This window comes from Anguilla anguilla, chromosome 2 (assembly GCF_013347855.1).
Source record: "Anguilla anguilla isolate fAngAng1 chromosome 2, fAngAng1.pri, whole genome shotgun sequence".
Classification (NCBI taxonomy): Eukaryota; Metazoa; Chordata; class Actinopteri; order Anguilliformes; family Anguillidae; genus Anguilla; species Anguilla anguilla.
This window is the reverse complement of record NC_049202.1, coordinates 60,197,261-60,485,618: the sequence shown is the minus strand read 5'-3', so window position 1 is coordinate 60,485,618 and position 288,358 is coordinate 60,197,261. Positions and strand designations below refer to the sequence as shown.

At 45.8% G+C, this 288,358-nt stretch overlaps 8 protein-coding genes across 25 annotated transcripts; 2 read left to right on the top strand and 6 right to left on the bottom strand.

Moving 5' to 3' along the window:
- Positions 1-24,321: 24,321 nt before the first annotated feature.
- Positions 24,322-98,117, bottom strand: LOC118218141 (glucagon receptor-like). 2 transcript variants are annotated; one of them, XM_035400566.1, is made up of 14 exons: positions 97,503-98,117; positions 49,936-50,088; positions 47,399-47,495; positions 46,847-46,954; positions 45,371-45,462; positions 44,084-44,190; positions 42,693-42,858; positions 40,948-41,107; positions 39,964-40,024; positions 34,288-34,357; positions 32,025-32,113; positions 31,516-31,657; positions 31,197-31,238; positions 24,322-29,918 (listed from the first exon to the last, which is right to left on the bottom strand). In XM_035400566.1, the coding sequence occupies exons 2-14, from the start codon at positions 49,987-49,989 to the stop codon at positions 29,529-29,531; spliced, it is 1,578 nt and encodes a 525-aa protein (XP_035256457.1). In that variant the 5' UTR covers positions 49,990-50,088; positions 97,503-98,117; the 3' UTR covers positions 24,322-29,528. The 2 variants fall into 2 exon arrangements, with proteins under 2 accessions (XP_035256457.1, XP_035256467.1); XM_035400576.1 differs by having other exon boundaries at positions 44,084-44,187.
- A 54,307-nt stretch (positions 98,118-152,424) lies between these two features.
- On the bottom strand, positions 152,425-166,939 carry LOC118221295 (mitochondrial dicarboxylate carrier-like). Of its 2 annotated transcripts, none has more exons than XM_035406249.1 (11): positions 166,368-166,939; positions 162,245-162,364; positions 160,753-160,867; positions 159,646-159,694; positions 158,243-158,284; positions 157,972-158,015; positions 157,593-157,663; positions 157,389-157,481; positions 156,067-156,144; positions 155,887-155,943; positions 152,425-155,181 (listed from the first exon to the last, which is right to left on the bottom strand). In XM_035406249.1, exons 1-11 carry the CDS (start codon positions 166,455-166,457, stop codon positions 155,080-155,082), a joined length of 861 nt encoding a protein of 286 aa, XP_035262140.1. In that variant the 5' UTR covers positions 166,458-166,939; the 3' UTR covers positions 152,425-155,079. The 2 variants fall into 2 exon arrangements, with proteins under 2 accessions (XP_035262140.1, XP_035262141.1); XM_035406250.1 differs by lacking the exon at positions 166,368-166,939 and adding an exon at positions 163,060-163,141.
- A 3,439-nt stretch (positions 166,940-170,378) lies between these two features.
- On the bottom strand, positions 170,379-175,771 carry mrpl12 (mitochondrial ribosomal protein L12). Of its 2 annotated transcripts, XM_035406251.1 has the most exons (6): positions 175,557-175,771; positions 173,150-173,342; positions 171,968-172,042; positions 171,764-171,769; positions 171,497-171,634; positions 170,379-170,922 (listed from the first exon to the last, which is right to left on the bottom strand). In XM_035406251.1, exons 1-6 carry the CDS (start codon positions 175,613-175,615, stop codon positions 170,806-170,808), a joined length of 588 nt encoding a protein of 195 aa, XP_035262142.1. In that variant the 5' UTR covers positions 175,616-175,771; the 3' UTR covers positions 170,379-170,805. The 2 variants fall into 2 exon arrangements, with proteins under 2 accessions (XP_035262142.1, XP_035262143.1); XM_035406252.1 differs by lacking the exon at positions 171,764-171,769 and having other exon boundaries at positions 175,557-175,769.
- Positions 175,772-177,830: 2,059 nt separating this feature from the next.
- Positions 177,831-196,978, bottom strand: LOC118221293 (hepatocyte growth factor-regulated tyrosine kinase substrate-like). 11 transcript variants are annotated; one of them, XM_035406237.1, is made up of 21 exons: positions 196,844-196,978; positions 195,108-195,192; positions 194,299-194,374; positions 193,061-193,153; positions 188,881-189,004; positions 188,416-188,468; positions 188,181-188,249; positions 187,600-187,724; positions 187,284-187,386; positions 186,479-186,577; positions 186,063-186,158; positions 185,600-185,638; positions 184,362-184,559; positions 183,988-184,201; positions 183,152-183,324; positions 182,903-183,043; positions 181,468-181,651; positions 180,980-181,113; positions 180,615-180,710; positions 180,040-180,129; positions 177,831-179,809 (listed from the first exon to the last, which is right to left on the bottom strand). In XM_035406237.1, the coding sequence occupies exons 1-21, from the start codon at positions 196,878-196,880 to the stop codon at positions 179,720-179,722; spliced, it is 2,319 nt and encodes a 772-aa protein (XP_035262128.1). In that variant the 5' UTR covers positions 196,881-196,978; the 3' UTR covers positions 177,831-179,719. The 11 variants fall into 11 exon arrangements, with proteins under 11 accessions (XP_035262128.1, XP_035262139.1, XP_035262130.1 ...); XM_035406248.1 differs by having other exon boundaries at positions 183,988-184,198; positions 187,302-187,386; XM_035406239.1 differs by having other exon boundaries at positions 179,669-179,809; positions 183,988-184,198.
- A 3,335-nt stretch (positions 196,979-200,313) lies between these two features.
- On the bottom strand, positions 200,314-201,006 carry LOC118221380 (claudin-9-like). The gene has a single exon (XM_035406405.1). The coding sequence runs from the start codon at positions 201,004-201,006 to the stop codon at positions 200,347-200,349; it is 660 nt and encodes a 219-aa protein (XP_035262296.1). The 3' UTR covers positions 200,314-200,346.
- A 14,508-nt stretch (positions 201,007-215,514) lies between these two features.
- si:dkey-27j5.5 (GTP-binding protein Rhes) lies at positions 215,515-217,465 on the bottom strand. Its single transcript, XM_035398999.1, has 2 exons — positions 216,625-217,465; positions 215,515-216,349 (listed from the first exon to the last, which is right to left on the bottom strand). The coding sequence occupies exons 1-2, from the start codon at positions 217,298-217,300 to the stop codon at positions 215,829-215,831; spliced, it is 1,197 nt and encodes a 398-aa protein (XP_035254890.1). The 5' UTR covers positions 217,301-217,465; the 3' UTR covers positions 215,515-215,828.
- Positions 217,466-218,422: 957 nt separating this feature from the next.
- Positions 218,423-243,900, top strand: mycbpap (mycbp associated protein). Of its 3 annotated transcripts, none has more exons than XM_035398975.1 (19): positions 218,423-218,665; positions 222,562-222,674; positions 223,131-223,293; positions 223,678-223,784; positions 223,881-224,064; positions 224,463-224,578; positions 224,894-225,044; positions 226,226-226,338; positions 230,726-230,844; positions 231,055-231,163; positions 232,153-232,345; positions 232,643-232,830; positions 233,228-233,374; positions 234,677-234,805; positions 236,892-237,022; positions 237,459-237,574; positions 238,077-238,204; positions 241,207-241,359; positions 242,736-243,900. In XM_035398975.1, exons 1-19 carry the CDS (start codon positions 218,512-218,514, stop codon positions 242,829-242,831), a joined length of 2,610 nt encoding a protein of 869 aa, XP_035254866.1. In that variant the 5' UTR covers positions 218,423-218,511; the 3' UTR covers positions 242,832-243,900. The 3 variants fall into 3 exon arrangements, with proteins under 3 accessions (XP_035254866.1, XP_035254873.1, XP_035254881.1); XM_035398982.1 differs by having other exon boundaries at positions 218,424-218,665; positions 238,080-238,204; XM_035398990.1 differs by lacking the exon at positions 218,423-218,665 and adding an exon at positions 218,824-219,145.
- Positions 243,901-247,346: 3,446 nt separating this feature from the next.
- Positions 247,347-286,061, top strand: epn3b (epsin 3b). 3 transcript variants are annotated; one of them, XM_035406508.1, is made up of 11 exons: positions 247,347-248,114; positions 264,492-265,344; positions 273,688-273,806; positions 277,085-277,162; positions 277,677-277,766; positions 278,434-278,520; positions 280,449-280,566; positions 281,460-281,636; positions 282,094-282,201; positions 283,577-283,807; positions 284,694-286,061. In XM_035406508.1, exons 2-11 carry the CDS (start codon positions 264,741-264,743, stop codon positions 284,999-285,001), a joined length of 1,920 nt encoding a protein of 639 aa, XP_035262399.1. In that variant the 5' UTR covers positions 247,347-248,114; positions 264,492-264,740; the 3' UTR covers positions 285,002-286,061. The 3 variants fall into 3 exon arrangements, with proteins under 3 accessions (XP_035262399.1, XP_035262400.1, XP_035262401.1); XM_035406509.1 differs by lacking the exon at positions 277,085-277,162 and having other exon boundaries at positions 247,349-248,114; XM_035406510.1 differs by lacking the exons at positions 277,085-277,162; positions 277,677-277,766 and having other exon boundaries at positions 247,349-248,114.
- Positions 286,062-288,358: the final 2,297 nt, after the last annotated feature.

Genomic DNA, 288,358 nt, shown 5'->3' with positions numbered 1-288,358 from the left:
ACTCTGGCTTAGATGACAAAATACACTAATACTTTAATTGTTCTGAACAAACGTGATAACACAGACGATTAACCAATGCAATTGCCCTCCATGAGGGAATACATTCACAGTCCGAACTGGTGCTGCTGTTTAGATAGCCAAAAGCCCTTATAATCTCTCACACTGTCTATCAAAGCCATGTGCCTGACAGTGTGGAAAAATCGCTCTTGCTCTTGGGTGACGGGCAGTAATTGCTCCCACCAGATGTATCGTGAGAGCCCGCGATCTTTACAAGTCCAAAAATAAATAAATAAATAAATAAATAAATAAATAAATAAATAAATAATTGAAATTTTCTAAAATTCATATTTTCCGCCACAGCTGGCAAGATTTTATTTATGTATTTTTTTTCCAAAAATGGACAAGTATTGTAAATAGAAGCAGGGAGGCCGGGGGGGGGGGGGGGGGGGGAGATAAGTAAATTATTTCCTTTTTTTTTCGCGAACTGCCTGCAAGACAAATTTAGCCTTGTTCTGATAGATTTATTGGGGTGTGTTAAAACCTGACCCTTTTATCAGACGGAGAAAGCAGATGTGTGGCCACTGTGGAGCTCAGGAACTGGGCTGGATGGCTTTTGTCTTGGCAGCTGCTGACCAACATGTCTGTTGGAGATCATTCCCTGAACATTAAGAGTGGAACAGTAGCAGAGCGGAAGGGAGTGAGGGAGAAGAAGTATTCTCTTCAGTATTTTATTCTCCTCTCTCTCTCTCTATCTCCCTCACTCTGTCTTTCCACCATCCTCTGCATTCGATTGTAACATTAATGTGAGAGGAATGTTTCTAAATAGATGTGGATTTTTTGTTTGTGGTACTTGACTCAAACAGCTTTTTTTGGGGTGCAGTTATATGCAAAAAAGTATACAGCAACATGTAATGTCAACTGAAAATATTTCTTTTGGCGTGTCACTTTTTTTTGCCTAGTTTTTTTTGGGGGGCAGTTTATTGATATGTTTCCACAGCTTATTTGAACCCCCAATTGACAGCTCTTAAATTAAGTTTCGTTCTCGTTTTCTCTCCCTCTCTCTATTATGTGTGCGTCATCTAACTATTTTTATAACCTTCTAAGACCTGTAAATTCAGTAAATTTCATTCTCTGGTCTTATTTGCAAGAACTATATATTAAGTACTATAGCGAAATCTACCCTAAAAGGGGGCATTTGATAAAATAAAATACATAATGCTTTAGAAAATATTTTCACTGCAACATGTTTTTGCCATCCTGGACAGTTGTATTATGTCAAAAATTTAAATATTTAAACTTCTTTTCTGCTGGGTCCCTAGAGAATAATACCCATAAATATGCTGGGCTAGTATCCAAGATCCCCCTGTGCTCCACCAAGCTAAACCATTCTGTGTCATCAAGTGAATGTGCATGCATGGCGTCTTATGAATTATTCACTGATAGTGGTTAAATAAAAGATTTTAACGTTTTCAAGAGTAGGTTTTAAAAAAAATAATTTTTCTTCAAAATTGTGGGCCAGTATTTTTAGAACTCCATTGCTTTCAATTTCCATAATAGCCGGGGAATGGTCCTGATACTAGCGGCTTGCCGTAGCAGCTTTGAAACGCTAAATTTGGAAAGTTTAAATGCTAAAGTCAAACTCCAGGCCACTGGCCCCACCCCTCCCAGTTTTCCTAATCACAATGTCTGTCTGTACTGGCCCCAGAGTGATGGAACAAACTCCCCAATGTGGTCAGGATGGCAGAATCATTGTCCTATCTTCTGACACAGACTTCAGACTCCATCTTGTTTCCCCTCCCATCCCCACCCTATAGCACTCCATCATTTGATATTAATTTAGATTGTTGCATCTTTTTTGGAGTCTGATTTTTTTTGTTTTGTTTTTTTAAATAAATTGTTTCTTTAATCTTGTTTTTTTGGGAATGTATTTAGCCAGGTCGGGCACTATGGCAATTTTGCTTATTTTGATATTGCTTTAGTAATTGGCTCATTCACTCATTGCCTCATATTTATTATTTGCCTCTTTTAAAATATAAATCTGCATTGATATAACCACCTCAGCTTGCGTAAAATTCACAACCTTGGTGCTGGCCTGTTGTGTGGCTGAAGGGACTGTGCTGTTTCATCTTTGAATACCCCCCAGCCACAACCTCCTGTTCTGCCACCTCTGTGACCGGGCCTCTGTGACCTCTGCATGCTTGCACTTCCAGGTCACATCTGTTGTCTGTTCCGGAACCCCTGATGCTGGAGTTCCTCGCTGCGGTCGCAGGTTTGATTCCTGGGTTGGACGCTGCTGTTTTCCGGATGACATATCGAGACAATTTTATAGGTATGGTCATGCAAAGATAGTTTAGCTGAATTGTGGAATTTAATTTTGTTTACAATACCAATGTCTGGTTTGTTCAGGTAACTTTGCGCTAATTGATTATAAATGGACTTTCTGTGCCTTCATGGTAATGTTGCACATTTGTAATCCTGCGACTAACACTAGTGTTCTCCAATTTCTGTAAGTCGCTCTGGATAACAACATCTGCCAAGGGACAGCAATGCAATGCAATGTAATGTAATGCCATTTCAGGGAGTGGGTTTTTACACAGATATGAGCAATGAGCGGAATAAAGACTGTCACATCGGCAGAGAGTGCTGGAGTTCAGGGCTAAACTCAGAGAAGTGATCTGTTCATGAAAAGACCAAAAAAAGCACGCTTTCATTCACCTGTTCCCAATTCCTGCAGGGTGCTTTTTCAATTTTCTGTCGGATGTGCGTCACAACTGTTCCTCAATTAATAGCAGGCTCACAATTATTTTCTTTGTCCCTCTAGGGGTGAAACTTTTCCGATGGGATTTAAAAAGCACACAGTGCATGTGGTTCCAAACAGCCTCGTTCTCTGGAAACCATTAAGTGCGTGATGAGTGTGCGTATTAAGCAGCTCACACTGCAGCAGGTTAGACATCATTCAATGTCTCCAGTGTATGCACAATAATATATTAAATTTTTATTTATTTTTGAGGGGGGTGTAGGGTGAAAATAAGGATGCATGTGAGGTGCATGAATGGTATTTGTTTGTGTGTGTGTGTGTGTGTTTGTGTGTGTACGTGTGTGTGTGTGTGTGTGTGTGTGAATGTGAGTGTTTGTGTGTGTGTGTATATGTGTGTGAATGTGAGCATTTGTGTGTGTGTATATCCTAATGTGAATGTGTGTGTTTGTGTATGTGTGTGTGTGGGTGTGTGAGTGCATGTGTGTACGTGTGCGTACGTGTGTGTGTGTGTGTGTGTGTATGTGCGTGTCTGTGTGTGTGTGGGTTTCTCTGTTGGCTCCAGGATCAGGGCTGGTGTGATTACCCCTCTCAGTCACACCCTGCAGAGCGCTGATGGTACCCTCACGTCCTGCCGGTTAACTTGCCAGCACGGCAGGGAAATAAAACTGTCGTTCGCGCGCTAATGCCTGCATAAAAAGCGCCGGTTTCAGAGCCGCAGCGGGGCATCTGTATCGCTCCCCCTCAGATTAGTTACATTTGAGTCTTCCTTAATGCCGTTGAGTTTACAGGCCGTTAGCGCGCTAATGTCTACAGTGCATAATAACCGCCATTTCACAGCGTGAGAGACACGTCCGTATCGTCACGCCCCCCCCCCACCCCAGAGATTAGTTTCAATTGAGCCTTCTTCGATGCTGCTGAGCTTTCGGGTTGCGGCGCGTCGCATGCTGTCGCTAATACCGCGGCTTCGGGTGGCGTTTAGACGCACGGCGGAGAAACCGGGGGGCTTAGGGTGGCGGTGTCGTATAACTGACAAGGAGCTGGCCTCGTATCCTGGAGGTTCTCAGGCAGAACACTGCCGTTGTACCCTTGAGCACCATGAGCAAGGTACTTACAGTAACCTGCATTGCTTCAGTTTCTATTTAGCAGTATAAATGGATACTCTGTAAAAATAATAATAATTTTAAAAAGCAAAAAGTTGGGTGTGTTGCTCTGGTGATGTAACAACATGTGATCAGGGCAGGCGAAGCCACAGCGGCCTTCATCCTGTTGCTGGGTAACCTTTTTCACTAATTTCAGCGCATGCATACTGGCTCCGATGTGAATACAAACAAACAAAAAAACCTATTATGCTGAGGTTTACGTAAAATATACTTCACTTTAATTATTTTATTTCATTTTTTTTCACACGGTGTGGGAGAGGCGGAAGTTTCCTGTGCTGATAGTGGTGTGTGCTACCCAGTACCTTCCACTCCACACGGCTCACGGCACATTACTGGATTTATGCCGACCCAAAAAAGCATAAATATGACAGTTATTGAAGAGAACTTTGTTCTACATGAGGGTAAAACAATGCAGATCTAAATATAAAGACCACAAGTCATGTAATATATTCATGCCAAAGGAGAATTTGATTAGTTACTGTCTGCAGATACCATACAGGGAAGCTGCACTGCAGGTAGGTTGCTAGTTAGCAACACCTGTGTCTGGTTTCCCTAAGTGGATCTGGAATGTTACTGATCAACATCTCAAAATAGAAGTCCCGCACACAGAAACATGCTCCACTTCTTTAAATTCAAATGACCTTTTGACCTGGAAAGGCCTTTGCCAGGTGTACTAAAAAGTGGGGCGTATTTCAGTGAGCAGAGCCTCTTTTTAGAGAATTGTATCATTACAGAATTTTGTTTTCCCTCCAGAGGATGGATGGGGCTGTCGCGGTCCTTTGAACTGTATAATTCACTAAACAAATGAGCATAATAAGGCTGGAAAGCAGGGCACTCTGGGATATATTTCTGTACCACTCTTGCACAAAAGTCAGGAGCAAGGCTGCCTATTGGACAAAATCAAAATCTGCAGAGCTAACCCACCCCCCCCCCCCCCACCTCCCCACCCGTCTTCCTGACGACAGCTGCCCTGAGGTAGACAGTCACCTTTCCAATGGCCCCGTTGTCGGGTTAAACAACCCGGGCTCCCTTGCATAATGAAATCGCCCCTGAGAAACAGATCAGATGAAGCCTCACACCGCACTGTGCTGGAGAGCTCCAGCTTCTGCCTCCAGAACTCCCGGAACAGAAAGAAGCTTTTCTGCAGGATCGGTCAGTCAGGTCTCTGGTGAAGCCAGTTAGGCCTTAACGAGGGGGGGGGTTGGTAGAGAAGGCAGTTGTTTATAGGAATATTCCACCTTGGTAAGCGAAGAACTTCCATGAACCCCATACCCCCCCCCCCCCCGCCACCGCCCCCCCTCCCCAAAAAGGGCAGAGGCGGCTGAGGTAATCCGGCCGGTCCCCCCCTACAGCCAGTCCCCAGTTTTATTTCATTTTGGCAGGATAAAGGGGAGACTAGATTGCAACAATGTTTTTCTCCGTGTTCCATTGCCAATCTGTGCACGAACTCGCAACAACAGCAGCGACATCGGCAACGACAAGCAGCATAAAAACAAACAAAGGACAATGGCCAGAGGGAACATTCAATGAAGAAAACACATCCATCCTAGATAAACTGCCTGTGTGCAAAGAGGTGTGGACTAAATTACTGTGTGCATGTGTGTGTGTGAGAGTGCATATGTGAGAGTGTGTACATGTGTGTACATGGCTATGAATACAGTAGTCAGTGAGTTGTGTGTGTGTGTGTGTGTTTGAATGTATATATACGGGAAAATAACAATTTTTTCTCTATAATAAATGTGTTATTTATTTTAGAACATTATTTAGTCCTACCCACCTTAGTAAAATGACCAGAATATACCCGTTTGTGTACAAACAATCAGCAATCCCATCAGCCTGCCATCAATCAAATGCTCCTGTTTATAATATGGCAGTGACGCAGCTATTGCCTTGACAACAGACCTGGCTGTAGGCTTGAAAATAAAACATGGGCTGATTGCCAGTGCTTACCTGTCACTGAGTCATCCCCAGCAGTGCTTACCTGTTATTGAGTCATCCTCAGGAGTGCTTACCTGTCACTGAGGCCACTGTCAGGGGTCCTGAAGGTCCTTCCAGCTCTGGGCAACAGCAGCGAGCTGAGAAAGGGGACAGAGAGAGGTAGCAGCTGGCTAGCCTTGTGATTAAAAGCAGGTAATAATGTAGTGAACCAAAAACGAACACTGCTGCCTTCATTTGACAAGGACAAGTGATGAGTCATGATTTTGAACATAATAGAAAACCATTTTTTATTTTTAAGAATAAAAAATTTCGGATGAAATGTGATGTTCTCCTAAGAAGTTATGCTGTGAAATTGCAATTTTTTTCCAGCCGTTTTTCAAATTTATTTATTTTTGCAATGTAAGGACTGGGCATTACCCCTCCGATGTAATGAAATATCGACCCGTATCGCTTCTACCCTTTCTGTCCAACCCTTGAACAAGCAGTTCTTAAACAACTCAGCTCTTTTCTCCATCAGAACAACCTGCTAGACCCTCACCAGACTGGCTTCCGATCCGGGCACTCAACAGAGACTGCGCTCCTGGCTGTGACGGAGGTACTTGCCACTGCAAGAGCCTCACGCCTCTCCTCGGTCCTGATCCTTCTTGACCTGTCTGCAGCTTTCGACATGGTCAACCATAAAATACTCCTCTCCACCTTGGCTGAGATGGGCATTGCTGCCCTGTCTTGGTTCGCTTCCTATCTTGCAGATAGGACCTACCAGGTCACCTGGAAGGGGTCTGCCTCTGCTTCTCATCGCCTTGTTATGGGAATGCCGCAGGGATCTGTACTGGGTCCTCTGCTGTTCTCCCTATACACCAAATCTCTTGGTTCAGTTATTAATTCACATGGCTTCTCCTATCATTGTTATGCAGATGACACGCAACTCTTCTTTTCCTTCCCCCCCTCGGCCACACAGGTCGATGATAAGATATCTTCCTGCCTGGCTGATATCTCCACCTGGATGGCCAGCCACCACCTGAAGCTCAACCTCAACAAAACTGAGCTGCTCTTCTTCCCATGCAAGACCTCCTTACTACGTGAGCTCTCAATCATGGTTGATGGCACCACAGTGACTACCTCTCACTCTGCCAAGAGCTTGGGGGTGGTCCTGGATGACCAACTGGACCTCAAAGAGTACATCCAGGCAACATCACAGGACTGCAGATTCCTTCTGTACAACATCAGAAGGATTCGACCAAACCCTACGACGCACTCTACCCAGCTGCTCGTCCAGGCTACGGTGACCTCTCGCCTTGATTACTGCAACTTTCTCCTTGCAAGCCTGCCAGCTCATGCCATACAGCCACTACAGATGATTCAGAATGCCGCTGCCCGGCTCATCTACAACCTTCCCAAATTCTCCCACGTCACTCCTCTGCTGCAATCACACCACTGGCTACCGGACGCTGCCAGGATCCGGTTCAAAGCCCTGACCCTTGCTTACACTGCAGCCAACAGGACAGCCCCTATCTACTTGCAGGACATGATTCGATTCTATGTGCCTGCTCGACCACTCCACTCTGCGGCAGCAGGGCGCCTTGTAACCCCTCCCACCCGACCAAAGGGATCACAGAGCTTCTCCACCTTAGCTCCCCAGTGGAGGAACAAACTCCCCATCCCTCTCCAAACCTCCCCCTCACTACCCATCTTCCGCCGTGGCCTGAAGACTCATCATTTCAGACTATACCTAGACTAACTACCACCACGCTGTATATTTCACTCCCCATCCCAGCACTTCTCGGTAATTTGTATTTGTCCTAATACTGTAGCTTATTCTTCTGCCTAGTTGGCTTTGCAGAGGTTAGGTCAGAATAGTGTTCACTGTGTGAACTAAACTGTGTTCTTGGCTAGAAATAGCTGTACAAAATAAGTATTGTATCTTATTGAACCTGTGTTTAGTAGTTGTCTATGGCCATGAAATGCATTTTTGTACGTCTCTTTGGATAAAAGCATCTGCCAAATAAATGTAATGTAATGGCTAATTAAATAAATACAAAACAAGAAAAATAATAATGATACTGAAACAAGGTAAATATGAAAACTGCTCATTCATATGAAAAAGCAATGAATTACATAAGCAATTTCTCTATAAAGAAATTGACAGTGGTGGTGCCACTAGCTAGTCCTCCTCCTCATCTTCCTCATCTTCCTCCTCCTCAGCCTCCATGCCCTCTTCATGTTCTCAGCACCATCGCCACTGAAGCATAGAATACAAAAGAGGACCAGAGTAATGCTGACTATTTTATCACATGAATACTGTCTAACCTTTGTGTTCAGTTTGAGTCAAACTGACCTGTTTTAAACTTCTAATAAATGAGGAATGACACTTTTCAGAGATGTATTTCATAACCAGGGTCTAAAAAGTGTTCTTGTTTTATGTTAGTATTTGGTGTTCATCATCTCTATTTGCTTTAGCTCAGAACAATAAATATAAATAATCTACCTCACGAAAACCTTGTTTCATTAAAAATTTCACAGATAGACAATAATTATGTCCCCTGCACCTCCATACCTTCATAATAGAGTATTGATATAATCATGTTTATATACACATCTTTAATGCAAATGAATGACTTTCATTGTTAACTGCAACCCAGCAGAGGACATTAGCAACCATTAACACATATTGCTTATATTGTCTGGAATTGAGGTAAAGATAATATATGTTGAGTGTTTTTGCATTAATTTTATTGCTGTATTGCATTACAATCTCAATAATGTCCTGGTCATATTTTGCCTGTGATGTTCTGTGCAAGGACCCAAATGCAGACCAGGGAAATCCAAAAAACGTTGTCTTTATTCAGTCCGAGGTTCGAAGCCAGGTAATCACAGAAAAGACGGTGCCAAATCGAGTTTCCAAAAGAATTGTGATAAACAGGCAAAAAATCAAAAACCAGGAGATCAGAGCAGCGAAGGTACAAAGGGACAGGCAAAAGAAGTCAAAGCAAAGCGAAGGTCAAACCAGAAAGCAAACAAACCAAAAGGGGCAGGCAAACTCGAAGTCGTTCAGAAAGGGTGTCTCAGGAATCTCGATAAACAAAGGCTTACTAAATATCAGCACAATGAATTCGATCAACGTTCTGACCGGGAGCTGGTGGAAAAGACTGACATTTATACACTGGGGAAGGTAACAATCAAGGAGGGGTTAAGTGAATGAGGGCGGGGTAACAAACAACATCCAGGTGAAGAACATTAGGATAACTAATTAAATGACAGGGGACTGACAAAACGCGGACTGGAATCACATAGACAACAATGATAATAGACGGCCTGGGTTTAGCTGGTAAAAACGCGTGCAGAGAGAGAGAGGTGCAGTCAGAGCAAGAGACAGGTGCAGGCAATTGCAGAACTCAGCGTTAGAGTAGGCTAGAAAGAAAAGGGGCGGAGCTACAGTGCAGCATGGAAAAGGGGAGAATGGTTAATGTATTAGTATAGTGATCTAAACTATCAAAAACCCAAAACTAGTGTGTGTTAGTCCATTAGTAATATTCACATGTTAGTATATTAATGAGGTTAGTACTTTACAATCTATAAATTAGTAAGGATTAGTAGAAATTAGTAAAACTAGATATAAGCAGGAAGTAAGTAAAACGAGACTGGAAAGAAGGGGGGGAAACCACGAAAACCCGGAACCACCCGAATAGTGAAATCACACAAATACAGGGGAGTGAAGCAGCTCAGGGAACACAGACACAGAGACAGTACTGGGGAGACAAGTGACCGGGAGGACTACAACATTGCCTAAGCTAACAGTTTCACGGGTGCTAAAAGTATACAAAACACAAGTAAAAACAGGGTTAAACTCTCTCTAATATGAGATTTATTAGTCTTGCGTTGACATTTTGCTCCATTATTCTTCTGCCGCTTTTTTTACCGAGTTCATTCTGTCGATTTTGTGAATGAACCGTTGCTGTGGACCAGACTGTGGAGAAATCCTCCCTGTTGCCTGGAAACCACAAGCTTCGTGCTTATCTACTCCGCTGACCTGCAAGCTCTTTGCAAGGACAGAGTATGCTATCCGTTTCCGAACACTATTTATTTATTTATTTATTTTTGGTCCTTGTGGGAACACGTGGAAATCATATTCAATTATCTTCTCCAAGAAAATGAACAAGGGATGTACACCCCTTTATAAATAGACTTTTTCTCTCAGACCTTTCCAATATACCATCTACTACTGAATTTGAACCGGGGAATTGAATTTGACTCTCGTCCCGGCTGTGATACAGAACTGGGAATGTTAGACAGCAGCACTCAATCTAAGAAATGTTGTATTTGTTTTTGGCAACGGAGAGAACCAGGCACAAAACAATTCAATGTTGATAGCAATTTCATTACTGCTGGCAGAGAAAGAGGTTGTTTTGGCATCGAGCGCAAGTTCTGCTTTATTTCCAGAAGCAAGGCTGCCGTTGGTTTCGGGTATGGATCATTAGTGTGATTTCTGAGGCTGCGTTTATGATTTATTTGTTCACTCTCTGACAAAATATTACCGAAAGTGCAAAAAAAACAACATCTCACAATCAGTCCTTTTTGCGATTGCTTTTGCCATTGCTATGGAGGATGGGGAGGGAGATGAATATTTGAGTGACTTTAAATTGGCCATGGTCTCTTTAGCAACCCTGTGTTCCATGCATCTAAAAATTCAACAGAATGTTTAATCAAGCTCATTTATAAGCCTGCTTATTCAATATTAAAATCATTTTTCATATCTTCTCCTACAGTAAGTGTTAATCCGATAATATATCATGTTCGTATAAAGACTTGCATTAGCCTCAACTGTCAATGATGAATCCTGTCATTATCACCCAAAAATAGCTGTTAGTTTTGAATTAATGATCACTTATAATTGGGTAATGAATCACATGAAACTTTCATTTGGCTTTCGGATCTTTGTAATCACTAGTATTGGTTATTTTCTTTCACTGTGTGCTTGTGGATTACATTGTGTAAGAGGACTCAGAGCGTATAAGAGAGCTAACAGTGTATAAAGTGGCACGGAGTGTGCAAAGGAACTCATATTGTGTAAGAGAACTCACAGAGTGTAACAGAATTCACAGTGTGTAAGAGAACTCACAGTGTGAAAGAGAACTAAGTGTGTTAGAGAACCAACATTGTGTAAAGGAACTCACAATGCCTCAAAGAACTTACAGTATATAAAAGAACTCACAATGTATAAGAGAACTCGCAGTGTATAAAAGAACTCACAGTGTATAAAAGAACTCACAGTGTGTAAGGGAACAAACAGTGTTTGAAGGAACACAGAGTGTGTGAGAGAGCTAACAGTGTGTAAGAGAACTCACAACATGTAAGGAGGCTAACACAGAGGCTGATGACTCGGAGAGTTTGAGGGGATACTCTGGTCTTTTCACTTCTGTTTTCCAGCGCATGCAGGTTTGTCAGACACGCAGGCCCAGTGAATAATGTATTGCTGCACATCTCACACGTACAGATGAGACCCACTCACATTTCGCCAAATGGTGGTCTCCATCCTCACACAAAACAGGCAATTTGAGAGACACTAAGGAAAGCAAAAATAAATGACATAATCGGCTCCTCCCGGATTGATTGACCCTGTCATTTAAGCCCTGGAATGGGAAGGCACACAAGAAACTCTTCCCTCTTCACAGAATAGCAGCCAACCCAGGTTAGAGCTCCATCAGTCCTGGGAGCAGACATGGCAATAATCACCTTCAAACTGTGCAGACAGGAAGACACTGTGAGACTGTGAGAGGAAACAGGGCTGGATCGCTCCATTTCGCAAATTCCTTATTAATGAGTCTGAATCTGGGAGTGTATGTGTGAGGGAGAGATAGAGAGAAAGGCTGTGTGTGACAGAGATACAGAATGGTTGCATATCTGTGTGTGTGTGTGTGTGCGCGCCTTTGTGTGCATGTGTGTGTATGTGTCTCTGTGCATGTGTGTGTGTGTGTATGTGTGTCTCTGTGCATGTGTGTGCATGTGTGTATGTGTGTGTGAGTGTGTGTGTGTGTGTGTGTGTGTGTGCCTGTGTGTGTGTGTGTCTGTGTGTGCATTTGTGTACTGTAAGCAGGTGAATGAAGGATTTATCTAGTGTGTCGATACCATGGCGGGCTGTCACATGATAACACTGGGCCCATTAGTTGAGCTGGGACTGTGAGCCTCGAGTATGTCTCTGCAGTACAGCCTCAGTTATGGAGGCCGAGTGTAGCTTGTAGAGCGATGCATAAAAATTCTTCATTCATTTATTTCCAGTGGGGTAGCTGTGGCTGTAATGGACAGGAGGCAATGCAATAGTTGTTAGCAGGAGTGAGTGGCTCTAATTGAATACTAGGCGTCTCTGATGTTCAAGGCGCTGTTCCTTAAATGTTTGTTAACCCTAACATATTAAATATTTTTAAAATATACGTTGATTTAATACAACAGAAAGGGTGATGTGAGTGAATGAGATGATGAATGAGTGAGTGAGTGAGTGAGTGAGTAGGTGAGAGTGTAAGTGAATGAATGAGTGGGTGAGAGAGATAGTGAGGAGATATGAGTGAATGAGTGAGTGAGTGACTAAGAATACAGAGATGTCAGAGGGTGAGTGCAATGGAGCACAAATTTCAGACATTAAATTGTAACAAAATCTGTGCAGAACGTTTGATCTCTCACTATATTTTTATGCAATGCAAAAGGAAATGGCACAGATTGAAATCACTGAATGAAATGAGTATTTATTTGATTAAATATCTGTGCATTATGACAGAACATGAGTGTAGGTCATATGTGTTCGCTTTATGGCTGGGGATGCTTCATAATTGCTGAAGTCTCTGTTAGACTACCTTCCTGCTGTAATAACTTTGCCATGTCCCTTTTCCTGGTGCAATCAGTGATGCAGTAGCAAGCTTTTCCACCCACTTTCACACCAAAACTAAATTGGCAATTTGTCCTACACAAAAGCAATTAATTTGTAAAAAGAAAAATCAAAGATGTATTTTTTTAATTCCTTTGCTAATTTATTTTGTTCTTTTTTACGAGTCACAGAAATAATGCAAGAACATTCCGTATACCTTCAGGCCAAACAAACGTTTCTTTGGCTACGAAAGGCAAGAATACAAAAATAAGTAAACAAATAAACAAACAACTAAATAAATACATTGTATTCATGACAATAGCACAGATGAGCTGATCCCAATCATCACTCACTGTAAGCAATTTATCTGCTCATTGAAATTATTACGATTTATACGCTAATATGATAATTAACTCTAGTTAATCCATTGATTCATAAATATAACAGAAATATTCAGCAGTTAAGAATTAGCCAGATATTTATGCATATAATCATCAGTGATGAAACCATATTTGCAAAAAACAGAGCGACTCCTGGGAACCCTGTTGCTGTCTTTGCATATACATACGATAGGTCCGTAATGTTTCTTACTAAAGAGGGTATTCGGGTCTATCACAACCTGTTATGAGTTATGTTATGAGTTTCTGTTATGAGTTATGAATTATTTCAATACCCAGAATTTCAATCTGCCCTCTCATGATTAGCGAATACTTCAACATGGGAGAGATATAATTGTGTATTTCAAAAACATTTGTATGCTAATCTATTCTGTTCGAAATTTTGCAGCTAATTAATATTCATTTTAATTGCCTGTTTAGCAAATAAATTCCAAAAACAATTGACCTCTAATGATTCAAGACTCTCACCATTAATGCATTAGTGCAATGATAGCATGTACCATCATTTTAAATGTTCAAGTGCTTGATGCATCTACCTAATTGTTTTGGTTGAAGGGATAACAACTACTGATAATCAGATGCAGATGTACAAATGATTTCTAAAAATATTTTTTAAATAGAATATCATTTTAAAAGAATATTTTTGCACATACAGCATACGCGCACAACAGTTCTTACTGTAGTAAAACATTTTATTAGAAACCTACAGTGACTAAGGTGTGAATGAATACACATTTTGAGCATCTTCATGCAACAGAAGGCAGAAACTTATGGAGTTTTCAGAACAGCAAACCCCTGTCTCCCTAGGTGATATAATGTATCTATCCCCATGGTTACAACGGGAGAATTTTGGATAGATTTCGGACAGATTTGTGGGATGTACGTTGATGAGCTGCCAGCATTGCTTCGGTCTCTCATGGATTGCATTGTGAGCTCAGGCTGTGCATTCTAACTACAGGGAGCAAGGCCAAGTCCTCCTGCCTGGCTGTGTTCACCAAATCTGCTCAGCGTTTATTTTCTCAATAGCTTCTGCAGGAGACTGAACATCTCTCGCGGTTTATATCTCAGAGTCAGGCAGCAGGCCTTGAACTGTCTAGCCGACTGACTGCCAGGGTTCTGAAAAACTGGCCCATCCATCCGCTCAGGACGATCTGCTTTGTGATTAGACTTGACCCATCAAATTCGTCTGAGTAACAGCGCTACCCATCAGATTGGGACATGAGATGTCCAAGGTAGGATACTATGGCGGGTTCTATTGACAATGTTATTGAAAAGAAAACTGAAATCCAACTTACTCTTAAGAAAGAAGGTACTAAGGTGCCATGAAAGCGAACAATACATATGACTTGTATATCCGTAGACCAGTGGTAACCAGTGGTAACCAACCCTGTTCCTGGAGATCTACTGTCCTGTAGGTTTTCATTCCAACCCTAACAAAGTGTATTTTCTTCAACAGGTGGAGATCTAGTTGACCTGATAATTAGTAGAGTCAGGTTTGCCAAATTAGTGTTAAAATGAAAACTTACAGGATGGAAGACTTCCAGGGTTGGTTGCCACTGCCATAGAAAATTTGCTTTGCTTTAAACTATTTCATATATATAATTTGTTTTTATCCATTACCTAGAAAGCTGAAGAATGAAAGATGTCCGACTTTAGCTAGCTTCCCCAACAGGTTTTCTGTTTAATTATGGTAATGTAGCACTAAGTCGTGGATTGCTTCTGATAGCATGCGAGGATGACTTACGACCCTTCGCTGTGTGCCACGGCCTTCACAGTCGCTCTGTAATGGAGGGGAACTTCGACATTCCCAGACATTTTAAGAGCGTCTCGGGGTGTATTTTCAGCCTTGTGAGCGCATCGTCGTAATCCGACAGGATGGGCCCGTGCACTAACTACAGACGTAAATAAAAAGCTGGGGTTAAGTGTATGAGGGGCAACAAGCCAAAACCTTTCCTGTCCCCTCTAAGTGCAGAAGATGGTCATGTGGCGTGACCCACAGCAGATATCTGCAGAGGACAGCGAACCACGCTTTGTGAGAACACCAGACTTAACTTGTAAATCCCTCTCGTGTCTGAATAACCGAAAGCGACAGTAAGTGTTTCCCTGTCTCTGTGCGAGGAGTCTCCTGTGTGAGGCTATCCTGTCTACAATGTATGTGAACTTCCTGTTCACTGCATACATTAGCTTCCAGTCCACGGCATACATTAGCGTCCTCTTTCATCCACTCATTATACAACATTTGAGTGATTAACTGGCTTCTGCCCCTCAGCAAACTGTTTGCAGAAAATGGACAGATTAAGTTGCGGGTGGGGGATAGCGCTGTTGTGTAACTGCATTAAGTACTTAATTAATTCATTGATTGATTACTTATTTAATTAATTACGCCAATGGAAACATGCAGTCTGTGTGTAGTTCTGCATTTCACAGGCTTATAAGCAATCTTAAATGTTCATACTGCGCACATGCATGCACACGCACACACACACACAGAGACACTGAAGTCATTTATCTGAAGTCGTTGAACTCAATAGTTTCTGTAACATCTTAACTGCAGTGTGATGTTTGACTGAAATTCCAGTTTAAGGAGGCAATTGTGAGAAATTTGTACAATTACCCAAATTACGTCTGCTGTTTTTTATGGCACATGAGACATGGTCATTCCCACAGAAAGCTGCCGGTCATTACAAGAGAAAAAAATAAAATGAAATAAATATTTGAGTCCTTTGATAGCCTAAGTGAGTGGAGGTGAACTAGTCCCTTTAAACCAAATGCAGGAAAACTTAAATGGAGTCATTTTTGGATGGCTTACATTAACCTTTTTTTTTTTAATCTCAGCTTCATTGCTGCCTGTGGTGAATGTTAACTGCAAATAATTTGCCTGTAAATCTGTCTGTCGTAAGGCCATATCTCACATGTGTGCACAGTGCCTGTTTCTAAGGGCCTAGCTAGCCTTTTTTTTTGGTTCCCAGAACATTCCGGAAAAGTTGGGTAAACTTTCCTAATGTGTAGCTACACTTGCTACACTTCCTGAATGTCCCTCGGTTGCAATTGGATGCGTGTGGATCTGAAAAGCAACACACATTCACACAAGCAGGTCCCATAAAAATGACATTTAAATCCAGGGGACTGTCCGTTAGTCCGATTTGGTTTTTGTCAGACTAAATGATGCGCCCAGCACTAAAACACCTGATTCATCTTATCAAGGTCTTGACCAAGAGCAAAGACCAAGAGTAGTTGATTATTTAAATTTGACGTTTTTGTATTTTGCTCATCACTCAGCATTCTTCTGTTGTTGGGAGGCTGAGGTTTATTGTACAGTTGAGGCTGTTGCTCCTTCAGTTGTAGTTTTTCATCGTTTAACAGGAAGAAAAGTTCTTTAGATAGAAGAAGAAATTCACTTGATTATTATATAAAAGGAAGAAATACACCGAAGGACATGTTTACTGCTATTCCATCATATCCTTGGTACGGTACAATGTAAATAAAACCTTTAAAAATTAAGTCTGTCTCTCTCTCTCTCTCTCTCCATTTGTCTCTGTCCCTGCTAATATACTGTTTCTCCAATTAAATAAAGAATGAATAAATCTGAACTGTCTTACCTGAGTAAATTTATTTAATGTGATAATGTATTATAATAAAAAAATAAGAATATATGAAAAAAGAAGCAATTTCATTAATGCATTTGATTTTGTTTATGTGGGATGACAGCACATATGATTCAGTGTGTTTCTCAGCATCAGAATTTAATTTCTCTTTACAGACATAATTATTTTGACATTATTATTTTTTATGAAAAATCAATTTGAGTATATTAGTTAAACAAGTATTGGACTTTCAGAGCACTGCAATATTTAAAGTTCCTTTCAGAGGCATTTAATTGAAAAATGCTTTTAGCTTTTATGAAATTATGAGCAATTAAATGCCATTCTTTCATTTGTGACAAGGTTGTAAATAAAGAGTGTCCATGAAACATGGTATAATTTATCAAGTTGTTTTTTTATGGACTTTGATCACTGAAACTGTGATTTGCCTTGGAAAGAATCTTCTTGAAAATAAGGATGTCAGTATGAGTTAAGTTAATGAATCGCTATTTCTGCAGGTTTTTTGTAATGGAAAAGTTTTCCTTTTTCTTGCTAACTGGAAGAAGGCGTACCTGAGCCACTGCTGGCGGCTTTGATCTCAGGGGTCACTAGGCAACCTCGGAACGCTTCCTTCCGTGAAGTTCCATTGCTCTCTCCTCTCTAACTGGAGCTTTTGGTCTGGTGCTGTGTGGGTAGTGTGGGCTGTTCCATTCAGTGTGGGTTGGGACCTCTCGGTCAACGTCTGTTTTCACAACACAAAGACCCACGTACGGTCACCTCCCACATGCCCGGCCAATCACAGAGCTCACCTCCCACAGGCCACACCCACTAGCGGGATGCTTGCGATTTAAAAAAGGCAAGTCATCTGAATTTTATAAGATCTTCAACGATAGAGAGAGAGAGAGAGAGAGATGAAAGAAGCTCCCCTATAAATATCCCTTATTACTAACATTCATAAATGTGCTTTTATGTATGGTGGGAGTGCCAGATTTGGCACCGTTTCCCCTATTTTAGCATTCGATGACATTTCATACAGAACACATCCATCACATACACACGCACACACACACACACACACACGTATACGCACATACACACACACACACACACACACACACACACATGCACATACATAATTGTCCCGCATGCACATCATGAATACACACAGCACACGCGCATCACGTATGCACTACAACACATACAGTACAAAGCAGCAGAACCGGGGGAAGTCTGTGCTGGGCTATCGGTTAGCCATCAGTATGGGAAAAGAAACAGGAACCCTGCTGGAAATGGAATACATACATATATTATAAATGTCCACCTTTCAGGAAATGTAATGATGTAATGATAAATATATTTCACAGCAACGTATTAAAATATCCAGTGTCCTGCAAAAGTATGGTAGAGTCAAAGTTGTTATTTTTGCTATTTTCTGAAGTCATTTGGATTTGAGATCAAGATATGAATATGAGATACATGTACTGACTTTTATATCAGCTTTTACATGGCATTTACATGTTTTATGTTTTACCATTTTACCGAAACAGCTGTTTTTACATTGAGTTTAAGTATATAGCAAAAATAACAAATATCACTCCACTCCATACTTTGGGAGAGCTCTGTATATTGTAATATCTGAAAATGACAATATTTGACGTCGTAATAATGTAATTTACATATTTTCACATATACTATGACGTGTTGCAATATAATGATAATATATATTATTTCAACATATTTTCAGGATATTCCATTACTGAAAGGCACTATATTGGCAGCATTATGTGTAGATGAGTGTACTCCTCATCTTCTAATTACTCTCAAAAGCTAATGGATGAGACTTTTAAAGGCGCCAACACCCTGGATACTTCCTATAACCTGCAACAGTGATTAGCGACTTAGAGAGGGAGGGAGAGAGAGAGAGAGAGAGCGATTGTGAAAACAAAGAGAAGAAAGTAATAATCTGATTCTCCGTTGTTAATACCATTTATCATACCCCCAACACACAAACCAACACATGCACATACACACACACACACGCACATGTATACAGACACACACACACACACACACACACACACACACTCATACACAGCTTGTGAGATTCAGCTAGGTTTTTCAGGGAGAGAGAGACAGAGAGAGAGAGAGAGAGAGCACACTGTTTTAAACGGGGACGTGTGGCGATCCAGATGACGGTCCATCAGGTAAATGTTGCTGAAGAAATACTCGAGTATTGCTTTTGGAGATGGGCTGGAGACAGATGAGGTCCCGTCTCGTCTGCACGGTGTGAAGTGCAGATAAGCGAAGGCTGATTAATCAGACTCTAGCCTGGTTCTTCGAGCTCTGTGAAGAACCGCTGCGAGGTCTCCGTGGGAACCCTGCATCTTCAGCAAGTGCTTTCTGCTACCCTATACCTCATGTTAGCTGCTACCAAGTGGAGGGAGTACTGCCTTCCCCCCCCCTCCCTCAGTCAGTCACAACATAGTATTATAAGCCAAAACAATCACAATCAATTAACCCTTTATGGTGTAAGATCAAAACCTGTGATTAGAATGTTCTTAACTGGAAATTCTAAAGCTGATGTAACTGATAGCAATGGAGTTCTAGAGCACTGACTAAGGATACAAGAAAAAAAACATCCCAAAAAACCTTTTCTTCAAAGGGTAAATGATAAATGAATCAATAAATAAGATTGGCTTATTACATGAGAAAACCCAGAGTAAAAACAGGTAGAGAAAAATGCGTATTTGTGATGTTGGAAATGTTGTTCCTGCTTACCTGACTCTTATTTTACTGTAAATAAGGAAATGATAAAAGGAGTGACATTTTCAGAAAGCCCAGCTAGTGGGTTAGTGTATGTGTAGTAGCAGTCAGAGAGTGACAGAGGTTTGTAAAGCAGCATTGTAAAGCTAGGAAAGATGTGCTGGGACACATGTGAAAGTCATGAACCACAGCTTTGAAATGTCTCTGAGTTCCAGCCAATGAGCTCACAGACGTAACGCATATACAGAGAACACATGTAACGCAGGCATACAGCACATATCACATCCATCACACACACATGCCCACATACACACACACGCACACGCACACATACACACACACACACACGCACACATACACACACACACCTGTGTGAGCCAGGCCCGCTGTCTGAGCCTCTCGGTCGCGTCTCACGTCTTCCCCTTGCCCTCCCTGTGTGTGAGGCAGCAGGAATGGCATTTTTATTTACCACTGCGAATGCACCCGGAGATAGAGAGGCAATGAGCTCTCTGTGCAGTTCTCCACCAACACACTCCGCAGCCCAGCAACCCCTCAGCACGCCACTGAGAAATAGCGACTGCTATTACGCAGATTAATCAGACACACACACAGGCACACAACCACACACATGCACACACACATCCCCCCCCCCCCCACCCCACCACAACGCACCCCCAGATCCACACCCACATGCGCATAGAGGAAGAAATGCTTTCACCACACTTCCTGCGCTTCCACTGAACCTGGACCAAATGGGCGTCCATTACATTACATTACAGGGTCACTACAAGTCACCAGCATGAATTTCTATTACTGGTTATTAATATTTATTCACTTAGCAGCAGCAGAGGCCTTGTCCAGGCCCCAAGCAAATACACCTGCTCTCTGTTTATGCAGTATTTCGGGTGTATGTATTGCATATGATGTTTAGGGTAACAATACGAGATGAGTTCGCAGTATCTCGTTTGGGTACTGAACTGAACATGTACAGGTTCTCCGTTTACTCGCTAGCACTTTACGGCACCATCTCTGGATCTATTTGGTTTTTTTTTTGTTGAGAAAACTGTCACGAAGTTGCTTTACTGAGTAGCAGAAACCAGGCCTGAACCCCTAAATAGCAAGCATGTGAGGAAAAAAAAAAAAAAAAAAAAATCCATGTTGAATTTTTAATGCAACACCTACCATTTGGACTAAACTCCAATACTCACACAGAGTTCACGACTTACAGTCTGGGACACCTGTTATGCTAATGCAAAAGCAAAACCAGGTGATTTTTTTTCATTTGGCATGAAAATTATTGAATGATTTCAGTCTTTAAGGCTGTTTCATGTACAAGCAGAATTTGTGCCTCTTTTCCCAAGGTCTTAGGCACAAGTAGGTCAACAATAGGTCAACCTACTTTCCTGTTTTTTTTTTTCCCCGAAAAGCATCTTTGCAACAGGAAGCAGCACTACACAAATAAAATCACATTTAATTAAACTGAATCTCGTGTTTTAAGTAACGGGTAATCGATTGCTTTTTCAATAACTATATGGGCCAACATAGCTCAGAAGGTAAGTGCGGTTGTCTGGCTGTTGAAAGGTTGCCGGTTCGATCCCCCACCCTGGGCAAGTTGAAGTGTCCCTGAGCAAGACCCCTAATTGCTCCCAACGAGCTGAATGGTATGACAGCCTTTTGCCGTTGGTGTTTGGGTGAATGAGAGGAATCTATTGTAAAGCGCTTTGGATATATAAATATATATATAAGAAAGCGCTATATAAATGCAGTCCATTTAACATAGGTATATTTTCTTGTTGAGTATGTGTGTGTGTATGAGTGTGCGCGTGTGTATGTGTGTGTGTGTGTGTGTGTGTTTGTGTGTACGCGTGTGTGTGTGCGTATGCGAGAGCAGATTAGATTTCATTACCCATAATAACCTTGGGATGAGTTGGCTGAGTCATCACAGGAAGGACTTGGCGTGCGTGCTTGGCGGCATTGCCCAGGCCGTTTGGAATACATCTCAATGCCACTTAAGGAAGGTGTAGAGCGTGCCAGGACATCTTTATTGCACAGTGGCATTGCCCTCTGGTGATCACAGCTTTCCTCTGACGCTTAACATGAGGAAGCAGAGCGGGGGCGCGGGCGGGGGCGGGGGCGGAGGGGTTGGGGCTTCTCTTTGTGAAGCTCTAGCGTAAAGGGTCTCACTTTGTCAGCTGTGATGCATCACTCTGTCGTTATCTGCTACGTCTTCACCTCAGGCCAACGGCTGTGAATAGTCCGAGTCTGATTGTGAGCATCTGTATTTTGTTTTAGGTAGTGTTTGTGGAGACGGGAACCCTGGAAACAAGAATGGAAATGTGAATCTGAGCACCTGTCGCTGACCACCGCCCCCCCCCACTCCCATCCCACAGTTAATAGTGACTGCCATTTCTGCTCAGACCAAAGTTTACAATGATGTGACAGTTTGGATAAAATATCCAAATATGTCACCGTAAAATATGTCACCGTGTTAAATCAACTCTTACAGGTCGCGTATGGTCCCTATTGGACTGATATGGACTTTGTCAGGGCTGAATTAACACCGGACGTTTTACTGTGCTCCGTTCTCAGGGGATAGTCGTGCCGGGCCACGGGAGTGACAGATGACCCGCGGTACAGCTCCGGCCTTCCGCAGGTCATGAGAACGCAGGACTCCAAAGGGATGGGAAATAATTCAGCGCGGTTAAAACTCGGACGGATTCCTCTTTGTCGAGAGAGAGCGACGGAATCCCAGGAGGAAGGCCTTATAAGGCTGGGGAGAGTAAACTCCCTCTCCAGAGAGTGCCAAGCCGCTGTTAATCATCCCCCCCCCCACACCCCCCACCCCCCACCGGAGGACAGATTACGCTCACACACATCGTACATTAACCGCTGCCCCCTGAAACCACTCAGACTTCTTTTTTTTGGAGGGAAGAGAGCTTCCTGACCTGTTCCCTGAGAGTGGAAGGTGGAGGGTGGAGAGGTGGGTGGCATTACAAATATTTGGGGAGTGACGGTTGTTGGTGGGGGAGAGAATTGTTCCTGCACTGTGGCTCCCTTTTTATATTGTTTTCTTCTCAATTATAATTTGGGAATACACATGAATTAAACTATTTTATAAATTCAAATGGCCAGTTTCAGTGTTAAATACGTTTTTTTTTCTTCAGCAATACAAAGTTTCACACGAAAAAAAGTCAATGTTGCTGTCTTGCTTGTAGTCATTCACCATTTTTTAAAAGATGCTTTACCCTCTGATAAGTGTCCTAAATCACAAAGATGTTTCTCAATTCTGCACTTGATTTTCTGAAAAAATTTTTAAGCACTCCAGAACTCACACCATAATAATCTATAATCAGCATGCATCCTAGACAATTCTTTAGTGATCATGCCACAATAGAAGAATCTAGAACAACATGCATCCAAACAAAATCTTTAGAACTCATGCCAGAATAGAAGAATCTAGAACAACTTCTCGTTCTACATTGCCTTTAAATGTTGTTGGCTGCATTCTATTAATGCCTGATACTCTGCTCTTGATTAAAAAATTTTGATGACACTATTGAGGAAATCACTTCAACAGAAGTATCAAACAATTCATGACCATTATTCGTTTTATTTAATTATTTAAACATAACTTTTTTAATAACCTCAGCTTTTAAAAAAAAAAGTTTTTGTAGCAAATGCCCTTTTAAATTGCACCTTACTGTACATGGATTACTGATCTAATTCCAGTGAAATGTCACTGCTGGAAGGAACAAAAGCAACGCCTCAGCGGGGAATCAAACATAACTTTGCAGGGTCATACCCGGGCTCATAGCAACCGAGGTGCGCAGCGTGGGATGCGGTGGTTCGAGGTGCTAACTAATGCCGCGCCAAACTCCATCCCCAGCGGTGACTCACACCCCAAAAACGCCCCTCTGAAGAAAAACGCCCCTGCAGGTGAGCTTGAAAGGGTCGTTCGACAGTGCCGCCGCCATTTCTCCTCCTGCTTCTCAAGAAAAAGTTAAAAATTTAAAATACAAGAAGGATAAAAACTAAGTTACAGAATTTTACATAAGGCATCTCGAGATATATTCCACATGGATGAAATTGTGTAAGATATGTCATTTGTGCTGTTTGTGAGTAATTTCATGCACTTACAGTAGGACGTCGACACACGCATGTGGTGAAATGCATTCCGCAAATTTTTGTGTTTTTTTTTCCCCTTGTGTCATTCTGCCTAATGCCTTCTGGGCCATCTACAGCCTCGGGGGGCCCTGAAGAACGTCTACAGATCTATAAGGGAGAATGAGGCCGCATTACGCACAGAATTCCAGAACATTCTGTGCATAATGCCACGCCTTTGAACCAATTGCAGTTCTCGCCATGGAGATGAAAGGCCTTAGATTGGCTCACTTAGTCGGCGATTGACAGCAGTGATTGGAAGCTCGAAAACCACCACTGTTGTTTAAGAAGCCTCTGTTTCTCACCAGTTTGCTTCATTTCTTTTACTGACAAGTCATTACGAAGTGTAGTTACTCATAGTAAAAATGCAGCTGCCTTGATTTGGCTCACACAAGCCATTATTACGTACCTTCGTACATCATTTTGTCAATTTAAAAAACTGGTCTAGAAGACAGTAGTACAAACCATGACCTATAAAAACATAATTTTAAGAGCAAATTCAGAATTTCCTTCATATTAGTGTGTGATGATGAATTTTGTCATGCTTTCTGATATGAACCAACATGATAGAGACCACATATTATGCATACTTTCATGTACTGTATTTTTATTATTAGCTATATCATTGTCAATGCTATATATATATATATACATATATATATATATATATATATATACATATAATATTAAAATCACATTCAGCAGCAAACAGAGCACAAAACAGATTTTATTGTTGTATATACACACAAGCAGGAAGTCCTTCCCGGGACTCGGAGGAGGTCTGACGAACGTACAAAACATACAAAACTACGACGACCTAACCAAAAAACCAGTGAGATAAAACAATGGCACATTTCAATGTTTCTTTTTCTTTCTTTTTTTTGTTTTGTTTCTTCTTTCAGAAACTGTAACATGAGGATACATTCAGATAGAATATGTACACTCCAGTGCCAGCATTGTATGGAGCGCCCCCCCCCCCCCCCTTCAAATACATGTAAAACGGGAGTCAAAAAACAGCCAATGGAGGGAAAGGCGGGGGGTGTTACAACCAGTCCTGTTGTTGAGCGAAACAGCCCCCCCTTCCCCCCTGACATAATGGACGTTATGAAATAGCCAATTCAGGGAACAGTATGGGAACTCCAGCGAGGGGGGCGGATCTTATTGTATAATGTCAGAGGACTGGCTAATTTGCTTAACCCTTCCGGCATAGGTGCTCTCAGCAGTGCCATGAATTCCTATTGTCCCCTGTAGCAGTCAAGATTTATTTTTAAAAAGTGGAATAATTACTCAGCAGTATGTCGTGACCAGTAGCGATGGGGGGGGGGGGTGAGGCTTCACGAACCGCCTAGTGCGTCACTGTCAATCATTCACCTGTTTCAGCCAATCAAAATGTTTTTTGCAGAAAGAACATTTGGTTGAAATCAGCGAGCGACTGATGAAAAGCTTGTGAAAGCTCCACGCATTTCGAGGCTCTTGAATACTAAATCTCTTGGTTTCAGCGATCATGCCATGCTTACCAATGGCACATACGCCATCCTTTAGACCAACACATCACCCTCCACCACCACCACCACCACCCCCGAATGATGTTTTAACTGGAGGCTAAGCAGACGTAATTCCTCGCTGGGGGGGTGGGGGGGCAGAGGGTGTGTAAGTTAAAGGGAGGGGCTTCTGGTTTATATTATATGGACGTACATTACAGTATTTGTCGCAAAAACACTTTGGCACAGGTTCAAGTCCACTGGTACTGTGCGTTGATGTCCAGTTTGTGTAACAGGATAGACTTCTTTGTGGCGGTTCATGTCGATGTATGGCATCTGAGTTTCTTCCGGTTACCACCATCGTCAGCCACCTACCCCGCAGCGGAAGGAGTTGGGGTAATTGACATTTGAAAAGAAAAAAAAAAACTGTAAAATGCACCCACACCCAAACCAAAATAAAACAATTTAATAAGCATCTCCACTGACAGTGTAAGCACAAAATGGAGGTAATGAAGTGGTCTGAATCTTTGGTTCTCTGCAATGCTGATGAAGTTAAGGTTCACCACGGGCTCGTGGATGGTGTGCTTGTCTAAAGCACTGACTCTCCACGCAGAGACGCTGTTCTAATGAGCTCCTGACCGTGCCAGTGTCGGCGAACGCTGAAAATCCCGCAGGGCAACGCGTAATTGGCTGTGGCGTCACCCGGCGACAGAGGACTTTTGGTAAGCAGAGCTCCGTGTCTCGCTATACAACAGTGCCTCCTCTGATTGGCCAAACACCAGGTGTGTGCCTACGTAGGCTGCATTGGTTTGGACAGTCCTCCAGGTGCAGCAGCTGCACAGCTCAGCTGGAGAGACTGCAGAGCATAAAGAAGCGGCAGCTGGCTGCATTCAAATACACCCTCCTGAACTTCAGTTACACCCTCCTGAACTTCAGTTACACCCTCCTGAACTTCAGCTGCACCCTCCTGAACTTCAGTTACACCCTCCTGAACTTCAGCTGCACCCTCCTGAACTTCAGCTGCACCCTCCTGAACTTCAGTTACACCCTCCTGAACTTCAATTACACCCTCCTGAACATCAGCCACACCCTCCTGAACTTCAGTTACACCCTCCTGAACTTCAGCTGCACCCTCCTGAACATCAGCCACACCCTCCTGAACTTCAGTTACACCCTCCTGAACTTCAGCTGCACCCTCCTGAACTTCAGCTGCAAGCTGCACCCTCCTGAACTTCAGCTACACCCTCCTGAGTTGACGGACATTAGCAATGGGGGGAGGGGGGGAGGTATGGATACAGCTGCTTGATCTGAATTGGGGAGTAAAGAAAAAGGGGAGATGATGTATTTTTATTATCCACCACCCCCCCCCCCCCCTTCTCCTAACCACCCCTGTCTCCCTTAGAGGGGGGTAGGTGTTCCAGGGGTCCCCCTGTAAATCACATGTGATCCCCCTCCCAACCTCTGGCCTCTTGCATCTTCTAAACCACACCCATGTTTTTCAGATAAAGGTCTCACCTGCTGTACGGAGAAAGAGACGGCCACAGTGCCAAAAAATAATAAATCTCTCACCAAAAAAATGAGAATTTGATCTGTTCTGACTATGTGTGTGTGCCTGTGTGTGAGACAGAGGGAGGAGCATGCACACCCACACTCTCTCTCTCTCTCTCTCTCTCTCTCTCTCTCACACACAAACACACACGCACACACACACACACACACACTGCAGATGAATGTGCCTCCACTGTGTGAATAACACCCTCAGCCTGTGGGAGAGGACAGGCGATGAAGTCAAACACACAAACCAGCTCCTCAGGGCGGATGCATGCAACTGGCCTTCGTTTCAGAGCACACACCAAAAAAACGAAACAAAAAAAAACAAGACGCAAAACAAGTCTCTTATATCTGCATATACACATATCTACATATTTACCATGTACACTTTTTAAATTAACATTGTGCAAATAGGCTTACATTGTCATTTGTCAGTCTTGTTTTCAACACTGAGGAAGGGGAGAAAACACCTGAAAGCTGAAGAATGGCAATGAGCAGGCAAGATTTCCGCCATTTTCGCTGAGTACAGGGGGGCTACAGTGCACCCCCTCTTCTCCCGCATGGAAATCCACGATTAATCAAACATTGTATTATGGCGCACGAGGCAGTGTTGGCTTCCTCTACCGCTCTGATTGAATCCTGCCGGTGCATGTACAGCATGCGCACAGATAAGGTTTTGCATTTTGATCATGCCTGTGTATGCTCCATGCACTGCCATATCTTAATGAAGGTCTAGCCAGTGGACAGTAGCCACCTTGGCAGGAAAAAACCAAGGTGACTGGTTTCCCTGCCCAGTTGCATGAGTAACAGCCACTGTGATTGGTCTCCGTGCCCAGCCCTGTGATTAACAGGCACTGTGATTGGTCTCCAAGGCAAAGTATTCAGACTGTTTTTTAGTTCTTCTCCGCAGCTCTGCGGCAAGTGTAGTCCTGGAGAAGAAGCTTAAGTCTTCCTTGAGAGTGCGGTGGAAATACCTGGCAGTAGCCACAAGATTGTGAGCGACAAGCGTATGTGTAAACATGTGTTTTTTGTGTAAATGTGTGAGCGCTTGTAACGGCCTGAGTATGAATGGGTAAGGGTCGTATCTGGTCTGGTACACACCTCACACAGTTGCGATGACACTTTGATTCCTGTTGGGTTGACGGTCTCTAACTGAGGGCCGAGCGGTGAACAGGTGCGAGCCTCGGCCTGCTACAGATCCAGACCGCATATCATCGTGGCAACGCGGTCATGACAGCGGAACACGTGCCCGAGCCATCCGATCATCTATGCCACGGGGCAAAGCCATCCATGCCGCGGGGAAAATGTGCTTGTTTCTGTCAGGGCTGCGTGGACAGATCTGCGCCCACACGGCCAGTCCGCGCTGTGTTTGGATTAGGGGCAAACTGTCATTTCAAATACATTTTGCAACATATTGCCAATGTGCTGGAGTACAGAGCCAAAACATACAACAAAAATGTGTCACTGTTCAAACACATACAAACTGCACTGTATATATGGGTGTTACACATTTTTAAGAATACAAAAGCACTCTAGATATGAGTTTGTGCTGAAATTCGGATGACTGATTCCCCCTCCAGGGGGATTTGGGAGCGCAGCCCCCACCCCCCCAACTTCTGTTCTCCAAGCCAAAGGCTGCGATTCAATCAACGTTCCCCCATAGCTTTTACTTTTAAGTAAACGCAAGCACTGCAATTCTGCACAAACTCACACCGCGAGAGTCAGTTTCAGCTCACTGAACCGCGCTCAGCACCGAATCAGAGGCTTTGGCCGGAATTCAATCCACATTCGTCCTAAAATTTTCACTCGCAATTAGTCAGAGTTTATGGACAAAGTTATGGACAAACGTTCATTGAATCCCGGCCACTGCTCCAGACTCAGAGCTGATGACAGTTTCGCTGCGGAGCAAAGCAGGAATTCAGTGCCAGCTCAGATCAGAGGGAAGATCTATTTCACTCTACTCTCCCCCAGCCAACTGTACTTTCCCCACTTCATACAATGCCCTATAAATTATAAACAATGATAAAAATAATTTCAGCGATAGGATCTGCCCAAAACCTCATTACCGTACACATACTGGACTGTCTTGCGATATTTTTAAGAGCTGGGTTCCCTGTTCTTCCATATGTGGGCCTGGAGCGGTGAGATGCCACAGGAGATAGGGACAAACGGCACGGATATGAATCATCCTATGACCACAACCGTTTCTTTGCCTGCCTGCTTCTCAGCTCTGCGCTGTGGTGCTCTGAGGTTCCCCGAAACACCGCGATCGAAATGCCAGACCGTGGGGGACCATGTGAGACAGTGTGAGACCGCGCAGGACTGGGCTGGAGGGGCGAGGCGTGTGCCTGCTGCCGGGCCGACTCTAAACTATGATTGGATGCGCAGGTCACTGATTCAGGTACAGAAAGGAGTAATGTGTATGCATTTGAGTGTGTGTGTGTGTATGTGAATATATGTCCACCGAGACATGCACCCCCCTTTTGACACACTAAGTAGATGGGACGGGAAGTCTTAGACCTTGTCTCTTCCTCCCGGTTGAGGTTTGCATTACACCCTACCGACTGTAGAGTTGGGTTCGATGTGTGCCAGGCGAGCGAGCATCAGCTCCAGAATGTCTGCGCTGAAACAGCCCAAAAAGGTCCAGCCAACCACCGCTCAACTGAGCACCAGCGTCTTCACTGACCAGGTACGGCATCACGGACTGTGAGCCCATTCCGTCCCAGCTCAGACCACTAGTCCACGACTGCCACCGTCGGGCCCCGTAGACCAAGGGTGGGGCCTGGAGCAGGTGAGAGTGGGGAGGGGGGGGTGGGATGGCGAGGGGTGGAGGTGGAGCAGCTGGTTCCTCTTTCCTTTTTCCCCCGGGGTGAACAGAGCCCTCTCAAAAATTGCTCTCGGCGCCCCCCGCAGGGCTCTGGAGGCACTGCGCCCAGTCCTCCAGGCGGATGTTCTCGGCGAAGGCGCTGCAGTTGCTGGCTCCCTCCGGTGGCGGGTTGGGGAAGGGCAGGCGGGGCACGGCCTTGCCGGTGCCGTTGCGGCAGGCGGCCACCAGCTTGTGGTTCTCGTCGGGCGCGTCGCCGTTGGCGGATGACGCGTGGTCCGGCGGCTCCGGCGGGTCAGGGGGGTCGGGATCGGGGTCAGGGTCGGGGGCAGGCACTGCCACGCTGCCGCTCTTGATGTGGGGCGTCTGGCTGTGGGTGTGTCTGTACTCCTCCTCAATGTCCTTCCCCAACTTCCACCTCCTCCACCGCTTCAGCATCTCTGACTGAACCTGCAGAGAGAGAGAAAGAGAGAGGGACAGAGGGGAGAGAGAGAGAGAGAGAGAGAGAGACAGAGAGAGAGAGAGAGAGAGAAAGAGAGAGAGAGGGACAGAGGGGGGAGAGAGGGGAGAGAGAGGGAGAGAGACAGAGAGAGAGAGAAACAGAGAGAGAGGGACAGAGGGGGGAGAGAGTGAGTGAGAGAGAGGGACGGGGGGAGAGGGGAGAGAGAGAGTGAGAGAGAGAGGGACAGAGGGGGGGAGAGGGGAGAGAGAGAGAGGGACAGTGGGGACAGAGTGGTACAGAAAGAGACAAGGAGAGAGAGGGGGAAGAAAAGAGAAGGTGAGAGAGATACCGAGAGAGAATGAGAAAGAAAGAACAAGGGGAGAAATAGAGATAAACGAAGGGAGTGAGAGAGGAGGACACAGAGAGGAAGAGGGTGAGAGAGAGTGGAAGTGGGAGGAATTTGAATTGGTATCAATTCAATGAAAATTTACTGAGCAGCATTTCTTCCTGAAATTTAGTCTATAATTTCCATGTCTGCAGGAGGAAATTAAACCAAGGAAAGTGAACAGACGGAAAAGTACTTATTTCAGTCACACACACATTAAACTGAAATTAAACTGGAATGACACTGACAGCCAGTCCAAAATGATAACCCCGTGGGCACAAAAATGGCAGGCAACACAGTGCTTCTGTAATTACATGTTGGAGGTAATAGCATTGCACCCTGCTAGCTACCCTTAATGCCTTCTAAGGCTTACGTAAACATCAGAGGCTTTACAAGGGTAGAGTGACTTACAAAATTAATTGTTTTGTCCATTTGAGTGTGATTTATTCTTAACCAAAGTCCCTTTCACATATTTTCTGTATAAAAATCACTCTGTCTCTCTCTCTCGGTCTGTGTATATATATATATATGTGTGTGTGTGTGTGTGTGTGTTTACACCTACACCACCATTAAGCCCACGAAATGAGATCCTGTGGATTTTGCTCTGGTGGAAAATAATAATAATAATAATAATAATTATTATTATTATTATTATTATTATTAGCATTAGTAGCTGTGAAGTAGAAGCAGTAGTAGAAGTAGCAGTAGTAGTAGAAGTATTTCTCGTTCTTCAATGGGTATAACATTGCAAACATCTGAATGTTAATTACTCAATGGAAGAACCATGCTCATTTGAATGTAAAACTGCAAACGTCCAGGAAGATATCCAGCAGCCTGTGACCATATGAGCCCAGAACAGTTTCTGTGCAGTGGGATTTGGACAAAGACAAAGGAGACTCACCTCCTTGTTAACAAAGCAGTACAGGATGGCCACCAGCAGACCCTGGAAGCAGAGAAATTTTGATTTAAAAAAGCCTACATAACACTATCATACACATGTTATAACACCTGTCATAACCAGTCATGAAAGCATACTATACCTTATGACGGATGTCATGGCAGTAACTTTGTACCAGTTATTTCAAAACTATTTTTATAACACCAGAAAACACCTGTGACATAGTTGTCATAAGCTATCGCGTTTATGACAGAGTTGTGTTGGCTTCATAACGTATAGTTCTAGTGTGTGTATGGGCATCTATGTGTGGGTGACCTCTGACCTGGAAGGAGTTGAAGAAGAGGTTGTAGAAGAGCTTGATGAGGCGCAGGGATCCGTTTGGGGTGTGGTCATCCGTCACAAAGATGAACAGCACCACATGGATCCCCAACAGAGGAATCAGAGTGAGAGTGGACTTAGCCAGTCTAGAGAGAGAGAGAGAGAGAGAGAGAGAGAGAGAGAGAGAGATAATATATTACAAGTCATGCCAATAAAGCATTATTTAATTGAATTGAAAGACAAAGGTTGTTGGGGGAGAGAGAGGGAAAGGGTAGAGGGAATAAGTGAGACAACAATAAGAGAGAAATTGGAGTAAGAAAGGCAGCAGGAGAGGGAATGAGAGAGGTAGAAAGATGAAAGGAAGATGGGAGAGGGTGTGTGACGGACAGATGGACAGAGGAACAAGATTAGAAGAGTACAACTGTGATTGCTTACGCCAGCTCTAACCAACTAACTAAATTCACCCCCATGGCAACAGTGCATAGTGCACCCCCCCAGAGCAGCGCCCCCTACCGGAACTTGTAATCCGTGTATCTCATCTGGTGGGCCTTCAGCTTGGACATGAGGATCTTAATGATGCGGATGAAGATGAAGAAGTTGACCTGTGGGAAGGAGAGGAGAGAGGAGCACACTGTGGGAGGCACAGATGACTCAGCAGACAAGCGGCTTTGTAAAGGGAACCATCTTTGGTGGGACGTCCCCAATTTATGTAGTGAGGACCTTCAACCAATGTGTGTGTTTGCGTGTGTGTGTGCATGCATGCATATGAGTGTGTGTGAGGGAATTTTCTTCTTCCAGAACACATGCACATGTGCATTTGTGTATGTTAGAGTAAGAGCTCCCAGGCTGTATCTGTACATGTGCCTGTGTGTGTCGCATGTGTGTATGTGCTTGTGCATGTGTGAGTGCATGTGCATGTGTGTGAGAGTGTGTGTGTGTTAAATGTTTATTGCATGGAAAAGGATTGTAATGAGTACGGTCTCAGTTTTATCAGTGTTTTATTTTCTTCAGGCAGTGACTCTGATGGCAGTCCCCGCTGTCTGTCACGTTAACAAACGATTAAACGCCCTCTAGGGACCCAACCAGAGAAACTGAACCACCACCCCCCCACCCCCCCTCCCCCCATTACCCTCCATCCCTGGTAAGTCAACTGTGAAAATCTGTGCAGTTCTCACAGCTACACAGGAAGTTGGACAGCAGCGCGGGAAGCCACTGGAAGTTGCCATGTAGCCCCACCCCCTTTACCTCCCGCAGGGAAGGCTTTTACGACTAATTCCCGATGGCTATCCATGGCTGCGCTCTGTTCAGATGCAGGCATGATGGGAGACCTAGGGGGTGGCGGCACGGTAGATTCTCACAGACTCCCCCCCCCCCCCCTTTTCGGCTGTGGGGAAAACACCGGGCTCCCCCCCACCTAGAATCGTCACACCAGGGGCGTCAAACTCCAGCCCTGAAGGGCCGTGGCAGCCGCTGGACTTCGGCCTCTCACAACACGAGCAATTCATTTAAGTCATCGATTGGCTAAAGAGACCTCACACCTTGTTTTCAGGACCGTGCTGCTGTGAAAGAAAACCACAGATACCTGCAGACACCGCTGCCCTCCAGGTCTGGAGTTTGACAGCCTTGCTCTACACCGCACTCCGACAGGGAACATGTCCAGCATCCTCACTTCATACATTATGGTCTTTGTGTGCGGTGCCAGAACAGCATAATGGTTAGTGAATCTGAGCCTGACACTCTGCCATCGTGCCTTTGGGGAAGGCACTTAAAACTAAATGCTTCAGTAAAACATACAGCCGTACAAATGGATTGTACGCACAAGGAATGTAAGCGGGGTAAATTGCCGGATGAAAGCATCTGTTGAAATGTAAAATGATGTGTAAAATTTTGTGTAAAATGTTGTGTGTGTCTGGCAGGCACCCTCATGCACAGTGAATTCCATACCTCACACCATGATTTCAATGTGCACATATGGGCATTAGCCTAGGCCCAATGAGCAGTGGAGTTCAACACTGTCCCTGCTGGGAACCAGCGGCTCAAAACAACCTGGCGTAAATCCCAGCTCTATTTCCACCATGAGAGACTGCCTCTTCCTAAATACACTGCCAGCTTAGCGGCATAATCGTGGCCTGCATGGCTGTTGTAGAAAAGGAGCGATGAGCTTCACGAGTCAAGGTGGGATGGCAGAGCGAAACGAGGGTGTGGCACTCCAGCCCACAGGTAAAATAACATCAGAACCATACCAGAGAGCTGCTCCCTTACAAGTGTTGAAATCACACAGAGAAAGATCCCTGTGTCTTTAGTCAGCTTGCTGTTGTATATATGAGGAATTCTGTGAGACATTGAGCAGAACATTTGCACCTTAAGGGGATGCCTTTATCTGTGCCACACACCGTGAAGTCCTGCTCCACTCTAGAGAGTTCCACTCTACACTAGAGAGATCTGCTGTACTCTAAAGAGTTCCAATGTACTCTAGAGAGCGCTCTACTCTAGAGAGTTCCGCTCCAATCTAAAGAGTTCCCCTGTACTCTAAAGAGTTCCGCTCTGTTCTAGAGAGCTCTTCTTCACTGTAGATTTTTGCTGTACTCCAGAGAGTTCTGTTCTATTCTAGAGAGTTCTGCTGTACTCTAGAGGGACCTGGCAGCGAGTCAAACTATTCAGCTCAAATCCAAAGGGGTTCTGCTGTACACAGAGATGTTTGGTTGCACATAAAGGTCTTGTTTTCAGAGAGGAGGAGGAGAGAGAGAGAGAGAGAAAGAATCGGTACAGTACTCACCAGCACGGCGAAAAGGATAGGCGAGCGAATGATCCACCAGTAGCCCATGTTGATGTTCCTCTCCCAGCACCTAAGAGGACAGAGAGAGAGAGAGAGAGAGAGAGAAATAGAAAGAGATACTTGATGTTTGGACTTTTCCCTCTTCAACTGCTCTCATAGATGTTCCATTGGGTTTAGGTCCGGTGTCTGTGATGGGAATGCCATCCTAATAAGATCCCCTTGTTCTCAATAATGCATTATTGAATAAGAAGTGCAATTCATCATCTCTCTATACTATATTTATATCTGGAAAGAAGCTAACTGAATTGTAATTCATAATTTTATTATGAAAAGAGTTTCATAATTGCATTATTCCTTGATGAATAATAAAAGCAACCAGTACTTGGTAGTGTTCTCAGACTTTCAATCCACATTTTACACATACTGCATATGCACGGTGGTGGAGTAAATTGTTTTAAAGAACCTGAGACTGCTGTTTTAGCCTAAGGCAGAATATTCAGTTGTGCGTAAGTACTGTGTGTGTGAGACGTGCCACACACACACGAGTCTGCCTGGCGTGGGTGTTTGGGAATAGCAATGTCCATGTTTAGAGCTTTCCGCACACCTATTTCCGCACCGCGTTGGGCGTGACGCACGGTCGAGCCCGGTCCGGAGCCCTCATATGAAGACACAGCTGACATCTCGCCAGTAAGGTGGTCGCAGAAGAGAGCTGTGATGAATTAAACCTTCCGAGCTCCGCTGGCCTACATCATCTCTGATCTCCACCCTCCACCCCTTCGCACCTCCGCCTCCCCCGCTGCTGCCGTTAACGACCAGCACCATGCATCCGATCAGCGGCCGTCCCTCCCGAGCCACGTGAAGCACAGCTGATGCCTCCTCCTAATCAAATTCCTCCACCTTACACACTTTTTTTTTTCCAGAGGCTCAAACAATTTCACATGGAGGCGAGAGAACCGTTTTAAAAATGAGCGAAATTATACCCCCGATGACACCCAGCTCATTTCATTCTGCAATTTAAAAACAGCGGAAATGAGGACAGAGTGCGTGCTCTGAATCTGTTCGCCCTGCAGGTGAGCGGGTTCTGTTTGGCTGTGCCTGGTGAGACGGGTCTTGGTCGCGACTGGCGGAACAAACCCATCCCAGAATTCAGCATTTTCCTGTCAGGCGTCCAGCAGGGAGCTGTTTGCCCACAGTGGTGGAACATCAGAGGGGGTCGCCTAATTCATAATGGACAAACTGTAAGAGGGCAGGACAGAATTTTACCGGATGTGGCCCATGCAAGCGGGCAGCCTCTTCAGAGTGGCCCAAGTGAACAGGGCATAGGGCGGACTGCGCGTGTCATTTCCTGTCTTGGGTGTTGTGAACAGCAGAGAGCAGCAGCATCAGAACGCTACTGAACGGCTCCATGGTAAGAGTGGCGGGCTGAGGGGCATACCGTGAGTTCCTATTGATCCTCACCACTAGCGCCGCTAAGGGGTCTGGAGCCGTTACTCTCGCCGGGACAGTCCACACCCTTGACTGCTCTGGAGCTGAACATAGCCCTGTCTGGACCCCTGTGACTGTGTGGAGGGATGAACGGATCGGTGCTTTTACACATTTTGGGGTAAAAACCAGGCAACCGAGGGGGTCCCATCACCAAGGGGGTCTGTGTCCCTTCATTTAAAAAACGAACATCAGAAGGCCCTGCCGGAAGAAACCCTGGCTTCACACAAGGTTGCGTCGCTCTGCCACGACGAATGCAGGAGAACGACTGAATCGCTGTCCAAAACAGAAGCACAGAAAACACTCAGAAGACTTGTTTTTCGTTCTTTTTTTACCCCCATCAGCAGCTTCTGATGTTTTGCTTTCCTGAGTAAAGGTTAGGAGGCCACAGGAGGCGGCGGTGGGTGGTGTGAGGGGTGGAAGTGTCTGAGGATTTTCTGAAGCAGACTGAAGACTCAACATGCTCCACGGCACCCGTTTAACCCCTCTAGATAACCACTCTTTTTCTCTTTCTCTGGATTTTCCTTTGACTGACGTTATAGCTATAGCGGTATAAATACAGGTTACCTGTCTAACAGAACTTTCTTTAGGTACGAAACAAATAAGTTGTTTGTCAGGCTAACATTTCACTTATTTATTATTGATAGGCCTCTGTGCCTTGGTCTCATTTTTATTCCGGAGAGTTCTGCATAAGAGTGTCTGCTAAGTAATTGTAATGTAATGCTGTGGGGGTGGGCGGGCACAGGGTCTGCTAGGCCACCAGGAAACCTGGCATTCGAAACCTTTAATCATTTTGTTTATCTCGTAGTGAAGGCCCTTTCTGTTCAAACCCTGCATGACTGAGCATAAATATTATATGAGACACAGTCCCCCATACCTGTCAATTATGAGACAAGGCTGCACGGGCTAGGCTGCTGTGAAATGTTTTAGCGGGTTTCAATTTTTCATTCCTTTGCCTGTCCTGTTAGTGAGTCCAACTATGGGGAAGTGATAGAGATGCATCTGTCATTCTTCTCCAGAGAGAAATCCCTAAGAGACACAGCACCTGCCAGAAACGGCCATCACAAGAACTGCACTTTCGGAGAAACCACATAGGAGAATATTTGGTGCGCTCCAGCCCACTCAAGGTGATTTAAAAAAAAAAAGTTTGGTTTTGAAAGAAGAAAACCCAGTTCTCCAGAGACACACGCTAAGGTTGGCATTCAGCAGGAGCACGCTTGTCCACTTGGGAGAGCTCTGACCTTGCAGGGAAAAGAATTCACAAAGAGTGACATTCACATCTCTTTATTGTATACAGTTGGAGATTATTAGAGAGGTTTTTGTATTTTTTCATTTTTTATTTTTTTCATGCCTGAGAGCCTCATTGCCTTTGTTTGTGTAACTTTGTCTCCACTTTGCTGTCTCTCTATAGGAAGTATTCTCTCCCCCTCTGAGGGAATTACTGCTCTTCCATCCCTGGTCTTTGCACTGGTGTTTGGATCATATTAGAGCAGTGGTGTCAAACTCGTTGCCATGGAGGGCCGTGTGTATGCAGGTTTTCATTCCAACCAATTAATGCTGCCTTAATTGAGTCCAATTACTCATTCAGCCATATGCGTTTAACTGCATTGAAGCACAGAATATAAGAAAATTTTTATTTAGACAATGCGGGTCACCATAGACGTCGGGTCACCATTGTGCACAAACCTGCATCCCTAATTCAGCAAATAATTTAACTAATTATATAATCAAGATCTGAGGCTAGAATGAAAACCTGCATACACACGGCCCTCCATGGCAACGAGTTTGACACCACTGTATTAGAGTGTCCGCTAAAAGGCAGAAAAGTAAATCACACGGTACTCCGGCAGAGTCCATTTCATCCTAACTGGGCATATATGAACTGATAAGAGTTAAAATACCACCAGGTGTGAATTTGACTGTGTGCTTGTGAGGTGGCAATGTAAGCGTGGTGTAGTGGTTAAGGAACTAAGGGCCAAATTTATGTACATAAAAACTTGCAGTGAAAATTGCGTGCTGATGAGGGTGTGTTTGTGGTGCACCTGAAATTACTGTCTTATTTGGTAAGGCTACCGCTAATTGCACAATCAGCAAATGGTACTGTCTACTATTTTAATTTTGCATATGAAAGCAGAGCTTAACAGGCACAGCTCAAAAAAAAAAAAAAACTCCCGTTTTTTGTGCATTGTATACAGAGTAAAATGTCCAGTGTTAATTCAACTCTCACAGAGTTTATATGAGTCCACTCTGGCCAATTTTTTGAGTACGGTAATGCTGTCAGTGACAAAAGGTGCACAAACCTCAAACCTTGCAACATGTGCCAAAATCAACTATTAAGATAAAAAAACAAACACACAGTAGCCCTGTGTTTTAGTAATGCAATTTGAGCATGCTCTGTATGCTCTGTTTCTAACAATCTTTGGTTAAAAGGCATGCTCTCTCCATGATGGACAAAGGCGATTTAGTGCACCAGCTTATCAATGCATTTATTCATATTATTTAGCCTACTAAAACATCTGATGTTTTTTAAACTTCGAGCACTTACTACTGTTGCTACAGCTCGGCATGTTATTTCAATCATTTCCCACTGCTGCGCATGACATCTATTGATTAATTTAATAAATTCATGTTTTCAAACACTATGATTTCCACCCCTTGTTCAGGTTTCTGTTATTTTTAACAACTTTACTTGGACTCCTCTGTGACTTCAGCCAATATTCCAGCCCTGTGCACCATATGATGCATGTCTCTGGGGAAGAATGTGTCATACTGTATCTGCAACTGAAATATTCCCAAAAGGCTCAGTAAATCTGGTCCTACAAGCTGTAAGCCAAATATTATTGGTTTAATAATCTCAGATGAGATCCTGCCAATGTACTCTCTGAAAAAGCTCATAATATTAATTACTTCTATAACTACCCAGCTAAAGAACTGGATAAGCAACTCATAGTATAGAAATATAGCGCCTAACCACTAACATATACCAAGGAATACTAAATACTAAAATATCCTGCAATGTCATGATATCCTTTACTACAGGAAAGGTTATTCTGTGAGGAGTTTACTTTTTATGCAAACCATTATTGACTCATGAAATCTGTGGAAATATTGGCTTTGATGATGCCACTAGCTCACACACATGCGCTAAAAGACCTTCAACAGCGGCTTACAGCAGCTCGGCACAAACGCAGCCTTGTCTTTTAGCACTTCTGGCACATCAAAGCCCAGTTCGACATGAAAGGTTTGCCGGAGCAAGCGAGGCGTTTTGTTTTTGGTTTTTTTTTTCTATCTCTCTCTGGTGGGACCGTGACAGTTAAAGCGCTTTAATCCCACACAAGGCAGGACACGCACGCGGCATCCCGCACCTCGTTTGTAACGAGGTGCTCGGCGGATGTCCGAACAGAAGGGCCGTGAGCCAGGCGATGGTGCTCTGTCAGTGATCTCTGACCGCCTATGTGCTGGCAGCAGTGGGGGGCCGAGGAATGGAAGGGGGGGGGGGGGGGGGTGGTTTGAAAGGCCATGAAAAGACAGGGCTGTGACACCTTCAACCCCTTTGTCTGGTCCTCACAAGAGCAGACAATGCAGCCTGTGTCCCTTGTGTGTGTGTGTGTGTAAGAGAGACAAGCATGACTGGACATCACACTTTTTCACCCTTGGTCCTACCATTGAAAGAGCATGTGTCACATATTATACAGGATCATAACATTCCATATATTTGACTTATCATTTTTTCTTTAGCATGTGCACTCTCAGTGTACAGGTACATTTTTGTTCTTTAAAAAAAGAAATTCCCGAATGTACCCTGAAGATACAATAATGTTCAATAATTTGGGTACTAATAAGAACCTTTTAAAGCAAAAAAGGTACAAATTAATTATGTTTTGTTGGCCAGGGGTACACATTTATGTACCTATAGGGCATCACCCCAGTGATGAATGTATGTACCTATTTAGCGACTTTTTCATGCCTTTTTAATTGGCAACATATACCCGCTTGGAGTGTATAAGAGTGTGAGAGGCAGTGTAGTATAATGATAGATAAAATGGCTTGTGCAGGTTTGATTCCCAGAAAGGATACCACTGTCGTAACCTTGAGCAACATACTTAACCTTCTTCAATATATATCCAGCTGCCCATAAAAAAAGATAAGAGCATCTGCTGAAATGGCCTTAATGTAATGAGAGCCAGTACTTACTCCTCGTTCTCATACAGGTACTTGGCAGTGATCCAGGGTAACACGAACATCAGAGGGGCTCCTGAGTGATAAAGGAGAGGGTCAGACACAGCCCAGCCCAGCCTGGGTGATTAACCCAACCCTGTCTCCTGATTAACCAAACCCTGTCCTGTGAATAACCCAACCCTATCCCCTGATTAACCCAACCCTGTCCCCTGATTAACCCAATCCTGTCTCCTGATTAACCCAACCCTGTCCCCTGATTAACCCAATCCTGTCCCGTGAATAACCCAACCCTGTCCCCTGATTAACCCAACCCTGTCCCCTGATTAACCCAACCCTGTCCCCTGATTAACCCAATCCTGTCTCCTGATTAACCCAACCCTGTCCCCTGATTAACCCAACCCTGTCCCCTGATTAACCCAACCCTGTCTCCTGATTAACTCAACCCTGTCTCCTGATTAACCCAACCCTGTCCTGTGAATAACCCAACCCTATCCCCTGATTAACCCAACCCTGTCCCCTGATTAACCCATCCTGTCCCCTGATTAACCCAAACCTATCCCGTGATTAACCCAAACCTGTCTCCTGATTAACCCAACCCTGTCCCGTGATTAACCCAACCCTGTCTCCTGATTAACCCAACCCTGTCCCCTAATTAACCCAACCCTGTCCCCGGATTAACCCAAACCTGTCCCCTGATTAACCCAACCATGTCCCGTGATTAACCCAACCCTGTCCCCTGATTAACACAACCCTGTCTCCTGATAAACCCAGCCCTGTTCCCTGATTACCCCAACCCTGTCCTTTGATTAACACAACCCTGTCCCCTGATTAACCAAACCCTGTCTCCTGATTAACCCGACCTGTCCCCTGATTAACCCAACCCTGTCTCTCAATTAACCCCTAGACCATCACCAGATTAGCCCATACACACATGCACATACATATACAGAGAGACAGGCAGGTGTGCACACACACTCTTACACAAATACACACACTGACCCCAGCCGATGCACAGGTAGATGTTGAAATAGTTTCTCTCAGTGAAGACGGTGACGACCAGCAGGTTGTGCAGGTAGATCCCCTCCACTAACAGCCAGTAGTTATTGGCCATAACACTGTACTGCATCATCACCATGGCAATACGACATCCAGCAGCCGTCTGCAACACAGACAAACACACACACACATACACAGACAGTCAGACACAAACAGACATCACACACAGACACATACACAGACAGTCAGACACAGACAGACACACACACACATACACAGACAGTCAGACACAGACAGACATCACAGACACACATTTATTTGGGAACAGAGTTAAGGGTAAGTCACAGAAAAGAACCCAAATTTGTTATATTAGTGATGTTATATTAGCCACACACATACCACAGACACACACCTACACACACACAAATCGCAGACACACACACACACACCGCAGACACACACCCACACACACACGCACGCCATAATTTTTCCGAACCTAACCATATCCAGGCCCAGAGGCTGCGATTAAAACACACTCTCACCACAGAGACTCTTCGCTCTCAATATCCCTCACGCGCAGCGTCATCTGTGTGAGCAGGCCACGTGAAACACACACTCTAAAAAAAAAACCTCCCCTGGGGCAAGAGGAAATGCAATTTCCGCATTAAAATTGCCTTAATGCGATAGCACACTTAATGTGTTGTTTATGTGGCAGGGGTCCTCTTTTATAGCAAGCTGGCCTGTGCAACAGCAAATTGACCTCTGCTACTGCAAGATGGTGCGCCCTGTTGCTATTGCTTTTTTTAGCCTTTCCTACTGTATTACGCAATGTACTGACACTGTCCATGGTCTCTCCCATTGTACGATAGTCTCCGGTTGTTATTGCTTAGCCTCTCCTATAGTTTAATAGTCTCCCATTGACACTGTCCATAGTCTCTCCCGTTGTACGATAGTCTCCGGTTGTTATTGCTTAGCCTCTCCTATAGTTTAATAGTCTCCCATTGACACTGTCCAAAGTCTCTCCCGTTGTACGATAGTCTCCGGTTGTTATTGCTTAGCCTCTCCTATAGTTTAATAGTCTCCCATTGACACTGTCCATAGTCTCTCCCATTGTACGACAGTCTCTTGTTGTTAATGTTTAGCCTTTCCTATAACATAATAGTTTCCTGTTGATACTGTTCAGTCTCTCATGTAGCATGTCTGTCTTCAGTTGATGCTGTCCGTAGTCTCTCCTACAGTATGAAAGCCTCTTGTTGATACTGTTCAATCTCTCCTATGGCACGACAGTCCGTGCTGTTGTTACTGTAGTTAGCTCCTCCTCCGCAAGACAGTCTATACTGTAGTTACCATAGTTAGCCTCTCCTATAGCTTGGCAGCACGTCCGGTATGAAACCAGTGCAAATATCTGATATATTAGCTAATTACCCAAATCTGTTCACAATGCATTTAAATTACCTTAATGTGCAATTTCATTTGACTTATTTTTGCACATTTTCACCAGTTATTTAGTGCTGTCCTGAATTGCCGAGATCTAGCATCTCAGTTTTTTACACGGCTCATTTCAATTTGACACATGAACCAAAACTGTCACTTACAAAATTAAAGCCACAAACATTTTTATGTTGATAGAAACGTAGCGTGCGCTCAGACTGTGCATCGTTTACGCACGGGCGCTTTGCCGATGCCCCTGCCCCTCCCCGCCCCTCCCCCGCCCTCTCCGATCACCACGGGGTGATCACATGACGCACCTCCAGGTTGGCCCAGCGCTCCACCTGGTAGTCGGGGGCGACGTCGCTCCTGATGTTGAGGGTGGGCGTGTCCAGCAGGGCGTCCTTGATCAGGATGGAGAGGGCCCGCAGGATGAACGAGGCGAACAGGTTCATGTGGATGTTGTTCCGCATGCAGTGGAGTTTCCTGGGGGGGCGGAGGTTATGACATGAGGAGACCTTGTGATCTCTCTCCCGGGTATCTGTCTCTTTTTTTGTTGGGGGGGCAATTGAATGCTTTGCCCCAAGGTTTAACTTCTGTCAGTGCCCTCTAATCATATGACCAACCACACAACTCTGTACCCTGTCCACATCAAGCAATACTCTGTGACCCCCCCCCCCCTTCCCCCATTATAAGGCCAGAGGGTGCATTTAATGCAGAGGCTGTGACAGGACAGAGGTCACTGGGGAGACTGGAGAAGAAATTTGATTTGAAAAGAAAAATGCAGGTGTGAACAGAACTGTTGTACGTGGCACATCGATTTCTGAGAGAGAGGGAAGCATGCGCTTGAATACCCCCCCCCCCTCCCCCCCCACACACACACACACACACACACACACTTGTCTGCCTCCCCCTTCCCACCACCCCCTTGCCATGGTCGACACAGAGTGGCCATTCTCCTGGTCAGCTGGGCAAGCGATCGCTTACTTCACATTCAGGTCAGATCTGGGACATATAACTGTTTGAAGTACTATAGACACCCCCTGACATTCATGGAGATTGCAACCCATTTTTAAAGAATGATCTATTGTCACCAAGGTTCTGAAGAAGGTATTCTTCACTTCGCGTTTTTGGTTTGTGACATATTTCACTGAATATTCTCAGGGATCTAAAAGAGAAATATCTCTAGCAGAATAAATGTACTAAAATGATTTATCACAGAACAGTGTACTTTACCCCGGGCTCAACGCCCCACCCCTACCCCACCTCTCTCTCTCTCTCCCTCTCGCTGTCTCTCTCTCTCTCTCTCTCTCTCTCTCTGTATGTCTCTGATCTGAGCTCCCATCTTTCTAAAATTCAGTTCAAAGTTATAAGCTGCATTTCCAAAGAATGGACAATTGGCAAAACATAATTACGAGACACCTTCTTAATCCTTTGAAGAGTAGATTGTTTTAAATTTTTTTTTTTAATTCTAAATCAGTGTTCTAGAACTGTTGCTTTCTAGTGGCAATTGCTAGAATCAGCACGGTAATGTTCATTTAAGAACACTCTAATCACAAATTCTGTGACTTTATCCCTTAAAGGGTTAATACAAATACTACTGTCCCTTGCTTGGACCTTCCCAGGCTAATGCAGAAGCGTGTACGTATAGACTAACGTCTAAAGGTGTGGTCGGGGCCGTTGCCGATACAGGTGCAGGCATGTCTCTTACCTGAAGGCCACCAGGATGCCAAGAGCCAGCACCAGAGCTCCCAGGGACAGGGAGTAGCCCACTGTGTACATAGCCCTGAACTTACTGAGAATCCTCCCATACCGCTGCTGAGAGAGAGGGATGGAGAGCCAGTGAGAGAGATGGGAGGGGTGGGTGGGAAGATGTGGAGAGAGTAGGGGAAAAAAGGAGGGAGGAAGGGGGAACAGGGAGAGAGGAAGATAAATAGAGTGGGAGAGAGGGAGGAAAACAAAAGAGATTGGAGAGGCAGAAGAGAGAAAAGGGGGGGAAGATGTAAAGGGAAACGGGAGAGAAACTCAATTTGCAGTAGGTCATATGTTCATGGCACACCAGCAGTAATCAGCACACAGCTTGGTGGTCACATCACCATGGCAACCGCCATACAGCCCCAACTCCTGTACCCAGTGTAGGGCCTTACAAAGCCTTGAAAAGGGACATTACTCCCCCTATGCGCCCCCTGGCCCTTTGGCATACCACTGGATTAAGCCTGTGAGCCGAGACCTCCCATATGGAAAAAAGTAAAATGTTGCTATACAATGTGCAACAAAAATGTGAAGAATTTCTTAATAAGGAAAATATATCAGTAATTGCACTTTCAGCACATACCTGCTTTAATGGAAAATCATAATTACAGCATGTTGCACAATGAAAATATTGTACACTTATTATACTGTAGCTATTATTGTCAGCTGTAAAGTCAGATTTTACTTTTTTCCATTTTTAAATTCCATATTTTAGCACAGCTTTTACTTGTTCTATGAAAGATCAATGTTTTTGTGAGCATGTCAGGGAGCCATGCTCCTTGTAATAGTTACTGTGGTACAATTGCAAGCTGAACGTTCTATACTGTTCGCTGATGACATTTATTTAATTTAGATAAAAAAGGCACAGAGGAGAGAGGCCTTATCACGGTCCAATTTGCAGATGTTTTGAAAAGATAGAAACTGATATTACGGCCCATGAATGCTGACGACTTCTCCCCCCATCTTCCCCTGCTATCTGTGTCTTTTCCTTTGTAAGGCATTTTTCATTCACGGTGGACGCCCTATTCAGACTGTTAGCTAACAAAAGCGATCATTTGTGGTGAAAAGAAAATAGTATGAATATGTCTAAATGTTAGCAATTTTTTTTTGAATGCATATGAGGTCTGCATATTGCATAGTATGAGCTGAAATATGAATTTGTGTCAGTCCTTGAATGAAGATGCGACATCGGTACAGAGCACAGAACACGTGACGTGCAGAACGTGTACAGGTGCAGTGTTCTCACCTGTTCCCGGTCATCCTGTTCACAGTCACTGGTGTTCTTAAGAAACCACTGTCCATCTGCACCACAGAACCGGTGCACACGACCATGATGGACTGAAACACACATATAAACCCATGCACGCACACATACACACACCCACAGACACACATTACAAAAAGAGGACTATCACTCTATACCTTCCAGGCAGTAAAAATGTTTAGTAAATATTTTCACTAAATAAAACAGAAAGAAGATTATGTTTTAAGCTCACTGTCACTGTTCTGAATGTGCACTGAAACAAATGTTTTTGTTTATTTTTGTTGAAAAGTGAGGACCTGAAACACAACTAACTGACAAAGTGGGGACCTCCACAGCCTGCTGTACTCCCTCACACACACACACAATCCCCAGAATGGGAAGCACAGTTCACATTCTATATCAGACACCCACTCCTATCATCTCTCTCCATTATCCACACCCCTCTTTTGAACCTATTCACCCCTTCCAGGCCTCTCATCAATCACTGCCCCCCCCCTCCCCCCGACCCAACTGCAGCAGCGAAAGATTCATGCCACACAGTTAAACGGTCTTCTCCCAACCACAAATCAAACTTTATGGGACCTTTTTATGCGCCCTGGTTAAAGGATGACCTGATTAAAGAAATAAAGCAGAAATACCAGACCTCTACCTCTTTGTCTCCCATGTGCATGTGTGTATGTGTGTGCATGTCTATGTGTGTGTGTGTGTGTGTGTCTGTCTATGTGTGTCTATGTGTGTGTTTGTGTGTGTTTGTGTGTCTATGTGTGTGTTTGTGTGTGTTTGTGTGTGTGTGTGTGTGTGTGTGTGTGTGTGTGTCTGTCTATGTGTGTCTATGTGTGTGTTTGTGTGTGTGTGTGTGTGTGTGTGTGTGTGTGAACAACCCTGCTCAAATAGATGTGCAGCTGCCTGCGACTTCTTTTCTGCGGTCGCTGAACCATTGAGTGTAACTCAACTACACCTCCAGTGCAGGCAGACCAGAGACGTTTGATAGACCGGGGGGGGGGGGGGGGTGGGGGGGTCCACACTGCACCCTTAAGCATGGAAAAAATGCCACTCAAACGTCCTTCCTTCCTGGGTGAAATATGCCTAATTGTGCATCCACACCACTTCCAGTCACTGTTGGCACAGTGGATTAGATCCACACCTTGGATTCCTCATCTTTTCATGGTTGTTTTTTCTGCCCCGAAAAAAGAGCCTGGATCATTTCAATTACAAATCCCCAATGCAACCGGCTCACCACCAAACCAAATGAAGGACAGGGAGAAACTCAAACCGCCCCACCCCTTCTCCACTGATTGGTCAATTGACTTTTTGTGACAGTTTAAGAAAATACACCCATCGGTGTAGGAAAGTACTGGTGTGTCAAGCACATACATGTCAGAGCTATGGAAGACAACAATATCGACATCTCATGTCCATAGTGGTCCTTCAGCACCCCCCCACCCCCAGGTTCCTCACCTTTGCGATGCCATGGCAGGTACCAGGGGCAGGGCACGTTGACTGTGGTGCCAGGCGGACCGTCAGGCCAACAGGCGTAATTGTCGAAAGTTCGGTTGCACACCACACCTGGGGGGGAGACAGTTCCCACAGAACATCAGGACCCAAAGACACAGAGAGGGTTCAGCCTTCAGGCTTAAAGCCACAGACAGTTCATCCAGAACCACAACCAAACAGCCTGAAGAAATTAAGAAATCCATACCCTCATAAAACATGACTTTTCCTACCCTAACCCAAGCTATCAATTACAGTAAATCTCTAAAGTTGAATCTCAGTCAAAAGCCCTTCCCACCAATGGAAAGCCCCTCCCACCAATAAACACATCTTTCAATGACAAGTTTCAACCATATCTTTGCATTAAAAAATTATAGTTGAATATTAGTCATCTGTTGATGACTTCATTAGGCAAATCCCACCCCATTCAAAGGCCATTTCATTTCCTACAATCTTTTCACTATAACATTCCGGCTGAATCGCAGTCACCAGTTGACGACAATATCAGACAAGCCTTACTTGTGGCAAGTGGTTCAGTGGTGATGTTGTGGATACACTCATTCTTGTAGCTCATCCATTGTTCCATCAATTCCTTTAGGATTTTATTTGAAGACACCTGTTAAAAACGAAATTACAAATCCCTCAAAAATACTGGTCTTGACCAAACATAAATCCTGTGACACAATGAGCTTGCAATGCCAACTGAAAGTCCTCTTAATGATCAACTTCAGGCCATCATCTTCACTCGACTGAAGTTTCAACCAATGTGCGACCAATATCAAAACAGAACTGGTTTTTGAAACAGATGTATGAGCGTATGCCAAATCAAAGCCTGAATTACAGATTTCACTCAACAACTACACAAAACAAAAAACAAACCCCCCATAATAAACAAAAATGATGCCTTCACATTTCTTATTTCTAGTTCTGAAATGTAGGTATGCCCTGCAATAGATAGGCGACCTGTCCAGGGTATATTCCTGCCTCTGGGCTCCAGCACCCTCCACGACCCTGACCAGGAATAAGCCAGTATAGATAATGGATGGATGGATGAAATGTTGGTAGGTGGTAGGGAATTCCAATCAGCAAGCTGTCTGGGCTTTTCACTTAAGTCTGAAAAAAGCAGCAAATTATTTTTTGAAAACCAGGGTTCTCAGGTCTCTGTCATCAGGTCCTCAAATTCCCTCCCCACCCCCCTGAGGGGCCTTCCCGCATTGGCACCTCACAGTTTACGGTACTGTCCCGACAACACGCTGCTTTGGCAATGGCCGGACCAGCTGTTTATTTTTTTAAAAGCCATGCTGGGTGGACAAAGCATACACACGTCCCCGGGTTTTAAACACAGATGATTCACGATCCGCTGCGAGCCCAGCTCGAAAAACACGCAGCAGCGAAAACACTTCATTAAAACCATCATCCACAACGTCTAAATCAGGCCTGGGCAACTCAGGTCCAGCAGGGTCTGCAGTTTTTCACTGTTTCCTTTCCACCTGCAGCCAGTTTAGGCCTTTGTAAAGGAGGAGCGTGCAGCCTTTTTAGACAATCAATGAATTAAATGGTGCTGAGATGTACCAAAAAAAACCCCCCAGCCCTGCAGTACTGGAACTGTGCAAACACTGTACTTTATACAGGCAGGCTCAGGGGTAGAATCGCTAAGGTGTGCCCGCTTATTAATGATGTATGTACAAAATCAAGGTGATTAATGGAATGTGGACCCTTGCACACATGCGTCTTGTCGCCTGAATGTTCTGGGGGTTTTCCACGTAGGCGTCGTGTGTGAACGATTTTCCATGGAAGACTTTCCCCCCCAATTAGCCGGGTCGGGACTGAGTTAAGATTTACGAAAAAAACCTTCCACCACGGCTCGTTGCCCTCAGAGTCTGGGGAATCTGTTGTTAAAGGACTGTGGCAGGGCTCGGTTTGTGGGAGAGGTTCAGGACAATCAGAGGACGTCTACTGGTTAAGTAGGCACACGCACCTGGAGTGCATCAGTAATTAGTCCAGGTATTTAAAGTGTGCTTTCTAACCCAGTAGTTGGCTGTGACCGGGGAACTCCCAAATCGAGAGAGAGAGCTGCACCGACTGTTTGGAGCTGGGAAGCTGCTGTTTGGCTGTTCTGTTTATTTTGTCTTCGTTATTTTAGTTTGTTGTGTTTATTTATTTTTATTTTTACCTGGATCCCATGAGGGCGAAAGGCGAAGACATTTTGTTTAATTCCTGTAGAATTCCGCTCTATCTCTACCCATTTACAATAAAGACTGGTAAAATCCGGAATTCCTGTACCTCCCTGCGTCAAACTTTTCTGTCCACAAAAGGGGTGTGTGGCGGCGCGAGACAGACCCTTCCCACCCACTCCTTCTCCCAGCGAACGGGGAGCTGCGCTGGTCAGCCGCTCTTTCCGTCTCCTCCTCTCCGCACAGGTTCGGGGGGGCTACTCTAGAAACCCTGCCTCATGGGGCTAGGGCACGGGGATGTTTCACGTGGGCGTTGACGGAAAAAGAGGAAGCTCTCGTCCAGACATAGGCGGCTGCACAATGCGCACGGGACACTGCACCAGGAGAACCAGAAACTGCAGGCTAGCTCAACTCTGATTAGGAGTCACTGGGAGTGTGTGTGTGTGTGTGTGTGCATGTGTGCGTGTGTGCAAGTGAGCACGTTCGTGTTTTAATACAAAATGAAATAAATAAATTGCATGAAAAAATAATCATGCAAAAATGAAAAACTCAGGCTTTGAAGGGTGAAATGCGTTTTTATCTGACCAGCAAGTACTAATCAGCGCAGTGCGTAATGGGCTACTTCGTGATTTGTGGAAAAACATTATTTCCAAAAATATGACTTCAGTTTGTGAGCAAACTAGCAACTTTGTGACTGTGTGTTTGTTTTTCATTTTTGGAATGAAACAGAACGTAAATCAAATTATCCTGTACATGCGTGTCTGTGCATGTGCGTGTGTGTGTGCGTGTGTGCGAGTGTATGTGTGTGTTTGTGTGTGTGCATGTGTGCGCATATGTGTGTGCGTGCGTGTGAATTTGTAGGTGTGGGTGCGTGGTACTTACCTGGGTGATGATGGAGAGCGTGAGCAGGGTCAGAAGAAGGAACAGCTGTGACATCCCTCAGTTCTGCGGCTGGGGTGGGGTGGGGGGGGGGGGTGGGAGATGAGCTCACCTCATAGGAGGGCTTCACCTGTGCTCAGCATACAACCTGTACCACTGAGGGGTGGGGAGCAGAGGAAGAGAGGAATTAGACTGACAGACAGAGGAGAGAGAGGAGAGAAACAGAGAGGGAGAGGAGAGGGGGCGGGAAGGAACAATATAAAAGAGACACTGATATTGCAGGTGTCCTCGCAAGTATAAATGCCTTATTTGATGAATATCTGTTTAAAACAGATTGGCGATACCGCGTGCTTGCATTCCTGAGAGTAACGCTGGAACCCCCACTGGAAGTCACTTGTCACTCAGGATGAGAGTGTCTGCTAAGTTACTGCAAGGTAATGTTCAGTAATGTAATATCAGGCGCATCTAAAGCAAACAGAGAGGAACTCAAACATTTACACACTCCACACTGTGCGTATGAATTAGCAAAAAATAAATAAGATAAAACCAACACGCTGCTCTGTATGACGTATACACACACACACACACACACGCACGCATACACACACACGCCCGCACCTCCTATAATCTCATATCATTAAATGTATAATGTTGTGTCCAGACAAGCCTTCTGTGTAGGGAATATCTCACAGACTGGACATGGAGGAGAGAGCTCTGTTGCAGATATAAGCCCAGAGGAGGGAGCATGTTCTCCAACACACAACAATCTTGCCTTTTATATCCAATTAGACTCCAATTGTACTCTTAAATAAGTGATCAGCCCACTGTAAATGAATCGTGTGCTATTATTCTTGGCTGACAGCCAAGGGAAAGGGGCATGAATACTTTATGTTCCTCTGTCAGGCATACCTTCTGCCCCTTACATAACTGTTTCTTCTCATTTCAATTACCACTGCCAGTCATCCCCACTGCTGCCATTTATCTTCAGTCATTATCCACCTAACCATCATCGCTTTCATCATAATCTGCATCATCAACATCTTCATAATTATCATCATCTTTATTGCCCTCATCATCATCCACATCCTCATCATCACTAATATTACCTTCATCATCATCCACATCCTCATCATTATCATCATCACCATCATCACCTGATCATCAACAGTAGTATCACCATCATTGTCCTCATCGTCAACACCTTTGTCGTTATCGAGTTCTTCATCAAACTCATCATCGTCATCGTCATCATCATCATCATCATCATTGCTATTTTTTATTTTTGTTAGGACCGTCAGCACCTTAATTCCACAGAGCATCTGACAACAGTGAAATTAGCCAATTAATATATAAGGCCCAGGGTCTGCCAACCTGGGGTGTGTATAAGCAATGCATAAGGTTTATCAGCCCGGGGTGTGCGTAACCAACGCATAAGGCCTGTTAGCCTGGGCTGTGACTGAGCAATGCATAAGACCCTGGGCACTAAGGGGCTTGGGGATCAGGGGGTAACATAGGGAAAAATAATGACAGGGCGAAGTGAAGAAAAAGAATGAAATCCCACTCGTGTCTTCTGAAGGGGGGTGGGGGGGGGGGGGGGGTCACTGCTTTGATTTGATTTCCCACAGTAACACTCTCCTCAGGGCATTGACCAAACACTATGATTTACTGACCACTGATGGAGGGAGAGGAGCGTTCTTCCTGAGAGGGCCCAGTAGGACTACCCAGTTCCACTGTGTGTGTGCATGTGTGTGTGCGTGTGCGTGCGTATGTGTATGGGTGTGTGTGTGTGTGTGTGTGAGTGTGTGTGTGTTTATGGGTGTGTATGTGTGTGTGAGTGTGTGTATGGGTGTGTGTGTGTGTGTGTGGGTGTGTGTGTGTTTATGGGTGTGTGAGCATGTGTGTGTGCATGTGTGTGTTTATGGGTGTGTATGTGTATGGGTGTGTGTATGTGAGTGAGTGCGTGTGTGTGTTAATGGGTGTGCGTGTGTGTGTGTATGGGTGCGTGTGTGTGTGTGTGTGTATGGGTGTGTGTGAGTATGAGTGTGTATATATGTATGAGTGTGTGTATGAGTGTGTGTGCTAATGGGTGTGTGTGAGTATGAGTGTGTGTATATGTGTGTGTGTGTGTATGGGTGTGTGTGAGTATGAGTGTGTGTATATGTGTGTGTGTGTGTGTATGGGTGTGTGTGAGTATGAGTGTGTGTATATGTGTGTGTGTGTGTATGGGTGTGTGTGAGTATGAGTGTGTGTATATGTGTGTGTGTGTGTATGGGTGTGTGTGAGTATGAGTGTGTGTATATGTGTGTGTGTGTGTATGGGTGTGTGTGAGTATGAGTGTGTGTATATGTGTGTGTGTGTGTATGGGTGTGTGTGAGTATGAGTGTGTGTATATGTGTGTGTGTGTGTATGGGTGTGTGTGAGTATGAGTGTGTGTATATGTGCGTGTGTGTGCTAATGGGTGTGTGTGAAAGAGGTCTTCCAGCTGGGTACCTTTCCCACGCTGGTTACTCACCTGAGCCTGAGTCCGCGTTTGACTTCTTCGGCTGAAGTCGGAGAACGGAACGAAATCTGAAACGTTTCTGCAAAAAACACCGTTACCATGGAAACATTTTTGGCTAAAACGTTTCAAATTCCATTCTATTCCAGTCTTTCTGCAGGCGACGATCAGGGAGGTTTTCCGGTGTTCCCGAGAGTGTGTTTGTCTGTATTTGCGTACTTATGTGGATATGTGTGTGTGTGCATGCGTTTGTGTGCGTGTTTGTTTGCATGTTTGAAAAATAATGTAATATATCTGCAGATTAAATTTAGATTAAAAAACAACAAGAAAAAAATTAAAGGTCGGAGCCCTGTTTTGGCTAGTTTCCATTCCAGTAGGTTAATCTGGCTTCCCAAAGAGCTGGTACACTGGTGTTGGTATACTGCAATATTGGGTCACAGTGCAACCTTTTCACCCAGGGTGCATGTGCAGTCTACAGCTTGATGCTCAATACTGTTTTAAAAATGTTGATTCAACTTGTGCTAAGAAAAAAAGAAACCTGAAACAGATCGGGCCTTGATGTGCACTGCTGGTCCAAGGGGACTATTCTGTAACATCAGATGGGATCAGATACGAATGCTCCAAGCTATCGAAAAGACTTGCTCAATCAGGGTCCCAGGACCTGGCAGTGTTTTCTTTGCAATCCTTCAGATACCCATCAGACCGCTCAAACCACAGGACCTGGCGATGGCATTGTGTTTACAGGGCGTGTTTGCATAGCAAAAAACAAAAGGACATTCAATAGCATCATATCCACAGGATGTGTTTGCATAGCAAACACCACGCTCCAAAACGAAACAAAAAAAGGCTATCTGCAAACTCGTGGTCAGACTATCTGTGAGCCAGTGCTGTGTTTCATACAGGGAGGGGGAACAGCTGTGCAGAGAACCTGCACCCCCCCCCCCCCCCCACCCCCAGGGCCCAGTGACTCTAATGAACAGAGAGTGCATACATCGTATCAGGGGGAGTTTAAAATAGATACATCAAATTGGGGGTAGTTTATGGTATATGCATCAAGTTTATGAAGTTCAGAGGTAGTCTGAGGTAGGTCATGTTTGGGTATGGGCTCAGTGATTCCGTTTGGGGTCAATGAATCATGTTGGGGTAATTTAGACTGTATTACATATGTGTACGCATACAGACACACACACACACACACACAGCCACACACACAGACACACATTGACACACACACACATGTGCACACACACACACATACACAGGCCCACACATACACAGGTCCAGGGTCAAAGATTTGATTTCCTACATTCCGAGCACTTTGGGGTGGCCTCCTGGAGATCTAACAGGCATGTGGGGACAGTACTGCCTGTCAGCAGGTTATAATGGAGGTGACCTTTGATGGGCACTGCAAACACATAGGTGATCTCAAGAGCACACACACAACGCATACACATATACACGCACACCCACACATGCACACACACACGCACAAAAGTAGACACACATAAGCACAAACACACACACATGCATACACATGCACACACACACACACACATATACATGCACGAAAGCACTCACACACAAGCACACACACAGACACACACAGCAGGCGGATCAGATAACAGCAGTTAGCATCTAGGAACAGAGGTGAGGCCATACCGGCTGTTGAGAGCAGCAGTGCTGCGCTTCGCATGAAGGGGTCGTGATCCACACCGTTGACAGTAACAGCGACGATTTTGCACCATCGGTGCGAATCACGACTCCTTCCTGTTGCATCGTGGGAACAGTGCGGGTCGCCCGGGAAACTGTTTGAAAGTCCAAGGGGATTTATACAAACGCACAGCCAACAGTTTATTTATATCAGGGACCGTGCATGGGCAGTGTCTCAAACTGTGTACCCGCACCTGAGTATTTCACATATAACAGACTTGCTTCTTTATTTGCATGGTTTATGCTTCTGCCATTTGATTGCAGTTTACAGATCCACATCTTTTCTGGGGCGTTCTGTATTCGGTACTAAAATACATTTCAGTATATGCCATGTGTTTCTTCCACCCATACACTCTGCTAATTTCACTTACTAGTTCTACATCCTGGTGGATGAAATGTGCTAATTAGAAAGTCCAGGTATTTGAAACAAAATACTTGGGAGGATTTTTACCTTCTGAGCCTGGATTTTCCACCTCTGGTATTTTTACCTTATGTATTTTGTCTTTGCAGTAGATCATATACTTTCACAGGGGTCTATAAACGTACACAATTCATATAAACGTACATGAATTAGCATAAAATACACATTTGTCTGTATAAAGTATAATGAGATTGGATAGACAGATTGGATAGATGAAACATTAAATTAAATTACAGGCATTTAGCAGATGCTCTCATCTAGAGTGACTTACACAACTTTTGGTAACACTTTACTTGAAGTGGGTCTTATGTAGTACTCATAACACCTTTATAAGCACTGTGTCATAAGTATTGGCATAGGCATTCATAAAGATTAGGACCACTTTATAACACTTGCCATAAGGTGTCATGATGCACTGAACAGTGTTATAAAGTGGTTATAATTCTTATGTAGGCCTATGACAACAATTATGACACATTATGTAGTGACCTTTAGGTTACAAGGCCGGTTCCTTACCCATTATATACTACACTGTCACCCGATACATAAAAGCACACAAAAGCTCACTGACATCCGTCAGAATTTACCGGTTGTTCCACGAACAGAATGGCGGAGGAATCTAAAGGCACTGGAGTCTATGTACTTGGACTGGAGTTTGTATAAAGTAGCAGGGATAGACCCGGGCACACAGAGACATGTGTTCAGCTTAGAAGCTCCCGGCCCCGGCTCAGTCAGCTACTGTTCAGTAGGTGTCATAAAGCAGATCTGTTTTTCCACTCACTAACCTTGCCCAGATGGAGACTCTGGAGGGGCTTTTTGTTAATGACTGCTTTGCACCACACACATACACTTGTACACACTCACAGCTACATACACATAGACCTGTGCACACCCATACACACAAAGACACACACAGACCTGCACACACACATACACACAAAGACACACACAGACCTGCACACACACATACACACAAAGACACACACACATACACACAAAGACACACACACACACACACGCACACACACACACACAGCTACACACACACATACACACAAAGACACACACACACACACGCACACACACGCACACAGACCAGCACACACGCATACACACAAAGACACACACAGACCTGCACACACACACACACACAGCTACACACATACATACACACAAAGACGCACACACACACACACACACACATACACTCTGGGGTCTGCAGGAAACACAATCAATTAACAAGCATTGGCTCTCACAGTAATTACCTCTCACTCCAAAAGACCCTAAAACGGAAAACCATAGGACACAACTCAACAGATTACAGTGCACCCTTCATAAAGCTTTAGAGCTTGGACGTTAGTTTTCTGATATCTTCAAACGTGAGCCAAGAAATGTCCCCTCAGTACAATACCGCATAAAATTTAGACTCGTGAAATTACTTGCGCGATGATCAAACTAGATTGCACGTGACGGCTTCGAAATGACATTTTCAACCAAACGCCCCCGGCGCAGTAAACGAAAAATACGATCATTCGTCAAAATGCCATTCCTAGTTGAAATAGCAATAAATAGAGGAAATGAAATAAAATAATTTTTCTTTTTAAATAGCACTGATTCACGAAAGGTCCAAATGCGTTTTTCGCATTATTTATTTGTTTGGTAGCCATGTCTGTTGACTTATGGATTTAACATTTTTTTTTACCTGTTCCCCGCTAATACAGCAGAATTTACTGAATTGAGTGGGTTTAAGAACCAGGCCCAAGAGAACAGTGCATCGCAGCCCTGAAACTGTGCCCACGCTGTCCGCGTTCCAGATTAAATTCACGTTCAATTGCAAAAGATACTAAACTAACTGGAGCCCCCATGAGTCCTCCGACTCTTTCGCAACACCGAGGCACTGAGGACTGAAATGTGATAAACAGATAATGGAATTTCCCCCCCACATTAAGCTTCGTAAGTAATGACATCATCAAAGCGGGCCGCACGTCCATGTCTACTTCTATTGTCTGTGCTGACACCTTATATTCGCTCAGCCGACACTCTTATCCAGAGTGAGTCACAACGTCAGAGCACTCAAGTACATTCACCAGATGGATATGATCAATAGGGCCAGGCCTGGCTAACAGCATTCCCTGTCCAGGCAGCGCGTACGCAGCATCACTAAAGCAGAAGGGCAAGCGGTGCATTAGGAGCACAGAGTGTGAGCTGTAGGGTACAGAGCCTGAGCTGCATTAGAGTACATCACAGAAGTGATACATCCACTGACCTGGTCTGAACAGACACACACACACACACACACACACGTGGACTGCTTGTTAAGGCAGGTCAATATAAGGCTGGACAGTACACGGGCCATTGAGACAGAGTGTCGTTCAAACCGTGTCGTGTCAAGGGTACCAGCCAAAGTGGGGGTCGCACTGTGAAAGGCAATGGAACCACTCAGTCTGACAGCCCACCACGGTCACCCAACAGCCCTGGCACTGTTCCGGAATGTTCCCTTATGGAAGGCTGAACCGTGGGATGGATGCGCAAACACAAGAACCCAGATCCACCCATCTGCATCAGCCTTCGCCGTCTGGTACCTTGACGGAGGTTGCTTAGGCACCCGTACGGAGGTGAAGAGCACTTGTCTTTTTCTTTTTGTATACCCAGATGAATCAGTTTTCTTTTTTCTTTTTTTTTACATACCCAGATGTATTAAAGTTATATAAGGTTGGAAAAAATCACAAAGGAAATCTTTAATCTTAATATAAATGCATTAATGCATTGAGTAAAAGCACAAAGGGTACTGTTGAATCTGGCCTGCTTCTTGCTCTGAAGCAGAAAAGAGACATTATGGATCTATTCAGTTACGCAGACAATATGGCTCTGTGGGGGCTCCTTCGGGAAGGGCACATTCAGTTTGAACAGAAAACTTTAATCTCTACACCGTAATCCTGGATTTGAAATGAAAGAGCTGGTTATGCATGAGAACATGAACACTTCACATGTATTATCCGAGCCACTGGCTGGTGTGGCCACCCTGTGGAGAGTGTTACAGTAGGGCTGTCCTGCCCTGTTCCAGGAGATCTGCCATCCTGAAGGTTTTCAGTCCAACCCTAACAACGCACACCTCATTCAACAGCTGGAGATCCACACTGAGCTGCTAATTAGTAGAATCAGGTGTGACAAATTAGGGTTGAAATGAAAACCTACAGGACGGTGAGACCTCCAGGAACAGGGTTGGGCAGCGCTGGTTCACATTGTCTCCTGTGTCTCCTCAATTAGGGTGAGTTACAACAAGCCAACTATACTCCATTAATGAGACATGCGGAATATCGAGGCACGCAGGATATAGCCTGTTCCAGATGAGTGTCAGTGAGAATGAGAATGTTCCCAAAATACTCTGCACAGCTGCTGTCGAGAGCTGGAGGCAGGCTAGGACACGCAAGCAGTAACAGTGCGGGAATTCTGAGGCACCCGTCGCCTGTCCACACAGACCCTTCGCGAGATGTTCCACCTGTCTCAGGTGACCGTCCCGCTCTCCATCCCTTTCCCTTGGGACATCTGTCTTGCCCGATCGAGGAGGCGGCAGAAACCTTGACATGAAGAGTCTTTTTTAGGATCTGAAAAGTCAGCCGGCAAGGCATTTTCCCAGACATGGAATGTTGGCCCTATTCAACTTCAGGTAAAGGATCTAATTAGAATCTCTTAATCTACTCCAGTAGGTGGTTGTTATATTGTTTTAGGGGAGCGTGTGATGCTCGTTGTACCCCCCCAACCCCCCCCCCCCTTTCTGCCCAAGAATGTCGGTCAGCAATTGTGTTTCATAAGGAAGTTATTTCAGCATTCACAATCTGAAACAGCTCACTGAATCCAAATGAGCCTAAAAGCCAGTTTAAGGAGGTCGGCCCACCTTGGCTATCTCACCAACGATTGATGCCTCTTAGCTCGACCAGTCATGCCTGTCTGATCTCAGCAGACAGTATCTTAACTCTATCCTGGCCCTGAAGGCTAATATGGGGCCTACCTTCTAGCTTTCAGCTGATAGCACATGAGGACGGAACAACAGCAAAGTCTTGTTTCTTAAAACCCAATTATTCCATGACCTTTAAATGAGAAATTGAAACGGCAGAACAACTTCGGTCCGAGGACACAGCAGTTGATATTACTACAATTATTTTGCATAAGACATGTTTTATTTGCCCAGTTCCTTCACAGGAAACAAAATGCCTGACAACAATGTAATTTAAGAAACTGAAAACAACAGACATTATTCACGAAAGGAAACTATCAGAAATAAGCCTTGGCCTTCAGAATCAAACCGCACCGCTGCATTTCTGCTCAGGATTATTTTCCACACACTCTTCAAATAATATAATTTCACCACAGCAACGTTAAATTACGCAGAACCCCTGCATCATTGTCTGGTGGAGAAAGCACAGGGCCAAATGACGCAGGTGACCTGGTCAGTCATTCATACAATTTCAATGTTCCAATCTATCTTTGGAACTCTGGGCTTCGGGGGGGGGGGGGCTTCAAAGCTGGAAAGGGAAGGGGAGAGGAACGCATTGCCAGAGGTGGAAAATACAGGTGCAGGAAGTTAAAAGCCCTACCCAGTTTTTATTCCAATCAGCTGGACATGGTAATTAGCACAATTCTTCAGCGAGGAGGTAGAGCTAATCAGTTAAATCAGCTGGCTGAGGGTGGAGGAAACACACGGCAGAGCTTTTACTTTCTGACAACCTGGCTCTCCGTATTCACTAATAGGAAGACGGTCATTGATGGGCTATTAAGTCAAACTACATTCATTTAGCAGATGCTCTTGACCTGAGTGCCCTACAGAGCAATGAAAATAGAGTGACCATATATGGGGTTTTTAAAAAAGAGGACAGGACCAGGCAGACATTATGAACATAATATTAGGCTATTTGTTCATACAGACTCTGTGGAACGTGAAGTCTGGTCGCATCCCGGTCTGAGCCGATGGCATTGTTCTCTCCCACTGGGGGCTTGGGGAATTGTGGAGCACACGGAGGGGCGTGGGGGGGGGGGGGGGGGGAGGCTGTGTTGGGTGGCGTTGAAAACCAAGGATATAAAGGGATGAACTCCTACTCTCGCTCATCAACAATCCAAAGTTTATCAGCCTCAACAAACCCTCATGGCCTGCTAAAAGGTTAAAGGTTATAGTGCAGTACATTTTTTACGATAGGGGAATGGCATAATTTTCAAGACCAGACATCAGACAGTCATTGTAAAGTTCAGGAAAATGTTGCAGATGAATTGCATTTATGAGTGCGTGCTCATAATGCCCTCACCATGGCAACAGTCCCAGCCACACACTGCCCTCACAGCTTCACAACTTGGGTAGAGGAATGCCAGGGACAGTTTTGCCTTGCGTGCCCACAGGGGGTTAAGGCCTTTGTTTAGCATCTTGCCATTTTGTTGTGTCTGGTTCATCTGAGGCCAGACGATGAGTCACCCCAAACAGCGAAGCGCTGTTTGCTTGGTCCCGCTCATACATTTGCATATGAATGCAAAATTTAATTGTGTGTCTGTTCAGACCATGAAATTACGCAGCTCTCTGTACCCACAGCTGACCTCACCACCCACCTCATGTACTGTGTGGTTTATGGGGAATTATGTATGAGGCAGTAGCCCCTGATGGCAACACTGGGGCAACAAAGAAAAAAAAAAAAAAAGGAATTTTTACCTTAAAAAAATTAACCGAATTCCCAGGTCTCAGTATAAATAGCAAAGGAGAAAAAACCCTTTTTTTGAAGTGCCTTGCTGTAGGTATGAGTATGACCCAAAATCCAAAATAAAAACAGATGAACACGTGCTCAGTGCTTCAGGAGACCCAGGAGGTTGATGGTTCTCAACGGTTATTTGCCACTTAATTGACCAATTAATGGAGCTGATTGCTCAGTTAACTCACCTCAAACTGGTCCGCTGGGCCTGGCGTTATTGGATAAGCACTTCTTCTGCCAAATCGCTGAACGTAAAATGTAAATGCATTGCAAAACATCGCTAAGTGCATCTACTCGGCTGTGTGATCAGAACACTCAAGCCAACTCTTGCCCGCAAGGTTACATTTTAAACGTCTGTTGTCTCCTTTAAAAAGTTAAAAAATGAAAAATTTTAAAAATTAACAATTTAATTATAATTGATTAAATAAGTTAAAACATTGATTGGCCTAGTTTTTCACAGGATGATTCTCACTGCAAAATATTTATTTTTTTATAGCTGAACTGATTGCACTGTGGATAGAGACCATGTTTTTAAAAAAAATCTAGAACAGGGCTGCTCAACTCTGTTCCCCTGGGTTATATGCCATCCTGTAGGTTTTCATTTCAACCCTAATATGGCACACCCGATTCTACTGATTAGCAGCTCAGTGAGATCTCCAGCTGCTGAATGAGGTGTGCTTTGCTAGGGGTGGAGTGATAACCTACAGGACGGTAGATCTCCAGCTGCTGAATGAGGTGTGCTTTGCTGGGGGTGGAGTAAAAAGCTACAGGACGGTAGGCCTCCAGGAACCCGGTTGGGCAGCCCTGTTCTGGAAGGACCAGATGTGACTCGACACAGGCCGGTCAGATGAGACCAACACCAGGGAAGGTGATCATCAGGACGTCGTCAGCTCCAGGACAACGCCACAGCCTCCGGGATTCATCAAATTATGACAAAGCAGGTCGTCAGGAGTGCAGTTAGCCGGCGGTGTCCTCTAATCACTCCCCCCCCCCCCCCCGCGCTCGTGGTTTCCACTCCCCGTCTGTTTCAGAGCCGTAAAGATGTGCGGCCTCTCGTCTGTGCGGCGTCCAGGCTCCGGTAAGGGACCCTCCCGGCGGTAAATCAGGACGGGGTGCGTGCTGTCGCCACCTCCGACGAGGAACCGGGAGGCCCCCGTTTCACCGCCCACAACCAGCGCTGCACTCCGGTGAATTTTTTTTTTTTAAATTAGGCCATCGGCAACCTTGCACCGCCCCCTGGCTAATTCTGTTTCCCCTTTTCAGATTTCATTCTGTTTCATTGATGATGGTGGATGAGTTTAATGTGAAACCTGCATATATGCACGTGTACGCCAGTGGGGCAGTAATGCTCCAGATTACACAGCTTCTCAGGTTCTAAAGATTATGATGATAAAAACTAGGTGACACAGGCAGAACAGTTTCAATTCCCCTCTCTCTCTCTCTATCTCTCTATTTCTCTGTCTCCCTCTATCTATCTCTCCCTCTCTCTTTTTCTATCTCCCGTCTCTCTGTCTATCTATCTCTCCCTCTCTCACTCTCTTTCCCACGATCTCACTAATTTTTAGAACGTTTGGGTGTGCCCTGGCCATGACATTTCGACTTGTCATTTTTACTCCCAAATGTAATTATGAGTTAGTGCCGTTGAGGAAAACATGGCTGGATAAATCAGTGTGATAAACAAATGTAATTTAGGAAAATTGGTGTTTGGTATTATGAATGTAAGGGAATTAGACTGACATGCTGTGATGTATCCCTCCCTGGAGACTCTCTCTCCCTCTCTCTCTCCCCCCTCTCTGTCTCTTTCTCTTTCTTGCTCTATCTCCCTCTCTCCCCCTCTATCTCTCTCTCTCTCTCTCTCCCCTCTCTGTCTCTTCCTCTTTCTTGCTCTATCTCCCTCTCTCCCTCTCTCTCTCTCTCTCTCTCTCTCTCTCAGATGTCCTTGCCCAAGGTGATTGACTCATGTTTTTATACACCACACGTTTACAACAGCAGGAAAAAAAATTACCAAACCATTTCAGGCTAAAACACCTCACACAGACCTCACGCAGCAAAATCACTGGGGAGTTTAAAACGTTTTTTGGTTCTAATCAGTGTCTAATTAATAAAAGCCACACTCTCTGCACATACCCATCAGCCACTGTGTGTGTGCACATGTGTGGCTGTGTGTGTACGCGAGCGTGTGTGTGTGTGTGTGTGTGTGCCTGTGTGCACGTATGCATGTGTACATGCATGTGTGTGTGTTTCCGCACCACTGGTGCTGCCATTCTCCCAAGCCGCAGCATGTCACACAGGCATGCTGATGAGCATTAAAAATGAGCAGCTAATACATTATGTTCCAGGGGACTCTGGATCGCTCCCGTTTAACTGCACTCCTTTTGTTTGGTCGTTTTCATTTGCTGCCTGCTCATCCAGCCAAACATGAAACCCTTTGTGATACAATGCCCCTGTGAAAAGCAGCATAGTGTGAGAGACAAAAGATACTTTAGCTTCGGATGTTTTCCAACTCCACCGAGTCTCATTTTTCATTCTCTGAGAGGTTACACACATTTCAGAGTGGAAAGGCCTCGACGGCAGGCTGTATCATCCAGTTTCCTCAGTCGAGCCTGTAATTTCAGCATCGCAGCTGAAGCTGAGCGTTTTGTTTCAGGAAAGAGGGTGACTAGCGTTAGCTAGGAGAGGGCCAGTGCTGAAACATGGCACGTGTTTGGGATAAAGGAAGCTGTGTAATGGGGTCTGAAGAGAGGAGTGTGTATACAATGAGTGTGGGTGTGCTCGTATGTGTGTGTGTGTGTGTGTGCGTGTGTGTATGTGTGTGAGCAAAAGTATGTATATGTGTGTGTGTGTGTGTGTGTGTGCATGTGTGTGTGCATGCATGTATGTGTCCGTGCATGTGTGAGTGTATGTGTGTGTGCATGTGCACGTGTGTGTGTGCATGTGTGTGTATGCATATTTGTACAGCATGTATGTGTACAGTATGTGTATGTATGTGCATAGGCCTGTATTTGTGCAGGCATTTGACACAGGCAGAGACAGAGCATGTGTGACTATCTCAGCCCTGTAGCTGGACCGGGTCCAGACCCCTCTGACAGACACCTGGAGGTGCGGGGTGTCAAACACCCGCCTGCCCCCCTGGCCCGCGGGTCGGGGCGAGGTCACGCTCACTTGTCAGGCCCTCCGATTTTCAGAGTCTTCTCACAGGGCCGTACACAGGGGCTCGCTCCCCCAGAGCGCTCACCGCGCACAAACACACATTTACTTAACCTCTCCACACACATCGGAGGCTTCGTGCGGTCATGGAAGGTGCTCGCTGCGGGGAGCTAGCCAACAGAACAGCTGGGCCTGTTTTTAACAGTTTCCTCACAAAACGGGCCTGCTGTTCTGCACAGTGGTGCGAAGCATCAGCGAAAACCGCAAAAACGAAGAACACACATGGGCACGTCTTTTTTAAAAAAATTTTTAAAGTTTTAACAAAAGTTATTTTGTTACGGTTTTACAAAACTGAATAAATAAAGAAAACTGAAGATGGTTATGTGTATGGGTGCATATGGTAGAGCAACACAGTAAATGATTACACATGCATACATCACATAAATTATATATACAGCGTAACTGTATTCGCCTAATAAAGAATAATTACTCTGTGGTCGATCTGTGCAGATCCCCTCCCACACCATTGCTGATTCAGCTCTGAGCTTCATTACAGCACGACTGACAGCTGAGACTAAATACCCATCTGTGTGTGTGTGTGTGTGTGTGTGTGGGGGGGGGGGGGGTTATATGTGTGTGTGTGTGTGGGGGGGGGGGGGGGGGTTATATGTGTGTGTGTGTGTGTGTGTGTGGGGGGGGGGGGGGTTATATGTGTGTGTGTGTGTGGGGGGGGGGTTATATGTGTGTGTGTGTGCTTGTGCATGCGTTGGGGAACAGCCAGCTCCTTGTGGTCAGAAACTCATGAAACAGATATGAAGGCTAAATCCAGCGCATTTCAGGAATGCTGAAACCTCACATCTGCATTTATTTCCTGTATCCCAGTTTGGAGTCACAGGGATTGCATAACACGGCCGCAAGGTGGCGCTCTCCCCAGCCTGCCCTGAGTGTCAGAATCCACCCCCCCTCCCCCACTATCTTGCTTGCACCAGTCCTCCTGGTCTGATGTCCCATGTGTGTGTATGTGTATTCGTATGCATGAGTGTGCGCATGTGTGTGCATGTGCGTGCGTGTGTGTGTGTGTACGTGTGCATGTGTCTGTGTGCGTGTGTGTGTCTGTGTGTGTCTGCATGTGCATGCATGTAAGTAAGTGAGATAGTTCTTGCGTATGTGTTTGTGAGGGTGTGAACTAATTTTTTTAATTGGCACATTTGCTTTAATTCATCATGGATGGTGATATTTATACACCGTTTACTTCTGGGGGAATAAATAAATAAACGGCAGTCAGGGGGAGCCCTCATGGCGAATGCTAGCGTGCACAATAACCGAGCAGCGCGGGGTGCAAACTCCTGTTTCCGTGTCGTCCTTGGTGCCAACCCCCCCCCCCCCACCAAACCCCCCGGACCACGTCATAATGCCACGGAACAGCCAATCAGCAGCCCCCCTGCAGGGCGGTGACGCAATGCCCCCGCAAACGGAGCCTCGACGGCTCGGCCTTCCGCGTTCTCTAATGAGGCAGAAACAAATTAAAATAAATGGATCCGAAAATGCTTACAAATGAGCCGAGGCTGAAAAACAGCTCATGCCATTAATCCCCAGCGCAGGCACCTTGGAATAGGGAACAGCGCAAACGGCCCGTTTAAACAGCTGCACTGCTGCGTTTCATGTTTGCTGAGGGGGCTCACGGTTGAGTACCTAACTCTCGTTAAGACGGGGTCTCTCCCCCTGGAGGCAGCAGATTTTGCGGTAACAGATACTGCTCTGCCACGTCTGAAAACACCCAGACCGAAATTCAAAAACGGTTGTTTACGATTACTTTTTTTCCGCCAGGTTCCACTGGGAAAATATGCCACGTTTTAGGAGAGAAGTGGAAACTTTTCTGTCCCCCCCCCCCCTTTCCCCACACCGTTCAACAAGAGACAAGCACTCAGCTCCTGTCTGCTGCCGGGGGGAGAAATCCATATACACAGCACACACAAATCTTACACACTCTCACAAACACACACACATACACACACACACGCACAAACACACACACACACACTCATACTCGCACACTCTCACAAACACACACACACAAACTCACCCGACACACTCTCACAAACACACACACATACACACTCATACTCACACACTCTCACAAACACACACACACAAACTCACCCGACACACTCTCACAAACACACACACACACACACATACTCACACACTCTCACAAACACACACACACACACACACACACAAGCACAGTGCAGGGCAGCTGCGGCTAGCTGTCGGCTTGACGGCAGAGCCCATGCGATGCAGACTCGGACAGGAAGCAGGAAAATCATTCTGGAGGAATTCAGCTGAATAACTGCACCACCGACGCCACTGAACAGCCAGCCGCTGGAAATGCGGAAAAATGAATGCGCCAAACTGGTGTGATCTTTGCAGCCGCGGCCCGTGGCAATCTCTAATGACCTCTAACACAGTCCAGTAGGGGCCCTATTAGAGCCCACAAACTCAATGGGTCTTCAATTTACACTCGACGCTTTGCCGTGTAGAGCTGACACGCGGGAGCCCCATGGTTCAGCACCTGAGCCAGTGCATCCTTTCCGTACGCTGCACAAGGCACGTTGGACTGGCGACGAAATGACACTGACGCTGAGTCACACACTGTAGAGTCGAACCCCTGCCTCGTTTTGGTCATTTATGCCCCTTAAGGGAGGTCAACAGTGTGTCTTTAACTACCGTGAAGTTCTTTACTTGGGTTACTAAATGACCTGCTTTGAATTATTATTATTTATTTTTTTTCCGACAGAACCCTGCTTAGGTGTACCGTAGTTATGCATTTATACCGTAAAACATATTTCAGCCAATCGGGATATCCAGGTGGTGACTGTGTTTCTATGCTGCCACTAATAATAATGTGGCATGCCAATGGTACATACACATGGCCCATATTCCAGTCAATTCTCAGTGTGTTCAAGAGCAAAGCCATGCAACTCTAACTTAAGCTTCTCTGTAGTTAAACCAGCAGGTGTCAGAGAGACTGTAGTTAAACCAGCAGGTGTCAGAGAGATTGTAGTTAAACCAGCAGGTGTCAGAGAGACTGTAGTTAAGCCAGCAGGTGTTAGAGAGATTGTAGTTAAACCAGCAGGTGTCAGAGAGACTGTAGTTAAACCAGCAGGTGTTAGAGAGATTGTAGTTACGCGAGCAGGTGTTAGAGAGCTGGTAGTTTAGTGATCAGGTCTTTGAGAGACTGTAGTTAAGCCAGCAGGTATTAGAGAGACTATTGCCATCCTCCTGATGATATTACTGCTATTTCTGTGAGTCACACAAGATGCATCCTCCCCCAAGTCCCCCCCACCACCCCCACAAGGACAGCAGCAACAACCAAAAATGGAAACAACAGAAATCACCATAGCAACCTTATTGCACCTGACTTAGAAGGCTCATCTGTGTGTTTTCTTCAGGCGTTTATGAATGACATTGATTTCAATGCTACCATTGAACAGGTTTCAAATTTACCATGGCATGGTACGATTCTTTTGCATCATCATGCAAAAGAAATGTCTCTAAAAGCACCCACAAGCACTGAAGCATTTGTCCTTGGAAACAGTGCAATGGCAACTGAAGTTTAGAGAAATTCGGTACTGCGTCATCATCCCATTTGACCTAACGACACCTCAACAAAAGAAAGAAGACAAACAGCCTTGCACAGAATCCACACTGGTCGAAAATACTGTGCACAAGGGCGGGGGCGGCCATATTGAAAAATAATGGAACTTTTTCAGGTTGTGAGCATATAAGACTGTAGTCAGCGGGAGAGTGAGTGTGCCTTTGGTGCTGTATGGGCCTGATTTATTAATACATTTAGCATGTGCAAAACAATTAAGCGTATGAAAAACCAACAAAATGACCTATGAGCGGTCATGGTAGTTGTTTTGCACCAATCATTGGTCGTGTTAGTATTTTTGCGTGCGCTAAAATGTTTTTTGCAATCTCCTTTCAAGCGGCTGCCAAGCAAGGCCTTGAGAACGAAGTGTGTGGACTCTTCAGGCAGCCGTCAGCTTAAAAGAATCACTAGGGCTGAAAAGGACAGATAGCCAGCAGACACTGCAGCCCGGCAGGGCTGGATTCTGACACCAGTGAATGAGAGTGTCCCTGGTCTAGAGAGTGTTTAAACACCCCAGCAGTCTCCGCTTCTACTGCAGGACCGTGGCTAGCTTCCATTCCACGCATCGACAACCGTCCTTGGAGAAATAAATACTTTCTGACATCGATCTAAAGCTCAGCTTTAGCCGAACGGAGGAGAAGCCAACCCTGAAATATTGTACACCTAGTGCACTTTCTAAAATCCCTTTGCAAGTTTCAGTCCAAATCCCCCCCTCTCAGTCTTGCTTTTCAGTGATGCCTGAGAGATTAAGTGTCTTAGAGGGAATCAGAGGGAGTACCTAGCTAATGTGACGACCCAGCCGATGGGCGGACAGATCGGCCAGTGTGTACCCACACACCTCCTGCTCCGCGGGGGTGGGGGGGGGGTGGTAAGGGGGTGGGGGTGGGTGGGTGGGGGGGTGGGGTAAGTGGGTAAGAGGGTGGGGGTGGGTGGGTGGTTTGCGGAGGTGGGGGTGGGTGGGTGGGGGGGTGGGGTAAGTGGGTAAGAGGGTGGGGGTGGGTGGGTGGTTTGCGGAGGTGGGGGTGGGTGGGTGGGGTAAGGGGGTTTGGGTGGTTTGCGGAGGTGGGGGTTTGTGCCGGTGTCGGTTTACTAAACAGTCTGAGGGACCGGTCTCTGTGTTTAGCGTAAACAGAGGAGAGGGAGGCGATTACGTGGGCATGCTGTTGCTCTGAGGGATGGGGGCGGAAAGCAGGAGGGGGGAGGTGGCAGGAGGGAAAACACTGGAAGGGGAGGGAGGGCAAGGAGGAGAGAAAGAGAACAGAAGGAAAAGATGAGAGGTAGATCAGATGAGAAAGGAGGAAGAGGCCGAGAAGGAAGGGTTGCAGGAAAGGAGAAGAATAAGCAATCAGGTCGTCTAAGTGGAGAACGTGTTGTGTCGACTGAATTGGGGAAGGACAGATGGAAAGAACAGGGGGAAGAGAGGCATGGAAAGGAGAAGAGGGCTGCTGTTATTTCTGAGTCAAACTGTGAATAAAGCTCGCCGAGGTGCAACGTCACATCCAGAAGTCGCCAAGCTGACATGGAACAGAAGCTGTTGTGAAGTGAGAAGCCTGCAGGCCCATCTGCTCAGCTCTGGCTGACTCTGGGAGAAGTTGAGGGAGAATTTGGTGCCGGAGAGAGAACAAAAATTAATTAAACTAAAAATAAAATGCTGACATGAGCTGCTGGGTGGTTCATCCTATTAAGGCTCTGATCCAGTGAGTGGACGGGCTTCAGCGTCTGGTATCAGATTGTGCTGACTAGGTCCAGCAGCCCCACGGGGAAATGCACATTTGGCTTTGGCAAAACCATGAGAGCGAGCCGTTCGGCTGGTCGGTAGGGCTGCGTCTCTTCATCGCTCACCAGTGCCCCCTGCTGGTCAGTGAATCGTCCGCGGTCCACTCGCTCATGCTGCCCATGAAAGTGTCTTTCTCCGATCAATATGAGTGCATGTCAGCTAGCAAACCGGGGAGAGAAAAGAAGCAGAGTCCTGACGTCACGTGTTTTGGAGGGAGGGAGAGAGAGAAAGAGAGAGAGAGAGAGAGAGAGCACATGCTCTGTGCTCTACCAAATCAACAGCAGAAGCTAGCGCTATAAGTGCGGCTGGTGAATAGGACTGGTGATTCCCAACTGCGAGAAAGAGAGGTGGTGGCATAATTGTTTTTTTATTTTATTTTTTTAAAGGGGCTCGCATTGAGATAAACAACACGGAAACCCGGAGAAAAGGTGACAACAAAGTGAGCCTCGTTCCGTGCGTGAGCCTGCGGAAGCAGGCTGCGCCAGAAATTGGAAGCGCAGCCGTCTGGGAACAAAGTCAGTAACAGAAACCACGCCAAAGGCTCTGTTTGCTTTGCGTTCCCAGCGCATGACTGAAGAGATGCGAGACGATTTATCTACGGAAGCGCTGAAGTTCTGCCTTTAATCCACCCAAGGACTTTCTTTATTTCTTCATCTTCTTATTCTTATTTTTTAAAGAGGAATGTGGCTTTCCACTAGACTCCTTTGGGCTCAAGGACCTCGTGTTTGATTTTTTATTTATTATACCACTTCCTGCATAATTTAAGAAAGTTCAAGTACCTGGAAAAATCCACAGGCATGGCTTCATAAGACCATATCCTATTCAGTCAGGGAAGAAAACCTGACTTTCAACCAGGGAGGAAACCTTTCAGGCTTTCAGTCACACACACACACACACACACATGCACACACACACACTCACCACCTCCAACCCCCTATGCTGTTGACCCACTTTGCCATCCAACATCAGACAGTGGTTCAAAGGGCCTCCCTTATCACAAGCCTATGATGTGGACTCCCACGTCAGACTACGTACAGCACCAATATGTACAAACAAAATGCACCATTCATGCCTAGCCCAGGAAACGATAGTAAAATTGCCAGGGCTTTGTTTTGTCAACAAAGCTAATTAGCCTTGACAAAGCGTATAAATCACTGGACAATCAAAGCTCAAAGGGCCACCAGTAGCAGGTTAAAAGTGAGCAGCCGCCCAAAACAAAGGTATGTAGAGAACAGCTTTAACTGCCAGGTCAGCTGACGAGCTGAGCTGAGGTGGGCGGATATGTCATTTTAATGAGGCATCAATCACCACTAAACTCAATATTATCTGCATACAAGGGAGGGAGAGAGAACACGTCATGCCTGAAGCAGAAAAGCAATTAAAAAAACCATAACTGATATAATCATAACACTTAATGGAGCGCGTAAGACGCAATGACAGACACCACACAAATCATCTGGAGTGATATCGTTAGGAAAAATTAAAGTGGAGGGAAAAAAATTTAATTAGAAAACAATATTTTTGAAGCACATAGAGCGATCCTGGTATGATGCCTTGCCTTGTGATGGTATAATTTCTGCACTTTGAAGGATTATTTTTTAAAAAGAGCAAATTAAAAACATCCCACATAAAATGAGAATTTGAATGGCAGTCCGAGTTATCATTGGAGCAAGCGCAAATTCAAATTTAATGCGGAAAGAAAAAGAAGACTGCTGACAAAAGTGAAAAAAATGAAATGAAGCATTAATTTGCTGAACGGGACACAAACGGCTGCTCATATTTCCATTTCAATCTTTTTAATGTAAAGTGAATGACTCACCGGGTTTAAGCCTATCAGATGCAGGGCAAGTGACAGGCTCAGTGACTCTCTCTCAAAGGGTCATAGGGTCAGCTAATTCCTTTCTGCATGCTACGGTGTGGAGAGAGGGGTTTCCCTTCCACCACGCCCCCCTCAAAACTCAACCACCACCCTCTCCCCCCCTCCCCCTCCCTTATCAGCTCCCGTTGCCTGCACACAGGTTCAAACATCTAGCATCATCACCTGGTCTGGAGGAAGGTTGGAACAATCAGGTTTTTCAGTCCTCCACCACAGACAGAAACCTGAAGGATAACTTCTCAAACTGAGGTCGATAGCCCAGACGGTCACACGCTCAATTATTTCACCAGGCCCGGCATACAACCAATTAATTTATCCAGAGCCTCCTTGCAATTTTAACTGTCGAAAATACTACTTCACACCTATTTGCATCACAGCAAATTGAGGTACACAGCTGACAGAAACGGACTAAACTTCATGTGACACAATTAGAAAAAGATTTTTTTTTTTTAATGAAACAGGGTGGAGCCACGATAACATGAAAAAGAACTCCGCTGAAGGTTCTGCTAGTCACATGATGAAACTGGGACGTAGGAATGTCAGGGCGTAAGAATGTTTGATGGTGTGCCCGGGCCACCCAGTCCACCTAATTTCTGTGTGGTCTAAAGAGTATCCAGCACTGTGATAAAACTGATCCTGAACACCCTTAGGACTTCTCCTACCCCTACAGGGCCTGCCAGCCAATGCATTAAAAGCTCTGCATGAATACTCCACTTTCAAAGGTCAAGTTCAAAATTTACTTTTAATTACTTCCAGTTATAACCACCTTTTGTGATTGACAAATCTCAAATTTTACATATCTATTGTGGTCCACTTTTTTAAATTAAATTTTTCATAATCCTAGATCAAATATCACCTCAGTTTTCTCTCAGAAGACATGTTGTGTGGGGGTGGTGGTTGCCAGGTGGATATGATGTCACAACATGACACACAATGATGGCTCACACCATATCCCTGCAACATCCCCTACCACCCCCTCCAGTGGGAAAGGAGGACCTGTGAGGCCTAACTGGTTGAAGTCTATCCTCCAATCACAACGTTTGGGATGATAACAAAGAGCTGACACTGACAGCACTAACATGTCAAGACATGTCAGCACACAAATGGAATGCAGAACTACTCTTAACAGTTGGACTTGACTACCAGTTTAGAATGTGTGTGTATATGTGTGTGTGTACATGCGTGCAAGCGTGTGTGTGTGTGTGTGTGTGTGTGTGTGTGTGTGGCGTGAGTGTCTTGAGAACTTTATTCGGCTACTGCTTGCAAACATGACACCTCTGTAGATAAAGCAGAGATAATGTAGCCACTGTGAGTAACACTATATGTCACCACAGGATTAGACTGTTTCCTGTTTCCTGTTGCGCTGATCTTCCGCACTTACCTGTCACATGTTTGAGTTAATTGCACTGCCAGAACATAAGACCTTGCAGACAGTGTTTTGCTCCTGGCTGACAGCTGCTACAAAGTGAGACAGATGTTCATTTTAAACCCTGCAATTAACGAGCTGAGCGACAAGTGTAAGTACTTAGGAATTATGCCTTTCAGTTTTAGTTTAGTTTAGTTTAGTTGAGAACTACGTAACATAATAGCAGGGTTAAAAGGCTTAAGCTTTTCTTTAGCAGATTATTTGAGCGTGGGTGCAGGGTGGGGCGGGGTGGGCGGGGCGGGGCGGGGCGGGGCGGCTCAACAGAAGCAGGTGGACACATCAGGGCTAATCATTCCTGCCATCTTTCACGTTTAATTTTACGTTTCACATTCTGTTTGTCTGTGCAAAATGGATGTAAGCTGTGAAAGTATGGTGTTTAAAAAGTATTTTTTCCATCCATCACAATGTTCTCATTCACTATTAGTCCTGTTAGTCCGCAACCTAACAAAACGTGGTGGCACGGTGGTGCGGTGGGTAGCACTGTCGCCTCACAGCAAGAAGGTCCTGGGCCTTTTTTGTGTGGAGTTTGCATGTCAAATTGCCCATAGGTATGAGTGTGCGAGTGAATGGTGTGTGTGGCAACCTGTCCAGGGCGTTTTCCTGCCTCTCGCCCAATGCATGCTGGGATAGGCTCCTTGTGGCCTTGCCCAGGAAAAATGGGTATAGATAATGGGTGGATAGGCAACCGCATTTGACACAGATGGGTTCAAGTGGTTCTGTTATGGATGGCAAGAGCTGAAAAGAATGGTGTACTCAGAAGAATGGGGTACCACTTACAGATGGAAAAAGCGTCACTTTAGGAGACAAATTGATGACATAATTTCCTGATGCAGGAAATTCATCGAATAACAAAATGTATATATTCCTCCCCAGGACTTGTAGTGTCCACATCCTACCCTCCTAGAAGGAGAAAAGAAACCATATAATAATAATAATAATAATAATAATAATAATAATAATAATCAACTCCCTCCATGGAATCTGTAAGAATAAGATTCCTCCATCACCACTCGAAAGTAACAATATCCAAAATATACATCTAGGGTAGGATCACGCCCTTACACAAGGTCAGTACCAAGCATTGGTTAGTACTACCGAGTGACGCGTTCCTCCAGCAGAATCTCAGAAGCTGTATTTCCACCGAAAATAAGCAATCGCACTTTTACTTCCCTCAGATATAAATAAATAATTGGCCCATTAAAAATATGACACGTTCCTTTTCAAACCATCAGCGGTTTTCCTCTTTTGCGTAAGAGACACTCTAAGTTATTTAAAAGCCGCCTCCCCCTCACCCCCCCCCCCCTGATTTATTTATTTAACTGAAAAAAGGTCAGTCAAAATGCAAACCTCACACCCAACTTGACTCTTGCTCTACATTTTAAGGCACACCATCAAAGAAAGGACAAAGCAACACAGAAAATGGATCCATCTGTACCAAATCCATATACTTTTATGTTTGTCATGTTTAATCATCTTCATTTTCTGTAACATTTCAAAGTATAGACGCCATCTGTTCTGGATCTGAGATCCGCGAAAGAAAGACGCGTGAGTGGACAACCGGCAGCTACTCAGCGCCTGATACTTTACATTATTTATCTGTTTAGCTGGTTTTCATCACAAGCAGTGCCTGAGTATAAAGCAACTAGGGAACTGTGCTTGCAACTCAGAGGTTGCTGGTTTGATTCCAGGCTGTGGCTCTGCCGTTGTACCCTCGAGCAAGGTGCTTAACCTGAATTTCTTCAGCAGAAAATTGTGGGGCCTGTGTCCTGTATCAGCAGCACAAAAAAATTCTGCTACCTACCTACCTACCTACGAACCCCTAAATTATGTGTGTGTATGAGTGTATGTGTGTGTCTGTGAACGCACATGTATGCGTGTGTGTGCATGTGTGTGTGTGTGCGTGCATGTGTGTGTGTGTGTGCGTGCATACGTGTGTGTGTGTGTGTGTGTGTGCGTGTGTGTGTGTGCATGTTTGTGTGTGTGCGTGTGTGTGTGTGGGCAGGATTAAAAGCTGCTCAGCTGGTGACCGTAGAGGAGGAATACGGGCTGGCCTTGCTGTGCCGCGTGCAGGGAAGCGTGTCGGTTCCGCTCAGGTACTGTGAGGAACTGTCAGCAAACAGTGTGAGCACATTGTGTGCTCAAGCCATGACCCCGCCCTGTGTGCTGTATCAGGATAACCACCTGTCCGTCTTCACTGCAGAGAGACACCAGCAGGACGAGGAGCTGTCGCTCTCTTCAGCTGACCACTGGCGGGTGACGGGTGGGGGGTGCACTGGTTACAGTTAAAGTCCATTATGATCAGCTTACCTGGGTTTATTGGGTCTGAATCAGTTGAATCTTATTGGTTGGACCGCAAAACACCGGCGGGGCCAGCCCTACAAACGCGAATGACTGTGGCTGACTGAGTGAGTGACTGAGTGAGTTACACCATTGGTCAGCCGAGTTATGAAGTCACAGCGTTGGTCGTCCGGGTCACGTGTGTTAGGTCCAGCCATATGCTAGGTTTTAACCTGGTCTTTGTTTTTAAGGTGAAACCGAAAAGCAGTGGATCCAGCAGCTCTGCGGAGCCCGGACTGTAGCGGCCGTGATGGCGGGAATGGGTACCTCAGCAAAACCTGCAGGCTGAGCCCTCCCCTTCCCGCGCGTTGGCGGGGGGAAACGTGGCAGATTGCCCGAACGCGGTCGCCGGCCGACCGGCTCTTTCGCCGATCGTGCCGTGGGGATTAAACGGAAACCTGCGGAGTCATTAAAAATCCTGCTCATCGGCGTGAACCGCTAGCGAGCGCGAGCCGCCGCGACAGAAACGTCCCGCCCGCCGGTCGCGTACGATGGCCAGGCTAACCCTCCCCTGGGAACGCCCCGTCTCAATCCTCCAGCCCGCCCCCCCCAGGTCATAATGAGCCTGACCACACAATGCTTATGCTAATCAGAAACCGACTCGCCTGATCTGAGCTGGCATCTGTAACCCGCTAATTAGGAAGCTCCCACAAAAGCTGTTCTCTTTAACCTTTACTCAACCATCAGCAGTAGCCATTTTTCCCGCAGCCCTGCGCAAAGTGACACTGCCCACGCAATGTCAACCCGTTACCAACGCCATCCATCTTAACACAACATCACTGACTCATCATATACAGTGTACAGCAACACAACATCACCCGCCCGGCCTTATGCAAACACGATCAGTTGCACAACCTACGCAAACAAAATCGAAATCTCGTTCCATGTTAATGCCACTGTAACGAGCTAAGGTGCATCAACGCACATTAAGTCTTAGGATGACTCTCGAAAGGGAAAGTGGCATTGCATTCTGGAATAACTTGTATTCACCAAAAAAATGGGCTTCATAAATGGGGTCAGACCTGTGTAAGGAAAAATAAAATGTACAATGTAATGTAACAATGAACCTCTAGTGTTAAAACATTAGATGTACAATAGAGAACAATGATGTACAATCGATACCTTCCTCTAACCCATAAAAGCAATCAGTGGAGAAGGGGCAGGCAAGAGATGTGAATTAATATCGCAGAATACAAAGGGCGAATGTAATTCAATCGTTTGCACCACAGGGGAGAACCAGTCAGGAGGCGCCAGACCGACACCTTTTTACATCAGGAAGGATCAAAACTGGAAACCTCTATGCGGAAAATTAAGACCTGTTGGCAGAAAATATGATTTTGCATTTATTTTAGGAATAAACACATCCCAGAATACCTCTTCCTCAAAAAACGGTTTGATGAATTTACAAGGCTTTACGCAGCTGAAGGATCAGGTCAAAAAAGGTCCAGTACCATTCAGATAGTCAACAACATTTTTACATTCCAGGACAACTGACAGTCGTCCATATATTTTATTTTCATATGTTAACTGGCTTCAGTTGCCTCCACACAGGATTTAGTCAACAGTACACACAGGGCTTAGACAGAGTGAGCTGAGTTCTGCTGTTCTATGAAACTCACGTCTGAACGTTCACCTAATCTTGCTTCTGACAAATCAGCACGAGGGAGAAGGCGATTAAGTAAACAAACGCTGGCGTGGCGCAGCATTAGAACTGTGTCAGTGAGTCATGGAGTTCAATGGGCAGCAAGTGGTCAAGGGTAAAAGGGTCAATGACCCCCACCAGCTCCCTCCCCCCACCCCCCAAAGTTTACAGACTATAGAGGGGAAAAACATCACGTGACCTCTGAGTTTCCTGATGACGTGGAGGACATATTTTTTGTTTCCAGCTGGCTGCGACCCAGAATGCAAAGCGGTCAAATAAAGAGCGTCTTCATCACACAGCGCTGAGTGACACTTCTGACGGATGCAGACAGAGATAAAAATCAACAGAGGGACAGACAAACCTGCACGTCACTCTCTGGATAAGAGCGTCTGCTGAGTCAATTCAAATCAGATAAGATCTGTTTTATTTGTATAGCGCATTTTTTACCAAAAAACTGTCACAAAGATGATTTACAGAGTGACAGAAAAGAGCAAAAACAGAGCTAAGCATCTGCAATGTAATGGCGGAGAGAGATCAGATATATGGTCAGATGACAGTGACATGAATGACAGATACACACAGGCTGATGACAAAGGGTAAATGGAAGGACAGATACATAAATACGAGAGGAAGAAGAAAATAAGAGATGGACAGCAACGTAGACGATAGATAGATCAATAGCTAGACAGACAGACAGACAGAGATAGGCCTGGTCTGAAATATAATGAACAACAGATTCTCTGCTAATGCAATGCTCTCTTGGGACCCGGCACCATCTGAAAGAGATACTCTGGATAAGATAATGACGTTTAAAAACAGTCTGATTCTAAATGAAGAGAACCCCCCTCCCATCCCCACTCCAATTTTAAAAAAGACTTCTAATCAAATAACCGCTTGGATATTACAGAAAATCAGAGCACCAGATTACACAAAATCCCCTCAACGATGAGAGAATTCATGGATAAATGGGCAGGCTTAGTGACCAAAACCCCACACCCCCCTCACAGGAAACCTTTCAGTGCCAGCCTGCCAGATTGTAAAGGTCCAAAAACTACAGAACTCACAATCCAAGTAATGGTCAAAAAAAGTGTCCAAAACCGACTTCAGCCAAAAACTGGCTTACAGCTTCCCTTGAGGTATACCACATTACTTCTTTTTTTTTTCCTTCCAAGAGATTATAATACAGTTCATAATTCTTACTTGAGCAAGTACTGTATCAGTACACTGAAAACGGGCAGCGACGGTACCACCATTTTTACGTCGCATTTCCTCGCTGTCGGTTAATCACGTTAAATGAGTGCCCTTGTATATCAGGCTAACTGCTGTGTTTGACAAGAGTCATTTTTACTCATATGTTTGTGAAATAGTGTCATGACGAACGAGAGAATGCTGTGAAGCCCCGCAGAAGTGCCGTCAGCTGCGGGGGGGGGGAGGAATGGGGCAGGGGGTGGGGGTTTGGGAGTGAGAGCATTACTCCACACAAGAAGACTACTTCTATTTTTTAATATTAACTTTCTGCTGTCCAGTTGTCCAGTCTTAACTGTCCAGTTGTCTGCAACTGCAGCCGCGTTCATGCGCAAACCCCACTGCCGATTGGGGACAGTGCAGCATATTATTTGCAGCAAGGACCACAAAATGTAACATAGGAACCATCACAGAAAATAAATAAATAAATAAATAAATAAATACAAAATTAAAATCAACCGACAAACAAGACTGACAAGAATCACTCCTCCCTGAGACTACAGGTAAGCCCACCCCATCCACTGGGAAAGTCTGGAAGAGAGTCAGCTAGCACACAGCGTTCATCTTAAAACCGCAGTCCACCAGATGCCTTCGCACAGTAGGACTGCATTACAGTACATCCAAAGCAGGCGCTGGCAGTCTGTAATTCAGCCTATGGCCCTATGGCCTTGTGCAGTGATGTGGAGAGTACCCAGCTGACAGAAACCCACCCTCCTAGGGTCATACTAGAGCGTGGTGCTCTGTTAAGCAGCTGGTTACCATGGTCGTAGCCGTTGCCATGGCTGCAATTTAATTCTAGATCGCGTGGCCTGTCACTGCACAGGAAAATCGTGACTGAGCCTAACATGCTAACTGGCAGCCCACAAAAATGTTTGAAAAAATTGTATACGTAGTTTATGTACCGTTTATAAGTTGTTTCTTGAAAAATTACAACTAGGAATGAAGTTCCCTACACATCCTGCACTTGTAATGAGTGGCCTGAGATAAAAACCGGTCCTTGATTCTTCTCAACCTGAATTAGCTCATATAGCTAAATACCCAGATAACTGTGATCCAATCGGAGACTGTGTAGCAGCAATGTCACCTAGCTATTGTGACGGATCCATAAAAAATTATTCCTGTTTGTTTCCAGACAGTATTCACCACGAGATGTGAGTATATATAGTGTAAGTTCAAGTTCAAGTGCTTTCAAGTCAGAAAATGTAGGAGGTGTCATCTTTCTGATGAATCTTGATTAGTTTGTATCCAACTAAAGTCCAGACCGGTAGCTACGTTTAGCAAAATTACATATGTCTTTGAAAGCTAGCAATGCATCATAAATGATGCGTGCTTGGTAAAAATCATCACATCATGCAGCACCATTATATTAACTCTGTGTGAAGGTGGAAAAATATGGCTGAAATCAGTATGATGATTCAATAACGTCTCTATGCTGATTCCATTCTAGCATCGCTAATGAAATGCAGACACTGGTGACAATTATCGGAAGGAAAATTATTAACCATTAGCAGAGCCTGATCAAAGCGATCCTGCTAATTAAAAAAAAAAAAAAACGGACTCCATGTATTTGAAGTGAGAGTTGCCTTCACAATCAGAACACTGGAGTGCATGCTCACTGTCCAATGATGGTCAAACTACACGTCCCTGGAAATATACCAGGCTAAGAGAGTCAGCGAGGATTCCACGAGTCCTCACGCATGGCAAGAACATTCTGGAACGAGTGTTGTCATGACAATGAACCCAACCCGTCACCAGGAGTGAAGGGGACGACGATAAAGATTATGGCGTTGAAGGAGGATGTGCAGAGGCTGCAGGTATTTACAATAACAGGTACTAGCCCTGTGCGCTGTGCTAATTAAACTGAGTAGACTCAGTAGAGAAACTGGACTTTGCCCAATGGCTAAAGCTGGCCAGAACACATTGTAACAGCACAAAATGGCATTTTTAGGCAGTTGGAATGGGGGGTCTGTTTTGTACAAACAGAGTGGCTCAATAGATCAAACCACTGAGAGCTCTTTATGTTTAGAGTCTTCACGACACTCACTAGAAAAAAAGAAATTCACCCCATCTCCCTCTCTCGCTCTCTCTGTCTCTCACTTTCTCTTTCTTTCTCACACACGCTTAAAAACTCAACCTCCCTCTCTCTCCCTCCCTCGTTTTCTCTCTCTCTCACTGGGAGTGAGGGGCATGGCACATGTATTGGGCATGTACAGGGCAGGTACGGGGTAGCTACGGGGCAGCCACGGGGCAGGTACAGGGTAGGTGCAGGGCAAGTGCAGGGCAGGAATGGAGCACATGTGGGCATGCCAAATGTCCCCAGCCATTCAGCATGCGCATTAGCTGCCCTTGTCAGTGCAGACTGGTGACTACAGCGGTCCGCTGGCTGATAGCTGAAAAAGTGAAATAGTTGGAGCACAGTCCTGTGGTCCGTGGACCGCTGTATAACCAGCCACATGGCAGACGGACAGCTGTCACCACTGGCAGTCTGATATGCGCACTCTGGCTGGACCAATAACAGCACTGCTCTCTTTGTCCAGTTTGGGACAGACAGACAGACAGACAGACAAACAGGCAGGCAGACAGACCAACCTAGCTGCACGCTCTTCTGTTCTAACTCATTGCTGATTCCTACCGTCACTTCATAGATCATCACATAACATTGAGTGGTCTTAAGTGGAGGTCAAAAGGTCATGCAGCACTTCAATCACGATAAGAGTGTTCCGTAACATAATATATAATATGGTCTGTGTGAGTGTGTGTGTGTGTGTCTGTGTGTGTGGATTATTGTAATATGAGTGGCAGTTTAATAAACTATTCTTCCTTCTTATTTCAGCCTAAATCAGGAATTTGATAAGGCGCATGCACACGAAAATGCATACGTGCATGCGCACACATACACACACACGCACACACACACACATACTCACACAAGCAGCACTGGGCCTAGCAAAGGGCCATCTCCGCAGGGTTACGTTATCCGTCAGCAGAACTAAACACCTGCAGACACTGAGCGGCTAGGCTCCCAGATAAATACCATCCCTCCAATCTAATGTCCCTCAAGCTACCACGCATGTATTTCCTACACCCGCATCATGTGACGAGGGGCACATCCCGGCTCAGCGTAGCACAACAGGACAAATCTGGCTCTCATTATATCATGGCCTTCACAAGGGCAAAAAAATGATTAATTACCCAATAGAACCCCTTACAGCTGTTCAGCATTAAAACGTCACACCATGAACTTAATGCACCAAGGGGTGCGTCACCAAATCACCCCAAGATGCAATTTTGACAGTTGTTTTTTCGCCAGCCTGGTCGCTGCCGGGCTGAACTCCTGTGACCTCCTGTCTGGGGCCACACGGCGTCCCTGCCACCCGCTAATCTGCTGTCGAAAGTCACCTGACCAACTCGGCATGCCGGCCGCACCAAACAAAAAAAGGCCTTCAACGAAGCCGGCTGAAACCAAAAAAAAGGCAGTTTCGTCTTGTGAAGAGAACCGTTTATTATTCCCAAACCCTCGATCCCGGATCACAGACGGGATTAAGTGGGGAAGCGTGTGATTCGATCGTTGTTTTAATAGCCCTGTCATGGTTCTGTATTTTTGTTGCTGTTAATCCTTTTTTGGGTCGCCAGATGGCGGCACTTACGTTTGTATTTCAGTTTGTTTCCCTCATTGCTTTCCCCTGTGTTTAATTGTATTATTGTGTTCACTTATCCAATCATTGTTTTTGTCTGTGTCTCGTTGTCCCTTCCCTCCCTCTCTGGATTCATCGTGCATTGTGTCCTCCTGTGTCTTGTTAGCCCCTGTCTATTTAAGTTCTTGGTTTGCCTGACTCGGGTGCTGGTTCCTACTGTGTTCCGCCTGCATGTGGTCTGCCTGCCTGTCTGTGTTCTGCCTGCCTGTCTGTGTGCTGCCTGACTGTGTGCTTCTAGTGTTGTGAGTTTGTTTGCTTGTTTGTAATTTTGTGTTTTTTTTTGTAATTGCCCATCGTGGCCTTTTGTTTGTTCTGTTTTTTTTTCTGAATGTAAAGTCTTTATTTGAATTTACCTTTTTCCGTCTGGTTTTACTCTGCACTTGGGTCCTATCCCGCCTCACCCTGACAAGCCCTAAAGAAAGAGTGCTCCGTTTAACTTTATTTCCTGAAATCACTCAACGCTGTTATTTCAGCATCGCCTGGGTGACAATGAGAAAACTGTGTTTCAGTCACAGGGGTTGAAATCAGCACATGAATTTATTCATTATGAGAACTTGCGTAAAAGATACGCCTTCACACGTAAAAGAAGCCTTTTCACACACCTCTTCTAAAAAAAAAGCACCATACAGAGAGCGTGATGAATATTATTACCAGGCACCTCTTTTAGCCAGTCAGGACACGAATGTTCCACTTTACACAATTGCAGTGATGTAGAGGGAAGCAGAGACTTGGTTCTAAGGTTTCACTTTGCCTAGTGTTTCAGTCTGATGCAAAGGCCATGGTCAATGAAATGGATTAAGCAAACACAGGAATACCAGAAGCGTAACGCAATGATCTCCGATTCACGGGATAATGAAGTCGATAGTCCGCAATGCACTTCAGCTCTTAAGTGGCTGAGTGTGGGGGGGTCAGCGAATGCAATTTCATACGCCTTGGATTTGAGGTGCATCTCCCTGTTGAGATTTAGCAGACACGTAAACAATGCTGACAGAGAAAAACGAGAGGCCAAGCTGCCAGAGGTTCTCAGCGGTTTTAAAACTCTAAATGTCCACATTTTCGTTCTTGTTGATTTGTGTTTAAAACTACAAAGTGTGTATGATGCAGTATTTCAGCGAATAATACATGTATAGAAATCATCTTAAAGTGGTACGTTAGGACATACTACATTTTACAGTGAAAATCAATGTTTTTGTTGTGTTTTCCAGTGCATAATACATCTTTTATCTCAATACACACACAAACATCACCATTTCACTCCACCTCTCTCTCTCTCACACACACACAAACATACACGCACACACACACACACACACACATACACATAAACACACACTTCGTCTTTCTCAAGCAACACTGCGCAGTGAAGCACAGAAAACACTCTGACAATATTAGTAGAAACCAGGAATGTTTCACCTACAGTGTGTTTAATACATTGTAATAACAGCTCATGCATGTGTGCAGATACCCAGATATCTGTACTGCACACAGACAAGGACAAAATGTCCGTCTTTGACTTTGAACATTGTGACTGTGAACATGCTAATAAATTCCACTTTTTCAAACTTTTATCTCCTCATGTTTTCTCCTCTATAGTCATAAGGGAATTAGCATACATTAGCATCAGCGTTTCCTTCCTTATTTATCAGGAGAATGCTTTGAAGATGATTGCTCACTCCGCAGTGAGAAACCAATTTCTCCAGACACGTGAATATGCACATTTTATCTGTTACACGTTTCAAAATGAATGAGGTTTACGCTCAGTTCCTGGCCTGATTAAGCTCACAGTATCACAATGCCACTTCAAATAGACTATACCCCCACTGAACTTGCACAGACCCTCACACATAGATAGACACACGCATAAATGCACACACAAACACTTGCACACGCATACATGCACAGCCAGATAAAGTTAGACATACACATACAAACACTTGTACACACATCATCACACAGACACCCCCAGCCCCCCCCCCCCCCCAAACCCACCCCATTCCCCGCACACAAAGACACACACACTTTCTCTCTCCCTGACCATCAAGAAGGGTGAGACTGGCTAAGTCACTGTCATTTCCAAAATGGCCGTTTTAGGAAAAAGCAACCGGGTCTCGTGCTCTTGGCACTGACAGGTCGATATCAGAACACAGCACACAGTAAAGAAGATGCTCATCTAATGCTGTACACAAACACACACACACACAGACACATTGAGAGGCTGCGGACGCAGGCAGGAGGCTGCGCAGCACACACACCACACAGCGTGCTAAGCGCAGCGGACACCCGTGCACCAGCTGCTTCTTCTATTTATTTTTATTTATTTTTTTACCCTGGGAGCATCGCAGTTAATGCGCCAGTGATCCGAGGCACAGCGGGCAAAACCCAGACCCCGGGATTTGAACCCGTACTGCGCAATTTTAGGGCGTGACATCGCCTGTAAAAAAAAAATACAGGGAAAGGGGAAACTGCGAAGGATGTACGCGCAGTGCAGGAGGGACGATTCCAATTTCACGCGCAGAGAGAGAGAGAGAGGGTGAGATTAGACACGACGTGAACGCGTGGTCGCTGCAGATACGTGACGCAGGGTTTCCGTTTGAGAGACGAAACTGCCAGGGGATGCCTCATCGGCACACGGAAGATTAAATCATCTAATTACACTGCCATTGAATTTGAGAACGTGGCCTTCTTAAGCTAATCGCTGTGAAAGAAATGAAATAAAGCACAAATTTACCGAAAATATCACTTAATAACGCTGCACTCTCATTGGTCACACTCACAACTGCTCAACCACTAACAGATCAGATTCTGAGCTGTTCCTATACATTTCACAGGTTTACCCAATCTCTTATTCATTCCAGCTTTGCCTGGTTCTGCCCCTTACTATGAATGAATTAGAATCCTAAGCACATAATGTTCTACAAGAATCTTTGTTCTGCTTGTAAATTGAATTCCAATTTTTTTTTTTCTTTTTCTTTTTGAAGTGACTGAATTGAAAATGGAAATAACACCAGCCTCGTTAGGTATTCCTTTCCCTTATCTGCTCTCACAGGCACCCATTTCAGAGAATCTAATCTAAAGAAGTGTGTCCTCACTGCCTACCCTGTCATTTGAAAGCACTACTATTATTTACTGCAGTTGTAAAAGGCAGAGACTGTTTGGTATTTTAATAGCCTCGCTACTGCTGATTGTCGTATGTCAAGCATGTGGAGCATCCTGTGTGTTTGCCGCACAATCGAAGGTTGAATTCTTACATTTGTATTCATGTAACGGACAATAAAGCTTTACGGAGTTTGAATTACAATTGTGCAATGCGTCAAAGTAACTCAGCACGTTGCAAAGACACCACTGAACATGGGACATGGTGTGAAAATCAAAAGATGCGCACACCAACTCTCAGATCTATTTTACCAGCATCACGTTTGATATCTGTTTAATTTGTGGTGATATTTCAGGAGACTGTCAGCCTGACTCATCCCGCAGAAGTAACTAGATTTAATGCAAAAGATGTTCTTTATGGTCTTGTGTCCAATCAGGCTCATGTTAAGGATGACATCACTGATTGCACTGTAACAACATAGCTGTCAATCACACAAAGAGCCAGCTGCAGTATACATGTTGCTTATATTGCTCTATAAATAAGAAAATGGGATACTGAAGGCCCCCTTGAAATATTAGCTGGTATACAGAAGAAGACCAGGGGCGTCTACCTGAGAAAATAAATGATTTAAGAGCGCTCAGTGGCGTATGCAAACAGCACACCTTCCTCAGAACAATAAATAATGTAACATTCACTCTCTGGCCAGTGCCCTTAAGTGCAGGTATTACATAAATATTTGTGGTATGTAGGCAAACACTTCAAATCACTTGGTAATTATTAATGTGTAATAAAATATTAATAACTGCATTATGCTTACTTATATAACAATACTAATGAGAATATTATTATTATTATTATTATTATTATTATTATTATTATTATTATTATTAATAATAATAATAATTAATTAATTTTTTTTTTTAATTTTTTTATCCATCCATCCCTTATTTATACCCGCATATTCCTGGTCACGGTCACAGGAGGTGTTGGAGCCTAACCCAGCATGCACTGGGCAGGAGGCATTAATAATGATATTATTATGATTATTATTATCTCTCATGCAGTGCTCTTGACTGGGTTCCCATTCAGTCCTCCCAACATCTCTCAGTACAAATCTAACATCATATTCGACTGTTCTATGTAAAGCACAAAAGCACATAACAGAATGACAGCCAAAAGCTGTGCTGGAGATGTGGGTCTTTTGGCTTCATAAATCAGAGCAACCCCATAAGAGCACTGTTTAGTCTTACATTTAGCCTCACATTGTCTCTTGACCTGGCAGAAAAAAAACATATTAAAGCCAACTTCGGTGCTCAAATTATTTTTTAGACAGTTTTGAGAGAGGCGGGAATGATGCAATTACTTGGTGATGGTATTAACCGGGTTACGATGCCACATGTTGATTCCTGTTCCTGATATCCTGTCGGAATTAAATATTTTCAACACTGTAAAAAAAAGAAGCAAAAACCTAAAACTACGTCCTGTCAAAAAAAGGGGTCCAAACACAAAGTTCCGATACAGAAATATGATTTTTGGACCGTTTTTGGGTTATGTCACTTAGAATAAGAGCCAGCGGTAAAACTTAACGCCGTTTAGCCAACGGGTTAAGCTGCGGCCTGCCAGAAAGTACTGGGGTTGCCTGAAAACAGCTGGCTTGCAAGTCCTGGTGCGGCAGCGCATTTTTCAGCCTGGAACGGATTAAGATCCTGGGATGTTTCTCGTCGCCAGGAACTCGTTTAAAGCATTCCTGAAAGGCTTGCGCAGAATCCAGGGTCTGACCCTCTGAAGCTTCCGCTCACATCTGTCCAGACCAGACAGTCAGTTTGGTTTGGATGAGAGAGGTTATCTGTGTTCGTAGCAATTCATTTTTGTGGCGCTGCCACCTTAATTGTGATCAGTGCCATTCTTAATTTGATTTGTCCTGTTCAAAATTCACAAATCTGAAATGTATTATTTAGCGCATTTTTCTGACTAGCCCTTTAGTGTTGCTGCTTAACAGTGCACATGCATGTGTGTGTGTGAGAGAGAGAGAGAGTGTGTGTGTGTGAGAGAGAGAGAGAGAGAGAGAGTGTGTGCGCGTGTGTGTGTGAGAGAGAGAGAGAGAATGTGTGCGCGTGTGTGTGTGAGAGAGAGAGAGAGAGTGTGTGTGTGTGTGCCACTACAATGCAAGCAGTAAAGCTGTGGAAAACATTCTTTCTTCACTGGAGCAGAGGGTGGCTCAGGTCCTGGCAGAGCCAATTCTCACAGCTCACAGGTGAGAACCTGTTTCCGTTGCTCTTAGACAGGACTACAAGAACGAGAAGGATCTCGTTATTAAATTCTGGGAATCAAATGCATCAAGATGTGCACAAAAAAAACAGCTAGGAGGGAAATTAGTGTCACTACAGGTCAAAATATGTACAGCAATGGAATTGCATCCCTGGCGATGCCAGTACATTTCATACTATAATAACGCACAATGCTGGAATACATTACCCTTTCGAATATTGGCAAGATATTTTATTGTTGTTGATTATGTTTGGTTTCTTGAGACCTCTTTATCTAATGAGCACCACTTTGGGAACTTTATAGCCAAGATATTTTTCATACTTTCAAACCATATTCCAGCTCGGCAGACTATATTTCAGAGCCTGATGAGCTAGCAGAGCTGGGGAGATGAATAGTAGCAGGCTGCTGTTTGCATGCAAGCATGTACGTCCGTGTATGCAAATGGAGCCGCTGAATTTTGCAGTGTGCTCTTGGATCACACAGGCACACTTCGCTCTGATTTCTAATTGTAATTTCACCACGCCGAGCGGACGGAGGGGGGCGGGCGGCGTTAGGGCAGTTATGACATCAGCGCCTGCCCGTTCCCGCAGCGGAGCATGCTGGGGTAATGCAATTTTCCAATAAAGAGGAGAGGCATGCAAGCGCGCAGCGCACAACCTGCACGGAGACGTGCATGCTGGGAGACTGGGACAGTCAGCCGATCCAGTCGCAAAGAGCGTCAGGAGAAGGTTGATATGAATTTAATTAACCCTGAATAAAGACTGAATAAACAGTGCATAAAGAATGAGTAAGTGCTGTGAAGATAAAAATTTGCTGATCAGGCTCTCATGGGCTACAGATGACTGACTGACCAGAGGAGCACAAACAGTGATGTCATTTCCTCCCCATTTGCTGCCCTGCCCACGTGGTAATTGTGCAGTTGAGGGTCTCAAACCTCCAGTGTTCATTTTAGTTACATCATGGACTCAAGGTGAAATAAATCAGGTCTTAATCACCGCCTGGTCACTGACGCTGAACCACCAAGCCAAACCCCCATCGCCTTCAAAACAATTCCAGAGCTTACAGCGCCTGTTTTCAAATTACTTCAATGGATCGAGAGATCAGCCGCAACAAAAACCAGCATGCACAGGGGTCCCCTGCCATGGCTGAGCGATAAAGCAGTGTTGAGCTACAGCTGGGGAATGCAGTAAAATGTGGGGGGCTGTGGGGCTAAATCTGTCCCTGAGCTTGAAGGGGACAGGTCTTCACCACCTCTGTCCACTTTCTATGGTTTGTAAAAATGCCTCTGTACAAGCTGCTTTGGAGTTTCCTAAAATGGGGTTTCCTGCTTTAGACAAAAACCCCTGATACAAATGCCCCTACACTAGCCACTGCAAAGCCGTCAGGTTGTGGAAAATGTCTCTAAACATCTATAATATCCTCCATGGCACAAAAAAACAGCCTGGGCAAAATGAGAACATACATCAAACTAAATAAACTTTTAAAAAATCAAAACCCCCAAATTTTGATCTAGTCCTTTGAATGGCAGGACAATCTCAACACCCAGACTACGGGACGATGTCCTCTTCCATTAGGTACGTACCTGACCCCCCCACCCACCCATTCAAATACACAGCACACAGAAAAATGTTCACCGAAGCGTACATACGGCCCAATATGGACCAAATGTACACTGTAAGAGTTAATTTAGCACTGAACATTTTACTGCATCATCCACTAACGTCAGAATAATCATCTAAATTGTTTGCGAAGAGAAACTTATATTCATTTTTAAGCAAAGAGCAAACATCGGACCACATCACACTGCTGCAATCTGACAGAGAGGTGCACGTTTCAGGACCTGTAACTCAATCTGGCCTGGGCAGAACAGTGAGTACGGGGCCCTGGGGGACCAGCGCACCTGCAGCACATCAAACACAGATCTCAGATGAGCCTCCAGTCCTGCTGGAATTTACCTGCGAAACAGCTGCTGGGGCTTAGACTCTGACAAGAGCAAACTCTTCTGCCTTTCAGAGTAATCCATACACACACACACACACACACACACACACACATACACTCACTCACACTCCCACACACACACACACACACACTCACACACACACACACACACACTCACACACACTCACAATCACTCACACTCACACACACACACACTCATACACACACACACACACACTCACACTCTCATACACTCACACTCACTCACACTCACACACACTCATACACACACACACACACACGCAGGCACACACATACACACACACTCACTCACACTCACACTCACACAGGCACACACACACACACTCACACACACTTACGCACACACACACACACACACACACGTGGTCTGCCATCTGTATGCAGCGAACTTATGGCAGAGGCCCCCACCGCAGCCAGGGGCCCAGCCGCCTGGCCTATCTCTGCTCCCCCAGAGCTTTCCAAAGCAGTGTGAAAATTACACGCGCAGAGATACAGCCCCACGCAGCCGAGATCGAGCAGATCCGTCGCCGATGGCGATCTCGCACGCGCCCCCCCGAGGGAGCGGGGCGGAGCATATACGTGTCACCAGCTGCCACCACAGCTAACCCCTTCCGACCACAAGCTTTCTGGCGAGCTTTGATTGACAGGCCCCGCCCGCCGCCTATCAGCACTTCCCGGGGCACAGGACATGTCAGCGCGGGCGAGCGACAGTTTATGACATTTCCCTTTGCTCCTCTCCATTTTACTCAGAGGTTCCCCCGGGGGTGAGGCCTGAAAGCCTTCAGGTGTGCAGTCATGATACGCGGCTAACAGCCCTCTGTGTTACATCTTCAGACGATAATGTAACACGGAAGGTGGCGGGGGCGGGGGCAGGGGCGGAGGCGGGGTCAGGGGCGAGGGCAGGGGCGGGGGCAGAGGAGGAGGGAGCACGATGGACGGGGGACGGTGAAAAATGCCAGCCGCCTTTCACTCACGCATCCGTATGGCATTTATCCACAATCTGCCACTTCGAATCGCATGAAATGAGCTCAAATAATAGCCTTGGGCATAGAATCCAGAAAAGAGCTGTCTGGATTTTTATTCATAGGAAAAAAACCTGTCAGTCAAGCCTTGAAATACCTCCTGTTGTTGCGCTCTATGCATTTTCTTAAATAAATCCTAGATTTAAATGTAAATCCTAGAGTAATGGGAATTATTTATTTTTTTAAAGATGAATTAAAGATGAAAAAGTGAATGAATAATTAGGAAATTAAAAATAAGTAAAATCCTGTCCAGGCATGTCCATATAGTTTTGACACACACATACACTCGCACACACTCACACACATGAATGCACGCATTCACAAACACACACGCAAACACACGTATGCACACGTGCATGCACACATGCACATACACACACACACACATGCACACACAGATGCACACAGACACACACACACATATGCACACATACACACACGCATACACATACACTCATGAATGCACGCACATGCATTAATAGTTAATAGCATCCAGACCCAGGAGCTAACAGAGTCCAGAACCAGGAAGTAACTGCATTCAGAACCAGAAACTAACGCATTTCATAACCAGGAACTAACAGAGTCCAGAACCAGGAACTAACTGCATTCAGAACCAGGAACTAACGCATTTCATAACCAGGAACTAACAGAGTCCAGAAGCAGGAAAAACAGATTCCAGAACCAGAAACTAACAGATTCCAGAACCAGAAACGAACAAGGGAGAAGGAATACCTACTACACAGTAACATGAAATGTTAATTCAACTCTAACAGGATACATTTGAATCAAGAGTTGATTTAACACTGAACACTTAACAATGTATTTCCTGCATGTCCCCTTCTCCAGATCACCTCAAGCCTCAAAGAGTCCTGATTTTGTCCATCTTTCACCTATAAAATAAACTAACTACAGTTAAAAACTCAAAGCCCGGGTGTCTCATGTGGCGTAGCCCGTAGAGCTATTTCCATGTGCTCATTTTGAGCCGCGACATAGGTGGTTCGAGTCCGACCACCAACTTTTGTTGCATGTCTCTCTCCTCTTAATTCTTCCTGTCTCTCTACACTGATCTGTCAAATAAAGCTGAAAAAAGCCCCCCCCCCCCCCCAAAACAAAAAAAAAACTCAGACTCCCAGCAGCCTCTTTATCTCTCTACTGCTTAATCAGTACACTATAGAGAGAGAGAGTTAAAGAAGGAGTAGACACAGAAAAGCAAGAATGGAGAAGAAGTACAAAGATGGAGATGGCAAAGAAAAAAGAAATATAACAAACAAGCTCATTCTCATAATACCTGCCCCAAGTGCTGTGCCTCTTCTCCATAGCTCAAATATATCTTTAAATATATGCATAGATGTTTCAGAATTTAGCAGATGAAAATTAATAAAATTAAAAATATAAAAATCTGGGCAAAGCAAAAACCTCAGTGGAGTTAGCGATGTGTGCCTGCCGCAGTTTGAGAAAAGGGAGTGGGCTAAAATATTTTCTACAGTTCTACAGGGTGGTGTGTGTTTGGGGGAGGAGGGGCGGCGGCTTGTTGTCTCACTGCAGTTGTTGTCATGCAAATGTACATAAAGAATGATGAGTTATACCGTGTCAAGCATTACAAAACGGGTTGTTTCCATTCTGAGTGCTGATTGGCTGAGTCTGTGTTCTACGGTGATTGTCAATCTTATAACAGTAACAGTTAATCATACAGCCTGTTTATGAACCGTATCACACTGCACTCAAAACCATTACTAACAAATAATATTCCAAAATAAATAACATTGTGTCATCAATTAATTGTTTCTATTCATTGCCACCGTTTTTATAAAAGCAATACAGAACCGAAGGCCAATCACGGCTGCAGGGTGTTGCCGGATCCTCCGCTTCACACGGTGCCTATTAACACGCCCGCACCTTGACCGTATGCACAATACGGCATGGCCTCAATTGCCGTTTCGTTTAAATCTGAAGGCCCTGAGCTATTTCAGCTTTTCATTCTTCCTGCTTCTCTCGACAACTCACACCGAGCACAAACTCTTCACATCCCACACCTTCCGGTCCATTGGCATCCCTCCTCTCATTGGACGCAGTCACCGATCAGCCATTCCAGTCAAGTTCTGATTAGACAAGCTGGTCGTTCAGTCATTCCACCCAAGCTCTGATTTGACATGCTGATTGCACAATCATTCTATCAAAGCTATGATCGGACAAGCTCACTGCACAAGGCTATGACTGGATATGCTCACTGAGCAGTCATTCCATTGAACCTCTGATTGGACAATCTGACTGCAGAGTCCTTCCATCCCAGCTCTGATTGGACACGGTCACTCTGGTCTCACAGTAACTCTGAGAAGCTGAGGGGCCAGGGTGCCATTAACCATGGAGAGGGAGGGGGAGGCTGTCAGGGATAATGACCTGTGAAAGCTGTATCGATGGCTGCCCTTTGACCTTCTGCAAGTGGATTCCATGTTTCAGAAAAAAGTTTGTGTTCTCACCATCTTCACACAGATGTTTTTCTCCTGACTACATTACATCAAAAATCTTAACTGGTCATTTAGTGTGCATAGTAACACACAAAGGCCCAGCATGTTTGCGAAAGGCTGATAAGCAGTCATCTTAAGGACATTTACAAGAGGTTTACTCCTCCCCTTATTGAAGCATACACTTCCAGAGAGGGTTTGTCCGATTAGCTAAGGCGTGCCTTGTTTTTCCCTTGGAAGAACATAACAACAGATTACCAGGAGTCGTAACAAAAGCAGAAATCCCTGGTTTAATCAAGACCAGGCGTGGCACAGTGCTTGACACACTATGGACCATATAAGCAAAAAGATGCCCAGACAGGTTGAACTGTCGTTAAAACAGTTGTATGCTTGTCAGTTTGAATTGTTTTAGTGGTTTTTAAGACACATTCAGCAGTCCTTGACGAGCCGTGAATTCAAAAGCACTCTGTTTATCAAACACTGGCGTGAGTAGAACCGGTACAGTGATAAGATCAAGTGACTGCTGGTGACTTTTTTTTCTTCTTTAGTGCCAAACATAATGTCCTCATGTACTGCAGGGTAAATCAATCAACACTCTTTCGTGATCTTTTCTTGGTCAGATACAAACCAATTTTCCAGTAATTCTGAAATAACAAGCATTAAAAATTGACCCTAAGCAAATTCTTCCCTTGCTTTTTTTTCTCTACCAAAAATAAAAGAGTTAAAGAGCAAGGGAAGGTTCTGGAATCTTTCTCTGCTGATGATTGCTCTTTCCTAGCGTTACAACACAGGCTTCTTTTCCAGGACGATGGAGGCTAATTGCATTTCTCACACATTAAGCAAATCACCAAATGGCTGTTTCCCCAGAGCTGAGTACTTAATCTGATGAGAGCTCACCATCGGCGAGAGCCTCTCCTCCAATCAGCACAAGTCCTCTCCCACAAAACAGACACGGGCTCTCCTGTAGTTTGCTACATGGCCTGTAGGGTGTAAAATTGTCCCTGGATAATTTCTCCAGAGGAGAATAAAGGAAGAAAAGAGAAAAAGTATAACAAAAAAAGAGTGAAGGACTAAAAAAGAGACAGACAAATGGAGGCGAACAAAGAGAAAGAGGCAGAAAGAGAAGGATGAAGGGACAGAGGCAGAGAGAAGTACAGAGAGTTACCATGAGGTCAAGACAAACACTTTGACAAATAGAAAGAGACAGAGAGGAAGAGAGAGACGGAGGCTGAAATTCAAGAGACAGAATTAGTGAAAGAAACTACAGTATTTGAACAAGTCTGTCCTCCTGCAAACACAGCGGATCGGGGGGGGGGGAGGGGGTCGTGGTGGTCAAGGACACTTCCACTCCAAGGTCAGTGGTCATGGGTTACAGGTCACATAAATAGGGGTTGGAGGTCAGCAACTGCCCAGCAGGGGCTGATATAGGGGCTTGCACGGGGGCTGGCAGAGGGTTTGGTGTGAGGTTTGGCACGCGGTTCAGCACGCTATTTGGCACGAGGGCTCCTAGCAGCAGAAAAGAAACCAAGGCCTTTGCAAGAGGCTTCTGGCACAAGGTCTCTATCCAAGTTTTGGCAAGTGTGGTGGTGGGGGGGGGGGGGGGGGGGGGGGGGCTACTCACACTGCTGTTTATGCTAACATGGCTTTCCCTTCCGCTTCTGCTTTCTGACCACGCCACCCCCCCACCCACCAACCCCCACCCCCCGTTCCACTCCAAGGCCACGGCTGCAGCACCCCCCGCACACGTCAAGAGAGATTTCACGTTGCAGGAATATTGATGTAAACTCAATGAAGAACGACAAGACAGGACAAGCCTTCAACATATTAATCACATGGTTAAAACCAAAGGTATAGGCGTTGTGCAGTTCCTTGTGTAATTTTCAAGAGCGCCTTTCCGTCTCACCATTGGTTTTCACAACTGTAAACTAAAATAGAATTCACCCGCAACCATTAGTAGCCGACTTGACTGAAAATCAACTCAGGAACACCAGGTTCATGCTCAATCTCGTTCATTTCTACAAAAAACAAGAAAACATCTTATTATGCATTGTTAAACGGAACCAAGAAACCAAGATTTACGCATGGGAATGGTCAAAGATATGAGACACAAATATGCAGCCGGGATACTATGATACGTTAGATGTTTGCTGTCCTTGATTAAGGTGTTAAGTAAATTACGTACTTAACGCCCAGCAATATGTGTTTTATTGTTTTTCCGTACGCCAGACCTTTAAGTGTTTACATTCCTTTACTCATCCTTTGGTCCTGCGGTCTATTTCGCAAACACGGCCAATGTATCACAACAGGCAGAACATGCCCAGGTGACAGAACACTTGTTTCGTTGACAGAAAATAAGAAAACTTTAAAAAAAAAAAAAAGAGAATTCTGTCGTGTGCAGCCCTGATACTTGAAATAGTGATAATGTCCGCGTGGCCTGTGGTTTGGCGAAGATCGTGATAGAAAATGTATTGTTCAGGTTTTCTAATGTGAAAAATGTTTTAAGTGATGTGTACCTACCGCGGAGATCTGTTATCACAACAGAGGGAGACGGAAAAATCATTAATCATTCTAAAAGTATTTTAAAGACGCACAATGAAGGTATCAGAATGAACGCCATAATTGCCAGGCTAGTTAAATATTGTATGGATTTAAATATCTCATAAGTTAAGTGGCATAGTATTGGATTGCATCGACTTGTAATCTTCATTTTAATATGCAGTATTGCTACACGTCTGCTTTATTTATTATTATGTATTATTTATACGTTTACGTGACGTAGAAGTGATGCTGGAAATCACTGGCATCGCCAATGGCACCATGTGACTGCAGTTGAGAGCACGATCCTCGTTTGCGGAGGAAATGTGGTTATTCTGATTTCATGCGTTCATTCAGATGTTATTGTAGCAAGTGAACGTCAGTCTATTTTTATTATAAAATATTTCATCAGATGTTTTTACGTCAAAGGACAGTCCACGTGACTGCATTTCAGATTTAGAAATAACAATGTTCAGTAGCCTGTGTTAAAAGGAGGCGTATTGATTATGTATGTGTTATTAATATCAGTTCATTGTATTACGACCCAGCTAAATTTCTCTCAAATGCGCGAATCCTTACTACGCATGATGCCCAGGAACGACCCAAAGTAGAGCACCAGAGTGTGCAGTCCTCGCCAGCACAAAAAGGGTTTAAACCATTTTATAACACTGAGAAATAACTGGCGGGGCTAAAGTGCACCTAGTGCTTGCTAACAAATAGGGACCCGCCCACGCTCCATATTTTAATTTACAGAAAGACATTATTTCAGCATTTCGGCTTGGGGAGAGAAGCGCACTCGAACAACTCCGTATACTTTCATGTAACTTAAAGGTATGAGAAACTTCCCGAATGCGGCTCAGGAAAGGACGGATGCGGTGTAAAGCACGGATGCGGTGTAAGCGTAGACGTGTGAAGCTCATCTGTTATCCATGCTGTATCTCTTGAGACGCGGACGGCGTTACCGTGAGTGACACACATCTCGAGCACCGCATCGCTTATTGCGCCCGTACCATTCAACGGCGCAACGAGAGACGCGTCAAACGATACAAGGATATTTCACACGACTCTACCATTACACCACATCCGTCCTTTCATCAGCCCCATTGCGGAACTTTCTCACACTTAATTTACGTGAAAGTTTGAACCTGTGTTTTGTAGTTGTCCATGACCATGAAATGCACTTATGTACGTCGCTTTGGATAAAAGCGTCTGCCAAATAAACGTAATGTAATGTAATGACAGACACTTTGTTGTACGTCGCTCTGGATAAGAGCGTCTGCCAAATGCCTGTAATGTAATGTAATGTAATGAAAGTATTCGGAATTATTCAAGTGCGCTACTCTCTGCAAAAATTATTTTCTTTAAAAGGGGCGTGGTGGCTGGGGCCCTATAGGTTTGCAAGCACGAGACACACTTTATAGAAAAACGTGCAGCTGAGCCGACTATACTCTTGCAAACATAACGCTATATTCGTCTCTAACTTCCCTGCTGGAAATGAATATGTGACTCTCAAATGCCTTCTTTCAATTCTTACACTTTTATCAATAGAAACGAATGGGACTAGCTGCATGCTATTCACTTGTCTAGTAAAAAAGGCACCTAATTGTGCTGAAACAGGAACAACACACGTTCTCATTTCTCCCTTGACGCAAAGTCTAAAGGAAATGCTGTTCAAATGTGAACGACCATCATACAACTTTCTGTTTTATGTTCTTTTTAAATCTGTTTCCTGGGGAATAGGTGGCTTAATTTTGAAGATGGTAGGTTAAATGAATTTGCCTGGATTGCCTATAATACAGTACCTTTGGGTGCGGGGGCAGCAGGTCAGCAAAGTCACACCACCAGGCAAATCGTAAAGGCTACAATCTGCATTCACACTTGCACGGTTTGCCATCATATAAAAATGCTTTGCATCACCAGCTTTTGACAATTTCGTCCGGTAACTGAGCCGGACCTCTAGGGAGGGGTCATGCGTCATTCTAATATCCCAGAACAACCTGTTGCTCATTCGCAATAATTTGTCTTTTTCTCAGCACACTTGCTCTATAGACCTGTGGACTCACTCGCTCACTCACTCACGAATACAAGGCGCAATTTCGCCGTTAATATAGCGGCAGTTTTTAACATCAATAATGTAATTATCCAGTGTATTAAATGACTTGTAAATCCAGTGAATATAAGAGGAACGCATTGATATTCCCAGTATTTATTTAATCAGAGAGCTAAGAAAGACATACAGATGAGTAAAAAGAGAGAGAGAGAGAGAGAGAGAGAGAGAGAGAGAGAGAGAGAGAGAGAGAGAGAGAGAGAGAGAGAGAGAGAGAATCCTTTTCAGTAAGGTGTAAGGAAAACCAGACCTCTCCCTACTAGTTTAAACCGAGGTCGAGCGCAGCTTCACAGCAAGATCAGCGGCTGCCAACCGCGGAGGTGCCAGGCGAGAAGTGGCAGAACACACAAACACAAGCGCGCGCGTGCGCTCTTTCCACTCCGCAAACGGTGAGAAGGGGTTACGTAATTAAATGGGGATAGCCCACATTAACCAGGTTGACAGGGTTCCCGCATAATTTATTTTAAAGCTGTTAAACTGAAGGGCGTTTGTTAATTGAACTGCTTTAGTGCCCGATAAGCCTTAATCAGGTAACGGGATAGTTACAGTTCGTGGTTGTGATTAAAAAGAAGTATAGATAATATAAATGATACGGTGCCATTCATTTGTATCAAGCTGATGAAGACAGTGGCAGTGTGCACCACAGGGTTAAGCACGTTCACCTCAAAAAGTAAAGTTGGTTCTACGGGAGAGACCAGAGTGTAGGCTACATGTTTTCCCGACGAGTTTCCTAAGAAGCAGTTGAACCACGAAAACAGCTGGTGTGCGTAACGGTAAAGTTTCATTGAACTTCAGCGCACCAACTTGCGTTATAATCTCAGAGAAAATGCTTATTGCAAATAACATAGCTGGTCATAAACACTCGCCTACATGACTCAAAGTTGCAAACTTCAAACAACAGAGGCACGCGCAGAGGCTAACATTGAAAAGGGGGTAGCCTACCTGGAACGCGTCGAACTCCGCTTGTATCTCCGATCATCACGCCATAACGGTTCATCTTCTTTCTAATGAAAGACATAAACGCAGATACAATCCATCTGATCAAGCAATGTTCATAATCCAAAAGGAACAGAGAGCAGATCTGATTCTGAGCCCGTCTTCGCAGAGCAGCAGAACAAAACTATGAGTTAAATAATTGCGGTTATTTTTTTGTTCAGATAGAAGGTAGATAGAAACGTAGAGTAAGCAGAACAGTATTCGGTTCTGAGAAGCGAAGTGTGCGCCGAGCGCTAAGAAAACAGCTCTTTGCTCTCCAGTGACGTCACTACACAGCCCCGGTCAGCGACCGCGCAAGCGGGACCCACAGAAGCAGCGCGCTGAAACCATAGGCTACATTATGCAGTTCTTCTCATCTTCAGTACAAAAAATTAATAAAACAAAAAAAACTTGCGCTCTGTGAATCTTGTTTTTATTACCCTGTATTCGTAATATGCGAATTTTGCCAGACTTTACTTGGCAAAGTTTCGGAAGACTAGTGAAACAAATATGATTCAAAAAGACTCTTGTCTTTCCCCCATTAAGAATCGTCAGGAAATCAAGAACGTTGGACATTTACAGTTGTTTAATAGCCACAAGATATCTTCCATTTAAATAGAAATGAAAGATTATGACTCTTGGAAATCAGAGGATCGTGTATAGGAGGAATCTCGGCACTAGCCTAATGCTATCACTCATCCCTATTGTCCAGTAGGTTGTATTCTAATCGGACTGTATTCTAATCAGTATTGTGACGAGAAATGCTCCATTTGGACAGGCGACTGGTTTTTGTTTAGTGGTTGTTCATTAAACACAAGGCTGGAATAAGGCTGCAGTACCCTGTAAAAGAAAAACGTATTAACGAGGCTTGACACTCCAGCGCTGAGTAAAAAAACGCTGCACAGAAAGACGTTAGCGTTGACAGGGCACTGTAAAAATATCCCGTAAAAACGGCAGCAATGTTGCCAGAGGAAACCCATTTAATGTTATTTAACTGTACAAACCCTGTTGTTTTATGGGATTTGACGTTTTTATACATGCCATAGTTTTTTTTTTTTTTGTTTGTTTGTTTGTTTTTTACATTGAAATCTAGTAAAAAAATAAAATAAAATAAATAAATAAATAATGTTTAAAAAAAAAAAAAAAATATATATATATATATATATTTTAGAGGAAAAATACTGATTATTCGTTTATATTTTTGCCATTTAGCAGACGCTCCTATCCAGAGCGACTAACATTCACACCTTACGTTCTTGTATATCAGTTCATTCATCCGGATATTTTGTTGAAGCGATTAAGATTTAGTACTTTGCTAAAGGGCGCAAGGGCAGTGCCCGACGACCTGAGAGAGTCCCAAACCCGGTTCTCTTTCCATTACGCGCGCTCCCGCCATACACGCCAATACACGTACTACATGTATTTGATGTTCCAGATGAAAAATCTGTCTCGCCATACGATTATTATACTCTAGAATGTGGTCTCACATAGGAATAGAAAACATGATCATGCGCAAAAATGTGTATTTGTTTTATCTGGGCAAAGACCGACATAACTTTTTTTGTGCGTGTGCTCTGTACTATTCATTGGAGAATGAATCGCAATTGGCCCTAGTCTGAACGCTCCACAGACGCTCCGGTAAAAAAAACGCAAAAGACAACGAGAGACAAGTGAAATAAAATTTCAGAGCTCAGAAATCCAATGATAGCATTTTCCCCGTTGCATTTTCAGGATGCAGCTGTGGATGTTAAATGAGAAGAAACGGAAATTGGAGCGCCAATCACGTTGCAGCGAGGATGCGTTTATTTTTACCAGACATTTTTCATCATCTCCTTTCAATTTTTGCGCTGTAATGGAAAATAAGGTCTAATCACAGCCACGTTTAGATCGACGTTTGCCACCTCGCTTTGTCTCCGCATCCTGCATCGCTGAATGACAGAATCTTCTCTTGCAGGTTTAGAAGGACTTGCTCGACTTGAATAACAGGTATGTTCACCTGTCATTAGGATGCAGTTTGCAGTAAACTGATATATCACTGTCCTGGTATCAGAAAGTGAGCCTCCTGGGAGCCTCAAGGGGAGTGGAGCGATCATGATGTACGTCAATCATTTGCAAAAGCCAATCATTGCCTCACACAGCAAAATTCACAAGTTGATTGGTTCAAACAAGTGCGACACTGACAGCAAATTGCGGGTTGAATTTCAAGTGACGGAAGTCTTGGTCTCTCGCTACCAATTTTGTGTGTAGAAAAATCAGAGAGTCAGGAAACATCACAAGAGTGAGCAGATTGGCGCAGGAGGTCGAGAGAGTGACATTTTCAAGTCTGTTTGACAAGCTCTGGGCTGCACCCCTGTCAGCCCCTTTGCAAAATGTCCTGTGGCACTTTGCTGGTTGAATGCACCCCTGATCAAAACAGTGTCTTTCTCGGTTTGCAGCTAATTTTACTGGATGACTTGCCCTGAGGTGCTGTAGATGATATGAACATAACTGCCGTGAAGTCAATTTTCCATCATGTGACGACGCGTGCAGGGCATCCTCTGGCAAGCGCGCGTAAGAAATGGCCACTTGCGTATAAGTTACCGTTTTTTAAAAATACATATACAGTGTGTATACCCTGTACAATGTGTATACCCTATGAAGTGTGTGAAGTCTATATAATGTGTATACCCTATGCAGTGTTTATACCCAGACGGAGTGTGGCACAGTGGGTAAGGAACTGCGCTTGTAACCGAAAGGTCGGAGGTTCGAATCCCGGGTAAGGACACTGCCGTTGTACCCTTGAGCAAGGTACTTAACCTGCATTGCTTCAGTATATATCCAGCTGTATAAATGGATACAATGTAAAGTGCCGTGTAAAAGTTGTGTAAGTCGCTCTGGATAAGAGCGTCTGCTAAATGCCTGTAATGTAATGTAATGTAATACCCTATACAATGTGTATACTCTATACAGTGCATATTATCTATCCTGTGTTCAAACAGAGACCCCAGCTGTCAATCTCTCTATACTGCCATATATACATTTTTGTCCGTCTTTTTTCTGTCTCTCTCTCTTTCCCTTTCACTGCATGTTCGGGAAATTGAAATCCACACTCTGTAATCTTTCCATACTTCCCCTGGTGAGCGTGAGAGAAGGACAGCCAGCCGGAACCAGCGAAGGGAGTCCTAACACCCCAACCCCCCCCCCCCCCCCCCCCCCCCCCCCCCCCCCCCCAGCGCTGCCCCGAAGTGCCAAACGCGCAGCCGTGGCAACCCGCGGCGCAACGGCCAGGTTTACCTGCAGAGGATAAGTGGTGTTTGATGGACGGGTCTGGCCTGTGAGCTGATAAGTCCCGGCTGGCTCTAAGGTGCGAAGCCCAGGCGGATGAACGCCTGAGAGGAGGCCGTCCATCTCTTGCCCTGATCCCATGGGATTCTGGGACAGATTTACACACGCGGAACGGAGGCTACAACCCTCACCTGTCTGCATGTGCGACAGCTGGAGGCTTGACTCCCCCTGCAGCACAACTCCGGAGGTATCGACAGACCTCTCCCTCTCCTCCCTCATCACATGAAGAGCAAGCATCTCATTGCATTATTACTGCATTATTCGTCCGAGTCTGTCCCTTTATATTTTTGTATATGGCAGAGACTGTTATCCAGAGTGACTTACACAGGTGACATTGTTTAGATGCAGTCCATTTATACTGAATTGGATATTTTACTGAAGCGATTCAGGTTACGTGGTTTTTGAACCGGCTACAGGGTACAACACAAAGAGTACTTGTAGGAGGGATATTATTTGAGCATGGAACTGTGGGAAATCCCACAAAGAGACCCACAAAGATTGACACTAGGACCACTGCTCTTTCTCATTTATATCAGTGACCTTGACAGGGATGTAGAAAGTACATTAGTCAAATTTGCAGATGATACAAAACTGGAAGGCCCAGCTAATACTTTGGAATCTACTAAACTAATCCAAGAAGATTTAAACAAAATCCAGAAGCGAGCAGAAACCTGGCAAATTAAATTCAATATAGTCAGATGTAGAGTTCTGCATGTGGGAAAGAAAAACATCAGGCAGGATTACTTTATGGGAGGAAACAACATTGGAATGTGCTCAATTTGAAAAAGACTTGGGAGAAATGGTTGATCAAAACCTTTCAGGTTTTCCCTGCAGGTGCGACTATGCACTGACAAAGTTGTGAGAGCACAACATTTTCACAAATTTACACAATCTATGAAAATTGTTATAAATGTAATTTGGCCTGCTGGGCCAATACATTATTCACAGACATTGAGGAAGTGAGTCACACTCACAGCATTGTTTTTAATTGTGTGGTCAGCTGAGTGACTGACCTCACAAGTCACCCCGATGTCACTCAGTCTTTCCAACAGTCTGTCGGTCGCTTTCTGGTCAAATGACTCTATTGGCACTGTAGAACTCTGCTGCACATGGAGATAGAGAAAAGACTGCAGAAAAGATAAAAATTGATTTGTTTTCATTGTGTCATATTGAATTTATTTTTCTCTAATGATCCTCAATGATTCAAAATGAAGCATCAGCAAAGTTCCCTCAAATCTTTTTTTGCAATTGACTGATGCTAATTGTATTTTTAATTTTGTCATTAGAGCAAGCGTGCGTGCCTGCATAGACGCTAATTATTGAATTATTGAATGGTACAAATACATTATCAAAAAGGCGTATGAGCTCAGTTGCTTTTCTTTTGTCATTCTATTTTTCAAAATGATAAACTGTTTGCCATATTGAACAGGTCTTTTTTTTTTGAAGGAGTTGCCTAAGTTGCCTTTTTTATTTGTTTAACTTTTTGAATTATAGATGTATTTTGCCGTTGCATTACACAGATACTATGGGAGAATGATGACACCAGATGATGCAGAGTTGTTTACTTTGTCTGGCGGTATAAAACATTTTATTTTCTATTGGCATTTGTGGTTGGGAGGAACTGGATGGTCAGTGGTTGTGCCCCCCCCCCCCCATGTTAAAATGAAACCTATGCCCCTGATGACAGCACAGGTAGGTTGGGCAGTTCAGTTTATATTCATATCAAGTCCCAAGGCTTTGAAATGAATAACAACAGTTAATATTATAAGATTCATTTGAAAACTTGATGGAACTTCCATAAATACATAAGGTCATGCTTTGAACAGAGGGGGGAAAAACACATAAATAATTATTCCTGTCAGCTCGTTTTCTGAATTAAAAAAAAAAAAGATTTTCTGACTTTATCTTTTTCTTTTTCTCTTTCTCTTTCTCTCTGTTTTTCACATACTCTCTCTCTCTCTCTCTCTCTCTCTCTCTCTTATCTGCCAGTTCATTTTCAGACACCCATTGAGTGAATATCGGCCTGTGTTTTGAAAGACACCCATTTAATCCATAACTGGAAGCTACTTCAAGATACTGAAGGTCAAAAAATACTCTAGAGCAGCAGTCATTGACTGCATTCAAGCATATACTGTAGGCAAAAGTGAACGCTTTTTGGGTATTAAGAAGGACTGAAATCTCTCAAGTCTCAAGGCTTGGTTAGTACTTGGATGGGAGACCACCAGGGAACACTAAGTTGCTGCTGGAAGTGGTGTTGGTGGGTCAGCAGGGGGCAATCTTCCCTCTGGTCAAATAAAACCCCAATGCCCCAGTGCAGTGATGGGGACACTGTGCTGTAGGAGGTGCCGTCTTTCGGGTGAGACGTTAAACCGTGGTCCTGACTCACTGTGGTCATTAAAGATCCCATGATACTTATCGCTAAGAGTAGGGGGTTCCCCAGTGTCCTGGCTAAATCCCAGATCTGGCTCTTACAAAACTACCACCAAAATCATCCCCATATTTAATTGGCTAAAAATAAGTTCTCTCCCTCTCCACCTTCGCTATTGTGTGGTGAGCTTTCTGGTACAAAATGGCCGCCATGCGTCACCCAGGTGGGTGCTACACATTGGTGGTGGGTGAGGTGAGTTCCCCTTCACTGTAAAGCACTTTGAGCATTTGGAAAGGTGCTATATAAATGCAAGGATATTATTATTATTATTATATTATTTATTTTCGTTACCAGTGGAGACTATTTAGCCTTAATTATAAAGTTACTCAGGGATTTCCTTTAGACCTTCTTTAACAAGCTGTTGTGATTTCACCTAGGGAAATTAATCGCAAATATGCATCTGGTAGGAAGAACACCACAAGGAATAACATGAATAAATAAATACATATCTCTATTTTAATTAAGAGGAAAGCTGTACTTCTTGAATTCTGGACTTGGTCAGGAGTTTGGAGTTGAGTGTCTATGCCCACAGGCAGGCAGGCCATGGTGGACAGAGGCTGTGGTTTTGCTCCATAAATGTTTAATTTTTCATCAGGGGCGTCGGTGCAAATGCTTGCCATCCTTCAGCGCTGCATTCCAAACGTCACCGATTTGCATGTTGTGAGCGGTGAGGTGAGGTGAGGTTTTTTTGTTTTGCTAAATAAAACTTGCGGTTCGTTTATCATTGATAAAACTGCAGAGCACTGGTGGGCGGGGATATGCTGCTCTGTCTCTGACTGTTACCTGGAAAAACCAGGTGAGTCGAGTCTGTAGATCTTGAGGAAGCTTAAAAAGCACCATTTGTTTGCTACATTTTTTTTAACTTGCTTTTATTTTTTATTTTTTTTGGCTGGACCGCAACAGCGGGGCCAGCCCTACAAACACGAATGTCTGTGAGTGACTGACTGAGTGATGAAATTACACCATTGGTCGGCCGAGTTATGAAGTTACACCATTGGTCAGCCGGATCACTTGTGTTATGGCCAGCCATATGCTAGGTTTTAACCTGGTCTTGTCTAATTTGACAGAGGGTGGCACAGCAAGAAAGCCTGGGTTCGAATCCCAGCCTGGGCCTTTCTGTGTGGAGTTTACATGCTCTCCTTGTGTCTGCGTGGGTTTCCTCCGTGTACTCCGCTTTCCTCCCAAAGTCCAAAGACATGCAGCTAGGCTAATTGGAGACTCTAAATTGCCCATAGGTCTGAGTGTGTGAGTGAATAGTATGTGTGCTATGCGATAGATTAGGGACCTGTCCGGGGTGTATCCTGCCACTCGCTCGGTGCATGCTGGGCATAAATAATAGATGAATGAAAAAAACCAACAGGATAACAAAACAAGCACCAGACGACAAAATTATTGCAGAGACAGGATCACTCTCAAATCAAACGTGTTAAAAACAACATGTCACATGACGTTTTTTTTAACACACCTCCACGTCCGGTCATGAACAACACATTTTGTCTCCCCTTGTCTCTCCCCTTATAACAAATAAATAGTTAATTTGTAACACAAAGGTAGGAGGAACTTTGACACAAAAGGTGTTGAAAGTTACATAACAGTAACACAGAAAGTGTGTTGGATATTAACACGTCTTTTTTTAGAATGCAGGAAGCAAGTTCCCTCCCTCTGTAGCCGAAGAGAACGCAGCCAAGCCCTTTACGCGGGAGAGATATCTGTTACCTGGCTTGAGGGTGCGGATATCTGCTATTTGCATTAATTTACTTTGCAATAAGTCCTCAGACTGATCTTGAAATCCATTCAGCAATCACCCTGCCCTGCTGTGGTGTGGGGATGGCTGGTTTAAGCAGCCACACCTGCCCTGGGTCAAGCTAATTAGACCTGGCTAGTTAGATAATTGGTTATTAATTAGATAATTGGCCAGGCTAATTGGACCCGGGAGCAGGAGTGGCTGCACCTGTGCGTAGTGAGGTAATCAGTGCGCACAGGTTAAATCTGCCATCCCCACTCACATGGGGGAACCTCTCTGTCATGACAGTGTTTTACATCTGCTCCTTTGGCTGTACCATCTTGCCAACCCTCGTAAATAAATGTGGACTGTTGGAACATCATCTCCCTGTGTCTCTGTGCTGGAGGGCCCCTAGGAAAGCCACTTTGGTGGCCTGTGGCAGGCGTGTTTGCCACACCTGCATTTTCCAGGGGAACACCAAGGTGCGGACGGAGGGTGAAGACATGTCGGAAACAGAGCGAGGAAAACACAAAGTTGAACCTCCTCCCGTCACGTGTCGGGAATATCAGGAATGTCAGGAATATGCACGGTCGAGCCTCCTGTTCGTGTATGACCACATGGTTATTACCGCAGCAACATCAGCACTGCTGAGGCCATCGAAATTTGCAGTATATCTCTGTAGCAATACATTTCTCAATACACAATTACAATATATTGTGCATTTGTACATTGGGAACCATTTCCCATTTGAGAAATACATCCATGATATATGCCTCGATATCATTATATGCAGTTAATTGCTGAAAATATTAGAATGGCCTTCTGCTGTCACAATAAATAAGCAAAAAAATAAATAAATAAAGAATGACTGTTTATTGAATCTCCAAATATGGAAGAATATATTTTTGTTGCATTAGGAGAAACGGTATGTTCCGTTTTGCTTCTGATTGGAGCCATGCCCATCAGTAGACAGATTAGGCTCTTCAGCTATTTGCTAATGAGGCCCAGAGTTTAAAAAAAAAACGGCTTTAAAAATAGTTAATTCGGGTCAAGCAGTTTCCATGCACAGTTCATAAAACAAAGGCAGTGGAAAGCGTTTATCAGAGGGTCTACGACTCTGGTCTTGGAAATCTGTGTGTAGGTGCATAGTACCACAGAGAGACACAGCTCAAAGAGCTTTACAGAGGATATATATATATATATATATATATATATATATATATATATATATATATATATATATATATATATATCACAGCACGTGATGAGCAAACGCCTTTCCAATGACGTATTGGATCAATAGCTCCACAGACTTTTAGAATATATTGTCCATGGCTTTGCCGCAAGGATCTGTCGTTTTTTTATAACATGCCTGCTTTTAATAGTTTTTAAATATTTTTATTATATATATATATTCCCTTCTATACACTCACTCGCTTTATTAGGTACACCTTGCTAGTACCGGGTTGTCTTCTGCTGCTGTAGCCCATCTGCTTCAAGGTCTGATGTGTTGTCCGTTCAGAGATGCTCTTCTGCGTAATTTGGTTGTAACGAGTGGTTATTTAAGTTACTGTTGCCTTTCTATCAGCTCAAACCAGTCTGGTCATTCTCCTCTGACCTCTGCCATCAACAAGGCATTTTTGCCCAGAGAACTGCCGCTCACTGGAAATTTTCTCTTTTTGGTCCATTCTCTGTAAACCCTAGAGATAGTTGTGCGTGAAAATCTCAGTAAATCAGCAGTTTCTGAAATACTCAAACCAGCCGGTCTGGCACCAACAACCATGCCATGTTCAAAGTCACTTAAAGCACCTTTCTTCCCCATTCTGATGCTATATATGCCCATATATAATATACAGACATAGATTGATAAATGTATTCCCAAATATACATGCATACTTATGTATTTTAGCTTACCTAGCAATTCTTTTTACCATGCAAACAACTGTATTTCCCCATCCATGTGATAACTAATCCTCAAGGTCCAAAGTCAAACATCAGCAGACTGAAAGAGGCGGACGGCTGTCATCGTTAATCACGAGCACAAAACCGCAGCGGCATAAATGCCTTCGGTAAAGACGGCCAGTGAGATTTACTCATTACTCCGTATCGGTTCCATCACTTACATTCATTCACTTGAGGATATGCTCTCATACAGAGTAGCTTAATGAAAGAGAACATGGCTCCAGTTACTGGAGTTATGTGAGACAATGTTGCTAACCTTGCTAACAACATTTCCAGACCAGCGAGCATGTAAGCGACATCATTCAACTCTGAATACGAGTGCTAAACTAGGACAATAATCTGAATCATACAATCAACCTGCTAATGTACAGTATATGACCAAAAGTGTCTGGACATCCCTTGTTCTGAGGCTGTTTATCATGGTTTGGGCTAGGTCTCTTGGTTCCAGTGGCGGTAAATCTTAATGCTGCAGCATACAATCAACATTCTAGATGATTCTGTACATCCACAGTTACAGCATGACAATGCCCCTGGGCACATAGTGAGGTCTACTTAGAAATGGTTTTATTAAGAACAGTGTGGAAGAACTTGATTGGCCTCAACCCCATCCAACACCTTTGGAATCCGTTGGAAAGCCTGCTGAGAGCGAGGCATAAATGCCCAATCAGGGCCTGACCTCACTAATGCTCTTCTGGCTGAATGGAAGCAAATCCCTGCAGCAAAGCTCCAACATCTTGTATAAAGCCTTCCCAGAAGAGTAGAGGTTGTTATAGCAGCAAGGTGCAGACCAACTCCATATTAATGCCCAAAATTTTGGATGAGATGTTGGAAGTCAGGTGTCCACACACTATTGGCCACGTAGCGCACATTTAAAAGAGTGAAGCATGGCATAACAACCCCAAAGTAATCATGTAAGGAAAGAGTGCTGGGGGGGGGGGGTCTACTTCTGCATTCTGTATGTCAGGCCATTTCTCATCCTCTCAGCAGAGGCATTTTTCTGTCATTTTTTCCCCCGGAAGGCGATCTAAGAGCAGATCAATCACTCGGGACCGCCACGCGCGGTCGTCTTAGCGCCGCGGCGCACCGACCGAGGGGCCCGGGGTGATTTTTTCGGGAGTCTCAGGGTGTCCTGGAACCTGACAAGAGCAGCGTGCCGTGCTTCGGCGGGACGTTCCGCGCAGGACGTCACCTGTCCCTGGGGAATTTATGGGATACCGATAGGGATTTGCCTGGACACAGCTCATCGCTCATTAGATGATTAGATGATGAATGGAGCACCATCGCGCCCCCGGTCAGTTCCGCGCGCACTGGGAGCACCCGATATCCCTCGCCTCTTAGCTTCAGGGTCACCTTGAGCTCCAAGCCCCCCCCCCCATCCCTCAACGCCGAAACGTAACTGAACACGGGCGTCTGTGGGCTGCTGGGAACCTAAACAAGCCGTTTATTCTTAGCATTGTCTCCGGGACCGTGGCGGTAATGGGTATTGGCCGCGCTCCTGCGGGCTGCGAGGGTACGATTACGCTTGTGTGTGCGGGGGTTGGGGGTGGGGGGCGCGTAATTCGATAGGGCGCAGACCCTCACCCGCACCGGCTCTCTCCTCTGTCACCGGATCCAGAGGAGCGAGTCTGGCGACATCGCTGAAGGCCCAGGTACAGTCGGGCAGCAGCCCCCCAGCGTTACCCACAATCCCCTGCTTTTGTGGTAAACTTTACAGTGGCCACGGGGGTAGAGTTACTCCATCAGACGCCACGGTGGGGGTAGAATTGCGGACATAGATACCGTACGCATCGATGCGGTAGATTTTAATGCACGCAACCCAAAGTGCTCTGCACTTCGACCGGAAGACCTCTATAAAAATGATGCAAGGCACACGAAAAGGCTGCCTTGTCTCGCATCATTTTTCTTTGCACCTTTCAGAAAACGTCTTATTGCACCAATAAGCCAAACTGCGGCACAAAATCTGTGAAAACCGAGGAGAACAACTGCACAGCACCTTTGCTCAATCGACCCGACCGTCAGCAAGCCCACAGAATTATGGTCGTATGTTTGGCCAAAGTGCTGGCTGAGGAAATGGATCGGGTAGGTTTCCCAGAGGAAATACAAACAAATTTTAAAAAACAAAATTCAGTGGGAAAAAATACAGTGAAATGATTATGATCACTATGCTCCTGTCCCACAGTCCCACCATGGGGGGTGACTCTGCTCCTGTCCCAGTCACATCATGCAGGGGTGACTCTGTTCCTGTCCCAGTCCCATCATGCGGGGGGGACTCTGCTCCTGTCCCACAGTCCCATCATGCGGGGGTGACTCTCCTGTCCCAGTCCCACCATGGGGGGGGTGACTCTGCTTCTGTCCCACAGTCCCACTATGCGGGGGTGACTCTCCTGTCCCAGTCCCACTATGTGGGGGTGACTCTCCTGTCCCAGTCCCACCATGGGGGGGGGTGACTCTGCTCCTGTCCCACAGTCCCACCATGGGGGGGGTGACTCTGCTCCTGTCCCACAGTCCCACTATGCGGGGGTGACTTTGCTCCTGTCCCACAGTCCCACCATGCGGGGGTGACTCTGCTCCTGTCCCAGTCCCACCATGCGGGGGTGACTCTCCTGTCCCAGCCCCAGCATGCGGGGGTGACTCTGTTCCTGTCCCACAGTCCCACCATGCGGGGGTGACTCTGCTCCTGTCCCACAGTCCCATCATGCGGGGGTGACTCTGCTCCTGTCCCAGCCCCAGCATGGGGGGGGGGGGGGTGACTCTGCTCCTGTCCCAGTCCCACTATGTGGGGGAGACTCTGTTCCTGTCCCAGTCCCTCCATGCGGTGGTGACTCTGCTCCTGTCCCACAGTCCCACTATGTGGGGGTGACTCTGTTCCTGTCCCAGTCCCACCATGGGGGGGGGGGGGGGTGACTCTGCTCCTGTCCCAGTCCCACTATGTGGGGGTGACTCTGTTCCTGTCCCAGTCCCACCATGCGGGGGTGACTCTGCTCCTGTCCCACAGTCCCATCATGCAGGGGTGACTCTCCTGTCCCAGTCCCATCATGCGGGGGTGACTCTGCTCCTGTCCCACAGTCCCACCATGCAGCCACATGCAGTATCAGACCACACTGTACAGGGCAACCCTGTATATATAAACAACTTTGCACCATATTTTTAAAAACAAAAATATGGAAAACTGGAGCAAACTTTGGTCTGGGCAAAAAATACATTGTTTTAATGAACAGAGTCTTTTGCCCTGAATAAAGTGTGCTCCATTATTCCTTATTTTGGGCGAGGCCCCCTATTAAATGATCCTTCTGTTGAAATGCACTGGCACAGGGGGATTAGTTGTTTATGCATCAATCAAACACAAATCCTTACAGAATTTTCACATCTTATACTCCAATCCCAACAGTGCAAAATCAATGTATTCAAATTGTATCCGAATATGTAGTAATAGGATTACAGTGAACACGCTTCGTTAAGAAAAAAAAAATGTTAATTTAGTAAACAGTAAATGTGATTCACCAGGAAAGACTGGTAGTCTGTTTTTAAAAAATCGATCTGTAATGGCAGTGTTTTCCCTCACTGTAAACCTCTGAAGACACTCAAGCCTATTTATGTGTTAAGAAAGAAGTATACTGTATTAATTTCTACAGTATAATTATGCTGTTATCTCTGCTACTTCCCCACCATGTGCTGTTAAAGTACCTCATCCGTTACTAAAATTGGTCACATTTTATGTTGAATTTATGGTATTAGAGGACACTCAGGGCAGGGTTAAACCATGCTGTTGTGTGTGTTGTAAACCATTTCTCCCCTGCATACGGTGAGCGAATTGGAGTGAATCTTAGCATATTACATTCAATGCCATATCTCTCTGATCAGCATCCACCCATAGTTTCCATCACTGTGGGAGAACTGATGACAAACAGATATACAAGCACGCACAAACACGCACACTCTTTCAGACACACACACATACATGTTTATGTAAAGATATATTGCATCATTACTCATGATTTGTATACAACAGTAAGCAATGTTTTTCAGATGAAGTACTTTGGAGTAGATGAAGTGTGTGTGTGCGTGTGTATGTGTGTAAATGTGTGTGCATGTATGAGTGGGTGTATGTGTGTGTGTGCGTGCGTGGGCATAGCTAGTAATTTGTGCATTGGGATGGTGGGTGGGTACATTACTCAATGTTGAAATCAATACGGGGTAGGACCCAGCAGTGGCTGTGTGGAAATCTATTAATAATCCCTTTATAATCATTTTTCATGTGTCTTTCACAACAAACCACGAGAAGACACAATGTGAAAGAGCAAACTGGTCACTCAGATCAAGGGCAAACATGCTTTATATGTTTAGATCATTGTCAGTGGAGCAAAAACCTAAGTGTGACAGAAATATCTATGGTACCCTGTGATTATATCATTAGCAGTTTATTGGCCAATTGTGCTTAATTATTTAAAATAACTGAAAAATCTGCTGAAATTAAAGTTTGTTTTTTGCGGGCTGTTGGCAAGTGGATTTTTGAGAAAATGAGATGATTAGACTGCGATATCTCAGAACTGCATCCACACATTTGCTGTTCTGTACAATCCTTGTATTTACGGCAGACTTAAGTAGAAGAGGCAGAATGTCATGGTTATACTCTGATGAAAGTAGTGACTGCAAAACCAAGTTGGTGTCGTGCCGATTCTTACCTGGGAAACCTTGGCTATTTCACTTGGATTGTTTCATTGAATATACAGTCATATTAAATATTTTTCAATGCCATATTTTATACTTTTTCATGCTGGCATTTTTGGATCGGTGTCCATTCTAAACATTTGTGCCCTGTAATTCCTCCTCTATGCGTTGTTTTACATTGGTGTTGTCGGGTGCTACATTTCAGTGAGCTAACACACGCACAGGAGCCAGCATGCCGAGTGCGGAGGAGCAAGTGTCTAGCAGGTGTATTAGCAGGTGCTTCAGGTAAAAGATGTTTGATGGTTTTATATTTTGCTAATCAAGGTGTCAGCCCACCTCCTCCTTTTCTTAGTCTTACAGGGTTGTGGATAAAAAAAAGTGAGAGTGAGAGTGCCTAATTAATATCTTACATAATCTTACATATATCTTACATAATTACTTAACAGTGGCTCCCTTTTTTGTTTGAGTTGGTGTCTCTATCAAATGCAACCACATCTGCTGACACTGTGTCTTTAAAATTAGGCGTGATGCATTGCTCAATATTACCGTGTCGGACGGCATTGCTGATCGTTGGACACTCAAAGGGCTCCTAGTGCTGCACCCCCAAGCAAACCGCGTTGCTTTGAACTCTGGGATTTGTCGTGACAACCAGTCACCAAACATCACCAAAATCCACCGAAACTGTAAAATTAAGGAATGATGCCTTAAGGAGTGCACACTTGTTTATTAGCAACGGTACATGTGGGGATTTTAGGGCAAGGAGAGCATCAAGGCACCGAGAAATAGACAGAGAAACGAAACCATTCTCCCCGAACAGGAACCGCCCGGGACTGGCAGAGACCAGTGCGCTGCAGATATTCCATGTGACCAACAGAGGGAGACACTGTGCAGTCCACTCTGAAACAGAAGCACAGTAGGTTTCTTGCGAGATTAGAAAAAAAAACTGATTAATGACATTTGCAGAATTACCATTTGCACAAATATGAAAAATAGTCAGAATTAGAGAAATGTACAATATTTCTACTTCATCCTGCAGTAGAGGCTCCTGCATTTTTTTTCCCTTTCAAACGGCACGGGAGTGATTTGCTGAACTGGGAAAAGCGCTTTCATCTGTCTCTGTGGAGCATATTACCAGAAACAGCCTGTAGATGAGATGTGACCAGTGATTCATGCATCATATTTGAGAGAAAATTATTAAATTAAATCCATAAAGAACACACAGGCGATCATTACTTTCTGCAGAAGCACAGAATGTTATTGCCATTAACAGAATCATCACCACACATATGTACACGCACACACACACACACACACACACATCAGTAAACTTCAGCACTAACAGAACCATCACACATGAAACTGGCACATTTTTAAATGTATAAAATAATGTGCATTTTAATCGAATATGCATCACATCATGATTTTAAAGTGTCCATCGTGTTTTTTTAAATGCTGGAATGAAATGTCACTACACCTGCATAAGTCTGTTTTAGACACTAATGCAGGCGCAGGCATGTGCAAGGCAGCTCTGTGGGCCAGAAGATGAGACGCTGTCATTTCTGCAGGATTAGATCCATTTCAGCCCTTAAGCCTGCAAACAGGCACACTGAGAACTTTTACTGACAAGCTCACTACTTTCTGCGGAAAGTTAAAACAACAATGACATGCTGGCAAAATGGGGATGCTGCAAATCCTACAAGTAAGGGATAAAACTATTTTTCAAGGGTGGTTGTGATTATTTATATGCACACACACACACACACACACAAAGATTATTTGACTGTCATCAGGGAATTGGGAAGAAATCTGGCAAATGACATTTAAAATAGCAAAATACAAAGATTGCATGACCTAAGAAAGAAGTACTGTATGGAAGAGGGTAAAATAAAATCATGCTAAATTATAAAAGGGCAGGGAATAGTAGTTCACAAGCAAGATCTAGATTTCATGCCTGAGCAGAAGGAAGGGTCAACAGTTCTCTAGGCAAGCAACAGTTCTATATGACGAGCCTTGATTCGACTGGCTGACCTTCATTGTCATCGTTGTTATTCTTCCTCTTCTTCTTCTGTGAAAACGTCTGTCCACCTCCAGCACCGGGCCAGGTGCTTTGTATGTGAGGGCGGGGTGGGGCAAAAGCTCCTGCATGAGGTCAGATGGTTCCAGCCATCAGACCAGAGTGATCTAGTAAGTGTGTACAGTGTAACAGTTGGTTGAAGACACTGCACTGGTGGAGCTATATCAAGCACCATTTGTAAACAAACGCGACATAGCTCAGGAGGTAAGACTGATTGTCTGGCAGTCGGAGGGTTTCTGGTTCAAACCCCGCCCTGGGCGTGTCGAAGTGTCCTTGAGCAAGACACCTGACCCCTAACTGCTCTGGCGAATGAGAGGCATCAATTGTGAAGCGCTTTGGATAAAAGTCCATTTACCATTTGCCATTAAGCAATGTTACCATGACTACGGGACTCATTCTAATGGTGACAGCTTATAAGTTAAATATATATACGAAACCCTCAACATTGAATCTGTGAAATTGCCTGTCCACACATTTTGTCCTCCTCACTTTCTCACCCTGTTGGTGCAAACAAGTTCATTTAGGACCACATGGCAAGGCAGCCTTCCCCAGGGGATTATGGGAAATAAATGGGTTCTCTGAATATCCATCAGACACCTAAGCAATGTGTTTTTCTTCCTTCCTGACTAGTGGAGTAGAGTGCTTTTTTGACATGTACCTGTGTTTTCAACAATGCTGCATGCGTGTGTGTGTGTAAGTGTGTAAATTTGTGTGTTTGTGTGTGTGTATTTGTGTGTAGGTTTGTGTGTGTGTGAGAGAAAGAGAGAGAGAGAGAGAGATCTGTACAACAGGGATGGTGGGGTTGGAAATATTATTTTTCCAAAAATATGGGACACAATGCAGAGCTGCACTCCATGGCAACCAGATTTAATATCACTGGTATGTGTAATGGTATTTAATCAATTTAATACCATCTGTTGCAATCTATTTAGCAAATTAAATACATTTATCAAGTGAACAAACTACATTGACCTTGACTTCTACAATATTTCTGCATGAATTACTTGCATATATAAAGGATTAATAAAAATAACAAAATGAAAGCAACCTAAATTTAGTTAGAAATTAATTAACACTGTATATGAGACTGAGGGTGTGGTGGATTGTAAGTCACTCAGGATAAGAGCATATGATAAACGGATACAATACAATGTACACACACACAGACACATGCAGGCACGTGCACACACACAGGCACGCACGCACATGCAGAAAAGCACACATGCACACTCAGACACACACACACGCACTGTTTTGTACTGTTTGCGTACATTATGTCAAGTTTTGTGTGTTTGTGGTGGTCGTGGGGGGGGGGGGGGGGGGGCATATGCTCAAGGGATGCTCAAGTAGGCATTTTACAAGAGTGAAAATATAAGAGCAATCCTCTCCACACTAATAACAGCGGCTGTTTGGAGTGAATGGGAACTGCTTTGGCCCTGGACCTACCAGGCTCAATCAGACAAACAGTAGCATCCAATGAGAAAATCCTTGGAAAAGGAGGATCTTCCCCCGTGGCCAAATCCAGAAAGCAAACACGGCTTCATTCTCCTCAGAAGGGCATGTAGCTGCAGTCGTATTTTATAGTTCTTTAATTGCAAGATTATATATGGAGGAAAAAAAGGCAAATCATTTTCATTACTATGAATCATCACTACCACTTGCTCGGCCAGATCCAAATGGATTACAAATGCATTCGCAAACTGGGGGACTGATTCAATCTAACGTCACTGTCCTTTGTTCTAAATTTAGCAAGAGTTACATTACATTACATTACATTCATTTAGCAGACGCTTTTATCCAAAGCGACGTACAAAAGTGCATTTTCATGATCGTAGACAACTGCTGAACACGGGTTCAGTAAGGTACAATTACTTATTTTGTAAAGCTATTTCTAGCCGAGAACAAAGAACACTATCCTGGTCTAACATCTGCAAAGCCAAACTAGGCAGAAGAATAAGCTAGAGTATTAGGACAAATACAATTTACCAAGAAGTGCAGGGATGGGGCAACATGTAACAAGTGACAGGAAAAAGGGTTTTTTTTTTTTTTTTTTTTTTTTTTTTTTTTTTTTTTTTTTTTTTTTTTTTTTTTTTTAATATATATATATATATATACACAGCGTGGTGGTGGTTATTCTAGGTATAGTCTGAAGAGATGAGTCTTCAGGCCACGGCGGAAGATGGATAGTGAGGGGGAGGTTCGGAGAGGGACGGGGAGTTCGTTCCACCACTGGGGAGCTAGGGTGGAGAAGCTCTGTGATCCCTTTGGGCGGGTGGGAGGGGTTGCAAGACGAGTTGTTGAGAGACAAACATAAAATTATAGCCATATTCAAAATTATTTGCCATTATTAAGGATAAAAGACACGTAGTGCTCAACTGACCTATACGCCAGGGTATAAGATGATGAAAATGCACTCTGTTGGACTTTTTGAGTAATGAGTCACCATCCGTGTGAATAGAGAGTGACTTCATAAGCACTCCTGAGTGGCTTTGCTCACATACAGTTTTCACCTGAAGTCATTGTTTTATTATTTATCATGTTCCGGGTTTTTCTAAGTTATCTAACTGTAGATAAGTCCAGAGCAATGAAAGTAAGCGAAGAAAGTCTAATTCTGTTTTTCTTGTGCAGTGACAGTAACTATGTTTGTTTTTAGGTTACATTGTCTATTATGCTAATGAAGCACTTTGTGACTCTGCTCTAGAAAGGCACTGTACAAATAAACTTTAACTTACTCACTCACATGCCCTGGTACTCTTGTGGTCCCCTCCCTAAAGGGCCCCCCCTAGTGGTGGAATAAGCTCCCTGCTACTGGCAGGACAGCAGAGCCACTGCCCATCTTCTGTCACAGACTGAAAACACACCAGTTCACGCTGCAGTACAGCTCAAATGTTGAACTCAAAGCATTTATCATGGATTTGCTAGCTCTCCCTGAGCTACATCTAACACTACATCCTCAAACCCATTTGCTAAAGCACAACGTCCTCCCTTTTGCCCCCGACTACAACAATTAACTTCATGTTGCAGGTCTGTGTACTCCTGTCTGCTACTAATGACTCACCTCCAGTCCTCTGTGGATGCGCATTAGCCAGTCGCTCTGGATAAGAGCGTCTGATAAACTGCATTTAAATGCATCGTGCACCCAGATACATTTTTTACAGGAAGCTCTTTGCGTCACAGAGGCATCCCACGGTGCCGTGACCCCCGTTAAACGAGACGCGGATGATTCTCTGCGCGCTGTCGCCTCCGGCCGGGGGGGGGGGTGGCAGGGGGAGGGGGGCGGAGCCTCGAATCGGGACCGCCGTGCGCTGAAAGCGCCCCGCTAGCCGGAAGCTAGTGGCCCTCGACCCCGCTTTTACGTCAAACGGCAGAGAGCAGCGTGAAGGGCAGCTCTTCAGACCAGGGGCCAGTCTGACCTGTCAAGAGCTGCTGGGGATTCTGATTTTATTTTAGCCCAGAACTAGAACATCACATTAATCCAATCACCTCAGGGTCTTCAATTATGACCATGATCACTGGAAAAACATGTTTTAGTGCTGCATTATAAGCACACAGACACACGCACGCACACACACAGGCACACACACACACACACACACACTCACGCACACACATTCACACGCACGCACACACACACACACACACACACACACACACACTCACGCACACACATTCACATGCACACACACACACACACACACACACACTCACGCACACACATTCACACGCACAGTCACACAGCATGCTGGCCAGCTGTGAGCAGCAAGTCAAAGCACCACTCTTTTATTGACCCCACACGCTTAGCAACTCAGCCTCGAGGTTCTCATAGCGAAACTGGATTTCCCCGTAGACGATCAAAGGGATGTCTGAGGACCTTTAAAGATGCATCTGCACTGTAATGTGCAGTTTGGCGTGGAAAGGGTCATTTGTTTGCCGGTGTTTGGGTTTCCCTTCGCTGAGACTCGTGTAATCATGCTTTTGGTTGTCAGAGAAGACCTATTTGTCACGGTCAGATGGCTACCGTGGCAACTATGATCATTCGCCTGTCTGCTTTTAATGAACGGCGGCTTGAGCGATGACCTTTTTTTTTCGGCTAAGGAGGAATTAAAGATTAGAATGACATTGGAGACATGGGTATCGCTAGCAAAATTTTATTGCCTAACCATTTTGTCCGTAGCAGGTAGTTCTGTGACACTCCAAATCAGTTCTCTTTCCTATCTTTTAACTAATCCATGCAACAGGACACAAGGTGAGCCAAAATGTATTCCCCAAGTAGATGGAAACATGATTAATGAGCGCCGGAGTCATGGCAACACCTATACTTCAGTCTGCCACTACTGAGCATGCTCACTCTCTCGCACGCATGTAGTATCTATAAAATACTCTCCAAAAACTATTTCACACAAAACACTCTCCCAAACTTTCTCTCCATAAGACACACAATCTTGCCCTCTCTCACCCACTCACAAACACTTAAGAACGTTTCAAAGACATACACACATATACACACTCCCACAATCTCTCTAAAAAACCTTTCTCATGTACGTATTTATACACGCATACACAAACTCTCAAGCAGATTATTTCACTAACACTCTCTTGGTCTGAAAATATACTGGATACAGTTTTGCGATATTTCTCTCCTGTGGGCACACACACACGCACACACATGCACGCACACACACACACACACACACTTAGACACACACACACACACACACGCACCCACACACACACTCACACAAAGCCACTCAGCCAGAGCAGAAGCCTTTTTGAATCTAATTCCACTCAGCTGGTACTGAATCATGCAGAAATGCAGGTAAATTATGAACTTTGATGGGCTGAATGGCCTCTTCTCTTTAATGAGCATACTTAGGTTCCTGTGGCCTCATAGATGTGCAGGACACTCTGGCCTTTCTAAGCACTGCTCCATAGAGTGTGGGGTGGGGGGGGGGGGGGCGGTACCAGCTGTTTTGTGGGCAAAAATGAGGCAGGAAAGGACAGAACATGACAAGACAGGACATCAGCCAGAAAGTATCACCAGACCTATTTAACCTCTTGCCAGGTGATGAACATAGAATATCAGAGTATACCAGCAGTGCCACACAAACTCCACCCCCTGACGCCGTGGCAACTGGCATCCACTGCAGGAAGCAGAAGTGACGCCCCTCTCTGTCTCACACGGGCCAAATCGTACTGCTGCTGCACAGAGAGTTTTTGTTATTGTGAACTGACGTATTGACCCTGTTATGAGCACTTACCCAGTCACACACCATGCAAACACACAAGTTTAGATGTACGTACACAAGTCACACACGCATGCACATACACACATACACACAAACACACTACTTTCCTCCTTGGCTGTGAGAAATCACCAGCAGGAATTTAAGCAGAATTCTGATTGGTTCTAGTGCGCAATCGTTCCAGGTGTTTTGGGCAGCACGGTACTCCCAAATGGACCCGAAGAGGAGAGATCACAAAGGTCATCGTAGTCAGCAGCTAATTGCAACACGAGCCAGTGATTGGACCAGGCGGCAGACAGGGGCGGTCCACTGGAGTCCTTGTAAAGGAGTGTGGCTTCTTCAGCCGTGACAAGCTTCCATCTGAGGAGGAAGCGGGGGGGGGGGGGGGGGGCAGGTGACCTGGAACAATGGCTGAATTAGCCCATCAAAACAAGCAGTTCTATTCCAAGGCCAAGCTGCGCAGAGAACAATTTTCATCCTAACAGCTGCCTTCCGCTGGGTAACGAAGGCACATACGGGGGCCGCTAATGACCTGAGTTTAGAAAAGGCCAGCTCTGTTCACACCGCAGCCCAGGATGGCTTCCTGTCTTTTTATGAGCGTGTCCTTATTTGTCTCAGCACTTCCAGCACACTTGCACTCCGCTCCGATTTGTGTAATTTCCGTCACACGTGCGTACGCACACAGCAGGAGGAAAACAGAAAATTGCAGATGAGGGGAAGACAAAGAGACCGATTTGCTGCCAGTTAACCTGGGGGATGGGGGATGGGGGATGGGGGATGGCGGAGTCGACATCAGGGAAGAGGGCACATTAAAGTAATGGGCCTCCTGTCGCGCGAGAACACAAATATCAGACAGCCCGTTTACCCTGTGGGCCGACAGACGCAAGCACACAGCGTGCCGCGGAGTGAAACGTGGCAACACAATGTCAGGGCAACCCGGTGCCACGGCGACGAAGCGGGCTGAAGGTCTACCCTCCAGGGATGCAGAACCGGGATCACCTGGGCTTGAGAGGGGGGCCTGTCTTCAGGCCTGAAGATAACGCTAATAACAGCGCTAACCCCTCCGTCTCCGATGTGATTCTGCTGCAGCAGAGCAGATGAAATAGCATACCGGAGCAACTGCAGAGTGCAGAATTGGGGAACAGACAGCGGGGGTCACGGGTTCAAGTCCTGGGCGAGACGCAACTTCTGCGGCCTCGAGCCATGCACACGTTAAGCTGCTTAAAATGGTCATCGTGTACAACGAAGGCAATGGGGCAGGACAGTAAATCAGTGGAGAGAATGAACCTGTCGCTTAAAAATAAAAAAAATGAAAGATAAAAGTGAGGGATTGTGCCAGAGTCGTCAGAAATCTGAGGAGGGCTGAAGAGGTAGAGAAGAATGTTCTGTGAATTTAAATCCTCCTCTGGTCCTCCCACCATCTCTCTCCCAGTAACGTGCTGAATGATTATGGGACAAAAACAGCCACTGAGCTTGATCAAGTGCTCCCAACACATGGCCAAATTTTCATCCTCTCCTATCATGTATTTCTCTTGTTTTCTTACTTTCTTTTGTTCACGCACTCTCTCTCCCATCTTCACTTATCTTTTACATGCTTTCTTTTTGCTCAACAACAGTGAGCGCAACACAAAAAAGGCTTCTTACTCAACCAGGGCAGAACGTTTTCTCAATGTTCCTGGGATGTTGTCGTAACGTTGTCACCCTCCACCAAAAGCCTTGCAGCGCTGTAAAAATGTTTCACATGAGCTGGCAAGGTGACCCTTGAGCTTGAGCCCTAAAATATAATTTCTGAAAAGATCTCCACTCGATGTGTGCATACTGCATTACAATCGAAAATTGTTATAAGATTTTATTGTAAATGCCACAATAACCTTTTGAAACTGCTTGACTGAAATGGGTTTGTAAAGCAGTGGCAGGTGAGCTCATAAATAAGGGAAGGTGGACTGTTTGGTAAGCGTCCTGAATGTGTTTTCAGTTGACACGCTCCAGTTGCGCCCATGTCAGTTTAAATAAGGGTCACCCAATCAACAATCCCTGTATTTTCACCCCATTTTATCTAATCCCATTTGGTTGTAAAAAAAAAAAAAGAAAGAAAAGGAAACGAACAAACCTGGTTCAGCAGAATTATACGGTAATCATTTTTACAAGGAGCCAAGCTTCCTTCATAGAAATAGAGCGGAGGTGAGGGCTGGGGTGCACTTTCATCACCCGGGCTGCCCGAGGGGTCACCTGCAGGCCAACAGGACGCCAAGCGTTTCAGCGTTACCGGGGTAACCACAGACAGGTGTGTGAGCTTTGCGCTAGCTTAAGGCCCCCCCCCCCATCTCTTTGGACCCAAATGGAATGACGGTATAAGTTCAACACCCCAGCACAGAGAAAGGTCATCTCATAATCGGCGATGGCATCATTCAATCAGCTCATTACTCTAATGGATTTATTTGCATGAACTGGTTGACATGGTGCCCGTTCTGTCCCTCTCTCTGTCTCTCTCAAGATCACATCGCACACACGCTATATGCAGTTTATGCACATGCACAGTCTCTCACATACACTAACTCTCACAAACACTCTGTCTCACAATCTCTCTCACAAATGCTCCCCCCTAATGCACTCATTGACACATTCTCTCTCTTTTTCCCACAGCTGGTACGCAGTCTCGTGCTTTTACTGTGCCGACCCCACACCTTTCAGCATGACAAATACCGAGGCAGTGCGTGTCATGCTCCTCTACTTTATCCTGTCACGTCGCACTTTATGAAAAGCACAAGAGATAACCTTTTGAGAACAAGCTAAAAAAAAAAAAAGCAACGTGTTCTTCTCCATTCAATTGCACATTTTTGTTTCATTTTATTCAACTGCATTATTCCACATTGCAAGTAAAGGGTCAGAGAACAGCTCTGCACTGAAGGAAACTCCATCAAAGAATGAATAATCTGAATGCAGGTTCATTCATTACTGGAACATTTTTTTTTTTAAAGAACAGTTGGGCCTCAGTTTTAAATATACAAGTAAAACCTGCTGGACCGCTGCCCCACAGGGCTGAAATTTGGAAAGAGGGGCAGAGCTTGGCAGTTGTCATGGATGCGTATCCCCCGTCTATAGGTCAGTGCTTAGAAACATGGAGCTCACCGACAGGTCATCACGAATGCTTTTCCCTGTCATAGAAACACATTATTATCATTATCGCTCTCATCCACATCACGACAACCCTGTCGGCCCAAATCAGCCCTCCTGCCGCGAAGAGCGTTTAGCACTTCATCAGCACTATTAAAATAATTACAGCTTGTTTGCAAACACTCGGGATAAACTGAGCTGTGGAGGATTCGCCGCGCGATAAAAGCACAGCGCGGTAAATGACCACACTGCAGGTGAGAAACCCCCGGCTTCTAAACGAGTGTCAAAACCTCAGGGGACAGCAGTGCCTCTGCGTGTGCACAGCACGTCAGTCTTTGGGTAATAGTGTTCACCGGATATGACAACTCAGGGGCAATCATTCTTGCACGTCACATTTAACGTTGATCGGCAAAAAAAAAAAAAAAACAGAAACCTTCTCATCGGGGAACTGTAACAAGGAATGAATTTAGTCCCAAGGCTAATTGCTGAATAGTCTGAAGATCCGATTACTTACATTGACATTTACATTTAGACATTTCGCAGATGCTCTTGTCCAGAGCATATTACTTTACTGTTTTTTTTTAAAGCTTTAAAAATGTTTTTATTTAACCTTTATTTAACCAGGATTAGCCCATTGAGATTTAAATCTTGTTTGCAAGGGGGACGCGACATAAAACGCAAAGTTACCCAACAAGACAGCTGTCAATCAAGCTACGAACAACAAATCGGGAATGGGACAGTAGTATAACAGAAATTAAAGAGATTAAAAGCAGGAGCATATTTCAGCCACTGAGTCATAATCAGCAACTGAAATTGAGAGATTAATGAATCGTTGCATTTATATAGCACTTTTTTCAAATGCTCAAAGTGCTTCACAGTGATGAGTGGGAACTCATCTCACCCATGTATAGCATCCACCTGGATGATGCACGGAAGCCATTTTTGTGCCAGGCCACTCACCACACATTAGTTAAATTGGAGAGGGAGAGAACATTTTTAGCCAATTAAATCAGGGGATGATTAGATTGCAATTTTGAGAGAGCCAGGTTGGGAATCTAGCCAGGACACTGGGGAACCCCCTACTCTTTGCAACAAGTGTCACGGGGTCTTTAATGACCACAGTGAGTCAGGACCTCGGTTTAGCGTCTCACCCGAAAGACGGCATCTCCAACAGTGCAGTGTCCCCCTCACAGCACTGGGTCACCGGGGTTTATTCGAGCAGAGGAAAGATTACCTCCTGCTGGTCCACCGATTTCCAGCAGCAACTAAGTTTTTTCAGGAGTCTCCCAAGCCCACACTTGCTTAGCTTCAGCCATTCGGCAGGAGCAGGGTGCATGGTGGTATGGTTGCTAGCCAAGATGAGCTCGTCATTTTAAAAGTCCCTAGTGTTTTCGTATCTGGAAAGTAGCCAATCATATTCACTACAACCCAGCACTCAAAACGTGACGTGCAAAAAAATAAAAGGGGATGAGGGGGGTTATGGAACTCAGAGCGAAGGTGTGGCCACCCTGAGTCATATGCATGAACATAATTTACTGAACGTATAGGGCCATCTTCATTTATTCATGAAGCCCATCAGTGTTAATTACAGACTGCAGAGGGGAGACAAGAAGGGACACCAAAGCATTCCCAGAATTAAAGAGCTGTACGTGCAGCCCAGACAGATAAGGATTTTAGAAAGACGAATACTTTCTGATCTGTTCGAAGGCACACTTCCTTCCCATTAATAAACTGCAGAATAGCCTGTGTGCTACATTAAAGGCATTTTCGAAGGCATGTAAAGCGTGGACTGCTGTGTGGATGGTGCGGATTATGTCTGTTACACAATACATCAGCCATTTCATGGAATAGGATGCGCTAAGGAAATAGCCTGTTTGAAATAGCAGAGACAGTAGCATGACATAGCTGAGACTATGCTAGGCTCTCTCAATCTAGCCACCTTTTAAAAAAGACATTCACTCGCGTGGTTACCGTTTCAAATAAATCATGCTTTTGTTTTAAATCATGTTTTTGTGCTTTTAATGCATATAAGGTATGGTACATCACTGTGCCTGTTTTACCATACACTTTGGTTTTGTCCCACTGCAGGTCCTTTCATTTTAATGTCTGCTGAGCACTTTGAGCTGCGGCACAAATGAGAAAATCTGATCCATACGAATTAAGTTGCCATTGCTTTATCATGTCGGTTTTTAATGTTCTGGCTGTGCAATCACATTAGCTACCTACCGCTGCCTCTCCGCGGGTAGTGGCCATAAATCAAATGGCGCTCCTGCTTAAATGAAGCGCAATTAAATTCTCTATTCATTAAGTTCCACACTCAACATAAAGAACCAACCTGCTAGTCTTTGACAGTATTGACATGAGACAGGAAATATCATCTTGTATATTATTGGTCATTTTTAATGTAAGTACACCATAAATAATAATAATAATAATAAGAAGAAGAAGACAAGAAGAAAAAGAATCTGTTGGATTATTGTTATTCATATTATTATCCTACAATCCCCATGGGAATATGACAAAAGCCTCTCCTCAATGGTGGACTGAGCTTCTCAGTATGACAAGTCCTTTTAACATATAATAGTTTCTTTCAAATGTACATTTAAATGCATTTTGACAAGTCACAATTACAGTGTGACCATAATGAAAATTCAAGATATTCGCTAATTTTATCTGACTAGTAAGAATGGCAATTCAGGATATCTGCAAATGCATTTTAACTCATCAAGGCACCTTTTAAGATATCTACAATGGCATCACAGATATTGCCGTGCAACTCATAATACATCCCGATTGATAACTAGAGACAGCTGTAATTATGTTTTGACTAGTCAAAATGATATTTTCAGATATCTGAGTTAGAATTCTGATTAGTCAAATCTGCTGTGCCTGATGTGACTCTGATGCAGTTTCACAATGGATATTGGTCTTGCAAACCAGGTGTGATCAATTTTGGTTGGCTGTTCTCAAAAAATAAAAATAAAAATTGTAAGTAAATGTCAGGAAGTTAAAAGAGCTCATCAAGGAATTTTAGGTAAATCAGAGCTCTATTCGATTAACAGTTCCAGACATTTACTGAGAACTGCACATTTAAAATCTCCTGATACATGAGAGGAACTTAACAAGTGTGGATGATCTTAGAACGTTAGTAGAACGATGACCGGCAATGTAAATCTTATTAGTCAAAATGCAATTACAGATATCGTAATTTAGCATTTTGGCTAGTCGCAAATGGAATGAAGATATCTTTAAGGTGAATCTGGTCGTGCTAATAAATCATACAACGGCTTGCCATATCTGACGGTGGTCAGGACAGGAGAATCGTTGGTCATCTTCTCCGATGTGAACTGAAGACCCACCTCTTCAGACTGCATCTTGGTCCTCTCCCATCCCCACCCCATAGCACTTCCTCCTTTCATATTAATTTATTATTATTATTATTATTATTATTATTATTATTATTATTATTATTATTATTATTATTGTCATTCTTTTAGGTCTAATGTTTATCTTCTTGGAGATATCTTCTTGCTATGGATGTATAATCTGTATTTATCTGGATATGTATTTTGGTTCTCCATGAGCATAGTTAACGTGCATTAGTGTTTCTCTCCTGCTGCATGGACAGGGATTATTCTGGGAAGGCTGTCAGCTAGGTCTGTCGCTATTACTCAGAATAAACAGTTGGACGCACTAATGTTCTCTGACACTGTGTGCTGCTCTGGATTAGAGTCTGCTAAATGAACATAATGTAAAGTAATGTAATGGAGTTCTTAAACGTTCTTAAACACTATTTGTAAAAACGAATGGGGTTTAGCTGTGTATCTGCTCATGGTAGCAGTTGTTTTGCGTGAGTACGTTGCTTTCATAAATGTAGTGCGCACCGTTTATATTGGTCAAACACATTCGCTAGTGTACATCTGTTCACCGCCATAATGTACAGTAAGTAATTTAAACATGCACACATCTGGTATGCTACTAATGGAATGACGTAAACTGAACTGTAAACTGTTTCTGTGCTGTGGTAGGCCCAAAACCAGATTGAAATTTTAGTCTCTGTTGATTATCAGATCATTTAATGCCTTCAGAAGTGCCGTTTCTGTGCTGTGGTAGGCCCAAAACCAGATTGGAATTTTAGTCTCTGTTGATTATCAAATCATTTAATGCCTTCAGAAATGCTGTTTCTGTGCTGTGGTAGGCCCGAAACCAGATTGGAATTTTTCATTAATATTATTGACAGTAAGGTAGACATCGAATTGAATAGAAACTGCCTTTTCAATTATTTTGCCGAGAAATGGAAGGATGGAGATTGACCTGTAGTTACTGAACACAGTGGTATTAAAAATAACTTTTCCTCAGCAGAGGCCTGATAATTATTTTATTATTTTTTTTGGCTACATGGATAAATTATATTGCAGTGATTGATTTACTATATTCAGCACATCAGTTGATAGAGTGATCCAGACTTGTTTAAAAAAGACTGGCGAGTATAGGATCAAGAGATCAGCTTGAGGTATTTCAGAGTGCTACTGTATAATTTTAGTTAATGCTTTAAAATTAATGACTGACAAAGTGGACATTTTGTGTTTTGTTCCATTGTGTGTAGGAGGAGTTTATAATCCGCGGGGACCACAGTTCTGTTTGGGCTGTCTCAGTGATGATTGTCGATCAGGTCTGAGAAATAGGATGCATTTTCCAGTCCGCTTCATTTCCCTGTTTAGTCTTTTTAAGTGATCTCTGTTAACTCTTAGTTTTGTGTGCCGCCATAGCCTTTCCGACAATCGGCAGACTCTTTTTAGTTCTCTTCTAAGTGCTTTTTTAGTTCAGTTAGTTTTAGTTGCATTCCTCCCGGAAGCTTTGGCTCTTCCAGAGACAGTTTTATTCTTCAGTGGGGCAGCAGTGTTAATACGCGTGGATAATAATAAGTCTGGAGTTTAATTTGTGTCACAAACAGGCTGATAGAGGAGGTAGAGAGCACAAGAGGTTCTTGAAGGTTGTCGCGGTAAGATTACGCTTGGTGATTGTCCTTTATTGGAACAGGCTGACATTTAAACAAAAAAAAAAAACAGAACAGCGGTCAGAAATTGTAATGTCTAATACTTGAAGGGCTCTAATGTCTGAGTGCAAGATTGATAAGTCTTGAGAGCTAACTTAAGGTATTCAAAAGTGAAAAAGTCTCAAAGAGAAAGTTTCCCACAGCTTAGAGTGTCCTTGTACAGGCCAGCTACACAATCGCCCATCTTATTGACTCTAAAGATCCTAAAAAACTTAAACTGACGGGGAGTGGTTTTTCCTGAGTACACTTCCATTTATTTATTTTTTTAAATACTGATTTTAGGGTGAAGCTTCCCTTGAACTGTCACCACAGTAACAACATTCACCTGTTTAAGTCCGGGCATCAGAACACAAACACAGCACAGCATCATCGTGTTCTTTTTAGTCTGGGTGCACGTGTTAGAGCCTCGGCAGAATTTAAGGTCAATGTCCGTACGTCCGACTGTGGGAGGAATGGCTTACCGGAACTGAATTGAAAGCTGTCACCTCCGGACATGGGGAGTGCGGATTACTTCAGCGCCATAAGAACACGATATTCTCCCCCCCCAGGGCGGGAGGCTTACAGGTGACACAAAGAGGGCCTGGGGGGTGTAGCGGAGGATATTAGTGTCGACGGGAGAGCGCTCCCCCTTTCTGCCTCACCGCTGTCTTACGAAGCGCGCCGCTGCACCGGCGATACGAGATAAGGCCGCTTGTGTCACGTTCGCTGATAGTGCCCTGTACCTGAAGATGGACACCGAGACCTGTCAAGTGAACCAGTCCGAGTTAATCTTAATGACTGCGGTAATGTCGCTGAGCTGAATATACTGAGCCCGTGTCATATGCTTAGCTATGCTGAGATAATCTTACCAAATTCATCTTCCTGGTCTGATCCTGCTTGAGCTAATGCAGCAGTTGGGATTACTGAACTAATCTCCCTGAAGTAGTCATCATACTGGCCGATTATACTGAGAAAATACTGCAGAGATAAATTTACTGAGTTGATCTAACTGAGGTAATCATACTGAATTAATTTCTCTGAGCTAATCCTCTTGAACCAATCTGAGTTAATGTGAGCTAGCTCAATTTAACTAACTCAGTAATAATAGAGCACTGAGATTAGCTCAGTAAAATTGACTCTGTAAATTTATTTTAGCATGGTTGGCTCATTGAGACTCCATAAGATTTCCGCAATAAAGTTAGCTCAGTAAAATCTGTTTTGTAAGATTAAGTCACTGAGGTTGGGCCTGTAAAGTTAACACAGTAGCCTTTGTTATCTCAGTATGACTAGACCAATTAAATCATTTGTGTCGAGGGAATCTTATTGAGCTAGTGTCACTTGCCAAGCTTTACTGCTGAATCTGAATAAAAAAATTATACTGGAAAGTGAAAACATAGCAACACTACTGTACCACAGTCACAGAGAGACTCCCACTACTTAAAATTCACTAATTCAGTGTAAGTGAAGTCATACGATGCATGAGCTATCCCATAAGCAGGCTTCAAGCCTGACTATGTAACAATAGCATTATAAGTCAGAAATTAACGTGCATTTTATCAAACAGTGCGGTGTTTTGAAATAATCACAGTCAAGTTTTTCTTTTTTTCTTTTTCTCCGACGCCCCTGCTGTCGGAACAATAAATAATAATACTGAAGTCGGTTTGCTTGATTGACCACTCAGCATGTTTTAAAACTTTCCCCGTGGTCCTGTGGATTTTCTCCAGGTGCAGCTCGCGGTAAGGTAGTGTTCTGGCACTGAGACCTCCCTCCCAGCGGCGGAGCTGTGACGCGCCGCGCTGCGGTTTTAACGCCATGCTCACGGTCCGTGGGCTCGCTCGGTTAGCGCACAGCCTACGAGCAGCAGCTGGTTTGCCTTTAACCCCAACGTTAGATTCAGCTGAAGGAACACGTGGCTCGTGAATCTAGCCGAAAGATACAGCTCTCAAGGACCCCAAAGAAACAGTCCAGCCATAATACTGTGCCTTTTTTTTCCTCTTCAAGAACTGCTACAAACAAAACACTTTACCTCGAGCCTGTTTGGGCAATTATACATTTGTGTTCTTTCTATTGCATGCATTTGAATGTGCCTACTGTGTAACTTAGCTGTAAGTACCGAAAGCTTGGTGTCTGGAACACAGTTGTTGTTAATCATACATTAATAACAAGAAGAAGAAGATAATAATAATAAGAAGATGACAAAGTAGTAGAAGAGGAAGAAGATGACGAAGAAGACATGAAGAAGAAGAAATGTCTTCACAGACCTGGGTTGACTCATATCAGCACTACTAATGTGGGTCCGGCTGCCATTTTTCCTTGAATTATGACCACCTCTCATTCAAGGCAGAGAGGCAGGGACCATTGCTCTCTAACAAGCTATTATACACTTAAAAGCAAAATACATGTCAAGAGAATAACTGAATAAAAGATGCAAAGGCTTCTATATATATATATTTAAAATATTCAGTTCTGTACTCTCTCAATGGGTTAAAGGGACAGGAAAAAATGTCAAGAGCCACAGGGCTACCTTTGTCCAAGTTAATTGCATACCCAAGCATCCAGGGAGCCTACAATTTCCTCACATTAGGCTCTATTACTCTATATTTGCCCACATACAACCATTAGTGGCTCCCAGTGGGGTGATAAATATCATTAATTATGACCTCTCTCATGCCTTTAACATATTACTCCTTTAAAATAAATAAGTGAATGTTCTCCACATTAAAAATCTGCCCCACTCTCTCCCGTCAAGTGATAGCGTGCAACTTTTCTTAAGGGATTTACAACGCTAGATACATGAAGGGGATGATTTTAAACATTTAAAATGTAAAACTTATTTTCCTGGCAGCACAGGGAGAAATACAGAGAAACCTAGGCCTTTGTTTAATCATGTCGCCTTCAAAAAGTCCTTTTTTTAACATCTGGCCCAGCACAAAAAACAAAATGTAAAAACAAAAAATCTATAATAATAATAATAATAATAATAATAATGCAACCCTTGCCAGGTGTTTTGGATTTGCCAGGTGTTCTGAATTCTGGAGAATAATGTTTACTCATTTTTACAGTTAAAGTGGATGAAAGGTGCAGCAGAAATAATTTTTTTCTTCATGATCATGTTTTCTCTTCTTTGTTTTCTTATACTACTTTGTTGTCTTCTTTGTTTTCAATTTCTTCTAAATCTTATTATTTTTATTATTATTACTATTATTATTATTATTATTATTTACACCATAAATAATCTGTCTTAACACGCAGTTTATCAATCGTGATTATGCACAGAAAGTACTTTCTCTTCAGGAACTAGATCCCCATAAGTATAACTCCAGTGGATATTAGGCTTGGATTCAAACGTTTGCCCTTCACTTCAATGAAGAAATGAATGCAAGGTTGCTCACAGACACAGTATGGCAAGTTCAGCAGGCACCAAAACTTTAGTGTTAACCTGTGCTTGTGAGGAAAAAAGAAGGTAAAGAAATGAGGACGGCTAGTAGTTCAGTCTTTATGTGTCTTCTGCTCTTAATCATAACAAAAATGAGAGAACTGCCCTACAACTACAGACTATGAAGTTGGAAAATAACATTGGAGCACTCCAACTATTTTCCAGTGGGTAGTCACCGAGTTTTCATCAATATAATTATGACGTGCCTAGCTGCTTTACCCAGCTAAAATTAGAGATGGATTAGCAATTATCCATAACGAGCCGTTGAAATGCAGGCCCCTCAATTTATTGTAGCACAGTGATAATGGGTAACTGTGTCAGATGTCACACCGACCTCATTAAAACTGACCAAACGTGTTTGTTTGGTGAGGAAATTAAGCAGGCCTGAGAGCTAACTCACGAGTCCCGAAGACAGCTGCGGCAGGGCTTCCGTACGTGAGCGACGCCGGTCTCCCCGTGCTGCCGGGACTGAGTTCTCATTACGCGGATGAGCCAGCGCACATTCCGCACAGCCATAATTACTAACATGCGTTTGCCTCCTCTAAACTGATACGCGCACATTCCAGTAATTAATGGAAGAGTCTGAATTCGCCTCGGGTGATTGCAATTCCACTCCATGGACGCAGCTGGGGATATGATACTTGCCCTTGGGGTGTTGGCAGACATTCAAGTGCAGTATTTTTGTTTAAATTAAAACAGCAGAGTTAATGATGTGCGTGACATGTGCATGGGCACATACACATGTAGATGGGCAATCGCCAGAAAAGCGGACATGATTGGTTGCTCGCTGGGCCAGGCTGAGAGCTCTGGGTCTTTCTGAGTAGAATATTTTGAGTAATAAATCTATTATTAAATGTATATTTTTTAAGCATCAGTCAGCCTAGTGATTGGGGTAATGTAAGTAATAATAATAATAATAATAATAATAATAATAACATTCAAAGATTCAAATTTATAAACCCCCTTCTGAACTGAATGCCCATTTTAGTGCAAAGCTTGAACACATTCAGACATACACCAGTATAACTGCATGCTCACAGTATCAGTTGCCCAATCAGTCCCTTTGTTATAGCATTTGATGAATGAGATTCATCTTGGAGGCTGTCTCATTCACAAAATGTCTGGTCGGGGAAAACTATGACATGAAGATGAATATCTGAAAAGTATTTCTCATTACAGATAATGATTGCTGAATATATTTAGAGGAGACTTGTCACAGTCACCGTGCATCACTGGCAATATTGACCTATGGTTGCTCACTTCTCATTGAAGAGTAAATGGCAGCTGTCCAGCCAAGACTCTGGATGAGGGTAGAGCTTTTGAACAACTGCAAAAAGATTAATGGGGGAGGGTGGCGCGGGGGGGGGGGGGGGGGTCAAGGATGGATGCTGCCAGAACGAGACAGCTTTCATTATTTCCAAATTAAAAATCAACGCTGTCACAATAAAACCTTCTTTGTTTCACGCACAAAAGGTTTCCTGGATTAGTGCCTTGGCCCACGTCATTGTGTCAGATATGGTTCCGGGGGGCTCGGCTGACGTCAGCTGAAGAGGCCTATACCCCCCCCCCCCCCCAACCCCCGGCACCATCCCGCCCCCCACCCCCAACCACGTTTCCTTTGCAAAATAAATTATTTATCTGAATGGGACTTCCTGGTAAAATAGAGAAAAAACAGACATACAATTCAGCTTCTGGGGCTGGTTAATGTATTGTATGATCATTCACTCATTCGTTCATTCATTCATTCATTATATATTCAGGACTAACCTGTCTCTGAGGACAAATGCATTTCAGAGACTGTTTTAACAGGGTTTGGATAAAAGGATATGTTTGTGTTTATGTGTGTGCGTGCATGCGTGCAGTCGTGTATGCGCGTGTGCATGCGTACGGGCATGCGTGTATGCGTGCATCCGTGTGTGCGTGTGTACGTGCATGCATGCATGCGTACGTACATGAACGTAATGGCTTCATTTTACTCGTTCATATTCCAGATGCATCATTCTACGTGGACAGCAGATGAAGCACCATCACTGGTGAAATGCCCCACAAGCTGCGGAAAATTGCCGCACTCGCCGTCTACCGTGGAAAAACATCACGCCAACCGAATTGCTCAAATCACAGCAGATTCAGGCTAATCAAATCGCTCGCAACACAGCGACATGTTCAAGGGCACTTGCTGTGATTTGCTATTGGCTTGAGAAGACAGCCCCATCTTCACCAAGAGCCATCTGTTTCATCGAATTTGCTGCACATGAAACCATTGTTTTTAAGCTAGTCTGGGTTGCACAAAGGTATTCAGTTTTCAACAAATTCAGTGCAGCTTATCATTTTCACAGTTATGTGATCTCATTGGTTGGTAAATTAATTAACCATTGGCTAATGCAATGGCAAACATGGCATGGTAGCATATTGATTTATTGTTATCTTATTGTACTTGGATTTTTTCTTTTTTGTTCTAACACATTGAGAAAACTGATGTGTCTGTCCTTACTCTTTAGAGGAAGTTACTCAGATTTAATGTGGCTTCCTTTGTGGACATTATTCCAAAAAATCATTTGGCTGTGAATGATTACAGTACAGTTATCTGCCAACATTAAAAATTATTGGATCCAAAGACATGGCACAGCATAACCTTTATAGATGTAAATCTGCATTTTGTCAGTTTATTTGCAGTTGCCATTTGAAATTCTGTGCTTGTGCACAGAGATGTGTGCACAGGAGACTTTTGCACAGTCCATACTGCCCTACAAAGCCTAACTGCAGTAACTACGCAAAGGGTAAAACAGAAAAATGGCTTTAAAGTATTTTAATTGCCCAGCTGTCGTGGTTTTTGGGCATAAAAATGACCTCATGAATACATGTACAATTAGTGCAATATCACTTATATACCTATAACCCATTTGGCTGGCCAGTTAAAACACTTTAAAGCCATTCTTCTCAGTTTTACCCTTTGCGTAGTTACTACAGTTAGGCTTTGTAGGGCACCATAGTGATACCGGTCCTCGGTCCATGTTCAAATCCTCCTGTGTGGCCATGGATTCAGTCTCCTGCCCTTTCAGTACCATCATCTCATCTTTATCTGTAACATTCTCTGTTTGAGTAAAATAAAAAAATAATAATACATGGAAGTGGGGTGGACTGTCTACTCTTCTTTAAAAGAAAAGCATGTGCACAGGTTAACTTTGTTGTACAAGGCCAGTGGAGAAATATGCTAAATGGACATTCCTTTCTCATGTGATGGGTGATGTATTCTGGTACTGTTTAATCTGTAATATAAACAGGAACTGGTGAAAGTGCACAGCTGAATTTGGGCACGAGAAGCCCGGAAACAGAGGAATGTGAGGTGCTGTGAATTTTATCCAACACACCAGTGGGCGGACTGCACAGAAAGACACTAATTGGGCAATTAGGCCAGGCTCTCAGTTGGCTTTCCAATTGATCCCAAGGGGTTGGATGGGGTCGAGGTCAGGGATCTGTGCAAGCCAGTCAAGTCCTTCCACTCCGTTCTCGACAAAACCATTTCTTTGTGGACCTTGTTGTGTACCCCCATGTAGTCCCGCCCCCTTGACAGACACAGCTCTCTGATTCCAGTGGTCAGCAGGCTGAGACAGACGGAGAACGGTTATGTGTGTGTGCCAGGGCACCTTGTCCAGGTTTAACGAGGTCAACCGGGAGGCATTGAGCTGTCTGGCATCCCCACAGTGCTAACGTTCACCAGGTTTATTCTCTCTTAGACAAGTGGTACAGGCTGGGGAGGGATGTGGGTGTATGGGCGGGGGGGCGGGGGGCATGAAGCACAAAGAGTGAGTAGATGAAACCTCACAGCAGTCACCATTCAGTGTCAGTCTTAACTCAGTTTCCACCGTTTCCCAGCTCCCGCTGTCTCCTGAGGTAACGAGGGAAGACTCACCCATGATCCCCTGGGGCTCAACGAAGGGCCCGCTATACACGGATTGAGTGCAGGGGTGGTGGGGGGGGTGAGCGACTAGAGCATCTATCTCCATTGTGCCAAACTAGACAAGAGCACATCTGTCTGAACCCATCAGGAGACAGGAACACAGTGCCTGAACAGGCAGAGGAGTCAATCGTGGTGTGCGGGGAAATAAATATTCAGTCAGAGCAATGACAGATTCTAGCAACAAATGAGCAGACTGTACACTCATTCTCTTTATGCTCATACACACGTGCGAATGCACACACACACGCACACGTGCACATGCACACACACAAACACATGCACACACACATGCACAGACATAGAAACACACATGCACACACACACGCACAGACACACGCACACACATGCAAACACATATTCACTCGCATGCACACACATGCACACACACATACTCTCACGCACATACACACAATCACTTTCATGCACACACACATGCACAGACACACTCAGTCTCACTCACACACATAACACACACACCTGAATATACATTGACACTGTGTCCTCTCTATATTCAACAATTGCATACTCACAAATAGGTCTACAAACACATGCTCCCTCTATGCTCGAACAGGCACACACATGCACACACTCAGCTGAACACATACATATACACAATGCTTTGCTCGCTCACACACACACACACATATGCAAATACACACACACTCACTGTGTACAAACACACGCGAGACAATCACAATGACAGTCACAGAAGAAACAATATTAGGATGTTGATAATGGGATTTGTAGTGCAGGAATTATAATAAAGTCATGAACGTCATTATCCCAGTGAAAACAATAGACAAAATAAAGATTTTATTTTTCATTAAAGATCAAAGAAATCAGGAATACAAATGCAATGTGTACAGTGGGGGCTGGATTTGGCGATGGAAAATTGAACACATAATGGTAAATTTTCCCTTTTATCCACCCTGAAGTGAGTTTAATAAATGTGAATGAATTAAGCTTTGTAGACATACCTGTTCCTGGTTCATGGTAACTGTTCCTTTCTTCATTTTGAGCAAAAAAAAGGACATTTCGAGCCAGATTTCAATTTCTTTGCATCATCGGGTGCACTCAACAGCTTTCCACCCGGCTTTCATTGTCAACAGCTGAACGACACTGTCACAGCAGTGGAAGGGACCTCAGGACCTGCATTCACCGAAAACGCAGGTCCACTGAGGTCCGGGTTCTTTGTATCTATGGCTGAGATTCAATCAACATTGAAAGATAACTTTGACTAAGAATTCAATTCAAAGCAAGAATTATTATTTTATTTTATTTTATTTTTTTTTGCTATTCACAAAACACAGATTGTCCATTTCAGCAATAGCCAATGCTAACTAGTCAAATTAAGCTTGTGAAGACTAAGTCTAAGTAAGGCTTGCATTTATTTGAAAGTCAAAAGATATAGAGAAAATCTATTTGAATAAAGGAGTGATTCTAACCCACTTTAAAGCACATTTCCACCCCCCACAGGCTGCCCTCCTCCCCCCCCCCCCCCATCCTTCACATGGAATGCATAAAGAGATGAGTCACTCTGTTTGATACAAAGGAGGGCAAGAAAATTTAGCATCGCTGTGTCCTTGGGTCCCGCTCAACTTACTCTTACCATAACTTTCTATTACAGACCGATTTCCTGACTCCAACCCCAACTTTATATAACAGACCTGATCTACTGACTCCAACCGTAAAATTCTATTACAGACCTGATATACTGACTCCTACTGCAACATCGTATTACAGACCGATTTCCTGACTCCAACCCCAACTTTATATAACAGACCTGATCTACTGACTCCAACCCCAACTTTATATAGCAGACCTGATCTACTGACTCCAATCGTAAAATTCTATTACAGACCTGATATACTGACTCCTACTGCAACATCCTATTACATATCTGATCCACTGACTCCTACCGCAAAATTCTATTACAGACCTGATATACTGACTCCTACTGCAACATCCTATTACAGACCTGATCTACTGACTCCTACCGCAACGTTCTATTACAGATCTGATCTCCTGACTCCTGCCACAACTTTCTATTGCGAACCTGATCTACAGACTCCGAACTCAGCCTTCCCATCACAGACCATCACAGGCATTTTGGCAGAAGCGGAGGCTCTGTGCCAGCCCAGGGAGAAGAACGGTGACTCACACCGTAATGGCAAAGCCGTCGGCCCGATCGGCTCCTGAAATCAGCACGCTTTTGTCTCCAGAGCTCTCTTCTTGGGCCGGCGCAAAGAAAAAAAAAGGAAACAAAACTCAGGTTGAAATTGTGATTGAAAAAGCACTTTTCTCTTCCGAATGAGCCTGCTTTCGGTCGTTTTTCCCGGTGTTTGCACGCCGGAGGTGTCTGCCGACGCGCCGCGCGTGCGTAAGCGGAGCGGGGAGCCAGAGGCGCGTGACCCCGCAGGTCATGTGCTCATCTCCCCCATGCTGGCACTGCTCCAAGAACGCTTTCCGAGAGAGAAGCGCCTTGTGGACACTCACGTCAGAGCGCCTCCCTACTCCACCCGATGGGGTCGTTCAGGATACCTTCTCAGCATTAAAAATATCCAATTTTAAAATGAATGTAGTCTCGTTATCCATCAAAAATGACCATTTCCACAACATAGTGGGAAAAAAGGGAAACTGTAAAGAGTACCAGTATGCATTGCGAGCAGCTCAAAAGTTGAGAACAAAAAAAAAATGTTTGTACTTATTTAAACAGGCGTGATCTACCATTGTGGGATGTCCCACCACATCATTCACTGATTCATTTGATTTTTAAAAATTCAGGGGCAAGTTTTCTGGCTGATACATTTATCAAAGAGATTAATGAGCTGGGATCCAGTGAGAATCAAGATTGGATCATGGGACATCACTTAAATCTTTTGGCACAAAACAAACAGAGATATTTAACCTGGGCCTGAATAGCAAACCAGATAAAATACTTCACTGAAAATAAAGTACTTTACTGCATTAAGCACTTTGAGTACTTACTTTAAGCACTTATGCATTGAGTATATATATATAGTTGCTATGGGTGTCAGTGCTGTCTCCTGGAGACACAAGGTAGAGGATGTGCTGGGAATCCCCTGCACCATGACACAACAGTGCCTCCTATAGGCAACTATCTGCTGCGCAGTCCTTTAGTACAGTAACAAAGTACCAAATCAACTCTGAAGGAGCTCATTTTTCATCTGGATGCAGTACACGTGTGAACCCTGGCGGACCCATAAAAACCTGGCTAAAGCTGAATTGAACGCTTTACTGCGTGTGGCTCTCAAATCCCGAGGTTTGCAGACATCCTGTGTTTCTCTTTGATAAACTCTTTGACCCAACTCCGCTCCGAGAGTCGCAAAAGGCTTTCACGAAAGTTTCAACAAAGTGTCAGCGATTACTAGAAACCCTGCGGGGTGGCCCAGTTATGAATGTAATCAGCATAAAAGCCCACTGTTGGATTAGGAGGCGGCTCACACGCAGGAAACGTTCCCGCTACGCCGAGCCTCACTTTCCCTCTTACCTCTGTGCTAAATGGCTCGGGGGAAAAGCGTGCTGCGGAGGCTAATCTGTCTGCTTGTTGAGCTTAATGGTCTCAGCTTGGGGCAGCTCGGTGCCGAGACCTCGTGAGAGAGCTTAGGCCGTTCCGCAATCACAGCGCAAGGAGAGCGGGGTGGACCGGGAGACGGAACGAGTGAGGAGGTGCTGAAAGCACCTGCGGTGATGGAAAAAAGCGTTTTTCTTCTCTTTTCTTTCGTCTCTCACAACGAAGAGAAGACTGTGAAAAAAGTCAATATTCTGAGACTATTGAGAATAGGTCATGGAAAAGAAGGGCATAGAGGTTACAAGGTTCAGTCTAAGGATACCAATTATGATGGTGATGATGTTAATGATGATGATGATGATGATGATGATGATATTGCTATTTAAGTTCCCTGTAGTGAGAATAAACTGAGTGGTGCCTTGTCAACATTCACTTTGGTAGATGGCCCAAACTGACAGACAGACAGAGGCTGTCTGTGTACTCCGCACACAGGACGCCAGGCCGAAACTCCATGCAAGCTCTCAGGGGGAGAGTGGGGTGCAGTATCACTAATTCACCAGTAGGAGAGTCCACAAACATACATGACTCAATGCAAGCTTCCCATCATTATCCTGCAGGCTAAATTCCCTCCCAACGCATACTTCCATCCTACAATTCAGATTGGTGGAGGAAATGGATACACTGGCCTGAAAAGGAAGAACATGTACCCCTGTATCTCTCTCTCTCTCTCTTTCTAATGGCTTCTGCTTGGTCAGACTGGTGGAGGCATAGTCATAGGCAGAGAGAAAAAGGAAGTGGAAAACAGGAGAGGTAAAGAGAAAAACAGGAACAACAGGAATGAGAGAAACTGTTAATTGTCCTCATTGGATGAGAAAGAGATTTGTTAAGATAAATAAAATGCACAAGCTTCGGTGACATGTATTTTTACATAAGTCTTGCCAAGGAAAAGCGAGAGACAGTGAGACAGAGAAAGCGAGCTAGCAATCCATTTTTGTGTCTTTTTGCCCATCCTCTTGGAGATTTTTCGACCATTAAGATGCATCTTTCTGACAGAGACTGGGAGAGAATGATAAACTGTTATAGGTTGTAGATAAACTCACAGTATCCATTACCTTCATCGGTCACAGCCGTAGGATCAAAGCTGGTTTCTCTGACACCCGAGGTTTCCCTGAGGGGTGTGCGTGGGTAGATAACTCAATCCACAGTACGCGTTTGGTCTAGGCTACTGAGAAAGCAGACGCATTTCGTTTTACTTAAAAAATGGCATAAATCTGTTTCGGTTTTTTTTTTTTTTTCTAAAGATTATTTTTTGTTTTGTTTTAGAGTTACACTTATTTGCATGTCTATTTCTCTGTCTTTACATTACTTTACATGCAGGTGTTTAGCAGGCGCTTGTAGATGGACAAACGCTCTTATGGCCTCATGCAGGCACATATAAGTCACACAGCTTTAGTAAACGACCCCAGATGATGCCAATCCACCCGAGTCATAACTAACTGCAGTGTTGACTACACGAAGCGGCATGCTAATGCTAAGCGGAGGATTGCCGCGGTGGCGTTCGTGGGAGGAATTTAATGGGAAATCTCAGTGGAAACTGAAGAAACGTTTCCTTTCATGTGTTTTTTTATTTATTTATATTTCTTTTATTTTTTTATTACGTGTGCGAGAAACGAGATGTTGTCTACTTGGCTGTGGTGGTGTGGTGGAGACAGACACCCAAGAGACACCCTACTCATGACCGTTTGCGGTCAAGCCCTACGGTCCACCTGCCCCAAACACGCAACAGGGTGGCTGCTATTCAATTTAATTTTTCTGATTTTTAAGACTCATTTATTTCTCGCGGTAAATATTCATGAGATATGACATTTCAAGGGAGCCCTGGCAGACAAAAGTGCCACCACACAGAAATACATTCCATGAAGGTTTTTGACTGTTTTCAAACACACTCACAACACAGTACATAACTGGACATTACTCAGGACTGAAGTAGCAGTTGCTATTACATTACATTCCATTACATTTATTTGGCAGACGCTTTTATCCATTTTATCCAGCGATTTACAATAAGTGCATAGGCTACCGAAGGTCATTGGAACAACTACAGCACACAGGTCCGATAGGGTACAATAGCCTACTCATTAAGTGACAGTTATTCATAGCCATGAATTAACACATTAAGGCCATTTCACACATTTGCGGGAACATTTCTCATTCACAGTAGGATGGAGGGATGGGCCATGCCTTTAAATTCAGCAGGGGTTACATGTGCGTGCATTTAAAAAAAAAAAAGGAAAAAAAAAGAAAAGAAAAAAAAGAATAATAGCCTAACAAGTGTTCAAATTTTTTTTTCTTGTTTGTGAAACAAGACAAATCCAAATCAAGGCACTCTCACTTAAATTATTGCGTGAAACCAGACACCCGCTCGACACCAGTTAATGTCTACTCTTATCAGACTGCTATTGCCATTCATATTTCACATATCATGTTGTATAAGCCACTCCTTTCTTCCGGTAGCCTACATTTCCTATTACGTGCATTCGGATCACATGGCCTACACAATAATCACAACAGACATGTTAAGCAATTTTAAGCATTATGTAACAACGTGTATGAGCGCGGTGAATAAAAATGACCTGTCTATGCACGGGAGGAACAGGTTAAGCACATGGACATTTGGGACACCTAATGCAAATGTGACATTGAAGTCGTTAAAAAGGCAGCTGTTGCATTCATCTTTTTGCATATTTTGAATGTTGTTGCATTTCCCTGCTGTACTCTGTACCCCTTTGCCACGTAATTTCCATACGTTCCCCGTAAATTTTCATAAGCTCGCCCCGACGCGGACGGGCCTGGCGGTATAGCTGTCGTTCAGTGACCCGCGGAGCACGCAGGTGCGCGGCTTCGTACCTGGGAGGAAACGAACACCCCCCGGAGCCATGGAAACCAGACGGCACACCGCCGTACAGGTGGCCAGAGTTGAAGGCCATTTACATATTCATGATCCTTCTTACACCGCGCGTCTGTTCCCGTCGTCGGTAAGGGTTTCCGAACATTATCCGTCATCATCTGAAACGGCAGCGAATATTATCTAACCCCGCCTGTAATGGAAGAAGATATGTTTGCTTCATCTGACATACATTTCTACCCCCTCATTTTTAAATTGCCTTCTGTCTGCACAGCCGTGTGAAATTGAAGCCGTGTTCGCCGTGTATGTTCGGCTGTCCTTCGGACTCTCGCGTATGACAGCAGGAAATCGCTGCCCGGTCCTCCTGCAGTGCGTCAGTTACCGTGACCAGTTACGCTCAACATATTTCTCTTTTTATTTTAAATTATACATGGGCAGACCTGACATGAAGAGATTTGTGTCCAGAATACAAATGGGTTGCATTTATAAACGCATGTTTATTCTGAGATCGGGAGCTTGCCAGCAACCAAAAAACCCTGTACCTTTCTCATACCAAACTGCAGAAGCTAAGCAGGCATACCACCCTGTAGACTACCCTTTTCATGTGAAAACTGCTGAAACTAAGCAGCCGTACCATCCTGCACCATCCTCATATCAAACTTCTGAAGCTAAGCAGCCATATCATCCTTTACCATTCTCATATCAAACTTCTGAAGCTAAGCAGCCATATCATCCTTTTCCATTCTCATATCAAACTTCTGAAGGTAAGCAGCCATATTGTCCAGTATCTTTCTCATATAAAACTGGTGATGCTAAGCAGCAACACCATCCTGTACCATCCTCATAGAAAACTGCTGAAGCTTAGCAGCTGTATAATCTTGTAGCCGACATATCAAACTTCTGAAGGTAAGCAGCCATATCATCCTGTACCTTTCTCATATCAAACTGGTGAAGCTAAGCAGCCATACCACCCTCTACCCTTCTCTTGGCTAACTGCTGATGCACAGAATGTGTGGGCTTGGCTCATAGCTTTCTTTGGCCCTGGGAAAGCTAAGTTGCTGCTGGAAGATGTACAATAGGCCAATAGGTACACTTTTCCTGCTGGACTAAATCCAGGCTATGGCATCATCTATCCAACCCCATTTACCAGCCAAGCCAACCCAACACAATCCAACCCACCCAACGCTACACAATCAACCCATTTTAAAGACTGTGTTGCCAGGTAAAAAACAACTCACACAAGTGACTACAGAAGCTGCCAAAGCCATCGAGCTGAAAGGCAAATAAAACCTTCACTGAAGAGACCAGGAAAAAAACCCCTCATTCTTCTCTCATCATCCTCTCCATCTGTCTGCAGGGAATATCCTAGAAGATTCACCTTCAGAAAATCTCGCAAAGCAATCTTTCTTTGCGCCGACAAAATTTTGTTCTTTTCCAGAATACAAATGAGCATACGTATATGAAAGTAAAGAGGCAAGTTAAAAATTTAATTTTGGATATTAGCCTGCATGTTAGGACTAACCATTCTCTCCATGTGCCCTGACTTGTCACTAAGCTGCCACATCAGAACGCCTGAATCACCAAAATCAGACCAACTTCTTGTGTTTAATTTTAAAATGTATATTGTCCACAGATGAAATGGAGAATATATTTGCGCATTTTTGTCATGCGTTTAATGATCCAGACCCTGATATTATGCCACTCAGACTAATATCAATTTTTCTCTTATCATAACGTGATGACAGGTATGCCCTCCACCCCTTCCAGGGGACAAGATCTGTGCCATTTAAAAACACATATATAACGGCACATAAACTAGCCTTATACATCTGCACCAGCTCATATCCTGTAGGCTAATTCTGTTACGCGCTGAAGGGCAGTACTGTGTCCTTGTCGTCAGATGTGACCGTTTGTCTACTCATCAAATAACAATAAGGCTAGAAGCAGCCTCCAACTGCCATTTCTGCGAATCTGATTTGAACATTCTGTGGCTATGGTTCTCCTCACAAAGTCATTAATACATTAACTGCGTCAGACAGTGCACTGCTACATGCTTTCATCTCCTTCAAAACAACATGTAAAGCCCCCCCCCCCCCCCCCCCCAATCAAAGAGCCCAATGTTCGGGGGAAAAACTTCATTATCAAAGGATAAAGAAAGCGAGCTACATGTTCTGTCAATAAATTAAGTTTCTCTGGGATTAGGATAGATGCAGGGTTGCCGAGGGCAACTCATCAAAGAGCGTTCCTGGTGCGTAAGAGGTGCTCGAGTGCGTGCGTCCATTGGGGGCTGGGGAATAAAGTGCGCAAATCAGTGTGCAAAGCTTGAAAGAGGGGGGGGGGCAGCAATTAGCAATCAATATGAGCCCTCTCACTGTTTTGCTCCTCCCCATCGCCCCTCTCTCTTGCTACCCGTTGCCAGCTGAGTGTCAGAGGTTAGCAGTGTGTGAAGGGAGAGGAGGAAGACCTCCAGGGTCAGGAGAGATGGGCTCATTTGCTCTGATAATTCCTGTAATTTTCTGTCGCTGCACTGATTCCCCCCACCCCCCTCACCATAAACAACATTATTACATTTACATTTTTTTTTCATCCCGGTCATATTATAGCATGGAGGGGTATTACTGCAGTGTCGGTGTGTTTTGGAATACTGCTGCAGTGTTCACCCAGGTGGTGGGTGGGAGGGTAAATTTGTGGAAAGCATTTTGATTGATTTCAGTGCTGAATTAAGAATAACCATGAACAGAATACCGGACAAACACGATAACAGCGAGAGTGCCAACACTATGCCAATCATGGCCTGTATTCAAACAACATTTGTCTTTAGCTTTGGCCAAATATTAAAAGATAAAGTTATTATTCTTGCTTCTTCAGAAACACTGTTTGACAAGCTCAGCACCCACTATAACTTGCCAAACTGTGTTTGTTAAAAAAAAAAAGTGCCCGGCTTGCATTTGCATTTTAGTCAAAGTTAAGGAAAAATATTGATTGAATAGAGGCCATGGTTGGCATAAATATTTGAATCCCCACATGGAATCCACCATTGCATTGCTCCAGTGTTACTAGCTGTGACCTTGTCATTAACATTTTCCCATTAGGGAGGATCCAAGTATCACTAAAGTGCTGTGAGTGAGTGTGTATGTGTGTGTGTGTGTGTGTGTGTGTGTGTGTGTGTGTGAGCTGTAAGGCGCTTTAAGATCATGGGACGAAGGGTGCTACATATGTGCAATCCATCGTTCTCATCTAATCGCCCCCTGTGACACAGCAGTGGGGCGGGGATTGGGGTCTCGCAGTTCTGTGGGGCCTCCAGACTACTGTTAGAGAGCATCACTGGTGCCCCGCCTCCTCAGAGGAGACCATATGACATCATCACAACAAGACAGTGAGACAAAAAGACGGAGAGAGAGAGATGGGAGAGTTTCTGACCATGGCACTGCAGCTGGGTGTGGCACGGTGGAAAGGGGTGATAGAGCAGGAGAGGGAGTGAGGAGAGAGACAGAGGGGAAAGGATGGATAAAGAGAAGAGGAAGGAGTGAGACAGGAAAAGACGAGGGAGAAGGAAGGAGTGATGTTTGGATTGAGTGTGAGAAAGCAGTGGAAAAGAGAGTAGGAAGGGAGAACAGAGAGAGAGGGAAGGAAGGATCAAGTAAAGGAGGAAGAGAGTGAAGGAGGGAAGATTTCAGTAGTAAGACAAATGCTTGGCTCACCCACTCAAGGTTTTAATCGTCATATTCCGGCACCCCATATCCACCCCCCCCCCCCCCCCCCCACCCTGGGCACACACACACACACACACACACCCTTGAAAGAAAAAAGAAAAAAAAAAACTCATCAGGCCTTCTTCCTCATCCCTTTCGCATTTCATCTGAGGGATCTTCCCACGATGCCCTGGGGCCGGGCTGCAGCCAGGCGAGTCAGCAGACGAAGCGGAGCGGAACGCCGCCGGCTTCACCGCGGACGAGAGCGCGGTGCGCTCGGACGGCCCGGTCCGGTCCTCTCTCCCTGTGCCCAGCGGGTCCACTTAACCCCATCTGGACCAGGACTCCCGAGGGTCCCCAAGGGCCTGAACTACATCAAGATGGGGGCAGTGTGGGGGGCAAGGCTAATCCATGGGAACACCGCCCCACCGACCTCCCGTTTAAATCTCCACACACGCCTGCGACATTGCGCCCGCACTATTAACCGAAGCATGACAGATCCCCTGGGCTGCTTCAGTAAACAATGAAGGAATTCAGACCGCAGAAGAACCCATGCATAAGCAATGCCAGCTACTATATGCAAAACGGCCACAGATACGAGCTCGCGCCTTGTGAATAATGCAAGTCACCGTAGCGTATGACCGAGATCGCGAAATTACTGACCTGAAGGGGCAAGACCTGTCTACCGAAACCCCCCTAACTGAACAGCGCGGGGCATTAGGCTTAACGTTGCGTCCGCAGAGATCGTGAAACGTAACGGCATGTCGTACGGGCTGTTCGCTTTAAGCATGATCGTATTCTTTATTTTAATGCGAGTCGTACTCATCGATCTGAATAGCGTATGTCACCCTGTGGGTCATTATGCTGAATTAAAGAGCTCAGGCACGCATGTTTTTATTTTTTTATATAAAAGGGCTAATGGGCCTAAATATAGGAATACACGTGAGATACATATACAAAACGATTCATACAAAACATGAGAAGTGCCATATAAATGAACACTTTACTATAAAAGATAACCATGAATATAAAGGGCTGTATTGCGGCGATGCGCTGACCTCATCGACAAAATGATGATGAGGTCAGTGCATCCCCTCACAATACAGCCCATTATACTTCATTTATGTGGCGCTTGCCATGTTTTGCAGGAAGTGTTTTGTTTCATATTTATGCCAGGGTCTTTGCTTTGCGACTGAGCCCCTGCTTTACTGCCAGACACCAAAGTGTTTGCTTTACCGCCATACATTAGAGTCCTCACTTTTCTGCCATGAGCCAGTCTTCACTGTGCCTCTGTACTCCAGAGTCCTCACTGTGCCTCTGTACCCCAGAGTCCTCACTGTGCCTCTGTACGCCAGAGTCCTCACTGTGCCTCTGTAGAGCAGAGTCCTCACTGTGCCTCTGTATGCCAGAGTCCTCACTGTGCCTCTGTACGCCAGAGTCCTCACTGTGCCTCTGTACGCCAGAGTCCTCACTGTGCCTCTGTACCCCAGAGTCTTCACTGTGCCTCTGTACGCCAGAGTCTTCACTGTGCCTCTGTACGCCAGAGTCTTCACTGTGCCTCTGTACGCCAGAGTCTTCACTGTGCCTCTGTACCCCAGAGTCTTCACTGTGCCTCTGTACGCCAGAGTCTTCACTGTGCCTCTGTACCCCATAGTCCTCACTGTGCCTCTGTACGCCAGAGTCTTCACTGTGCCCTTGTACGCCAGAGTCTTCACTGTGCCTCTGTACGCCAGAGTCTTCACTGTGCCTCTGTACGCCAGAGTCTTCACTGTGCCTCTGTACGCCAGAGTCTTCACTGTGCCTCTGTACCCCAGAGTCCTCACTGTGCCTCTGTACGCCAGAGTCCTCACTGTGCCTCTGTACGCCAGAGTCCTCACTGTGCCTCTGTACGCCAGAGTCTTCACTGTGCCTCTGTACCCCAGAGTCTTCACTGTGCCTCTGTACGCCAGAGTCTTCACTGTGCCTCTGTACCCCAGAGTCCTCACTGTGCCTCTGTACGCCAGAGTCTTCACTGTGCCCTTGTACGCCAGAGTCTTCACTGTGCCTCTGTACCCCAGAGTCCTCACTGTGCCTCTGTACCCCAGAGTCCTCACTGTGCCTCTGTACGCCAGAGTCTTCACTGTGCCCTTGTACGCCAGAGTCTTCACTGTGCCTCTGTACCCCAGAGTCCTCACTGTGCCTCTGTACGCCAGAGTCTTCACTGTGCCCTTGTACGCCAGAGTCCTCACTGTGCCTCTGTACGCCAGAGTCTTCACTGTGCCTCTGTACGCCAGAGTCTTCACTGTGCCTCTGTACCCCAGAGTCCTCACTGTGCCTCTGTACGCCAGAGTCCTCACTGTGCCTCTGTACGCCAGAGTCCTCACTGTGCCTCTGTACCCCAGAGTCCTCACTGTGCCTCTGTACGCCAGAGTCTTCACTGTGCCTCTGTAGAGCAGAGTCTTCACTGTGCCTCTGTACCCCAGAGTCCTCACTGTGCCTCTGTACGCCAGAGTCTTCACTGTGCCTCTGTACGCCAGAGTCTTCACTGTGCCTCTGTACCCCAGAGTCCTCACTGTGCCTCTGTACGCCAGAGTCTTCACTGTGCCTCTGTACGCCAGAGTCTTCACTGTGCCTCTGTACCCCAGAGTCCTCACTGTGCCTCTGTACCCCAGAGTCTTCACTGTGCCTCTGTACCCCAGAGTCCTCACTGTGCCTCTGTAGAGCAGAGTCCTCACTGTGCCTCTGTACGCCAGAGTCCTCACTGTGCCTCTGTACGCCAGAGTCCTCACTGTGCCTCTGTACGCCAGAGTCCTCACTGTGCCTCTGTACGCCAGAGTCCTCACTGTGCCTCTGTACGCCAGAGTCCTCACTGTGCCTCTGTACGCCAGAGTCCACACTGTGCCTCTGTACGCCAGAGTCCTCACTGTGCCTCTGTAGAGCAGAGTCCTCACTGTGCCTCTGTAGAGCAGAGTCCTCACTGTGCCTCTGTACGCCAGAGTCCTCACTGTGCCTCTGTACGCCAGAGTCCTCACTGTGCCTCTGTACCCCAGAGTCTTCACTGTGCCTCTGTACCCCAGAGTCCTCACTGTGCCTCTGTACGCCAGAGTCCTCACTGTGCCTCTGTACGCCAGAGTCCTCACTGTGCCTCTGTACCCCAGAGTCTTCACTGTGCCTCTGTATGCCAGAGTCCTCACTGTGCCTCTGTACGCCAGAGTCCTCACTGTGCCTCTGTACGCCAGAGTCCTCACTGTGCCTCTGTACCCCAGAGTCTTCACTGTGCCTCTGTACGCCAGAGTCTTCACTGTGCCTCTGTACGCCAGAGTCTTCACTGTGCCTCTGTACCCCAGAGTCTTCACTGTGCCTCTGTACGCCAGAGTCTTCACTGTGCCTCTGTACCCCAGAGTCCTCACTGTGCCTCTGTACGCCAGAGTCTTCACTGTGCCCTTGTACGCCAGAGTCTTCACTGTGCCTCTGTACCCCAGAGTCCTCACTGTGCCTCTGTACCCCAGAGTCCTCACTGTGCCTCTGTACGCCAGAGTCTTCACTGTGCCCTTGTACACCAGAGTCTTCACTGTGCCTCTGTACCCCAGAGTCCTCACTGTGCCTCTGTACGCCAGAGTCTTCACTGTGCCCTTGTACGCCAGAGTCCTCACTGTGCCTCTGTACGCCAGAGTCTTCACTGTGCCTCTGTACGCCAGAGTCTTCACTGTGCCTCTGTACCCCAGAGTCCTCACTGTGCCTCTGTACGCCAGAGTCCTCACTGTGCCTCTGTACGCCAGAGTCCTCACTGTGCCTCTGTACCCCAGAGTCCTCACTGTGCCTCTGTACGCCAGAGTCTTCACTGTGCCTCTGTAGAGCAGAGTCTTCACTGTGCCTCTGTACCCCAGAGTCCTCACTGTGCCTCTGTACGCCAGAGTCTTCACTGTGCCTCTGTACGCCAGAGTCTTCACTGTGCCTCTGTACCCCAGAGTCCTCACTGTGCCTCTGTACGCCAGAGTCTTCACTGTGCCTCTGTACGCCAGAGTCCTCACTGTGCCTCTGTACCCCAGAGTCCTCACTGTGCCTCTGTACCCCAGAGTCTTCACTGTGCCTCTGTACCCCAGAGTCCTCACTGTGCCTCTGTAGAGCAGAGTCCTCACTGTGCCTCTGTACGCCAGAGTCCTCACTGTGCCTCTGTACGCCAGAGTCCTCACTGTGCCTCTGTACGCCAGAGTCCTCACTGTGCCTCTGTACCCCAGAGTCCTCACTGTGCCTCTGTACGCCAGAGTCCTCACTGTGCCTCTGTACGCCAGAGTCCTCACTGTGCCTCTGTACGCCAGAGTCCTCACTGTGCCTCTGTACGCCAGAGTCCTCACTGTGCCTCTGTACGCCAGAGTCCTCACTGTGCCTCTGTACGCCAGAGTCCACACTGTGCCTCTGTACGCCAGAGTCCTCACTGTGCCTCTGTAGAGCAGAGTCCTCACTGTGCCTCTGTACGCCAGAGTCCACACTTTGCCTCTGTACCCCAGAGTCCTCACTGTGCCTCTGTACGCCAGAGTCCTCACTGTGCCTCTGTACGCCAGAGTCCTCACTGTGCCTCTGTACGCCAGAGTCCTCACTGTGCCTCTGTAGAGCAGAGTCCTCACTGTGCCTCTGTACGCCAGAGTCCACACTTTGCCATCGGTGCTTCCGTTTCTGCAGGGGGGACGTTGGGGGTTTGTGTGGGCCTGCTGAGGGTGCTTCTGCACTCTCTGAGATAACACTACACCCTGGACGCTTCCCGAATGACTTGGTTAACAGATTCAAAGACCAATTACTTTTATGGCGGATGGCATGAAATGCCCACCCACCCGCGCGCAGAGTGAAAACAGAACACATCTCACTGCGAAGACATCACAGAGCAGTTACGAGGTCGTAATAAATTTATCTTTTTCCTTTTCATTTAAACAGCAGCAACTATCTCTGCATGCTTGAAACTAACAGGGAGCTGTGCTAGCGTGAAATTCCCACCGCAGAATCGGAGATTGAATTTGGTTCTGGTCGCTACGAAGCACAATTAACACGTGTAACACGAAGGCAAGTAGAGAGAACACATTCGGCTGTGCCTGAAAAAGGCCCCTCCCACAGGCCGAGTGGCTGTTAATTCGCCACAAGATCCAAGGGAGGTGCCATTCGCCGGACGTCAATTGTAGCTGTGAGAAAGGACAAGTGCACATGCGAGTGGTGATGTGCATTTTCCCTCTCATCTTCAGAATTGCTCGCAGTGACACAAACCAGAGGAAATGTGTACAAAGGATGGTCTTACATTCGCCATTAAAGACACATTAGAAATGACTGCATGTGTGTGTTCAGTGAACCGCTGGCTCTGCTGGTTTACATTGTGTTTATCAGGCAGGCAGTCGGCTACACAGGCGACTCACTGAATTATCAGCAGATTTTAATATGAAAATTTTAGAACAGTGGATGACCTTCAGGAGCAGGGTTAACCCCCCCACCCCCCCACCCTAAAGTTGTTTGTTCACAAAAGAGCCCAGGGTATCTGACTCCACTGTAAATCCTTATCAGGGGGTGAGACAATCCCCCCCTGTGTGCCTGGTGCTTCAATTCCCAGTCTTTCTGTACTGTGAATCCATCTATAATCTGGTCCCCTCTCCACTTTTCCATTGTCCTGATAAAGTGAAAAAAAAAATACAAATGAAGGGCAGACTGCAGACTGCCTACTCCCATTTGTCCCTTCAGTAATAAATTTCCCCTTAGTTTCCATACCCAGACAACAAGCATACATCATGCCAGCGCCTGCTGGACTTCGACACTTCATTTGGCGCAGCGTTTGCACATGACATGTTGGCCAGTGGGCCTACCCTGGCTGGGAGGAAGTAAAACAGTCAAATTCGTCGGATCGATATTGGCGATATGAGAGCTTGTAGACTGATTTACGTCGGGGTGAGCGCGCTCGCCATCTCGTCGAAGCTGGCGAGACGTGCGTTTTCAGCCCCGTATCCTCTGCTCCTGCGAAACGAGAGGAGAACACAACCCTCCTTCAGAGCCCCTCGGGACAGAAATCAAGCATCCGAACACATCGCCGTGTGCTATTCTCCAGCTCGGGTCGGAAGACACGGCAGTGACAATGATTGCAGTGATGTAGCACGAACTTCAACACAAACTCCTGTGACTTGGACAGATGGACGTCTATGTTTTCAGTCACATTAGCTTAGCTTAGTTAGTGCTTAAATAAATAAAAGAAGAAAGCAGGCTTGTCGCAGTGTTCAATTCAACTAGTGTCATACGGTGCGTAAGCCAAGACAGGTGTAGTTATTTTCACACGGGCAAGATGCAAAACTGTGCATGATTTATCAACATTATGTAAAATAGTGGATACATGTACTCTTTGTTCTCTGCACTTATGTATTCACAGCAAACATCACACACATATGCAGTTTACTCAGGTTGGATAGCTGTAATGGTTTCTGATCTAATAAAATGTTATGTCCAAACAAATGCATGCAGTTGCCTTGTCCAATTACCTATATTTGTTTAAATCAACAAAGTTAGGACTAAATGTGACAAAAATAAATGTGATTTTTGTCTTTTTTGTCTCAAATAAAATGAATGGAGAAAGCATGACTAAAATATGACGAACTGAAAGGCATCTTAGTCAAAAGATCAAAACCATGACAAAATTGAAAACTGGTGGCTAAAACAACACTGGGACTGAAGTCAGTCACCTGGTTTAAATCCAATCAAACATGAATTTCACTTGCTGTGAAAAACAAAGATAAACTGAACACTGCTGCAGTGAAGGCCTGGGAAGACATTTCCAAAGAAGACACCAAACGATTGGTGGCATCAAAGGGTTGTAGACATGATGCGGTTATTGCATCCGTTAACCCTGAAACACAGCTAAAAATGGGGGGACTCCACACAAAAACTGCAATTCCTGTAAAATGTTAAGACATATACACGTGTGGAATAAAAGCCGATTGTCTGTACTTTTGTCTCATACTGATCCTTTGACCTCATATCCGTAATGCCTCAAGTATATAGAAAAGAATTTTCACTCTACTGCTCCCATACTTTTTGAGGGCACTGTGTGTGCATGTAGTTTCTACATTTTTTGAATGTAATTTATATATAGTATTGATGGCTTGGGGAGAGAGAGGAGCAGTAGGCCGGTTGTTTTCTCCCTGACTGACTGCTGGAATAATGAGGCAGCTGGGGGAGGCAGCGCTGGTCGGGAGGACAGGCCCCCAGTCACGCATTAATGTCACAGGATCGAATTTGCGAAGGCGGACATGCTGCTCCCTCCACACCGTCCGTTTAAAACAAACCTCCATCATCCCACCGACATGGCACGTCTGGCCAGGAGGGGAAGCCGGTGGGCTGCGGTCACTCTGGAGAGAGCTGGATGACTCCAGGCTGCGCAATTCACAGGGGAGGAGAACGGTGGTCTCCAGTCAAGCAGTGAGGTAGGAACACAAGGTTGACGGCCTTAATGGCCTTCCAATTAATCATGCATTACTCTGCTTCCATTACAGCTCTACTGATGTGCACCAACACACACACACACAATCTCACTCACGCACACATGCACACGCATACACACCAACTCTCACTCACACACACAGACACCAAATTGCTCTTTCAAACACGCGCACACACACACACCATATCGCTCTTTCGAACATACACCACATAGCTTTTCTCTCAGATACACATGGGCATACCATGTTTATCTATGCACACACTTCAGTATAATCACATCCTTTCCGTCCTCAAGGGACACAGCACATAAATACACCTTCAGCCTCTCAGCACAAACCACAAAGAGAAAGAGTTAAACAGTTTTTCATTAGTACTTTAATTGCATAATTTTTTTCTGCATTAATCATCTTCAGAGTTGAGATTTCTTCTTGATATTCAGCACACCATTTCTCTGTTATGCATTGGTTGCACTCAAGTGTGGAGAACACTTTACTTGTAGTGGTGATCATGTGACCTACAGATTGGACCCTCCGTAGAGTCCTCATAAAGCATTCAGACCTGGTATATCCTGGTCTAGTCCCCATAAATCATTCAGACCTGGTATACCCTGGTGGAGTCCCCATTAATCATTCAGATCTGCTATACCCTGGTGCAGCCGCCACAACACATTTAGACCCAACGGGAACTTGCAGGATGTAAGAGCAGCATAAGTGTGAAGACCAAGTCAGCACATACGTGCTCCAACACACACTTGCGCGCATGCATGCAACCGTGCACACACAGGTGCACTCATAAAGACATTTATCTGATTAAATTACATATTGATTTTCACTGGATTTCAAAGAATGTAGTACCTCAATATTGCATTGCTCTAATTTGGAAACGGTGTCACTTTTTTGGTCATGAAGACTTTTATTTAAACTTGCATAAAGTAGTAGATACTGAAAAACTGAACACTGCTCCAAATGCCCATCTGTCACTATGCAGTGCACTTGAGTCTAGTCATAACAGCACCCTCTCACAAGACCTGGTGACAGAGCTTCAAATAACAATTTCACACGACAAACCATTTCAAAATCGGTTAATATTGAACAAAAAAGATAATCATCTGTGCAACTAAACAGGAAATGACAAATAAATTTGTGTCGCCACTGGGACACAAGGCCTAGGTGTATGCTCTAAAAACTCCTGGAGAAAATCCACAGGAACTACAATCTAATAACAGCAGCTTTAAAATTAAGGACTGTCTGGTATCTACTCTGCTCTGGACTCCATAATTATATTAAGAAAAGTACCCCAATTTTCAAAGAACAAAAATTCTATATATTGTGAAAATATATCCAGTCATATACTGCGGACAATTGCTCCATTTCAAGTACTACACCCTGTTTGTAAAACTAAATTATATTAAAGCTATTAGAGCAACTTCCTTAGTATGTCACATTATGATTTTTATGATGAAGGTTATTTAAAATAAAACATTTTTTTAAATGAAAACCATTGCAGTTTCTTGCAAAATAAAACTTTGTGGAGTCTGTCTCTTCTGTAAGAATAACAAGTGGTCCATAAAAATAACAGCAAAAAACAGGCTTTAGTTAAGAGCATTGTGCCATTGTAGCATAAACACAAAATACAGTGTTTCCTCCTCTACTGAAATCAGACATCTGCAGAAAATGCAAACTGCACATACACGCACACACGACTCGCAGTGTCATACTGCCCTCTACTGGCCAAAGTATAACAAGGGCATAGGAGAAAACTGAGGGACTGATGGAATTACTCTGGAATTATTCATTTTTTTGAAATCTTCATTTAGTGCAATAATTGTTTAAGATAGTTATCTTTGCCTCGGGTATAGGATGCACTGTGTTTGTGTGTGACCATTACAACACTGCTTAATTTCCAATCTCTCTCTCGTGTCTCCACACACATACACACACACACACACGCATAAACACAAAATAAAGTGTTTCCTCGATTGAAATCAGCTTCTGCCTGTGCAGAAAATTCACATACACGGGCACACACACACACACCCACACACACACAGCACCCCTGGCTCTAGAAGGTTATAAGCTGTGCGTCCCTACTCTCCAGGTTAAATCTGGTCTCACAGTCACAACTTGGACCACATGTTCGCCATGATGCAACACCCAATTTCGGAAGATCCTCTAAGAGCGCAAGAGGAAGCAGAAGGAATGTGTGTGTGGGGGGGGGGGTAGGGGTGGGGGGTCGTGGTGTGGTCATCGGTGTTACACCATATTCCCTCTTCCTGCGTAGGGACCACGCGGCCAGGACAGCGCTTTTTAAAAAGCGGTCCGTGGCGGAGGCCTGGTCTCAGCGCTGCGTAACATGCCGTCAGTCCCACAGAAACGACCGGACAGAAACGAGAGCCCTGCTGCCGCGGCGACGCCGGTGCTGAAGAGACACAAAATGGCAGCGGGTTCCATGTTGAGGCTGTTTTGGTCATCGTCGGACCGTAAGCTTCTGACCATTTCAGCGCAGTGCGCCTAGCATTGGCGGCCGTTTAATGGGGCAGACGTGCGAATCGGATAATGCACAAGCTCACACTCTAGCAGGATGAATGAACTCCTCTCTACCCGAGGGGGCGGGGGTTCACAGTACAGGATTACTGGAATGAGCAGGAGAGAGAGGGAGATCTCCCCCACACACCTCCACACCTCCACATGCAGGCAAAGAACCCAACGCTTTTTCCAGCTGACGAGTCTGGGAAACAGAGGGCTCATGGACTCGGTCTGTGGGAGGAGCCAGTGTGTGCGCGTGCGGGTGGGAGCGGAGTGTGTGCCTGCATGTGTGTTTTTTGGTGTGTGTGTGTGTGACTGTATTGGGCCTGAACGTATTTTTTGTATTCAGTCCAAATGTGGACATCCACTTTAGTGGGACATCCAGTGCAGGGAGGGGCAGGACAGGGGAAATTGGCGTGGTCACTGCTGTCCCAGACGCATCTTGAACAATCAGAGGGCAATGTTGGGCGGGGCACTGCTCGTGCTTAGGAGACGATGACGATGCCAAAGTTATTGCGCAGCTGTTCCAGGAAGATGAAGGTCAGCACCGTGTGAGGGATCAGTCGAATTCCAGCTGGAACAAGACCCTGCAACAGAATTGGACAGTCAGTTACTGTGGGAACAAGACCCTGCAACAGAATTGGACAGCCAGTTACTATGGTAACAAGACCCTGTAACAGAATTGGACAGTCAGTTACTGTGGGAACAAGACCCTGCAACAGAATTGGACAGTCAGTTACTAAGGTAACAAGACCCTGTACCAGGATTGGACAGTCAGTTACTGTGGGAACGATACCCTGCAACAGAATTGGACAGTCAGTTACTATGGTAACAAGACCTTGATACAGGATTGGACAGTCAGTTACCACAAGAACAAGACCCTGCAATGGGATTTGACAGTCAGTTACTGTGGGAACAAGACCCTATTAGGATGGTTAGGATGGGAACAATTTAATACAAGGACATTGGTCACTCAGTTATTGTGGGAATAATTACCTCTAAGGGGATTGAGCAGACTGTCACAAAAAGGTCTGAACAAGGAGTTTGGAGGGAGAATAACATTAATTAAATCATTTTAATTGCAATACAATTATAGTAGAACCTAATTATTTCCCTGTAAAAAGCTTGAAGCTGGGACCCTGGTTGCTCCTTCTACAGGAGCAACCAGGGTCAGGGTGGGAGCAAAATTTGGGTTGACTGGCTCGCCCATAGGCCCGGGCTGGGGGATGGTGATCGCGTATGGCTGTAACGGTAACAATACGGCCTCGGTGCTACAGTGTTACTACGGTTACCTTATAGAAGGCCAGGGGTCCCAGTTTTGCAGTCTCCTTCATGCAGTGTGCCACCCCCTGGAAAACAAATGGCACAATGACATCACTTCCTGTCACGTCTCTAAAGACAGGCAATACACATTATCTACCTACCCCCCCCCCCCCTCCCCGCACCTCCACCCTCCACCCCAAGCCACTCACGCTGTATTCTCCTTTAGAGTTCATGAGCCTCGTCTTCAGCACGTCCAGAGGCTGACAGAGAACAGTGGCACAACCTCCCTTAGAGAGAGAGAGAGAGACAGAGAGAGAAAGACGGAGAGGGAGAGAGAGAAAGAGAGAGGGTGGGGGGGCAGAGAAAAAGATAGATTTAATTACTTCTATCCATAAACTCATTACATAATACTGCATTACATTTTTTACTTCTTGTTTAACATACAACATCCTCTGTTGCACTCACCCCAATATAAATTAATCTACAGGCTATACTGAGTTCTATCCTCCACGGTTCTACATGTATCCAATGTCTGCCTGCAACTGGGGCAGCATTACATGCATTTTTAATGATTAAATAAATTGGATTTATTCCAATATGATTCCCTGGAAAGAAAAAAACGTGCCTTCATCAAGTAGATAATGCTGAATCGGAAAATGTAATTTGAGAGACAGTTCCTGGCACCATTCTATGTGGTATCAGATGGGAGTAAAATTAACCCTCAGTGCAGATGACCTGGTTTCACAGTTACCCCCTGGGTGTAACACACAGCAGAATCTGGTCCTGCTGGAGTAGTACTGTCAGACCTGGGCCTTCACAGTAATCTTAGATAAGATTATGAATAGATAAGTAAGGATATTACAGGCGATAAGTTACAAAACCATTTTATTTGGCACATTACCCTAGAGCCTCATAAAACCAGTTTTACAAGGAAGCAAGATTCTAAACTCCGCACGTAGACATTCACAGAAACATTCTCCAAGCGACAAGAGAATACACCAAACGATGAGTTCACAGCAGAATTAGGCTGAATCCAAAGATAAATATTCAAAAAACAACACTAGCTGGGAAATGAAATGAAGCAAATTATGGCAACGAAAGCCCAACAGGTCAGTCATGAGAATAGCCCTCTCCATTAGTGTGTGTGTGCGTGTGCAAGTGTGTGAGAGAGCATGCGCGCGCGTGTGTGTGTGCGTGCGTGCGTGCACGTGTGTATGACAGTATGTGAGTGTGTGTGATTGTGAATGCATGTGCATGCATGTGTGTATGTTTGTGGGTGAGTGTGAATGTGTGTGTGTGTATGTGTGTGAATGCATGTGTCTGTGTGTGTGTGTGTGTGTGTGTGCGTGTGTGTGCATGTGCACACTATGCAACAGTTAGGGAGAGAAACTTCTAGGCTCTCCATCACTTGAGATCATCAATCTCACAGGCAACATTAGTAAAGTTAAAAACATCAGCCCAAGTGATAAAGCCAACCACATCAGAGGTAATGAAAAATCCAACCAATCAGAACACAATCGGGTGAACTCACTGCGATGAAGCTGGACAGGAAGTGGGTGAAAATGTTGTCAGACATGAAGCCAGTGCCCAGGACAAGCTGTTTGGCCTGGTCATAACAAGAGAGCTGCATACACAGAAACACACACACACACACACACACACAGTTAACATCAGATATAGGTGCACCAGGCAGCCTGCTCATCCCTTCCCAGCATGCCATACCCCATTCTCTCACCTGTCCCACGGTGACCAGAGCCCCTCTGCTGGAGGCCATTGTGGCTCCAGAAAACAGTCTCCGAATGCCCTCTGGGGAGATGGGGAGCCAGAGGTTAGACACAGGAAGAAATGGCCAATCAGCCATGCACGTGCACTCACACACACACAGACACATACACACACTCACAGACCTCCACCCCCTGTAGCCCAGTTGAACCTGTCTCCACCCCCTATAACTCAGTCCAACCCCGCCTTCACCCCCTGGTGCCCCAGTCTCACCTCACCTCCACCCCCTATAGCCCAGTCTAACCCCACCTTCACCCCCTGGTGCCCCCGTCTAACCCTGCCTCCACCCCTGGGCTCCAGTCTTTCCATGCCACCCCTGTACCCCAGCTTACCCTCTCTCCAGACTCTAAACAGACCGTCCAATGCGTGGGCGTAGCTGGGGAACACAGACAGACAGATAGACAGACAGTCAGATGGACAGGCAGAGGACGGATGGGTCATTTAGAACAGCTGCTCCAGTGACTGAACACAGTACATAAACACTGCCCCTGATCTCACGCCATTTCATTCACTCAACATGCTCTAGCACAACACTAGCAGTAAAAATCACAACACATCAGTGAAGCCCAATCCTCAGTACAGTGTGTGTGCACACAAACTCACTTTCTCCTCAGTTCCGGTGGCAGCTTCATATCATTCTGCATTCTGTAAAAGAGAAGAAAGGAGAGCACTGAAAACGAAGTAGCTTTGTTAGGGAACTGGGGGGTTCAGTTCTGGGGGGGGGGGGGGGGGGGTAGTTGAAGGTGCTCTGGATGAGATGCTCAGAATGTAAAAATGTAAGTTTTACGGGAAAAAAAAGGTCTTAGAGCTGTCTGTCTGTCTGTCTCTCCTGCTCTACTCTGCAGTTTCTCACCAGTGTTCTTCAATTTCTGACATGTCAGAGTGCCCCTCTGTGGACCGGAAGTGTCCAGCGCCACTCCAGTCAGGGCCAGACAGACACATGCACGCGTGCACGCAAGGAAACGGCACACAGTCAAACATGGGGAAACGCTGCCACCTGGTGGAGACAGAGACTCCCTACATGCAGCAGGTAAGATCTGATTTCCATTCATACATTGAGGCAGGTGCATTTCTAGAGGCAGCAGGGATGGCTTGAGGCCAAAGCAGACAAAAAAAAAAAAACCCATCAGCAGCTTTAAAAAAATAAACCCAAGACATTTCCGTCCTGGCATGAACCCAATGTCTCCAGCAGTCTGAAGATAAGAAAATGAAAAGGTCACATAATTACACGTTTGAGCATAATGTACATCTACCCATTCCTGTGTGTGTGTGAGTCTGTGTGTGTGTATGTGTGCGTGTGTGTGCGTGCATGTGTATGCACGTGTGTGTGTGTATGTATACGCATGTGTGTTCGCATGAGTGCGTGTGTCTGCATGTGTGTGTGTGTGCGTACATGTGCGTGCATGTGTGTGCGCATGTGTGTGTTAGTGTGTTTGTGTGTGTGTGTGCGTACATGTGCGTGTGTGCGTGCGCGTGCGTGAGTATGAGCGTGTGTGCGCCCCCGCACGTGTGTGTGTGTGTGAGTGTTAGTGTGGGTGTGTATGTGTGTGGGCATGTGTGTGTTAGTGTGTGTGTGTGGGTGCACATGTGTGTGAATGTGGGTGTGTGCGCACTTGTGTGTGCGTGTGTGTATGTTTGTGTGTGCATGCATGTGTGTGTGCATATGTGTGTGAGTATGTGTGCATTAGTGTGTGTGTGCGTGCATGTGTGTGTTTGTGTGTGAATGTTTGTGTGTGTGTGTGTGTGTGTGTGTGTGTGTGTGTGTGTGTGTGAATGTTTGTGTGTGTGTATGTTTGTGTGTGTGCGTGTGCGTATGTGTGCGTGTGTATGTGTATGTTTGTGTGTGAGTATGTGTGCATTAGTGTGTGTGTGCGTGCGTGTGGGTGTGTGCGTGCATGTGTGTGTTTGTGTGTGAATGTGTGTGTGTGTGTGCGTGTGCGTGCATTAGTGTGTGTGCGCATGTGTGTGCGTGTGTGTGAATGGGCATCAGAAGCGTGTCTGCTCACCTGACGTTCACCATGTCCGCAGGAGTCCCAATGAAGCCACCGGTAAACCCTGAGGAGAGACGAGCAGCCTGCTGAATCATTCCCCCCAAACGACTCATTTTATCACTCAATCTACACAGCACTGAAACCGCACACACACACTCACACAGCACTGAAACCGCACACACACACACTCTCACACTCACACAGCACTGAAACCGCACACACACACACTCTCACACACTCACACACAGAGAGACACACACTCTCACACACAGAGACACACACTCTCACACAGAGAGACACACACTCTCACACACTCACACACAGAGAGACACACACTCTCACACACTCACACACAGAGACACACACACTCACACAGCACTGAAACCGCACACACACACACTCTCACACACTCACACACAGAGAGACACACACTCTCACACACAGAGACACACACTCTCACACAGAGAGACACACACTCTCACACACTCACACACAGAGAGACACACACTCTCACACACTCACACACACACACGCACTCTCACACACTCACACACAGAGATACACACACTCTCACACACAGAGAGACACACACTCTCACACACAGAGAGACACACACTCTCACACACAGAGATACACACACTCTCACACACTCGCACACACACAGACACACACACTCACAAACACACCAGCTGCAACCAAAAAGGAGTTACACACAACGGGTAAGTGCTTGGACTTCAGCCGTCAAATTCTATTGTTTTTCTAAGCTAAGAAAGATATTGCGTAAACTATTTTGCGGATAAAGGTTTAAAATAACAGATGGGAGTGTGTGTTGTTATGGGTGGAATTATAGACTATGTGGTGGCATTTTGCTTCGATAAGCAATTTTATTTTGCTTACCACAGCGAAAAGAAAAGGGAGTTTATGAAACAGAAGATTGTATATATTTATACAGGGGGGAAGATGATTGGTTGGGTTTGGTTATGATGTTTTATTCATTAAAAGATTGAATCAGTAGACAAATTGCTTCATCTAAGCAGCCCCTTGGTGGAGCAGAAGGTGAATGCATTTCCATTATCTTTGTGAGATTAATGTCTTCCTCTGAGGGGGGCAGGGCAATCATACCTCCAAAGGCACCCAACAGAACTTTCTGGTAGAACGGCATGGGGCCTTGCTTGGCCCCGCCCATCATGTCCCGCACAGTCTCGTATATGGCAAACCGTGTAAGGGAGTAGGACATCTGGAGAGTTAGGAAGTGAGAGGGAAAGGGGGGGGGGAGGGAGAGAGAGAGAGAGAGAGGGGGAAGAAAGAGGGTGGGTAGGGAGAGAGAGGGAGAGAGAGAGAGAGAGAGAGAGGGAGAGAGAGAGAGAGAGAGAAATTAACAGGAATCTTCCTTGATGCATTGTAGAGGAGCAATAATCTGATCCATCAGAAAGCTATTATTCCAGTATTTCCTGGAGCAACTGACTCAGCCCCACCCCCCTGGCCCCACCCCCCAACCTCAAAAATGTGACAGCACAAGCTCTTGCAGGATTCAAGCCTGCAGCCTTCAGACTCAAAGCATACTGATTAGTGATACCACCTACATGCACTCAAGGTGAGATATTGTTAGCAGTTTGACATCACTTTCCTTAGCAGTTAGTTATGCAACTATGCTAACACGCCGACTGCTGCAATCCGACTTCTGCATTTTGGTTTGCCAACCCGCCGTGCACAAACACACATAAATGCGCATGCACGCACACCTACCCACACGCACGTAGAGCTTCGGAAGCTTTTCTTTGCAAAGCTACTGGTAAGCAAATGAGAAATCGCAGCTGGCAATTTTGTGACCTACGGCAATCACTGAATGCTGTTAAGTCGGCAGTGTAGCACAGTGGGTAAGGAACTGGGCTTGTAACCGAAAGGTCATAGGTTCGTTTCCTGGGTAGGACAATGCCGTTGTACCCTTGAGCAAGGTACTTAACCTGAATTGCTTCAGTATATATCCAGCTGGATAAATGGATACAACGTTTTTTTTTAAATTGCTATGTAAAAGTTGTGCAAGTCATAGTGACTCAGCTGTCAGAAGGTCCTTTGTGCCACTCATGCAGTACTTAAGACTAACCACAAGAGGGAGCCCTTTGTGCAACGGGCTTATAATGTAATTTAAGTTTTGGTGCATTTATATCAGGATCGCCTTCAAACCCACTTGCCTCCCTCTTATAAAATGTAGCTCAACCTGAGTAACCTTTGAGCTTTGGATCTGGCTCAACAATGTATATAAAAACCAGGCTACACAGAAATGTAAATAACATGTAGTTATGTGTGGAGAGGTGGAAGACGTTCTGCCATTTTAAAACAAAAGGTTGGAGTTTGAACCTGTTATAAAGAGCAAGAGTTCTCACATAAACTGTTAGCAGGTGTCTGATGTGCAAAGCCCATGCTGTCAGAAAAGACCTGCGCTGTGAGCTCACAGCCAACCTATTCTTCTTTATTTAAATGCTGGAAAATGTTCTAGAAGGTTCCGCCAGCTGATTTCGGGCCGCTGCAGCCTTCTAGGAGGCAGTGATGACGCCCAGTAGTACAATGTAGCCTTTCTCCTTGGGCAGAGAAGTGTGGCTGCAGTTACACTGACCTGCCTGCAGAGGGAGGCGCTGAGCCCATTGTACAGTGCCAGAAAGCCATCGTTCCGGACCACGTGCATGGCCATCCCCACCATCCTCATCTTCACCTCCTGCTGTGTCTGCAGGTGCACCTGAGGGGTGGAGTTGTTTCATGAAAATCATCATCATCATCATCATCATCATCAGAAAGGTTTATTTTTACACTGGGCAGTTAAGTGACCCAGCATGTACTGCGTTTCATAAATTATACTGTGTGTGTGTGTGTGTGTGTGTGTGTGTTGTTTGCATGTTCCTGAACCCACTAAGCTCTAAGCCAAAAGGGTAGAATTAAAAAAAAAAAAACCATTAAAGTGAATTTTTTTATTTTTACAATCTAAGTTAAATAACTATAAGCATAGAAAAGACCACCTGCTAAATGAACAGAATGCTTTGCAACACAAACAGGTTTAGTTTAATTTCATTCTTTGCAAACCACAGATATAATGAAGACATCAAGGAAACAGACTGCACTGTGAGCTGTGCTCCGTTTAAAAGTCTGAGTGTTGCCTGCAATTAGCCACATCCTCCCTCCCTCTTGATTGGCTCAGCAGTCATATATTTACATAAAACTGACACAAGTCTGCCTATGACCTGAAAACATAGCAAGCAGGGTGGATTGAGGTTGGCCTGTAGTCTGGGACTATAATTAGCCTCACTGACACTGGATTTAACAACACTAATCTGTGTGTGTGTGTGTACGTGTGTGTGCACATCTGTGTGCATACATGCGTACACATGCTTTTGTAGCTGTTACAAAAAGTGTGCCATTGCGTTATAAGAAACTGACCTATAAAAACCTGGGATTTGCAGGTTTAAACCCAGTACAGGTACAGCTGTTGAGCGAGACTCTCTGCCTTGTCTCATGTGACCCAGACGAACCGCTTCTGCAAACCCGTCCAAAGCATGCCGCACGGAAGCCACAGCGCACACAGGACATCAAAGTGAGTAAACTATTCAACAGAGACTGGTTGGAAAGTTACACATTCTGCCAGACATGGTAATAATTCCAGTGCTGTGGGCGTCACCGTTAAATAATTAGCCAGGGCTCACGGCAAACACCAGGACACTGCATGTCACAAGGTTAAATAAATGACAGCCCCGGCCAACAGCTCTTTACAGTAAATACGCTGTTGCTATTCTGGCTTTATAACAGCTTGAGGTGCAGTGTGAAAACCAGTATTACTGCCATCCGGCTTTTAATCTGTCTAATGTCACTGCTTAAACTGCCCCCAGATAAGCCTGCTCCAACACAACTGGCTGCCAGAGACCATGTGACATGGCTCATCCAATAAGAGACTGGTAGTGCTCGTCTGCAGGATTCTGAACTCTTTTAGGTCAAGCCAGGTGCCACATTCTTGCCAGCGACTGCTTCGAACTGTTACTGACAGTTTACAGTTCAGCACAGAGTTCCAGATTAATGACTATCCTCTGACCTGTACCTAAGCTATTATTGTCATTGCAGAATGGCAGAATAGTCCTGTAAACTGCTTAGCATAAGACAGAAGCCTGTTTTTTACAAAACGTAAAAAGAAAATGAAAGCTGCCAGCGTTGCTGTTTCCTCCAGGCTTTTTAAACACAGATGAGCGTTTGTAAAATTCACCCACATAGACAGCAGTGGGCTCTAACACAAATGCAAATATTTAAAAAGACCTTTAAAATGGTTCAAGGTCAGGCCTGTTTATTTATTACACAAACACAGCTCACATTAAAGAAATGTGTCAGAGCGCCATTCTGAACATACTGTATTCAAAGGAAATGTTTAGTGCCAAGCTCATATTTTGTTGAAAGATTGCACTGCTAAAAGCCAGGGTGTCTCTCAAACACACGGGTCGGATTCCACAGGAAATAGCCTAATTCAGAAAGGAAGCAGAAGTTCGCTTTAGTTACTTTTCATGTGGGGCTGTTTCAGGTGAAAAACAGACACTTGAAAAACAGACAGAAACACCAACTGGGAAGCAAATAATTTGTTATTAAAAGCAGGTTTTGTGTGTGTGAGGACGAGCACAAAAACCTGCTGGAGATTTTAACTGGCCAGGGTGTGAACGCTTTCGCATGTTGACACAGCTTCAAAAGCAAGAGGGTCCAGCCTGAGAGCACAAAAAAGGGCGGACAAAAGCAAAGAGCTAAAAACCTGGCCCTGTACCACAGCCGCCGTTTGGCGTAGCGATATCTTCCAGAACAAACCGCGGAAGACGTGTTCGAACACGAAGTCCGCGACACCCTGGAGCCACCGGAGCTTTCTGGTGTAGAAGTGGTGATATTTTGTTTCCAGGAAGCCAAAAACATGTCCCCACACTGTGACTTCAGATAAGGCAAGGTCTTCCCTTTATCGGAAAGCTACCGCCAGTTCGCCACAGAAGAGGAGCACAACTAGTTTTTCAACTCAGTTTTCTTACCCCGCGCCCCCCCAAATGTTACCATTGCTTTGATGCCCTTACATGGGAATTTCTCAGAAAGTTACCTGGCAAAAGACACCTGAGGGGAGGGGAAGAAACAGCTAACATGTATACCACTCAAAACGCACGCTCTGGTATTTTCTAGAAAAACTGACTGGGAATGCAGGACAACAGTAACAGGTCAGGCGAGCACAGAACCGTATCATTTCACACAAAAAATCTCGATCAACCTTATCGGCCAATGACGGGCTTAGTCGGTATTCGGTGCATACATAAGCGAAGGGTAGTGCTCATAAAACTGATGCATTAGGATCAAAGTCATTTTAAATATTTGCAATGTGTATACCGCTGTTATGCTTGAAAATTCAGGGGCGTGGTCTGATTAGCATAATTAAATGGTGGATTCTACTGCGCAAGGGTGACCCATGTGGTCAAAGCAGAGATTCCAAGCAGAGGCCCACGAAACCATATGGCACTCCAGCACAAGGAGCGAGTTTGTGTTGCATAGAACGTGCGCCTATTTCGACTCCTCGCGGCGGTCCTGGTAAATGGGCGCTGCAACAGACTGAAGAAGCAGACAGTGGAGCAAAGGTCGGGTCACCGAGCACGCACAGTCAGCTCCTCATTTCATCAGGAGACCCCGGGGGCTAAGCCAAAGTCCAGCAACGGCCAGTAGGCCCGGGGCAGTGTACAGAGTAGGCGGAGACATCCAGTTTTGCATGAAAACAAACAGGTTACTTTACCGGACTTGATCAATGTTTATTGCGCTCCATAGCACATCATCTGAGCAAAGACACCAACCGATGCCGTGGCTAAAATAGGAATCAGAGCTGACCCTTTAGAACCTGAGGACTTCAGTTCTGGACCCCTGCCTGATACCAGTTCACACCCCCTGCTAAAGAGGTAGTATCTGCACGGGAAGACACTTCTATCTCCACAGCCAAGATAACGCGATAAAATACCGTATAACGGTCAGCTTGCAGGTGCTTGTCACACTATGCGGGGGATAAGATAAATCATTATGCAGTACTTATGTACTCCACAGGTCAGCACAGCTCCACATTGAGAAGCCTCTTCATTCAATTTCCTCATCGTACAAATAAATCTGAAAAATAATAGATAAAAAAACGCGCATACCAGTCTTACAATGAAAGTGTTTTTGTTAAACTATAGCGTGTGATGGCCGTAATTCGAGACGTACCGTTTCCATTTCGAGCCTAATGGTCTCGCATTGAAGTCAATGTGTGCACGGCACAAGGAAGTGTATTCAACAAGACGGAGTGAGCTCTAACTGGATCCGGATGTAGCCTACGACGCTGAAAGGTTATAATAAAAACGAGTAGAAAGAAAACAAAATGTAGCTATTTGATTTACGTCATGTGCTTCTTAAAAGCAGGTTGAAAGCATGTTTGCAGCCTAACCTTTAACCGTGGACATCTGATCCATTGAGCTGTCAACATCTGATTAACAGTAGCAAAAAACGTTAATGAGTCGTTTCATGTTATCCTAGCACCCGTGTCTTTAAAAGTTTGAATTCATACGCGGTTTAACACAGCCTATGCTATTTATTTCGGACCAGTGTGCGATGATAGGCTACGGAATCTGTTTTCGCAGTCAGAAAATCGGCGGCCCAGCTTTCCCGTGCGTTAACGCTCGGACCATCGTTCCACGAAACCCCACTCGTCCGTATAATCTTACCTTGACAAGGTCCAGTGGGTGCGTGCAGCAGGCGGCGCCGCAAGAGGCGATGCCTCCGAAATACCAGCGCGAGATCCTCTTTTCTCCCATGTTCCCGTGATGTGTGACTATGCCCTCTTCACCGATCCACCGCTGTAGGAAAAGCTCCACTGCGTTCTCTGACTCGGTTCAGAATGTTGCGCTTGACAGTACGATCCTTGCCGGACCCGCTGCAGTGGAGTGTCTATATCTAATGAATGGCCTTGTTAATCTTCAAACACGGTGAAAGCCGCGCTGTGACTAGTTCCCTGTACTCACACGCCTGCATTTTTGTATTTAAAATGCATGGAGAGAAAGAGGTTAGCGAAAATACACACATGCACAAGTTCAACCACAGCCAATTGCTTGCGCGAGATCAGGAACTGCCTCCTGCAAACAGATCCACCCCGAGTCAAAGGGCAAAGGCTCTATAATCAACCCAAATTGTGCCACCACACAAGCGCTTTCTCCTCCATTCTCTGCATAATCCCACATACCGTGGTTTCATCATAGCTGTGGCGCCTGTGCTTCTTAAAGGGCCATGCGCACTCGCACAACCGACTGACACGCTGGCGAGGATACGTTGCTGCTTTAAGAGAAATATTCACAACACCTTCCGAGTAGTTCAGTTTCTCGGGAAATAATGTTGCGCTGCATTGTGATTGTGACAACACTCGTCTATGGTTTTCAGAAACAGTTATTTGCAACCGACAAACACGAAGATGTATGCTTTCACAGTTTGATGTTGCACTATTGCCGACACCGGTCTTTCCTTCTCGTCTGTCGTGCTTCCAGAAGCAAGCACGTCTCTGCATTACCCCGTCGCACAAATTATTATATATTTTTTTGTAACGGTCCACAATTACCGTCGTACACGAACTAATGAATAGCTTAATCTTGCTGTGTTAACTTTTCGGGAAATGTACTTTAGACTAACAGTATTACAATGTTCCAGTTACACGCCAGTGCACCGATTAGTCTCGTGATATTCAAAAACTTACGCCAAAAACGTGCAGTTCAGAGGAATGTATGGCCTGCATATGTGTGTTGTGTTTGTGGGTAGATGGGTGAGCGAAGGAGAGCTTGACCTTGTATTAGCCTACCAAGCAAGTGGCACAGCTCTTTAAAGTACAAGATTTGGACACACATGACCCCTATGTGAACCAATTCGCGCGCGCACTGTAAACATTAAGCAGGTGATCCTGGGTTATTTCTCCGCTAAGTGAGCTTTGGCAAAACCATTTCGACGCTCGATCTTCAGTGTATATACTAGAATCTAGTTTAGAAATGGTATATTTCAGAATATATTGGAATTCCAAATGGCCATGTTCGTCCGGTGAAAACCTATAGGCCTACAACTATAGTGTGTTCTGGAAATTAGTTCCGCTACAATCCAGAAACATTAAAGCAATGAGACCGGAACCAGTGAATAATCTTTATTTAAACACTGCGATATGGATATGTGAGTGAGATTTTAGCATAGTTTGGTTACACACACGCCTTTACTCTTTCGAAGAGAATAAAATCAGGTATTACGTGTTTTTTTGGAGTGAAGTTTTATGAACTTCATAATGGGTGGAGCTACAATGGGCTGTCAGTTTCTTACTCGGTTGAATCACTGTTGTTTTTACTCCCCACAGAGAACAATGATTGGTTAAAATCAGCGATTCACTGACAGCAGTGGTTGTTTCGTCTATTTGTTGTTTTTTTATTGAAGTCTCACTCCGCCGTCGGTGCTGTTCAGTAGCGTGTACAGCAGAACTACCGTTTTCTACACAATACCAGGGGACTACAGGTCACAAGACGCCTCATTTTGCACCTGGCGGCATAGTATTATCACAGAGTAAACACACCCACCTGTTAAGAGGCCAAAAAAAGAAAGAAAAAAAAAAACCGAACGTTTACAGTTGCTATGGAGACACTCCTGGTTGCACTAGTGGGCACCAGTACCACAACGCCAACTTTATCTGCATTATAATAGCTCATTAAACACGGATATAATAAAACCTCAGTGAGATATTTAAGAAAAAAGAATAAACAGGGTGTGGATTGAGAATGAGTGAGCAGACGCAAGATTATTGCGGGTGTGTAGCAACTTCTCGGATTGGACTAGTACACCATCAGATGTTTGGCAGTATGATTATTGCCAGAACACATCCATAATACAAGTGGATGGTCCACACGGGGTGACCATTAACCAGCATCATCTGTAATTCAATGCCTTTCATTCATGGCAGAGGGCATGTTCCCATTGTTGATTGTCAGCTTTACACCAGCTGGTTTCTGAGCCAAATTAGTATACAACACCACAGTTTATAGGGTACACCTAGTTGGTCATTGCCATAGTTACAGCTATCTACATAAAAATCTAGCCCTTCTTTCCAATTATCTCACAATTCTTTGAGTTATGTATCTTGATGGTGGCAGTCAGGTGCTCGTACCTTTACCTCAAGTGGTGAAATTCACTTTTGTAAGTCGCTTTGGCTGAAAGCTTCAGCCAAAAGACAACATTTTAAATTGAACATCTCCCACAGGCTTCTGGCTGTACATGTTCTGTGTCTGCCCAACCGACATCAACTCTGCTGTGGTGCTGTTCCAGGCTGGTAGCCAGGCAAATTACGGTATTCACTAGCGGACTCAGTGAGGGCCTTCAGTGCAGCACCCACACTTTAGGGGCAGTGTTCCGCACCCCTTACCTGTGCAGGTGTGGGTGGCACATTGGCAACTCAAGGAGAGGCACAACAGGCAATGCCAATTTGGGGAGGAGGAAACGGGGTGGAGGGAATTGTTTAAACATTAAATGGGGGGGGGGGGGGGGGGGGGGGGTGAAGGATAAGAAACTCTTATCCAGCATGACTTTTAAAAAAAATGTACAATCCATTCATACAGCTGGATATATATTGAAGGAATTCAGATTAAACGCTGTGCTCAACTGCAGTGCCCTACCTGGGAATCAATCCAGCAACCTTAATGGTACAAGCCCAGTACCCTAACCATTATACTACACTACCACTCCTGTTCAAAAGCTCTGTTCACATTCTGCCCCCCAAAAAATAAAAGCTACCACTGTTTGTTCACATGTGAGGACACCTCCGGTTTCATGAAATTAAATGGGAACAAAAATGTGGGGACGACAGGCTGCCATAGGCTGACAAAAAAAGGAGTCAAATGCAATTAAAATGGCTGCTGTGGTATCTATGGTGAGCAGAAAAAGAGCACACTTCACAATGTTGACAAAGACAGGCTCAGTTACACTTACAGCTGAGGCTCTTGGGAAAAGGTCTTGTAAGAGGGGTTGATGGGAAGCGAGTTTCAGAGCTTGTGGTTGCCGGGTTACATTTAACCAAGTCTAGATAAAGGTTATGCCATGACAGTTACGCAATAAGCCACAAAGCAATCTGTACAGCCAGAGAAGATAACAGTTCTGCAAATAAAAAGTAATCTGTAGAGATTCACTGCCAGTCATTCTGAATTGACTTGGAAACATTCATTAAAAGATGGTTTGTAATAAAAAAATAAAAAAACTGCATTGTCATTTTCAATATTGCCAGTGAACAGACCCCATAAAAGTCATAAAAAAAACCAGACCTAAAAGGTTAATGGCTACCGCAGGTAAATTGGCCAGCTTTTACAGCACATACTCTTTTCTGCAGTTTTGTCTATATTCAAAGCCAGCTCATTCACATTAGGCCTCTACTAACACACCCTTGTGACTTTGAAGTTGCGAACAGATGCTTGTTAAGGGTGATCCAAGTGTTAGCCTGCTGCACCCAAGTGGACAATTGAGGTAGAGCAGCTTTAACAGAAGCACACTTTTGAAGTACAGCCTGTTTAGGTATACGCACGAGTACTGCCTCCTTAAATAATCTTGATAATCTTGACTTTTATCCCCCTCTATATGCAATTAATTTTTCTCCCATGAAAAGCAGAAGCCAGTTTAACTGATGAAACATTACATGACATGACAGCACAATGACACCTTCCACTACGAGGAAATATTTCAGCTCTTCCTTGTGTTAAATGTTTATTTTCACCACAGGCAAAGGCAATAGTAACCGTCTCCCTCGTACGGGGCTGACAGACAGACAGACAAGACAGACAGAGCCAATCAGCAGGGCCACGCTTCCAGCCTAACGACCGCCGCTCTTAAACATGGAGACGGACGGCCGGACGCCCTTGGGAGGGCGGGGCTACCGTGATGGGCATGGTCAGGCTCTAAGCCAGTGCGAGTTCAGTCTGAGGTTGAGAGCCCGCCTCCCCTGCCCCGCCCCTTCTGCCCAGAGACCTCTTCATATTGTGGCACTAAAGGACAATTTTCTTCCAATTATGTGAAATCTTCCACTGTGTATAAAAAAACAATGGGGAGGGGGAAAAAGAGAAACGGGGCATATGATTGGATGAACGGGACGAGGGTGGGGCTTTACTCCAGCACCACAGTGCCCCCTGCTGCCTCCAGCGCTGCCTTCAGCTTCTCAGCCTCGTCTTTGGACACATTTGTCCGGATCTGCTGGGGTAGGGACTCCACCAGCTTCTTTGCCTGCAACGGGAGGCAGGGAGTTAGCGGGAGAGAGCAAGGGCACCATTACAGCAGTACTTCATACAGTAAGCAAACCCAATGTGCACAGTAGACACTCTGATACAAGTGACTTGCACAGATAGCGTTTTTTTTATTTATTTATTTATTTTTAAAACATATAAACCCTTTATACCACTGGATATTCAGGTTGGGTATCTTGCCCAGTGATACAATGGCAGCGTCCCAGCTGGAATTCGAACCCACAACCCTTGAGTTACAAGTACAGTACCCTAACCATTACACTACACCACCACCATAATAATAATAATAATAATAATAATAATAATAATAATAATAAATGTTATAACTGGCTTTCTTTCGTTTTATTCTATTTTGATATGCTATTCTTCACCTGTAATCTTCAGAATCTTACCATCATCTGAGCTGACACAGACTGACAGACAGGCAGACAGATCCCTGGCGTTAAGACAGACATACAGACAGAGGACAGACAGACAGAGCAAGCACTGGTGTCGACACAGACAGACAGAGTGTTGGCGTTAACACAGACAGACAGACAGAGCAAATGCTGTACCTGTACGAGGTTGAGGCCCTGTATGCAGTTCTTCACTTCCTTGATCAGTTTGACTTTATCTGCTGCTTTCAGTTCTGTCAGCTTCACTGTGAAGTGAGTCTGCTCCTTCTTCACTGGAACCTCTTCCTCCTCCACGGCCTGGATTCACATGCGCACACACAAGGAGAAATATGCAAAACACAAGCAAAGTTCAAGAGTGAAGATGTATACATAACCATAATGCTCATAAAACACAGATAAATCACACATGCATATAAACAGCCTCACCTCCATCTTGAATGAGATCACACACATCATCAGTAGCGGGTAGAAAAAAGTTATGCAGAACACTAATTACATGCTGCGTAAAACCTACATGCACATAAACAGCCATCACAGATACATCACACACAAACAGACACATCATTTGCACACCTACAAACAGCAACCCGTATACACCAACAGAGGGGCGGGGAACAGGAAGAGACTTACCTGGACGGCAGGTGCGGCAGCTGTTGCCATGGCTCCCATGGGCATCATGCCCACATCCTGGATATTCAGTGTTTTCTGGAGGGGGAGTGGAGTTTTTACAGGGGGCACATCAAACCACCCTCTGACCAACAGCCTCTCAGCACTACAGCCTCAAGACCTAAAGGCCCCCGTTGTGGCCCTCAACGTGCCTGAGCAAAAAGGAAGCAGTACACACACTGTTTACGCTCCTGAGCAGCGTGAATTTATGAACACCAGAAAGACCGTCTGATGAAGAGCCATTAGGCTGGAAACGTTACTTGGGAGAATGTACAGTGTGGGAACTCTTCCTTTTTACTTTTTACATTTTTCAGTTCGGCACCTGTCTGGGTTTTCTGTACAATAAACATTGTGTGGATTGTGTTTATTTAAATTTGCTGATATTCACCTGCTCTTATTGTTGTTCTAAAGCTCTTAGACAATGCAACCAAGTTTTGGACCAAGAGACACAGACACCGCCCGTGAAAGGCTGCAGTAACTTGCAGTTTAAATTACAGGTCTAGCTATGCCTAGAGCTAAAGTGATGCATGCGCTTTGTACTCTCAATAACATTAGCCTCTCTACACCTTTGCTATATAAATATTAGCAGCGATTCAAGTGCATAGGGTACACTGTTTCTACAAGGGCCAGCTTCTGGAGGGTAACCAGGGTAATGGGGTAATGAGGATCAGAGGTGGGATGAGTTTATACATGCATCATAATTATTAAATTTCTCCCTTTTCACCCCCCTGCTGGAGTTGTTCTTCTGTATTTCATGTGCCTGATTTCTTTGATAATAAAAAAAAGTCACCACTTTTGGCAAAACGATCCCATTCAAAAAGAGGGCACAGTTACCCGAAAAAACAACAGAAACTCATATTACTAGCAAGGAATTTCATTTAAGCTTGGGGGTCACATTAACCATATCTCTTCATGAGGGAAAACAATTCTAGTCACATTATTTCTATGTGCATCTGACTGTAGCTTTTACTGAGCAGAAAAATTCTAGTCACATTATTTCTGTGCATCTGACGGTAGCTTTTAATAAGCAGAATAATTCTGGTCACATTACTTCTATGTGCATATGACTGTAGCTTTTAATGAGCAGAAAAATTCTAGTAACACTATTTCTATGCTGTGGCTCCGCCCCCCGCAGCAGTGCTGTACCTTGAGCAGCTCATTGAGGTCAGACACCTCCAGCAGCGTGAGACTGGCGATGTCACTGACCAGCTGCTGGATTTTGGGGGAGTAGCTCTTTGGCGCGCCGTCCAGTGGGGGGGCAGCGATGGTGTCGGACGGACAGGCAGAGCTGGTCTTCAGCGCCCTCAGTCCACACACCAAGGGCGTCCTTGCAGCCCGTCTGGGGAGAGAGCGGGGCTCATCTTCATCATCATCATCACCATCATTATCACTACAACTGACTGGCCTTGGAGTTCTCATTCTCCCAGCCAATGGAAGTCCAGACTATTTGGTCTCAACCTCGCCTGGCTATTAAATATAGTGGTTTGAAGCAAACCGGAGAGGATGAGATTACAATTTTCTTGGGTCAAGATTCCACATAAAACACACAGAGGACTGATGGGGAAGGCCTGAGCCCAACACAGATTTGAAGTACTGGCAATGTCTATGCAAAGGGCTTCATCAAGTTTCAATTATTCAAACCAGGGGAAACGAGGATACATTTTAAATGGGAAGATATCCATCCCAAAATTATGGGAATTAATATAGAGTTGGTGCACCCTTTGTTGCTATAACAACCTCCACTCTTCTGGGAAGGCTTTATACTAGACGTTGGAGCACTGTTGCAGGGATTTGCTTCAATTCAGCCAGAAGTTCATTAGTGAGGTTGGGCACTGTTTAGGCCTGGCTTGCAGTTGGCTTTCCAATTGATCCCAAAGGTGTTGGTTGGGGTTGAGGTCAAGGCTCTGTGCAGGCGAGTCAAGTTATTCCACACCATTCTCAACAAAACCATTTCTATATGGACCTCCCTATGTGCCCAGGGGCATTGTCATGCTGAAACAGGAAAAGGCCTTCCCATAACTGTTGGGGAAGCACAGAATCATCTCGAATGTGACTATATGCTGCAGCATTACGATTTTCCTTCACTGGAACTAAGGGGCTTAGCCCACATCACGAAAAACAGCCCCAGATAAAGGGGTGTCCAGAAACAATTGGTCATATAGTGTATGTGTGTTTGAATGCTTCTAGTGTATGTGTTATGCGTGTTTGTATGGGTTTATGTATCCACTGGCTGCACAAAGAATTTCCCTTTGGGGAAAATTAAGCTGAAGTTGAAGAGTGGGGCAATCTGGAGCATTGGCAGTGGCCAGTTTGAAGTACTAATACAATAAATCTGAACTGGTGGCTTTGTAGCTGTTGGGCTCATATCACACATATATGAGACTGCTTACGGGGAAGAGGAGGTGAGGGAGAAAGAGTAAGAGGAATGGTTTAGCACTAACAGTATTGCTCCTGGACTGGTTTCTTGTCAGGACTGAGCCCTTAACTTACTGACCTTATAAATCACTGACTCAGGCCACTGAAAACAGACCCGTCACTGCTGTCACCTGAAAGCACTGGCACTTGACACAGAGTAACTGGGTAGGCGTGAGCCAGCATTAGCCCAGTAGCAGCAACTGGGGCTCGGTCTCGTTTCGAGCCTTGCTCTCAAACTGTTCTCGTGTTAGGACAGGACAGGCCCTGCTGGTGAATAATCAGGGCTAGCAGAGACACAAATATCGCTCAGCATTATCAGTAAAGGTCTGCCAAGACCGGAGAGGGGCAGACACTTGATTCTCCATTGTCAGACCCTGGTTTGGACCAATCACTGGTTTGCAAGGTCTGCAGGCCAAAAACTAGCACAGGTCTTAGAATGAAGGCTTCCCCTTTAATATCTGAACTGCTTAAATGTGTCAGACAAGTAGATGATTTGGCTTTATTTAGTTTAAATTCCAAGGATACACCATAATTAAAAACGCCGTATATTAAACGAGGATTATAAACACTTGTTCAGAACAAAACAAAAAAGATAAAGCTAACTAAAAGCGAATTTGCTAACTTTAACTAGCTAGCCACCACAATGTTTACGTGGCGTAGCCCTGGGTAATAAGTCTGTTCATGTCTACAGGACCGGCGTTCTGTTCCAGCAATCAGACATTTGTACTGATACGAGAAGCCATAGGGCAGTCAGTATTATTACTGCTCTATGGCTTCTCGTATAAATACAAATGTGTGATTGCTGGAACGGGCCGCCGGTTCACCCACGTAGTCGACCAGTTCTCATCAGCAAGCAAACGTTCGCTCCACAGCATTTCCGCAAGGCAACAAGCTAGTTAGCTAGCCATCAAGGAACAGTGGTGCAAATTTGAATGAACACTGGTTACATTAAATGGCTACTCGCATTCTCCACTTCAGTGCCACGATAACGACAATCATCGTCCCACTTTAGGCTGCTGCTCACATTTGCAAAAAAAGCTCAACTGGATAGCAATTATCTCACTGTCCTTGAGTACTGGTACAGAATGCCGCACCGGCGGTTCCGTTATGTCACAGGTTCGGGTTCACTCCGGCTTACCGTTGCGTCTGTGCTGCGATGCGCAGCGCGGTCCGGATACAGTGTCGAGTGCAGTACATATTTGTTATATATGGTTTGTGATATTTCTTGGTTTTGGGATCCTTGGTCCGTTTCTGCCTCCCTAACAGTCAGTTAGTCTGACACTCACGCAGCACATGTCTTCCTCCAGTTTTCACTCACTGACCTACCCACAATGCACCGCGCACCCTTCAAAATGCAACTTTATTAACACAGACATTGGGGAGAAGATATGTCAAGAAAATGTATAAAAAGAAATGGCAATTATGATTTACAAAGATGTGGTTTCGTTTAGAAAAAAAAAATTAAATCTGGATCAAGTTATATGCAGAACCCTTTAAGTATATATGAAAATATATTTTATTGTTGACGTTGGGATAAATTTAATCATTTCATGTCGTTTTCCCCATCGAATTAAACTGCACGTTATCGCTTTTTCTCATAGCCTGCCATTATTTTTCATTCGCCTTTTTTATTTGGGGAGGAGTGTGGGACACAACTGTTGCATTCCATCAAACATTAGCCAGTCATTTAGTCAAAATGTACACCACGTACCTAAACAAGAAAGCCAGGGGGGCTGGCCCTACTAGGCTAGCGTGGAACCCACTGAACTGTGGTGGAATCCTCTTAAACAGGTAATCCCAGGCTGTGCCGGCCGACAGATCAGAGGCATAGATTTGGTGGGGAACAGACAGGAGATTTTTCACCCCCAATATTTCCATATGAATTGGTCCCTAAACTCTCAGCCTAGCGAATATGTTTGTAGGACTTTACGTTTGACCACGCGAGACAAGGTGATCCAGAAGTCCCTTTACACCAAAGTTCAAACCTACACCCACGGAACAGCTAGATCGTTAAGAAACTGAAGCCTGTTTGTTCGCCATATCCCTCAGGTCAGAAATAACTGCACGCTTGGTGTATATAGATGTCCTTACTACGTTCAGACCAGAGCAATATATTTAACTCTGCTCACGAAGGCATGCCTCGCGACCTCGTTCGCCCTTTGCTGGAATGTAAATCTGATAAAACGGGAGTCGATGGCTTTCGCCTTTCTGCATATTCACTCAAGTTCTTTTTATATGCATCTACTGCAGAGAAATTGTGGGTGGGTGGGGTTCGCTCTTTTTTCCTGTAAAATTCCAAAGTATTTATGTCTCATAATACAATTCAGTACTTTAATGGTTCCGCCAGTTTGTGGTGTGCGTATCAAAACATTTGCCCGGCCAGTCGAGTCCTAGTTTTTGCTGTGTTAGTTTAACCCAGTATGGACAAAGATACTGGTTTGGATATTCGGATTCAACCTCGCCTGCGGTGATAGGCTTCACGGAACTGTAGGAAACTGGTTTGGATCACGTGCAATTTCACGGTGCATCCGATAACTGGCCCTGTGTATGTGTACCAGTGATTACAGTGGAAATAAATACATTATTATTATTATTATTATGGGAAAAAGCTATCTTTCAGCAGATGCTCTTATCCAGAGCAACTTTATTCTGTCTACACACTAGAACACAAACGGTAGAAAGACGCATCCTCAGTCTTCATCAACTATGCAAAATCCAACTCGCCTTCACCATTAACATATATCACCTCATAATAATTTCAACATTATGTGTTCACGTGTAACAGTTCACTTGTTTCAGTGAATGGGAAAAAGAAAAATAATTAATACCCTTTGGCCATTTAGCAAATATTTTAACCAAAGCAACTTAAAAAACTTACGTCCTTTTCACAAACAATATTTTGCTGCTGGATTATAAAATGGATAGTTTACTGAAGCAACTGAGGTCAAGTAACTTGCTCAAGGGTGCCCCAGCTGGGGATCAAATCTACAACCTCAGAGTTGCAAACCAAGGTCCTTACCCACTATACTGCACTGCTGCCCTAATGTTTACATCTTTGGCTGAACAAGTTACAGTTTATGAGTTGTTTAGTTCTTTGACGTTTTGACAGCTGTAAATTTAACATTTAAATTAATTTGAAATTCAAAATTGAATGATCCTCAGCACCATATTCAATTTTGCCTTCAGGGTCTCCAGCCCAAGAATAATAAATGTTATTTCATAAATATATGACTGGCAGAAGAGTTACCAGTTCTCAATAAAGTACATACACGGTTCTGAAAGCACTTTTCATTTCCCACACGCAATATTTAACCAGACATAAAAACAAACAAGTCCAAAGCTACTACTTAATACCCCACTAACTGATAGACTTGTCATTGTAATCAGAAAACTTAGACCACTACTGACCCAGTGAGTTTATATCTCTGTAATTATGTTAAGTATACACAAGTGAGTGGACTACATTTTGAATAAAGTCACGAATAACGCATTATCATATGTGCAGTACCATAAGTACAGCATACCACACTACCGCATTCTGAACAAAACAGGTCACAACAAATTTAAAGACCACAAAACAGCAGGATATTCGTTAAATATGGTATTTTTTAAATGTAGACAGAGCAGTATGATGGAAAAATGATCACAAATGGGGTGGGTTACAGAAGTTACTGGTCTTGTGTACATATTACAGACATGCTGAATACAGGCCCCTCCCATTAGCCAGCTCTGATCTAACCCCACTGAACAAGCTTGCCTAAATAACATACTGGGGAGACCCATCAGCAGTGTGGACGCTGGGCACACCATACCCTCACTCGACTAAGAGGAAATGTATTCTCTGCCTCTTACTGAGCCATGGAAACTGTGCATCCTCTGCTACTTCACAGACACTAAAGCACAGATTCGCAGTCACATTCATCGCCTTAGACTTCCCGACAGTAAAAGCGCCATTACTGGAGAGGCCAAAGTCTGCCAAACTCCGCTACCATGGCACTGTGCCACACAAACGGTAAAACAGACACATGGGGTAGATCCAGCTAAGAACCAAAAAAACGCTCAGGAATCAAACAGCTTCCTGTTAACCCTGGTCATGCCATCAGCAAGGGCCATCCGCTCCCTTCCAAAATTAAAAAATTAAAAATTGTATACCGCAAAAAATTTGAAGGCAACTAATTGGCCCCAATTCATGAACTCAAGAACCGCATACAAAAAGAAGCATTAAAATTATGGTGTTTTTGAAACGCGTGTGAGGGCACAGGGATCTGCCATTTCAAAGTTTCTGTGAGTTCTGAAAGTCATTGTCTTCAAGGCTAACAAAAACTAACACAGACCATCGCTCCAATCACTTCATGAGTAATGGTCTGGGAGTGGAGCTCAACTGCAGAACTGCAATGGAATGTTGACGTCGCTGACATTCCGTCAGGAATGGTCTACGGTTAGGAAGGAGCGGATTGGTCAGTCGCCGACTCGGACACCTCCCCAGAGCTGTTTCTGCCCATGTGCCTGTCCCGTTTTCAATTCCTCCCCCATTTCACTCAATCACACGCAAGCCTTTCAAAAGGAGCAGCCACACCTACTTCTGCTTCTGACGTACGTGCGAATGGCCTTAAGGAAAGAAAAAGATCAAAAATATCACAGAATAGTTTAGTCTCATCATTTAACGCATTTGCTTACATTTATTAATTGATTTTCATGACGAGACGATTCATTTAAACTTCTAGTTCCGTTCATGAGGAAACATCAAATGCTTACGGACCGGCGATAAAAGAGAACCAGTTGAGTCTAAAGAGTCTTAGACCATTCTTATGCCCTTGTGCGATGTCAGTTTGAAAGACTGAGCTAGGATTTCTGGGACAGAACACCTTCACACAGTGTGAAGGACAGCTAGCTTAAGCAACCGCTACATGGAAACATGGAAGTGCTCTCACACTTCAGATATCAGGCTGAGGGGAGGAACATCACTGTAATTTTTTATTCTTTAATTCAACTAATATCACATATATTGGACTCTTGTGAGCCCTAAAGACCCATGTGATAGGAATCAGCCAATGAGCGAACCATCTTTCGCCAGTGGATTCGTGGAGCAGACTTGGATTTTTCCTGTCTTGCAGTAACCTGGCAGGACAATGGAAGGCTACTCAATGAATCGTCTTGTAAGAGAGAGAAAAGGTTTTTCTGTCATTCAGTCCGTGTCGCTCACTGCCTCAGTGCGAGTTGATTTTGGGGGGTGGGGCAGGGGTGGGGGGTCACTTAAGCCTTGGAGGGGGCGCCGTTATTGGGGGTGTAGTGTGTTGGGGCTCAGTCAAATGAGATGAGCTGAGCCTCGTTGCTGGCCGGCGGTGCCTGGGGCTGCTGCTGTCCCTGCTGCTGGGGACCAGGGGGCGCCATCTGTACAACCAGACAAGAGAACACTGTCACAGCTGACCAGGGCCAATCAACAGGCTTAGGGCTCAGACTAGTCAGAATTCCTCAAGTGTAGCGGTCACATGCTCATGACATCACGTGCCCAGATATAAAATATACAAGATATTTAAGAGAGAATTACAACAATAAAGATGGAAAAATAGACAGAAAGGGAGGTCATGAAAGAGTACGGTGTGACAGCCTGTGCTCCTCACCTGCTGGTAGATGGGTTGCTGTCCTCCAGGCATGTAGGCTTGCTGGGGGGCCATGTTTGGGTCCTGACCGGGCAGCGCTGTCATCATGTTCTGGGAGAGAGAGGCCATGTGGGGGGAACCAGACAGGTAGGTCTATATGAGTAACGCCACAGAGCCAATGTGCATGTCCACTGTGAGTTACTCTACTCAGCCAAACCTGTATGTCCACTGAGTTACTCTACTCAGCCAAACCTGTATGTCCACTGAGTTACTCTACACAGCCAAACCTGTATGTCCACTGAGTTACTCTACTCAGCCAAACCTGTATGTCCACTGAGTTACTCTACTCAGCCAAACCTGTATGTCCACTGAGTTACTCTACTCAGCCAAACCGGCATGCTGTAGGGTTGGTAGTAAAGTGTGAGTAACTCCACTCAGCTGACCTGCATGCTGTAGGGTTGGTAGTAAAGTGTGAGTAACTCTACTCAGCTGACCTGCATGCTGTAGGGTTGGTAGTAAAGTGTGAGTAACTCTACTCTGCTGGCCTGCATGCTGTAGGGTTGGTAGTAAAGTGTGAGTAACTCCACTCAGCTGACCTGCATGCTGTAGGGCTGGTAGCCCATGTAGGTCATGCCGTTTGTGGGAGCAGCCTGTGACATGGGAGGCATGTTCTGAGCCTGGGACACTGCATTCTGTAGAGAGAGAGAGGGGGAGAGAGAGGGAGGGAGGGTGAGAGATGGAGAGACAGAAAGAGGGAGAGAGGGTAGGGGATGGAGTGACAGGGGAATGACAGGGGGTGGGGGAGAGAGAGATGCAGGGAGAGCAAAGACACCATGGTTTAATTCTACACGGAATCAGATTTCAAAATCCAGCCGAAGACTTGAGATTTAAGAATGCAACGTGCAAATATTGTGCACAGTCAGATAGTGAAGACCCCAACTTCCACTCCCCCCATTATTACCTGGTAACCCTGTGTGGGCGCGGGCTGGTAGCTGGAGTAGGGGGGGCTTGTGGTGGGTACGGCCTGGCCTGGGGCAGCTGGCTGCCCGGTGGAGCCAGCAGCCTGGTACATGTAGGCATTCACCATGCTGGGGTCTGTAGAGAGAGAGAGAGAGAGAGACAGACAGAAAAGAAAGAGAGAGAGAGGTGGAAAATATGTTATGTGTCCTACTTTTAACACTTTGTTCACTGACACAGTCTGACTGTACTTTTGGGCTGTTTGGTTTAAGATTTACAATAACAATATCACATAAATGAAAAGTCATATCATGTAAACAACATGCACTTCTCACACTGAGTGGGCTGTATAAGGTATATACATGCACATGTCCCCTTTGCCCTGTCAGGCTGATTATGATGTCATAATGGGCAACACCCATGGCATTAACCCCTCCCCCACTGGCATTAACTCCTCCCTCAGCACCCATGTGACCGCTCAGGCCTGCTCACCAGTGGCAGAGACAGGTGCTCCCTGGTAAGCGCCGGTGCCTGCCTGGCCAGGCTGGTTCATGTAGACCGTGTGCATGGGGGACCCCTCCACAGAGCCAGAGGGGCTGAAGGTCCCGGGGTAACTGGGGGGTCCCGCGGGCTGGTACACCACCCCCCCAGCAACGTTGGGTGGCAGGGACTGCATCTGAAACACAGATTGGTATACCTGTGTAGTGCAGATAGAGCGCCTGTGACCCTGTGTAAAAGGTGTAGTTTACCTGTGCGTAGGGCAGGGAGAAGGCTGGTGTACCTGTGTAAAAAGTGTAGTTTACCTGTGCATAGGGCTGGGAGAAGGCTGGTGTACCTGAGTAAAAGGTGTAGTTTACCTGTGTAAAAGGTGTAGTTTACCTGTGCATAGGGCTGGGAGAAGGCTGGTGTACCTGTGTAAAAGGTATAGTTTACCTGTGCGTAGGGCAGGGAGAAGGCTGGTGTACCTGTGTAAAAGGTATAGTTTACCTGTGCGTAGGGCAGGGAGAAGGCTGATGTACCTGTGTAAAAGGTGTAGTTTACCTGTGCGTAGGGCAGGGAGAAGGCTGGTGTACCTGTGTAAAAGGTATAGTTTACCTGTGCGTAGGGCAGGGAGAAGGCTGATGTACCTGTGTAAAAGGTGTAGTTTACCTGTGCGTAGGGCAGGGAGAAGGCTGGTGTACCTGTGTAAAAGGTGTAGTTTACCTGTGCGTAGGGCAGGGAGACGGCTGATGTACCTGTGTAAAAGGTTTAGTTTACCTGTGCGTAGGGCAGGGAGAAGGCTGATGTACCTGTGTAAAAGGTGTAGTTTACCTGTGCGTAGGGCAGGGAGACGGCTGATGTACCTGTGTAAAAGGTTTAGTTTACCTGTGCGTAAGGCAGGGAGAAGGCTGATGTACCTGTGTAAAAGGTTTAGTGTACCTGTGCGTAGGGCAGGGAGAAGGCTGATGTACCTGTGTAAAAGGTGTAGTTTACCTGTGCGTAGGGCAGGGAGAAGGCTGATGTACCTGTGTAAAAGGTTTAGTTTACCTGTGCGTAGGGCAGGGAGAAGGCTGATGTACCTGTGTAAAAGGTGTAGTTTACCTGTGTAAAAGGTTTAGTTTACCTGTGCGTAGGGCAGGGAGAAGGCTGATGTACCTGTGTAAAAGGTGTAGTTTACCTGTGCGTAGGGCAGGGAGAAGGCTGATGTACCTGTGTAAAAGGTGTAGTTTACCTGTGCGTAGGGCAGGGAGAAGGCTGATGTACCTGTGTAAAAGGTGTAGTTTACCTGTGCGTAGGGCAGGGAGAAGGCTGATGTACCTGTGTAAAAGGTGTAGTTTACCTGTGCGTAGGGCAGGGAGAAGGCTGATGTACCTGTGTAAAAGGTGTAGTTTACCTGTGCGTAGGGCAGGGAGAAGGCTGATGTACCTGTGTAAAAGGTGTAGTTTACCTGTGCGTAGGGCAGGGAGAAGGCTGGCATCTGCGCTCTCATCTGAATGGTGTGCTTCTGCTGCTCCAGTCTCAGCTGCCTCTCCTTCTCCTGCTCCTGCAGCCGCTGGATCGCCAGCTGCCTCTGCACCTCCAGGTACTCCTGCAACGCGGGGACCAATCACAGCGTCACACACACTCAGACCAGCCAATCACGCCCCACACCCCCCTCTACTACAGCACAGAGATCCCGCCGCAGGCTGATTCTCACCTGCTTCTTCTGCCTCATGATCTCCAGTTTCTGGGCCAGCTGGATCTGCCTCTGCCGCTCCGCCTCCTCGGCCGCCCGCCGCAGCTTCTCGCGGTGCTCGTCCCGCAGGGCGTTGAGCGCCGCCCGCGCGTCTCGAACCTGCGCCAGCTTGTCCTGCAGCCCCTCGTAGTACACTGCCAACACACAGGGAGGACTCAGCACGGCAAGGGACAATAGCAGTGCTGACAGCACGGCATAAACATCAATGCAAAGAGAGGTGACGGAAGGTTCTGGAAAACAGGGTGTTAGGGGTGTGAGGTTAGAGTAAGGGGTACAATGTTGTGGTTCGGGAGGGCGTGTGTGTGTGCATAGGTGAGGATAGTTGGAATAATGCTTTTGGGGTGAGGATCTGAGTGCGTGTTAGTTAGGATAGTTAGTATAATGTTTCTGGTGTGCGTGCGTGTGTATGAGGATAGTTGGTAAAATGTTTTTGGTGTGCGTGCGTGTGTATGAGGATAGTTGGTAAAATGTTTTTGGTGTGCGTGCGTGTGTATGAGGATAGTTGGTAAAATGTTTTTGGTGTGCGTGCGTGTGTATGAGGATAGTTGGTAAAATGTTTTTGGTGTGCGTGCGTGTGTATGAGGATAGTTGGTAAAATGTTTTTGGTGTGCGTGCGTGTGTATGAGGATAGTTGGTAAAATGTTTTTGGTGTGCGTGCGTGTATGAGGATAGTTGGTAAAATGTTTTTGGTGTGCGTGCGTGTGTATGAGGATAGTTGGTATAATGTTTCTGCGTGTGTGCGTGGTGCGCGTGCGGTACGTGGGTAGCGGCGGGCGCGTTTGGGGGCGTGCCCTCACAGCGTTTCTCGTCCAGCTGGTTGAGCACCTCCAGCAGCTGGGGGTGCATGTTGTTGATGGACTGGAAGAGAGAGAGCACGGCGCTGTCGTTGGTGATGCTGCGACCGCGCATGTGGTTGCTCTTCACGCGGTTGAGGAAGGTGGTGACCGCATTCTGCAGCGCCTTCAGGAACTGCTCGTGGTTCTCCTCCGACTCCCCGTTCTGGTACTGCTGCTGAGGGCAGAGAGGCACTGTCAATCAAGGAGGCCTCACCCAATCACTGGGAAGGGTAGGGGAACGCAGTCAGTCAAGGGTACTGTCAGTCAATGAGCCCTCAACCAATCACATAGAGGGATAGGCAGATACATCAGAGAGAAGTGTATGCAGTATATACCTCCACCACGCTGACAGGAGGGGCCGGAGCCTGGCTTTCCACTGGTTGGCTGATCTGGCTGATCTCTCTGATCTCTCTGATCTGGCTGACTGGCTGGGGCTCGGCCAATGGGACTGGGGCAGGGGCGGAAGGGGTGGGGCTCCTGCGGACCTCTTCCTGTTTCTTCTCCCAGTAAGTCCTGTTCAGGTAGCGTGCCAACTGTGGAGAGAAGGCATCCATGTATCAGTTAGCAACTGAGCCTTACATATGCACCAGACTTACACTTACTTTGAGTCAATGAGTTTAGCAAACCCTTGCACCGACAGTGACTATCAAAGCTTGTTTTTTTACGTGCTATTCTATTACACAGCTGAAGGCTTTATTTAAGCAATTCACGTTAAGTAATTTTGCTCAGGGACACAACGGCAGTCAGGAATCAAACCTGCAACCCCCGAGTCACAAGCCCAGGTCCCTGCGCTTTGCTCCAATGTACCCCAGCTAAAGGCAGCTAAGTGACGTTAAAGAGCGTGGACATGCCTGAACACTGCCTGTAATAAACCCCAGCAGGCATTTCTGCCAGCACACATGCCTGCTCCTACACGCCACACTGGACGACACATTACATATGACAGTGCGTCAGACGCACCAGAATGCACCAGTTATTTAAGAAAACCACATGAAAGCAAGACTTATCCACACTAGGGGCAAGGCCGTTTAATTGAATGAATTCATGAAGCATTCAGAAAAAAGTGAAAACGGAAATAATTTTTTGCATAGAGAGTTAGAACGTTGGAACTCAGGTAGACTGCTGTCAGAACACAGGTAGACGGCTGACAGAACACAGGTAGAACACTGACAGAACACAGGTAGAACGCTAACAGAACTCAGGTAGACCGCTGACAGAACTCAGGTAGACCGCTGACAGAACACAGGTAGAACGCTAACAGAACACAGGTAGACCGCTGACAGAACACTGACAGAACACAGGTAGAAAACTTACAGAACACAGGTAGAATGCTGACAGAACACAGGGAGAACGCCAACAGAACACAGGTAGAACACTGACAGAACACTGACAGAACACAGGGAGAACACTGACAGAACACAGGTAGAATGCTGACAAAACACAGGTAGAACGCTAACAGAACACTGATAGAACACAGGTAGAACGCTGACAGAACACAGGTAGAACGCTGACAGAACACAGGTAGAATGCTGACAGAACATTAGCAGAACTGAAGACCAGACGGCAGCCTTACCTCTGGGTCCACGTCTTCAGCCAGGGGTGCGGAGGAGTTCTGGGAAGCGCAGAAAGGGGTGTGTTACAGTGACGGGTGGGGGGGGGGTGTCATGTGTAAACCTCCACTGCTGTTAACAGCTGCTGTACCAGCCCCAACATCCCCTCTTAGGTTTTCTGCCAAAATCTCGCACAGATTTATAACCAACGGAAGACAGCCAAAACAGCACTCCTGAATATGCAAACCCTGCTACTACAGATCATGTCTGTGTCGCTAGGTAACCTTAGGATCCTATGACTGCTCGACAGAAAGACAGCAACACATTTAAAATGTATAAGGAAGGCTGGCTATGAGATTACTTTGGGGTAGAAGATGTGGGGTGATTTTGGGTGTGCAGGATGTGGGGGGATTTTGGGGGTGCAGGACGCGGGGTGATTTTGGACGTACGAGGGGTGCGGTGATTTTGGGGGACCACAGGACTCACCACAGGGGAGGAGTACAGGGAGCTGACAGGGGGCGCCGATGAGGTCACAGGGGTGGGCTCGGCTTTTGGGTACAGCGTATAGGAGGTCTTCTGTCTCTGAAAACACAGGGATTCTGGTCAGTGTTTCTCAGAACACACACACACGCACGCACGCACGCACGCACGCACGCACGCACGCACACAACAGCGCCCCATTTTAGCGAGATGTGGATGGAAATGGAGGAAAGAGCAAGGAGAGGCTGAAAGACAGAGATACGTGGAGAAAAGCAATTAAACGAGAGGGATGGAGACAAAGAGAAATGGTGGGGTAGAGACTGAAAGAGACAGAAGGAGAGACAGAAAGAAGGGGATGAATGAAAGAACGGTGGGAGAGAGGGAAAGAAAGAGTGAAAGAGTCTTTTTTGTGTGAGTCGCACCATCCTCGCCTTCTCCTCCGCCTCGCTCTGTGATAGGGCGATGGCCAGCTGTAGCTCCTCCTCCTCCTGCAGGGCCGCCTCGTCTCTCTTGGGGGGAGTCTGAGAAGAGAGAGCAGTTAGCCTGGGGGGGCTGAGTGGAGGAGTGCATAGGAGCTGTTAGTCTGGGGGGGGGGAGGGAGGGGGGGGTGGCAAAACATACCCAATATCCCCCACCTCCTTATCATCTAACCCAGGGATTCCAAACTGCAGTCCTGGGGGCCCATGCGTTTGCAGCTATTTGCATTTCACCCCGCCAATCAGCACGCACGCACAAACATGGAACACCTGGCCAAAGTTGCCAGATTGGCAGGATACCTGCCCCAACTGGGCAAATTTTTATGTTACTGTGGGGGGTAAAATGGCTTGTGGCGGGTTCACCATTTTCAAATATGGCAACACTGCACCCCGCGATCCAAACTTATCTGCAGAGCTCACAGTTTGTCACCAGAGGTATAAAGGGCCAAACAATCCAGGTCTGGCCCACAGACCATAATAAACAGTACAAAACAACAAGCCCCTCGCTACAAACCCCATCAATCATTCATTCATCTTAAATGACAAAATCCTTTAAATGTATAGGGAGGCTGGGAGTTTTACATGATCACTGGGTGCGTGGAGTACAGGCTGCTAGCCTACCAGATGAGGAGGAAATTACTTCCCGGCTGAGAACATGACACAAAACTACAATGCCCACAATGCACAGTGTGAGGCCTGCTGGCCTGGGAGCGGGATGCACGGAGTCTGTATCTGAAGTGTAGCTACTTACTGTTCCACCGACCACTACCTGAGACTGCTGGGACAGGGGGCTGGTCAGGTACTCCGGGGGGAGCTCTGATGAGCCAGTGGAGGCTGCTTTACCCTCTGCTTTCCTGCAGAGAGGGAGGGGGAGTGGAGGGAGAGAGAGAGGGGGAGGGGGGGAGGAGAGAGAGAGAGGGAGGGGGAGGGAGAGAGGGAGGGAGAGAGAGAGGGTGGGGGGGCAGAGGGGGACAGATAGGGAGGGATACAGGGATTCTCAGTCAGGGATGGAGTAAACCCGCACAGTGAATCCCAGAATCCCCTGAGAGAGCGGCAGCTCCACTCACTTGTTGAGGAACTCGAAGCAGGGCTCACACACGCGCACCTCCTTCTCTATGCCGAACTTGGGGATGGTGGAGCACTTAGAGGAGCACTTCCCACAGAAGATCTGCCCGCACGCCCGGCAGTGATGCTGCCACACAGAGAGAGAGAGAGTGAGGGAGAGCAAGCTTCTCTAACACACACTCATTCAGAGAGACGCACACACGCATGCACACATCTCACATACAAACTCTCCCACAGAGAGACGCACACACGCACACACACATCTCACATACAAACTCTCCCACAGAGAGACGCACACACGCATGCACACATCTCGCATACAAACTCTCCCACAGAGAGACGCACACACGCACGCACACACACACACACACACCAATATACATTGTCTGTATCAAGCATAAACTGCGTATCTCCAAAATATGACATTTGCAGGAGCAGCAAAACCGCTTCTATTTCCAATTAGGAAAGGGCATCATGGTTTTATCGTACGGCGGTTTGACCCAACTCCAGGTCTTGAGTTTTGAGTCTTGTACAGCACACAGAGCCAGATGAGAACTTTGAGCGTGTGTTTAAAAATACCAACCTTCCGGGTCATGACCCCAAACTGAACCCTACACCGATGACACTCCTCGGCATCCACCCAATCAGGAGCCTGGACAGAAAGACAGAGGGGATTATTATCTCTGTGATAAAGGCAAGATTTGGGGAATAACTCACAAAGGCAGAGACAGAGAGAAAGAGCGAGAAAGCATAAGAGAGAGGGAAAAGATAGAGAGAGGGAAAAGATGGAGAGAGGAGAAAAGGAGGAGCAGACTGACCCTCTCAGCTGCAAACATGGCATCACTCTCCTTGAGCTCAGGGAAGGCGTGGCCTGCAGAGATGAACGAGAGAGAACATTATTCATCTCTTTACTGCTCAAAGAAGAAAAGTAGTTTCATACACACACACACACACACACACACACACTGACATTCTGACATTGAACACCTCAGAACAATAAAAAGAAACAAGAACTAAAGTGAAAATAGGAGGGGGGGAGAGAGGAGAAAAAAGATGACAAAAACAGACATCAGGGAGAGAGAGGAAAGAGAAAGAAACAAACAAAGTGTGTGTGAGAAAGAGAGAGGGAGGGAGGGAGTGGGAGAGGGTGGGAGAGAGAGAAAGAGAGGGGGAAGGAGGGAGAGAAAGAGAGGGCAGAGGGAGGCAAGAAGAGAAAGACAGGGGAGGGAGGGAGAGGGAGAGAGTGAAAGAGAGGGGGAGGGAAAGAGAGAAAGACCACTCACCTTCCACCTTCATGATCTGGTAGGTGTCCTGCACCACCTTGTATTTGGGCTCGTTGCGGAAGGCGTGGGCCCAGGCCTGGATCAGGTAGAGGATCTTATTCCGCACGTTCGGCTCCGTCTGCTTCTGGGGGAAAGAGCGGAGTTAGGCCACACCCACTCCTCACATTACAACCCTACCTGTACCATTATAGCGCTTAGCACAGCCCACTCCACACACTACAGCTCTACCTGTACCATTATAACGCTTAGCATACCCCACTCCGCACACTACAGCCCTACCTGTACCATTACAGTGCTTAGCATACCCCACTCCACACACTACAGTCCTACCTGTACCATTACAGCGCTTAGCACACCCCACTCCACACGCTACAACCCTACCAGTACCATTACAGTGCTTAGCACACCCCACTCCACACACTACAGCCCTACCTGTACCATTACAGCACTCAGCACACCCCACTCCACACACTACAGCCCTACCTGTACCATTATAGCGCTTAGCACACCCACTACAGACACTATAGTGCTATCTGTACCATTATAGCGCTTAGCTCACCCCACTCCACACACTATAGTGCTATCTGTACCATTATAGCGCTTAGCACACCCACTACAGACACTATAGTGCTATCTGTACCATTATAGCGCTTAGCTCACCCCACTCCACACACTACAGCCCTACCTGTACCATTACTGCGCTTAGCATAGCCTACTCCACATCCCACAGTGGGGACATTTCTATGTTCCCAGGGTCCTATGTTCCCCAGATTTATATGGCACATACTGGGAACATGACAAAGGGTCCTATTTTCCCAGGGTCCTATGTTCCCCAGCCCTACATGAAATCTTATCTGTGTTCAGTAGATAGAGACAGAGACAGTAAATCAATGATTTTCTGTCTTACTCCAGATAACGATGTCAGCTAGGTCTATCAGCAAACAAATGGCTTAGCTATGCTCAGAAGTCCTCAATAATAATAATATTTCCAAGAAATTATGAAAAATTGTTCACAACGTTTCATCAGGAGCAGTAGAACATAGAACCCTGGGAACATAGGACCCTGGGAACATAGATACGCCCCCCCCCCCCCCCCTTTACAGTGCTACCTGTACCATAACAGCACTTAGCACACCCCACTCCACACACTACAGCCCTACCTGTACCATTATAACGCTTAGCACACCCCACTCCACACACTACAGCCCTACCTGTACCATTACAGTGCTTAGCATACCCCACTCCACACACTACAGTCCTACCTGTACCATTATAACGCTTAGCATACCCCACTCCACACACTACAGCCCTACCTGTACCATTACAGTGCTTAGCACAGCCCACTCCACACACTACAGCCCTACCTGTACCATTACAGTGCTTAGCACACCCCACTCCACACACTACAGCCCTACCTGTACCATTACAGTGCTTAGCACAGCCCACTCCACACACTACAGCCCTACCTGTACCATTACAGTGCTTAGCACACCCCACTCCACACACTACAGTCCTACCTGTACCATTACAGTGCTTAGCACACCCCACTCCACACACTACAGCCCTACCTGTACCATTACAGTGCTTAGCACAGCCCACTCCACACACTACAGCCCTACCTGTACCATTACAGTGCTTAGCACACCCCACTCCACACACTACAGTCCTACCGGTACCATTATAACGCTTAGCATACCCCACTCCACACACTACAGCCCTACCTGTACCATTACAGTGCTTAGCATACCCCACTCCACACACTACAGTCCTACCTGTACCATTACAGCGCTTAGCACACCCCACTCCACACGCTACAACCCTACCAGTACCATTACAGTGCTTAGCATACCCCACTCCACACACTACAGTCCTACCTGTACCATTATAACGCTTAGCATACCCAACTCCACACACTACAGTCCTACCTGTACCATTATAGCGTTTAGCACCACTTAGCACACTAGTCCTACCTGTACTATTATAGCGCTGAGCACACCCACTCCACACACTACAGCCCAACCTAAAACATTACAGTGCTTAGCACACCCCACTCCACACACTACAGCCCTACCAGTACCATTACAGTGCTTAGCACATCCACTCCACATGCTACAGTGCTACATGTACCATTATAGCACTTAGCATACCCCACTCCATATGCTAGAGTGCTACCTGTACCTTTATGTCATTAAGCACACCCCTCTCCATTCATTTCAGCCTTACATCAATATTACCATTACAGCATATCCCACTCCCAATCCCAGGTGAGACAAAGCAGGTGTACCTTTCAGCAGAATACTTAACACGGGTGGTTTAGTATATACCCCAGGGCTCTACGCTAACATTGTTTCCATGGAGCACACATGCTCTTAAGTCGACAAATTTAAGAGCATCCCAATAAGTAGATGTGCTCCTAAATAATTTCTCCAGTTTGCGGACATCAATTTTCAGGTGCAAATGCTCTTAAAATGGGACCACTGTAGGGCCTTGAATAACCTATCAGTAAAAACCAGTAACACAGTACATTAAGAAATCCATGTTATAAAAGTTCCTGTGGTGCCTGTTAAGATTTCATAATTTTATTTATTTTGCTTTATCATGCTGAAACAGCAGCCCCACACTCTCCACACGAGCATGTCTTTGCCTGGGCAGCACAGAGCGGAGACAAAGCACCTCTCACACCCGACTCATTCTGACCCGACTCAAACCAAAACCAACTTATCCACACGGCCAGGCGTTTCCGCAGCGACCGAGGGCCCGTTTTAGACCCGACAGGTCGGGGAAAAGAAAAAAAAAGGGAAAAAAAAAGAAAAAAAACGATTTTCTGGAGATTAACCGTGTGAAACTGAAAGACAACTAGGCCTGCAACAACAGCGACTGCAATAATAAACTGAAATTACAGTCCGGAAAGGTACAAAGGTCCGACTCAAAAGACACTATAGAAAAAAAACTTAGACTAGTTTAATTTTTTGCCCAAAATCAAAATAAGACTAAATGTAGCCACAGCGTTTATGGTAATGACATGTACATTAACAAAATATTCACATTTTTTGAAAACTACATGAACAGCAACTGAGACAAGAACCAGTTTCCCCTGCCCTTAACATGTGAGTTTGTACCGCACAATGTCACCAAGAATTACATGGATTCTTGTGCATCTGTAAACACCCTCACTGAATCAGCTCAGTTGTTCTGACCCACATATTCTCCAAAGAGTGTTATAATTCTCCATTAACCCTTCAAGATGTAAGATCAAAATGTGCGATTAGAATGTTCCGGACTGAACATTCTAATGCCACAATCACTACTGGTAACTGAAGGCAATGGAGTTCTAAAACACTGCCTTTGAATATTGAAAAACATTCCAAAAACCTACTCTTCAAATAGTTAAGAGCAAGTATGTAAAAGAGCAAGTATGTAAAAGTCAACATTAGCCTTGTTTCCATTCCCTGAAGGACACTATAAAAACATGATTACCGTTCCTGGAATCTGGAGAAGACTGGCTGTGTTGATCTCTCTCACTGTTTTTCTCCTGTAAGAATCAGATCCAGGAAGTCCCCTAAACCACAGGCCTAGCTGACTGCCTGATCATGTGAGCAAGTGACACCACCAGGAACGCAAAGCAGCCAGCTCTCTGAGTCACCTGACCTAGCCTCAGCCAATCAGGTGACAGTAAATGGCCTGCAGCCAGAATGAGCTACAGGCACAGGGCTCTGTGTTTACAACAGAAGTAGCTGCAACCAATCACAAGCCAAAGATGGGTTTGACCGACACGGACTCTCACAGACACCAGGTTCCTCATTTAAGGCACCATATAAACAGTGCAAACAGAAGTTTTGGAGCATAAAAGGGAGGGAACACATGCTACAAACCTGCTCCCTCATTGGTGCCCTACGATGCCCTAGTTCTGCAATTACTCCCATAACCCCACCTCCTTTAACAAGGCACAGACTTTCATCACTTGATAGTCTTGATAACTCACACAAGCATGACAACAGCTCCAAGCACAGGAACAGGGGAGAGGGGGAAGAGAGAAGGGAGAGTAGAAGATGGGGAGGAGAAGTGAGAGAAGGGATAGGAGAAAAAAGGGCGAGGGGGAGGAGAGAGAAGAAACAGGGGGTGTGGGAGGAGAGGACAGGGAGAAAACACAGAGGGAATAAGCTGAAAAAAGCACTGTCACCTTAAGAAGGTCCTTCAGCTCCTCCATGGTCTGCTTGCAGGCCACCTCATCATGAACCGTCTGACCGCAGTTCTTCACCACCGACTCCAACACCTGCAGGAGAGCAGACCGCACACTGCACACTCACAGAGCCAATGCACACTACCTGCTCTACTAATACACTCACAGAGCCAAAACACACTACCTGCTCCACTAATACACTCACAGAGCCAATACACACTACCTGCTCCACCTATACATTCACAGAGCCAATACACACTACCTGCTCCACCTATACATTCACAGAGCCAATACACACTACCTGCTCCACCTATACACTCACAGCCAATACACACTACCTGCTCCACCTATACACTCACAGCCAATACACACTACCTGCTCCACCTATACATTCACAGAGCCTATGCATACTACCTGCTCCACCTATACACTCACAGAGCCAATACACACTACCTGCTCCACTAATACACTCACAGAGCCAAAACACACTACCTGCTCTACTAATACACTCACAGAGCCAATACACACTACCTGCTCCACCTATACATTCAGAGCCAATACACACTACCTGCTCCACCTATACATTCACAGAGCCAATACACACTACCTGCTCCACCTATACACTCACAGAGCCAATGCACACTACCTGCTCCACCTATACATTCACAGAGCCTATGCATACTACCTGCTCCACCTATACACTCACAGAGCCAATGCACACTACCTGCTCCACTAATACATTTGCGGAGCCAACACACATTGCATGCTCCACGAATACACTCTATACATGTATGTGTCACATTACACTAACACACAGGTGATATATACCCCCTTTCCTGATACTTTTACAAAATAGCCTCAGTTGTCCAACACACACTAATATTACAGGTGACTGATTTCTTTGCTCACAGAGGAACTACACATGTACCCTGTTTCAGCGGTTTGAGGTCTCAGTCATTTATCCCAGTACCCACAACTGTGACAGAGAAAATACAAGTGCCCAATCACTGTTCTCCATTTGCAGTGCTCTGAAACATGTCACACAAATCAAAATGTCCTGATAGTTCCTAACTGTCCTTACCGAGTCATTACCAACAATGATTTGTTAAATTTAATACACTATTGAATAAGTAAAGGCTTGTGTGAACGTGTGTATGTGTGTGTGTGCTAAAAACCTCAATGCTCGAGGACTCAGAACGGTCTGATTTGTTACCCTTGAACTTTGACCTCTGACCCACCTCAAGCGCATATAGCGCCACATGCGGGTTCTTATCGTTCAGCTTCTTCTTGATGGCGCCGATGGCGTACTTCGCCCTGAGAGGAACAGGAGGAGGCTTTCACACAGAGTCCACACCACTTCCCCTGAATGAGCTGACACGATTACCAAGACCGAGTGTTGGCACACACATGCACAGTAACACACACACGCGCATATGCCCGTACACTCACATACACGTGCACACACACAAGCAGAGACACACATTCATATACCCACAGGACTGCACTACCTGCAGAGCTCCTAAATTCAGCATGTCCTCACTGTGCTGCCCTTCCGAATTCCACAGCATTACACAAGGCGATACTGTGACTGGACTGTGTGCAAACACCACTGCGCTGTGATGTCTGAATATAGAATCAGCTCTGAAACAACATGCCCATCCCTGTGAGCTGTGGGACTTACAGCACACTATAATACTGTTAGGATGAGGTACAGTATTAGTTATTCAGGCTGGAGCATTGTTTATCAGAAAGGTCAGGTTGGTGTACAGCGGTATGGTCAGGGTGTGGTACAGAGTTAGCAGTATGGTCAGGGTGTAGTATGGAGTAGGCGGTATGGTCAGGGTGTGGTATTGAGTAGGCAGTATGGTCAGGGTGTGGTATAGAGTTAGCAGTATGGTCAGGGTGTAGTATGGAGTAGGCGGTATGGTCAGGGTGTGGTATGGAGTAGGCGGTATGGTCAGGGTGTGGTATGGAGTAGGCGGTATGGTCAGGGTGTGGTATTGAGTAGGCGGTATGGTCAGGGCGGGTTCCAGTGCTAGGTACTCACTGAGCATCACCCTGGCGGATGAGGTCACAGATTTGCAGGATTGACTCCCAGTCAGTCTCCAGCAGCAGCTGACTGGTTGCTTTATCTGATGAAGAGAGGAGAGAACTTATTAGCAATTTTAATAACCAGAATGTTTTTTTTTTTTTTTAACACCAACTTGCTTGGAAGACATTACATTTATGCATTTCGCAGACACTTTCCAGAGTGACTGACACAGATTACATGTTCAAAATACATTTATACATTTATCAAGGGTACAACAGTAGTGCCCGACCTGGGAATCAAGACCACACTACCTCCCTAACTATTACGCTACACTGCTGCCCCACGCAGTCATTAGCTAAGTAGATGCCCGTTCCCTTGGCAACTAACAGATACAGTTTTAACATGTTCCACTGCTGTTCGCGGCCGCTTAGGAAATTCATGGTTAAGTAAGTAGCCTACATTACTGAAGGATATGGCAGTAATACTCCACGTGATTACTGGGACTGAATTTTGCAATCGTCCAGTTACAAATCCGATTCCTTACCCATTACGGCACAGCGTATCTTCTAAAAATCAGCGGTACACGTCTTTGCGTACCTAATCATCCGCTGCATATAAATCGAGGGCCATAATGTACATGCAAATTGGAGATATTGACGATTGCAACTAAAATGCAAAAATATGTACAATTATAAAGGGCAAGCACGAATCGTATAACCTGAATAGCGGTAAAACACACCCATGTGCTGCAGGCCAAATTACACGCTCCATAAGAATGCATTAGCGATTCACTGCGCAGCTAACCAGGATATGGACCATTACAGGGAATACCGTGTGCATGCGAACGGGAATCAGCACCTCTATTTATGGACACTGGAAAGAACGCACCTACGATGAAAGTGTCCCCATCACTGTTCTGCTGTCCATGCGGACAACTTGTCCTTGCAAACCGACTGTTAATCTTAAGTATAACGTACCGAAACCCACTTTCTCTCCCATCTACTGACGGTAGGCTATACATTCGGCTACTAATTCAAAGCAATGCCAAGTTATTGTTCTGGACCAAGGCTACCCAACCCTGTTCCTGGAGATCCTACTATCCTGTAGGTTGTCATTTCAGTCCTAATTTGGCACACATATTTAGCAACTCAGTGAGATCTATAGCTGCTGAATGAGGTGTGTTTTGTTAGGGTTGAAGAAAGAACCTACACCTGATCTCCAGAAACAGGGTTGGGCAGCTCTGTTCTGGGCAATTCACACATATAAAACTTTCTTTCATGCCATTTTAGGCTAATTATATATCTAATTTGATCAAAAATGATTAGCTAATCTTAGTTTCAAGATGCGGACATTCATTCATTAACAAGAACGAGTATATGTAAATAGCTAGCTGTCTGGCGGAACACCGCTTCAAACATATCGCAAAAGCTAGCATAGACCGAGAAGAACTAGCCTATATTTCTCAGCCAAATATCAACTGACAGACATCATTGGTTAGAGTCTTACGACTGGATCCTCAGAATAGTAACGTAACGTCAGACAAGAATTTAATAACAAACGGCGGAGGATGAACGATGTAAAGGCCTTGACTGAACTCAACAGATCCAGACAATACAATGTAACCGGGACTGGGGCGGATGACTGTCGAGACAACAACAAAACGTTAAACGAAAAACACTAGCCTATCTGCTCATGCCGAAAGGTTTTATTAATTAATTAATTATTATTATTATTATTAAAAACGGTCTTACCCAGTAGCCTCTCAAATGCACCCCCTCCTTTACCCATTTTTACAAACAGATTTCAGGGACTTGATGGCGAAATCGTACGTTGGCTTCTATTTCTTCTGCACTTCCTGCTTTTTTGTGGCATAGAGTTGACGAGGCTCCCTCACGTGATACGGGTGCTAACTCATACGAATAAAAAGTATACCGCCCCCTGGATATGAACATAAAATCGCTGCCTGCATTTCACACCCATGAATCGCTAGAAATTTCGACTGCCCAACCCTGCTAGTGAATTTGTAATGTTATGAATGTTTACGGTTATTGCATTCAACTGAGGAATTACCTTTTGACTTTTCTGTCCGTGTATGTATTGCATATAATTAAGGAGACAAAGTCCTTCTGTGTTAATTAGATTTATTCAGTCACTGGAAAGCTATTCATTTATTTTTTGGGTCCCACTGTAAGTTCATGCACCACTTTAGTCGGCAGTATAGTTGGAAATATTCATATAATTTGACCTGCATAGAACTAGATCGGCCAAAACTACCTAGATGGGCAATAACAAATATGTGTGATGGTTCTGTCATGCTAAACGGGTAGACCACCTTGAACCACCCGTGCGGGCACCTGTGGTCTTGGAGCCTTTGGTCATTTACGAAGTATGTGCTATTTCCTTAGTTGCCACTAGGTGCCAGAATTGTACAGGAAATCCTGTAAAAACAACTGCCTGGTCAACAGCAGTGTAGTTCATTTCACTTCTAGTAAACATCAACTCCCTTGTAGAGAAAAATTTTAGCATGGAGAAAGTTGAAGGAATTGACAGGCTGTGTCTTTGTAAGAATATCAAGGTTACACTGTAAATTAAATTACAAATAAATTTGTATTTATTTAGTCACCACATGCACAAAACCTTCCACCTTCTCCCAAAACTACATCCAGTATCCCTGCTCCATATGGATCACAGTAGCTCCGTTTTAAGTCATGACACAACACTTATCTGTGTATATTCTAATGTTTTGAGACAGAGAATAATAGAAATGGTGGAAAATGTAAGAGTTCTGCAGAGGCAGAAAATATCTCACAATTAAAAACTTCATGGTAGTTAGCAGTTCAGTAATATTGACATTACGTTTCTGCTTTTAGCAACAGCACTTTCCCCCAGCAGTTTAATTTGGTTATTACATTTTTTTTCCAGAAATAATTCATGTGTATTTATTATTTACCTAAGCAAAGCAGGTTGAGCACATTGTTACAGAGGCCCAGTGATGGCAGCAATGATGGATTCATCTTCTTTTCTGAAATACTACTGTTCTCGTAAACCTACTGAGTGCACTTATGTGCTTTGCTTTGTAATATCGTCTGCCAGATTAAAGTAATGCATGGTCATAATGCAATGCACAATACCCTGGCACAGCAACAGATTGGAGTGCCGAGACCCATTATAGCTCAGCAGAGTGAGGCCAAAGATCCCCTGTCTCCATATAAATTCATAAACAAACATTACAGCAATGTCAGGGCACAGAATGGCAACATCAGGCTTAATTTGTGATGAGTGATTGATTGGTTTTATTTGATAATTAAAATACAAATGAAATCACACACATCTCTGAAGACATTTGGCATAATGACTGCACTTTAATTTAATGAATGATAACACAATAAGACAATAAAGTAATGAAACTTATTTTTGTTTGCGGTCCTTCCTGTCACAAGCACAAATAAATGGTAAAAATGCTAGTGACCAACACAGGTATGTGCATCACAACATTTTGTGATATTAGGCATGAGATTAATTAACACTGGTGAAAATGAATGTGGACACAATGACTGCTGAACAGAGGCATGGACATGCTCATGCATATGCTATGTACTGGCCAGAGTGGACAGAGGCTGTGAGGAATGAGAGAGATCCCAGCTATTTCTCATTAATAAAACATTGAGTGATTAACTTTCCCAGAACTGCACCCACCATGTGGTCTAGCGCCTACACACACAATGGCAACACACAGACAGTACTTTATTACACACACACACACTCACGCGCACACAAACGCGCACACACACTCACACACACACACACATTCATGCATGCTCTCTCAGACACACACACACACACACACTCACTCACACATTACTAATAATGCAAACACTAGTATTTCTAGTGCACCCACATACAGGCATGCCTCCACTAAGAGATGTGGGTGGATTGAGGAGAACAGTTCACAGAGACTCATACACACAGATTTTCCTTTGTTTTCTGTCCATAGTCCCCAATTCCTACAATCCTACAGAGCCTTCTGACCATTCTCATCTAGTGCTTGATTAATGCACTCAGGGAATTACACGGACAGCAAAATGAAAAAGTCAAAGCAGGACATCACAATGTGTAACATGTGAACATCCATTTTCCCCCAAAAAAGCAAAAAGTTCACCACCCCCCCCCCCCCCCCCCCCCCCCCTCCCTCAGTCCCACCTATACAGCCATGTGAGAACTGCATGCAAAATACAATTTAAAACATAAAAAACGAAAAAAAATCTTCTGTTAAATGAAAAAAGTCTCCTCTTTGATTTCAGGTACAATAGAATTCAGTCTCTTAATTTCTCCATATTAGCATAAGAATCATTCTGAACAAAGTTCTGGGGTTGCAATATAAATAAACTGACCGATAAGCCAAGTAAGCTTAAGCTTTTATAAACAGTTATTTTGCCAACATGGATCTCTGGGTAATATCGTTTCAACATCAGCTAGAAAGGTCTGGATTGGATGAGAAAGCATGTTGCATGGAACATGTCTGCCTGAATAAAATGCATGCACTTACACTGCTGCATGTCCAGCCTACATGTTTGGACCCAGAGCTTGAGGCTGGATGAAGCTCTGCTCGAGAACAGTAACATGGCGCAGATTGTGTGATGAGTCACGAAGCTGAGATAACAAGGGCATCAGTGCATTCCTCTTCAAAACCTTCTCAAACTATACACTACAACCTACAATTGATTACAATAATAATAATAATAATAATAATAATAATAATAATTATAATAAAATACTGTGATAGATTGGTTGCCTGTCTAGGGTGTATTCCTGCCTATGGTAAATGGTAAATGGACTGCATTTATATAGCGCTTTTATCCAAAGCGCTTTACAATTGATGCCTCTCATTCGCCAGAGCAGTTAGGGGTTAGGTGTCTTGCTCAAGGACACTTCGACATGCCCAGGGCAGGGTTTGAACCGGCAACCCTCCAACTACCAGACAATCGGTCTTACCTCCTGAGCTACGTCGCCCCACATGGCCCTATGCACGCTGGAATAGGCACCAGCACCTCCCTGCCCAGGATAAGCGAGTGTAGATAATGGATGGATGGGTAATAATCAAAAATAAAAATTTTAAATAATAACAATAATGAGAAATATAACTATGTAAAGAAAGATCACTGACTAGCTGAAGACTGTCAGCAGAGGGAAATCCCATTATTCTGAAGGAGTCACACTCAGTAATGAAAGGTGGGTCACCAGGTGGTGAGGGGGTTCAGACGTACGCCTTGGCAGGTTCCTCGCCCTCGGCCGGCTTGCTGGGGTTGTTCTTTGCCCTGCCGCCGCTGAAACTGAGGGAGGAGCCGGGCCCCGGGGAGGCGGAGCCCAAGGCGAGCAGCGCCCCGCCGATCAGCAGGAGCGCCGACATCCCCCAGCCCAGGAAGAGGGCGGGGCCCAGCTCCCGCTTGTGCGGGTCGGCCACGGCGGGGTCGTAGAAGTCGCGGATGATGGCGTGGGCCGTCCAGCAGATGGGGATCAGGTAGAGGAAGCCCGCCAGGAGGAAGAGGGCCCCCGCCACCTGCGCCACGCGGGCCTTGAGCGACGGCCGGCCCAGGCAGCGGGTGCACTTGGCCCCCAGCACCCCCAGCGCCAGGGCCAGGGCGCACAGCATCAGCGCCAGCATGCAGAGCCCGCGCGCGGCCTGCATGTCGCCCGGCAGCGCCAGCACGCTGTCGTACGTCTTGCACTGGATCTCGCCCGTGCTCTGGATGATGCAGCTCATCCACAGCCCCTCCCACACCACCTGAGCGCGCACCAGGCTGTTCCCGATGAAGGCGGTCACTCGCCACAAGGGGGCGGCGCACACCATGGCTCCGCCCGCCCAGCCCAGCAGGGACAGGACCAGGCCCAGCAGCTGCAGGCCGGTGGACGCCATGATGGCGGGAAAGGGAGTGGGGAGGGGGAGGAGGGAGGAGGGAGGGAGGCGGGGCTGTGGCTCGGCTGGGGATCTGCTGCTGGCCTCTCTTGAACCCTGGCGCCTCACGGAGTCTTCAGACCTGTCTGGTTCTCCTCAGAGCCTCTCCCTGGGGTCCACCAACTGTTCACCAGTGCCCACTGTTTAGAAAACAAGCAATGAGATGGAGAGAAATGACAACACTACCAACAGGCTTCTCCCCTTTGTCTTTCTCCAACAGTGATAATTGGTTGATTGGTGGTTATGACAAAATAAATTTCCATTGGGAGCTTTTCTTAAAAATATTGATTAATCATTAAGTGGCGACCTGCAATTCTCAGCAGTCAAAATATTGATATATGACAACTACTGAGGATACAAATTAAAACATGCTCCTTCACCCAACTGATTATGTTTCAGAGGAATGATTATTAATCACGGGAACTAAATACAGTGCATTAATAATGTTGCTTAACTTGAATTCAAGAGTACATAATAGATCCCTCTTGGGTTCGTCTAGTGGAGTGAAAGATGCGTTCAGTGCAGCGGTGTAGTATAATGGGTAAGGATGGGTAAGGTCACCAGTTCAATTCTCATGTTGGACACTGCCGTTGTACCCTTAAGCAAGTTACTTAACCTGCATTGCTTCAGTATATATCCAGCTGTATAAATGGATGCAATGTAAATGCTATGCAAAAAGTTGAGTAAGTCGCTCTGGATAAGAGCGTCTGCTAAACGCCTGTAATGTAATGTAATGCAGTCCAGTGTTATTGTGGGGCACGGTGTCTTACACAAGCTGTGGGTGCCAAACTACGGCGTAGCAGTTGAATGAATCATCCCATGAGAAGACAAGAGGCTAATACAGGGGACCAGCAGCGTGGGCTAAATGCTCATATTGTTTCCAGTCCACTCTTCCAAATTATTTTGCATATAGAAATGTGCACATACATATTTTTATACAAGTGTATACATATGCCCTCACTTATATAAACACTTTTTTCTACAATACCGATTAAATAAATAGGAAAGTTAAGAAATCAATCATTAAAGACGATTATAATGTAAATCACATTTAAATAGTAGTACCAGATCACGGGAAATGTACATAATTGCAGTCTGCTTGTGTGGCAGACCTTCCGCTAACTGTGTTGTTGTCTCAACAGCTGATTCCCATCTCAGCGGTCTGGCCTCCACTGTCTGCCAGCAGACCAATTTGCCGCCAAACTGCACAATGCCGACGGAGCCACATCTGTGCCGCCGGCGAGCCGCTGGTGGGCCGCCGTATGCTCGCTGTGCTGGGGAGCAGATGTCCCTGCCCTGTGCAGTGACCGCGGCCGATCGCTTATATGGCTAGCGTCATAGCGTCATAGGGGTGTCAGATGCTCAGCTTTGGACCAGAATATCCGGCTATCATATTAGTCTGGTTTGTGGTCCCCACTGGACAACATAAACGTCCGGTTCTGAATAACTGATTTAAATTTGCCCATATTTGAATTCCATCTTCCATTCCCACTTCTCCTTATTCCCCCACCATTCCCCCTTCTCCTTATTACCCTTCCCCTTGCTTCCCAAGCTTCAAGCTGCCCTATGCCACCTAGGAGTGCATGTACACAGTGACCGCTTTTCATAAATTCCAAATCTGGCAACACTAAACGCTCAGTCCGGTGCAGCTCAAGCTAAGCTACTTCATCGTAGGTAAAACATTGCTGCCCCACCTAAGACTACAAACCCAGAAGTCATAACCTTGATCTCCTGACCCCTCTGTCACCAGTGCCCATGTTACCTTGGCCGTGCTGACGCAGAGTCTCTCAGCTGCAAGGTGACCTGGGGCTCTGCTTCTCTGGTTTGGTTCACAGATGGCTTGTGTTTTTCCACCCCCGATGCAGCTCCTGTTGGATGTTTGTTCTTGTCCTTGCGAGCCTTCTGATTGGTCCAGAGAGGGACACGAAGACCGTACGCCAGGGCTGTCTGTTTTCGGCGAAGTTCAGATGACAGGTTACGAGCCGAGGGAAGCCCTGCTAGCGTTAGCTCAGTCCTGGAGGAATAGCCACACTGGAGTCCGGAGCGTCCGACTGCGAGTGACTGTGTGTATATGTGCGTCTGCACGCGTGTGTGTTTGCCAAAGATTTTACACCCCTGTCTCACATTCACACACAACAGTCCACTGTTCTCTCCTCCTCCTCTTTATCCCCCTTTTCCACCCATTCTTTGTCTTCTTTTCCGTCTTCTGCTTTCTGGAGACAGAATGTGCCTCTTGTGCTTGGAAGCCTTAATGTTTTAGGTTTCGCTTTCGGTGATGACTTCTCTACCATATTTTATGAGTTTGACTGAAGATTGGACTCTTCACTCAGCACCTTCATCATTTACCTTTCATACAGTATGATTTGTAGTTGCTAGATTCATACTCACACTCATAAAGCATGTCCAGCTACACAAGATTATCTGCTGATTTCTCATTAATGATGGCAGTTTTATATTTTTGTAATGAGATGACCAGGTTTGTTGTCGAAATGTCACATTCACTACATGGCCAAAAGTATGTGGACACCTGAACATCACACTCATACGTCCTTGTTGAACATCTCATTCCAAAACCATGGGCATTAATATGGAGATGGCCCCCCCTTTGTAGCTATATCAACCTCCACGCTTGTGCTGCCGTTGCTTCCAGAGACAGCCTGGAACTCTGTAGTGCTGCAGCTGAGGACAGAGGATTCTTACACGCGCTTCAGCGGTCAGCGGTCCCGTTCTGAGACCGTGAGAGCTGGTGCAGCCTACCGCTTTGTGGCTGAGCCGCGGTTTCTCCCAAACGTTCCCACTTCACAATAACAGCACTTACAGTTGACCCGGGGCAGCTCTAAATTTGACAAACTGATTTGTTGGAAAGGTGGCATCTTCAAACAGCACCGTGTTGAAAGTCACTGAGCTCGTCAGTACAACCCAGTCCACCTCCAATGTTTGTCGATGGAGATTGCCTGGCTGTGTATGCTTGATTTTATGCACCTGTTAGCAATCGGCATGGCTGAAGCAGCTAAACTCACAAAGTAGCAGGGGTGTCCACATACGTCTGGTCATGCGTTACATTATATTAGCGGTGTGTTTAATAGACTTACATTTACACTTACATATTACAATCTGTCAGCATAATGGGGAATACACTATGGTTCTACGTTGGCCTTATGATATGTGAAAACATGGGGTATGCAACTGATGGAAATATTTCTGATTCGGTGATGTCATGGTACCAAGAGTTATTTTCAAAAAACTGGAAAATGTACACGGCACTGAAATCCATTCTATGCTTCACAACACCTTCTGTTTTCATCAACAATGAAGTGAACATCCCTGTAAGGCAGCACTTTGACAATGCAGAAATAACCAGACAGGCCTTCAAATTAGTGAAAACCTTGGCTAAAAAAGGAATATGTCATTATTGCTTACGCAATTCCAAACATTAAAATAAGTTTCCTTTAAAAGTCAAAAATGATAAAGAAACAGAAACATAGAAAAAGCTCATTTCAACATATCTGATAAAAATACAAACTTTCTTCAAAGCAACAAAACCCATTGTATTAAAATTCTAAATCGCCAAATGCATATACATCACACACCAACCAAAATGTTTAAAAAGCTTGTTTGGTTTAACTCTGAGGCAGCTGCAGCTCTCCAGGACCAGGGTTGGTGACCCCTACCTTCAATAAGCGAGCAGTGTAGTAAAAATAAAATAAACACTTCTAATATCTTTATGTCACTGAAAGGTTTCTACTCTCAATAAAGGCCTTTTATTTGAGTAATTTGTTTTCTTAACGCTTTACTATGTGAGTAACATTTGCAGCTGCAACAAATGGCTTTAGAGTGCCATCTGCTGGTGGCAGTGTTCTGTGAAAAGAACTTTTTTTGTGACAAGGACCCTATTTTGTGTGCTTCGGTGTCTCTGTATTCTGTGTGTACAGGTTTGTGTGTGTGTGTGTATGCGTGTGTATGCGTGTATGTTTGTGTTTGTGTATGTGTGCATTTGTATGTTTGGGAGTGTGTGTGTGCGCATTTGTATGTTTGTGCGTGTGTGTGTGTGTGCGTATGTGTGTGTATGTTCGTGTGCATGTGTATTCGTGTGTGTGAGTGTGTGTGTGTGTATGTTTATTTGTGTGTGTGCATTCATGCATATGTGCACACACTTGAGCAATCTAACACGTATGTTTTACAGTTTTTCACAATTGCTAAGACACATTTCTTGAAACCTTCACCCATTTTCTCAAAACTTTAAACACAAAACCAAATATTCAAACTACATTCACAAAACCCCTGACTCTCCTGGCAAAATCAAACAATCGCCTCAAAACCATTTAATCTGTGCTCAAAATCAAACAATACTTTCAGACCATACACACTGCCAGTCAATATATGAACACTACAGAGCACTCATTAGACACTACATCAAAAAATTGAGAACACAGCATCCAGGGCATGTAGTTATAGAAAAAATGTTTATTTTATATAGTAAATGCATTTTGCAATAAAAAAAGTATAGTAATCACAATTTAGTACAATGAATATATTGTATACTGTAAGTACTGCAAGTAATACAGTATTGAATGCCTGTATATTCAGCACTTGCATAAAAATACAGTAAGCCCAAAGAACAAAGAAAACTGTAAATGAAAAGCACAATGCAGTACACTCAAAAGTCAATGGGAGATTCATTCTGCCTCAGCATCACGTCTTTGTGCTGGGTCCAGCCAGAGGACTTCGTCCACATCACATGCAACGTTGTCCCTTGCCAGGCAACGGGGGAATAACCCTCTGGTGTGCTGGATCCAGCCTTGACACCACTCCACACCTATATCCCCACAGGGCAATTCCATTGCCTGTAAGAGATTTTCCCTGGTATATGGGTTTTGGTCATAGACCTTTCACTGCCACGCAGAGAAAAACTCTTCTATTGGGTTGAGGAAAGGGCTGTATGCTGGAAGGCAAACATTTATGAATCGCTGGTTGATGTTCAACCACTCGTGTATACGGACACCACGGTGAAAGCTGACATTGTCCCAAACCACGACATAGACAGGACATCACAGTTGCCCGAATTTCATCTGAAATTACTGTTCTTGGTCTTGCTCTTCCTCATCCTCATACTCTTCCTCCTCGTCCACCACCTCTTACACATACTCTTCCTCCTCTCAGATTGTTTCCATCCATTGTTGGTATCAACATTCAACGCACATGTGCCACCTGTGCACTCTGAACTGGCTTATATTCTGTACAATTGGTTTGATTACATCATTAGAAACAAGTGTGAACAATTTTGAGTTGTTGTGTGTAAACGATGACAACTGTGTTGTAGTTGTGTTTAACTTTTGCCGCCCGTGTTTACCATTTTGCAACACAAGTGCATCACAGTGTGAAATGTGCTTTAATGAGTGAGAATGTGTTTGGAGTTTTGCCAAAAGAGTGATTGATTCGACAAATGGGTTTAGGCCACTGAGCATTTGATTCAGAGAATGGGGTTTAGTGTTTTAGCAATTCAGAAAAACTGTAAGCTGCTTGGATGAGTATGCATTGCTGCTAGTTTCCCAATTTGGCAACAGAGAAAATATGCTCCTACACACAAGTAACAGGTAATTAGGATTGGAACCTTCAGGAAGGAGGTTTACTGTAAGGAAAGAGACAGAGTGAGCGAACAACGAGACAGATGGTGATTAGCAAGCTGCTGTACTAGAAATAGAGTTGCTGGCTAGTATGCTCAAAGGAAACAACCTAAAGTTAATCCTTTATTATCAGTTTCATCAAACTGCTATTTTTAATTAAATCTAAATTCATTTCTCACCGAAAATGACTTGAACATCATGAAAAATCTTTACTGTCACTTTCCTCAGCTTTGATCAAACAAAAACAGATTTTGAAAAAATAAATGGGCTATTTTGGAATTAGGTTCGGCGTAATCAACGTCGCTCTGGGCGCCGTGTGTGCACACGTTGGGGTTGAGAGGGGCAGCGGGGGAAGTCACCCGCCCTTGTGGCCCCTCCAATCAGAAGCCTTCCCATCACTCATCTCTCTGCGTGGCTCGGTCCCCGGCGCTTCGTCACGCTCCACGTCCCCTCCAAGGGCTGATTGGAACGCGGAGAGCCGATTCGCCGACGCCAGCTCTGTCGTCGCCCCGAAGCCAAGCCTCGCGTGCGAGTCCTCCGGCGGTCGGTACCTCCCCGCTCTCGCCACGGCCGCAGCCACCTGCCGGTCTGACGGGCGCGCCTTCGCCGCTGTGCCCGATAAGGCAGGCCGTCCGTCAGCGGCGCCGCGGTTTCGCGTAGCTATAAGCCGTTTGTTTTTTTAACTGACGTAGAAGGTTGTAGTTCACCTCCGCTGGCGCAGTTTTGGTGCTTCGTCCCGCGGGAGGAGCAGAATGGAATGCCGCTGGCGAGGGGCAGCGATCGGAGTCGTGACGGGGCGCGCGCTGTAGCGCCGCTGGCGAGGGGCAGCGGTCGGAGTCGTGACGGGGCGGCGCGCTGTAGCGCTGCGTGCGTAACTGTATCTACGAGGCGGGATCGAGCAGACGTGACAGTGAAACAGGGACGCTTACTTACCATGAACAGTGACAAAAACAACAACAGCATCACATGGTATATAAATATACACACTCCAAAGGATATATGGGCAAGGGCTTGTGGGATCTGGGCCACATGTAGTTAACAGTGTTTGATCTCGAATACGCTGCACGGCGGGTCGCACGCAACTTTCTTTCTCTTAACGCTGACTCCGTTGTGTCCCTCTGCATACGGAGCGTGCGTTCGCGCGTGGGCTAAAGATGCAGGGTTTAGCCTGCGCCGCGGATTCGAAATGAGAGGAGCCTGCGGCTTTGTGCCGGGGCTTGTGTTCCTGGGCTGTTTCTCCGCGGCGGGCTCACGTGTCGAGCCGCGCTGGCCTCTGGCCCGGCGCTGGATAGGGGGTAATTCCTGTTGTTGTCGCTGCCGCCTCGGAACGGAGAGTGATTTCCGCGGGCCGAGGCAGAGGGCGCCGGCCGCGCGGCTCTCGCTCGGGGACTTCCTGCCTCGTGGCGCCGCGTCACGTGAGGCCTGGCGGACGAGGGGGCAAACCTGACGCCGGTGTGAGGAGAGCACCTGCTCACCTCCTGACGCGCCACGCGCTCGCCTGCTCTCGCTAAACACACTTTCGCACGCAGACGCTAATTCACACGCACACACTCACATAGGCGCACACACACACGCTCGCTCAAGCAAAGCATTCACGCACGTCTAGACAAAAACACAAACACATGCACACACACACACACACAAAAACACGCACACACTCATATATGCACACACACACACGCTCGCTCAAGCAAAGCATTCACGCACGTCTAGACAAAAACACAAACACATGCACACACACACACACACAAAAACACGCACACACTCATATATGCACACACACACACGCTCGCTCAAGCAAAGCATTCACGCACGTCTAGACAAAAACACAAACGCATGTACACACACACAAACACGCACACACTCATATATGCGCACACACACACTCGCTCAAGCAAAGCATTCACGCACGTCTAGACAAAAACACAAACGCATGCACACACACACACACACAAACAGGCACACACTCATATATGCGCACACACACACTCGCTCAAGCAAAGCATTCACGCACGTCTAGACAAAAACACAAACGCATGCACACACACACACACAAACAGGCACACACTCATATATGCGCACACACACACTCGCTCAAGCAAAGCATTCACGCACGTCTAGACAAAAACACAAACACATGCACACACACACACACAAACACGCACACACTCATATGTGCGCACACACACGCTCGTTCAAGCAAAGCATTCACGCACGTCTAGACAAAAACACAAACACGTGCACACACACACAAACACGCACACACTCATATATGCACACACACACACGCTCGCTCAAGCAAAGCATTCACGCACGTCTAGACAAAAACACAAACACATGCACACACACACACACACAAAAACACGCACACACTCATATATGCACACACACACACGCTCGCTCAAGCAAAGCATTCACGCACGTCTAGACAAAAACACAAACGCATGTACACACACACAAACACGCACACACTCATATATGCGCACACACACGCTCGCTCAAGCAAAGCATTCACGCACGTCTAGACAAAAACACAAACGCATGCACACACACACACACAAACAGGCACACACTCATATGTGCGCACACACACACACTCGCTCAAGCAAAGCATTCACGCACGTCTAGACAAAAACACAAACACATGCACACACACACACACACAAACACGCACACACTCATATGTGCGCACACACACACGCTCGCTCAAGCAAAGCATTCACGCACGTCTAGACAAAAACACAAACACATGCACACACACACACACACACACACACAAATACGCACACACTCATATATGCGCACACACACACTCGCTCAAGCAAAGCATTCACGCACGTCTAGACAAAAACACAAACACACACACACACACACACACACACAGGAGTCCATGATTAGCACTGGGAAACCATATTCACTCAGTTCAGACACCTACACAAACCCCAGCACCACTGAAAGTTAGTGTTTGTACTGACACAGACAGCTCACAGCAGCTGCCCCAACCCCTACCCCACCCCACCCCACCCCCCCAGTATTTCACAGAGAAACGTGTCGGCCGCTCAGCTGTCGCTGCAGAATGACCCGGCGAGCGTGTTGAGCACCGCCAGGCTGTCCTTTCTGTTAGAAGAAAATAAAAGAAAAACAGAGTAACAAAAAAAACAAAGAATGATGGCACATTCAGCAGGGTTTGTTTCCCGGGCGGGAGTACTCCGTGCGTGGGCGCCAACAAAAGAAGCCTTTCTGAAGAGGCGCGAAATGAAGGCTGCTAAGGGGAGCGAGTTCACAGCTGTCCGGGGGTCACGTCTGCTTTTTGCGGCTCGTTCATTTGAAAAGAAGACCTCGAGCGCCGCACACTTTGTTGGGGGCGGGGGGCTGTGGCACAGGCCTCAGATGAGCTCCGGGCCGGCTCCATTCAAAAGCAAAAAAGCGATAGCGAAAGTGAAAAGCCCTCCCGCCTTCGCGCAACAATAGCCGTGCCCCCGGGGCCATTTTGTCCCGCTCACAATTTGTGTCAAACGAGGTGTTTTTTTTTTTGTTGTTGTTGTTGGGCTGGAGTCACGTTTTTCCTCCTGTTCACGCTCTGCAGGCCCCTGCAATGTGTTTCCACGGCACACGCTCGTCTCTCTCCGGCTGGCTCGCCCTTAACCAGCGGCGTACAACCAGACGGCCCGCCAGCTTTTTGCTCTTAATCGTTTAATTAGCTCAATCGTGTCTTCACCTGACATTTGCATAAGCACCAGCTACAGCTGCAGACCGCAGGGTGCATCCTAGAGATTTTACTCTGCTCAAGTACAGGAGTGGACCAGCGTAGTTTATGGAGCTGTCAGAAAACTAAAATCTGAGGTTACAGGTCGGAAGACAAATCAGCATGCAGACCACATGCTCTGGTCCAGGGTGTTCCTGGAGATCTACCATCCTGTAGGTTTTCATTTGAACCCTAATTTGGCCTGACACCAGACTCTAATAATTAGCAGCTCAGCATGATATCTAGCTGTTGAATTAGGTGCACTTTGTTAGAGTCGAAATGAAAACATAAAGGATGGTAGACCCCCAGTAACAGGGTTGGGCAGCCCTGCTTTGGCCTGTCTGTGGGTTTCAGCATGTGAACACAGAAACGCACTGAAAACCAGAAGCCACTGCAGTGCTGCAGACCTTGAGTTTGAGATCCCTGATCTAAATGGACAACCAGGCCAATGTCTTGGGCCTGTGGAAATTTTGGCGCCTGTGCAAACGCAGTCTCTGTGGGCCCCCTTCTTCTTCCCATGCCGTGTGCTTCTTCCACCCATGAACTCACAAAGCTGATTTCACTAATTAGTTCTGCTTCCTGACTGATTAATTGTTCTAATTAGCAAATTTATGTAATTGGAGAAATATACTGGGGAGGAGTTTTTCTTTCTGAACCTGGATTTTCCCCCTCTGTATTCATCCCACTATGACACCGCGTCTTCCCTCTATCGCTAAGATGGCCAGTTCTGCTGCTGGAGGGCTGGTGTACATGCAGGCGTTTGTTTGTCTCCATTTGTTAGTTACCTACATAGACCGACACTGATATAACTGTATTAGCCTGAATAAATAATTAAAACCAGAGCTTTATGGGAAAATGTAGAAACAGATAGAACCCCCCCCCCCCGTACCCACCCTTGCTGAACCCCTGTCTGAATGCTGAATGCCCCCCCCCCCCCCCACCCCACACACACACACACACACACACACACACACTCTAAATAGATACTGGCCAGCTCCCCCTGTCCCACCCTGCTGCGTGAGCCAGAAATAGAACAACAAAAAGCTAACTATAGAGCTCCTGATGTGATTAACTGCCTCTGTTTGTAATTATGACTGTGGCTGGGCAGAAACGTGGCAGGTGGATGGGAGTTTTTTTTTTTTTTTTTTTTGAACTGTTTAAGTGTCTGCAGGTCTGTGAGAGAGAGTCGTGATATTTTTCTGCAATGTTGGAAGGGCATGGTTTTAAAACCTCTGGTGTAGCTAGTCGCAAGTGTAAAAAAAAATAGGATGATCACCATTATCTGATCCTTTTATTCATTAGAAAAGTAAATCACTGCAAATCACAAGTAGATGAGGTTTCTCTCTGGTTCTCAGAATTTTACCTGTAGAACTCTTCGCGGTTGGTAATCTAAACCAATGTCAACATATCAGGTATTCAAATATGGGCAAAACAGTCTAGACCAGGGACCCCACTCAGGCTGAAAGGCAACCAGTTACCCCCATGCAGGCTTAAAGGCAATCAGGGACCCCCATCATAAGTTAAGAATGGTTGTATTTCAAATCAAATCAAATCAAATCAAAATGTATTTATATAGCGCATTTCACAAATAATTATCGCAATTCACAGATAACCCTGGCCAAAACCCCCACAGGAGCAAGCTTAAGGCAACAGTGGCAAGGAAAAACTCATTGTAACAGATAGAAAGAAACCTCAGAAGGAACCAGAACCCATACTCCTATGGTCGGCCCGAAAATGTATTTTATAAAATGATCTCTATTTAAAAAAAAAGGTTTTATATTTTTAAACAGTTTTCCAAATCTATATATAGTCTCTGCATATCTGGCTAGGGACCCTTCGCTGTACCCTCAAGAACCCCCGGAAGTCTGCGGACACCCCCCCCCCAAAACCCAGGGTCTCAACTGTTAGTCTAGTTCTGGTACGGCTCTAGACCTTTCTTTTTATGTGGAACTGTGGATTATATTATTTCTGTTCAAACTTCTACTGGATAAGTTGTTTGCTTCTCTCTCAGACATAATTAAAAGCTTTAAAGGCAAGGCATAATATGCAGGATTTTTAGCTTGAACATATAAAATAACCATATTCAGTCATACCTATGGTGTATTGGCAGTTGCGCACATTGGCTGAATCCGACGTGTTCGGGACTTCTCTGAGCGTGACACTTCTCTACGTGGGGGAAGGGTGGGTGTGGTCACAGGTTTCAGCAGAGTGTTTGTAGCTAGCTAGCTACTGCAATGGTGGAAATGAAGAAGCACAAATGCAGCTCTGCTACAGTGAAGTGAAATGACTGTCCGACAGGGATCGTTCAAAAAACTGGAGTCAACCTTGAAATTGCTTTACCTCAATGCCGACAGCTATCGAACATTTGCAATGTAATAAATTGAAACAGATAAATGGTAAATGATATAAAACAGATAAAAATCTAAAAGTGGAGATGAGTGGTCAGGGTTATGGATGGAGAAGGATGCTTCTTTGATTGTAAACACAGGACCACTGCAAGGAGAAAAATCTTGCATAGTACACCAAAGCCCATTCCATCATAACGGTTTTGCATTTCTCTTATACAAAAAAGATTAAATATAAAAAGTATATCAGTGTGTGAATCAATACCCAGTCCTAGGTTGATATCAGGGTTATTTTAATTAATAGATTATTATCATTATACTCATAATAGTCATGATTAAACACCTCAGAGCACTAAAACACTGAAATCGTGTTCCTGAGAGAGCTGTTGTTCGACGTGTCAAAAATAAAAGGCATGTTTTCGATGTTGGCCACGGCGACCTGGTGGATATCTCTTTGAGGTTTATTTTTTGTTCTGGCATAGCATGAGGCAGGATGAGAGGACATCTGCAAAGTTCAAACTTTTTAGTTCCAGTTGAATGCACCTCACAAAGCATATCATTCTGTGACTCAGCCACTGGACCGATTGTAAAGGAAGGAAGGACACTGAACAGAGCAATAAATGAAGGGCGGAATGGATAAAATCTACCCACTTTTTATGTAGAAAGAAGGACACCTGAAACAGCTGTCAGCCTCCATCCTAGATTTTAAACACTTAATGCTGAGCTGTGAATGGTTGCTATGGAAGTGTTCCGAAGGTAATTTTGTGCAGTACCTCTTACAAAGATGGAGCATAACAAGGAAAAAAGAAAAGAAAATGTTCCATCTGTGGGAGATGGTGATGAATACCCATCAAGTAAGCAAGGACAAATTGCTATTCACTGTGAGCCTCAGTGAAATCAAATCAGCAAGCATCCTCACACAATGGCCAGGTTTGAATACCTGCCAAAGAAGAGATGATATCAGACCTTAACTCCTAGATGTATGAGATTACCTATTTCTGTCTAATTACGGAGAAGGCCATTAGTAAATATTGAAATTACTTTTTCATCACTGTGTGTGTGTAGATGCGTGTGTGTGTGTTCATGTGGGTGAGTGTGAGTGCATGTATATATGTGTGTGAATATATGTGTGCTTGTGCATGTGTATGTGTGTGTGTGTGAGTGTGTGTGAGAGTGAGGGTGTGTGTGTGTGCATGTGTGTATGTTTGTGTGAGTGAGAGTGTGTGTGTTTGTGTGTGTGAGAGTGAGTGTGTATGAGTGAATGTGCGTGTGTGTGAGAGAGTATGTATGAGTGAGTGTGTGTGTGTGCGCCAGTGAGTGTGTGTGCTTGTGTGTACGTTTGTGTGAGTGAGAGTGAGTGTGTATGAGTGAATGTGCGTGTGTGTGAGAGAGTATGTATGAGTGAGTGTGTGTGTGTGCGCGAGTGAGTGTGTATGAGTGAATGAGCGTGTGTGTGAGAGAGTATGTATGAGTGAGTGTGTGTGTGTGCGCGAGTGAGTGAGTGTGTGTGCTTGCCATGTTGAATAAACCCCTCTTAATATAAAAACTCTCTGAATAAAAACCCACTTAATGTGGCAATTAACAGGGTAAAATCCTCCAGCATTAGCAAGGCCTGTGATTGCAATCACCTCGTCCACAATGACAACTACTGCTTTCCCCAGTTCACCCCCACCAAGTTTAATGTACACTCGGTGGGGGTGGTTACCCCCCCAACCCTAACGCCCAGACAATACCTCATGATCTTCTATTCAGCCATGCCAAATTACAGAAAAGCCTTGCTAAATTTTGAATTAAGTTCGCCCTCTAGGTGTCAGTATAGTGCAAGGCTCACCCTTATGATGTTGTTTCTGTTGCCATGTAGGGCACAAAAGTTCCGCCTTTGTTTAAAGAAATGTCTTCTTTTTCTCAATTTCTGGACAGCATTTTAGTACAGAAATTCAAGAAAGTGAACTTTGATGGAGGATCTGTTAAAGACCTCACGCGGATATGATAGATACATGAACCAATCACAATTTCTTCTGCAAAAAAAAGTGTTGAGTCTCACCAAGATTATTTTATTTTCTACCATGTGCATGTATCATGTTTTTTTGCTCACTAATCTAATGAAATGTTTAACAAACCTTTTGTACTAATACAACCAAGCAGCGTTATATGGATATTTCATTTCATTTAAGCCTCCGAGAAAGGGGTTGTCATTAAATGTCCTGTCGTTAGCCCCTAGCTATGTCCAACTGCACACCTGCTCTTGCCTGGAGTGTACCCCAACCAGTTCCTAGCCAACACAACCTACTAGTCTGTCATCCCAGCTGACAAAAAAAAAATCAATTAGAAATAGTCTATCATCACCATACATCAAACTTTTCAGAGAAAAATAAACGACAGTTTATTCAAACTAAAATGAAGGTTGGTTTAAGGTAGTTCAGAAACCATATGCCAACCATTATTCCACTCAAGCTTTTGCAGGGAGAAGCGCGAGGTAACGCTACTTTACGCGTATACCTGTTGCGCATTCTAGTCTGCAGGCGTGTGTTACGCAACAGAAAGCGCACAGGTTTGAATGCTTGACTCAACAAACACCCACTTGTTTCCTGTCTCCATGAATGGCTTGAATTTGCTGAGGAAAGAGATTCAGCGTTTTTTTTTTTTTCATTTAAATTCTCTATGAGGAGTCGGGAAGGTTACCAAAATAGGTAGTAAGTTTGTAAAAGGATTCAACAAATAAAAATAATAATTATAAATTCACAGACACACGCACTGAATTGTTTGTTTTTTATTTTAAAAATCGGAAATACTATATGAATCTAACATTTACACCGCCGAAGTCATTCGATTAGTAGCCTATTTACATTGAAGGCTATTTACAATGCACTGGTCCAGCCAGCAGCCTTGACATAAATATTTTGCATGTTTTATTTAATTCTTTCTTCACCTTTTAATGTCAAACGATGCTTGATTAATCCGTGCGAAATTCTGCTATCTCAAGGCTAAACGCTGTGGAAATAAACATATCAACATTCGTTTTGCTTTTACAGACTATACACGGATTATTAAGAATAAAGTATACTCCTATCATTGAATCTGACATTTCTCAAGAGATTTCCCCCCTTTCCGCGAAGTGCTGGGTCCGAGTACTTTGCGGAGATCTGTACTGAAGCTAGGCCGACGAGCCAGCGGGTACAACGCGCCGCAGGGAATCTCGTGTGTGACTCCTCTATTTGCAGTCCGATCGGAGCGCAACGCTTGGTACGAGCGGATGGAGATCTTGCGGTGCTGGGATGGCCCGGTCTCCGTCGGCAGTCCACCTCGCTTCGCCAGGGCTTCGAAAACCTCTTCCAGATTGATGCTGTCTTTGGCGGAGGTCTCGAAAAAAGGACATTCTTCCCCGAACTCTTGACGAACCTCCGCCCGACTGACGGCTCTCTCCTCCGGTGCCAAGTCCACTTTGTTCGCGCAGATTACGGTGGGCACGCGGGCGTTCTCTTTGGATTTCAGGAGTTTACTTTTGGCCGCGATGATCTCTTTGCGCAGCGCGCGCACTTCGTCGAAAGAGCCTCTGTCATCCACGCTGAAAACCAGGAGAAAAATGTCGCCTGCAAAACACAATCTGAGTTTAGAATAAACCGACATCCGTGCAATAGGTGAATTATCACAGTCTGGGACTCATGCATTACATATATCGTTTTAACAAACAATTTTCAATATCCAGAATATGTATACATACTATATAGGCCTAGTACTCGAATTTGAAAAGCAAAATTGTTCAAATGTATCTCTTTTTTTTAAAAGAGAGAAACATGTCCTTGCTAAACGCAAATTACAGTGAGAGTGTACTCTCCATAAAATGAGACGCGCTCGCACTGCACACCTGTTAAGATCGATAGTCTGCGTTTGGCAGGGAAAGCTCGTTCCCCGGACGCATCCAGGATGTCTATCTGGTAGGTCTCCCCCCGAATCTGGTAGAGTTTCCTGTGGAAGTCCTCAGAAGTTGGCTGATACTGCTCCTCAAACCCGTCCCGCAGGAACCGCCGAAGGATGGATGTCTTCCCCACTTTCGGAGCGCCCAGCACCACTATGCGCCTGCAGTTCTGCGGTTTGGTGGAGCACAACTTATCCTGGCCGGTCTCCTGTGCCATATGGCTGGAGCACGTCTGGCCGTGAAGTACCAGAGCCGCGAGCTGATCAAGGGGAGACCTTTTGCAGGGGAACCGGTCGGACGAAGAGTGCCGATTCCCGGCGCTTGAGGACCGCACCACCCGTGCCTTCTTTTCCTGTAGTCTCCAGTGCGACGTGGCCATTTTTAAGATACCCATGCCCGCTTTGGATATAGTGGAGACCTTAACTCCGGACGATGCCAGATGTTGAGTGGCGCTTTTATATTCCAGGAGAACCTGGGAGGAGCCGCTGCATACGGCTCTCCCGCCGGAGAGCTGCCCAGCGCTGTAAGCGCAACCGCGGCGCACAACCGGATCCACGCAAGAGCACGACATATCTGCGGTGCCTTTCACAGAAAAGTTATTTTGCTCGGGTCTTTTCGCCTCCATTATCTTTTCTGCTACTACTGTTAGTTCGAGTGTGACTAAGTGTAGCCTATAACTTATCTCCCCTGTAGCCGAGCGAAAGGTGCGGTACTCCACCGCATATGTGTCCCAGCCTCTGCAAACCTGAGATTGTTTCAGCAGCTGCTAGCCGAGCGAATACTGCGTACACGCTGGAAGGCTATATATATTCCCCACGATGAGACTCGCCCCTCACGTCACCAGCCGGTTCTGCGAATAAGAACCCGAGTATTGATTGGCGGGGCTGTAGAGCTTGTTGTGTTCTAAGAAGGGGAACATAACGTTTTTGCTGACTCTTGAACAGTGTAATGGAAATACATATTCAAGATTTTATACTGCATACAGGACCTAGGCCAATATTAGTGAATTACAATTAACGTGGGTAATTATAACTGTAGCCTACATTTGAACTGCGCTTGCATCAACCTGCCAAAAGACATTTGGCTAAAAGTGACGTGTGGGGTACTGGTTAAAACAGAAGGTTGCGGGTCAGTTCCCTGACGGGGCATAGCCATGCGAAGCCAATTGCGTCAATAATATAAAGCTGATAATATAGGTCAAATGTAGGCTGTTATGTTTGTCTTAAATTGTATGAAACGTATGTTATGATTTCCATAATTTAAGCAACATAAAAAGGTTATTTTCACCTGTTATTTTCACCTGTTTTACGCACCTTAAGAAATTAAATAAGTTATAGCCAAGTAACTGTGTAAGTAACTGTGAGTAGGCTAGCTCAGTTCATGCAGTTGACTCATTCTAACAAATGAAAGCTACAACAAAGTGATATCCTATTCTATTTAAAACATTCAACACTGTATTTCAGGAAACGGATTTACTTCGCCGCGGCGTGGGCCAGTGGGCTCACCATGCCACGGAAAACCCAGGGTACTGTAGGCGTCATTAGTCATAGGTGCATGGTGTTTTCTCACTCCTCGTATGCTTCATTATTTATTAATATATATTTTTTTGTATATAGGGTATAGCCTAGGGCCTAAGCTACATTTATTTCAGCGGATAGACTGCAAATTCAACGACGATAAGCTATTCTCTAACCGATGTCTGATTTTCTGTCGGTGAAGGGAAATAAATTCCCTTTAATAGGTCTCACATATGCGGAAGTCATGCCGTTGTCATGGACACGACCAAGCGGAGAGGACACGCTAGCAGAGTGGGGGGCTGAAGTAAATTAAATGTAAATGTACTGGGCCTTAAAGTGCATTTGTAAGCGCTTGTTTATAACGTTACGTTTAATCACGAAAGCGTCTAGTTTTTTTTTTTTTAGAATGGACAGCTCTAACAAATCGCTCGGCAAAATCGCGAAGAAAGAGGCGAGGTGCCGGACCCCTCAAGGTGTGTGGAAAGTTAACGAGCGATACGAAAGTATATCACAACAATTTTGCCATCGTTTTTTTTTATGGATATGCCATAAGTTCCCTAAGCTAAACTCTACCTACCGTTTTTTTTTTTTTTTTTTTTTACCAGGCACGGATATGAACGCTTACAACCCGGTGCAAATGTCCTCCGAGCGGGTTGAAAGCATTCGGTGATGCAAGCAATCTCTTTATGCCATATAAAATAAAACCAAAACCTTCCGGGCAGTTGTGGCGGATCTGTCAAACCTGACGTTGTAATGTTGCTGTCTTTCCAATCGAATGACATCAGTTACTCCTAGGCTGAATGCAAGAGTGAGAGCGCTTTTTCTTCTTTAAAATGATTGCGATTCACAGTTCTTCATGTTATAGGGATCACTGTGGTTCACAGGTTCACTATGGAACGCTGCTTTGATGTGTACCATCTGCGTACTTTGTCATGCTCAAACGCTAGAGAAAGGTAATGTTGACTCTGATCCGTTTTTCATTCTTGTCATTTAGTCTTTCAGTTATGTGCAATTTTGCATTGGGACATTGGCTCTGAAACTTTTAGCTGGCAAAGGCCAATCTCTTTTCACCAAACCCAATTCTTATGTATTTTGCCTAATATAATTTATTGCCCTTCAGTGACCTTGAGTCCTCTTTCTTTTTATTCTTTTCAGGTTCTCAATCTGGAATGAGAACAGCTTCTCTGGGAAAAGTCCTTTACTGTCATCTTAAGTATTTTCTATAGTCATATTATACATAAAGCACAAAATAACACAAAAATGGCCCCAACAGGGGTAATGGTCTTTTGGAAAACATGTTACACAAGAAACATGAGGTTTACATTTTTAATTTGCGGTGCGTCCATTTTCTGAGCAATCAGAACTTTTTTCTTAGAAATTCTAAATTGGCCTTCGGTGCCCTTTTGGTGATATTGCACTTTTGTATTCCTGAGACCAACAGGAATGTCACTGAGTGTTGTTAGTCACTCTGGATCTGCTAAGTGATTGTGATATAGTGTAGTATACTGGCTGTGATGCATATCGAGATTTGGAGTGCAGATTCTGTGCACGAGTAGAATGTTCTGGCGCGCGTTTAAATGTTTCCTGCATCAGCGAATGGCAGCGCGGAGGTGTGGGTGAGAAGGGCGAAATGGTTGTGGATTCTCTTCTCATTTCCTCAGCCTTTTGTGGTGGGCTAGATAATCGCGCCTGGGTTGTTCGTGTTCATGACACGATCCATGCATGTACGTGTAATGGTGGGTGTCGGGCTGTTTTTAAAACATCGTTGGAACAGACCCTTTGCTTGAACATTCAAGAAGCATCAGATATGAATCCCCTTGAGTACACGCAAGCAATGAGGATTAGTACATCCGAACACGTTGTGGTGGGCCGGAGGGATTGAGAATCAGAGGACGGACCTTAGCGCATGTGGAACAGGCAGTTCTATGCTTCCTGTTCAAAGAGATTGGTCCTGACACAGCACGGTTTATACAGCCACAGCAAGCCTCCCTCTCCTAATACCAAACAGCCCCGGGAACATTTTGTGAGGTAGCCTCTGTGTTGAGCTTAAAACTGACGAAACGTTCAGAAGCTGCCGGTTGGTGGTGGACAGACCATAATGACTCAGGGGAGTAATGAATATAATATCGAGGCACAGCAGAGTGAGGGGAACACAGTGACTTTCCGGATCGTGATACTCTCAAAAAGCTTTTGAGGTGAAGGTGGGGGGTGGTGGTGGTGGTGGGGGGGTTGCATTGATGGTTGGAAAGACCAGCCGGGCTGCAGGTGTGCTTGTCAAACCCTGCCCGCATTCAATTTACTTTTCTCTCTTTCCCCCTCGCCTTTTACTGTTCTCTGCTTCTCTATCACCCTCTTTCTCCCTCTCTATCTCCCTCTCTACCCCTATCAACCTCTACTTCTCCTTCACCCTTATTCTCCCTTTCTGTCTCTATTTCACTTTTCCTGTTCCCGTCTGTCTCTATGCGTGTAGATTATGAAACAAACAAAAAAAATTGATATAAAAATTGTTCTGTTTGTGTGTAACTGCGGGCTCTCTCTCTCTCTCTCTCTCTCTCTCTCTCTCTCTCTCTCTCAGTTGCATAAGTGCCAGTGTTTGGATGTGGATCCTGGTGATTTATGCTCAACCACAGACTCCGGGGTTAGAGGTGGCGCCGGGGCCCGTAATGGCTGCAGTGATGTAACAGCGTTCATTATTGCGCCGCTATTTTATAACATCTGTGGGGGCTGCGCTCGCAATTTCCATACCGTGTTTTTTTCCTCTTTTCAATCTGAACGGAGGTCCTTTTGTCATGATACTGTTACTTAATTTAATCAGCATGTAATTAAACTCATGGCTGGGGGCGAGCTCTCCACAGAATTTATGTCGTTGTTGTTGTTGTTGTCAGTCCTCTAGGTTTGTGCGGCTTTACCAGGGTGTGGAAATAGTATTTTGTCTTTAGCTTCCTGTAGTTCCACCAGGGAGTTGAAATATTGTTACCAGCCCTGTAGTTTCCTGGAGTCCTACTTGAAAGTCAATACATTGCTTCCAGTTCTGGAGCTTCCGGTAGACTCGCCAGGAAGTGAACACATTGGAGTCTTTCCTATCGCTTGTTTTATCCATCCTTGTCTCCTCGGTCTTCGACTGACCCAGAAATCGATTGAGGTCCGCCATTTTTAAGGACATTCCAACCCTGCATTTTGTTTATATATAAGGCCCTTATCATGAAAATTCCCCCTTACCTCTCGACATTAATCACACTGAAGGTCAAAAACTATTCCACAAGATCTGACTGTTTGATTTTCGACACCACGTGTGAAAACCAAGTTTGGTCAGTCCTGTTTTAAATTCTTTGCCCCTTTTATCTGGAATTATTTTCAAGACGCACAAGCGCATTTCATCCTTTGTCCAATGAGCCCATTGTTTCTTGGCACACAACTTCCTGTAGTCTCACCATGAAGCAATGTGTTTCTGTGGACCTCCCAGGAAGTAAAAACATCACTTATTGGCCTGCAACTTCCTGTAGACTTTCCAGGCAGTGAAAACATCGCTTCCTGGCCTGCAACTTCCTGTAGACTTCCTAGGAAGTGAACACATTATTTCCCGACCTGCAGTTTCCTGTAGCCTAACCAGGAAGTGAATGTGTATTTTCAAGCCCAGCACTATAACAGGATGAGATTGAGATTGAGATGTCATGGTCTGGCTCAGAACATCACATGGTCTGCAGCTTAAAGGGATCCTGGCAATATGATCAGAAAGTATCCATCGGTTACAACTATCTCTGTTCTCCTTCTTCCTCATGAACGTGTGCTGTGATTGGTGGAGCTCCTCTCTCCTTTCAGTGCAAACTGTGATGATGTCATTCCTATCCCTCCATTTTGTACTATCCACGGTGTTCAGCTGTCTGATCAATCTGGGTGCGTGAATCCAGAGCAGAGCTTTTCTCGGCTAAACCCCCCCAAGGCTGACCGCTGGGTCTTTGGTTTTGGCAGCCGCTTCAGGTGGTGGGGCAATGAGAGGCAGACTGCGGAAAGCCCTGAGGGAACGCGTTGATTTTATTTGATAATAAAGTACAGCAAATAAGGCAATAAATTCTGGAGACAGTTGGAAGAAATGCTAAAGGTCTTTGATGTGTGTAGGTGTGTAAGGACAGGTGTAGCTGTGTGAGGACACATGTAGATGTGTAAGGACAGGTGTAGCTCTGTATTTGTGTGGCTACCTTTACTCTTACTGACTATAAATGGATCTTCTGTGCTTTCTTGTCGTTATCACACGTTCACTCCTGTAAGTTGCGCTGAATGTACTTCAATGCAATGTGATGTAATGTAATGTAATGTGATGTACTGCAATGTGATGTAATGTAATGGCTGCCTCTTTGCCCTGTATTTTTAGAAAAGAAGCGCCTGAAGGAGTTCTCCTTTGTCTCAGAGGCGCCCTCCCAGAGCCCCGCCCTTCAAGGGGAGGACATCCAGGCGCTGGCTATTCGTCGGGAGGACCTGGAGAAGGTGAGGAGGAGAATGCCCTGGGGTTTCCCCCCCATATGGATCCATGTGAATGTGTTTCCCTGTTCTTGGAATCGTGTCTGAACGCTATTCTGTATCCAGTATGTTTACTGCCCGGGACACCGTCTTTTGAGCCTAAGATGTGAAGACTAGGGTTAGAAAAAAAGTATATTTAAGGAACACCTTATCACTGGAAAATTTGTTTTAAATAATGAATATTTGAAATTTGAACCCAACCCAGTTGTAGATGGAATGGCTGAAATGTACCTACGTAATGTTTGAACATACACCAGTACTATTATTATACTAACAATACTGTGTCTGCTTGACTGTGTGTTTATGTATCTGTGTGTGTGCGTATGTGTGTGCGTGTGTGCGTGTGTGCGTGTGTATGTGTGCGTGTGTGTGTGTGTGTGCGTGTATGTGTGTGTATGTGTGTGTGTACATGTTTGTGTGCAGTTATGGGTACCCCAGCCTCCTAAGGACTCCCAGAAGCCCCAGACAGTGACCCGGGTTCTGGTACGGAAGACCCGCCCCCTGGAGGAGGAGCGGAAGACAGTCAGGGTGGTTGTGGCACGGCCCCTCCCACAGGATGCTGCCGTACTGCCGCTGGAGTACACAGGTGTGACAGACAGGGGGCACCATAGAGTAAATCAGTCAATCTCTGAGATATAAGATGAAATGTAAATAACTTTTGTAAGTCTATAAAAGTCCTCTTACCTCTTACCTCAGACGTGTCTTCAGGCCGCTTACAGTCAGCGGCCTGAAGACAGGTCTGAAGGAATTTAAGAAAGCTCATTTAGCTTTCACCCCAGGTGCTCTTATCCAGAATTACTTTTTAGATGTTTGAAGGGACATTTCCTTATATTTGTTTGTCTGGACTCAATTTGCAATCAGCCCGCTCCTGATACACTATATGGTACCTTGCCAGCTGAATGAACCTTGAGGGGTGAACAATGCTAGTTTACCACCAGAACATAGTGTTACTTTTGCCCTTATGTGACAGGTCCTGGGGGGCCTCGCTTTGATGACCAGGGTATGGTCCTGCCACATAGCATTCTGGGAAGCCTGGAGGACTTTAAGAGAGAGATGGAGACCAGGGGTGAAACCCAGGTCAGTTACCATGGCTACAGTGACTGGAGTTTTAGCTTGGCATCACACCCAGCCAATGAGAAAGAGCCGAGGGACTGTGTCTTTTTTTTCCCCCAGCTGGTGAAACGTGTGCCGGACTGCCCAAAGTTACACGGCCCAGTAGCGGTAGAGCACAGCTGTGAGGAGAAGCCAAAGCCCCGCCCCAGAGGACAGCCCCACCCCCCAGAACTGCAGAGCCACGCCCTCCAGCACTGGAGGAGTCACATGAGAGAGAGGAGGCGTCAGCTGGACTTCATCTCCGGTGAGTGCTGGCCGTAGTCGTTAAACTGTGGACTAGATTCACTCAACAAGCCATTAGTAGGGCCCATGGAAATTCCTGACTTGTGCTGATTGTTATATGCTGTAGTTCTTTCCTCCCAGCCCTAGATGGTGCTATAGTTTAATCTAATTCCCACAAGTGAAGCATCTAGCCATGTGGGTGACCTTTGGAGTAAATGTGCAACTATATAAGTTAAATTTACAAGGTACCATTATTATGTCTTTGTTTATCTTTGTTGACGGTTCCCTTAAACTGCATGATAATACAGACTTGTTCTGACAAGCCTTTCCTAATGAGTCTAGCAGTGCTGTTTTCATGTTCCCATGGTACAATATCATATTTGGGAAAAGAAATGTGACTCCCAGCCCTGTGTGTCTCAGATCTGCTGCAGAAACCGGTCGGCACCCTGCTGATGAGCCAGTCCAGCGGCTTCCGCAAGACGCAGGAGCAGAGAGAGCTCATATCCCGCCAACTGCCCGCCCTGCACCCCGGCCATGTGAGACCCCCCCCCCCCCCAACACCTCCAGTGTGTGTCTGTCTGTCTGTCTGTCTGCCTGCCTGCCTGTCTACCTGTCTACCTGTCTGTCTGTCTGTCTGCCTGTCTGCCTGCCTGCCTGTCTGCCTGTGTCTGCCTGTCTGCCTGTTTGTCTGTCTGTCTGTCTGCTTGAGTTTATGTCTGTCTGTCTTCCTGTCTGTCTGTCTGTCTGTGTGTCTCTGTCTGTATATCAGTTTGGCTCTTTGCAAGTGCCTGTTTGTGTGCGTGTGTCTGCCCAAACGCCTGTGTCTGAAATGTGTCTGATTTGGTGACCAGGGTTACCGTGTGGGCAGTGAGTTCTGGAACGTTCCCCGGCGCATTGGAGACGAGCTGAGCGGGATCACAGCCACCCTGACCCAGACTGAGAGAGGCTACCCTGAGCCCATCACCCATATCGGCCAACCGCAATGCATACTACAGGAGACAGGTATTGCTGAGAGAGAGGGAGAGTGAGAGCAGAGAAAGGTACAGGGTTGGGGGGTAGAGAGTAAGAAAGAGGGTGATAGAGAAGCGGAGAACAGGAGAAGGTGAGGGTGACTGAGGGAGAAAGACATTGCACTATAGTTTATATGCAATGTAATGTCTTTCACAATGCTTTAGCAACACATACTGAAATATGTCCTGCCAATAAAGCATTTTGAATTGAATTGAATTGAATTGAATTGAACTGAATTGAACTGAATTGAAAGAGGGTGATAGTGAAGCAGAGAACAGTAGCATTATCAGGTGAGGGGGAAAGAGAGAAAAGTAAATTGAATGAGGGCAGGGTTTGACAAGCATACCTGCACCCTGGCTCGTCTTTCCGACTGTCAATGGCAATGACTGTCACCCCCCACCTTCGCCTCAGAAGCTTTTTGGAGACCATCACGATCTGGCAAGTCACTGTGTTCCCATCACTTTTCTGTGCGGAAATATTATTTTCATTACTTGAAATTACTGCTCATCCTTTCGTCAGTTTGAACTCACCTACCTGAGCGTCATGGTATATGACAGGAAACAGGTACTGCTGAGAGAGAGAGAGAGAGAGATAGAGGGAGAGATAAAGTGAGGGCGAGAGACAAAGACAGAGAGAGAGAGAATGTGCATCTCTTCCTTGCCAGAGATGAAAGGAAGTGACAGGTCCAGACAGAACACAGGTCCAGTCCGCACAGCCTGTTTCGTGACAAAAGGTCATGTGCAATGCCCTGTTAACGATTGGAGGAAACACGGTGATGTCACTGTGAGGAAGGCGAGGCTGTGACAGAGATGAGCTTCGTCTAACATTGTGTGGAAACCTCTCGATTAAAGAAAAATGCATATAAGGCTGAACATCCCTTACCTCTGATGGTAGTGAATTATCTTTTGTTGATTAAAATTCTTTGTATCATAGCAACGAGAATTTTGTTTAAGTGTTCACTTGCACTGTGAAAGTGTCTGCCAGGAATGGATGGAATTGACAGTGTGTATCAGTGCGTGTATGCTGAGCGTGTAGTGATACCAGTGGGTCCCTGTGACTCTCAGTGTCCTGACTGGACCTGAGCTGGACAGGCAGACTGTGCAGGTGCATTAGAGAGGCGCAGGTAGATCAGGGGGGGATTGGGTCTAACCCCCAGCTGCGGTCGTGTTCAGGCAACGCGCTGGACGGGCGCTCGAGCGGCCGGACCTGGGACCGCAGCCTGTACCTGCAGCAGTGCCGGCAGGAGCTCAGAGAGGTTCTGATGGACCTGGACTTCAGCCAGCCTGTGAGTGACCGCCTGTCTGCACCGGGCTGGACCGGGCCTCTGCGGTCCAGAACCCCTGCTTCAATCAGCCCACAGTACAGGCTACACTTATTACATAACACAGTACAGGCTACACTTATTACATACAGTACAGGCTACACTTATTACATCACACAGTACAGGCTACACGTATTACATACAGTACAGGCTACACTTATTACATAACACAGTACAGGCTACACTTATTACATACAGTACAGGCTACACTTATTACATAACACAGTACAGGCTACACTTATTACATACAGTACAGGGCTCACTTATTATGTCACACAGTACAGGCTACACTTATTACATCACACAGTACAGGCTACACTTATTACATACAGTACAGGCTATACTTATTACATCACACAATACAGGCTACACTTATTACATACAGTACAGGCTATACTTATTACATCACACAATACAGGCTACACTTATTACATAACACAGTACAGGCTACACTTATTACATACAGTACAGGCTATACTTATTACATCACACAATACAGGCTACACTTATTACATCATGCAGTGTAGTCCTCACTTACAGTATTACATCACTTTACAGTATTACATACAGTACAGGGCTCACTTATTATGTCACATAGTACAGGCTACACTTATTATGTCACACAGTACAGGCTACACTTATTACATCATGCAGGACTGGCTTTACTTTCATTTTTTAAATTATAAAATTTTTTTTTGGTGCACAATACTAAACACAAATATTGCCAGATTTAGCTTACAGATCCCACGCAATATTTCACTGTCATATACCACAACTAATCTTCTGGAGCCTACTCCATTGCACTTGCATAGTGTGAATATCTGAGACCTTTTGAAGTTAGTACTGCACTGCCTGGCCAAAAAAAAGTCGCTGTTCAGATTTTTTTGAACAGTGCATACTTTACAAGTTTCTGGAGGCAGTGTTATGATCTGGGGTTGCTTCAATTGGTCAGGTCTAGGCTCAGCAACGTTATGCGGCAATAAAATGAAGTCAGCTGAGTACCTGAATGTACTGAATGACCAGGTTATCCCATCAATGGATTCTTTCTTCCCTGACGGCACGGACATATTCCAGGACGACAATGCCAAGATTCATCGGGCTCAAATTGTGAAAGAGTGGATCTGGGAGCACGAGGAATCATTTTCACACATGAATTGGCCACCACAGAGTCCTGACCTTAACCCCATTGAAAGACTTTGGGATGTGCTGGAGAGGACTTTACGGAGTGGTTTGACTCATCTCGTCATCAGTACAAGATAATGCAGTTCTGGACGGAAATAAATGTTGTGACGTTGCATGAGGTTGTTGAAACAATGCCACGACGAATGCGTGCCATAATCAAGGCTAAAGGCGGTCCAGCGAAATATTAGAGTGTGCAACTTTTTTTTGGCCAGGCAGTGTATCTTTTATAGATCTATTATCCTCCATGGTTAGTTTGTGCTTTAAAACTATTCATTTAGGCAAGGTCCGGAAAATGAATGGGAGTGAATTGGGAGCCGGACAACCAGGAGGAACGGCAATGCCGTTAACAGTCAGCAAGGACAGCTGATGTTCCTTGTAGTCACGCTATGCAAATATGGGGTAAGCTCCATAAAATTACTTGTTATACCAAAGTGAAATATCCCTTTAAGAATTTAGGCCCAGCTCTCAGACTGTAGCTCCGCCTCTCTTATTTCTGGGGACATTGTGCAACCCGTGTCCTACAACATTGTCCTCTACCTGGATATCAGTCCCTTTGAGTTTTTATGTTATTACACAATTTCTTTCATTATATCGCATTAATTACATCATACAATCGAGGTCTGGCTGTAATTACATTATACAACCGAGGTCTGGCTCTAATTACATCATACAGTGGAGGTCTTGCTTTCATTTTACCACACAAACAAGGTCTCGCTAAAATTACATTGTGCAATCAAGGTCTTGCTTTCATTTCACTATACAATACAGGTCTGTAATTACATCATAGTTTAATTCCATGACACAGTACGTTCCCCGCCTTTGTGACATCATAGCATCTGCTCAGGCTGTTTTCCACGATGTGCAGCACTGCGATTACCTGCTTTGAAGCACCAGGCTCAGTAAGTCAGCACAGCAGAGCAGTATGGCTGTGTTTTAGTTTTGGGCGGTGGCCCAAATAATGGTAAGAAACCTGGGCTTGTAGCTCAGAGGTTGCAGGTTAGATTCCCAGGTACATCACTGCTGTTGAGGCACTTGACCTGAATGACATAGCTGACCTGAATTGCTTCGATCACATTCAGCTCCATAAAATGTACAGTGTGATAGAAATGTTGGATGAAATGCCCATGATGTAAACCATCGCTGTCTCAGGGATATGGAGGGACATTTCGGCTCTTCCTCAGTGGAGCCTGTCATCTTGCGTAAAGCCCTCCGTGTTCCACATCACCGATTCCGCACAAGACATTTGTGAATGTTCTATTCAGAGGTGCAGAGAGCTTACTGCACGTACGCACACACACACTACTCTCTCTCTCACACACATACACACACTCTTTCTCTCACACACATACATATCACGCACACACGCACTCTCTCACACGCACGCACACACACACACACACACACATAGTACAGCACTATACTGCCATAAATATGCTGTGGCTTCCATAAATGTAAAATATGCTAATGTGAGAGGGACACTTGGGCAGGGGGTAATGGCACTATGGGCATGATCAGACACGCCGCCGTGATCGGAGTGTTCTAACGGAGGCATCATCCATCGCCGTGGCGCCGGCACAGAGCCACAACGGCCATGCCAATCGCGGCGGGGCAGAGGCCTCCGTGCATCCCTCGCTCCAATTACCGCTACTAATTAGCAGCTAAAGGAGCTAACGGCCTTATGGAACAGTTAGCCCCGCTGTCAGCCCCCTGACACAGCCTAGCACACGGGCTCTCTAATGAACTTGTTCCTGTTTTTCTTTTTTAAAAATGTTTTTATTTTAAATTTTTTGTTCTGTTCCAAGAACCAAAGCAGATCAGACATTGGGTCGGGAAGTGTTCTTTTCTGGACTTGGCATGGTCCGCACACCAGCCTGTCCTCGTTGCAGATATGGGGGCGGTGGGCGTCAGTGATGGGGGATGAGTGGGAGGGGGGGGTGGTGCTGTGGGAGGAGGGGAAGAGGAGGACATAGATAGAGACAGAGGGGACTGTTTGTTCCAGTAGTCCTCGCACCTGGACACCTGGTGAGGGCGGGGCGAGTAACCAGACAGGTGTATTTCCCGGTTGGGAGGGGGTCACTGCCCTGTGGCCTAAATCAGATGGTTGTGCCTGGATTCCTTCCTTCAGCAAGGAGGGGTACTGGAGGAAAGTGCTCGTCCCACTGGTTCAGGTTCGAGCTGTGAGACAGCACTGCTGCCACACCGGCCCAGGAGTCAGGTGTCTCCTCCCCACCTCAATTACCAGGAAGCTGGAAAACATACATTTGGGACAATAAGCCATTTAGTCGATTCCCTTGTTCCAGAGCTAGTTGAACTGTGTACTTTCCTTATGCAGTTATATATCTGAATTATGTACTGAAGCAGTTGGGCAAGGAACATTGCTCTGTTGTGGATTTGAACCTGCAACCTCTGACGCACAACAGTGGAGCCTTAACAGGTACGCCACACTCTACCAGGAGAGCGCTGACTCACGGCTGTGCCACGTGTGTCTGTGCGGAGTAGATGTCAGGTTCGCCGCTGGCGAGTGTTCATCAGTGCGGAGCTCCATTAATCATGCCTCAGGCTCCAGAGCGGGAGGGACGGATCACCCAGAGAGCCCTGAACAGAGTCCGCCTGGCTGCGGTTTAGAAAGGCACTGCAAGGCTTCATGTGGTCATACAGCGGCAACAAAACCCTGTTCCTGGAAATCTATCATCCTATAGGTTTTCACTCCAGCCCTAACTTGACACACCTGACTCTGCTAATTAGCATCTCAACAAGATCCCTAGCTGTTGAATGAGGTGTGCTTTGTTAGGGCTGGAGTGAAAACCTACAGGACGGTAGATCTCCAGGAAGAAGAGTTGGTTACCACTGCTGTTGTGGATGTGCTGTAGTGCTGTATAGGAGCTGTACATTCAGTGTTTTTAAAGACATTGCTGCATGCTGGTCTAGATGCGCTGCACTGCTTCATGGTGTCTAAGGATCTGTACCATTCATGTTTATAGGTGCACTGCAGTGGTCCATGGTGTTTAAGCTGTATTTTCAGTGTTGATAAGTTCACTACAGCGCTGTGTGGTGTTACAGATGCACTGCAGTTCTTCATAGTGTTATAAGTGCATTGCAGTGCTTCATGGTGTTATAAGTGCATTGCAGTGCCCTCTTTGTTCCTCTCTGACCTCAATGGTGTGTGCAGGAGATCGATGGCCTTGCAGTGATAGGGACTGGGCGGCCCTTCACCTCTGTCACCGCTGAGTGCTGCCCCCTGCTGGAGGAAGAGGAGAATGACAGCGAGGCTGAGCACAAGGAGAACCAGTGAGACGCCTTCACTTTTTTTCCACAAACACAATAACATCAGGCACACAGGCAAACCGCACCTCCCAGATCCAGATACCATTTGTTTGTGCAGCCGTCCAAAATACACCCACCCTCTTTCCAGTATGAAAAAGCCCACAGTGGGAACCACTCCCATCTCCTTCACCACCGCACGGGGGTGGAGCTTGTTTCTGTCTCTTTCCTTTGCAGAGACCCACTGGTGCACGGCGATGATGCGATCGCGGAGGCAGTATCGGTTCCGGCGCTACGCTTCTGTGGCCAGCCGGCCCGGTGGATTGGGAGTCCGTCCTCGCACAAGGTGACAGCGCTCGAGGGAGGCCGTCACGGTGAAAGCTAATTGGCCCAGCCAGTCTCAGACTCACCACTGCGCCCCCTGTGGAGCTAGAGCTGTTTGTGTAGGGGGTGGCAGTGTGGTATAATCATTAGGGAACTGTATGTGGGTGCTGGTAAAAATCCCAGGCAGGGCGCAAAATTTGTAGCCTTGAGCAAAGTACCTATCAGGGAATGGGTTCATTTGCAGCTCAGCCAGTCGTGAAATGAAGTACGCCCACAATGTCCTGTGAAGTGAAATTTTAATTAATTTCCTGTACTGCGTTGAAATGGAATTGTCCTCAAACCCTGGTGCTTACCTTGAATTGCTTCAATGAAATATCTGAGATCCAGCTCTGCGAGTGGACTGAATGTGATAAAGAAGAACTGTAAGCTGTGTAGGTCACTCTTGATAAGAGTGTCTGCTAAATTCCTAAATATAAATGTACCAACGATCCCCCCAGGGATACTGGTGCTGGGCATCATCCCACCAGCTACCGAATTAAAGAGATGATTTAAACCCAGAGATCACCATGTACTGCGTCACATGAGTCACAGTATTTGGGATTTCACTGTAATAATAATAATAATTATTATTATTATTATGTTTATTTTTATAGCACATTTTCATAAAATGAACGGCAGCCCAAAGTGCTTTATCATAAAAAGAAATAAATACAGTAATTAACAAGACAAGAAAAACTAAGAATATTGATTCAGTCTGAGGCTGTTCCCAGAAAGTTATGTCCATCCTTAACCTGACCTAGGGAACACTGACAGGTGAAAGCAAGAAGCCTCATCTAGCCAATCAGCAGTCTCTTCAGAACCTCACCCAGCCTATCAGCAGTCATTCAGAACCTCACCTAGCCAATCAGCAGTCACTTCAGATCAGTGTAGTGACAGGGAGGGAGGGAGTGTTCTGTTGATAACTGAAAGGAAGGTTCTCTAGTGTCTCTCTGGCACTCTGTCCCCCTGCAGGGGGAAGTGGGCATTGCAGTTCGCCTGACCTTCGAGGCGTTGGAGGGGGAGCAGGCCTCCTCGTACCTGGAGCTGCAGAACGAGGGGAGCACTGCGCTGTACTACACCTGGCAACGCCTGCCCCAGGAGCACAGCTTCCTGGAGACCCAGCCCCATGTACACACTCAGCACTTCTACTTCAACACCAGTACAGGTACGCACACAGCATTTCTACTTCAACACCAGTACAGGTACACAACACATGCACACACATACGCTCAGACACACAGCACTTCTACTGCACACCAAAGATAGCTTATTGCAAGAGGAAATTGAGAAAGTGCTTTACCTACAGTACTCTACTGTTCTATGGGCTAAACATTCTAGACTGAAAGAGCTGAAGGAAGTAATGACCTTTAGCACGTTTGCCCCTCTCTCTCCCCTCTCTCTCATCCCCCCCCCCCCCACCCCCACACCCCCACACCCCCACACTCCCACACCCCCACCCCAGCGGTGATCTTGCCGGGGGAAACTCAGCGGGTGGTGTTCATCTTTAAGTCGGCGACGGCGGGAATCGTGAGTGAGGTGTGGTGCCTCAACACACACCCTGTCCTGCTGGGGGGGGCCGCTCTACAGGTGACCCTGCGTGGGGTGGCTCTCTACCAGGATAAGACTGCTCAGCAGAGGGAGGCACTGCAGGTGTGTGTGTGTATGTGTGTATGTGTGTGTGTGTGTGTGTGTGTGTGTGTGTATTGTAGAAACAGCTTCAGCAGAAGGAGGCTGAGTTGGTGTGTGTGTGTGTGTGTGTGTGTATTGTAGAAACAGCTTCAGCAGAAGGAGGCTGAGTCGGTGTGTGTGTGTGTGTGTGTGTATTGTAGAAACAGCTTCAGCAGAAGGAGGCTGAGTCGGTGTGTGTGTGTGCGTGTGCGTGTGTATTGTAGAAACAGCTTCAGCAGAAGGAGGCTGAGTCGGTGTGTGTGTGTGTGTGTGTGTGTGTGTTGTAGAAACGGCTTCAGCAGAGGGAGGCTGAGTCGGTGTGTGTGTTGTAGAAACAGCTTCAGCAGAGGGAGGCTGAGTCAGTGTGTGTGTATTGCAGAAACAGCTTCAGCAGAAAGAAGCTGAGTCAGTGTGTGCACTGCTGATTTGGGAGCTCCTGCAGGGAGTGCGCACTCCAGACAGACCCTGCTCACCCGCTGAACTCTACCTCACTGAGGAGGACCGCTTCCACATGATCAACCCCCAGGTACATCCCACAATCCCACCTCACCTGTAGTTAAACCCACAGTGCACTTCACCCACAGTACATTCTACAATGCTGCTCACCTGCAGTTAATCCCACAGTGCTCCTCACTTAGACCCCACAATGCACCTCACCCATGTACATCCTACAATGCTCTTTACCCACAGTACATCCCACAATTCACTTCACCTGCAGTTAATCCCACAGCGCACCTCACCCAGATCTCACAGTGTACCTCACCACTCTGGTACATCCCACAATGCACCTCACCCACAATACATCCTACAATGCACTTCGTCCACAGTACATCCCACAGTGCACCTCACCCACATCCCACAATGCACCTTACCACTCAGGTACATTCCACAATGCAACTCACCCACAGGTACATCCCACAATGCACCTCATCCCCAGCTTATCCCACAATGCATCTCCCACCACAGGTGCAGCCACCCCTCTCGTCAGGGACTTTCGATAGTACACCTCGGCCTTTCCGTGACAAAGCCCGGCCTCACTGACACACAAGGGTTTGCGTGTGCTCGTCTGCCCACAGATCCCCTCAGGACCTGATCTGATAGTGCCAGCCAGTCCTGACAGGAACCATGGTGACAGGGAGGGCAGCTAGCCCTAAATTTAGAGCTGTCCTCAGATTGTGCCGTCTCACCCGCTTTAGCTAATCAGCGGCCCCTGAATCGATACTGGGGTTGGGAAGGGAGACTCTCAGACAGATAAGTTTCCTCCAACCAGCCAATCAAATGGGCGGATCAGTGCCTGTGTCACACGTCATTCAGATACGATAGCCCTACCCCCTCCATGGGTGCCACGGCTTCTCATTACTGTGGCGACACACAGGAGACTGATCTAATTGGGTCCATTAGCCGGTTAATTGGATCCGCTTCGTGTTTCTAGGTCCCTCTGGGACTGTCACTGCTGCTCCCATTAGTCACTCATTCAGGTTAAAAAATAATTAAATCTGCAGAATATATTAATGGGTGTGGAGGAAATGGGTTTGTAATCTGTTAGCGTGTCCCACAATAGACAGAGGGAAACAAAGGGCAGGGGAGTAGAGTGAGACCCCACACATACACACAAATACACCCACACACGCACACAGACACAGACACGCACACACACACACACATGTAAACGGACCCACACACACACTGCCATGTACACTCACAAAATCCCACTCACAGAGTGAATGGTGTGTGTGTGTGCATGGATTGTATGCGGTGTGTGTGTGTATGTGTGTGTGTGTGTGATTGGTATGTGCGTGTCTCTAACCCCTCTTTGGATGTCCCACAGCTGTATTACCGGCTGGGGGTGGTGGAGGAGCTGAGGAGACTCTGGGAGCAGGTGAGAGATTCAGGGGAGACCAGGGAAACGCCCACAGTGCCCTCGAGCTGGGACCTCTGTGTGCCCAGTCTCAGACAGGTAAATCACACGGATGCACACAGGTAAATCCCACAGTCTCACACAGGTACATCACACAGTCTCAGACAGGTAAATCACACGGATGCACACAGGTAAATCCCACAGTCTCACACAGGTACATCACACAGTCTCAGACAGGTAAATCCCACAGTCTTACACAGGTACATCACACAGTCTCAGACAGGTAAATCCCACAGTCTTACACAGGTATATCACACAGTCTTCGACAGGTAAATCACACAGTCTTACACAGGTAGATCACACAGTCTCAGACAGGTAAATCACACAGTCTCGCACAAGTAAATCACACAGACTCACACAAGTACATGACACAGACTTAGACAGGTAAATCACACAGGTAAATCACACAGTCTCACATAGGTAAATCACACAGACTTAGACAGGTAAATCACACAGACTCACACAGGTAAATCACGCAGTGGTAAATCACAGTCTCACACAGGGAAATCACACAGACTCACACAGGTAAATCTTAATATACCATCATATAGTCTCGTACAGTTGAATCACACTGCATGTTTATGCTTTCACACTAGTCAATGACCCTTGTCACTGTGAACCACTCTAAATCTGTGTACTGCCTCATTGAGGTTGAATTCTGTTGGTCCCTGCTGTAAGGTTTTAGGGCCAAAAATGCACCTACTTGCACGGAAGTGGCTCTGTGAGTGACAGTGTCCAGCGTGAGTCACCGAGGGAGTGGCGTGAAAACGAGAGCAGTTCCAGCAGTGCCGCGACCAGGACCATTTGATTTTAGGCTTTAGTCCTTTACCGAACAGTTAACCAGGCTTATTTGCACTTTAAAATCCCTTGTTTTTAGCTGGTTATGAGCTAGAATATTACGTATTACTGTGCTTCCTTGAAATGTTACTGTGCTGTACTGTGTCACTGTCATAACCATTGCCATTGTGCAAGTGACCTCATTGACGGTAATCTTTCTGTCGTGGGTCAACGGCGAAATGGATATTGTGTGCGTTTGTTTGGCAGCAGGGAAGAAATATGACATTTCATGTTGATACAGTTCTCTTGTTCCCGTCGACCGCCCTCTCAAATGAAGCACTCTGTCTGCGTCTCCTCCGCCTGTCTTCCTGCCCCCTGGTGCTAATGTGGTTATGAAACATGGTGGCAGAAGGTGAAAGGTCTTGGTGTGAATTACAAGTCTGTAGCTGTGCTGTGTGTCAGACAGGCAGTGTTCCACTGGTGTTCCCACTCTAAGCCCTGCAGCCCCAGCCTTTGGGTCCCTCACAGTTCCCCATAAGTCACTCACACAGACTCCAACATGACAGGAGAGACATGATATAGATCAGTAGGGAATCAGCTTGTTATAGCTGTTTTTCAGTCGCTTTGTCACGATGTGTGTTTGTCTGGTTTTATGTGTGCGTGTGTTTGTGTGTGTATGTGTGCATGCGTGGCTGTATGTGTGTGTGTGTGTGTGTGTGTATGCGTGGCTGTATGTGTGTGTGTGTGTGTATGTGTGCATGCGTGGCTGTATGCGTGCATGTGTGTGTATGTGTGCATGCGTGGCTGTATGTGTGTGTGTGTGTGTGTGTGTGTGTGTGTGCATGGGTGTATGTGTGGGTGTATGCGTGTGCATGTGTATGTGTGCATGTGTGTGTATGCGCGCGCGTGAGTGTGTATGCGTATGTATGTGTGTGTGTGCGTGTGTGTGTGTGTATGTGTGTGTGTGTATGTGTGTGTGTGTGCGCGTGTCTGTGTCTGTGTGTGTACGTGTCACCCAACCCCCTGGTGCTTATGTGGTTATGAAACATGGTGGCAGAAGGTGAAAGGTCTCGGTGTGAATTACAAGTCTGTAGCTGTGCTGTGTGTCAGACAGGCACTCTAAGCCCTTCAGCCCCGCCTGTAGATCCCTCACAGGACCCCGAAAGTCACTCACAGGGACTCCAACATGACAGGAGAAACATTATATACAGCATAAGTGTTTTTAGCTAATCAGGTTGTTATTGCTGTTTTTGTTGCTTTATCATAATGTGTGTGTGTGTGTGCGTGTGTTTATGTGTGTGTGTGTGTGTGTGTGTGTGTGTGTGTGTGTGTGTCCTGTCTGTTCCAGGCCGTGTTGGCCCTGCCAGAGGGGGATGGAGAGGGACAGAGGGATCAGGCTCTCTCCCGCCTAAACAGCCTGGTGCTGGAGCTCCACCAGCCCCAGCAACCCCCACCACCACTGCTGCTGCACTGCATCGGGTAAAAGAGAGCGGAGAGAGCGAGAAAGACAGAGTCAGAAATGGAGAGAGAGAGAGATAAAGAGAGAGAGAGAGAGAGAGAGAAACAAAACCAGAGACAGAGTGAGAGGAGAAGAAAGGGAGGTGGGATGCAGAATAAAAGAAAGAGGAAAACACCATTTTGCTCTCCCCCGTCGCCCCTGTGCTCTGACCCATTTCTGACCTCATGGTTGGTGTTTAGCTCAGCAGTAACTTGGCTGTTCAGTAGGGTGATCTACAGCAGTAATGTACAATCACAGCTGTGTTCTCTGTGTTGTTGCTTTATGACAGCGCTGTTTCTGTGTGTTGTTGCTGTATGACAGCGCTGTTTCTGTGTGTTGTTGCTGTATGACAGCGCTGTTTCTGTGTGTTGTTGCTGTATGATAGTGCTGTTGCTCTACACTGTCTCTGTGGTTCAGGCTGCAGTTGTGGAGGGAGCTGTTGGATGGGCTGGTCAGTGAGGCAGTGTGGCTGAAGCAGGTAATGAGCCTGTCAGAGAATGAGACCCAGGGACAGACCCAGCTGGAGGAGACGTGTAAGTCCACACAAACGCATACACTTACATACATGTAATCATATACTCACAAACACATAAACTTACATAAATGTACTCATACACACACACTAACACATACACTTACATACATGTACCCATACACACACATAAACGCATACACTGATATGCACGTGGCCATGCATACGCTAATATGTACACTTATATGTACCAATACACACACACATATATCCAGTACACAGGCACACACGCATACATACAGGCACAAAATCATACTTACCCAAACATATGCATGCGCACAGGCACGCGTGCAAGCACACACACACACACACACACACACATATATCTAATACACAGGCTCACATACATACAGACAGACACAAACTCATACATACTCAGACGTATGTATGCGCGTGCGCACGCACACACACAAACAGTCCATCTTCATCTTTTTTGCTGTGGGTGTTGTCTGGGCTTTTTTTTTTCGTAAAATGAAACCCTGAAAAAAATCTTCTGGTGAAAGCAGGGAAAGCAAAGAAGGAGGAAAAGAAAGGAGGACCAGTCTCTAAGGATGAGAAGAAAGGGGGGAACGGCAAAGAGGAAGAGAAAAAAGGGCCAGTTAAACAGACAAGCAAAGACAAACTGATGGAGGTGAGCATCCCCTACCATGACCGTGGAAAACCACAAGGGGGCAGCAAACACTTCACGGTAACCATGCTGGAGAAAAACAGGGTTTCAAGATTTATTTCTGCTGGGACATGCATTTCCTCAAGTGGTCAAAGCCCTTTTTTGGCCTCATTTCAGACTTTGTAGTTGTTGGTTTTGTACTGGTCTTCGTTACTACATAACGCTAGTGACAAAGAAAAGGTTCATCAACACAGCCAGCTGTCTGAATTAACTCCCAGGTGGATATTCCAGCTTGGGTCCAGCCTGGCTGTAAGCTGGTCCAGCTGGCTTGAAGCTGGTTTGGAGATAGTGGAGTTGGAAACAAGATGGTTGAGATGGCAACCATGCTGGCTAAGACCATGTCCAGCCGGTGGGCCAGCTTGGTACAGACAGCAGACCATCGCCAAATTCCAGATGGGATCCAGCTGGAGCAGAAACTGAAATATTCTATCTTTGGCTCGCAGCTGGAATTTCCACCAGGGCAGAGTTACAATCTCTTTCTGTTTCACATTTCTATATTCCTTCACTTTTTTGATGGTAGTGTAAAAGAATAATTTATTATTCCCATTTTGAGTCAATGTTGCCAACTCTAGGTTATTATCAGGATAGCTGACCTTCTTTGAGACCAGGTAAGAGGTTGCATAGGCAGACTTGCTCGATAAACTAATCAGAAAGGTTGTTGCTCACGAAGCCAACTGAGCGTTCTAACCTGAGAGCAGATATTGGACAACATGAAAGAACTGAAGCTAGGACCAGCATTACAGTTAGCCTTACAGGCTAAACAGAGCATTACAGTTAGCCTTGCAGGCTAAACAGAGCATTACAGTTAGCCTTACAGGCTAAACAGAGCATTACAGTTAGCCTTGCAAGCTAAACAGAGCATTACAGTTAGCCTTACAGTCTGTACAGAGCATTACAGTTAGCCTTACAGGCTAAACAGAGCATTACAGTTAGCCTTGCAAGCCAAACAGAGCATTACAGTTAGCCTTACAGGCTAAACAGAGCATTACAGTTAGCCTTTCAGGCTAAACAGTGCATTACAGTTAGCCTTGCAAGCTGAACAGAGCATTACAGTTAGCCTTTCAGGCTGAACAGAGCATTGCTGCTGCTATTGAATGATGTATTTGAGATTAAAATGAGCAAAAAGCCCTGCTGCGATCAGGAAAGCAAGTTAAATAAAAAAGCACACACATCAAAATGGAGAGGCAAGGACATATTTAAACTGGAGTCTAATGCACACAAAAGGCAGATTTTACCTGGCACACTGGGACCAGGGATAGGCAGTGTTTCAGCTAAATTTATCTGAAGGATGTGTAGACATTAATTCGTTTTGTGTGTAATATGGGCTGCTTGCTTTTATTTGATTTGGTTTATACCTATGTGCCACATGCACCATCTTGATTTTAACTTATAGATGTGTTTATTAGGACGGTATTTACTATTTTTGTATTTTGTAACACAATATGTTTCACCCAGCCTGGCAGAATTTAAAAAAACAGATGGAGAACAATCTGATTGGTTAAAAGAAAACTAAACTACAACAGACCTCACACCACACACACACACACACAAAGTGGGACAATCTCTGAGTCATTGTTATGAACACAAACACCTCCATTCCATCTCTCTGGAGTGGATCTGATCACAGCAGAGAGTGTGTGTGTACGTGTGTCTCTGTGCGTGAGTGTAGGCATGTGGGTATGTGTGAGCGCATGTGTGTATTTTTCTACGTGTGTGTGTTTTTGTTTGTGTGTGTATGTGTGTGTGTGTGTGTGTCTGTGAGAGTTACAGAGAGAGAGAGAAAGAGAGAGGGAGAGAAAGTGAGAGAGAGAGAGAGAGATAGAGAGAGAGAGACTTTAGAAACCAGTTTCCAGGCCCTCTGTAATGACCCAGTTACAGAACTCGGTTATGACATCACTCTCTATGATCACTGGCTTTCTCTCAGCCCATGTGCCCACTGTACAGTGACGTCACCTGCTGCCTGTGTGCCAATGTTTCTCCTGCAGCCCAATCTGTATAACAGCACAGGCGAGCAGTCAGAGGAGACGGTCAAAAACAGAGCAGGTGAGCGGTCAGAGGAGATGGTCAGAAACAGAGCAGGTGAGCTCCCAGAGGAGACGGTCAGATACAGAGCAGGTGAGCAGTCAGAGGAGACGGTCAGAAACAGAGCAGATGAGCAGTCAGAGGAGACGGTCAGAAACAGAGCAGGTGAGCAGTCAGAGGAGACGGTCAGAAACAGAGCAGATGAGCAGTCAGAGGAGACGGTCAGGAACAGAGCAGGTGAGCAGTCAGAGGAGACGGTCAGAAACAGAGCAGGTGAGCTCCCAGAGGAGACGGTCAGAAACAGAGCAGGTGAGCAGTCAGAGGAGACGGTCAGAAACAGAGCAGGTGAGCAGTCAGAGGAGACGGTCAGGAACAGAGCAGGTGAGCAGTCAGAGGAGACGGTCAGAAACAGAGCAGGTGAGTTCCCAGAGGAGACGGTCAGAAACAGAGCAGCTGTTCTGGTTGCGCAGCTGGGAGATCAGGGCTTCAGGTGATTCGGGCCGGTGGCGGTAGCCTCTGAGCCTGTTGTTGAGCGCTGGTTATTTGAGCTGGGAGCCATGGAAACGGGGGCTGTGTGCAGAAACGTCCACCTGCTCTCCGAGCGGCTTCTTCTCTGCGTGAATTCTGACACATGCACAGCACAACCCCCGTCCAAAGTCCATCTGGGCTGTAGCAGCATGTTAGAGGGATGTACACCTACACACACCTACGCACACACACACACACACATACACACGCACACGCACATACACACACACCGAGTGAGCACACATGCACACACTCCATCAGCACACACAAGATCCCCGTGGGCTGTTTTCAGCTCGCTAAGCCACGCCGCACACCGCGGTTAGACTGGAGTAATTGTATGTGTATGGTTTGTGTGTGTGTGTGTGTGCGTGCGTGCGTGTGTGCATGTGTGTGTGTGTGTGTGTGTTCTCCCCCAGGAGGGCACGTCCAGTAAGAGGAAGTTTCGAGAGGAGAGGCGCACTGGACGGACAGGGAAGCCTCTCAGTCGGGCTCCGCCCTCTGCCCCCGCCAGCCCGGACAACCTCAGCCCTGAGCTGCAGGAGAGATACCGCCAACACCTGCACAAGCGAGTGAGTGCACTGCACAGCACTGCATTACAAAACACTGTGTTACAGAACACAGCACTGCATTACAGAACACGGCACTGCACAGCACTGCATGACAAAACACTGCACTGCATTACAGAACACAGCACTGCACAGCACTGCATGACAAAACACTGCGTTACAGAACACAGCACTGCATTACAGAACACGGCACTGCACAGCACTGCATGACAAAACACTGCATTACAGAACATAGCACTGCATTACAGAACACTGCATTACAAAACACTGTGTTACAGAACACAGCACTGCATTACAAAACTGCATCACATTACAGAACACTGCACTGCATTACAAAACACTGTGATACAGAACACTGCACTGCATAACAGAACACAGCATTACAGAACTCTGCTTTACAGAACTCTGCATCACATTACAGAACACTGCACTGCATTACAAAACACTGCGTTACAGAATGCTGCACTGCATTACAGAACACGGCACTGCACAGCACTGCGTTACAGAACACTGCATTACAAAACACTGCGTTACAGTACACTGCACTGCATTACAGAACACGGCACTGCACAGCACTGCGTTACAGAACACTGCACTGCATAACAGAACACAGCATTACAGAACTCTGCTTTACAGAACTCTGCATCACATTACAGAACACTGCACTGCATTACAGAACACGGCACTGCACAGCACTGCGTTACAGAACACAGCACTGCATTACAGAACTCTGCTTTACAGAACTCTGCATCACATTACAGAACACTGCACTGCATTACAAAACACTGTGTTACAGAACACTGCACTGCATAACAGAACACAGCATTACAGAACACTGCACTGCATTACAGAACACTGCGTCACAGTACACTGCACTGCATTACTCTGCGTAGCAGCAGTGGCAGCTGGGTGACTGACAGGTGCTTAGCAGCCAGTCAGAGCTCATTAAATGTGAGCGTACGCCGCGATCTGAGACGAGCACACCGTTCATGACCAATTACTCCAGGCTGACCACAGTGTGCGGGGAAGTTCAGCGAGCGGAAAACAGCCCACGGGCTCTTAGTCAGGCTGAGTGTGTGTGGGAGCACGCACCTGTGTGAACACGTGTGGGGGCACGCACGTATGAGAAAACAGACGCTCCTGGCCCCTTCCTCTCTTCCTGTGCTTTAACTACCACTCTTGCCCCTGTTTTCTTCAGTAATTGCCCCTCCTACTGCTGTCCTCTATATGATTTGCTCCTCACTTCTGTTCTCTTGATTAGTTACCACTTCTTCCCTTGACTCTGATACTGACTACCCATCCTGTCTCAGTCTCCAGTACTACTTGCTCCTCCTGTCTCTGTCTTCATTATTTATTGCCCCTTTTACCCCTGTCTCCAGGTGTGTGTGCTGATGGAGTCCATGGTGGACTCTCTGTGTGACCTGCTGGAGGAGGTTCAGAGTGAGCAGCTGGACCAATCGAGTGCATTCATCTGAATCCAGAGACAACATCCCCCTCCTTGAAGCCACACCTCCTCTCTGTTTGACCACACCTTCACCCTGCTTCTATGGAAAATCCATTATCATGAATGTAAATGTGTTTAATAAGCCTCTCCTCATACCCCAGTGAGAAAAAGCCGGAGACTAGATGTCTAGATGGGTGGAGATCTCGGTCGTGAGATGGATTAGGCTGGGAGATGGGCACAAACGGACTAGGTTATCCCCACCATAGCTCAGGTTTTACCCAGATATAGCCTGGCTAACTCTCACTTTTCAATCGAACGTAGCCGTTTTTTTTTACCTGAGCGCCTAGATGCCGTTTCACCAACTTTTCACCAGAAAACTGTTCCCTGGGACTCGTTAACCGCCGAGGTAATTGCGAAACGTGGGGTGTGGAGTAAGAGAAACGCACTGAGCAAATACACCTTCGGTTACGCAGCGCTCGCGCGGCTCTGAGGGTTCTCCTTCGCCTCTCCGCTGTGACAGAGACCAGCCTTCTTCCTGCTTCTTCCGGATTCTTCGTTTCAGCACCATTTTGTCTTCAGATAAAAATGCGACGTGTGGCTTTTTAACGCTCAGCACAATGATCCGCATAATGCTGCCTGCTCGGCCAGGAACCCACACGGGTCCCATTTACAAACGAGAACGATGACATCAGCGCACTCCAAGAAGAAAACGGTGTAATAAATTGTCTTGTTATATTGACCGTGGAGCTCGTCCGTTCTGGGGTGGGGGGCTTCTATGTTTCTGGGCTCTTTTCCGGCCTGTTTAGCACAAAGCCAGAGGTGATGAAGGTGAGGGAACACGCGTTCCAGAATGTTCCCCACAATGTTCCATCTCCGCTGGTTGCAGGTACTGAGCGCGGGGGCCGCCACAGCCAATCATGGCTGAGGGCCTCCAGGGCGTCAGGTGGTAGTTCGTGGTCCCCCGGCCACATCTGATGCGGGCGGCTGTGGTGCGGTCACAGACACGGAATGTTCCGGTGGCTTCTGCTGCTGTTTCATGTCTGTAGTGCTGAGGCCCTGGGGCCTCTTCATTAAAATTCTGTCTCTCACTCTTCCTTTAATTACCAGTTTGTCTTTATACTACGTAGAGCCTGAGGAAAGGACAGCTGCTGCTCAATGAATATACACTCACTGCACCACAGGCGGGTAAAGCGCTCAGATATCTCCCACCACACTCTGCAGTACAGACAGATATCTCATACCACACTCTGCAGTACAGACAGATATCTCATACCACACTCTGCAGTACAGACAGATATCTCACACCACACTCTGCACTACAGACAGATATCTCATACCACACTCTGCAGTACAGACAGATATCTCAGACCACACACATTGCAGCACTGAAAGATATCTCCCACCACACTCTGCAATACAGACAGATATCTCAGACCACACTCACTGCAGTACAGACAGATATCTCACACCACACTCTGCAGTACAGACAGATATCTCAGACCACACTCTGCAGTACAGACAGATATCTCAGACCACACTCACTGCAGTACAGACAGATATCTCACACACCACACTCTGCAGTACAGACAGATATCTCAGACCACACACATTGCAGCACTGACAGATACCTCACACCACACTCTGCAGTACAGACAGATATCTCAGATCGCACACATTGCAGGACTGACAGATATTTCACACCGCACTCACTGCAGTACAGACATATATCTGACACCGCACTCACTGCAGTACAGACAGATATCTGACACCACACTCACTGCAGTACAGACAGATATCTGACATTGTTCTCACTGCGATACCGACAGATATCTCAGACCACACCCACACGTACTGCAGCACTGACAGATATCTCACACCTACACACGCTGCAGTAAGGACACAGGCAGCACAGTTATGTGCCTGACTGCGCTCACACTGCAGCGGAAGCAAGGCCTGCGCAGTTTAACTGCCTAGTAGCGCACAGCCTTAGGTGAAGGCGTGTAAGCTGAGGTCTCTTTCTCCCTCCCTCCCTCATATTCCTCACTCGCGTGTCGTTCAGTTGTGCTCTGAAAACCCTTAGAAAAGCGCTCTGCATTAAATCTGTCTGTATTAGCTGCCCTTCAGGCATGAGTCACACCTGTCCCATTGTAGACATTTTCGCTTCTTTTGGTTTTTGCAGCTTGCGGGGTGAGTTTGGGTTGGGTGGGGTACGACAGGGCGGGGCAGGGTGGGGTCACGTGTATGTTAATGAGGTGGTGCGTTTGCGTGTTATAAGGGGCAGGGGCTTGGGGGGTGGGAGGGGCTCTGCACTGATGTTTCCATAACTGGGAAATTCCTGAGAATTCTGCTCTGTTTTCAGTGTGGAAGAGCTGCTGGTCTGACGTCTCTCTCACAGACTGCACAGGCATTCACACAAGTGCACAGCACACGCACAAGGGAAACACGCACACATATAGACATGCATACACAGACACACACACGCCCTGTCACACATACACACACACATACTCAAACATGCATGCCTGCACTCACTCATGTGATCCCACATATTGGACACACTCACACACACACTCTAAACACACACACACACACACATACAACCCTCAGCCCTCATCTCACTAATGCTGTGATGAGGGCCCTGTACTCTGGACCTGAAGGTACCAGGCCCCCTACAGTGGGGTCCTGCTTCTGTGGCCTTGGGATAAGATATGCAGACATGTGGCTACCAGCACACGCACCACACAAACATGCGTCTGGATAAGGACTGTGTGCTGAGTAAACACACACACAATGTGCACACAGTCTCTGTGGCTAAGTGTCTCAGGAGTCCCTTACGCTGTGAAGCTCAGCTTGTGTTTACATTTTGAAATGAAGGTTTGACGTGTGGAGTCACAGGGACCACAGCGGGCGTGGTGAGACGCGGTAGCTCGCCCTCACCAACACATTCATTCTTCTGAGCGTGCTCTAAAACGGTCTCGCCCTTCTGAGTGCATTCTGATCCGCAGTAGCGTAGCCGATGAAGTTCTGTCCCGGGTGAGAGTGGGGGCTACTGCAGGCGGGGTGACGGTGCTATGCCCCCCCCCCACCCCAACACACACACACAGGGGGTGTGTTTTTTTGAGCCCCCCGTTACAGAGGGCCCCACCAAAACGTCTGACACCAACGCCCCCCCTCCGGAGCACAGTATTTGCATCACTGCCTGTCCTTACATAAGACCTGTCTGGGGCCCTGTCTGCTCCCTGCTGCCCCCCACCCCCACCCTCCGTACACCTCACATACCTGCGGAACTCCCCACCCCCATTCTGCAGCTCCACACTCCAGCATAACTCCCCCAACCTGCCCCCAAGCCCCCCGTCATCGTCTTTTTCTTCGTCTTCTTCTGTGCACAGGAATTTTTCAGTGTTTTTTTTTGTGTGATTCAGTATAGTCGTTTTATAATGTGGCAATGCGACACCGCCGTAAAAGAAAGACGAAAAACAGAGAAATCTCGATTTCTCGCATTTCACATACCGAGTTCATGGGTAGTTCCCTCAGGGGTAGAACCAAGAAAGGTATGTTGTAACGTGTAAACCCTGAGAATGCAGCTCATAAGAGATTTAGCAAAAAATGTGATGTTTCAGTAGTCAAGGTTATGTGAGATTTTGTGAAGTGATGTCAGAGAATGTAGTACTTTATATGAGTGTTTGTCAAATGTAGGCTGTACGTTCTACGACATGACTTAAATGCGATGTTTGAGAGCATAGTTTTTGTGAGGATTTAGTAATACCAGATCTTCTGGGACATTCTGATAAAGGAACGAATGCTGCCTCTGTCTCGCCACTTCATCCTCGCTGTCTCACCCAAATATAAACACCCCTTGTGTGGAAGCGCGAGGGGCAGGGGGAGCTAATCCTCTAATGAGATTAGACTCCGCCTGCTCTTACAGTCACACCATTGACAACACAGAAACGCACCGTTCATTGCTGTTTTGAGTAATGAGTCAGATTCCGATCTTAACACCGACGGCCATCTGTGTATAAATAAATACACGAATAAAGAGATGAAGAGATGGTGGCATGAAGTACCAACACGACGGTGGAGGAGGTGCAGAAACTGACGCCCACCCCCCACCACCTCCAAAAAAGAAAAAAAAACCTCTATAAAATTATTAATGAACAGTGAACAGCAGCGCGCGTCTCTGGTCAGATTGTGGCTCTCTCTCCTTAAGTAGGCAAAATGCATATACGGTATGGTAGTCCACACAACAGGTCATCCTCCTTATGAACACCTGGATAAACTAGTGTTCGTTCGCATGACGCAATGTTCACCAGCAGCAATGATTAAGAGAATACTGATAGTAACCACAACATTCCATGTGTTCATATTAGTAATTTATATCGCCTAGCTTGTAGCCCGAGGCATACTAGCTACTAACGGCATGTTAGAGCGTGGATCAAGATTGATTTTTTTTTTTTCAGAAGGGAAGTAGGCTACAGACAAACTTCCATTGGAGGTCTACAATAGATTGCATAAGAAAAGTGGTTGGTGTAGTGCTTCGCGTTATTGTTTTCAGCCACTCCATCTGAAGCATATAGGCCCCTAGCTGCAATATTATCAAGGGAGCTTGTATGGCTTTGAAAAACACGTCTGTGTCGTGTTTCTAGGCACCAGAGCGGTCGGGAAACTCCGGTTTTCATGTAATTCCAAAGGTCAGTCACTTTTTTGCTGGAAGACGTGCCCTAACAACAGAGAAAGGCAAAAAGTATAGCCTACTATACATCGACTTAAAATACAAAAATAAACGCTATTTTATTTCATGAAAGAGCGAGGTGGAGGGGAAAAGTGCGTGTTAAATAAAGAGTAACCACCTGCGGTTGACACGCCACTTCTGTCCTCGCTCTCTCAAATGCGGTTTAGCTGCGCTTTGGGAGAGAGTGGGTTAAATCCTGACTCGGCAGGCAGGCAGCGCGCACCCCTCCCCGCCCCCATCTCCCCGTTTCTGTGCGTCTGCTTTGGAGTTTTCCCTGTTATATGCGGGCTCGGCGGCTGTTTTTACATTGTGACACACAAGGATAGGCAACTTTGCCCGGACCCCGAACGTCGGAACACAACGGGGGGGATCGCGTATCGATTCGGGACCCAAAGCACAAATCGTAAGGCCCCGCTTTAAATTTCTCCTGGCGACATTTTTTAGGCCATTTTCGTAGCCTTTATCGGACTCTTTTGTTGCTGAGAACTGAGTCGGGCTATTGAAAAGGGAACGAAAGCTGCAATGGGGAAGACGGCCGCTGCGATGGAACCGAAGTTTGGAGGCAAATGATCGGCGATGCGCGAGGTAAGGGAAATGCTGGTCCTGCAACTGGATCAACCCGATTTATGCTGGTGGAAAAGAATAATTTTAAAGAAGGTTTCTATTTGGAAATCATGTGTCCAAAGCCGAGTCACAGTGTTACACTTGCTCTGGCTCGCTAGGTTTGATTTGCCGCAAGATTCTGCACGATGCGGATAAATATCGGTGCTTGTTTTATGGGTGGTGTCCTCAGGCACAGCGAAAGGGATCAATGAGCTGGCTACGCTGTTGGAAGTTTGCATTGTGTAACCGTTTCTGTAGCTTCCCCGAGCTTGCGCTGGATATCTACTTGAGCTACCTGGGTTTGAGATTTGTCCGCTTGAAGTTGGTGGGGAATCAAAGTGGGTCGTACGGAGGCTGCTACTAGAAACACCGGGGACGATTTCACCGCAGAGTTGTGTTATAATTACTGCTAGATCTGTAAACTTGACTTACTGTGAATCGACCCGTCTACCCTCTCCCCACCCCCCGCCAATCGCCAGTTATTAGATGCCTCGAAAAGTGATGCCGAACGTAGTCGTTTTAGCGTACTGTAGCCAACAGTTTTGGTAGATAATCTGTAAGAAAAAATACAAATAAAAATACATCCTTTAAAAAACGGAACATTAATTGTATTGACGGTTAGTCTATTTGGCATAGTTGTGACTTGTGGCAGTTGTCTCGAGATTCAGTCCGTTTCTGATTTGTAGATTTGGAAGTGCATTGTAAATAGTCCATTATAGGCTTTCTTTAAGAAGTCTTAGAAATAATTTAATTTAAAAATAACTCTTTGTAAGCTGTTTGTTTGTTAAAGTTACTTTATCCTTCAATGGCGAAAAAGGCAACAATTTGTAGCGTGGGTGTATTTGTGTTGTTACAGTAACAAATACGTTGGCTAATAAGCTCGCGCACACACACACACACACACACACACACATCACCATTCAATAGAGGTTTCCTAATCAAACCACAGGAAGATTGGTTTCGTTTCCTGTAACTTTGAATGGAGCGTCGTCAATATAACAATATAACCTAATAGGCTAAAGCTGAAAGACGATTAAAAGTAAAACTTTGGTAATTTCCTTTTATTACAGTCGGTAGCTCGTTCTTTGCGTATGGCCAGCACTCTATAAAACTTGTATGTGCAGGCGCCTCTTGTTTGTTTGGGTCAGTTGGTGATGCCAGATACCAGCGACGTAGGACACTGGTACATCTGTAAACGCGTCCTTTACTGCTCTCTGTATCAAGGTCAGAACTGTCTCCACCCCCCACCCCCACTGCATCCAGACTCCTTTTCGTGTCTAGTTCACGGGACAATGGCCGTTTGTGACCGATAGTTAATTCACCATGTTAATGAGAACTGGAACTGCCTTTTGGTTGCAGCTTTCCAGGTGCCAGGTGGTGCATTGCTTGTGGGTGACTTTACAGTATTTCTTTATTTTTTAAGGACTATCCCTGTCACGGGGTTACAGGAGGAGGGGGTTATGCCCGGTCATAAACAAATTTATTTAACATTTGAAGGAAAGAAATAAATAATTGGTGACCACTGGTTCTTTATACTTCATTAGAAGTGGGGCAAGATTAGGACTTGTTCAGAAAACAATTGCATTTAGCCAACAGTTCCTAGCCCTACCCAGGGGGAAAAAAGACTTATTCTCTAAACCAGTGATGCTTAAACTCTGCCCTTCGGGCCAAGCTTGGTCTGCCCAGGCCTTTAGATTGGTGCCTGAAATGAGTGTCAATTAACAAGCATTGTGCAACAGGGGTGGCAAACTGAAGTCCTGGAGGGCTGCAGTGTCATTAGGTGTTTTGTGGTTTCATTTCAATCAGCTGCCACTTTAGGCCTAGGAAACCAGATGCACTGACTCTTTAGCCAGTCGGTGGCTTAGATTAAGTTTGTAAGTGCAAAAACGCACCACGAAACCAGCAGACACTGTGGCCCTCCAGGACTGGAGTCCAACATGAATAAAAAGAACTCTAGTCTTTATTTTTTGGCTGATTCCATGTTTCAGTATGATAGACGTACCCTTTGTGTCTGGGAGTTGTAATGTTTTGGCCAGTGGGCCATTACTGAGATTCTGGTTAGGTCCTCTAAGCTCAAAACTGTGGACTCACCTGCTCTTAACCCTGTGAGGGAAAGAAGACAAATTCCTGGGTTTTAGATTCAGCTAGAGAAAAGGTTCATAACCCTGGTCACAGCGTGCCACAGACCAAATCGGCAAAAAACAATCAGACCGTAGAAAACAGTTGAAGTGAGTTAATTGCATAATTGGCTGCATTAATTGGTAAATTAAGTTCTGAGTAGTGGACAGCAACATGTAGCAGACTCTATGGGCCTCCTGGATCGGGGCCGAGGTTTCTAAAGGTAGAGCGTGTGCCTATAATGCTTTCTGATTGGGTCACTGAATGATTGACTGAGAAACTACTGGGAACTTAATGGCTGGCTTGTGACTGAAGGAAAGACCTATCACTGACCTGGATCCAGTTAACATCTCTGGAAACTGTAAGGGAACTCGAGAGGTTACTGCTGAAAAGTGGACATTTCCTGATGTTGCGCTTGTACGCCAGTGCAAGACTGTGCATATATTCCCTCTCTCCTCTGAGCTGCCTATGGGTTTTTCCTCCTGTAGGGTCATCTCATTAGCCAGACGCAGCATATTCACCGATCTGAACAATAAGTGGATGGGCTCATCTAGTGGTCACACTGAATCGGAGGATCCATCTAGGGTTTGTTCAGATCCGCGAATCGGTGGCTTGACCGTGCAGCATCGAGCACAAAAAAAGAAGAAAAACAAGCCCAGCTTTGCATGATTAAGGGCTTTGTGACAGATGGATGGTGTCTTTTACAACACAACGGCCCCAGTTCTTATCAAAATGTGAAGGACAAGATGCAGTATATCAATCACTGGCGATGTAAAATACCTTGGCTGTTTTAGAACTACTGATCTGAACCACAGTCGTACAAACGGAACCCTGACTGGTCAGTATAGGGTTCTTTGAAAGGAATGGAACTTCACATGACCCAGGATTCTACACATGGAATTCTTCTGAGCCAATCAGAGATCTGTGGGAAATATGTGTGACCACCGGCGGGGGAATGTTTGGGATGTGTGGTATCATTAGAACTGTGTAAACTGCTGAACACAGAAAGGTGGTGTAGTTAGACATTCACATATTTTATGTCTTCAGTTTCACTCGCTTTGGTTTGACTTGTGAAAAAAATTGAGTGGCTTTTGGAAAATAAAGATGTTGATGATGGACAAAATTGTGAAAAATCTTGGGCTGTTAAACACAAAAAGGAGTTATTTGAATAGAATCCCAAATTCTAGTGCTTGTTCGGGTATGGTAGAACGTCCTGTAACAAGGACAAGTGATTAAATCCTTTCATCTGAAGTCTACTGTTGGGGAAATGAAAGGAAGCAAGCAATCATGAAACTAATTTCAAGAAAATCAATGTTGGCTTTCCAGTGCCTCGGTTTTGTTCTTTTCGGAAGACTTTAAGTGGGCGGACCCATTGGGACCGTGTGGGTGGATGTAATAAGTGTGTCATGAGTGCTACAATAATGCTTATTTTGCCCAAGAAAACTGGCAGTCCACCCAGTTTGCACTCGTTCGTTTGAAGTGATGGACCCAGCAGTGGAGCGGCGGTCATCGGAATTGCAAATGACAGAATGACAGTTGTGGCTTTGGTGTTTTACTCACGGCCGCGGGGCAGTCATGTTCCCGTGACTGTTTACGTGACTGCCAAGTGGTCTTACAAGTTACGGTTAGGAGATGTGGATGTCAAAAAAATAAAAAATAAAATAAATCAGTGTTTGGAATCGAATGCTTGGAGTCCGCTATAGGGTTCTGTCAGACAGTTTTGACAAAAATGATTTATTAACAGGGAAATGTTGTTTGTTGTTTCTCTTTGCTGTGCAATGGAAGAAACATGTGAAATTACTTCATTTAAAAAAGAAAAAAAAGAAAGACATGCTAAAGCTAGCTTGATGTAATACAGGGAAGTCTTATGATCTGCCATTTGAAAATGCTGAAAGTGTCTGACTGTTATCTTTCCAAAGGTAAAACAAGGACAGTTACATCCAAATACGATATGATATGAGTCATGTAAGATCAGCAACACTTTTGAATCGAGGGAAGCATATTTCATGCTTACACATGCATGAAGCAAGTTTGTATTTTCATGTACAAGACTTTCATGGTTGTGTGCAGTGGGTACAGCTTCATTAAGAAACTTAAACATTTAGGAGTTGTGCGTTTTATCTGAGACATGTACGTAAATTGGAGGGGGGGGGGTGGGCTACATAAGATATAGTACATAACATAAAACAAAATAAAAAGACTGGTCACTGCAGAACAGAAACGTTGCAAAACATATTGCAGAAAGGCATCATTTTAAAGGTTCCTACTGTGGAAAGTTCCAGTGTGTTCACTGGCTTGGTGAAAATCCAGCGTTGGATTTCATTAGAATACCTATACCCACATAACCATGCATCGCAGTATCTTTCAGTGGAACCTCTCTGTCGAATTAGGTTTGGGTCTTTAAATTTGGTCAGCTGGTCCTGGACAGGCCGGGGGCATGTATTTTGTGTCAGCCCAAACCCTGGATTTACTAAATGAAGTCTGACCCCTCCCCGTAAATATTCGGGAAAACGTGGCGCGGATTTGCATGACTGTAGGACATTGAACGGGCTGCTCCGGCCTGTTTTCTGGGGTAAGTTTCCCCTTCAGGGTGAAATTCATTCCACCAGCAAATTCAATTAATTCTCATCTTTGAACTGAAAAGTTTAGCTCTGCTAAGTGATTTTTGCATTTTTTTTATTCGTTGCTGCTCTCCAAAATGACTTTTTTTATGGACTTTTAAACTATTAGTCTGGCACTTTGGCTTGAATTTTCCTCATCCTACAGGCCGGCTGAAATCAACTCATTTTTGACTTCTTATATCCTTATTTATTAATGTCATCTTCATGTAAATAAATATTCATTGGGTCCATGCGGTTGCGCTTTCCTGTTAAGTTGTCACATTGCTGAAGCCTGAGACTTGTGTGTAATTATTTTTATATGAGCCTATCTGGTTTTCTGGATGGCGAGTCCAAGGCTGGTTACTCATTCGGCCAGAATTGACTTCACACAGTGAATCATCTGGGCACACGGGCTCCATTTGCGGACGAGGAGCGGGATTTACTGTTATTCTGTCGGCGGGTGAAGAGTCATCTGTGACCCCCTCTGTGCTGCCCGGGCCTTCCAGTTTTAGCATTCCGTGAGCAAACAGAACCATTCCCTCATGCTGCTGTGGAAAAGGTGTGTTTGTTTAAGTGTGTGTAAGTTTATACAGTACGTGTGTGTGTGTGTGTACATACGTTTCTGTGAATATGTGTGTGTACACGCATGGACATGTGTGTTCATTCATTTGTGTGTGTGTGTGTGTACATTTCTGTGAATATGTGTGTACATGCATGGGCGTGTGTGTTCATTCATTTGTGTGTGTGTGAGTGTGTGTGTGTGTGTGTGTGTGTGTGTGTGTACGTTTATGTGCCTGTGTGGGCGTGCATATATCCGTGCAGCCACGTGTGTAATCAGTCAGTGGATGTGTCCAGTAACAGGGGCGTCCCGGGGCTGGCGTCCCGGGGCTGGCTTCCCTGCAGAAGGAGCTCTTTGGCGGGGAGTGAAAGTGTGGCTGGAGGAGCCGAGTCTGCTGAGCTCAGCACGTTTCCCTCCACTTTCTCTGGAGCGCACAACGGGGCTCCTGGGAAACGGCTCTGATACAGAGAAGCCTGACCTCCGGGATCACGCTGACATCAGCAGTGTGTGAGTGTGCGTTAGTGTGTGGGTGGGTGTGTGTGTGTTTGTGTGTGTGTGTGTGTGTGTGTGTGTGTATCAGTGTTCTCAACACAGAATTCTTTGAGTTTCAGTTTTTTAAAAATGGAAAAAAATGCAGAAAACATACGTGTGCTACATTTTGAAAGTGCAGATGTATTCGTCGCTGCATGCAGTTTAGTTTTTATTTGACAGATGTCTGTATTGATTCAGAAAACCTGCAGATTTGCAACTTTGTGCACTATCACAATATGCAGTTAGATGGGAAACAGACATGATGACATGATGTGGTGGAAACAAACGTCTCCTAAACACACCCAAAATATGAGGTCTGGCCACCCACAACAACAGCAACAGTGCTGATTGTTCAGCTGATTTTGTGTTGCAGGCGTTTGTATGGGGAGTGTGTGGACAAAACAGGCCCTCCAATCAAAGGAAAGCTGAAGATCTGGGCAGCTTCGGGGGCAGTCTGATTTAGTGAGCCCGTGAAGGCCACGCCTGTATGAGCGCTAGCTAGTTACCGCATTTAAATGAGGAATTACCTACTAACCAATTTACAGCTTAAGACAGGGGGGCTCAAATCTGGCCCTCAAAGTCAGTAGTGTTGGCTTTCATTCCTCCCGTCTACTCAGGACTGATTTAAACCTGGGACACCAGGCGAGTTCAGTCTCTGGCCAATCAGTGACATTAGTCAAGCAATTAACTATCCAGAAGTAAAACTAGCAACCTCGGTGGCCCTGGTTTGGGGACTGTGCAAAATGTGGACCTCCACATCACTGTCACTCATCACATAAATCTTACACCGGTACTTCTTGTTACTAATGTAAAAACACAAGGAGATGGGTGCCACTCTCAGCCATTCCATAAATCTTCCAGCTAAGATGAACAAGGTGCAAAAGCTAGCAAACTCATTTTTAAAATGAGCAGTCTACCCAAGTTTAGTGAATGATTAGCGATTATAATTCAGTGCAACATTACTGAGTAAATAATAACGCTGTGAATACAGATTAGAAGCATCATTTAAAAGATGCAGTATACCAGCCATTAGCTGATTAGGCTCCATTATGCATTTTCCATTTTTGCCTAATTTAAAGTCTTTCACATTTAACAGTTTTGTAATCTGAGCAGTTAAAGGGCAGTTATTGAGCTAACAGTGCCAGAGTCTGCTTTTCTTTCTTTCTTTTATGTTTAGCACATTAGTTCATCACACTGTATTTTATTTATAGCTCAAGGCTTCAGATTTTGAATAAGTACAAGGTGTCAATGTAAACATGGCTTGTAGTTTGGCAACAACCTGGCCAAGCAAGTTATTTTTGTATTTGACCTGTATTGAAATTACTGAACATGCACTCATCAAAAAGGTGTTATTAAATGTTTTGTTGAACCACATTGCATGTTTGATTTATTTATTTATCAGTTTGTTCAAAATGCAGGTGAAATTGGTCAAAATAAAGAATTATTCAGGGCTGGTGTGTGTGTGTGTGTGTGTGTGTGCCTGAAAGAGAATGTTTGTGTGTAAGAGAGATGCAAAGTACTCCAAAAAAAGGAATGTCTGGATGTAATGATGTATGTATTTATGCTAACCTGAATATTTTCTGTGGTGTTGAAGTAACTCTGACCCCAAATGCTGTCAAACCATGCAAGGCTGGGTTGCCCAATGCACATTTAAGGTCCCTGGTGAGGTGCTGCGGGTGTCATAGTTACATAATGAGTTTGAACAGACTTGTGAGGACATTGTATTCACCAGCTGAGCCCCCCCCCCCCCCCGCCCCCCCCCCCCCATTAGCGGTGCACATGGGGGGCTGGTTTGCCTCTGGCTTCACCCCTGTGCTCTGGAGGTGAAGAGAGAGCTGTTAAAAAAACACACGCGCAGGATCAGGGGTTTCACTTTACAAACACGCGCCTGAAGGCCATTGTGCACCCTGCTAATGGTGTTATCCTCCCTGGCCCCGCCCAAACACCTCTTCATGGTACACCCCAATGGCAGGTTCCACCGGATTCAGCGTAACGTACCTGCAGTGCAGACTACTAACCGGCTGCTAATTCCGTGAGTTAAAGTATCTCAAATAAGATTTTGACCCAGGTGTGATATGGTGTAGACCGGGGGTTTTCTGTCTTATCTGAAAGGGGCCAGTGGGGCTGCAGATTTGTGTTTTAACCCAACACTAAAATACCTGATCCTGCTCATCAAGGTCTTTATTGACGAATGCCACAATTGGACACGCCCCCTGAGCAAACACCTCTGACAGATAATCGACTGTTTTTGGAAACAGATGTCCACGTTCTGTGAGTTTGGGTCCTCACAGTGACACATCCTGATGGGAGGAAGGGGGTGAGTGGGAGAGAGGTAACTTAGCTGTGCCCTTGAGCAAAAAGGACTACACCCGTGTATGTGAGTTTTAAATTTTATCGACCGTAGATTGTAAAAGTGGCCAGATTAGGTCACCTGGTTTGATGGATTATGTTGTTATTGCTGTTAAAAAAGCAATAAAGATAGCATTCAGGGTTATTTATTGGTTATTTTTAATGGGTTCGAACACTGAAAACCCCAGAGAGGATTACGCAGCATTTAGGTGCGAAGAGGCAATATCCCCTGTATTTGGGGTGGACTTTTGAGAGTCCTCTTGCGGTGTGATTGCGCAAGAGTGTGAAATGTAATCCTGTCGTGCATAAGACCAAGTTCTTTGGTCACTGAAATCAAGTGAATATATTTTGTGGCAGTGAGGTGTAATTGTTTGCCATTTCATGAAAGTTAAAGACGAAAAAACCTTGGTACCTGCAGAGAATGCCACACTACTAGGCTTGGAAGCTGCCTTTCATGGAAACGTTAAAAATAATGAGATTGCTCCCAGTTGTGTACCTCTGTAGGGTCCACAACACCCATTACCTTAAAATTGTTCATTTTCAGTGGTGAGAGTTTCAGAGCCTGAATTAACTGCACCTTGACTGCACCTCGATTAACTGCACTTAGGACTCCTTCATAATGTGGTCTAGGACCATCCAGATTTCTACCCGCTTGAGTTTTTCCAGAGTTTTCAGACCCGGCCCATTTAACCCTTGACCCCGTGGCTAGCGGAGCGGCAGAAGTTTTCCGCTTCTTTCGCCGTGTTATTTCACCAGCCACGTCCTGCCGGCAATTGGCTTTCCGGAGCAGAACCAGGAAAAACCCAGGGAGGGTTACATAACCGGCTTAAATATGAAATGCGAGCAGCATGTAGCTTGTCTTCCAGGACTGAACTTGCCTTTGAGGGCAAATGAATAATGTAATGTTACCTCACATGGATCAAATCACGGGAGTTTTTTTTCACTGGAAGGCAAAACCTGCAAGCTAAGGTCAGGCCAGGGGTCTGTGGGGGCCTGTGTCACCTTGATAAAGGTGCCTGCAAGGTCTGCTCTACCCTAGTCCTGGAGGACCACAGTGCCTGCAAGGTCTACTCTACCCTAGTCCTGGAGGACCACAGTGCCTGCATGGCCTGCTCTTTTCTAGTCCCGGAGGACCATAGGGCCTGCAAGGTCTGTTCTACCCTGGTCCTGGAGGGTCACAGTGCCTGCAAGCTTACTGAACCCTGGACCTGGAGGGTCACAGTGCCTGCAAGCTGACTGAACCTTGCACTCTCTAGGGGTTTCGTCATACTTGTTCCTGGTTATGGTTATACACTTTGTTGTACGTCGCTCTGGATAAGAGCGTCTGCCAAATGCCTGTAATGTAATGTAATGTAATGAACCCTATTTATTTTATTTTATAATACGTATTTATTTTGTATTCAGAATTTTCTACGCTGATCTTGTCTGGTGTATTGGAACCAATGGAATACTCTCAAAAAGTGCAAACCCTACCTTCTGGTCATATTGGCAGGCTCAGTCACACCAGGCAAGATCAATAGAGCTCAGAAAAGTATTTGAATCCAAAACAAATAAGTATTTGACCCAGGTCTGAACCGTAGACCTGGAGGGTCGGAGGGCCACAGTGTCTGCCGGCAAACTCAACCTTAGTCATGGGGTGCCTCAGCCTTTTCAAGTTCACACAAGCTATTAGAGGGCCTGCACTGTATACTTTTTTTAAACTTGCAAGCTGTGTGATTGGACACTGAGACTTCTGTACAATGGGATAACTGCTACTGTACACTGTCAATATGGCACTGATTTAGATTTTTTTGTTCTGTGGTGAAGAGTCAGCGATTGACAGCTCATTGAAGCACCACCTATGAAGCAGTTCATGAGACTTTGAGGGCAGCCAAGGCCACATTAGCCAAACTGGGCCCCCTCGGGTCCTGATACGGGCGTCCTATTCCTATGCCCGCAGAGCTGTCCACTGACTTGCTGCTCTGGGGTTGTTTTCCAGCACTGAGCATCCTCCGTGTTAATGCACCCTAGAGAAATGTTCCCAGCCACAAAATGCCAGAGTGGTAGGTGGGATGTTTGCAGAAATCTCTAGCTTGCTTTTTGAAGGAGGGACTGCCGGTAATATGGTTGAGTGCACCTACGGTAATGCTGCTCTGGCTTGTTTTTTCTATTTTGTTTTCCATCCTGCCTGCTTTAGGAGCCTTCTGGGGGAGGGGGGGGGGGTTGTGGTGGAGAGGGAGGGGTGGTTTATCATCCCATTGATCTTTTCTCAACCACATGCTCATGTCCCAGATTAGACTCCCAATAGATATTTTTCTTCCTTGTTTTTAAAAATGTATTTCTATAACAAATAAATCTGATGCTTCTAATAGGATTTGCAAGAGTGGTGGTGGTTAAAATTGCCAGGGTCATGGCGAATTACGACTGTGAGGGTGATAGCAGGACTGTGAGGGTGATGGCAGGACTGTGAGGGTGATAGCAGGACTGTGAGGGTGATGGCAGGACTGTGAGGGTGATGGTCAGGACTGTGAGGGTGATGGCAGGACTGTGAGGGTCAGGACTGTGAGGGTGATGGCAGGACTGTGAGGGTGATAGCAGGACTGTGAGGGTGATGGCAGGACTGTGAGGGTGATGCAGGGTGAGGGTGGTGGCGGTTAGGACTGTGAGGGTGATGGCAGGACTGTGAGGGTGATGGCAGGACTGTGAGGGTGATGGCGGTTAGAACTGTGAGGGTGATGGCAGGACTGTCAGGGTGATGGCGGTTAGGACTGTGAGGGTGATGGCAGGACTGTGAGGGTGATGGCAGGACTGTGAGGGTGATGCAGGACTGTGAGGGTGATGGCGGTTAGGACTGTGAGGGTGATGCAGGACTGTGAGGGTGATGGCGGTTAGGACTGTGAGGGTGATGGCAGGACTGTGAGGGTGATAGCAGGACTGTGAGGGTGATGGCAGGACTGTGAGGGTGATGGCAGGACTGAGGGTGATGGCAGGACTGTGAGGGTGATGCAGGACTGTGAGGGTGATGGCGGTTAGGACTGTGAGGGTGATGGCAGGACTGTGAGGGTGATGGCAGGACTGAGGGTGATGGCGGTTAGGACTGTGAGGGTGATGGCAGGACTGTGAGGGTGATAGCAGGACTGTGAGGGTGATAGCAGGACTGTGAGGGTGATGGCAGGACTGTGAGGGTGATGGCAGGACTGTGAGGGTGATGGCGGTTAGGACTGTGAGGGTGATGGCGGTTAGGACTGTGAGGGTGATGGCGGTTAGGACTGTGAGGGTGATAGCAGGACTGTGAGGGTGATGGCAGGACTGTGAGGGTGATAGCAGGACTGTGAGGGTGATGGCAGGACTGTGAGGGTGATGGCAGGACTGTGAGGGTGATGGCGGTTAGGACTGTGAGGGTGATGGCGGTTAGGACTGTGAGGGTGATGGCGGTTAGGACTGTGAGGGTGATAGCAGGACTGTGAGGGTGATGGCAGGACTGTGAGGGTGATAGCAGGACTGTGAGGGTGATGGCAGGACTGAGGGTGATGGCGGTTAGGACTGTGAGGGTGATGGCAGGACTGTGAGGGTGATAGCAGGACTGTGAGGGTGATGGCAGGACTGTGAGGGTGATAGCAGGACTGTGAGGGTGATGGCAGGACTGTGAGGGTGATGGCGGTTAGGACTGTGAGGGTGATGGCGGTTAGGACTGTGAGGGGATGTGGTTAGCCTGGAGTTCTGCAGTCCCTGGGGATGCTGCGTAGGGTGTTTGCGCCAGAAGTAGCTGCACTGCCCCCATCAGTAATATGATCTAAGTGCTGAACCCTCAGTGTTCCTCTCCCTCCGGTTTCTCTGGAAATTATTCAGTACGCACTTCCCATAGGGGTCAGAATGGAGCGCACTGCAGGCCTCTGGTATCGCTGACTTCGGCTCTGAGAGAAATGTGTATGTGAGTATGGACTAGCTGTGTGAGTGTGTGCACACGCGCTTGTGCATGTGTGTGTGTTTGTGTGTCTATGAGTGTGTGTTTGTGAGTGTGTGTGTGGGGTCGCGCGTGTGCATGTGTGTGAGCGTGTGCGCTCGTGCATGTGCATGTGTGTGCGCACACGCTCGTGCCTGTGTGTGTGTGTGTGTTTACGTGGCTGATAAATGAATGCAGCAGCATCAGAGTGGCCTCTGCTTCCCTGCTCTTCCTGATGCCGATGCTGTGCTCTTTAGTCTGCAGCGTGTGTAGGCTTGTGCTTTTTAATGCTTGCAGGAACGATCACTTACAGTGAGCATGCTTTTATTTCAGTGCACGCGTGTGTGTGTGTGGGTGTGTGTGTGTGTGTGTGTGTGTGTGCGCGCTCACACGCAGCCATTTGCGAGAAACGGGTTAGTCCAGTATAATATAGGCTGCCTGTTACACTTTCCCTCTCACTGTTCCCCTGGGGACGGTGTTGCCATGGCAATCTCAGACACAGAGAAGCAGGCTCTGCTGCATGGGCTGGCTCTGACAGAAGCTCTCAGTGCCTCGGTCTCCTAACGCCATACATATCTCAGCTTCGGCCCCACTCACCCGCATTCAGCTTCGCCTGCCGGTGACGTCATCGCAGGTCACTGGCTTTCTGTGCTTTGGCCATGTGTCCCTCTTTTGAAAAAGTACAACAGCTAACTTGCTAACTTAAAATTAAAAATGGCCAGTGAAGCAACAGTTTTCTGTCCATTTTTCACTTACTGTTGGCAGCGTAGATGAGGTGGACATCTACATCTTTGGAACAGAAGTAATAGAAAATTTAGAAGATGGCCTCCTTTCACATTTTTGTATTATCTACTCTTTCGTAAGCCCTTTTGGCAGTTTATTGTTTGATGACTAAAATATATTTTCATTTTGATGATTCATGTAGATGACTAACCCACATTCACATGAGTTCAGGATAAGAAATGTAAATCTCGCTCGTGAGTTAATGATGGTGGTCACTGACAGAAATCACAGAAGAGACCATTCGATGGCAAAAGGTGCAGTATATTTAGTTTGCATTACATTTTGAGATGATTAAGAGGGAAAATAAACTACTTTTCAGTTAGGCATAACTCCAGGCTATGTTTGACCAAAACCCTTTTACCAGCTTAACTGGAGTCATATAATCGGTTAAACCAACACCTTTAGCCTTAGCCAGCCGACTTGCATCAGAACACAAGCCCCTGTGGCCTGCGTGCTCCTCCTGTCTCGGATTGCACCGAAAACCTTGCTGACGTTTGGGTACCTGGGGGATGAGGGGAAAACCTTGCTGATGTTTGGGTACCTGGGGGATGAGGGGAAAACCTTGCTGACGTTTGGGTACCTGGGGGATGAGGGGAAAACCTTGCTGACGTTTGGGTACCTGGGGGATGAGGGGAAAACCTTGCTGATGTTTGGGTACCTGAGGGATGAGGGGAAAGAAGAGCGAAGGGTGCAGTTCTGAGGGGGGGTCATGTGATTAGACATCAGTGATGAATGAAAACAGCGAAGGTGACCTCAGAGGGCAGGGCGTGGTACTGTGAACTGAGAGAGGCCCAGGCTACATGCTGGCAGGGTTCAAAGCTGTCGGTACTGTGTCAGGTTAAAGCTTTTAGTCAGTCCCCATTTTCCCCAACTCATTCAGGCAGTCCCCAACTCCTCCCAAAAACCCCTTTAACTAGTCCCAGGCTGGGGGTGTGAGCTCTCTGTACTTCGGCCTCTCATGGATGCCCCGTATTTGGCTCCACACGCCCATACTTGTCCTCGCCTGCCGATGATGTCATCGCGGCTTACTGTAACTGGCTACGTGTGCCTTGGCTGAGCATCCCTTTATGAAAAAAGCTGCCAGAACAAGTGGGAATCCATGAGCCTTGAATAAAGTCTGCCGTCCCCTTTCTGTCCTTTCCTCCCCAATCTGGAATGCCCAGGCTATGTGCTTTTTTATGTGCACCCATTGCCGCTACCTCCACTACTGATTTGAGAGGGCAGACAAGCGTGGGTTCCCGTTCGAGGCGTGTGATGTTCTAGTTGCTGCTGCACAAGCGCATTTAATCAGTCCCTAAACCCTTTAACTAGTCCTCAAACACACTGCACCTGCTCCTCTTCTTTCCTCAACCCTTCTGGAACTCTCTTTATATCTGTTGCCTGTTGATAAGATGGCCAATCGGCGGCGAGGTCGTACAGCTTCCAAGTGATCACGTGATGTGTTTTCGCCAATCACGTGGAAGCTGCAAGGCCTTGCTGCTGATTGGCTGTCTTATCAACTCCCCAGTAAATATCTGTGGTTGTGGAAGCATTTCACGTGACCTCTGTTTTAAGTTAGAATGTTAACTACCACATCAGGTATAATTAAAGAAACAAAAACAGAAAATGAAGCTAATACTCCCCATGGTGGCGATGACTGTTATGAAACTTAAAAAACATTCAGTAATTATTGTGTTATATATCACTCAGCCTTAAGATAGGCATTTGTTTTGTTCAACACCTCATTTGCCTGTCAGCTGAAATCAGTGTATATTTAGCGGTGTTCCTCATGGTAGCCTTGGAATTTTCGTTTGAAGCATCTGTGGTAGGCGGCACAGTGGTGCAGTGGGTAGCACTATCGCCTCACAGCAAGAAGGTTGTAGGTTCGAATCTCAGCTTGGGGTCTTTCTGTGTGGAGTTTGCGTGTTCTCCCCGTGTCCACGTAGGTTTCCTCCGGGTACTCCGGTTTCCTCCCACAGTCCAAAGACTGCAGGTAGGCTGATTGGAGACCCCAAATTGCCCATAGGTATGAGTGTGTGAGTGAGTGGTGTGTGTGCCCTGCGATAGATTGGCGGCCTGTCCAGGGTGTATTCCTGCCTCTTGCCCAATGCACGCTGGGATAGGCTCCAGCACCCCCCGCGACCCTGCTCAGGACAAGCGGGTCTAGATAATGGATGGATGGATGAACATCTGTGGTAGAAGCTGCTGTGATCACATGTTGAAGGATCGGAAGCTGTCGCCTGCGTGCAGGCGAACCGGGTGATTTGACGGCTTCGCCCCTCCGCACCGCACGCCGCTCTCGCGCGTGACTCAAAGCAGAAGTGCTGATCTGGGATCAGTTTTGTCTTTCGTCTCGGAACGGAAAAGGTCCAGCTGCGGACAGGGGACCCCGTGGATCAGAGGTGTCCTGTGAAAACATGGGAACCTGGCCAGCGTGACCCAGCTGTAAGCGGGAAAACCTGCTAGACCTGTTCCAGTGGGTCTGCCATTACAGAAACCGAAATGGGGGTCACTGGAAGTAACCCGTTAGTCAGAGGTGGGTGACGAGGGCCGTATCTGCTTCTGGTTTCCATGGCACCTTCTGGTCTTAACTGCTTAATTGGCCCTGACATTTACACCACCTGACATTTTAGCTGTATACAGATTTTTTATAAGCACATGAATGACTCCCGAAGACTGTTCTTGTGTCCCTATGTGTCCCTCTACGAGTGAAGCAACGTTGGTGTATACAGCCGCTTAGCTCATTTAGCCAGGGTGATTGGTGGAAAAAAAAGCCTGCAGTGGCCCTCCAGGACCAGAAGTGCCCACCCCTGCATTACGTGTTAAACTGTATTTGAGCCAGTCACCTCACACATGAACACAGCCGTGAAAATCCATTACGAAGGTTTAAGGTGTAAAATGGGGAGCTTTTTAAGTCGCCCTAGATGAAGCTGCCTGCCAGGCCAGTAAACGAGGGTATTAATTTGACCCAGTTACCGAGGAAACATAATTAAAGTGTTTTTTTTTTTTTTCTTCCTCTTGTTATTTGGAGATGGCTGCTGGATTTTGGCTATGCTGTGACTGGGCCCCCTGGCTGCAGTGGTGGTTTATGGGTGAATGCCCCTCATGGCCCTGCCTCTAGAGGATGGGGGGGTGTAGTTAGTGGGGTGGATGTTCGAAGGCGGGTGGTCTGAGCACGTTTGGTTTAGAGAGAGTGATGTCATGGGAGTGCAGGATGGGGGCAAGCGTTTGCCAGATTTGTTTGTGTTTTGGCTGCTCAGATGCTGTTTTAAATGAGGATCGACAGGTCGATTTGGAATTAGTCTGAGTCTAACCATTCTTCCCCCCTCTCTCTGCCACCCTCTCTCCCTCTCTCTTTTACCGTTCCCCTCTCTCTCCCTTCCTTTTTTTCTCACTTCCCCTCTCTCTTTCCTCCACCCCTGTCCCTCTCTCGTCTCCCTCTCTCTTCCCTCTCCCTCTGTCTCCCTCTCACTCCCTCTCCCCTCTACCTCTCTCCCCTCTCTCGCTCTCTTTCTCAGTATATGTGCAGGACTGCAGGCTTTTGTGTTCACTGGCAGCTCTGAGTCCTCTTCACCAGGACCCAGAACCACTGGACCCACTCCCCCCCCACCGCCCCCCCACCTCGGCACCATCGCCCCCTTCACCCCTCCTCTGCTGGAGAGCCGCGGTGTGCGTGGGGCAGGACCCCTGCTGCTTCCCCCTCCCCCCACCTCCCCTGTACAAGCGTGAGTCCGCCCCCACCCCTCCTCCTCCTCCCCACCGTCGCCATGACGACCTCGGCCCTGCGCCGGCAGGTGAAGAACATCGTGCACAACTACTCGGAGGCGGAGATTAAGGTGCGCGAGGCCACGTCCAACGACCCCTGGGGCCCGTCCAGCTCGCTGATGTCGGAGATCGCCGACCTCACCTTCAACGTGGTGGCCTTCACCGAGGTCATGGGCATGATCTGGAAGCGGCTCAACGACCACGGCAAGAACTGGCGGCACGTGTACAAGGCCCTGACGCTGCTGGACTACCTGATCAAGACGGGCTCGGAGCGCGTGGCCCAGCAGTGCCGCGAGAACGTCTTCACCATCCAGACGCTGCGGGACTTCCAGTACGTGGACCGCGACGGCAAGGACCAGGGCGTCAACGTGCGCGAGAAGGCCAAGCAGCTGGCGGCGCTGATGCGGGACGAGGACCGGCTCAAGCAGGAGCGCGCCCAGGCGCTCAAGACCAAGGAGCGCATGGCGGGCCTGGCCACCGGCATGGGCTCGGGGTCCGGCGCCCTGCCGCCCCCCTACCCCGGCCGCCGAACCAGCCAGCCCAGCATGGCCGCCCTGTACGGGGAGGACTTCAGCCGCTCCCGCGGGTCCCCCTCCTCCTTCAACTGTGAGTACCTCCGCCGGCTCCTTTAGTTCTGCTTACTGCTCCTCTTCCTCATCCACATGCTCCCGACCTAAGACAGGCAAGGCCCACAACCAAGCCCAAGAGTCTGGGCCTTGTTCAGCCCTTGAAGGTGTAAGACCACAGATATGTGATTAGAATGTTCCTAAACATTCTAAAGCTGATGACACAATCACTTCTGGTTACTGAAAGCTGTGGAGTTCTAGAACACTGACTTAGAATTCTGAAAAAAACACATTCCAAAAAAAAAAAAAAAAACCTCTTCAAATTGTTATACATGCATCTAGGCCAGGCCACTGAAATTACACACTGACCTGGAATTACCACCCACTGCCCAACTCTCCACAGCATCTGTCACACCAGCCTCAGGTGGCAGACAATGAGAAAACTCCACAGGTCACACACACATGCACTCTCCCTTCCTTCTTTCTCTCTCCCCCTCTCTCTTTCTGTCTTTCCATTTCTCTCTCCCCCTCTCTCTTTTTCTCTCTCTCCATCTCTCCCTATCTCTCACCCTTTCTCTTTTTCTCTCCTTCTCTCTCGCTCTCCCCCTGTCTTTCTCTCTCTCTCTCCACCTCTCCCTATCTCTCCCCCTTTCTCTTTTTCTCTCTCTCCCCCTCCCTCCTGTGATTGGCTATGGGACATTTTTTGTATTCTTGTCATGCTTGTGTTGTCATCTTCACTCATGCTAACAGAGCGAACAGTCAAAACGTGAACACAGGGTCGCACAGAGTGCCACTGTGTCAACAGACTGTGTGTGTGTGTGTGTGTGTGTGTGTGTGTGTGCGTATTTATATATCTTGTGGATGCCATTATATCTAAACATTCATCTCATTCAACATGATGGTAACCGCCCTTTCACATGCATAATATTGAAGTTATTATTATTTTCAAATAATATTACATTTATATTATGATTATTGCTCACTTGTTTTAGAGTGATGTCTCTTTAGTAGTGGATTACAAATATAAGAATAATGCATTTTATGCCCCTAGTAACCTGTTGTCATTCAGAGGAGCCTGCACATAAACATGTATGCTACATGGAAGTATTGTTAGCATACACATAAACATGTATGCTACATGGAAGTATTGTATGCATACACATAAACATGTATGCTAAATGGAAGTATTGTTAGCATGCACATAGACATGTATGCTAAATGCAAGTATTGTTAGCATACACATAAACACATATGCTACATGGAAGTATTGTATGAATACACTTAAACATATATGCCAAATGGCAATATTGTTAGCATGCACATAGACATGTATGCTAAATGGCAGTATTGTTTGTATACACATAAACGTGTGGCCTATGCTAAATGTCAGCATTATTAGCATACACATAAATGTGACGGAGTGTAGCACAGTGGGTAAGGAACTGGGCTTGTAACCGAAAGGTCGTAGGTTCGATTCCCGGGTAGGACACTGCCGTTTGTACCCTTGAGCAAGGTACTTAACCGAAATTGCTTCAGTATATATCCAGCTGTATAAATGGATACAATGTAAAATGCTATGTAAAAAAATGCTATGTAAGTCGCTCTGGATAAGAGCGTCTGCTAAATGCCTGTAATGTAATGTGTAGCCTATGCTAAATGTCAGTAATATAGCAAGCAGGCAGACATCCGGTGAGGCGACGCGGTCTAAGCAGGTATTTCTTCCAAGTTCATTGATTTATTCATAAACCTCTGAACAAGATGCATCATGGGAGTTTCTTCCAAGGGTTGTTGGTCCAATGCAATTATCACAAGCATATTTTACATGGCACTGAGACCAAGATCGATTTATAACAATTAATATGCGCTAACCGCAGTCGTCGTGTCGAGATTTTTTTGGTCCGTGGATTTGTTTTTGAACCGGCAGAAAAGACGCGATTCGGCTGGGAAAAGTTGGGGGAATTTCAGATGGGAACTTATTGTGCACGAGAGAAATATTGGTCATAATAGAATGCGACTGTATTTATTTTTTTGGCAAATTTCGTTAGCGACATCGGGTTGTGAAGCATCATTTAATCACGATAGCGCATTCCAATGCGTAAGCGTTTGTCGTCCTGCATTATGACAAAAATAAAGCGTAGGAGGTGAACAGAAGGCTGTTGCTAACGTTGCAGCGCTCAAAGTGCCAATTGAAAATATAAATAAGTGATGCTAAGAGATCAAAGAAAGCAGTGCGATGCATTGAAATTGACATTAGTTGGGACGTTACTTACATTTGTATCGATGCGACAGAACTGTGATTTATACTTGTGTTGGTAAATCTGTTGAAACGGACCGTGAAGGATACAGATCGAATCTGTGTTTTGGCCGTGTCTTTGACATGAACAGAATGTCAGGAGGGGGAAAAAAAACATTCAGTCTCTTGGTGCGGACTCTGGCGGGAAAGCAGGTGGTGTCATTAACTATATTGACAATGAATGGCCATGCTCATGTTTGGCAGTAAATTAGATTTGCCCTACCTGTGTGCGCCCAGACTGAAAGCACACCTGTGGTTCTCAGCCTCAGTCCTGTGGGGGCCCGCTGTGTCTGCTGGTTTTTAAGTAAAATGTCCAGTGTTAATTAAACTCTTAACAGATAACATTTGGTCCCACTCTGGAATGTAAGACCAGATGTTATCTGTTAAGTGCTGTATTAATACTGTTAGAATTGAATGAACACTGGATAATTTAATGTGTAGAATCTGTTAAATGTTAATTTATTTTACTTAAAGGTGTTTCATAATTTTTACAGGGATTATTTACCCTATTAAGCCACATTGTCAGAAATACCTCTGCATGCCGTGTATAGAATAATGGCTCATTATCGTTTTGAATTCTTCATTATTTACCTAACAGTTAGCTTTAGTCGGGATGTATAGACAATCTCACTTGTCAGGAGCTTTTTGTTTCACCTCAGTCTTTCATTTCATCCGTTAAAACATTTAATTGTCTGTATGCAATTGTTTGCAATATAGCACAATGTCAGTACACACACACACACACACACACACACACACATTATCCACATAATGCATCTTAAGAGGGTAAATAGTCCCCTCTAAACATGAAAGGCACCTAATTAAGAAAAAATAACATACAGGCTGACAGCCCAGGACATAAGACTCCTCTGCCTCATTAAGAAGAGTTATTAAAACTTTATGAAGTTAGAATCCTGTACCACAGATTTTTCTTATTCAGCATTGTTCAGTGGATGCTAAGCTCTGCAGGATAGCATTTGCTCCTGAAAATTGCATGTGTGAGTGTGCTAACTAGAAATATAATTTAGGGGCACGTCTGCTAATTGGGGTATATTAGTGTGCTCCTAATTTTTATACTTAGGAGCATGTGCTCCTTGGATAAAACTTAGCTTAGTTGTCCTGAGGTGACTTTGGGCAGATGATTACATTTCGCTATATTTGATTCAGAACTAAATTCCCCTTTATCTACAGTTAGTCTTCCACTTTAATTTTCAGAAATGGGCAAATGAATGCAAATGATTAATTCCCGGTAGTAAGACTGGCTTTCGTGCCAGGTTCCCCCCAGTTTGGCCAGATTCCCAATGGAGCACGCAGTTGGATAAGAACGTTGGCAGTTACGATATTCTGTGGTCTTTGACGAGAACCTCATCCACGTCCACTTCCTGCAAGACTCATGATGACATCAGGGCAATTGTGACATCACACACCACGGGGCTTACGCTCAAAGGCACGACTGCTTTTTGTTTCATTCCAGTAATTGATCCCAAAGCGTGATCAGCGGAGCTATAAAAACACTGCTGACGACATGCTCAAGATCTGCGTCATTTTGCTTTTATGATAAGCCCTAAAAGCCTACAGGCCTGTGGGTCTCCAAAAGCTGGGTCTGCTATAGACGGTTTCAACGGTAACAACATAAACAAACGTTACTGCGCATGTGCGTTGTTCTGGCCCTAACTTGACTTCCGGCAGACTTCCGCAAACAATCAATAACAACAGAGTCCCTCTAGACTATTTCTGATAACAAGCAAAGTAAATAACAAGTAAATTACGTTAGCTAGCTAGTTAAAACTATGTCTAGCCCGTATTATTTGGGGTTACCAGTCGAAGAAAAGAACCGTTACTTGGCCAAACTGAAATGCGATAATGTTAGATTACCAGAAAATCAAGTGACAGATAACTGTTCACAGTATTGCACCTTGCTGAACATCATACATTCCTTACATAATCCATAACTGTTCTGGGTTACATGCACATTCATTCCTGTATAAAAAGTGCACTCTTTCTATGATGTTGCTTAAAAACGATGATTAGAAGCACAAACTGGGGCTAGTGGGCAGCATGTGTAGCCAATGCAATTACTGTAGGTTATTTATTTAACCTAGATGTTTTATGGGAAAACATCGTGGCTCTTATAGTTTGGGTCATCTTGCTAGGTTACCACAACAAAAATGATCAGGCAATGTAACGCTGTCAAGTCATTGGAAACAGGTATCATAACGTTAGTAAAATACGTAGCTAAAGCGTATGAACTACTAGCATTGAGCTAACGTTACTGTGCATAATTTATAAAATGGTAGCTACGTTTAGCTAGCTAGCTAGTTGGCTAGCTAACTAGAATGAATTAATTAAGCTACAATCAATTTAGTTAGCTAATTCATAACTATTTCAGGCGTGTTACTGGTCAGCTTAGTTGTCGCTTATTATGAGTTTGTTACCTGAAACAAAGTGCTAGAGTGAGAGCACCTATTCGACCACCTTCGTTCGACAGACAGGAAAGCGTAAACTGATTCGCAACTATATATGAAATAGGCGAAATATCGGTAACAACCTGAACCTAGTTATGTAGGAAAAATATCCTTGTTATCCTCCTGTGGTTATTTTTTCAGTACTTTCACGTTTTTTTGTGTGCCAGCAAATAAGTCAGACGTGGTCCAGCGCTAGCATTTGGTTGCTAAGAGGACGTGTATCGACCACCCCATATAAATGAATGGAAATTTGCTAAATAGCCGTTAGGAAAGCAGTTTGAAATTATGAAGCAAAGTCTGCGCCATTGACTTTAATGGGTCGCGATGACATAATTCATTGTCTTAAGTTGATATAGTAAATAAGGCTGTATTAGTATTACTAAATGTGTATGTATGAAGTTGATTTTTTAAAATACAGTTTATTATGTGTATTTTTACAGGACTTACATTTTAATAGGTAACGATGTCCAGTTATTTCTCAAAATACGAAGTAACAACGGGCAAGCACCAGCTATGATAATCGCAGGGATTCATCAATTCGTTTCACAATTTCCTAGTGAGGTTACAAAGTTAAATTATGTATTTTTACTAATTTTCGAAATATAGTTTGTTCCTGAGGTCAGGTTGCACCCCACAGCACAACAACCTGAGCCCAACATCAGTCTGTTCATCAGTTTAACTTTCACTCCATTTGTAATCGGTGCCATATTAGCCAGTAAACACAAACCCAATAATAAACAAACACAGACCGGAAGTTAACTTAGGGCCAAGCGCACAACCTTGGCAACGCGCGTGCCTCCGATGAAAGCGTCTATAGGGCTTACCAAATTTTGGACCAATGTGCACAATTTGTAGAATGCGTGAAATGGAGAGTGTGTATACAGATCCAGCATTGTAGTATAGAACATTACTGGCATTTAGCTGGACACTCTTATCCAGAGCGACACAACTTGTTTTATATACAGCTGGATGTATACTGAAGCAATGCTGGTTAAGTACCTTGCTCAAGGGTACAACAGTCCTACCTGGGAATCAAACCTGTGACCTTTAGGTTACAAGCCCAGCTCCTTACCCATTATACTACACTGCCGCCTGCTGTGTGTTGTCGTATAGGAAACACCTTTCTAAAATGGCTGGTGTAGTGGAGAATGTGTGCTGAGTTAATGGAATCATAATGGGCAGTACTACAAAATGATAATACAATATCGATAATACGGTTCCTCTGCGAACCACTCCCTCATTGCCCATCTTTCGTCATGCTATGAAGATGCATCTCTTCAGACTATATCTGGACTAACTAACTACCACCACTCTGCGGATCGTTTCTATCGCTTAAATTCCCCTCTTTCATGCTACACATGCACCTCCTATGCCACTCATGTTACATGTACCTCCATCCAGCACTTATTGTACTTTGTATCGTCGTCCTGATGTTGTAGCTTGTAATGCCCTCTAGTTTGACTTAGCATAGGTTAGGTCAGGGTAATGGTCACTGTGTGAACTGTACTTTGTGTTCTTGGTTATGAATAACTGTATAAAATGAGTAGCGTACCTTATTGGACCTGCGTTTTTTAGTTGTTCCAATGACCTTTGGTATGCACTTTTGAACGTCGCTTTGGATAAAAGCATCTGCCAAATAACTGTAATGTAATGTAATAATAAAAACAATGATCAGTTGTTAGGTTTTAAGCTATAGTTACAAAGAAAGTCTTCAGATGAGATTTTAAGGGTTGAACTGTAGTTTACATGCGTGCCTAGTCTGAAGGATGTTACCTCTGCTAACAGAGGAACAAAAGACGCGCAATAGCGTCTAACCCAGGGTCAAGTAGGCCTGGGGTTTGTGGTGGATGTAAACCATCATCCCACTGCCGTAGCTCGAAGTGGCATTTGACCTGATTGGTCGCAGGGGCCATATTTGTGATGACTGGTTCTGCTTGTGGTGAATGCCCGTGATTAGTGAGTGGCCGTGGGGGAGATGAGTGGATTTATTTTTGATGAATGAATGACACTGGGGAAGTTAGGGATGGCTAGCTGTGTTTGTGATGGGTGAGAGTGGCCATTTGTGTGATACAGTATGTGGCCATGTGTGTGTGTGTGTGTGTGATGTGGTCCTAGGTTTTAATCCTGGTCTGGGCCTTTCTGTGTGGAGTTTGCATGTTCTCCCTGTGTCTGTGTGGGTTTCCTCCGGGTACTCCTGTTTCCTCCCATGGTCCAAAGACATGCAGGTAGGCTAATTGGAGACTCTAAATTGTCCTTGGGGTATGAATGCCTGAGTGAATGGTGTGTCGGCTCTGTGATGGATTGGTGGCCTGTCCGGGGTGTATTCCTGCCTTTCACCCAATGTTTGGACAGGGTCCACATACCCCACCCCCCCCTTCACCCCCCCAATCCCTCAACAACAAAAAGTGTTTTAAATTGAACAAACTTGTGTGGCTTATATTCTGTGTTTATTGTGTTTATGGATCTGCTGTTAAAGAGCTGTTAGCTGACCTTGATCTGACCTTGATCTGAGTATTGCTGTGTCTCTGTGATGCAAACTGCGCTTAGCTTTAACTCCGAGGTGGGGGGGGGGTGGGGGTCACAGAGGGGTCAGTGGGTCTCTCAGGGGCCTGGCTGAAATAAGTTCAGTGGGCGGGTTCAACAGGGAACTGCTAAGCTTTCGGTGTTTTACAGAGGAGTGTCTGTAGATTTTTTCAACTGTAGTGTATGGGAATATGTGTGGAATTGGTGGCATATTGGAGGCTTTGCCACAAGATATTAATTCATTATGGTTATGGCTAGAGTGCGTAGCCTTGGTTGTATAGTGTTGAGCACAGTGTGTGTGGAGTTCACGGTGTGTGGGGAGTTGATGGTATGGTTTAATGGACTGTGTTTGTGGAGTTGGAGGTATAGGAGTGGACAGTGTGTAGAGCTGCTGGTGTGGTGTAGTGTATGTAGAGCTTCTGGTATAAAATGGCAGACAGAGTGTGTACAGTTGATGGTATAGTATGCTGGACTGTGTGTACTGCTGAATCAGTGGTATGGCAAGGAAGAGTGTAGAGTTGGTGGTCTAGCAGTCCACTGTGTGTTCAGAGATGTTGGTGTAATATACTGCACCATGGTGAATAGATCCTGTCCAGCCTGCATTCCTGACAAGGGGGGGTACAGGTGGGGGGGCACAGCGCTGGCTTCTGTGCAGCAGCCTGGTGTCCAGACTGGTGCTGTGCCAAACCCCACACCCGCGCCCCCACCCCCCCCCCCCCCCCCACCTCACTCAGCAGATCTGGATCCATCCCAGGGAATGCCCCCACACTCCCTCCTCTGACTCCCCAGACAGACTCACCATTGTTCTGGGGGTCAGACACCAACCCGCAAAGAAAAACAAAAATGGCCCCCGCGGAAGAGAGCAGAGCGGTGTTCGCTGCGTGATTTATTGCACACGCTCATGCCCCGCCCCCCTCATAAATATACAGCACTCTGGCCACGCCCCCTCATAAATATACAGTGCGTATCAGAGTTGGGCTATCGAATGGGTAAAGCATGAGAAATAAATACTATATCAAGCAAGCTGTAAATATTCTCTCCCTTTCTCTGTCTTTCTCCCTCCCTCGCTCTCTCTCTCTCTCTCTCCCTTCTCCATTTTCAGCCTCCTCTTCCTCTCCGCGCATCCCGTCGGATCTGGAGCAGGCTCGGCCACAGACCAGCGGAGAGGAGGAGCTGCAGCTGCAGCTGGCGCTGGCCATGAGTCGTGAGGAGAGTGAGAAGGTAAAACACACACACGCTCACACGCACACACACAGACACACAAACACACACGCTCACACGCAGACACACAAACACACACACGCTCACGCACACACACAGACACACAAACACACACACGCTCACACACATGCACACAGACACACACATGCGTGCACACACACACAGACATACACGCATGCACGCACGCATGCACACACATACACTCACAGACACAAATGCGCACACACACACACTCACACTCACAGACACACATGCGCACACGCAAACACAGACACACATGCACACACACACACACATACACACAAATACACACACACACACATTCTCTCTCTCTCACACACACACACACACATACACACATTCTCTCTCTCTCACACAGAGGTAATTTCTGTGTGCACATTGTCTGACAGTGCTACTGTTTATCACCCTGTTTTGCGTGTTCACAAAGAGCACAGCTAACCTAATACCCCACTTCACAATGCCCTCCTCCGTCACCATTGTCCCTGTCTCTTTGTGCAAACTCTATTGATTGTGGCTTGTGCTGTCCGGGAGTGCTGTGATTGGCTGGTCTGACCGTATTGTTCAGCGAACTGTCCTCCACTGATTGGCTGCTGGACCTGTGACTGGTTTAGAGTGCTGTCAGCACTGCAAACACTGCAGTTCTGCATTCAGTCTTTCAAAACGCTCTGATCATCCCTTCATCCCTCCATCTCTCCGAACGCTCTGACCATCCCTCCATCCCTCCATCTCTCCAAACACTCCCTCCATCCCTCCATCTCTCCAAACACTCGCTCCATCCCTCCATCTCTCCAAACGCTCTGACCATCCCTCCATCTCTCTAAAGGCTCTCTTGGTCCCTCCATCTCTCTCTAAACGCTCTGACCATCCCTCCGTCTCTCTCACGCTCCTCTTACCCTCACAAAAGTAGACCATTGTCTCCCTCAGTTAGAATCCGCCCCTCTCCTGTCTTACACACGCACTCCTCCCTCAGCCCTCTGCTTCCTCCCAGAGGAGTATCTCACCCCCCCCCCCCCCACCCACACACACACACACACGGCTGTGATGCCAGGAAAAAGTAATCAATCTTCGAGTTAGCAGCACAGGCTGATGCAGCTCAATGGGTCTTAAGCAATTGATCGCGCTTTCATGCCCTGCTCCACCCACCAACCCCCGCCCCCCACTCACACCCCCGCGCCCCCTGCCCGCATATCTGTGCGGTCAACCAGCCTTGCTATTGACGCCAGCGGCCTCCCGTGCCAGGAGGTAGCCAAGGACACGTGTGTGCGAGGTCATTAATGCGGGAAACGGGAGAGAGGGGGGAGGGGGGGAGGGGGGGCGAGAGAGGGAGGGAGTAAGATAGGGGGGGCGAGAGAGTGTGATGGAGGGAGAGAAGAGGGGGAGCAAGAGAGGGAGAGGGAGAAAGGGAGAGAGAGAAAGAGAAGAGGGAGAGAGAGACAGAGAGAGAGGGGGGGAGCGAGAGAAGGAGAGAGAGGGAGAGAGAAATGCATCCAGGGAAAGTCAAATGTCACACAAGTGATAGAAGTTGCAGGTTTGATTCCCAGATGGGGCACTGCTGTTGTCCCCTTGAGCAAGGTGCTTAACCTGGCTTGATTCAGCAATAATCCAGCTATATATATGCATTGTAAAGGAAAGATGTAGGTTGTGTTATTCAGTCTGGATAACAGTGTCTGCTAAATGTAATGTAGCTGTGAATCCCCTGAGAACTCTGTCTAACCCCCTCTGGCCACTAGGGGCAGTGTGGGCTCTCTTTACATAATGAAACTGGGCATAGTTCACTCTGCGTGTGGACAATCCCGAATGATCAGACCTTTTGTGCTTAACAGGGAGGCACCCCCCGAAGAAAGTGTGGCTCTGACATTTTGGCGATCGCCCAGGTCCCTGCTGTGGGGCCTCCTGTAACACCCTTCGTGTTAATGGATTTCAGTGCCCCCCCCCCCCCTTGAGCCCTGTGCTAACCCAGAAACGGCTCTATCAGTGTACAAACAGGGCCTGCACGCTCACACGCATGCACACAAATACAAACACAGACCCGCATTCAAAAGTTCATGCACACATATACAAACATACACACACACTTATTCAAATGTATACTCACACACACACACACACACACACACACAAAGATCAATCTTACTGTGACTTCCCTGGTTAAATAAAGGTTAAATAGATGAACACACACACACACACACACACACTCAGGCATCTGCATACTGTGGAATTGCATCACCTCTGCACTAGCCAGGCAGCCTAATCCTCATGTGTGAATGTGGAAAATGTTAGATTATCACTTTCCTTTCCTTCCCTCCCTCTCTCATTTCCTGTCTGACCTCTGCGACCCGATTACCTCATCGGGGGTGGGGCGGGAGTTGAGAGTTTGAGATTTTTAGACTTTGACTCGACAGGCTGGCATTAATGAGCGCCTAAAATGCATAGATGTAGATTTTCCAGATTGGACCTTGAGGGCGACAGTGGAGTGGGGGCAAGCCAGATGGCTGTGTTCCTTAAGAATTACAGTCCAGTTCTACTTTGGTTTCTGTTTGGGACTGCAGCTGGTCAGTCTGTGTGTGTGTGTGTGTGTGTGTGTGTGAGAGAGAGCGGGTCTGTGTGCTGGCACATTAAGGCTGTCACATCAAACAGGCGCATGAATATACATTCCACAGTATGCTGCATCTCATCCGTCTGTGATCTGTTTGCATTTTAATTACTCCGTTCAATCCAGTTCAATCAGATGTGAGCTGGATTTCTGCCACTGGAGTTAAGCTGCCGGAGAGCTCACAAAATAACACGATACGCCATCAATTAACTAACAATCAATTAACTAGCAACGAATCAATTAACTAGCAACGAATCAATTAACTAGAAATTAATCAATTAACTAACAATCAATTAACTAGCAACGAATCAATTAACTAGAAATGAATCAATTAACTAACAATGAACAGTTAGACTGATGTGATGGAGATGTGATGTGAAACGGGCGGTGACAATTTAACCAGATCTTTATTTTCTTACTAAATTAACTTTTTAATTGACTTTTTTTGAGGTATTACTGCCACCTTGTGTTGGAAAAGAGCACCCCGCCTGAATCCTTTTTATCCTGCATTGTGTGATCCTTGTTTCTCTCAAAGGACCAGGATTGACTCTGTTCTTTTTACCTCTTTTTGCATCCCCCCCCCTTCCCCTCAACACTATCCCCTGATTGGTTGATTTCTAACCTTCCCCATATTGCTCACCTTGAACCCCCCCTCCATCCCTAGCCTGCCCCTCGGGTGGAAATGGACGAGCAGACTCAGCTCGAGATCGCCCTCTACCTGAGCAAGGAGCAGCTGCAGCAGGTATCGCCGTGTGGGCGGGACAAGGAGGCGGGTCCATGGCTGGAGCCTAGCGACCACGTGGCCTATCAGTCTGCGCTTCCTAACACAGACCCTTTTCTCCCTCTAGCCCAGTAACACAGCATCCCTTTCTCTCACCTCTCTCTTTCTCATCCAAGTAGCACCACCAACAGCACGGCCATTGGCAACATCTCCTCTCTGACCAATCAGACGGGATCTTCCCCTGTCGCTGACCAATAACGCAACAGCCCCGCCCACCAAACTAACCAGTAGAGCTGACTGCATTTCTTCCATGAGCAGTGCTAGCGTGGGCTCTGTCTACAGTCTCCTCTCATCTCTCTTTCCGCTGCTAACAAAATAAACCCTCTAACAGGGAGGGGGAGGGGCCACTGCAGCAGGATTCCTTTGAGTGGCTGGGGGTGGGGGGCCTCCAGTGCTTGGTCAGCTGGGATTCTAACTCCTGTTAACGTCTTCCCCTTTCATTACGCCAACCCCCCTCTCTCTCCCTCCCTTGTAGCCAGCCCCGCCCCCTCCCGTTGCCTTGGAGATGGACGAGGACATGCAGCTCCAGATAGCCTTGAGCCTGAGCAAAGAGGAGCACGAGCAGGTACTGCCCCCTGGGGCCTTCAGGGGCCTTCTCTGGGGCCCAACAGGGCCCGAAAAATGGCGGGGTGACTCCCTACGCCCCCCTCCCCCACTATTTCCTGTGGCTTACTCTTTGTTTGCTGCAGCACTTTTCAGAGCTTAATGGCTTTGTCTCCTCCTTTTTTCTACCCTCTTCATTCTCTCCTTTTCTTTATCTTGTCTTTCTCTCCTGCTCTCCTTTGAATCGTACACACACACGCACACACACAGACACGCACACTCCCATCCTGTCTTCTGTCCTTCAGAGCGCTTCCTCCTCAGTGTTTCTCCTCTTTCAGATACGGGGTGTGCCTTTCTCTTCCTTTCTCTCCCTCCCTCCCTCGCTCTGCCAGGTGGGCACGGAGGAGCAGCCGTCTGTCTGACCTGGGCCTGAGCACCCTCCTTTCCTCCTACAGAAACCCTTCCCTACTTCCTTCTTTCCTTCTTTTCTTCCTTCCTTTCCTGAGGCTGGTAGTGTCTCTAAACTCAGCTGTCCTGAGCTCTGCTCTGGAGAATACCCTGCGTTTGTGTGTGTGTGAGCGTGCGCGCGCTTGTGTGTGTGTGTGTGCGCGCGCGCGCGTGTGTCTGTGTGTGCGTGTGCGTGCGTCTCTCACTGCTGTCTATTCGTCTGTCTGTCTGTCTGTGCGCAGGAGCAGCGCAGTCGCCAGGGAGACGAGTCCCTGCTGCAGAAAGCTCTGGAGGAGAGCAGGAGGGAGAGTGAGAGCGGGACGGGGGAGGTAAGTGACAGTCCTGGCCCGGAAACGTCCCCCCTGCCCCAACACAGTCCCACCCCGAAAACATGCCTCCCTGCACCAGAACAGTCCCGCCCCCGAAATGTGCCCTCCACACGTCCCACTGAGGAATTTCTCTGTACAGATGCTGTACACCCCCCTTGGGGCAGATACTTCATTTAAAACAATTTAGCCCTTTAGAGCAGGACTCCTGGTCCTGGAGAGCCACAGGCTCTGCACTGTTACTCACACACATATGCACACACACACACACACACACACACACACACGTACACACACACACGTTCAGACACATTTCTTTCTCTCAGGTTTTTGACTGTATAATTTAACCCCAGTGAACCTGCTGTAGTTTAACCCCAGTGAGCTGAGTGTAGTTTAACCCCAGTGAGCTGAGTGTAGTTTAACCCCAGTGAGCTGAGTGTAGTTTAACCCCAGTGAGCTGAGTGTAGTTTAACCCCAGTGAGCTGAGTGTAGTTTAACCCCAGTGAGCTGAGTGTAGTTTAACCCCAGTGAGCTGAGTGTAGTTTAACCCCAGTGAGCTGAGTGTAGTTTAACCCCAGTGAGCTGACTGTAGTTTAACCCCAGTGAGCTGAGTGTAGTTTAACCCCAGTGAGCTGAGTGTAGTTTAACCCCAGTGAGCTGAGTGTAGTTTAACCCCAGTGAGCTGAGTGTAGTTTAACCCCAGTGAGCTGAGTGTAGTTTAACCCCAGTGAGCTGAGTGTAGTTTAACCCCAGTGAGCTGAGTGTAGTTTAACCCCAGTGAGCTGAGTGTAGTTTAACCCCAGTGAGCTGAGTGTAGTTTAACCCCAGTGAGCTGAGTGTAGTTTAACCCCAGTGAGCTGAGTGTAGTTTAACCCCAGTGAGCTGAGTGTAGTTTAACCCCAGTGAACTGAGTGTAGTTTAACCCCAGTGAGCTGAGTGTAGTTTAACCCCAGTGAACTGAGTGTAGTTTAACCCCAGTGAGCTGAGTGTAGTTTAACCCCAGTGAGCTGAGTGTAGTTTAACCCCAGTGAGCTGAGTGTAGTTTAACCCCAGTGAGCTGAGTGTAGTTTAACCCCAGTGAGCTGAGTGTAGTTTAACCCCAGTGAGCTGAGTGTAGTTTAACCCCAGTGAGCTGAGTGTAGTTTAACCCCAGTGAGCTGAGTGTAGTTTAACCCCAGTGAGCTGAGTGTAGTTTAACCCCAGTGAGCTGAGTGTAGTTTAACCCCAGTGAGCTGAGTGTAGTTTAACCCCAGTGAGCTGAGTGTAGTTTAACCCCAGTGAGCTGAGTGTAGTTTAACCCCAGTGAACCTACTGTAGTTTAACCCCAGTGAGCTGAGTGTAGTTTAACCCCAGTGAGCTGAGTGTAGTTTAACTCCAGTGAGCTGAGTGTAGTTTAACTCCAGTGAGCTGAGTGTAGTTTAACCCCAGTGAGCTGAGTGTAGTTTAACCCCAGTGAGCTGAGTGTAGTTTAACCCCAGTGAGCTGAGTGTAGTTTAACCCCAGTGAGCTGAGTGTAGTTTAACCCCAGTGAACCTACTGTAGTTTAACCCCAATGAGCTGAGTGTAGTTTAACCCCAGTGAGCTGAGTGTAGTTTAACCCCAGTGAGCTGACTGTAGTTTAACCCCAGTGAGCTGAGTGTAGTTTAACCCCAGTGAGCTGAGTGTAGTTTAACCCCAGTGAGCTGAGTGTAGTTTAACCCCAGTGAGCTGAGTGTAGTTTAACCCCAGTGAGCTGAGTGTAGTTTAACCCCAGTGAGCTGAGTGTAGTTTAACCCCAGTGAACTGAGTGTAGTTTAACCCCAGTGAGCTGAGTGTAGTTTAACCCCAGTGAGCTGAGTGTAGTTTAACCCCAGTGAGCTGAGTGTAGTTTAACCCCAATGAAAAGACTGTGCAGTTAGCCCCAGTGACATGACCACTCTGTCCCGTGTCAGTCTGCGATGATGGACCTGGTGGACATTTTCGGCCCGGTCTCTGGTGCGTCCCCTTCTGATGACCCTTGGGACGCACAGCCTGCCACCCTGACGACCTCTGACCCCTGGGACTCTGTGGGTAAGCACAAACACGCACACACACAGGTACGCACGCACATACACACACATATGCACTCACACAGACGCACACACACACACACACAGGCACACACCGACACACACGCAGGCACATACACACACGCACACATGCACACACGCACACACACAGGCACACACCGACACACACGCAGGCGCACACACATGCACACACGCACACATGCACACACACACACACACACACACACACACACACACACACACGCAGGCACATACACACACGCACACACGCACACATGCACACACACACACACACACATAGGCACATACACACACAGACACACACACACACACAGCAGTATAATGAGAGAGGCAGCCCTCTCAGGTTCAGTCATTAACACCAGTAAATACTCCACTGTGAGCTCTTCTTATTCCAGCACATCACTTAATTAGTTCAGCTTTTATTGGCCACTTAATTTAATACTGAGTGCTTTACACCAGGCCTGCTAAGAGTCTCATTCGTCCATGAAGGCACCGTGTCACCGCAAAGCAGGAAGCACCTGTTTGGATCGCTGTTCAGAACCTCCGACGCACTGGGGTCTGAACCTGAGGGTTGTGGGTTTGAATCCCGGGTGACAGACACATCTGCTGATGTAGCTTTATACTTTATGTTTGGTGCTTCTGTTTGGGATAATATTCATACATCCCTATAATGCCTCTGTCATGCAATCTTATGCCCCTATTGCCATATATACATGTGCATATACAGAGGACCACATTAATGAAGTATCAACGCATACAGGAAAGTGTCACTTTTATGATTTTAATGAATATTATTTAAAATGAAAATAAATTCTATAATAAACACATACTCTCTCTCTCCTCCCCCCCCCCCCTCCCTCTCCCTCTCTCTAGCGGGAGCACGCTCCACTACTCCAGTGATTGGCAGTCCATGGATGGCCCCTCCCGCCTCCACTAGCCCCTCCCAACCCTGGGGTCTCACACATGATTCGTCAGATCCCTGGGAGGCTCCACCCACTGCGCCTAGCCCCAACCATGCCAGCCAATCCTGGAGCTCCCCTGCCCATCCTGGTACAGGCATGAACTATGCGCACGCACATACGCGCACACACACACACACACACACAGTACTGTAGCGCTTATCTCAGGTCCTGTGTAATGTGTACTCATTAGTTTTAACTCCACGCTTGATTGTAGGTGTGGGTGTATGATTCTGCACATGCAAATGCAAAAATATTAATAATTACAATAAAAGGGCTGCAGAAACAAAAGCAACTTCCCCCCTATTCGGAGTGTAAAACGATGGCATCAATTACGTTTCACCACTGTACTCCTACCAGGGGATTCAGTGTAACTCTACTGTGGATTCAGTGCCTGTGTTTGTCTGTTATTTTTCATAAGTCAGGTCACTAATAGGACTTGTAGTCTCTATGGTGTTCCGCTGCAGGGCTTCAGTAGGACTGAGTCAGAACGTCTATGGTGTTTTTATGGTGTTCGAGGCAGAGCTGGAGGGTGTGTTGGTCTGTAGTTGCAGGTGCTCCTGGGATAGATCCCTTCTCACTCCCAGGCGAGAACGCCAGGGAGCCAGACAGCATCGCCCCCAGAGTCTTCACCCCTCGCTCAGAAAGCCCTGCGGGTCGGTGCCTGTCTGTCCGTCTGCCTGCCTGCCTGTCTGTCTGTCTGCCTGCCTGCCTGCCTGTCTGCCTGTCTGCCTGTCTGTCTGCCTGCCTGCCTGCCTGCCTGTCTGTCTGTCTGTCTGCCTGCCTGCCTGCCTGCCTGTCTGTCTGTCTGTCTGTCTGTCTGTCTGTCTGTCTGCCTGCCTGCCTGCCTGCCTGTCTGTCTGTCTGTCTGTCTGTCTGTCTGTCTGTCTGCCTGCCTGCCTGCCTGCCTGCCTGTCTGTCTGTCTGTCTGTCTGTCTGCCTGCCTGCCTGCCTGCCTGCCTGCCTGCCTGTCTGTCTGTCTGTCTGTCTGCCTGCCTGCCTGTCCGTCTGTCAGCCTGCCTGTCTGCCTGTCTGCCTGTCTGCCTGGCGGCCTGCCTGTCTGCCTGTCTGCCTGTCTGTCCATCTGCCTGCCTGCCTGCCTGCCTGCCTGTCTGCCTGCCTGTCTGTCTGTCTGTCTGCCTGCCTGCCTGCCTGCCTGCCTGTCTGTCTGTCTGCCTGCCTGCCTGCCTGCCTGTCTGTCCGTCTGCCTGCCTGCCTGCCTGTCTGTCCGTCTGCCTGCCTGCCTGTCTGTCTGCCTGTCAGCCTGCCTGTCTGTCTGTCTGTCCGTCTGCCTGCCTGCCTGCCTGTCTGTCCGTCTGCCTGCCTGCCTGCCTGCCTGCCTGTCCGTCTGCCTGCCTGCCTGCCTTCCTGCCTGCCTGCCTGCCTGCCTGTCTGTCTGTCTGCCTGTCTGCATGCCTGCCTGTCTGTCCGTCTGTCTGCCTGCCTGCCTGCCTGTCTGTCTGTATGCCTGTCTGTCTTTCTGTCTGTCTGTCTGTCTGTCTGTCGAACTATCTATATCTATTTATCTATCTATCTATAGTTATAGGTGAAGGGTGTTGGTAATTGAATGAAATATTAGAGATTATTATTTTTTATTATGTATTTTGTTACTTCCTCTTTTTTCTCTCTTTTGATTATGTTTAATCTTTGAAGTAGGTCTTTTTTTATGTTGAATTAGGTTTGAAAGGAGGGGGCTATTCAAGGTCTTTTTTATAAGCAAAAAGGACACACTGTATCATTGTGGGGAAGGAGCATGCTAACAGAGTGCTAATAGCTTCCTCTTGTGGAGAATCTTCAGCCTGCTCAATGTGAGTGAGTGAGTGAGTTATAAGCCAGGTCCATAAGGTGCTTCACATGAAAAATGTTTATCTGTCTGTCTGTCTATATATTTTCTATCACCCCACTTTCTCTTTCTCCACCTCTCTGTCTGATGGTGATTGTGAAACCAGTCTTTTCTGGGCTGGGGTTTGGGGATAGATCTGGGATTTGGGGGTACTGCGCTAACGTGCCCCCCTTTCCTCTGTATCCCAGACACGGACCCATTTGGGGAGGGTGGCAAGGTGGGGCAGGTGAACGGCCGCAGGGAGGGCAGCCCGGAGCTCTTTGACCTGTCCCGTCTGGGGGAGACCCTAAGAGTGCCCAGCCCCCGCACCTGCCGAACCCCCGAGGCCTTCCTGGGGCCCACGGCCGCCTCGCTGGTCAACCTGGACACCCTGATCCCCCCCAACCCCCCCGCCAAAAACAAGAACCCCTTCCTCTCAGGTGAGTCATCATTCTAATGCTGATGTCACAAATACTACCGGTGACTGAAAGAGTTCAAGAACATTGACTTAGAATTAAAAACATTTTTTTTAAACAATCCAAAGAAGCCTACATTTTGCATTCAGGCATTTAAGCAGGCACCCTTATCCAGAGGCACTAATGCAGCTTCCAGTTTTTGTAGACATATGGACCCCTTTATACAGCTGGTTATTCACTGAAATAGTTCAGCTTTATGGGTTTATTGTGAATAGAGCGTGCAACCTGTGAGTTAAAGAGCAGTTCCCTAACCCCTATGCTACACTGGCACCTGAGCTGCACGTGTGCTTGTGTTTGTGCAGTCCAGTCTCCATGTATTGGGTTATGTATTAAGCAACAGTCTTCACTCAGCAGACATCCCTATGCACGGTAATGTTGCACATTTCTACATCTTTACGACTGAAATTACCCATGGTCCCTTTAGGACTGAAATTACCCATGGTCCCTTTAGGCCTGATATTACCCATGGTTTTTTTTAGGACTGATATCACGCATGGTTCTTTACGACTAAAATTACCCATGGTGCTTTTTATTGCACTGTTGTTGTCGGGAACATAACAAATGAGTCTAATGGACTGCCTTCACATCCATCCTTTACACTGACACTTTAGATTCAGTTGCCATTTCAGTTAGTTACATTGCAAAAGCGTATACACACACAGAGGCGATATTAATGGAGTATCTCCAAATGTGAAAGTGGAAAGAAGCCATAAACAGTGAAATACATCTCTCTGTCTCGCCATCTTGACCTCTTCCTCTCTCTTGCTTTCTCCCTCCCTCTCTCTCTCTCTCTCTCTCTCTCTTTCTCCCTCTCCCTCTCTCTCTCCCTCCCTCTCTCTCTCTCTCCCAGGTCTTAGCGCTCCCTCGCCCACTAACCCGTTCCACAGCGACCAGCCGCGCCTGACGCTGAACCAGATGCGGCCCAGCTCCACCTCCCCCCTGCCCCCAACGGCGCTCCCCTACAGCGCCTCCCTCCCCCTCCCGCTCCCCCACCAGCCGTCGGCCCTGCCCTCCTCCTTCACCCAGCCGCCCGCCTTCCCGCCGTCCCACGGGCTGCTGGACATGCCCAGCAACCTGCCCCAGCCGCTGCTGCCCCTGTCCCCCGCGCCCCCGCCGGGGCCTCCAGGGGACCCCCACGGTCAGAACCCCTTCCTGTGAGGCCCTTGCCGAATTGCCGCTGACAGCGCCGCTTCCGGCCCCTTCCAGAAAGTTCCTGACCTCAGACTACGCTGGAGCTGGAGACGCGCCCCACCCCGCCCTGCCCGGACCTGGACACGCCCAGCCTCTCTTGGCCCCGCCCCTGCCAAAGCTGAAAGGCTTTTTATTTGTTTTTAAGATGAATTATGATTTTACCCCTGATTATCCCTTTCTCTCTGTCTCTGCACACCTTACACCACACTGTAAGCTCTTGGCAGTCTGTGTGTGTGTGTGTGTGTGTGCGTGTGTGTGTGGAAGAAGTCTAGGATTGCTTACAATGCTCTTCTATGCTCAAAGCCACGGCTGCCTTCCTGTGTTATTCTCTGAAGTAGGAGTTTCCAGAGAAGGGAAGTGACAGGTGCCCACCATGGCCCCTCCCTGTCCTGCCCTAGCCCCTCCCCACTCTGCCCTGGCCCCTCCCTGTCCTGCCCTGGCCCCTCCCTACTCTCCCTGCTCCGCCCTGCACACCCCTCCTCTCATAACTGTGACTCCCAACGACCAGCACCAAATAACCGACAAAACTGGCACAGATGCTCTGACTCTCGCCCCTCCCTGAAAGCCAGCTCTCATCTCCCGGACTGTTTTTCTTACTGCGTCTTCACTGGGGGGCACATAATATCTCGAGCAGAGCTGACTGTACCCCCAGAACCACGTGCCTGCCTCACCGACAGACCCACAATGCATCGCGAGCCTCTCGGCCAATGAAACGCGTCGGAAACCCTCGCCTTCGGCCGCGTCGCCTCCGATTGCCTCTGTGACTGAATTCCACGCTCTCTGGGGCGAAGGCCGGAGCCGGGGGGAAGGACAGGCGGACGCTGAAGGACAGACAGACTCACGGACGTGGATTTCGGCCACGGCGTCGTTTCCACGGACAGGTCGTTTCGGGGTTCGGGGGGTGCGTGAGAGCTGGCCTGAAACGGACTGGATTTGGACGCGTAACCCCGGTAAACACACTGATTTACTCACCGTCAAAGTATAAATCCATAAGTAAGATGAAATCTAAATAAAAGATTTAAAGGAGTTTGCCTTGATGTTGGTTTTTAATTCACCTCCCCTTTCCTCTGTTGCTCTGCAGTCTGTGATTCCAACCGTAGACAGCATAGACTTCATGCGCGCCATTTATTTTTTCTGAAAGAAGGCTCTGGCCTTTTACCTGGGAACACGAGGTGTCACCAGGGGTGCGTCACTCACGGAGACGTCTGCTAGTCACAGGAGCAGCATAAGCTCCATGCACACACCGTGTTGTCCGTTGCTGCCCCCTACTGTGCAGTTGTGTTATTACATTTTTTTGAATGTTTTTTTTGTTCTATGTTATTGTTGTTCTTGTGTTGGACCCTCTCGAGTTGTCGCACAGGGGAACACGGTGGGTGTTGCTTTTTGAGGTGCGGTTTTGGCAGTCTCCCGCCCCCGCTCTCCCCCGGGGTGTTTGTGTGCCGTTTAGACGCAGCCGTCTGCAGACCTGCACTCACCGTGCGGAACACAATGACAAAATTAGAGCCAAACGCGGAGATAAGTGCTTGGCGTGTGGTCACCTCATACTGCCTGCTGCTGGGACAGAGTGGCTCGGGTACAGAAGATCATATGGTTCCCATTTGTTATGAGGGATGATGGGACAGTTTTTTTGTTTTTTTTTTGCGGGGGCGTGGGGGGGTCACTTCAGAACATTGCACGAGGGAATATGTGTGCCTCACTGTTCCGGGGGTGGTGTCCTTTTTTATGGCAAGTGGCAGGTGGAAAGATGATGTCACTTGAGACGCACGGGTTAGGTCCAATTGGCTGAGGGGCAGGGGCTATTGTGATGTCATCCTAAAAGATGAGGTCACTTGGTGAGGAGTTGGAGCAGGCTCTGTTCTCATACGCGAAATAAATCCCTGAGCCAAGAGCTGCCTTCTACCCCCTGCCTCCTCTCCCCTCATTCACACACAGAAAGCTCAGATCCGCTTGTCATTAAGTCAGCTAGATGCCCCACCCCTCCCTCCACAAGATGTATGAATATTAATCTGTGGGATGACACTGCATGAAAATGTTTTTTTTTTCACCTTGTGATTGGGAACACCATAGTTTTCTATGCTATCTATGTTTTCTAAGTCAAAACTTATTTCATTTTATGTTTTGCTTGTAGATGGAGACTCTTTAGTTCATTTCTTTATCCAGCCATACCCTACCTCTTCTGTTTTACCAGAGACTCACTTCATAATTCCCTGCTCATTCTTTTTGATTTACTCAGTGCAGGGGTCCCCAAACCATGGGTTGCCTGATTTGAGGATGGGGGTCACCTGAAAATTTGGAGAAAAAATAAAAAGACATTTTTGTCTCTTTAAAATAGTGAACATAGACGACTATATGTCGAACTTCACAACAACCCAACTATAATAAGGCAATGGGGCACGAGAGGTGGTGGTATATGGCCAGTATAGTGGAGGCTAAATGGTGCCGTTAGGCACAAAGTGTGTGTGTGGGTGGCGTCGTTGGGCTCATGGAAATTTGTGAGCGTTTATTTGGGCTCACATCAGAAAAAAATGTTTGGGAGCCCCACATGCAAATTAGTTGGCAAAGAAAATGTATTGCACATCTAAAGTAAACAATGATGGTAGCGGTAGCTGTGGTGAGGTGATAAATGCTGATTGAGGTGTGTAAAGGGTTCACACAGAACCAAATGACTGCCTGTAATTTGGTGACAGAAGTAGAATAAATTGCGGTGGTGGAATGTTAGAAGTGTGCGCATGGGTGCAGCTGATATGGAGTCCAGTTTTCCTCCATTCAGTTCCTGTTGTGAAGGGAAAGCTGGTTGCTGTGGAATCTGCTGCTTAGGCACTTAGGCGTAATGGAGGTCGCTGAAACAACTGCAGAAGACTGGTCCGATAAGGTAACTGTTATCCATCGCCATGACCATCGAGTCCAGCTCACACAGTAAACATAGGCTACATCAGAGAGTAATGTTAAAGTCAAACTAGAAGGAGGCATGACGATGAGCTGCAGCATCGAGATAACAACACAGGTGCAGCGTAAGTGCTGGATGAATCCCTCTGCGTCACTCCAGCGTTTGCATTCACACCGGTTTGAACGTGCACTGCCTTTATCCTTGCTAACTTCCCTTTTCTTTTATTTGTTTTTTTATTTTTTATTTTTTGCTGCTACGCATTTTCCTGTTTAGGTTTTGACGTTCAAGCTTCCCCCCCCCCCCCCACACATTACTTACCTTGTCATTAACTGTTCTGAATTATTTTTTTCCACCAGCAGAGGGGGCTGTGGCAACAGGTAGAAACCCATTCTGGAGCGAGAGAACACAGAGCTTTTTAGATGTGTGTGCTTTTTGCC

Bases quoted from the DNA above. Each gene is read 5' to 3' on its own strand.
- LOC118221380 (XM_035406405.1), bottom strand. From the start codon at position 201,006: ATGGCGTCCACCGGCCTGCAGCTGCTGGGCCTGGTCCTGTCCCTGCTG.
- LOC118221295 (XM_035406249.1), bottom strand. From the start codon at position 166,457: ATGGGAGAAAAGAGGATCTCGCGCTGGTATTTCGGAGGCATCGCCTCT. The intron at 159,695-160,752 runs GTATGATTGCCC...GTCTCTCCTCAG, and splicing joins TCTGTTGGGTGCCTTTGGAG to GGTTTACCGGTGGCTTCATT. The intron at 156,145-157,388 runs GTGAGTTCACCC...TCTCTCTCTAAG, and splicing joins TCCTGTCCAGCTTCATCGCA to GGAGGTTGTGCCACTGTTCT.
- epn3b (XM_035406508.1), top strand. From the start codon at position 264,741: ATGACGACCTCGGCCCTGCGCCGGCAGGTGAAGAACATCGTGCACAAC. The intron at 277,767-278,433 runs GTACTGCCCCCT...GTCTGTGCGCAG, and splicing joins GCAAAGAGGAGCACGAGCAG to GAGCAGCGCAGTCGCCAGGG. The intron at 283,808-284,693 runs GTGAGTCATCAT...TCTCTCTCCCAG, and splicing joins CAAGAACCCCTTCCTCTCAG to GTCTTAGCGCTCCCTCGCCC.
- mrpl12 (XM_035406251.1), bottom strand. From the start codon at position 175,615: ATGTACTGCACTCGACACTGTATCCGGACCGCGCTGCGCATCGCAGCA. The intron at 173,343-175,556 runs GTAAGCCGGAGT...CTCTCTCCCCAG, and splicing joins ATCGCAGCACAGACGCAACG to ACGGGCTGCAAGGACGCCCT. The intron at 172,043-173,149 runs GTACAGCACTGC...CTCCCCCTCCAG, and splicing joins ACCTCAATGAGCTGCTCAAG to AAAACACTGAATATCCAGGA.
- LOC118218141 (XM_035400566.1), bottom strand. From the start codon at position 49,989: ATGTCACAGCTGTTCCTTCTTCTGACCCTGCTCACGCTCTCCATCATC. The intron at 42,859-44,083 runs GTAAGAGACATG...CCGCCCCCCCAG, and splicing joins GGCATCCTGGTGGCCTTCAG to GAAACTCCACTGCATGCGGA. The intron at 32,114-34,287 runs GTGAGTACTGTA...TCCTTCCCACAG, and splicing joins CTATCCTTTTCGCCGTGCTG to GTCAACTTCTTCATCTTCAT.
- si:dkey-27j5.5 (XM_035398999.1), bottom strand. From the start codon at position 217,300: ATGGAGGCGAAAAGACCCGAGCAAAATAACTTTTCTGTGAAAGGCACC. The intron at 216,350-216,624 runs GTGTGCAGTGCG...TGTGTTTTGCAG, and splicing joins CAGACTATCGATCTTAACAG to GCGACATTTTTCTCCTGGTT.
- mycbpap (XM_035398975.1), top strand. From the start codon at position 218,512: ATGTACTGGGCCTTAAAGTGCATTTGTAAGCGCTTGTTTATAACGTTA. The intron at 225,045-226,225 runs GTATTGCTGAGA...GGTCGTGTTCAG, and splicing joins ATGCATACTACAGGAGACAG to GCAACGCGCTGGACGGGCGC. The intron at 237,575-238,076 runs GTAAGTCCACAC...TTCTGGTGAAAG, and splicing joins GACCCAGCTGGAGGAGACGT to CAGGGAAAGCAAAGAAGGAG.
- LOC118221293 (XM_035406237.1), bottom strand. From the start codon at position 196,880: ATGGGTAAAGGAGGGGGTGCATTTGAGAGGCTACTGG. The intron at 193,154-194,298 runs GTGGGTCAGAGG...GCTCTCCTGCAG, and splicing joins TGGCGCTATATGCGCTTGAG to GTGTTGGAGTCGGTGGTGAA. The intron at 188,250-188,415 runs GTCAGTCTGCTC...CTTTCTGTCCAG, and splicing joins CCATGTTTGCAGCTGAGAGG to GCTCCTGATTGGGTGGATGC.